Genomic DNA, 288,358 nt, shown 5'->3' with positions numbered 1-288,358 from the left:
ACTGAGAGCACCAGGAAGCCCCTTAGAAAACGGGGAGAAGGAGTGAAGGCCTCTCACAATTGCTAGAGAGGCCAGAATATCCAAAAGCGCCAAGGCTAACGCCCAGCATCCTTGGCTTGGTCGTGGTGTGGGGAGGCTGCTTACACCTGGCAGCAACCCAGTGTGGGCAGAATTCTTCTACACACACGGTGCTGTAGGAAGTGCATGGACACGGTACTGGAAGTCTGGCCAATGAGCTCTAGTCATGTTCCTGGTTCCGTGCAGCCCAGAGGTAGCTGACACCACGCCAACAGAAACAGAGGCAAGAAGAGGCCAGAGATCAGCAGAAGCTGAGGATTAGGATTAGAGGAGAGCACAGGGGATCCCACCCTCAAAGCAGCGGCAGTGGAAAACAGACTCCAGTGGTAGTGATTTTAGGTCTCCTTAAAGACTACAATGGCTCTTGCTATACCTTGGTGCTGGCCGGGTTACAGAGCAGTCTCAATCAGAAATTGCAGAGGTCAGCAAGGGGCCGGATGACTATCTTCCCCAGAGCTGACAGCATGTTTGCAGACCTTCCCTTCCCCATGTGCACAGGCAAAGGGGAGAAGTGCAAAGCTATTAAAAGTCGAAAATATACCTAGGGTGTCCAGGAATAGACCACAGATCAGACCATAGATCAGACTGGCATTATTGGCTTGTACAAAATATAGTGTACTTTCTCTGGCTACCTGGTGGGTTAGGCTTCCTGAGGACAAATAGTGAAGACACAGGCGATAATGACGGACATTTCCTGTAAACATTTTGGACTCACATAAAGGTTTTTGTGGACTGACTAGAAATAAATGCACAGCTCATAGGGGGCTGGTTAAACTGCAACCAAAATTAGAATACAAGTTTTCTTGAAGTTAGAACCATGAGAATATGAAGGTGGGGGGAAGAAGAAGTTGATAGTCTCATACAGAAATACAAAGAGTAATAGACTTACTTGAATATTTAACAAGATAGATTTGAAAGACATTTTTTGAAAAAGATTTATAGAATTAAACACTTATCTTTATCAAGTTCAGAGATGACCTTGGGGGTCAAGGGTGGAGAAAAGAAAAAAGATGAATAGAAGTCAAAAGGGTACTCTTTAATGTGAGGTATTTTGTGAATAGTAACAGAGAGAGGAAGAGAGGGAGTTAGAAATAAAGTAGGTGAGAGGCCAGAGACATACTGCTCTCCTCCAACACCAGGCTTTGAGCAGAGGTTGAGGCTGTATTCAGGAGGATCATGGGAGATTAAGAGCACTGGATCTATGTCATACATCCTTTGTACACAGGAGGACTGACAGCCTTTGAGAACAGCATGCCAGTTTATTTCCTCACCATGTATAGGGATGGCATGAGGATACTCACAGAAAGCGAGTGAATGGATGAATGTTCTCAGCTAGCTTATCTGGAAGAACATACTGGACAGAGTTTGATGAACAAGGTGTTTCAGGGATCAATGTCTTTGGGGAAAGGCTGAGGAAGCAGACCTAGTAGAGGAAGCAAGCAAACAACGGTATAATACCACAAGGCCTCAGCTAACTGCGGGGGCAGGGCTGGGAGAGAAGACTCCCATTAATGTTGTTGCGATCAGTTGAACTAAGAAGGCCCTCATGAGCCACCATACTCATGAGGAAGATAGCGCCGACTGGTCAGGTCTGTTTCTTTTGCCCTTAAATGATAACCATATGATTCTCCACTCCCAGAGACCGTCCTGGACAGGACCAAAATGAATGCTGGGTATTCAGCATTGTCTGAGGTAAGTAAGGAGACATAGTCACGTAAAGATATATATATTTTAAATTTTAAACCAGTTTAATTTTAATTTTAAGAGTCTACATAAGGTAGAGAATACAGGCCACATACTATAATTTTGTATACACAAAAGACACAATGATAGTAAAATGTTCCCTATTATAAAGGGTGAACCATTATGCAAACTTTAAAAGGGTGTTTAACGCCTCTGTGTTAATGATATAATCTGATGATTCTCTACCAGTTTAATTTATAACGTGTCTATGGCATTACAGTGAGACTCTACCAATCTCAAAAAAAAAAAAAAAAAAAAAATCCCAACAAGAAAAAGCGTCCGTGATGAAATTATCCATCGTCCTCACGTCCCCACAGGGGAAGTAGTAGGAGAGCATCTGTAGGAGGACAGCCTGTTGTCCGCTCCTCCCTCAGAAGTAGCCCCGGGTCTGTCCAGTCCACACTTAGGACTTTATCTTCATGAGCAGCCAAATCATAGAGAGGAGCCTTGCAACTTCTTGTGTCCCACAGCTTGACAATTTTATCTAAAGAGACTGAAATCAGCTGCTGTTCATGGGTAGGAGACCACCTCACTGATGTGACCCAACCTGCATGTGAGGTTATAGACAGTGACACCAAAGAACTATCTTTAGTTCGAGGGTCCCACAGTCTGATATGCCTATCTGCGCTTCCAGATGCCAGATGTTTACAAAGTGGAGAATAGGAAATACAATTAAGCACTTTGTTTCCTGACAAAGTTGACTTAAGACCACCAGACTCAACATCCCACACTCTAATTGTGTGGTCCCAAGATGCACTGCAGATTTCTTCAGCGTCTGACCACAGTACTGAGGAAATTGCTTCTGTGTGGCCAGAGAGGGTCACTATGGGAGTCCTTGTCAGCCCCAACTGCTCTGTTTTTTGTTTCTTTCTTGGATGATCTGTAGATTCCTCCATTTCATCTTCTTCATCTGTCGGGACTGTAGACCAGATCTTTAGCATCTTATCCCAGGAACCACTGCAAAATTTAGTCCCGGAGCTATCAACAGCTATGGAGTCCACACTGCCGGCATGACCCCTGAGGCAGTGCAGGGCTTTCACCTTGTTCCTGTCCACATTCCACTCCCACAGGATGATCGTCTGATCCATGGAGGCACTCAGGAGCCAGCAAGACAAACTATCTTTTTTTACCCAAGCCACATCTTTCACAACATCTGTATGTCCCACAATTGTCATTATTGATTTTCCTTCCAAGGACCAGATTTGAGAAGTCTTATCATAAGAACCAGTTAAGATCCATCCTCTGCCCCTTCAATTGAACTGATCCAGTCATCATGGAACGTGCACTGCTCTGGCTGGGGTGCAGTGTATTTCTCCACGTATTCTAACTCCACAACCTCTTCCCATGAGATGTACTCTAGTTCCATGTGCTTGACCAAGGGCATTCGCAGAAACTGGCCCTTGATAAGGAAATCAAACTCCACATGCTTGTGCAACTCATTTTTGGCCTGTAGTAGTTTATTAATGATGCTACTGAGGTCAGCAATTTCAGAGGTGGCAGGAATTGAGAAGGGAACATCATCGACTGTGTATTTCTTATTTTCAGTATAAAAGCATGCCTGGAGCTGAGCCATGGCGATCAGGACACACGAGATTTATCCGCAAAAATGCATGGGTTGGTAGCTCAAAAATTACACGGCAGCCGGGGGAGAGCAAGACCCGAGGACGATGCGTGCGGGCAGCTTTCTTCCTCACGTAAAGATAGTTTTAAATAATTGGATTATATAGGGTCCCATGCTTAGCTTTAAAATATTTTTTCCCCAAAAACTTTATGCATGAGGGTCTTGTATATATGTGTGTGCAGGTCCAGGTCTGTGTGCTTATGTGTGTGGAGACCAGAGGGTACCCTCAGATGTTTCATTTTGAAACAGGGTCTCACATTGGCCTAGAGCTCTCCAATTAGACTAGACCTGCTGACCAGTGAGCCCCAAGGATTCTCTGTCTCTGTCTTCCCCGCTCTTGGATGATAAGTGCACTCCACTTCAGCTGTAAAAAATGAAATCATAAAATTTACAAGAAAATGAATGGACCTGGAAAAGATTATACTAAGTGAGGTAGCCCAGGTTCAGAAAGTCAAACACCCCATGCTTTCCTCTCATGTGCATCCTATCTTCAAATGTTTAGGTTTGCATTTCAGTTGGAGTAAGATTCAGTAGTAGAGGCCTGGAAGCTAGAGAGGGGCCATGAGGGAGGTAGGAGAGAAGAGGGCTTAAGAAAAGGGGAGAGTACCCAGAGGGGAAGAATACTGGGGGTAGAATGTAGGGTGGTCTAAGTAGGGTCGGGGTGGTGGATGAAGGTGGAGGAGGTGGGAGGAAGTTTAATAAAACTAAAGAGGTTATAAATAACCCAAATGAAAACCTACTTCTTGGTTACCTTGTTTAAAAAAACATGTAAGTCCTTTAAAAGAGAGACAGTTTGGGCAGATGTTCACTGTGGGAGTGCAAATGCTACTCCCAGAACCATTGGCTGTCACAGAAAATCTTCAGTCAGGATTGAGATGCCTCCCAGTAGGGTATTGATCAGCAAAGCCCTTGAGATCCCCCAAACAATTCAGTCTATCACCAAGGTTCCTGGTTGCCCACCAGAACTAGATGGTAAGCCCCTATTACTAAAGACACCACATGCTTTGGTTATAGGACACTGAAAAAATCAAGCTAGAAGTGAGCCTGAGGCCTCCTCCCTGCTGACTGATGGTCACAGTGCTGGAAAGTGCTATGTAGCCTGTTGGGGTAGAAAAGTCATTTGTGGCCTTTACAAGTAGTGGACCCTGCTAGCTTCTAGCTGATCACCCAAGCAAGATGCACCACTAGTACCATAGTGGTGAATCTGTTAGAGGGTAGCCAACTACTCTCTAATTTGATTTGTAGCCTGCTCCATGGGAAGGAATTCCTACCTGATACTGAAAATTTAGTCAAGCTAATGCCTTGAAGGGTAATAAACACTAGGGAGTAAGTTAATCACCGTTGTTTGATTACATGGCTTTATTATGTCCACCAAAGTCATCTCTACATACTTACATATATGCACATATATTAGTGCTACTCATTTCCCACTACAGCTCAGAATCTATTGACAGAGCTTTCAAATGGGAGACTTTGCACCTCTCTGGCCTTGGAGAAGGAAGTGAAACACCAGAGTGAAAGAAGTCTCTCTTTTCAGATGGCAGTCACTGCTAGGGAGATGCAAAACTTGTCAAAGTGCTGAAAAGAAGTGACAGTTGAGTGTTTAGTACATAATGAGACATATCTTCATGCTTTTCATGGTTGCAGAACTACAGAAGTGGTGGAAAGAATGTAAGAGCCAGAAGGAAGGGGAGGAGTGCTTTGGAATGCTGTCTCCCAGACATCAAGTGGTCACGGTATTCATGACCTCACAGTGGCTGTCATTATCTGCACAAGACCTGCATGATATTGAGCCCACTAATAGGTTGTTTTGCATGATGGGGGATGGCAAAAGAGGAAAAATACATCAATATGGAAGAGTAGGAAAAAGGTGGGGGCTCAGTGGAAGGGAATTGGAGAGAAAGGGGACAAAAGAAGGTGGAGAGAGAAGATTATAAGCTTTTTAATAGAGTTTAAGATTTTATTTTTATTTATTTATTAGAGACAGGAGAGAGAGGGGGGAGGGAGAGAGAAAGAGTGAGAATGGGTGCGCCAGGGCCTCCAGCCACTGCAACCTAACTCCAGATGTGTGTGCCCCCTTGTGCATCTGGCTTATGTGGGACCTGGAGAATCGAACCTGGGTCCTTAGGCTTCACAGGCATGCGCCTAAACTGCTAAGTCAACTCTCCAGCCCTAGAGATTTTTTTTTTATTAAAAAAAAGTAAGTGTGCCCCACTATATCGGATTGAATTCAGGTCCTCATGCATCCGAGACAAGCACTTTTGTGTCTGAGCCATCTCCTCAGTCTCTAAAAGATGGCTGTAAATTTTTCATTATCTAGCAGGCTAAGGGATTTTCAGAGAGAGAACATCAGATAAGGCATATCAAAGATATAACATCTGCTTTTTGCAAAGCCTGCGTTCGTGTATTTTATGAGGCACATTTTGAGCTTGCTATTTTTCCAAGGAAAAATAAGCATCAAAAGTTCAGTTAATAACAAATTCCAGCTTTAGAGAACAAAGCCAGATTGGAGGAGTCAGGCTTATATTTTCTGACCACCCATTATGTAGTTAGTGGGTTTAGTTAGTAGACAATATGATTTTTCATTCAGGCTTACTTTCTATATGAAGTTCTGAGTATTAGAACCTTATTCTCACTGAACATAAAAGTTACATGTTAAACTAAAGACCAAGATTTAGTAACCTACAAATCATTCTACTCCTTGCTACTATGAAAAGCTATACTCAGACAAAAAGAAAAGAAAAAGGAAAATGGTTGCAGTTGATCTAGTTCCCTACAAATAAAAGAAATGGTTGACACCCAGAGTCAGAAGAAAAGTAAATCCTTATATAAATCTCTTCATAAATCAGTGAAAACCAAAGCAACATTGTTGAAATTCTGAGGTCAGAAGACAGTCCCAGCACAGTTCAGAATCTATCTTATTTTTTTTAATTATTTATTTATTTGAGAGCGACAGACACAGAAAGACAGATAGAGGAAGAGAGAGGGAATGGGCGTGCCAGAGCTTCCAGCCTCTGCAAACGAACTCCAGATGCGTGCACCCCCTTGTGCATCTGGCTAACGTGGGACCTGGGGAACCAAGCCTCCATCTGGGGTCCTTAGGCTTCACAGGCAAGCACTTAACCGCTAAGCCATCTCTCCAGCCCAGTTCAGAATCTATTGACAGAGCTTTCAAATGGGAGACTTTGGACCTCTCTGGCCTTGGAGAGGGAAGTGAAACACCAGAGTGAAAGCCTGCGGGTGTTGCTTACTCAATCTAAACTCAGTGAAATCCTTCTCTCTTCTCTCCATCAACAATGATTGTTTTTTACTATGGCCATGAATATCTACTGCTAGAAGAAGTTGCATCTCTACTTCTAAACCTAATTTTCTTTGGATGGTGCAAAGGAAACTAGAGGATTGATTATATAACATTATCATATGTGCATATAGATATGGTTACATGTCTTTCTAATCCCCTTAAAGTGTCTACAATTGATGGGAATGTAAATTGCCACATCCAGTACAGAAATCAGAAATCAGTATAGAGGTTTTTTTTGTTTTGTTTTGTTTTGTTTTTTTAAATAACCTAAAACTAGAACTACCATATGACCCAGCTATACCATTCACTCTTGGGTACCCAGTAGGCTCTGAGAAATACACCACTGAGGTACTTGCACATCTATGCTTATAGTTGCACTATTTGCAATACCCATGAAATGTAACCAGCCTAAATGCCCATCAACATATAAATAAATGCAACTGGAAACAAGTGAAGAGAAATAAGCCATACTCAGAAAGACATATACTGTGTTTTATATGCAGAACCTAGATTTAAAATTATATGTGTGTGGGGCTGGAGAGATGGCTTAGTGGTTAAGCACTTGCCTGTGAAGACTAAGGACCCTGGTTTGAGGCTCAATTCCTCAGAACCCCCGTTAGCCAGATGCACAAGGGGGCGCACACATCTGGAGTTCGTTTGCAGTGGCTGGAGGCCCTGGCATGCCCATTCTCTCTCTTTTCTCTCTTCTCTCTCTCTCTCTCTCTGCCTTTCTCTTTGTGTCTGTTGCTGTCAAATAAGTAAATAAATAAATGAACAATAAAATTACATGTGTGTATTTATGTGTGGGGGAGTCATGAGACTTCAAAGAGGATCATGAATGGGAAGGAAGAGATCTTAAAGGAAAGCATAAAGAAAGATGATGTAATACATGTGACAAGAGAGAAGAAGGGTAAGGGTCTTTCAGGGGAGGTCAGGGAACCAGTCAGAGGGGAACACAGGGCACAGGGGAGAGCAATGAGGAGAGGGAATGATTGAGAACCAAGTATAATAGCACATATGTATGGCAATGCCATAATAAAATGCATTACTGGGCTGGAGGGATGGCTTAGTGATTAAGGCATTTGCCTGCAAAGCCAAAGGACCCAGGTTCAATTCCCCAGGACCCACCTTAGCCAGATGTACAAGGGGTCCACATGTCTGGAGTTCATCTGCAGTGGCTGGAGGCCCTGGCATGCCCATTCTCTCTCTCCCTCCCTCTCCCTCTTTCTCTGTCAAATAAATAAAAATAAAATAATTTAAGAAGATCTTTAAAAAAATCATTACTTTGTAAACTAACAGAAAATTAAATTTGAAAAATAAAAATGTCTATAATGGTCCCTCCTTTTTTCACCTACAGAGTATCATCAGATTACAAATATTGTTGATTTTTATAACAATTAATATTTATTGAGTATCCACTCCATGCCAAGTACTGCACTGATTTACAGTCATTTTTTCCTTTCAAGTCCTCCAACTCTGCATAAAATAATCATCATTGATATATCATTTTGATTCTAGGCCACATTTCTCATCCTACTTCAACCTTTCAGGATAGCAGTAGGCCAACTCCACAGTAACACAGGACACCTGGGTTGTAGTCTTTGCTCCCATTTTAGCCAGCTGTGTAACTCTGGGATCATAATCTAATTATTTTGTGTTTGTTTTCCCAATGTTTAAAAATGTAAAACTTTGAAAAAGAAAGAAGAAAACATTAGACTTAGCACAAGGACAGCACGGATACTGTGCAAGATTTTTACTTTCAGTCTTTGCTGCCAAGCAGCAAGACAAGTGTGGGTGTCCTCACTGTTTGGATGAGGAACTGGGACAAAGGAAGTACATCCTTCCCAAAGTTAGAGTTAACAAGCTACTAGGCTAGCATGTAAACCAGTTGCAGCCATCTAATCTCAAAGTCTTTTGTTTCTTTTTCTTTTTGTTTGATTTTCAAGGTAGGGTGTCACTCTAGCCCAGGCTGACCTGGAATTCACTATGTAGTCTCAAGGTGGCCTTGAACTCACGGTGATCCTTCTATCTCTGCCTCCCGAGTGCTGGGATTAAAGGGATGCGCCACCACACCCGGCTTTTTGTTTCTTTTTTGAAAACTAATCTACTTATACAATTAGTATGAATAATAATTGTAAAATATTAAAATGCTTCTGTAAAAGCTAGTATCTCCTTAAAGTATAGCCTTCTGCTCCTGGAAAATTCAAAATAATAACCACTTTTTGCTTTGATGTTTGGCCTCCCAGAGTCTTTCTGTGTAGGTAATCATAGAAAGCATAAAAATACTTTGTAAATATCCTATATTTTTGACAAAGGATGATAGTGTCATTCTCAAAATATCTTTGCACAGTCTGCTTCTTGACTGGTTCTACAATCACCTAGGAGACAAATCTCTGGGCACATCTGGAAGGATTTCAAGATGAGGTAATTGGCGGTAGGAAGACCCAACCTAGCTGTTGAGAGGAGCCAAGCTGAGCCGAGGCATACATTGCTGCTTCCTGACCAGCGGCCTCAAGCTCTTGCCACCATACTTTCCCTCCCGTGAGGGCCTGTGCCAGGGAACTGTGAGTGGAAGTAAACTGTACTAGTCGCTTTACTCGTTGTTGTGACCACATACCTGCCAGGAAGCTTGTGGAAGGAAGGCTTTACTGTGACTTACAGCCCAGGGAGTACTGTCCATCGTGGAAGGGAAGGCAAGGTGGCAGGAACCTGAGACAGCTGGTCACACTGCATTCACGGTCAGGTAGGAGACGGCAAATAAGAGGCGGCGCTGTCCTATAAAACCTTAAGTCCCATCTCCAGTGACCCACATCTTCCAGCAAGGCTTTAACTTCCTAAAGGTTCCACAACCTTCCCAAACAACACCACCAGCTGGGGACCACGCGTTTTCACATGAGCCTGTGGGGGAAATTTCACCTTCAAACCACAACATAAATCTTTCCTTCCTTAAGTTGCTCTTGTCAGGTATTTCATCATAGCATGTGTGTAATCAGTAGGTCTTGGCCATCTATCCATATAAGTGATGTCATTCCCTGTAGCTATTATATAATAGTTTATGACATATACAAACCTGCTTATGAAACCATTCCTGTGCTGGTAGATATTTAATTTGTTTCTATTCCAATATTGTGCTCTGTTCTCAACTTCCCCAGGTGAGTTCTAATAGGCTACTCTAGCTCGTAAATTCTCTAGCAGGAAGAAAATGAAAGCACTGTGAATCTAAAGATATAAAATGTCACTCCAAACAATTCATTTATTAGGCAGTAACATAGCACCAACTTGTGAAATATGTATGTTATCATTAAAGGTGCCAAGCCAAAGAGTCCAAACTAAAAGGTGCAAACAGGCCAAGGTAGGATAAATGTCTCAGTGGTAACTAGAGGCAACCCAGATTCCTGTTTATGCTCACAGAGGTGTGTGACTCAAGGCTTCTTGTGGTTGCTCTTGATTATAGCAATTTATTCCATCATAGTTATTATGGCTAAACATGGCACCATGCAATGTGCTAGAGACTATGCATATCATATATTACTTAGTCCTAATGATAACCTTCTAGAACAGATATTATCTATTTCTTATTACAGAAGCAACTAAGGCTTGGTTAAATAATTTTGCTCAAGGTTACAAAACGGTGACATTACCAAGGTTCATATCCAAGTTGCCTGACTGCAAAAAGTCTGTCTTCTTTCCACTGTCTGTCATCAATTTCTTTTAACCCGAGTTAAATCAGACTGGTGGTAAAGAACAGATTCACAGCTGACATGAAAATTGTCAACACCTAGTCCCCTGATTACCTCTCCCAGTCTTCTCCCACTCTTCCTGTCACCACCTGGCCCTTGGTGACTTATGATTTCCTAGCAACACATTGTTACAAGCTCTTGCACATACAGCTCCTTTTTATGAAGCATTCTTCTGCTCTCTGTCTTTGCAACACCAGCCCTCATTTTTCAGTCCAAGTAGCACTTTTTCCTGGAAGCTTTTGCTGCACCATTACCACCATCATATCTGCCCACGGCTGGGTTTTGGGCCCTGCCATGTTTTCCCATAGTGCTTGGTGAAATAGACTCTAAATATCAGTGACCTGTCTATTTCCCTGTATCACACACTGAGCTCTTGGAGAATAGGAGCCACCACTTATAACCACGTCTCTGGGCCTAGAATAGCATCTGACACAATGTAGGCATTTGACAAATAATTGATATATCAATATATTTTAGTGTAGTACCCAGAGATAAGCCAAAATTGGACACTTCAGTTTCATATATGCTTATTGCTCCAAGACTTCTTAGTCACCCTATTCCGGTCTCCTAGCCTTCCTCACCTTGTACTTCCTGAACCTGCAGGTAGTCTTCTGCATAGTAACGTGAGGGAAAGATGACAGATGACTTTGGGAAAACTGATGTTACGAAAGCTTGAAAAGTCATTAATAATAAGGCAGCCCTTCTTTATGGGGAGTCCAGATTTATTTTATCTGTAAAAGATGAGGCATTGCTCTATTCATACAAGACAAAGAATAAAGTGATAAGTAAGAAAAGGAAACTATATTTCATTGAAAGGGGAAAAAGGCAAGTGGGTAGAAGAAAAAAAGTAATGAAACTGGGCTGGAGAGATGGCTTAGCGGTTAAGGTATTTGCCTGCAAAGCCAAAGGATCCTGGTTCGATTCTCCAGGTCCCACGTAAGACAGATGCACAATAAATAAATAAATAAATAAATAAATAAATAAATAAATAAATAAATAAATAAAAAGTAATGAAACTATCCTGATGAATGTCAGGGAAATGTGCCATTTTATAGTATTAAAGAACAAAAATCAAAAGATTCAAGCCAGAATGTTTGGAACAAGCAGGTTTTGCAGATGGCAAGCAGTTCCACTGTATACATCGTTCTCTTTTCAGTTAGGTTGTTTGGTGTAAGGAATCTGTGTGTTTCACATTTGCAAACATAATTCTTGTTTTGACAGTTCAAAGAATGAATCAGCTTTATCCCAATGGCCTCTAAAGCCTCAAGATGCAGAAAGCTGATTGTGTTGCCCAGTGTTTTAAAAGTGTTCGTGGAACAGGAGCATGCACTCTGACTACTAAACATGAGAAAGAAGAGAAAATGGCACTAGAAAGAAATGCACATGCATTCCAAAAAGAACTGCCATCTAGATAGATCTACCTGATTATCCAATTATTATTAAAGGTAATAGTAACAAGTATAGTTGCTCTTTATTGAGTAGTAGGCTGGTTGGCCAGTAGAAGGGACAGCTGGGAGATTGAGAAGCAGGCAAAAGGAGAACGCTGGAATAATCTTCCTCATTCTTTGCCTGACCTAGGAAAGCCTCCTCAGCAGTGATGACATCTTTGGCTTAGAGGTTTGTTCTGGGCCAAGGATAATAAGCTGAGGACACAGGCCTTATAGTTAAATAATACTGTATATATCACTGGGATGTGGTTGTGGTATAAAAAATTAATCTGACCGCCTCCTTCTAGAAGATCTTAGGCTTATAAGAAAAGAGAGGTTAACAAAGTGTACCTTCAACACATAAAAAATCCCTTTCCTCTATGTTCCCACTGAAAGAGTTAAATATTGTAACCCATGTCTACAGCAGCTTGCAAAAACTATCCAGGTTTGCTAAAGTTTAAACAGTGACTCATAATCACAAATCCACATAGAGGCAGCTGCCTAAAGGTTTTTTTTTTTTTGTTTTTTTTTTTTTTTTTTTTTTTCTTTTTTGGCTTCTGAATGGAAAATGATAGTGAGTGGAGAGGCCAAGTCCCAGGCACAGAAATGTTGGGCAAGACCTGTAGTGAGCTCATCATCTGTAGCTTATACATTCATAACTATAGATACCACTAATGGGCATTGCTTCAATTTTAGCCACTGTGTGTGACAATTTACACATGAATAACTTTTTGCAGTGGGTCAAAGTTACCTTTAGCAGTGTTAGTTTGTCTCAATTCTCTAGAAAAGAAACTGAGGGTGGGATATTATGAACTCTACTTATGAGTAAAGAGATGGTAATTAGTACAAATTCACATCTGTCTAACTTTAAAACACACAATCTTTAAAACACTATACAGTTGTTGTTGTTTGTCAGTTTTGTGATAGAAAGCATTGCAAAATCATATTTGAGTTGCATTCAGTAATTGGGCTAAGACTTCTAATATGTGGCTGGAGGTGATGAGGTATGAGCAAGAAGTCTATTAGATCCTCTTGTTCTTTTATTGAAGAAGTCAAATGATCTTCAATGAAAAGCTTACTGCTGTTGTGCTCTGTTTCTTGCGTGTGTTTATGTGGTATGGTATGTGAATATACACATGTGTGCACAGGCGATTTTGAGCAGATACTAGAGTGGACTGTACAAAGTCCTCTTCTTGTTTATCTGGAGACTTCCTGAGCCAGGCTCTTTCCCTCCACATGGAACTGCTGTCGGTCACTGAATCCCAGCAATTTCCCAGCCTCCACCCACCACAGATAGGTTATAGCTGTGGGTGGCCCTGCCCAGCTTTTCACATGGGTTCTGAAGAGCTGAACAGCTGACCCATCTCCCCAGCCTTGAAACTGTCTTTAAAAAATATTTTATATAGAACAGGTTATACTCTTTAGTCCCTTTGCCCCTGCTCCTGTTACCCTCAATGGAGTAATGGTATTCACTGTGGGGTCATGTAAACCTCAGTCTCCCTGTGGGGTAGCATGGGGTGGGGGAGGGCCATGCTTCAGGGTATTCCTACCCACTCTGTGGCTCTTACAATATTTCTGTCCCCTCTTCCACAGTGTTTCCTGAGCCATGGCAGGCCTGTTGGCAGTTAGATTTAGTGTTGACCTCTCTGTAGCCTCTGGCTTTTTGCTTTGATAGGTTTTGACTGATCACTGTTTCTGTCATCATCCTGGAACTGGTTGTCAGTCTAGCAGTGAGAGCAGTATTCATGTCACCACTTCCTCTGTAATTTTCCCTGGGCCATAGCAGATGTGGTAGGGGTGCTACATCTCACTGTGGGCATTCAGCTTTCTTCTTGTCTATAGATGGATCTCAATGCTCCTTCATTTTCTCTGCCATCTGTAAAATAAAACATATTCTCCAACCAGGAATGAGAGCAACTTGGGCTAAAGGGAGCAATGAAAAGTTATCTGGGAGACTTTTTGGTGTACAAGCCCACTTTTCCTCTTCAGAGAGCAATGGGGGCTTCTTTCTGAAGTCTGAGTTTCCTGACCATGGGATTCTGACTTGGTTTCCAGTACCAGACATGAATTCTCTCCCATGGAGCAGGCCTTATGCCCAGTCAGAGAACAGTTGGTTACCTGCAGAGTCTGCGTGCCACCATTGCACAAGTATGTACTTCATGTCTGACTGGTTGATTTTGTAGTCTGCAGGGTGCCCAGCTTATTCATACTGTTGGTGACCATTGTCCTCCAAAGGCTCCCTAGGGCTTTCTAGCAGTATGAGGGCTAGTAAGAGTGAGCTAGTTTCCTTTTCCATTCCAGCATGTTTTGCTGATGTCCTGTGTGACCTCAGCCTACGATGTCTTCAGCAATAGGGCCTTACCTTTTAGCTCTGACAAGTAAGGAAGTGTTTTGGCAATGACCTACATTGTTTTGGTGACTTCATGAGTCTCTGGCCAACAGTGTTTTGTGGCGGGGGGGTGGTGCAACCAAATTCTGGGCCTGGGATTTATAGGCCAGAGTCCATGGTTTTAAGATTAAGCTTTTTCCCCTTCTGTCTGGACTGTCCCCCTCCCCTTTAAAAAAATTATTTATTTATTTGAGAGCAATAGATAGATGCAGAGAGAGAGAGAGAGAGAGAGAGAGAGAGAGAGATAATGGCCACACCAGGGCCTCCAGCCACTGCAAACAAACTCCAGATGCATGTGCCACCTTGTGCATCTGGCTTACGTGGGTTCTGGGGAATTGAGCCTTCAGGGTCCTTAGGCTTCATAGGCAAGCGCTTTACCACTAAGCCATCTCTCCAGCCCTCCCTCTCCCCTTTTATTGGTGCTTGTATCTTGTAGAATGCTAGTCAGAATTAGGATTTTCATGGAACCGATTCATGTTGTCTTAACTTTTGCGTAACTTCCTCCCCACCCTTCCCACTCCTTACCCCACCGAGCCCCTTCCACCCAATATATTCTGTTCTTCCCCTAATCTCTAAAGTAACACCTCTTCTCCCCATTTCTTCTCTCTTCTGGTCTCATTCTACTTTTATGCCCATATTCCTCTCACTTCCTACCATTTGCATTCATCTCTAATTGATCCCAGTTGGGAACTGCAGCTGAGAGAGCACATACAGCATTTGTCTTTTTGTGCCTGCATGACCTCAGTTAGAATGAGTTTCTCCAACTCTACCCATACTCATTGGCTTTTAAATAAAGTTTTAGATGTATTGTGCTGGCCCCCCAGTCATTAGATGCCCAGGATCTACCCTCCTTGAGTTACATGATCAAGCATTCTGATCATGGTTGGGACATATGAAGTATTAAATGTTAATTCTAACTCTTGAATGTTGCACAAAAAAAACCAATAATCTTCTGAGTTTAATAAGCAGAAAAGAGTCCTTTGACATCTGCCATGACCCTGGGAGTATGAAGGATGCATGGGATGCTCTATGCTTGCCTTCCCTGCCTCAGCAACCCATAGCTGGTATTGCAAAATTCCTTAATACTGTGAATTTCCTTTTTTTACTGAACTTCCCAGGACCATTCCTCAAACCTTTACAAAACATGACACTATGCTACATACTGTGCTACATAATACTGGATGTATACTAAGAAAAGAATTTCTTCCCTTTCTCACCCTCTCCTTCCCCTCCCTCCCTCCCTCCCTCCCTCCCTTCTTTCCTTCCTTCCCTTCTCTATATATAAGCTAAGAAGGAGCGAAGAGGGCTGGAGAGATGGCTTAGTGGTTAAGTGCTTGCCTGTGAAGCCTAAGGACTCCGGTTTGAGGCTCAATTCCCCAGGACCCATGTAAGCCAGATGCACAAGGGGGCGCACACATCTGGAGTTCATCTTCAGTGGCTGGAGGCCCTGGCACGCCCATTCTCCCTCTCTCTCTATCTGCATCTTTCTCTCTCTGTCTGTCGCTCTCAAATAAATAAAATAAACAAAAAAATTTAAAAAAAAAAAAAGGAGAGAAGAGGGATGGATGACGCCTGCTGGTGGTCCGTACAGGATGAATAGTATGACGGCACACACAGTAGACCTGGGGGTGCACTTATTGGGAAAAGCTTCCTGAGGCAAGAAGAGGAGCATGTGTGCAGCTTCTTTTCCTGTTGCTCTCAGTGACAGTGTGGTGATCTCACAATCCAATTTTATGAGCTAATAAGCCTCATGCGTGAGAGGCATCAGTGTCCTCTCTGGTAGGATGAGAATCTCGACTATAAACCTTGTTGAACTTCCTCTCTTCTCCTAACTCTGCAATCACGCACAGAAGTGGTCCAGCTCCTCTCCATGGGAAACAGGAGCTGGAGCACAGGTTTTGAGCGTCCGTGTGTGTGATGTGTGGAACTCTGTCCTCTAGCCCTTTCTCCCACCTCTGTGTTCTCAGGATCTCTGTCAAATGGCCCCGCCCTTCAGAAAGCCTGTTCTCACCCTGGGAGGTCTGCCAGCTTTAGTCTCTATAAATTACCCTTTGCTTACAACAGCAATATAACCCGAAAACCTTTAAAGAACAGCTAGCGTTGAGGCTACCATATCAAAGTGTGTTAAGCGGGCCTTAACCAACTCAGCAGTTATGCTGGCCCCATGGTTTAAGCTGATGGTCAAGCAAAGGACTAAATCAAAGGCCTTCATTGCATAGCTCAGTCTTTCTCTCTAGCAATTTTTGGTAGTTTCCCTATATACAAATATGTTCCTCCTAAAGCCCTGATCTTTCAATTCTTGAGTTCCTTTTTTCCAATAATTTTGACCTCTACCTCAGCCACTCACTATGAAGACCTTATTATAGTCTTATTACTACCAATAATCCACTCCTTTATTACCTCAAAGAGATCTTCATGCACATGCCAGGGCTTTTTCTCTAGATAGGATTTCCAACTCTACGACATGCTGTCCTGCAAGTCTACCTCAATTTACCCAACTTCCAATGTGTAGCTTTCCAATGCAGTGAGGAGACGACACTCTGTTTGGAGACCATCCGTCCCCCCTTTACCACAGCCCAGCCAGGAGGCAGAGGAAGAAGCCAGCATCCTACTCACCTTGTTCGTTCTCTCAGGGACCCTGGCTCCAAGCTGCCTGATGGCCAATGTCTAAAGACCATTATTTTTAATTGAATTTCCCTCAAATTTTATATGTTTCTATGTATGTATTTAAGTCTTCACAACATGCATAGGCCATAATTTTGCATTTCTATCAAAAATCAACCTTTTTATTTTTATTTCTGTGTTATTAACCCCACAAAGGCAGTTTGTCTTTTAGGACACTATAGCCATAGTGTCCATAGACCTGATAAATGACACGCAATATAAACTTATCAGGTAAATTAACATCATGTGATGATTAAGAGTCTAGGTCTGAAGTCAGATTACCTGGGTTTGAATCATGGCTTTGCTACTTGTTAGATGTGTAGCAATATCTCTGAATTAAATTTCCTTAGCTTTACCGTTCTATTTCACTAACATGTTGAACATTTTCTTAAGTGTGTGTTTGTCATTTGTATTTCTTCCTCTGAGAACTCCCTGTTCAGTTCTCTGCCCCATTTTATGAGTGGGTTGTTTGATTTTTTATTGTTTACATTTTTGAGTTCTTTGTAGATTCTAGAAATTAGGCCTCTGTCATTTGTATAGCTGGGAAAAAATTTCTCCCATTCTGTGGGTAATCTATTGGTTCTGCTTGTCTGTGAAAAAACATTTCTATTGTATGCTTGTCTGTGAAAAAGCATTTCAGCTTCATAAGAGCCTAATGGTTGAGTGATTGTTTAATTTCCTGAATTACTGGGGTTTTGTTCAGGAAGTCTTTTCCCACTCCTATATCATGGAAAGTTCCTCCTATTTTTTCTTCCAGCAGTAGCAGAGTTTCTGGTTTTATATTGAGGTCTTTGATCTATTTCAACTTAATTTTTGTGCATGGTGAGATGTGTGGATCTAGTTTCCTTTTCCTGCATATGGTTATCCAATTTGCCCATCACTATTTGTTGAACACCCTGTCTTTTTCCCAGTCTACATTGTTAGGGCCTTTGTCAAATATCAAGTGGCTGTAGTTACTTGACCCAAAGTCCAGATCCTTCAATCTATTTCATTGGTCTGTAGTCCTGTTTTTATGCAAGTACCATGTTCTTTTTGTTACTATAGCTTTGTAAAATAGTTTTAGATCAGGTATGGCGATACCTCCAAAGATGTTTCTTTTGCTGAGGATGTGCTTTGATAGCCAAGACCTTCTGCCATTCCATATGAATTTTTAGATCATTTTTTTCATTTTCTGTGAAGAAAAAGTTGGTTTTTTTTTTTTTTGGTTTTTTTTTTTTTGGTAATTCATTGAATCTGTATATTGCTTTTGGTAAGATTGCCATTTTCACAATGTGAATTCTGCCTATCCAGGAGAGTGGGAGGTCTTTCATTTTCTCAAGTCCTCCTTAATTTCTTTCTTGAGTATTTTTATGTTTTCATTGTATAGGTCTTTCACATCCTTGGTTAATATTACTCCAAGGTATTTTATTTTTTTACTGCTATTGAAAATGGTACAATGTCACTAATTTCTTTCTCTGTATCTTTGTCTTTTGTATATAGAAAGGCTACTGATTTTTGTGTGTGTTGATTTTGTATCCTATTTTGCTGAAGGAATTAATCACCTTTCAGAGTTTTGAGATGGAGGTTCTCAGGTCACTTATATATAGAATTATGTCATCTGTGAATAGGACTAACTTAACTTCTTCCTTTCCAATTTGTATCCCTTTTATTTCTTTCTCCTATCTTATTGCTTGAGTTAGGACTTCTAGTACTATGTTGAATAGCAGAGGTGAGAGTGGACACCCCTGCCTTGTTGCTGATCTCAATGGGAATTCCTTCAGTCTCTCCCCATTAATTATTATTTGGGCTTTAGGTGCTTTATATATAGCCTTTATTATATTGCCCATTCTCTCCAATGTTTTGAACATGAAGTGATGTTGTATTTTGTCAAAGGCCTTTTCTGCATCTGTTGAAATGATCATATGACTTTTGTGTTTAAGCTTGTTTATGTATTGTATTACATTGACAGATTTCTGTTTGTCGAACCAACCCTGCATTCCTGGGATGAAGCCTACTTGATCAAGGTGAATAATACTTTTGATGTGTTGTTGAATTCGATTTGTGAGGATTTTGTTCATGATCTTTGCACCTAAGTTCATCAGGGAAATAGGCCTACAGTTTTCTTTTCTTGTGGCATCTCTGCCTGGTTTTGGTATTTGAGTGATACTAGCTTCATAGAAGGAGTTGGGGAGCTTTCCCTGTGGCACAGTTTGAGAAAAATTGGTTTTACTTATTCCATGAAGGTTTGATAGAATTCAGCTGAGAATCCATGTGGTCCAGGACTCTTCTTTTGGGGAAGATTTTTGATTACCTTTTCAATCTCAGTGGGTGTGATAAGTTTGTTTAGGAGATTAATCTGCTCTGAGTTTAGCTTTGGTAGGTGGTATGTGTCCAGGAATTCATCCATTTCCTGCATATTATTCAGTTTTGTGGAGTATAAATTTTTGAAATATGTCCTCATAATTTGGTATGAGTTGATTGTTCTCTATGTCGATCTCCTTCACCCTTGTGCTGGTACCTCATTCACCAAGAAAACAGCACCCTTGCTTGTTTCACCAATTCTTCTTAGTTTCAGCCAGGGCCCTTTTGAGGTATGATGGGGTGTCTCTCTCCTTAGGATCTACATCTATCTGAAAAAGAGAAGCAGATTCTCCAACAGAGAGTAAGTTAGCACCAGACAAATGAGATAACCCTTACTTATTTTTTGGAGAATTTAATAGGTGTAGGCCCTCTTGTAGCCCACGATTGGTGGTAGCTTGATAATGGAGAGTGGGCTTATGTTTGGATATGGTTCTGACTTGTTTCCCAGCTCCAGCTTTGGGTACCATACCACTGAGGGGTCAGTTAGTCGAATCAGGAGCAGATGGTTTCCTACCATGGCTGTGTGCCACTATTGCACTTGTGTGATCATCACTACAGGTTATTTGCTGCTAAGTAGGTTAGACCATGAGTTGCTTGGACAGATATTGGTCATTTTTCCCCAGTTGCCCATGTAGCACCTTCTGGCACTAGACATGCTGACTGTCTAGGGTCTGACTCTCTTCCAGCTTCCAGCCATGCCATTCCATTTTATGTGTTAACCACGTAAGGTGTCTTTAGCAGTAGGGTCTTACCACTAACCTTTGGTAGGTCATCAAGTACTCTGACATAAATCTATCTTTGTTTTAGGAAACCTTGTAGGTCTCTCTGATCAAAAGCTCATTGTGGATGATAGCCACATGCTGGTACTGGGAGTTACAGGTCAGTGCCCACTAAAAAAAAGGAAGAAAAAGATAACTAATATAAAAAAAAGTTACAGGGCTGGAGAGATGGCTTAGCGGTTAAGCACTTGCCTGTGAAGCCTAAGGACCCCGGTTCAAGGCTCGGTTCCCCAGGTCCCACGTTAGCCAGATGCACAAGGGGGCGCACATGTCTGGAGTTCATTTGCAGAGGCTGGAAGCCCTGGCGCGCCCATTCTCTCTCTCCTTCTATCTGTCTTTCTCTCTGTGTCTGTCGCTCTCAAATAAATAAATAAAAAATTTAAAAAAAAAGTTACAGAGAAGAGAGAGAGAGAGAGAGAAGCTGTAGAAGATTAAGGTCAGTCTTCATCGTACCCTCTCCAGTGTCTTGTGCCTCAGGTGTTCCTTCTAAGGGCTTGGATGCCATCTTGACTGGAAATCCTGAGGATTTTTTTTTTTTTTTAACCAGAACACCATGAAAGTTTATTTCAGATGTAAGAGCAATGTTAAAATTAACAAGTTTAGTTCTAAGTTTCACCAAGTAAATTTTATCACTTAAGTGGTCCTACAGAAACTAAAGGAGCCTTTCTTTTCTACCACCACAAAACACAGTTTCCCAACAGTTATCTTTTGGAAGACTTTAAACTGATGAGTAAATGTTTCAGAACTCTTTTCCCTGAGGGAAAGCTAATATTGTATTGTTTTTCTTTTCTTTCTTTTGATTTTTTGAGGTAAGGTATCTCACTGTAGCCCAGACTGACCTGGAGTTTACTATGTAGTTTCAGAGTGGCCTTGAACTCTCAGCAATCCTCCTACCTCTGTCTCCTGAGTGCTGGGATTAAAGGCATGAGCCGCCATGCCCAGTGAGGTAAAGCTAATCTGGATAAATTATATTCTGCAGGTTTCTCTAAAGATTCTTTTCTTTAGATGGTAAATGAAAACACTACACAGTAGGGTTTGAAACTGCTTGCCCACAATAAAAGCTGTACTGATAAACATGATGGATAGAGCCTATGATCGTCTACTTGATAGAACTTTTGTTCTACCTCGAAGATTATTTTAAACATTTATCAAAATAGCCACCTCAGCTGGGGCATGACATTAGTCTTTCCTGACTTGTGGACACATGGACTAGCAGTTAGCCTCTACCTCTTCCATGTCTCCCTCTTTTGTAAGTGAGTGGAATTATTTAATACATACTCAGAGTAGGACAATCGATCCATTGCACACTGAAAATGTAGGTTAAGGGCCGGACAGATGCCTCAGCAGTTAAGGCACTTGCCTACAAAGCCTAACAACTCAGGCTCCAGTCCTCAGAACTCATGTAAATTCAGATGCACAAAATGATTCATATATCCAGAGTTTATTTACAGTGGCTAAAGGCCCTGGTACTCCCATTCATTCTCTCTCTCTCTCTCTCCTTGTAAATAAATAATAATTGAATAAAAAATATTAAAATTAGTTTAAGTCATTGGGGTGTGAAAAAGAAACTATAATGATAGGGAATCTACACACTCAATTCAAACTTTAACATTTCTATATCTTTAAATAATGTGACTTAATTGGGACTATTTCAGGAAATTTCCAATTCTCTCCTTAACTTCCAAATGAGTTGTATTTTTCTGTTCTATCTTGTTATAAATTGGCATTTTATAATTTTTGACTACATTAAAACTGTCTATTCATGCTGCAAATAATGACATTTCCCAGTGTCCTTGGGCTGGTTGGATTTTGGGTTGCTTTTCTTTCTTTTTTTTATGATATGAATTGAACTTGGGGCCTTGTGTATTTTGTACAAGCACTCTACCACTGAACTGCACCCCCAGACTAAAATTTCAGTGGTCATTCTCCTCCCTTCATAGTTTCTTACTTATGAAGTTTTCCCATGGAGAGAGGCAGTCATTGTTTGATATATGTCTGTGTGTACTTTCCTCTTACTTAGTTTTAATCTTTATGTGTGTGCATGTGCAGGGTGTGTGCACACGTTCCTGTGTGGGGTGTGGGAATACAATGTGCCACTGTGCACAAGGGGGAGGGCAGAGGACAACCTCGGGCACTGGTCCTCTACTTTGACCTTGTTTGAAAGAGGATGTCTTTGTAAGTCTCCACTGTCTATGCAAGGCTAGCTGGCCCTGAACTTCTGGAGATTCTCTGGTCTCCAGCTCTCATCTTGCTATAGTAGTGTTGGGATTACAGGTGTGTGTGACTGCATCCAGCTTTTTTGTGGGTGCTAGGAAACTTATCTCTGATCGTCATACCTGTGTAGCCAGTGCTTTACCCAGTGAGCCATGTCCCCAGCACTTTTATTTTTTCTTTTAAATGTGGATTCCAGGATCCAGAGCTAGTCCTGTCCATATTGCTGAAACCATAGTTCAAATTTTTCCAGTGAGAGCTCTGAGGGCCAGTCCATTATTTCTCCAGAACTCCACATTGTCTTACAGTCAGGTCATTGCTGGGAGCTGGGAGTGTGTGTTCCTCACTGCTATCTCCAGCCAATCTAAAATCCACACCAGAAAGCAGCAATAAAAGCTGGGTGGTTTATTGGCTTGTGTATCTGTTTTGGAAGTATTCTCCAGAGATGTGAACCAGTTATTTCCAAACATTTATTTGTTAAAGCGCTTTAAGATTCTCTTCAAATATAATCTCACACAGTAGCTCAAAAAATGAGCTAGAGAAAAGGTCATTGCTCTGGTTAATGTGGGGACAGGTACTTGTGTCTTCCACTTGAGAGTCCTGTGTCCTTGGATGTCAGGCTGTACTCAGGCCTGCATACTCTAGCATGACTTTATTCAATCCAGGCTGTCCCAATGCATCCAGAGGTGCATGTTTCCAGTTTTGTTCTGTCCATGTACACAGGGGCTTGTCTCTGTGGAGAGGCCTGCCTTGTTCATCCTGCTTGTGGTTGTGTATGTACATTGCCTGTTTAAGGGAATTATGTCAAGAAGTTTGTTGTTACCACATACCCTGTGTTTTCAGTATCGGTTTAGTAACTAAAGTACTTAATATTTGATTACCATCTAACAGATATTATGTTTACCTCTTAAAAGCTCTGTAATCAGGAAATAAAAGTAAACATTATTATTTATCTAATACAAGCATATAAACGTCATGCATTTGTGTATGTGGGATGGATTTTTATTTACACAGTAGAGATGGAGAGATGGCTTAGTGTTTAAGGTGCTTACCTGCAAAGTCAAAGTAGTCAGGTTTGATTCCCCAGGACCCGCATAAGATGCATAAGGTGGCGCATGTGTCTGGAGTTCATTTGCAGTGGCTGGATTTCCTGGTTTGCCCATTCTCTCTATCTACCTCTCTCTCTGCTTCTTTATCTCTCTTTAAAATAAATAAAATTAAAATAATTATGGCTAGTTTAAGTAATTAAGAGCAGGTGTGTGTGTGTGTGTGTGTGTGTGTGTGTGTGTGTGTGTGTGTTGTGCATGTGTATGTGTGTGTGTGTGCCCATGGGCTCACCTGTGGTGACCAGAATGAAAAGTCAAGTCAAGTTTCCCACTCCATTGCTTGTCCACCTGTTCTTACTTGAGTCAGGGTCTCTTAGCGACCCCAGAGCTTGCTATTATTTCGCAAGCTCTGGCAATTCTCATGTCCATGCTTCTCTGTGGTTTGGGGTTACAGACACACATGACCAAGCTCAGCAGTTGACATGAGTCTCTCAGGCCTCCTCAGACCCTCATACTTACACAGAAAGTGCTCTTAACTACTAAGCCATCTCTCCAGCCCTCAACAACAATATTAATAGTGTTTAGCTTGGTGGGACTTTGAATGAAACCCACGACATTTGTGAAAGTACTATGCATTGTTCCCAGCAAGGACTGAGAGAGTACATTTCACATTAGCCAGCATGTTCCCTTGGCATTGCTGAGAGGAGGGTCTTGTCAAAGCTACAAGTGACCTGTTTCATTAATAACAAAGGCAACATCAGAAGAGGGTCTCACTGTGATGAATTGCCACTGGATTCAGTTTCATGAAGATATTTGCCTCATTGCACTGTGTAACAGTCACCTATTTCTAAAATAATGGCTGAGGCCCTGCTACTCACCCAAACAGGCCTGAGGTCTATTAGCCTTTGAAATTTTCATGCTTCTTAAAAGCGTCTGTGACCATTTTTGTCTTTTCAGTTTGACAGACTTTCTCCTATTAAAAAAAAAAAAGGGCTGGAGAGATGGCTTAGTGGTTAAGCGCTTGCCTGTGAAGCTTGAGGACCCCGGTTCGAGGCTCGATTCCCCAGGACCCACGTTAGCCAGATGCACAAGGGGACACACGTGTCTGGAGTTCATTTGCAGTGGCTGGAGGCCCTGGCACTCCCGTTCTCTCTGTCTCTATCTGGCCTCTTTATCTCTCTGTCACTTTCGAATAAATAAATAAAAATAAAAAAAAAAACATGGATAGTCCTAGACCAAATGATCATATACCAAATGATCATAAAATAAAAAAAAAAATTCTCATATCCAAAAAGTTCTTTACTCATCCATTTAATTTCCCTTTTTGTGTCAAGATTTTACCAGTTTGAATAATGGATAAATATCACCTCCACTGACCCCCTCAGCAGGATGATTACCTTAAGTATCTCCATTGCATAGCACATCAGCTAATGGTAAAGTTGTTTAACCAACCACCTAGCACAATTTAGAAAATCAAAAAAAAGTATGACATGTTATATTTGCCCATATTTTTATTCTTCACATTGTTGCCTTCTTATGCCTGATGTTCCAGTTTTCTTTCTTTTATTTCATCTAGGTCTGCAGAAATTTTAAGTTATATCTACTATACCAGAATCTCTGCGTTTTCCTTCATCTGGGGATATGTCTGCTTTCTTTTCATTTTCTGGAGGACATTTTCACTTGGCAGGGGAGTCACCATTGACATCTCTCTTTTTGTAGCCCTTGGGGAATATGTGTTGTTTCCCTCTGGCCTCTGGCTTCTTTCTCATCAGAAGCCTATTCTCACCTGAGCCATTATTTTCTACAATCCTCTTCCTACCTCTAGCTCTAGCTACTTTTTCTTTATCTTAAGTCTGACTGAAATGTGATTATGATATCTCTAGGTTCTCTAGGAATAAGTATTTGGATTTACCCTGTTCAAGGCCTACCGACTATATTAAATACATAATTTTGTATCTTTCAACTAACTTGGGAAGCTTTCAGTTATTATTTTTTGAATACCTTTCGCTTCTCCATCCTCCCTTCTCCCATGGAAATCTACACCATGCATGGAAATCTGTTATATTGTGCCCCAAACTCCTGCAACTTTATTTCTTGCCATTCGCCTATTACTTTGTAGTTCAGGTTAGCTCATTTCTATCTTTTTAGCCTCAAGTTCTTTGACTTACTCCTAGGCTTTACTCATTATGCTACTGATTGCATCCAGCAACACATAAAAAATTTTAGGTGTGATTTTATTTTAATTGGCACATAGTAATTGTATATCTCAATGGTTTACAGTGTGGCATTACAATACATACAAACATTATTTAATGATCAGGGCAATTAGCACCTCTATCATCTTAGATGTTGATTTTGGAGGTGTTGTGAATATTCATCTGCTAGAGTTATCCTACTGTGAAATTTCACTGCTATACCCAATTAGCCATCCTTCCTGTATACTTTCCAATCCACCCAACATTCCCAGGCTCTGGTAACCACTGTTCTAGCCTCTACTTCTTTGAGATCAACTTTCTTGCTCCCACGTTTAAATGAGAACATGTATATAATATCTGTCTTCCTGTGAATGACTTACTTCCCTTATCCTAATGTCCTTCAGTTCCATGTTGTTGGACTAGAGGAGTTTTATTCTTTTGATGGCTAAATAATATTTCATTGTGTATACAATATATTTTCTTCCCTCATTCATCTATTGAAGGACATTCAGACTGTATATCCTAAGTATTGTGAAGAAAACGTCTCTTTCATTGATATATTGATTTCAGTTCCTTTAGAGCTATACTGAAAAGTTGGACTCCTGGATAATATCCTGGTTCTTTTTCAATTTGTATGAGGATCCACCGTGCTGTTTTCAATAGTGGCTGCACTGATTCCATTCACAGTGTGTGAGGATCTTCCTTTCTCTACATCCTCACCAACACTTGTTATTTTCTTGTCCTTTTGGTGACAGCCATTCCAGTGAGGGTGATGTGACATCTCATTGAGATTTTTATTTGTGTTCCCTCATGATTACTAATTTTGGACATTTTTCACATATTTAGTGGCCATTTGTATTTCTTCTTTTGAAAATTGTCTATTCTGGTCATTTTCACATTTTTTTTAATTGGAGGTTTTTTATTTGTATTCTCAGTTCTAAAGTTTTCCCTTTTCTTATTAATAACTTTTACTTCTTTTTTCAAAACTCTGTATTCCTTACTTATTTCAAGTGAATTCATAACTGCATGCTAGAGTATTTTTTGATGGGGATTGTAAAATCATATCAGATAATTCCAACCTCTGTTTCATCTACTGTTGACATTTGTTAATTACCTTTTTAAATTCATGTCTAGATAGATTTATCTATTCTTTGTGTTAGGCAGAAGGTTAGCTCCATGAAAGACTGACAAGTGGAGACCCCAAAACATAACATAAGGAACATTAGTTCACCCCAGATGGACCAGGTCAAGATAGGATTTAGGATGGTGGGAGTCAATAGCAACTGGGAGTGGTGGCCTACTAGCTGGGTCATGTCAAAGCAACTCCAGGGACTTCCTCACCAGGGAAACGTGCCGAGTGCTGTTGCCCTGGTGAGCTTATCAACTTTGGGAGCACTTAAACCCCTAGACATATTCTTGCCTCTTACACATCTACTTAACACAGACTGAGTTGTGGGGAAATGGATTTCTGAGAAAAACATTCCTCCATACCTGAAAATGCTCACTCAGGGGGAGGCATGGATGAGATAACAGGGAGAAGAGGACTAGAAGACCCATGCCTGGCACGATCAGGGCCTGTGCCTCTCTCTGCTCGCTCCACTTTTTCTGCGAGTGTCTTCTTGCTTCTTTGTTTGTTCTGATTAAACTCACATGTGCTTGCTCTGCTTGGTGACCTGTCTGAACTCTTCTCTTTCAGGGGCACAAGAACTGAGAATGTTGGCTTGGAGGAGACCAGAGCAAACTGGAGAGCTCTCCAGCTGGCATCACGTGTGTATGGGGAGTGATTTCAATTGTCTGCTCACATGGTGGGTACAATGCTCAGAACTTGCTTCTTCTTTATCCAGTTTCCTTTTTGGTAGGGCCATCCTGCTTAAGTTTGTATTTGTTAGATTATTAATGTAGATATTACAGTAGACCACACTTGCTGAAATTCTATCTTGGCATTATTTCTCTTTGCTAGACAAAGATCCCCTGTGAGAAGTCCCACACAATTTAGCTAGCTTCATTGTTCACCTTCAAATTAGGAAAGCCAGAACTGCCAGTTGTTTCAAGAGCTATGAATATTTTATTACTTATATTCTCTCACTGATGGCTCTCCTGGGTCATTTTTAACCTGTTCCACTTAGTGCGCCTATATTCTCAGCAGCTAATTAGGCCTTCTGGAAACTGCTTCCACAAGATGTTCACCTCTTTGTGCGACATAAAGTCTTATAGGAGCCTGACCTGAGCACTCACTCCACAGACAGCCTGAGGTTACAGCTCCCTCTCTTGCTCACCCTTTTCATAATACTTCCTCTTCCCCCGATGGGCTCCTGAACTGTAGGCTGGGAGGGGTTGGCCATGCTTGGTTTATCAACAGCTGATATCCATCACTTTGTTCAGACTGTGCTTGGGAAGAGGGGTGTAATGACTTCTGTGTTGGACAGAACTGCTGCTGCTAAGTGTTGCGAAATGATACAACTGGTGAAACAGGCAGTAAAATCAAAGTTAGCTTTCCTACCTGGGCTGTGGGCTGTGGAGGAGGAGAGCCCTTGGGGATGTGGGGAAAAGGAGTGGGGCCTCCAAAACCCCGGAAAAGTTCTACACCCCAAAAAGATCTGAGAGAGTATTAAAACTCTACATGCTCCTGTGCTAGCTAATAAATGAGAACATTGCAGCTCAAGTTGGAAGTAAAAATGGCATGGGATACTGTAGGTGGGAAAAGAAATATAATGAAGTGGCTATGGTACTTAAAAGAAGACGTGTAAACATGTAGTTATAAGAATAGCAAATACACACAAATAACCAGTCCCTTTGCTTTCTTCATTTTGAAGTAGAAAGTGAAGTTAACCAAAGTACTTATGACCCTTGCCCTTTTTAGAGGTGCTGTTTGTATGAAAAACAAAAATGGACCAAAATAGAGCTGTTAAAGTATGACATATTTTAATAATTTTCATATCTTTAGAAGAGATAAGTAAGCATATTCTCAGCAAGGAATTTCTAGGTTTTCTTTAAAAAAAAAAAGGGGAGGGCTGGAGAGATGGCTTAGTGGTTAAGCACTTGCCTGTGAAGCTTAAGGACCCTGGTTTGAAGCTCGATTCCCCAGGACCCACGTTAGCCAGATGCACAAGGGAGCCCACACGTCTGGAGTTCCTTTGCAGTGGCTGGAGGCCCTGGCATGTCCATTCTCTCTCTCTAGCTGCCTCTTTCTCTCTCTCTCTGTGCCACTTTCAAATAAATAAATAAAAATAAACAAAAAAAATAAGGGACTGGAGAGATGGCTCAGCAGTTAAGGTGTTTGCCTGCAAAGCCTAAAAACCATAGTTCTAATCCCTAGGACCCACGTAAAACCAGATGGACAAGGTGGCACATGTATTTGGAGTTTGTGTGCAGTGGCTGGAGCCCCTGATGTGCCCATTCTCTCTCTTTCACTCTTTCAAATAAATAATAATAAATAAAATATTTTTTTAAATGAGACCCATGGTGTAGTTTTTTTTGCTTGTAGTGCATGTGCAATGAGCTTTCTTCTTTCAGCCCTGAACGTGTATCCCTGAGACCGAATGCAAGCCATTGACGTAGGAAGGAAGGCTTTTACTATGGGACGTGTGGGCCACAGAGGATCTCCTCCTGTCTAATTGGCCTGGAAGATACTGTGTTGAGCAAGGTGAGCCTGCTCTTCACTGTTACTCATGTGGGAACCTGTTCTCACCGTGCCTCCCTCCTCAGGCAGAACAGTTGCCTGCGGGTAGCCTGGTGCATGAGTAAATAAAACTGCTTCATGGAACCTGGCCCACCACCCCAAACCTGTTTTCAGGCTGGCTCTGTGACAGAAAATGGGAAGATAGTTGGAACAGGAGGAAAGGGGAAGCTTTTTCTGGAAGTGGAAAATGAAGGTTAGGTCCCCACCAAACTGAGGGAACAAGGCCTGTGATCTGCAGTGGAGGGCTAGGCTCTGCGCCTCAGAAACGGAGATGCAACTGTGTGCACACAGGCAGTCTGGCAGCTGTCTCTCTGTCCTAGATGCACCTCTGCTCCTTGCCGTGCCTTCTTCCACAGGTTATCTCAAAAGCTGGCCGCTCTGCCCAACCCAGGCCATCTTCCTGCCTGTTCCATCTTGTTACTGCTAGCAGGTTTGGTGATTTGATCAAGAAGCTCTGAGAAAAATCCATTTATTTATTTATTCATTGATCCCCAAATTTCCTCAGTGGTGCTGTCTTCTCCTCTGTGAGGGCCTCTTTAGACCATACCTCATCTGGCTTCTTCTTTTCAACCCCCTCTTGTAGAAGGTCTGATAAACCTGTTTGCCTTGAGGAGACACAGCTGCGCCTTCTCCTCCCAATGTTTGCCTCATAAAAAGCTTCAGTCAAGTCAATCCCTTCTTGTGCAATTTCCAGACATCCTTCAAGAAGCAAACCCTTAAGCCAAGCTTGGCAGTGCAGGCCTGTACTTGGGAGGTTAAGGCAGGAAGCAACCGTTTAAGGTCTGACTGGGCCTTAGCGATGCTCTGCCTCAGAAAGAAGAAAGAAAGAAAAAAAAGAAAGAAAGAAAGAAAGGAAGGAAGGAAGGAAGGAAGGAAGGAAGGAAACGATGTGGACATAGTTCAGTGGTAGAACACTTGCATAGCATATAGAGCACCAAACCCCCAGTACTGCAAAAATAAGATGTCAGAATTTGGATTTAATAACTAGGCTGTTTTCTGAATCTATAAAGTACAAATTACGATGATATCCCCCACCAAAGGATTTTCAAGTTTGAAGCAAGAAAGTGCATATAACCTAGCCCGGTGCTCCATAGGAAAGGAATGGGCGGGTAGCATCTAGGGCTGCTATGCTGTGAGGATTCGGCGTTTCTTCCAGTGGGAAGAACACCTGTGCAACAACAAAAGCGCCCCAGACCCGCAGTTCAGACTAAAGAAAACCTGTTTGCATTTGGACACCTTAGTGTACTTTCGCCTAAAATGATCTCTCATGTAGTAGCTTACTCAAATCTCTTGCCTACCCCTATCCTCTGAGCCTCTTCTCACATTGTCTTCATCTCTAAGCAGCTAGGAGAGTCCAAGTGCTTGCCAGAGATCCACACCCAGATTGGAACAGATTTTTAAAAAAAATTATGAGAGAGAGAGAATTGACTCACTAGGGCCTCCAGCTATTTCACATGGGCGTGCCACCCTGTTTGTACATGTGACCTTGTGCACTTGTACCACCTTGTGCATCTGGTTTACATGGGACCTGGAGAGCTAAACATGTGTCCTTAGGCTTTGCAAGCAAGTTCCTTAACCACTAAGCCATCTCTCCAGTCCAGAACAGATAGTTTCTAAGTGAATGTCACTCAAAGGTATGCAGAGTACAGCAAAGAAACCTTATAACAAATGATCTTCACATAATTACTGAACTTGTCTATAAGATTAATGACACCCAGAGAAAAGTTCTCAATTTCTTTACTCAATGCATGTATTTTTAGCTTGGGTTCAGAAACTATTATTATTGCCAAAACAATATGATAATATAAAGGCATAAAAGGCAAAAAGTGAAGTGGGGCATGGTGGCACATACCTTTAATCGCAGTACTTGGGAGGCAGTAGTAGGAGGAACTCCATGAGTTCTAAGCCACCCTGAGATTACAGGTCAGCCTGGGCTACAGCGAGATCCTACCTCAAACAAACAAATAAAAAAAGGAGCTTTATTCATATTGTTACATTGGAAGAGCCAAATGCCAGTAGTGTGTGTGTGCGTGTGTGTGTGTGTGTGTGTGTGTGTGTGTGCACATGCATGCAAATAGGGTAGAGTTTAGTAAAAGAATGCTGGCAATAGTAGTTAGACTATATTGTAGGATGTACACTATAAACCTAAACAATTAATTCAAGAGTACCCCTGTCATTTTAATTATGATTGTCAATTGTAATGTCTGTGAGGGGTGCTGAAAAGACCCTCATCCATCTCCCCAGCACAAGAATTGAGGGCATGCCCTGCTGTCCCTGACTCCACCTCTCTGACTCCAAGTGGGTCCCGGATATCAGAAGCCAGGATTCTATTTAAATCGGGTGGTTTTCTCTTACTTATTTCTCACTGCCCTTGGGTACGAGATCTACTTTTCTATTTAATGGCTAACCAGTTATAGTTAAGATATATACCACCAAATCTCCATAGCTCATTTTGCTAATTTAAGATTTGTTCTTTGCCCAAAGATCACCCCATTGCCTCATCCTCCTAAGAGTGGAAGAGTGACCACAAGAGTGATAATAAATGCGGACGAGCAAGTTGCTAGAGGGAAAAACGTTTCTGAGCAAGTGTGGGCAGAAGCTCTTCCTGCAGCTCAGCCGTGAGGGAGCTTGGGACGTCAGCTCCACCGGAACTGGCTGTGGCAGTGGGTCTTCACTGGATGCCCACAGAACCCAGCTCCATACCCTGTGCTTAGCACTGCTCCTGGCTACATGGCTTCAGGCTTGCCCTCCCACAAAATTCCATGCACTAGGTATTACCTCTAAAGATGTTCATTTCTTAAAAAACATAAATCAATTCCAGTCCTTTCCCTAGCCTGTATGTATTGCTAAATATCACTAAAAAGTAACTCAGTGGGATAAATGGTCTTACATGGAGTGACCAATAACATTATTAGGAGACAAAAGTGAAATATAGACTCACTAAGCAAAATAGTGTATTTCTTCACATATTTGTATATCTTTAAATGCATAAAAACACTTCAGAGAGAAAACAAACCGAACTCATAAAAGTGGCAACTTCTAGAGAGAAGGGAGTGGGGGCTGAATGATGACCTGTTCCTTTTGCCATAAGTATGTTTGCCTACATTTCTACAAGGAGGATGCTGTCTGGTGCTGCTTGTGCTTCATAGAGCAAAATAAAACATAAGACACAGAAAACGGACGAGAGTGTAAGAGATCAAGAGCAGCAGGCACCAGCCTATTATCGGCTTGGTTCTATTCCACCCATGTGATAGCACTACTTAAGTTCTCAGTACAGTGCAGATGAAATGAATGAGAGATAAAGATATACAAATATGTGAATGAGAGTGAGGTCTTCTCAGTGACCAAACCGATGAACAAACAGATGAGTGGCATATAGTTTTTGTAAGTAGAAAAATAGCAAAATACAGTTTTATATCAAACCCTTGAAGGGTTCTCCTAACCCACCCTGGGACACAATGGAGCTTTCGCTGGGGAAAGCTGATACTACCCCAAGTCTAGAAGAGTAAGGGAAGAAGAGTTCTGGGTGTGTGAGGCCCTCCATGAAGTGTGGGCAGCACGACCATTCCCTTCTAGCTCACCTTCACAAAGACAGCCTCTCCCAGACCATAGAAGAGGAAGCTGCGGGGGCACAATCAGAAAGGTTCATCTGAGTCTAGAAAGACTTGGGGAGGCAGAAGTAAGTCTTGATGCCAACTCCACAACTCTACAACTCACTGGGAGTCATGTAGAAATGGGGAGACTTCCTGGGGGTCTAATGTCGCTAGAACCACCCCTTTCCCAAGCACCATGTGGGCATTCACAAACAGCTAGCTGTGCTCTAAACTACTGAGATTGTCTAACCGGAATAACAACGCTGGGGGTCTCCAAAGAAACAAATGCACTCGGGCATAAACATGGGATTTTAATCTGGGATATTTGTCTACTGACAGAACGTAGGCATATCCAGAGAGATTGAGACAAGGAAAAACCGTTTTAAAGACAAAATGAGGAAGGTTACATAAGTTGTTTTGAACTAAGTATCCTTGGCTAGAAGGGTTATTAACAAGAGTGGCTTCAGTCCAAAGTTGAAAAGGCAGATGTCCTTGCAGGAGAATTCTTTGTGTACAGTTACAGTGGCCTTTGTGCAATTTGGTTTTCACAGATGCCTTGGAAGAGATTTAAATCATAGACATGTGTGAATCGGGGCCCTCTTTTGTGTTCCTCCTATTTCCTACAGTTTGGCATAAGTGACTCCATGTTCTAGTAGCTTTCACAAAGCTACAAGATCACCAGAAGGCTGTGACTGGCTGAGTGAATCTACCAGTGTGTGCATTTCTCACCCTGTGATCTAACCCTCCCCTGGTCCCACTTTCTTATTATTGTCTACTCTCCTCTCAGTTGATTCTAATGGATAGCTTCTGAATTGTGCTTCCAAATTGAACACCCATACTTTCCTCTTGTCCTAGAAGCCAAGTTCTGATACTTCCAGTGTGATTTTTCTCAGTTTAGCTATGCACTGGGGACAATCTGACAAATTTAACTGGCCAGTATGATGATGGAGGATGATACAGTATGACAACTTGATAGGTATGATAGTTAGTATTGTCAACTTGTGGGATCTAGACTCACATAGGAGACAACCCTCTGGGAATGCCTGTGAGAGTGTTTCTAGGCTAACTACTCCAAGTGGGAAAATTCACTCTAACTGTGGGTGACACCATCACTGTACTTCCTGACTTGACGTGATGTGACCGGCTGCCTCAGGTACATGTCACCCAGCCTTCCCTACCATGATGGGATATACCCTCAAACTGAGAGCCAAAATAAACCCTTCCACTATTAAATAGGGTCTTGTCAGGTATTTGGTCACATCAACAAAGAAAATTACTACTACAATGAGCTACTCTTTTTTTGAAAAAGATTTCTACTTCAGTCAAGTCTCCAGGGTAAGCAATCTTTTACCCCCAAGAGAATATCGACACATGGGAAATGTAATTAGAATATCCCTTCCCAATCACCTGGGCTGTACACCTGCCACCATAGCTTACTCTGTTGTCCAGTCTAGTTAGACAGTTGTTACAGTGTCCCCTTTGGTGTGTGAGCGCCGTACTTGGAAGGACACCTACAAGAGCTGAGCTCAAGGAAAGTCATTCATCCAACACACATTTTGTGAATTCCAACTGCAAGCAAGGCACTGCTCGTTCTGGAACACAAAGGTCACACTTAAGCCATCCCTCTTTTCAAAAAGCCAGTTCAGTGTGAGCCAACTGGTGTGGTTTCCAGTGGAAGAGACAAGATGGTTTAGGAATAAATAAACCCACTAGGAAGCCAGACACATAAACACCAGTGCTTGTCACACCACACTTGGTCTAATGCAGTACATGGATTGGCTCCAGACAACTATCTTGTGTTTCCATAAAAAGATTTTTTTTTGTTGTTTAGTATTGCCTCTTGTAATTTCCTATTTTATTCTGAAACATTTGAATAGCACAAATAATAAATTGCAAATATCCTTAATTCACACCACCTGATTCTTATGATTGTTAAACTTTTCAGCATATTTCTTCATTTCTGTTTTTAATAAGCAAATAAGACAGATGGAATAGTGCCTTGAAAACTCTCCCTCACTCTACTTCCCAGAGATCTTTTTTTCAGAGACCATGGTTTTTCTCAAGTTGCTTTGTCTCCTTCCCATTTGTATTTTTAGTTCTGCGGTTCCATTTATGTGCTCCAGCCAACATACGTGCAGGATTGATGGTATATGTCTAGAGCTTATAAGAATGCATTCATGATGTTGGAGGCTTTTCAAGTTGTTTTTCAGTCAACATTTAAGCTGCTTTATACTATTTGTTTAATATATGTCAACTTACTTCGAGATTAAGATATAAATAAAATCGTTTGAGTCTACCTGATGGACAAGTCTTCCTCAGTGTCCTACCCGGACACTCGGTGGTTCTATGTGCCCATTATTATTATTATTTTTTTTTTTTACAGTTTTCACATCTTGTCAAAGGCCTTGATGAGTATCTGATTGATTGTCAAAAACCCTCATTCTTTTTGTACTGTGTCTCAAAGATACTGGGATTTATCTCTGTTTGACCTCCAACATCTAGTCTAATGCCTAGTATATTAAGGGAGGTCCATAAATACAGAACACACTAACTTGAGTTCCTTACAAAAGGTTGGGGGCTGGGGAGCCAGCTCAGGTGGCAAAGTGCCTGCCTTTTGAGTGGAGCATGAGAAACTGGGTTGCAGCCTCAGAATCCATGTAAAACAAAGCTCAGTATGGTGCTGTGAGCTTAGCATCTCAGTGCAGGGGAGTCAGAGATGGAACTCTGAGGGTGGGTGGGCAGTTAATCCAGCCTTCCTGGCAATTTCCAGGCCAGTCAGAGACCTTGTGGCAATAAATAAAAGGGAGGGGGGAAGAGGGGGAGGGAGGGAGGAAAGATGTCCACATGCACGTTTACACGTATACACACACATATGCATGCATGCGTTGGTTTCTTTCTTTTTCTTTCCTTTTTGTACATGTCATCCCTGCCCAAAGTAATACACGGGTAACTGCAATATGTATTTTTATACATTATTGTTCTCACTAAAAAGGTCCTCGCTTTAAATTAAAGCAGATGAATTAGAGCATTTTGTGCCTCTTCCTTCCCAAAACGTCTCAAAAGGCGTGGGGAAATTGCTTTCACGGCTCTGGGCTGTTTGGTGAGACAGAAAACTCCTTCCCAGGCCGGAGACTGCCAGGCCAAGGCGCCCGCCCTCCCGCTCCGCAGCTCGCGCTGGGCCGTTTGCTGTCAGCCCGGTGGCCTGCCGGGCAGAGGCGGCTTGGAGGGCAGCTCCTCGGCCCTCTTCCGATCCTGTCTCCAGCCTGCCCGCCTCCTGGACTGTGGCAGTCAGGGTACAAGCAGCCTTTATGCATCTCCACATCGCAGGAAGCCAAGGCTGTGGCTGTTTGGGTAAGAGAAGCACCAGGGCAGCTCATCAAAGCTGCTCCGCAGACGGCTGGGCGGAGCCTTGGGCAGCCTTCCAGGCCCGGGCTGCCTCTCCCCGGTTCAGAAACAGCTGTCCGGGACACCCAGCTCCTAGCCCCTTTGGCCGGAGAACTCACCCCGGACATCCTGCCTCTGGCATCCTGGCTTCCATCTCTTCCAGGACCAGGCGCCCTGGCCACCCCCAGCCCAGCCTTCCCTGAGCTCTCAGAGCCACGCCAGGGAAAAGGCCCAGAGGATGAGCTCCCTGGCTTTGGTTGGCCTCACTAAAGAATTTAACCTCATCCTTCCCGGCAGGTCCACCTTGAGAGCCAGAGCTCCGGACTCGCAGTGGGCTGAGGAGCTCCTGGCTGTTGGCCTCCCTGAGAAAAGACTGTCAGTGGAGTTCACGAGGACAGAGAATAAGACAGCCTGATGTGTCCCCAAGCTAGATGCTTCCAAAGGTCCAAGAGGCTCTTTAGGATAAGGATACTACCATAGCCCGTTCACTAATTTCTCTGGATGTTTTTGAGAACTAACAATTGCATAACTAGATGCTAGCCGGGCGTGGTGGCGCACACCTTTAATCCCAGCACTCGGGAGGCAGAGGTAGGAGGATCACCGAGAGGTTGAGGCCACCCTAAGACTACATGGTGAATTCCAGGTCAGCCTGGACTAGATTGAAACCCTACCTCAAAAAAAAAAAAAAAAAAAAAGCAGCAAATAACTAGATACTTACATCATAAACTTGCTTATAAAGAGCTACTTAAAATAAATATTTTATTTATGTATTTATGATAGAGAGAAAGAGAAGGAGGGGGAGAGGGAAGGAGAGAATGGGCTCACCAGATCCTAGAGCCACTGCAAACAAACGCCAGACACATGCACCACCATGTGCATCTGGCTTATGTGAGTTCTGAGGAATCAAACTTGGGTCCTTAGACTTTGCAGCAAATGCCTTGACTACTAAGCCATCTCTCCAGCCCAAGAACTACTTTTAAACATAAACAGTTAAGGATATTTGAGCATACCACAACTCTCTCTATAGCTTTAGAAGCCTAGGGCATTCAATGTAATTTTGCATATTGTTTAGTCCAGTAACTAAAGATGCTCAGGGATTAGACTACAGGCTCATGCCTGTAATCCTAGCATTTAGGAGGTGGAAGCAGTGGCTCTACTACAAATCATGTTTGAGGCCAACCTGGGCTACATGAGACACTCTCCAAAAAACACAAACAAGAAACATGCACAAGTTTTATTTACATACTTATATAATTTTTATATTCTATATTTATATTATATTTTAGATTTATAAAAATCATCATTTATTTTTATTCATTTATTTTATTTTCTTGTTTTGGTTTTTTGAGGTAGGGTCTCACTCTGGCTCTGGCTGACCTAGAATTAACTATGCAGTTTCAGGGTGACCTTGAACTCATGGTGATCCTGAGTGCTGGGATTAAAGGCATGGCCACCACAAGGAGAGAGAATAGGTGCATCAGGACTTTTTGCTCCTGCAAATAAAGTCCAGATGCATGCACTGCTTTGTGCATCTGGGTACTGAGGAATTGAACCCAGGCCATCAGGCTTTCAAGCAAGCACTTTTCACCAGTGAACCATCTCTCCAACCCAACATTTTTTAATTAAAAAAAAATTGAGCCAGGTATGGTGGCTCACACTATAATCCCAGCACTTGGTAACTTGAGGCAAGAGGAGAATAACTGAGGGTTTGAAGCCAGCCAAGCTATGTAGTGAGTTCCAGACCAGCAGGGGCCACAATATGAGACTATCTCAGAAGGAAGAGGAGGATCCTTCAACATGCAAGTCAGCTGCTAGGTCAATATAATTCCAGTGTCCTGTCGATGGGTTACAGTGAAGGCCAATCCACAGGTCAGTACTGGGAATACTGGATTATTGTCATTGACCACTGGGAGTCATGTATCTATGTGACACCCAAGCTTACCTGAAAAAAAAAAAAAAAACAGTGAAGGAACACCAGGTTTGCTGTCTGATCTTCATGATGCTGAAGTTAACATTTCAGATAAATAGAAGAGAACAAGACTTCCCAAATCTCAACAATAAGAGACTTCTCTATGAAGGCAGTGACTCCCCTGAGAAAAGCATCAGCTTGAGAAGCTCAAAGACACTATCAGTAAGGAGGAGTGTGTGTGTGTGTGTGTGTATGTGTGTGTGTGGAGAGAGAGAGAGAGAGAGAGAGGTGCTAGGGAACTGAGTCAAGGCATCATACACACTAACAGGTCTACCAGTGAACTCAAGGAGTGCTTTGAGTGCGGCTCCAGGGTAAGTCTAAAGATAAAAGTGGTGGGTTGTCAGCGAATGTCAGTCATCACCTAGAGAATGCTAGATTGTGGCAGTGTGGAATGCAGTTGATGGATGAATGCCAAGGCGAGAGGCTGACACGAGTGTGATCTTGTAGGAGATCTTGGACCTGTTCAGTAGATTTTATTTTTATATTTTCTATTTCCTCAGCACATATGGGAGCAGCTCCATAGGAAGGAGCTTATAACTTCCCAAGGGTAGCAACATAATGTAGCACTGACGGAAACAGAATAAAGATGTTAGGCGTGAACTCATGTTTCCATGGTGTAATTTGTGTTATAAATAATAATGACTGGATATTCTTCTGCGTGTCTTTCTATGTTAACGAGACTATGGTATAATGCTAATATTACTGTCATTTTGCAGATGAGGGAAACCAAGGCACAGAGAGAATGAGCAACTTACCTGATAATACACTGCCAGGAAGTGGAAGACCTGGGCTGGAATGATGGCTCAGCAGTTAAGGGCACTTGCTTGCAAGGTCTGATGGCCTGGGTTCACATACAGTACTCACATAAAGCCAAATACATAGAGCGAAAGTGGAAGACCTGGTGTTTACATTTATGGTAATCTGGATCCCCAACCTTAACCAGGACATACACTGTTAGCTCTTTGAACAGAAGGGAATTTGCTGACCCTGAGTGGCAGGTTGGCAATTCTGTTTGTCAGGATGGTTACAGATGCTGTTTTCTCGAATTTCTTTCTCTAGACTCTCGGTGACTGATGCCTGTGGAGAAGGCACACAAGAAAATGAAGGACCAGTAAGCGGAGCCTACTGCTGAGTTAGAGTTTACTCTGAGCTGGAAGACAGAGAACAATGAACTGTTGCACTCATCCATTTAGAAGATTTGAAGAACAAATGTTGTGAAGCTTTTTATAGAAGGAAAGAGGGCTGGAGAGATGGCTTAGCAGTTAAGCGCTTGCCTGTGAAGCCTAAGGACCCCGGTTCGAGGCTCGGTTCCCCAGGTCCCACATTAGCCAGATGCACAAGGGGGTGCACGCGCCCTGGCGCACCCATTCTCTCTCTCCCTCTATCTGTCTTTCTCTCTGTGTCTGTTGCTCTCAAATAAATAAATAAAAATTTAAAAAAAAAAAAAAAGGAAAGAAAAAACAGAACTTAGATCTAGGTCTGCTTTTTGGCCAGTGGATGGGGGAGAAATATGATGATGTAAAAAAATATGATGATGCAAAATGAAGGTAACATGATTGAAGAAAAGGGTCAAGATACTTTATAAGTTGTGAATGTATCTGCAATAGCAAGGCAATGCAGGGCAGGCACTATGTGAAAATTAAAATACACAATGCAGATGAGACTCGCTGGCAAGAGAGAAACCGCACAGGGAGAGGGGACATCAGTTCCTGGAGGACACCACGCTGTCGGTTTGCTTGCAAGTATTTTGCATACAGTAAGTACATTACCTGGCACAGAGAAGGCACTGTTGACTGCATGAATGAAAAAGAGAAACAAACACACAAAGGGCCTCAGAGAGGACAACGGTCTGGGTGGTCACTATGTGCGTAGATGATAGGATCAGGAAAAACTGGGTTCAGATCTTGGTTTTGAACCTCCAGTCACGTGACCTCAGAGAAGAAACTCATAGCCTTTACTATTTTTGTATCTTGGTTTTCTCCATATGTAAAAATAAGGATGTGTTTAGACATTTTGCTATTTTTCCTCTCATCTTCCAGTCACCCCTTTATAGTCTCCAGGACACAGATGGCCTCACTGCTGCCCTTCAGAGTATGCTTCTCTTTTGCAAACTGGCTTCCTGGCCCTGCCCAGGGAGGGCTCTGGAGAAAGATGAAAAGACCAAGAAGGAACCAGGGACTTGCTCCACTTTACCACCCCAAGGTCCTCAGAGCATCATTTCTAAAACACTTCTGCCCTGGAGGAGCAGCAGCAGCGGAACTCAACTGGCAGCTCCTCCAGCACTGCAGAGCCAGCTCTCCTGCCCTGTGTCCTCTGCCTCCCCCAAGACCTGACCAGCAGAGGCCCAGGCTCGCCTTGGAGCTCTCTCCTCTGCATCCCTAAAGCTATTGTTTCCTCCTTGTCCTCTTTCTCTTCTCTTCTTCCTCCTCCCTCTCTATCCATCTTTCTCTTTTGCAAGGTGTCACTCTGTTGCCCCCACTGGTCTGGAGCTCACCATGTAGGAAAGCTAGCCTCAAATTCAAGGCACTCCTTCTGCCTTGGCCTACCAAGAACTGAGATGACAGGCATAAGCCATCTGACCAGCCATTTCTTAGTTCTAAGAGTTCCATCCTCTTTCTAGAGGTAGTAACTACTGTCTACATTTATCTCTCTGATACTTTGATTCTCTTTTATCCCTTTGGTTACCCAGTTATTAAGTTCATTTTTACTGTGTGCTTTCTAGTCAGTCTTCTGTTTAGATAATGTGTGTCATCTGCCTCCTGCTTGGACTCTGGCTAAAACAGGGTAATGCATTTCATAAGCTTGTGAAGACAGGCAAAGTGCTTAGAGCAATGTCTGCTGTATGTAGTAAGAACTCAACACATGTTAACTGTGTGACACAGAGAGACACAAAACATGTATGTTGTAATACCAGAGTTGATGCAGATGGACTTTCCTGGAGAAGTTGACCTTATGGCCTCCAGAGACTTCATATACTTGACTTTTCCATCTGCATGCACAGATCAAATATTCAAATGGGACAGCATGCCTAAGTCTAAGACATTGTTGATTGTCACAGGCACCATTAATTCTGCATATTACTAATGAAGTAAAAATCCCACTGCCAATTAACTCCTGGCATGTTATAGATTTTGAGACCCACTGATATTAGAGTTATTAAAACATGAAAATAATCAGACTAGGGAAATGGCTCAGTAGATCAAGCACTTGCCACGCAACCATGAGGAAGTGAGTTTGCATTCCTAGAAGCCACAGGGGGAAGCTGTGGAGGCTTCTACAATCCCAGCACACCTCTTGTGAGAGAGATGTGGGAGTTTGCTAGAAGCTTACAGACCAGCCAACCTGGCAAACAGAGTGGGAAACAAAAAGGCCCTGCCTCAAGTGAAGCTGAGAACCGACATCCAAAAGTTGCCCTGCGACCCCCACATGTGCACTGTGGCACACTCGCACCTGCACTCCCGCACGTACGCATGCCCACATGCACATCATACGTACATCCACACCTTAAAAATGTGCGAAAATATGTCAGAGTTAAAAAACATTGTGTTTACATTGAGCCCCAGTAACTGTAAGGTGACCCTTGACTCTGTACCCTTGCTAGACAGTGTCAGCACTAAAATGCACAAATGTGTGTGTGTGTACACATATGAGCAAAAGGAAAGAACGAATCCATTTTCTGGACCTGCCTGAGGTTTATTTAAGAGACACAATTGGAACTTGGTCTTTTACTTGGTTTAGACAGCCTGTTTTAGCAATGTGTTTACCCACCTCACTCAGAATAGCCTTCAGTTTTCTGAGCAGAATAACCAAGGCACACAAAGCACAGGGAAACCTGAAGTTTGCACTTTGCTCAGAATGGGAGCCAGAACCTATAGTGGAAACTTTCCTTGCTTGGTTAGTGTGACCAGTGGTTGGAACTGAATTTATATTATGCACAAAACAGTGTAGGTTTTTATGTGTCGTGCTGAAACTTCAATCCAAGAATGTTTCTGGAGTATAGTTACAATCAAAAAAAAACCAAAAAAACAGAGAATGTAAAAATAACACTTTATGAATCAATGTGCTATCTACCCAAAATAAGCTCTTACTATGTCTGGTCCTGCCCAGCACACATCACCTTGGGAGATCAGCCTAGAAAGGATGCCTCAGCATGCAGAATGGGCCATGCCTCACTTTGTACCAGGTTAGAGAGATGAGAGAGACAGAGAGAGAAAGGGAAAAAAAAGAAAGGAGGAAAAGAAGGAAGGAAGGAAGGAAGGAAGGAAGGAAGGAAGGAAGGAAGGAAGGAAGGAAGGAAGGAAGGAAGGAAAGGAAGAAGGAAAGATGAGAGGAGGAAGGAAGGGAGGGAGAAAGAAGCTGGTAACTTGGGGCAGAGACATGGGAGAAGGAGCAAGAAAGAAGCACAGGTATGAGCCTGAGTGCCAGTTGACCGAAGGGAAAAGAACACCAAATGTCAATTCTTCTGGAGGTTTCCAATGACCAGGGCTGATTTTCTTTGGGATTCACACACTGATCCTGACCAACCATGTGAAGTGCAGCCCGTCTCTGCACCTGGCACTGCCCTGCCCCATAGCCCCAAGCACTGCCAGCCTGATCTGAAGGAGGGATTGCAGAGGTTCCTTCTCCAAGCTCTGCGAACTTCACTGGCAACACCTGCTAACAACCCCCCTTGCTATGCTTCTGCCTTAACTTTCTAACCTTGCCCTGGGATGTGTGGAGAGTAAAAATCAGCTTGAACTTGGAAGGACTGAAGGGCAAGAAGGTGTGGGCTTTCATAACTGGGGAAAAGATGTGTGATTCAGGAAATACAATTCTAGCTCACAGTCCCTATGCTGGTGAAAAAAGAGAATGGAGGTGTGGTGAATTAGGCTAATGGAGTGTACTGCGCTGTGCGTCCAGCTTATCATGCATCCACTGTGTAACTAGCCTTGTGCTAAGCCTTGGAGCTAGAAAGATAAATCAAACAGTTCTAGCTTCTAGGAGCTCACAGTCTAATCACATCCCCAAAGTAAAACCAGAGTGGAAAGGCCAGGCCCTGCAGGAAGTACAGAGGAGGGAGGAAATTCAAAGGCAACCACTCCAGGACCTTCACACTTGCTATGCTCCTTGGTGAGCAGCTCTCCTGCGATGCCTTCAGGCCTCACTCCCTCAGCCATGAGCAGAAAAGAACTCACATCAGGGGTTAGGGGTGAAATGAATGTATAAATTTACAGGATCAGACATGTTTCCTGAGGGGCTCCATTCAAAACCACATGGCTGTTGGCCTGTAGGCTGCAGTTTCCTGCCCCCTTGAAGGACACTTTATGAACATTGTCAAAGACCCCTATGTGTCGATCATGACAACAACTCAATTTACGGAGTTTATCCAAGTGCTGTATGAGAGCTTTATATATGAACAAATGCTCATCTGATCTTTAAAGTGAGTACTAATGTTGAGGTTTATACAAGAGAAATAAAGGTTACTCAGAACACGGCAGAGCTGGCTGGGGTCTGGAAGGATTTTTACCTAATTTGGAAGTCAGTGTTCTTGGCCTGGATCTTGCTTGCAGGGAATAATCTTCAACATTTGCCACCAACCGATGAGGTCCTTCTGCAGTCATTGCTGGCAGCCGGCCCCATCCGCTACATTCTCCATGGGGTGCAGCAGTCACGCTCTTCCTGACTCTCAGGTCCCAGAACCATCTAGAAACCTGATTCCAAAGGAACAGTAAGATGAGCTAAGCCACGTTGATAAGCTTTATCTTGAAAAAACAGCTTCATAAAATACAAAAGTATGTTAAACAGCACTTGAAACCTCCCCACCCCCAAATCAGATTATAAAGAGGCAGCCTAGTCAAACAAGGACCAGGGCCTCTAGACTAAACTGTGCTTGACTGACAAAGGGCCGAGTTCAAGCTAATGAACTGGCAGGACAATGCTGGAAGCTCTGCTCCTCAACATTTTTTAAAGTAAAGGGTAGAGGAATAATTCCTGAAAAGATATATGATTAGCAACAGGAAAAAGTAGAATTTTATACATATGTTTTTATCAAAGTAATATCCAGAATGTTAAAAATGAAAACAACATAAATTTTAAGATTTAATTATTCCTATGAAATTAAGTATCATCACTTCTGCTTTTATCTTACAACAACTTTAGTAAAAAACAAACAAACAAACACACAAACAATTGATGGATCTGGAGAGATGGCTCAGAGCAGAAGAGCACTTGCTGAAGCATGGGGGACTTCAGATAGGGTCTGAGACTGCTGAGTTCCACTGTCTAGGATTTGCATGAACAACTGAGTGTGGCCAGGCACATCTATAACCCCAGTGTCTTGAGGAGCAGAGACCAGAGAATCAGAGAATCAGTGAGGCAATAGGAGGGAAAGCCCTCGTTGATCAGAGAGAGATACTCACTCTCAAGGAAAAATGTGGGTGAGCGCTGGAGAAGGACATCCAACACTCTCCTCTGGACTCCATGCACTTCTAGCATATCTGCCCACCCTTCTCTCTCTCTCTCTCTCTCTCTCTCTCTCTCTCTCTCTCTCCCTCTCTCTCTCTCTCTCATGCATACACACATATACACATTCACACACACACAGGCAAAATTAAAGACGAAGCAAATACAAAATATTAATATTGTTAAACATAAATCAGATGACTTATTGACAAAACTTTCAAATACCTAAGACAAATAGCATACTGAATAAGAGGATTTTAATAGCATAAATAAATTTGTTTAGCTGGATTCTAAGACAAATCAGAGGAATGGTGAACTGAATGGCACTGATGGATGGCCTGACAATAATTTTCCAGTTGAAGTTGGCCCTGACCACACACAGTCCTTCACTTGGCTATCAGTCAATCTCACTGAGCTTGGAAATAAGCTCAGTCTATCCTTGCCAGCCAGACTAGTGCTCCAGGCATACCTTGAAAGGAAAGCTTAGTTCAATCTTATAGACCAGCATAAACATTTGCTGGCTTACCGAGAAAGTTGTTATGTCACTGAAATGGGAAGCCAACCCTTTAACTAATAAAGTGTCTTGATTCTTCAGCCATGAGATTGACCAAGGATGGAACCCAGGCATCAAGGAAAGAGCTAAATGTCACACTGGGAATGATCAAGAAGCCTGATGCTACCCATGTAGGGTTTGAGGAAATCAAGTCTTCTGGTGAAAGTGGTAGATTGTAAAATCATGAAGACAAAGTTAGGCACCTTTTAAAAGTCTTTGTTAAGTCAAAGAAAGCCCCACCATTAGTATTCTACCTAAGTACATAATTGAATAAATATGCTAAAATCAATGAAAAAGAAACTAAACATTATGTAATTACAGCACTGGTAAATTTGAAATGACTTTAATAATTAGCAATATGTACTCAAATGAATAAGTAATTATAACATATCTACACAGTACAAACTGTTTAGCCAATAATTACGATGGAATGCATCTATATTTGTGTATATAAGAGAATAAATATTTATATCTTCTTAAATCCCGAGTCTCTAATTCTAGTTGTGGGGGGAAAGACGAGGAGCTTGTGTGTGTTTGTGTGTTTGTTACCACAGGCTGCTCAGAGGTTGAAATATTCAAACCAATTCTACTTTCCTGAGGCTTTAAAATACATACTTACATATACACACAGTTGGTTTACATTGATGGTCAGTGTGACAGGACCTGAGCTCACCTGTGAGGGACTATCTAGGTTTGTGTAAGTCAGGTGGAAAGAGCCACCTTAACTGTGGCAGCACCATTTTATAGGTTGGGGTTCCTGAACTGTATGAAAAGGAGAAAGCAAGCAACAGTCATCACTCTCTGCTTCCCCATCTTGATAGACTGTAACCTGGAACTGTAAGATCCTTTAACCTGGATCTCATCAGGTATTTGTCCCAACAAAAAGAAAGTAACTAACTAATTACACACACACACACACACACACACACACACACACACACACACACACACACCACTCTTGTCATTTTCCTCTAAATATGCATTTAGTGTGTGTGTGTGTGTGTGTGAATGCATATTTAGAGGAAAACCTACAAAAGAAGTTTATAAAATGTTGTAGTTATAATTGCCTACATCTAATAAATTAGTGTATATACCATCGACTCCTTACAACGTGCTCCTCCAGACACAAAATGGCCTGAATATCCATGACCTCACAGCGCCTGACACTACCTACATAAGACCATCATTAATAGAAGGAAAAGATCATGACATCAAAATAAAAGAGACTGATTGAGAGGTGGAGGGGATATGATGGAAATGGAGTTTCAAAGGGGCAAATAGGGGGAGGGAGGGAATTACCATGGGATATTGTTTACAATTATGGAAGTTGTCAATAAAGAATTTTAAAACCTTATCATTCTATACTACTAATAGACCTTTCATTGTCAGGTTACTACAGAGTACGATCCAAGAAAGAACCATAAGTCTAAAGTGATATGATAATTTTGTTTGTTTGTTTATTTTTTACTTTTGGATGAATGGGGCTTTTTAAAATTTTTTGTTATTTTTGGCAATTTCATGTGTTTATGTGTGTATGTTTTGACCATGTTATCCTCCATTACCCTTTTTAACCCCTTCCCACTTCCACTACACTCCTTTTTCTTCCCAACTAGTCCCCTTACTACTTTCATGTCTTTATTATGTGTGTGTGCATGCACATGCGTGTGTGTGCACATGTGTGTAAGTGTGTCCCATGACTTTAATTAGGCTTGCTTGCATGGGGAGTTATTTACCAGAGCATGGACTATCAGTTGGCTAAACCACTGAAGAACATGACTTTCCCTCCACTAATGACCACTGATTCCAATAGTTCTTCTGGAAGGGGTGGGGCCTTAGCTATCCCCTTCCCCATCCATAGTGGAGTGTTGCCGGCTCAATCTTGTGCAGGAAACCACAGCTGCTGTGTGTTCATGAGTGTAATGGTCATGTCTAGAAGTCACTGTTTCATAGCATTCCTCCCCAAACAACTCTAACTTTTTTTCTGCCTTTGCCCCCTCTTCTGCAATGTTTCCTGAGCCTTGGAGAGGTTGTTATGTCCCATTTAGGGCTGAGCACACAACAGTCACTTATTCTCAGCACTTTGGCTAGACATGCAACTCTTCATTAATCTTTGCCCACTGCAAAAAGAAACTTCTCTGATTGAGGCTGAGAGCTGCACAAATCTATTGGCATAACCATAAATATATAGAAGAGGGGGGCTGGAAAGATGGTTCACCGGTTAAGGTACATGCCTGTGAAGCCTAAGGACCCAGGTTCAATTCTCCAGGTCCCACATAAACCAGATGCACATGGTAGAACATGCATCTGGAGTTTGTTTACAGTGGCTAGAGGCTCTGATGTGCCCCCCTCTCAAATAAATAAATAAATAAATAAAAATAAAATCTTTTTAAAAAAAATTTAGAAGGCAGTTTGACTCTTGATTGCACAACAGGAGTAGTAGGTTCTTTCTTAAGATCTATGATCTCTCCAGCCATGGACTTTTGACTAAGTTTATAGCACAAATTGTGAATTCCTTCTTTTTTTTTTTTTTTTGGTTTTTGAGGTAGGGTCTCACTGTAGGTCAGGCTGACCTGGAACTTACTAGGTAGTCTCAGGTGGCCTCGAACTCACGGCAATCCTCCTACCTCTGCCTCACGAGTGCTGGGATTAAAGGCGTGCGCCACCACGTCCGGTGTGAATTCCTTCTTATGGAGCAGGTCTCAAATACAATCAGAAGACAGTTGGTTACCCTCATAAGACTCATTTTATGACAGCTATGGACACATTTCTCCTTGTTGATCAGTTGAGCAGTACAGGTTACAAAGGTAGGTAAAACCGTTGTTGAATTTTCTCTCAAAGCAGCCTCCATAACGTCTTCTGGCACTATGAAAGCTAGCTAGAAGGGAATAAGGATTGTTTTTTCTACCAACCCTACTATAATATTTCTGGGCCTGGATATATACTCCCTTGGTAATAACATCGGAAATAAAAAATATCAGAACTCAAAATTTATGGCTTTCTGGGAAGGCCTAACAAACGGTCTTCCTGACTCTTGTGACGGTTAATCTCTAATTGTCAATTTGACAGAATCTAGAATCACCATGGAACCAAACCTCTTGGCATGTCTGTCAGGGAATTTCAAGATTAGTTTAATGGAGATGGAAAGGCCCGCCTTCACTGTGTTTGGCACCGTCCCATGGGCTGGGGCTGGGGACCGCACAAACAGGAGAGAGCCAGCTGAGCACCAGCACCCACTGCTCTCTGCTTCCCGACTGTGGATGTAATGTGTCTGGCTGCTTCATGCTTCTTCCCTGCCATGATGGGCAGTGTCCCCTGGAACAGAAAGCTAAAATAAACCCTTCCTTCCTTTTCTGTCAACGCAACAAAAAGGTAACTAATTCAGAAAACGGATACAAAGTAGTGGGGTCATTGCTGGGACAAACATGACAATGTGGGCTAGAAACATGGAAACTGTTTTGTCAGAGGAATGGTGAGTTTAGAACTCTGGGTTAGAACAAGCCTTGGATATTTAAGCAGTGTTTATTTGACCATTCAAGTGGGAACTTATGAGGTTTCAGAAGGAAAAAAAGAGTTTATATAGAGGCAGTTCATGGTATATGCTATGAACTCTGCCCAGGGTCTGAGATCTTGAATGATACTAAATTCAAACATAATTATCTAATTTGTTTGGTGGAGGGAATCTTAATATAAAGGCTGATGCTGAGAAAGGAGTTGTAATTGTTAGAGATCAGCGTCATTGAAGAGAAACTGCACTGGGACAATAGGAAAGGTCCCCTGGGGGGAATACCCACTCATTGAAGGCTCTATCTCATAAAAATACAAAATCAATTGAAGGAAGAAACCTAAACTTAACTTGTTCCCTGCTAGAACACAATTGGCTAGGGAAATGTTCCACCAAGGTCAGCCTACACTGCATATAGGCACTGCTACAAAGTGGTCCAAGGGGCCAGGCTACATTCCAAGCTGGAAGTAGAAGTTCACAGCATCACCCATGCAGTGTTGGTTTTGGAGACAACAAAAAAGCAAGATTGTTGGAGGAGGGGCAGTATGCAGCTGTTATCCACAGTTCTAGAGATCCACTGAGGCCAGGCAACAAAGTCCTAAGAGGCCATTGCATGTAGCCATGAAGGTGAACTGTAAATTGCAGCAGAGATCCTATGATGTTGGAGATTCCAGAACCATGAGATGTCTACCAAGAAAAGCTTCAGGTTCAGAGTGGAGCCAGGCCCATAGAGAGGCTGTGAGTCCTACAGGGAACAGGGCTGCAGTGGCAGGCTACCTAAGTCCTTGGAAGCCCAGATGACGATGAGCCCAAGCTGCCCAACGTGGAGTTACAGGACTTGGAGATTTTGCCCTGTTGGATTTCTGTTTTTCTTTGGTCCAGTCTTTCTTTGCTATTTCCCCATTCTTCCTGTATGTGTTGATATATTGAGAATGTTTTCTCTATATTGTCCTATGTGGGAAGCATGTATTTTTTAAAAATGTTATAGGAGATCTCAGCTAAGATATTTCCTCAGTGCAAGAAGAAACTCTGTAATTACACTTTTGCACAGTGATGGGACTGTTAAAAATTATGGGGGCCTTCTTTGAACTTTGAGTGGATGCATTTTGCTTAATGAGATAGCCATGAGTGTATAGAGACCAGGGGTGGAAGGTTATGGCATCAAAGTGTTATGTTTGAGTATCAAGTTGACAAAGGGTAGATTTGTGATGGTTAATACCTGCTTGCCATCATGACAGGATTGAGAATCACCATGGAAACAAATCTATTGGCATGGCTGTTAGGGACTTTGGATTAGGTTAGTTGAAGTGGGAAGATCTCCCATAACTATGGACAGTGTCATTTCATGGGCTGGGCTGTGTACTTTCTAAAAAGGAGAAAAATAGCTGAACACCAACATTCATTGTTTTCTCCTTCCTGGCTGGATGCAATGTGACTAGCTGCTTCATGTTCCTGCCACCATGTGTCCCCACCATGATGGGCTGTATCCGCTGGAACTGTATGCCTAGATAAATCCCTCCACCCTTGTTGCTTTTGTTAGGCATCTGTTGTAGCAGTGAAAAAAGTAACTAATACACTTGTAATAGACTCAACCTCTGTCCCAAGTTGGAATAGATCAGAACATCCCATGCAGTCCCCACAGATGCCCTCATTCAGGCTTTCCCAGGCTCTGCTCTGGTTCTCAGGATGGGATGCACACTTCCCAAAATACATTCTGGATGCCTCTTGGGCCTTGGCAATCCAGTGGATTTACACTGGAGAGTCTAGCCTTTACTAACCTCTGCATTGGAAACATGAGTGTCTGCACTGCTTGCACAAATACCATACTAGGGTGGCAGGGCTACTCTGATGGCTTATTGCTCAGGGAGCCAAAGTTCTGGGAACAATAACTTGAGAGCTGGGTCACTGTTAGGGATAGACCAAGGAGCACGACATCTACAGAGATAGCCAAAATGTACAGCTCCCCAAACAGGAACGAGAAGCAGGGGTCATGTCCTCTTTTCTACATGACTGGCAGACCAGGGCCTGCCCCAGATGCCCCATTTGGATTACTGAACAGGTGGGACTTTTGCATTCAGGTTTTGCATTTGGTTTGGCAAACCGAAGACAGACCTTTCTGAGGGACTGATTCACAGGCTTCACAGAGCCAACTTCAGTGATGTCCCTTGTCTTGCCAAGCTCTGCTGTAAGGTGGGCAGGAGCAGACACTGGGCACTCAGTCTGTCAACAACTGCTGTAGGGAAAAGAGAAGAAAGGTGACCATTGTGGAAGAACAAAACAATTTTTGACATTTAAAAACACCCTCATATGCCATGTGACCTGTAAGTGGCATCAGAGCATGGGCACAACAACCAGCCAGGCCTGGAAGAGTGTCTCACAAAGCAGGCACATGCTCTGGACAATAGCGTTTTGTTTATTTGCTTTTGAACCTTGTGTTCAGTGACATCATTGGTCCATGAAAGGTCCTTCTCTTATTTTACACCTCAATTAAGTTATTGCATAAACTAATTGAATCTATTCCCACCACCTCTCCCATTCTCCCTTCATCATAGGTAAGCAATTTATTATGTTGAGTACAAATCTTCTTTTTGCATGTGTTTGGGCAAAACATGTAATGTATTGTGTGTCTGGAGTTTTAATTTACACAAATGGTCATGCTAAAATTTTTACTCTATTTTCGACTTCTTTCACTAAGCATCAGTGTAGCTACATGATGCTAGGTTCCATATTGCTGTATGTATTTCTAACCCATTATTCCTAACCATTGCCAAGCACTTGGTAGTATTTCCCACAATATTCTGCCCATTTGCTTTCCCAGTAAATGAAGACACCCACAAACACCATTGCAATTCACACCCACAAATAATTGTGCAATTAACTGCTGACTCCTGACCACTGCTATCAGGACCGGGCTCAAACCTGTGCGGGAGGGTCATGAACAGTAAGATGCCGTGCATAGTACTGCTACTATATAACAGAAGGCACTGTTACCATGCAAAAAAGAACAGTTTAAAAAATACTTGGGGGCTGGAGAGATGGCTTAGTGGTTAAGCACTTGCCTGTGAAGCCTAAGGACCCTGGTTTGAGGCTTGATTCCCCAGGACCCATGTTAGCCAGTTGCACAAGGGGGCACACGCATCTGGAGTTCGTTTGCAGTGGCTGGAGGTCTGGGCGTGCCCATTCTCCCTCTGTCCCTCTCTCTCTGCCTCTTTCTCCCTCTATCTGTTGCTCTCAAATAAATAAATAAATAAATAAATAAATAAATAAATAAATAAATAAATAAAACAAAATTAAAAAAAATACTTGGCAATATAGTGAACAGAGAACAAGTTTGGAATCACAAAGACCTGAATTTGAATCCTATTTCTCTGTCTCTTAAGAGCTAACCAAATATGTGCAAGTTAATTAGCATCCATTATCTTCTTTATAAATAAAAGAAAAAACAGGTAGGGCAACACCCACTTTAAGAGGTTGTGAGAAAACCTAGTAAGACATATTATAGGTAAGGTATATAATATAATGATAGCATATGACTATTCAGCAATAGCTAGCTATCCTTATCATTGTACTTGAATTTACTCTCTTATCCCTAATATCTACCTCTTAAAGTTAATGTGGGCACATAAACACGTAGAACTGTGCCTGGCACAGAAAATGTTAACTGCTGTCACATAAATAATGCCTATTTGCCAGGCATGGTGACACACACCTTTAATCCCATCACTTGGGAGACAGGTAGGTAGATTTTCATGAGTTTGAGGCCAGCCTGAAACTACAAAGTGAGCTCCAGGTCAGTCTGGGCTAGACTGAGACCCTACCTCAAAAAAATTTATATATATATATATAAATTATTATATATATATATATATATATATATATATATATATATATATAATCTCCCATTTTACAGATGTGAAAGGGGCTTGGAGAGGTTCAATAACATGTCCAAATTTTCACATTTGTTAAGTGACATCTCTCTGTTCTATGCCCAGAGCAGTTCCTGGCATGCAGTAGTCTCTCCTCATATCCACACCCCACATTCCACCCCCTGGCTGGAGGAGTGTTCACAATAAGAACACAATTGTCAGGGAACCAAGACATCAAAGGGTTCCTCTGTAGACACACACACACACACATCTAAACATTTCCGTCAGATGTGGAGGGTAGCCCATAATTATAATGGCTTGCCCAAACTGACAGAACAGCTCAGCTTACTGCTGAACATTCCAAACCTTTAAGACAAATACCAGTGGATTTCATGAGTCTTGCTTAAAACTGGAGGAATTTAAATAAAAATATCCTGAGTCACTTTCTCAGTTTTCCTTAAAGGAGCAGGAAAGTTCCATTGTGAAACCTGACAATTACTACCTATTGAATCCAAAACTGGGCAGAGTTTCTAGGTTACCAGACTATGGGTAGTCATGGGAATTTTATTTTAAACAAAATAAACCCAAGAGTGAAGAACTCAAGTGCTTGGGAGAAGAGGACAGATATATCATTGCATGACACATATGGAGGTGTTAAATGTTTTCTCCTTTCTGTATAGTTCATTTTCCAAGGATGATTGTAGAATTGAAGTAATCTGTTTCCTGGGAGTGCTGGAATTCTCCTGAAGTCTCTTAAGGATCTGGTTAGAGGTACAAAGATTAAGTGACAGCCAGACAAAGAAAAGCCAAAAGTATTCTAGCTACATTTCCCAGGCTCCCTCACTTTCTCTCTGCTCCCCAGGGCCTTTTCCCATTTTATCCTTGGGATCTTCCTACAGGGCCCTTACTGATGGAGGACAGGAAGATTTATTACATAAAACAGTTGAAATATCTTGGGCTTGCAGCCAGGTTCCAAAGACTTCTGAACGCTGTGGAAGCACTCAGACTCCGGGTGGACTGATGCCTGACCAGTCTGAGTGGAGACTTCACCCATCCTTTCAGAAGAGGGCTGTGGATTTAAAGATTTATTTTTATTTATTCATTTATTAGAGACAGATAGAGGGAGAGGAAGTGGGAATGGGTGGGTTAGGGCCTATAGCCATTGCAAGCGAACTCCAGATGCATGTGCCACCATGTGCATGTGGCTTACATGGGACCTGGAGAATTGAACCCGGGTCCTTGGACTTTACAGGCATGTGCCTTAAATGCTAAGCCATCTCTCCAGCCCAGGGCTATGGATTTAAACCTGTAGCACAGTCTGAGTGCTGAGGTCACACATGTACACATCCCACATGCACACATGCATATAAAATGGGAGAAAAAATGGAGGGCAAATGGAGAAGACTTAAATTGGATGCAGCCCATACTGATAAGAGGCAGGTCTGGAGGGAATTGTGTGATGAGTTACAGAAGTTGATCTAAAGTAAATAAATGAACAAAAAATGCATGAAAACTAATTTTAAAATCCTAAAATAAAACACAAAATCTGTTTTTCAGGATGGGTAGTAAAATTTTTGCTAGGGAGATTATAAATTTCCAGCTGAGGATGACTATTTAAAACAACTTAGAAAATGAATTCTTCTATTTCTGGTTTGGACATTTCTCATGAATTGGCACTACATGAACAGGGAAAGGTAAATGAGATAAAATAAGAGAGAGAGAGAGAGAGAGAGAGGAAGGAAGAAGAGGGAGAGAGAAATTATTGTTTAGGTAAATGGATACTATATGTCATGTCAATTTTCTGGTAACTCAACTCTAATTCTTGTCAATGCACTCTGGGAAATTCCTGATTCACGAATGCCCTTCTAGAAGGCCATGCTCAAGATGTGTAGAAATCCAACCATATTCAATGGATTCTATTCTCTATCAGGGAACAGCTTCTTCATTGCCTTTTATCTTTGTGCATTACATCCTTGAGCAAACACCTTTCATTACCTTGACATTTTTGTTATTTACCTAATCCTCAAAACACTTCAGTAGAAAGTAGGAAAAATGTCATCTTTATTAGTTTGTTATTTGAGAGAGAGAGGAAAAGAGGGAGAGACAGAAAGAGAGAGAATGTGTGTGCCAGGGTCTTCAGCCACTGCAAACAAACTCCAGATGTGTGCACCCCCTTGTGTGCATGCACGACATTGCATGTTTGCATCACTGTACATCTGGCTTACATGGGACCTGGAGATTTGAATATGAGTTCTTGGGCTTTGCAGGCAAGCACCTTAGCCACTAAGCCATCTCTCCAGTCTGTTCTATTCCTTTAAACTACAGTTTACCTGTACTGTAACACCAGTACTACCACTAAGAATCCTAACAGAAAACATGAATGTACCTGTGTCAGCTCTCTGTCTATGGACATGTGATATCTTGTCTGTTTTACAGATGAGGGAACAGTTTTACAGAGTGGGAACTGCCCACTGTCACAATGTTGCTAATGCAAGTAGAGCAGAGGCTAGAGCTCAAGTCTTTATGGTCAGTGCAAGGACTGTTAATCTTCCCTGAGACTAGGCTATTAAAATATTGGCCCTTCACATGCTTATCAACATCTCTTACTGGCTTTAGGGGGAGATAAACTCCACGAGAGAAGGACTAGCTCTGCTCCCCTCATGCCTGGGTCCTGATACTTACAGGGTAGGTTGTCAATGTTCCTTAATCAGGGATGGCTGGCGGGGGGGGGGGTAGCTGTGTAGGGGTACAGGTCATACTCAGAAGGCTAAACCTGCAGACTTGGAATTTTGTGGATGAAGAGTCTTAGAACAATAGCACGGAGGTGGCAGACTTGGAGCCTCTGCTCAGATGGAATCTTACCTCCATGGCCATTTCTGTGGCTCCTCCCCTCCCTGGGCTCTTGCCTGCTCACCTTCCACTGTGGTGACCTGGGAAGCCAGCATGTCACTGAGGAGGAGGTGGAAGTCTCTTCCCTGGACATAGGGATGGGAAGATTAGGTGCTTATGCCATAGCATCTCAACAAAGACATGACAGCAGCCAGGCCACCCTGGGCTGGCAGTCCTACCAGACCTTCATTGGGTGACTCATGAGGTGCCCATACCTGGTACCTACCAAGTATATGTTGTAGAGAGGTCACAGTGTCCCAGATTTTGCCCCCAGCCAAGACAAAAGACATCAGGCACTGTAGAAATTTCATACTTTAGCACCCAACCAGTATTTCTCTTTTTGTGGTTTGGAATGGAGTCAATACTAAATGACCTCACAATTCGTGTAGCTGTTCTGTTGGTAATTATACATTAACTTAATAAATTTGGACTCAGAGATCAAAATTTTCAGGTCTCAAAGCACAAGATCCAGAGGCAGTTGAATCTTGGACCAGAGAGACTGCCTTCAAATGATATCCAAAGGTGAAATGAATGAGAAAACATTATGCACCAAAGAACCTGACAATCAGCACCAGAACGGGCAACCTAGAGACAGGTGGATGAAACCTCCCACATGAGAACTGCTCTCTATTGGACCAAGTTGGCCTGCAGGCATTCACTGTAGCCAATGAAGTTTGGAAAGACCCAGCTGGATTTAGACAGGTTCAGTTTCACACTTGGGCCCACTTCCTACAAATGCCTAGCATTTCACACCGACTGCTTTTCACACTCATTCACACAGGTGTGAAGCCTGGTTCTTGGAACATTTGTGTATTTTGCTTCTGTTTGAAGCATCACAGAAGACTGGCCTGCTTCCTTTAGAGCTCTGACTCTGTGAAGATGGCACTGGAGAGCGCCTATGGGCACGATGTTTGCATGTTTTTCTTTTCTGCACTGGACTTTGGACTCCCCCCCAGCATAGGACACATAGATTAGTCATAGCAGTTTCATTGAGACTGTGGTTTTGCTCTGTTTTGGCACTCAGGGGTGCTAGCCAAGTGGGAGTTATTTAGGGGTGACTTACACGGTCATTTAGGGTTCCAGTCTCTTCAGTCCTGTTTCTCATTCCTGATGGGCTTGTAGTCTTCCACTAGCTCATGAGCATTAGGCTGGAGAGTGAAGAAAAGAGTCCTCGGATTATTGTGAGGAGTAGGAGGGTCAGAAATAGCACTAGAAGTGAAAAACTATCATTTTTCTACCATATACTCCTGTCAGAGATTCATTCAATCAATTACCCCACATCACCAGGAGAAGTGGCTTTAGCAATTTTACCTTCCAGTGAATCCTTTCTTTCTCTATTTTCTTCTTCTCCTCCTCCTCCTCCTTCTTTTTTTTTTTTTCTTTTTGTTTTTTCTAGTTGAGGTAGGGTCTCACTCTAGCCCAGGCAGACCTGGAATTTATTATGTAGTCTCAGGCTGGCCTCGAACTCATGGTAATTGTCCTACCTCTGCCTCCTGAGTGCTGGGATTAAAGGTGTGTGCCACCATGCCCGGCTCCAGTGAGTCCTTTCTGAAAATCAGGTGTGCATGGTACTTACACAGGAATGTCAAGTTATGGGCTATTGTGAGCTACTCTCTGCATTTGAACTTCACCCTACATTGGAACCCTATTCTACCCCAGTGTTAGCTGTGCAACCCTAGAGAACTTACTTATCCTTCCATCACTTTGTATCTAGCTCTGTGGCTAGAAGACGCAGGGACCGGAGTTTGAGGTTGCACCACAATCGTTGCTGTTGCATTAGAGATCACGTGTAGTGTCCTTAGTGCTTGTAATGGCTAGTACTTAGTATTCCATAAATATTTGTCACGTGGATTAAACAAATGTGGTAGATTAAAAATCACATGGGCTGGATTCCTCCAGCCAAAGGAAAGTTCTGGACTGTATAGATTTGAAATGAGAAATGGGGTGTTATTTAGAACAAATGAGAATTCAAGGAGCTGACTGCATCATGGACTGGTGAGCTTTGAAGTGACAACAATGTGGATACCATGCTGAGAATCCTTCTTCTCTTTCTGCTTGTGAATTGCTCTCCTCACTAGATCCTTTTCTGCTTCTCTTTGTCCACTCTTCAGAGATTGTGCCAGAATTTTCAAAATTCTGAACCTGCTTTTTTTTTGGGAGGGGCGTTCAAGGTAGGGTCTCGCTCTAGCTCAGGCTGAACTGGAATCCACCATGTAGTCTCACAGCAATCCTCCTATCTCTGACTCCCGAGTATTGGGATTGAAGGCGGTTGCCACCATGCCAGGCTAAACCGGTTTTATCTACACTGCCCTCAGTTGTCTTAAAAACATTTGTTTCCTGCAAGTCATTAGTGGGGTAGCAGGACATAATAAACTTCAGTTGGCTTCAGGACAAAGCAAATGTCACACAGACACACACTTCAGGGGCACTTCTCTCAAACAAGAAGCAGTCCTTTGAACAGAGAGAGCATAGAATGAGTCATCTCTATCCGCAAAAACAAGTGTGCTAGAATATTCCCTCTGCCTCTGTGGGTTTTTAAATTTTCTTTTCATTTCTTTTAGGCTCATTTCATTTTTGCTTCAAACTCCTCACCCTTGCTCCTGGCTGGTAGAAAGTCCTGAAGAAAATCTGATTCTGTTTCTGACATGAAGACCAGAATGAAGAATTCTTGGGCCCCACAGCCAGGAGAAGCCTCGACTTTCCAGTTTGCCCCAGTTCTTAGTTTTGTGCTGTCAAACTGAAGCCCATAGCATAATAGTTGAAGCATTCTCTTGCAAAGCCAAAGGACCCTGGCTCAACTCCCCAGGACCCACGTAAGCCAGATGCACAAGGGGCGCACGCATCTGGAGTTTGTTTGTGGCTAGAGGCCCTGGCGGGCCCATTCTCTCTCTCTCTTTCCTCCCCCCTTTTTCTCTGTCTCTCAAATAAATCAAAAATATATTTTAAAAATCCGAAGCCCAGAGGCTCTGGACCTCTGTGTGTATGCATGAGTGCGCCGGCGCGCATATGCACCATGGTTTTCTGCCTATGCTCACTACTGCGTGTCCCAACCTCCCAAAGACACAACGTGGCCGTTCCCTTGGCTGTCGTCCCTGCATGGAGGTGTTCGGAGCGCCGCGGTCGCGAGTCACGGTGTGCACGCACCCCTGGCTTCCAGTGAGGACTGCTGCCATTGTTCCGGTTCTTGCTAAGTCATCTCCTGGGTTTCATTCCAGCTTGCTCTGCATATGGGATCATATGCGGTTCCCTTTGCGCCTGTGATGGCTGGCACTTAGAAATAATCCAGTAAATATTTGCCAAATTGTTAAAATAAATGAGGTAGATTAAAATTTCACTAATGTCAACATAGTGACTAACCGCAGGCAGATCTCAGCCAAATTAATCTTATTAAGGAGACAAATTTGTTAGTTCGTAAGAATCTCAGTTCACTCTGTGGTAAGAAGTTTGAGCAAATGCTACACAATATTCATGCAGAGAAACTCAGTGCTGACTAGAGAGGAATGATGTCAAGCCTGGAGAAACTTAAAAAATAAACCCAACATTTATTTATTTATTCATTTAAGAGAGTGAAAGAGGCGGGTAGAGAGAGAGAATGGCCAGGTCCTCTAGCCACTGCAAACGCCAAATGCATGCGCCCCCTTGTACATCTGGCTTACATGGGTCCTGGAGAATCAAACTGGTATCCTTTGGCTTTGCAGGCAAACGCCTGCAAAGACGGCTAAGCCGTCTCTCTAGCCCAAGCCTAGAGAAACTTTAACCCCCTCCCCCCACCCCACAAGTCGGATTTCTCTTGGTCTACACTCCCACTTGCTTGGCTACTTGATTTTATGCTGTAATTCTGTCACAAGAATTATATTTATATAGTTGTATTACATTGTTGTCACCCAATTTAATAATAGTTATGAACTCTAAACATGAAAGTAGCAAGGGGAAAAAAAAAAACTTCAGAAATTTAGACCTTACTTTACCCACAAGATGAATGCAGCCAGTTCATAAGGAATTGTACTTGGGTTTCTCAGTGATTTTCTCTTCCAAATTCTACCAGGTATTGTGTAAAACTCCCACAAAGAAATCAGATTTTTCACCCTGGGTCACTTGCTAATAGCAGTGGTACCTTGTCCAGGTCACAAAGCAACTCTGTACCTACCAGACTGATCATCACAAGTCAGTTTATTGAGTCACTTATAAATCCTGTTTACAGAAGAGAACATTGAGAAATTATGTCATTTTCCAAAGGCCATATATTTATTAAGGGGAATAAATGGAGTCATAACCCAGGCCATTGTCTACAAGCCTTTAATCCTGTGTGTTCTCTGCTCATGCACATCTTGACTCTCTTCAATCATACTGTTTTATTTTCCCATTTGCTCAAGAACAACATCTTAGATGAACATCTGTACATAAAATAGCATTCTTTCATAGTCCATTCATTTGTCAACAGTTAACTCCTTAGATTGCCTCTCAGGGAAAAAAAAAAAAAATATATATATATATATATATATATGGGTTTAGGAAGGGACATTTTTAATAGCCAAAGAATAGGAGTTATTTTCTATCATTCCACAACATGATTATTTCCAGTCAAGATGAACTATTGGAGCAATATTATTATTCTTTAAATACTATTCCCATATTTTAGAAAAGTGTAGTTAGCTACTGAGGTATGTTTTTGTCATAACTGACTAGGTGTTAACAGATGGGGAAGATTAGATTGTGACAAATTTTCTTTTTTTTTCTTTTAATTATTTGAGAGAAAGAGGCAGAGAGAGAGAGAGAGAGAGTGGGTGTGCCAGTACCTCTAGCCACTGTAAATGAACTCCAGCTGCATGTGCCACATTGTGCAACTAGCTTACTTGGGTTCTGAGGATTCAAGCCTGTGTCCTATAGCTTTGCAGACAAGCTCCTAACCATTAAGCAATCTCTCCAGTCCACATATTTTCTTTTAAAATTTTTTTTATTTATTTGAGAGGCAGAAATGTGTGTGTGCACGTATGCACACGTGTGTGTGTATCTATAGAGGGAGAGTGAGTGGGCATGCCAGAGCCTCCTGCTACTGCAAATGAACTCCAAACATATGCACCACTTTGTGCATCTGGCTTTAGCTAGGTATTGGGATATTGAACATGGACCCTCAGGTTTTGCAAGCAAGCACCTTTAACCACTTATCCATCTCCCCAGTCCTCTCCAACATGCTTTTAAAGCCAGGGAAGAGCTAGGCACAAAAGGAGGGCAAGGGAATAGCAGTCCCCTGATGGGTATTATGGGCAGCCACAGGGCCATAATCACTGGTAGGTCTGTTCTTAGGGATGGAACAACTGGATACTGGGTGAGTAGTGCACACTGAAAATGGTTCAAACCAAGATCTTTGTCTTGAGCAGTTCATATGCCATTGGAGCCAATATAACACCATTGGTGGGTGTCACAGCCAGGGCGCTATCCCAGTCTTTTGGCTAAGTCCCCAGGCATTTAATGGTCAAAGGCATAATTGATAAGGATTGCATGTGAGGTGCCAATTAAATGCTTGGTGGGAAAGGACACAGTAATATACAGAGATCAAAATATGAATGACAGGAAAATGATCTGATGCAACCCTAATGCCCAAAATGGCTAAGACAAAATGAAAATTGACTCATATGTCTGGAAAACCTAGGAGTGGGCCAGTGTTTGAGGGCCGCCTTGCGAGGGCTCCTGAGCTGCCCCTTCAGGCCCTGCTTGCTGTCCACCAGCTTGGCTCTGCCTTTGGGCTGGTCCTCTCCTAGCAGTATGGTGGTTGTGGCTGTTCAGTAGTTGGACAGACATAGGATTCCATTGTTGTTTAAGTAGATTTTTTTATTTATATTTGAGAGAGAAAGAGGCAGAGTGAAAGAAAAAGAGGCAGAAATTGAGAGAGAGAGAGAATGGGTACACCAGGGCCTCTAGCCTCTGCAAACTAACTCCAGAAGCATGTGCCACCTTGTGCATCTGGCTTACTTGGGTCCTAGGGAATTGAAACTGGGTCCTTTAGCTTTGCAGGCTAGTGCCTTAATCGTTAAAGCATTCCTCTAGCCTGGATTTCATTCTTAACCACTGTATGGAAATTATAAAGCAAATTTTCTACTTTTGTTCCCCAGTGCTGAGAATTGAATCTGGGCCTTGCCCATGCCCTGCCACAGAGCTATATTCCAAATCTGCCTGCCTTCTTTTGCATCTCAGTACTAGAACATCTATACTCAGTAGTCTGAATTCACCTATATACTTGGCCCTGCCTCAAGCTACTCTGGCTTATGTGTGTGTCTATGAGTTGACATGGACTGAACATTTTTGACCAGGCATGAATCTATAAGTGGCTCCTTTTTAGGTTAGAATTGGTTACTTTCTCATTGCTGTGACAAACTACTTGAGAGAAACAATGCAAAGGAGGAAAGATTTATTTTGAATCATCGTTTCTGAAGGCTCAGTGCACTGTGGCAGTGCAAGCATGGTAGTGACTCAGTTCTCTTCATGGCAGGTCATGAAAAAGAGAGAGAGAGACCAGAGATCTGTGCCTTCAAGGACTCATTCCCAGTGACCTATTTCCTTACCTGTCAAAGTTTCTTTGATCCCCCAAAACAGTTGGGGACCAAGTATCTAAACATTAGCTTGTGCCGACATTTGAGATGAAAGCTATAACACTGTCTCTTTGAGATTTTATTTCATTTCTATGAGTCCCCCACCACAACGGCCCTTGTACATATGAAATAAATCTTTTTGTTTCACTCTCCTGTTAATTGATCTTTCATAGCACCCCAAGTATTAAACCTAAGGGTAAAAGAAACAGACCCTTCCCCCAGAAGTATTCATGTTTAAAAAGCTTTGTTTATATCCTTCCATAGTGTGTGCTCAATCAATGGTGACTTCTTCTTGCTCAAGAAATGTAAAGCTTTGGGTTGGGGATGTGGCTCAGTGAAAGTGCTTGTCTAGAATGCATGAAGATCTGTGCTCAGTCCTCAGCACTGCAAAATAGTGATAATAACAATAACAATAAGAAAAATATAAAATCTTAGAAGGTACAACATTGCTCTAGATTAGATTAACTTCTGGCTAACAGTACTCTTGTAAAGGTAATCTCTAAGTTATCTTCAGCAGCCTATGAGGCAAATTTTATGGTTAGTGTGGGTAGTTGGTTGCTTTTTTGTTTTGCTTTGTTTTTTGTACTGGATTAAACACAGGGCTGCATGCATGTACAGCAAGCACTTGAACACTGACCTACATACCCAGCCCTGATTTTCATAATATTACTCCTAGATAATATTTATTGGGTATGTAGCCACCAGTGTGATGTAAGTGCTGCTACTTACTTTGCAGATGAAAAAGTCAAGACTTAAGGAAGGGGTGGGAAGGTTGCTCAGTGGTTAAAGGCCTTTGCTTGTAAAACCTGTCACCCCAAATTCCATTTTCAGTATCCACATAAAGCCAGATTGTCAAAGTGGCTCACGTGTCTGGAGTTCATTTGCAGCAGGGAGGCAGCCCTGGCCACCTTACTCTAGAGCTTGCTCCCTCTCTCCCCCTGCACAAGTACATAAATATTCTTTTTCTAAAATATTTTATTTTTATTCATTTGACAGAGAAAGAGGGAGAGAGGGAGAGAGAGAGAGAGAGAATGGGTGTGCTGGGGCCTCCAGCCACTGTGCAGCTGGCTAATGTGGGTCCTGGGGAATCAAACCTGGGTCCTTTGGCTTTGCAGGCAAAGGCCTTAACTGCTAAGCCATCCCTTCAGCCCTAAATTTTTTTTTTAATTTTTATTTATTTATTTATTTGAGAGAGACAGACGCAGAGAGAAAGACAGATAGAGGGAGAGAGAGAGAATGGGCGCACCAGGGCTTCCAGCCTCTGCAAACGAACTCCAGACGCGTGTGCCCCCTTGTGCATCTGGCTAACGTGGGACCTGGGGAACCGAGCCTTGAACCGGGGTCCTTAGGCTTCACAGGCAAGCGCTTAACCACTAAGCCATCTCTCCAGCCCCTAAAATATTTTTAAAAAGAGATAAATCAAGATCTACAGATGTGAACTAACTTGCTGATATTTACATAGCCTATGTGGCTAACCATTAAGTCATACTACCTTCCTGGTGATGGAAGAGTTGAAGATGAGGTAAAGGAAAATAAAGAAAGGCAGCAATGGAAAACAGTCAACAAAAATGGTTCCTTGTTGAACAACGCCTTGCATTTAGCAGGCACTTAAATATTTGCTGAATGCAATGAATGACTGACAGGAGAAAACTGAATGAGCAGTCAAAGAAGTTAGACTTGCCCCTGGTAACGCCTTTTCAACATTTCAATAGTATTTAAAAGGGACCCACATTTTTGTCCCACCCGGAACTTTGTCAATATTGATTTCCCATCTGTGTAATTTTAATGCATCGTCTGTCAGAGGACCACATGAAATTGCTATGTCACGGCATGTTTTATGTTTTCCTCATCTTTGTCCTTGTCCCCCTGTATAACCCAGCTGGATGATAGACCAGCTGGTCAAGAAGATTAAACTCCTTCCTGGCCACAGTTAATGTAGCTCTGTGGCTTTGTTCTGTGAGCAAGGTTAGATGGAGCACTCGTGCAGTGAAATCTCTTGGAACAAAATGTGATCGCTTGTGCAACCACTCTGCCCCAAAGCACATTTATAAGAAAGTAGCTTCCACTTTGTTCCTTTCCAATTCTCATTCCCATCAGTCAAGCACAGAGCTCTGGAAGATTAAATTATTTTAAAGTATTTGAATGTCATTTGCTGACACTCTGTGCTACTTTTCCTGAGCCAAATGGTTGAGGTTCATTCAGATTCAGAACTTCCATTAGCAATTAAGTAAAGTATTTTGTGTCCTTGACCTCATAATTAAAACAAATGAGGCTGTGACCCTCAGCTGCAATGTAAGGAGCCTATATAAATGTTAATAGAGAGCCTCAGAGTTATTTCTAGTTCTCTGGAGGGCAGTTTTAAGCAAGATAACACTTTGCTTATAGTCCACAGGCTTGAGTCAAATCCTCACTAGACCACAATAGGGCAAAGTTAATTCTGTTAAAAACTATTAGTTTTGGAGAGCTGAGATGGAACAGTTATCTGAAGAGGCAATATGATGCTCTGGCATCTCCTTGGAGTGGGGAATAAACAATCAAGTGAGCAGTATTACTGTTTGGAGTAGGCAACTAGGTCTCTTGCCTGGGCCCCACTCTGGCTTTCATCCTGCCAAACCCCCTCTAAAGGGTGAGAAATTCACAAAGCCAAGAAGATGTTCCCATGCTGAGGTCGACCTCTCTCCTCAGACCATCACCAAATGGCCTGGAGCTAATGCCAAGTCTGACTTGATCCCCTTGGGTCTTTGCTACCAAATGAAGCCACTGACAAATGTTTATCCCAAGCCCTGAGAGGTGGCCACAGGACAGAGCTTGATGACTGGATAGATACCCTCATATACACTCACATGTTCCCTAATTCTCTGGTGAGAAGGAAAGAGGGTTAAGACACAGGCCAGAGGACTTCCATTTGTACCTTTGCCATGGGCTCTGGAAAATGGCAGGCGCAGGCTTGAGTGGAAAAATGGACGAAGTGATTTGGACTACCTCAAAGTTGTGATGGAATTAATTTTGTTAGTACCCCATAGTATGCTTACTGCCTGGTAGTCATACTCATGCAAACCCACTTCTCAAGTGAAGCACGAACTGAAGGCCAATTCATTTGCAACAGGAACCACAGCTGCCAGGCAGACTGGAATGCTCATGTCAGTTCAAATATTGGCTCTCTGCAGAAAACTCTATATGGAAAGCCAGAGTACAATCAAAAGGGCTTTGGGGAAATACAGATTTAGAGAATTAAGAGTGAGGTGCATGTATCAGGTTGATATACCAAGTTATCCAGCTCTACGTTTAGGGTTACAGCTGCTAGCCAGGTCCATCGCATTAGCTAGCATCCTCTCTGAGAAGCAATGCTGAACACTCACAGATGACGTTTTATCTTTACATCCTCTGCAGATCATTTCCATTTGGTTTATAGTCTAACTTCAAGTACCTTAATTACACCAATTAGCCAAATAGTTCTTTTCCTTTTAGATTAGATTTAAGGCCATTTCTAGGCTTTGTTTTTCCTTCTTGAAACTATGTCTCTTCAGGTAAAAAAGTTTTAGAAAGAAAATCCCAATTCACCGGTTAGACTAGATACTAGTCACAAACCTAGAAGAGAGTCAAGGACTCTGCCCAGGTCATGAGAAGGCAAAGGCTCACAGTTATGCACATCTTTTAAGAGTTATTTTTGTCTCTAGAAGGGACATAGTAAAGATGAAACAGAGTAACTTTTGGTTTTTATTAAAAGTACATACCAGCATTTTTCTATTTGTGTTCTTACTTTATGACCTGGAGTAACTTGCATCAGTTATAATTTTTTTTTTTAATTTTTTTTTTTTTTTTTTTTTTTTTTTTTTTTTTTTTTTTTTTAGGTAGGGTCTCACTCTAGCCCAGGCTGACCTGGGAATTCACTCAGTAGTCTCAGGGTGGCCTTGAACTCGCAATAATCCTCCTACCGCTGCCTCCCATGTGCTGGGATTAAAGGTGTGCACCACCACGCGCAGCTAATTTTTTTTTTCTATGTCCAGGATTTTAAAGCAGAAATGGTATAGAATAGAAGCAAGATAGCTTTTTATAATAGGTAGTCATCCAGGGATAGAGGCCCAAGGAGAACATGGATGACTCTTTGTCTGCCCTGGTGGGACTGGAACCTATGTCTAGGCCAGTCTCATCCAAGATGGCTACAAGCATCAGCTCCACTAAAAACTTCCTGCTTCTTCAAGTTTTCCGTGGTTTAGCATGCTGTGTGAGTCAACGTCCTCTAGAGGAACAGAACTCCTGGAATGAATTATTCTACAAGGGAATTTATTGGATTATGTTAGGGTAGTCCCATAGCAGTTGCAGGCCCGAGAATCAAGGAACCGGGTAGCTGCTCAGTCCACGAGGCCAGATGCCTCAGCAGTCCCAATCTGGCTGGTCTTCAATCCACACGGGTCTTCAGTTGAATGAAACTGGTCTTCAATCCACTCTGGAAGGCAGGAAACAGCTCTGGCAGCCAAATGGAAGGAAGGAAGGGGCTCTTTTCATCCAGAGCTTATATAAAGTTCCCCTCTGAGAGGGGCCGCCCACTCTGGGGAAAGGGCTGCCTCCTTCAGTTAATCCTTCCTGGAAGCAATCTCCGAGACCCACCCATCCAAAAGGGATTTCTGCGGATTACTTAACAGATCAAGTTGATACCACCTTAACCATCACACAAGCCTTTCAGCTGACTCTTCCTAAATCGGCCTTTTATACCTGCCAACCAATTAGGTATCTTCTTTACACACCTGAGTCTGGGGCTCATCCTGACTCAATGTTTGTCCATAAATGGGCCTGAAATATGTGAATAATGCTCCCTTGCATGTTGTTGTCTCCTGGACCTTTTGGCAAGCTCTTAAATGTTTCCCTATGTTAGGAAAGGTACTGTCGGCCTCCTTCCCTCCTTCTCAGCCAGACTGAGACAGCTTTTTGTCCTGGCCCTTTCCTGCCTTGTTTTTGGTGGTTTCCTGTTTTTCTCTCTCTCTCATACACACACACACACACACACACACACACACACACACACACACACACACACATACACACATTCCCTCTCTCTCTCTCTCTCTCTCTCTCTCTCCCCCCTTATACATATGACTAGACTTTTCCCTATGTGAGAGAGATTTTCTCCACCTTTTCTCCCTCTTCCCAGCCAGGCTGGGAAAGTGGAGAACTTCTTTTGTCTTAGTGTCCCCTGATAAGCTTCCCTCTGAAGCCTAACTCTCCATAAAATAAATCTCATAATTTATAATTTTACCATTCTCTGAGTGCATCTTTTCAATTCTTTGATAACTTAGACAAGGGCCCAAAGTTGGGGTCCATAGGCCTGGGGTCCTCTGAGTTTTTATGGAATCTAATCCCTCCTGAGACTTAAAAAGAAATCCTGCATCAGAAACACCCAGGGATCAAGCGTCCCATGGTCCTTTTCCTGCCATGGCTTCCATCCTGCGCTGCTGTCTTTACTGCTCGAGCCACAAAGAAACAGGGGTGTCATTCTGGAGCGGTGCTCACCTTCATAAAGGGAACTAAAACCAAAGCCTGGCAAATAACATTTATCAGGGGAGGCTTCTTCATATGTCCCTATCTCAATTTATTCAAGGTCCTAAAAGAACTGGGGAGGGATAAATAAAACTCTAGAGAAGAGCAATGGGTGTGTGTGCATCCATGCACATGCCTTGAGTCCCTTTGTGTTTCCTTCTTCCGCCCCCTTGTTGGGAAGAAGGGAGGGAGAAGAGGAGGGAGGGAGGAGAAAATGTGCTTTGATTGCCCCCTGCTTTCTTGGATCCGTGGGGCAGCTGGAGTGCCACTGCACAGTCCAGCAGCCAGCCTCTCTCAGCGAAAGGCAAAGAAGGAGATGAGCACAGTCAAAAGGAAAAGGATGGATGATTCCAAGATTTGTATGTTCCTGAGCAAAGTCAATTTTCAGGCTGCACAAACATGCATGGCTTATTTACAAAAAGAACAACAATTTTCAACTGTGATTCTAAAACTATTTTCTAACTTCTTATCCACATTGAAACTGCAGTAAGTGTACAGCATCTAAGATCTCACAAAAATCATTCTAGATAGTTCCATGCTCCAGCTTGCCTCTTACGATTATTTACGTGGCTTTCCCTTTTTTCTACTTCTGAGTCCTACCTATGTATCTGCACTGTGATGGGACCCCACATTTTGCAGCTCAGTGAGGGTGGGCAGGCACCAGATAGAACCAGCCTAGGGGAAGAGGCTGCCAGAAGAGGTGTGACGAGTGGAGGGAGCTAGCTGCCCACTGACTCCAGCACTGAGCCAATTCTGGTTCTCCAGCTAACAAGTGACCGATAAAAATGTCCCAACAGCTACAGTAAAACACAGAGCTACAGCAATAATAACAACAAATAGTTACAGAACATATAATCATACGAACGCCCCATCACGACTGACATTTGCAAAACACAACTGATACTGCTACAGAGCTTTGATATAAATATATTATAGACTATGGTGGGATACAAGGACACAAATATCCTCCTCTAAAATTAATAAACAAGAGAAAATATGTGCATGTTCTTAAGAAATATGGTTCTTAAAAAATATGCTACAAGAATAATTAGCTAAAACAGTAGTGAGGGTGGAAAGTTATGCATGAGAGAGCTGTAGCTTCTGCATGAGCTTACAAAGCCTGAAACTGTGTGTGTGCACTGCTCCAAGAAAGCAACATTGCTCTAAATTGAACTTGATCAAGTCTAAATGTATCTAACTCTGCACTGGAAAGTCAGTGCAACTTCACATTCCCTGTCTAAGGCAAATCATCACGGCATCTTCCACCTCACACATGCTACAGTTTGGAGCCCTTCATCTCCTGTAATCCAAAAACACTGTATCTAGGGCAGTGAATTCCCGTGGGCTAGAGGAACTATGAAGGTCTATTTTCAACATGCCTGGGCTTTCTACACACACGGACTTCATGCACAGGAGGTATCACTGATAATGTTGTTGAAAGGAGGAGCTTGCATAACACTGAACTAATTTGCAGCGAGAGATAAACCTTTTCAACAACAAGCTTTTTATCTGGAATCTACCCCAGCAGTTGCAACCAAGGACCCTAAACTTGTGTTCTCAATGAAGATGGAAATACAAAGCTGTGAAATGTTAAGGAATTCTTGCTGAAAAAGATGGGGCACTAGCCGCCTTTGGGAGTCACTGTTCTCACCTCTCTCAGATGCATTTGCACTGCTTTGCTGTTTATTTACACATACTTGGCTTTGTAAAAGTAATGAAAGATTTTCATTTCTCTCTGTGCTTATTCCTTAGTTACATACCAGCTGCCACACATGAAACTTGAAGAGAAGGGAGAGACTGCTCCAAACAAAAGCTCCGGATCTGAGAGCCAGAGAATTCTCTGAAGACAAAGGCTTTAAATCCAGTTGAAATAGAACCTGCCTAATGGGGCAGGAGGGTTAGCTGCTAACCACTGCCCCACCCCCAGCCAGAGTAACCAAACTCCTTGTCATCTCTAGGGACAGAAATACCAAGAGCACTAATTTCAGCCAGATGATTTATGCTCATTTGAAGAGCAGCATTCAGGGTAGAGAGATGGCTTAACTGTTAAGGCGCATGCCTGCTGAAGCCTAAGGTCCCAGGTTCAATTCTCCGGGTCCCATGTAAGCCAGATGCACATGGTGGTGCATGCATCTGGAGTTCGTTTGCAGTGGTTAAAGGCACTGGTATACCCATTATCTCTCTCCCTCTCTGTTTCTCAAATAAATAAATAAATAAATTTTTTTTTAAAAGAAAAAGAAAAGCGGCATTCTATGAATGGGTTTGGACGGTCATCTAGAAAGGGCAGAGCCAAGCGCTGGGGCTTGCTTCACAGGCCCCCTGACCACACACCACACACCGCTCCAGCCAGTTCTGCAGCACTGTGGCTCAGCTTAGGGCCCTATCACTTTCAGCCCACACTCCCAGGCTCCCCGAGGGACACGCAGGGAGGGAGGAGAGTCTAGTGGCCGCCGAGTGGGGGGAGTCAGTGTGGTTAGTCGTAGCTGCCCACAGAACTGAAGCTCTTTTGTCCAAGAAGTATGCAGTGACACATCCGTGGCACAGATCAGAGGGACTGTGTTCTCTATCCGCTCTTCTGCTTCTCAGCTTACAGAATGAGTCTCATCACCAATTAGCCAATGCCTGTCATGCTGGAGAACCTCCACAATTGTTTGTTAATGAATGTTGAAATCTCTTCAGCTTTTGGAGCCTCTGTGGCTCCTTATTAAAAAAGAGAAGATTAAACTGGATGAGAAAAACTGATGGCTAATTTTAAAAATATTTTTAATGCTGCCTTTTAATACTGTAATAAAACCATTTAATAAGGTATAAAATATGACCATAATGATCATTTGATGATAGCAAGTTGATATCCAGGGAACTTGCTAAATTTAATTATTAACTTTGGATCCTAAAGATTGCTAATTTTTAAAGCAGATAATAGGTATTGGGTCTGGTGAATTAATTAAATCTTTTAAGTGGTCACAAAAATCATATTATCTCCTTATATTAGAAAACCAAAACACACAGTAGTCACTGACCCACATTCATAAGTTTAGTAAGAGATTTAAAAAACAGGATTTAAAAGCCCCTTAGCCCACCATGCTTTGGTAAGCTTCTAGCTTATGCTGTTTGTTATTGTATGTAATGCTGGTATGACTTGGGTCTTATAAATTTGTGAATACTTAAGCCACCAAACCTCAATTAAAGTCATGTATGTTTAATTAAAATATGAGAGAGCACAGGCCTTATACCTACCTGTGGATGTGTAAAGTGGAGAGAACTAGCATTGTTAACGGGGGACCTGAAGCAGATGAACTATTAAGATAAAACAAGAACAGCACAAGGCACCGACGAGCATGCTTTCTGCAAATCAAAGCTCAGATGTGTTATCATCTCCTGAGACATGTCAGAGGCCAAGAATGGATGCTAATCCAAGCTAGGACATGGATTCAGACAGTTGAGTAGAAGTCTGGCCAGCTATGCAAACCTGGGCAAGCGGTTCACCTCACGGCACCTGTGTTTATTTCTGGAACCATGAATAGGCAGGTTCTTCATAGGCATGTTGTGAGGACAGAACGGGAAGACACAGCAAACACTGAAGTCTTCCATCCCGAAGTGGGTCTGCAGGCCAGCAGCAGCAACAGCATCCAGAAGACTGTGAGGAAGGCCAGTTCTCAGGCTCTACCTCAGAGAGGCTGAAAGTGTACCCTCCTTTCACCATCATCCCCAAATAAGCTGTAAGGAGGTTAAGCTTTGAAGAGCCGCACTCTATAGCACCAAGGTAATGTGGCCCATTATTATTTGGGGCTGTGGTTTTTGTGCCATAGACTGCCAAGGAAAAATAACATGGCTAAGTTTAAAAGACTGGGCCTGCTCAGAGATTTGCATGATACTCTTTCCTTGGGTCTTGAAGACCTAACCAGTTGTGGGGCCTCAGATGCCAATCATATGAGCTCATCATGTCTTAGAGTAGTTCCCTTTTCTTGGGAAAGGACCAGCTGAAGAAACCATTGCTTTATAAAATCCTTCCCCACTTGGATAGGAGAACCAATAAGATGCAAACCCACATGTATAAAACTGTCTCAAGCCTAGAAAACTTGAGACTGAGTGTGAATAGCAGCTACAGTGGACTAGAAGTGTTGTAAGGTTGAGAGCCTGGGCTTCAGATGGGATTAGAATTCCCAAGCCAGTGACTCTCAAGTCTCTACTCCTTGTCCACTATTAGCAAAGAATTGAAAGACACAGACATGAATAAGGATCAATTATGAAAGATTCATTTTTATTTATTTATTTGAGAGTGACAGACAGAAAGAAAGGGGCAGAAAGAGAAAGAGAGAATGGGTGCAAAAAACAACAAAAAAATTAAGTAATTTAAAAAATATATATTTGCAAGGAGGGGAGGAGAATGGGAAAGACAGGATCTCCAGCTGCTGCAAACGATCTCCAGATGCATGTGCCACCTTGTGCATCCAGCTTTCATGAGTCCTGGGGAATTGAGCCTCAAACTGGGGTCCTTAGGCTTCACAGGCAAGTGCCTAACCACTAAGCCATCTCTCCAGCCCCTGAAACATTTATTTTAAGAGAAAAGAAAGGCAGAAATGCTCCCCAGCTGAAGAGGGAACAAGGAAATCCAAGGTGGCAACCTGGATCAGGCCTTTTTATAAATTTTGCCAAAGTCAAATGTGTACAGAGGACCTTAACTGTTGGGTGGGTGCAGGAGAGAGCAAAGACTCAGAAAGGACCCGCCATGGAGACCCCCCTGGAGGAAGGAGGATGCATCAGGAATCTGCTCTTTATCACCCACTTTAATCAGAATGAATGATGCTTGAGTTCTGGTCTCACCAGGGAAGGCCAGCATCCATGTTCTTTGGGGCCTGTGTCCAGATCTGACCACCTGTAAAAGAAGGCTACCTCGCTTATAAAGCACATCAGAAGAGGAGCTTGATCTCTCCTGCTCAGAGAACACGAGACCACCCACGGAAGGAAGCAAGTCAGAATGGCAGGACTCCTTCCTATAAACCTGGCTTTCCTTAAGTAATGTTGTGGATAACTGGTACACAATAGTTGCTTCACAAATACCTATGAAGCCAAGCTGAACACTATTTCCAACATCTTACCAGCCATAGATCTTTAATATAATTATGGACTTGTTAAGATGTCAAGGATTATATACATAGAATGTAAGAACCTCTCAACTTTTGCTAACTTAACTTCATTTTCTAGGAATACACTCACACACATACACACATATTATTTTTCTTCCTATTCTTCAGCATGGTTTTTGTTGTTTCTATTTTCCATGCCCCATTTCAAAAAAATATCACTTGTAGAAGTGTCATAACAGAAATGGAATAATTACATTTATTAATCACTATTTACAAAAAATCCCTTATGTTTCAGAAGCAATTTAAATAGATGTTTGAAGTTTAGTTTATGAAACAAACTGTCCCAGAAGGTCTATGACTAAGACAGAATAGAAACTAGTAGGCATCAGTGGTGAATCAGTGCAGCAACTTAAGACATTGTGCATTGTTCTAAAGTTCCACAGGTCAGAAATCTGTGCTGGGTATAAGTAGGTCAAGGAAAAGAAAAGTCCTCCAGTCATAGAGTGTCTCAACGGAGATTGTTTCAACTGAGTCTGCGTGCTCCTCGGGAAGTGTGGGTTTATATTTGTTTTGTGGTTTAGGTTTTACATTTTGTTTGCACACAAAAGAAAGAAGAGTCTCGCAGGAGAGTCAGTTCTTTCCTTACACAGCTAGCTGGGGGCAAAGCCTAGACCTTTGGTCCCCAGGTACTTCCAAACTCAGAGAGAGTGGAGGCAGACCTGTGCAGGCCCTGGAACTGCTTGCATTTCCCTGAAGTCCCACAGGGTTTGCCTTTACTCTCCTTCAATGATGGGATTATGCAAAACACTATGACAGTGGAAAATCTGGCAGAAAGTACCCATCGTTTCACATTGCTGTATTTACATTCTATCCTAAAATCTCTATTCTGGTGTCCCTAGTGTCTTGACCAACTGGTGGGGCTTATCCTAGGAAAGCAAGGAAATTCCCATAGGTTTGGCTCTTGGACCAAAGGCAAAGGGGAGGTGGGCAAATGTAAGCTGCAGGTCATCCCCTGATCCAAGCATCCTGAATTTACTTGAGTCTGAATCGTGTGAAACGAAGCTGAGGCTCTAACAGCGTGCTGGTTAACAGCGTGGGAGGGTCAAACATAGTCAACAACTATCTGGCCCAGGCTCCTGAGGCCCAGATATTCATGGTCAGTAAGAACAGAACCGTGAACAATGTTCGTGGCATATTTGGTAGATGTCAGCAAATGAGCCATTAAGCATGGCAATTGTAGTGACCAAGAATAATTCTCTTCTTCTTTTTTTAATATTTTTGAATTTTTATTTACTTACTTGAGAAATAGAGGGAGAGAGAGAGAAAAAAAAAAGAGGCAGATATAGAGGGCAAGAGACTGGGCACGCCAGCATCTTCAGCCACTGCAAATGAACCCCAGATGCATGAACGCCCCCTTGTGCATCTGGCTTATGTGGGTCCTGGGGAATCGAACCTGTGTCCTTTGACTTTGCAGGTAAGCACCTTAACACTAAGCAATCTCTCCAGCCCCTAAGAACAATTCTCCATATATCCCTAGAAGTGAAAAAAAAAAAACAAACCCTCAACTCTTATAGCATAACTAAGGATGGACCGCTGTGCACCAATGGTAGATCCTCAGGAATTCTCAGAACTACTAGAGGTAGATCTGGGGGTGAGGAATGCATCCTAAACAGCAGGTCACATCTAAGACAAATTTTGCAAATTGTATGGATTATGATTATTAAAATCTTACGTTTTGTGATTGTACTAATGAACTTTTGCTTCTCTCACCCTAGTTCAATGGAATATGGGGAACAAAGGTAAAGCAGAACAGTCTAAATTGGTGGGAACACAAGCTGTAAGTCTGAGACTGAGTATCCCTACTGCAGAAGACCCAGAGACCACTCCCTGAAACGGGAGCCCATGCTCCACCGGCAGCACTTACTGTTGAGACCCAGAAATCAGGAATCAAATTGCCCACCACTACAGCCTAAAGAATACCACAAATCAGCCCCAAGCACACGTCTACCTTCCCCCAGCTGCATTTCTTTGGAACTTTTCTCACTTCCTTGCTGATGCCTAGATAGTAGTGCATTGCTCAAGATCCATAATTCAGATTTTTCTCAAGTCTTTTCTGATCATTGTCCATGTTTTCTTTAATGACTTAGTGCTATTAAACCCAATGGTTGCGAATCAACGCTAGTTACCATTGTTATGCTCAAGAAAGTGAGACCATATGATTCCACAGTAGAAATGATATTGCTGATGAAAGCATGTGAGATCTGAAATAAAGTCAAGAAGTTCAGATCCTAAACTGATGCTACCTACTTCTTTTGCAATCTCAGAAGACAGCCTAAGTCTTATGTGAAATGGAAATAATACTCATTTCTGTCTTTCAGAAATATGGAAATTGAACAAGATGGAGGCTGTACTGAAGAGGCTCTACAATTGCCTTCCCTCCTTGGGGTCAATCTACCACCACACCCCAGCTGCTAAGAGATGGCCCTTAGAACACAGGATCCTTTCACCTAATGACTAAACCACAGGCCAACAGCTGGGCCAGAGTACACCGGTCAGATTCTCATTCATGGAACTGGAACTTCCAGAGACATTTAACCTTGCAGGGCCAACCTGGAAGTAGAAGGAAATGTGGGGTCTAGGCTATATTGTAGGTTAGCCATGATGGAGGCAGGCAAATGAGTGAGCAGAGAACTTGGTCTGAACAAAGAATGACTCGGCCCTACTGAGAGAAGCAGGAAAGATGCCATGTGGCCCCCAAAGAGAAAGAGATGTGGGGTAAGCCAGCCATGGCTGTCTTGTTTCTGGGTAGAGAGAAGCAGGAAAAATGCCATGTGGCCCCAAACATGATAGGGCAGAAGGTGAGCCTCCAGTGGCTGTGTAGTTCCTGTGAAGCTACAGCTCCATGTCTATATTCACTGTATGATCCTCCTCCTGTAAAAGGGACAACATCATAGACACCCAAAATTAGTTTTGACTGATTTTCACTTAGGGGCTTATCAATGATTAGGAAAAGGAGGAATGAGTAAACAGCCTGACCTTCCAGGCAAGAACAACTCCAGGAGACACCTTCCAAATCTTGAGGAGTGACAGACACTCTCATAAATAACGTATCAGGACAGAATCAGCCATTGGGTATCCCGTGTGGAAAATGTTCAATCTTGATAAAGGCTGGTATCCAAATTCTTTTAGCTGTGCGCCAGAATTTAAATTCAATCTCACTAAGGAGCAAAATGGAAATAGCTTAGTCCATCTAACTGCTATGTCCATGGGGCATATCTGGCTTAGACATCTGTCTTTCTCTCACTGTCTTCCCTTTGCGTTGACTTCATTGTCTAGCAGGCAGTCTGCCGCGATGGTGAGGTGGTCTCCAGCAGCTCCACTTTCATAATTCCTACAGAGTCGCCTCTCTGTTTACATCCTCGGGATGGTTCTAATCAGCCTAACTTGGATTTTATGCATGCCCTTAAGCTAACCACTGTTGCTAAGGGAATGCAATCTTCTTGGGGTGTTCTCTGGAGTGAGCAGATGGTTTTGTCTTGAACAGTTCACAGACATGGAGAGCAGCGATAACTCAGAAGAAGGAAAACTGGAGTTTTGCTACCATAAGAAGGTAGCTGCCATGCTGAGAGGATTTTCAGGAGATTCTCTGAGCCCTTCCCACTATGAGCACTTAGGATTTAAGAATGAGAAGTACAGTTTATTTAGAAAGGTGGAGTGACCAAAAGACTCATGGTCTGTGCTCACTGCACACGTTTCATCACGCCTCTACCACAGACAGAGGCCAGGACCTGGTGATGAGTCAGCCACTGTCCCAGGCTCAGCTCCCCGCCCAGTGGTTCCTTGCCAATGCACTGAATCATCTCTCTTACTCCACCCAAAATCTTTTGCTTTTCCCAGGGTTTCCTGGGATCTCCTGGGATAAGTGGCTGGCTCTTATAGCTGAGGAAAGGAAATGGTGTCTTTGAGAAATGAGAGTCTCTCTCTTGCACGGAAGCTGTGGAAGAGTTGACAAAGGTGAGGGGGGCGGTTAGAATAACTTACTTTGCAGACCCAGATGTGCCTATTCTATTTTATTCATTCATTTGTCAAGTGGTCAAACTTGAATCTAGGGCTTCATACATGCTAGGAAAGGGTTCTACTGCTGAGCTGCACCCCCTGTCCTTAAAAGCAGGTTCATTATAAAAAGAAGATTCATATGCAACTTCTTTTCCTACTGCCCTGTTTAAAACAAGAGCCCAAGTCCTTGTTCTTTTATACCCAGGCAGCAGAGATGTTTCTTCCTGCTTGATGCCTCCCCTCTCCTGCCACCCATCTTTTGAGAGGCACCACTATCACCCCTTTCCTCTATTCTCATAGCCCAAGCCCAATGTCATAGTCACAGGGCTTTTCCTACTGTAAGTGCTGTCTGGTTATTCCACAATGTCTCAGAAAGGTCAATGAAGTCCCCAAGCTTCATTTGCTCCCTAGTACCTTCCAGAGCTGGGCACATAGAAACGTTGTCCACAAGTGTGTGTGGACTGAGTGAGCTCAGGAACTAATACATGAAGGAGAAGAATCATTTTTATCTACATGTAGTGGTTTTTTGTTGTTGTTGTTTGTTTTTTGCACTCATCACTAGGAAATACTGAGTCTTTTTTTTCTTTTCAGTCTTATGTACAGTAGCCTCTCTGCTGTAGATAACTCCACAAATGGTTCCTGAAACCAAGAATGTCATCACCCAACTGTTTCTCAGTAACTGTGTAGGACTGCAGGCCTGAGATCTTGTAGGTCATGTCAGTAGAAATACTTTAGCAGCTTAATTACTGACATAATGCATTCAATGTTTGGACACAATGGGAAACATTCATTAAATGCTTTGCCATCAATCTGCAGTTAATTTCAAAACTATGCAGTTGTGTTGTGCAGAATTAAATGCAGCAGTATAAATATAAATGATGAACAATAAGCTGTAGCTAATTACCAGTGTTCTGGAACCTGACAGACAATATGCCATTTGATTTTTGGTATTTTCCACTGGAATTCATTTAGTGTTTTTTTTTTTTTTTGAAGAAAAGAATAACAACCCCTTACTCCAAATAGTAATAATAATAATCTTTTCATCCCAAATAGTAGCAATATAACACTAATCATAGTTGGAAAGTGAAAGGAACTCCAATCTGTTTTAGAATGCCTTCTTGTTCCACTCCCTGTTTCTATTTATGTACTTTTCACTGAGGAAATGTTCATTGATCAGCTATTATGTGCAAGGCATCCTATCTACCAGTTGAAAAATGATAGCTGGACTTGTAAGTAACTTGTCTGAAGCACAGTGGACTGAAAATCATTAAAAGAAAGGAGAATTCCAAAGTCTTACTTATTCTCTTTTGTTTCTTTGTTTTTTTGAGGTAAAATCTCACTCTAGCTCAGGCTGAGCTAAAAAGCTGGAATTCATCTCAGGGAGGCCTCTAACTCATGGTGATCCTCCCACCTCTGCCTCCTGAGTGCTGGGATTAAAAGCATGCACTACCATATCCAGCTCTTACTTATTCTTTCAAAATAATATCTTCCAGGCTAGAGAGATGGCTTAATGGTTAAGATGCTTGCCTGTAAAGCCTAAGGCCCCAGGTTTTGATACTTCAGGTCCCACATAAGCCAGATGCACAAGGTGGCATATGCATCTGGAGTTTGTTAACATTGACTAGAGGCCCTAACATGCCCATTCTCTCTGCGTGTCTGTCTGTCTCTAATAAAAAAAAAAAAAATAGAAACTTTAAAAAAAATGTTTAAAAAATAGCATCTTCCCAGGGAGAAAACTTATTGATTACTGTAATTATAGAGTATCTCCCACTTAACAAAGAAGTTCTATGTAAGTGTCTCATTTTGTATTCACAGAAACCCTTGGTGACAGACGAGACTATTTTTCAATCCCATTTTGCAGTTGGAAAGTGTAACACAGAGCAATTAAGTGACTGTCCAAGATGGCACCAAGGAGAAGTTATTGATCCAGGACTTGCACCAAGGCTTCTCTGAGTTTAGTTCTCTTCTGAAAGGACCAAACTGACGCCATGACAGGCTTCATTAAGGTGCCACCCTAACTAAGCCTAAGTTCCAGTTTCCCAGAGAGGCAGGCAAGATTTCTAGGAAAAGGCTGGCTGTTAATCACCAGTGACCCTGACATGTGACCGGAGGAGATATCCGCCCAGGGGCTGAGTCAGTTCCTAGAGACATGTCCAAACATGCCCAGACATGTCCCCTTTGCGCCTTTTGCCCCAACCAATCAAAGATATACAAATGTAGTTGGTGCCTGCCTAGCCAATCATGATGAAGGGTTACCCAATCTGCCTGGAATTCCCCCAGACCTAGCCCGCCAAAACTTTAGGACCAATCAGAGAAGTGCAAGTACAGTTACTGTTCAAATTAGCCAATCATGTTAAAATAGATTAAGCCCACTAAAATTCCCCTAGCTGTGCTTAAAAGGAGCATGCCAGCTCCTCTCAGGGTTGCCATTTGTATGAATGGTTGACCCCTGCATGCTGGCTGATTTTGCAGAATAAACACTCTTTGCTTTTATGTACTATTTGATTCCAGGTCTTTTTTCAGCCATTCTCAGACTCTTACACTTCCCAGTCACTCTGCATTCACAGAAGGCCAGACTGGATAAAACCGGCTTGAGAAGTCAACTCTGGTGAAGGCATATTATCAAGAGTCTTGCTACAAGATGAGCTCATTTTATATTTATGTGGGACCATAAAGAACTTGAAGGATTGAAACTGTGATTGTTGGCAGCTACTCCTTCCTCCAGTTTCATGTCATAAGAACTGACAAAGATGTTTCCATTCATGGAATCCAGCCAAGAAAGGGTGGACTTGTATACACAATGCTGTTGGTAAAGGGAAAAGGCTCTGAAGCTGCCTTTCTACATGCTTTAAACAACCCCTCATCAAAAATGCACTACATCTTAAATCCTTGGATGTTTCTTAAGAGCTCAATTGGCTCTTTAGAAGCAGACACAAAAATCAATGACACATGCCCTTGAAGACATGAAAGCCAAACACTATTAGCTCTGCCAAGTGAAGATTTTACTGGAGTGTTCCTTAGAGTGGCTGATCCTCAACATTCTTAAGTGAGCTGTTAAGCTCCAGTGCAATATAAATAGATGTAACTTGGTGGCTGGTGACAGGAGATTCCACTCTTCTCTGTCCCTCACAGCCCCCTCTCCATTCTATGTTTTGACTAAGTGGCCTCTAATCACCTTACAAGCCCTGAAGAAATATCACTTAACAGAGCCATTAGTGTGCTAGCATCTTTTCAGGGAGTCAATATCTGAGTTGGTGGTCTCATAAACCCCAAAGACTTGTTAACAAAGAGAAAATTCTCCAGGGTAAGTGAAGTAGTCTAGTGAACAGGGATGAAATTGGGCACCAGGAAAGCTGGCTCACTTCTTGTGCTGGTTTAACCTCTTTGTGCTTCAGTTTCTCGGTGTAGATGATGAGAGACAGCGCTGATTCCCTTCGCTCTCCATCTCACACAGTCCTTGTTGACTCAAATGCTCTGAGGTCTTGAAAGTACTCTGTGACTGCCACCAGAATCACTTTTGGAGCAGAGGGCTTTTCCTTTTGATGCTCATTAATTTCACCACTCAATGTACCATTGATTGTCACTAAAAATGAGAGTCTAAAACTGTATGAGAATTAAGTGTACTTCTCCATGCCTGTAATCCCAGCAACTGGGACACTGAAGCAGGAGGATTTCTGCGAGTTTAAGATCAGTCTGGGTTACAGAGTGAGACCGAGTTTCAAAAAGCATCTCCACAAACAAAAAATTATATAGGTAAAATTAAAATAGAAATTTAAGAAGAGCTAAGTTCAGAGTGCTATAATTTTGGCTTATAAATGTTGGAGGGTTGACCACATACATCTCAATTGTCATAAGTGAATTTTTCTGGCTCACTGTTTAAAAAAATCAGTTAGAACTTTCAAAGTCCTGTTTGAGTACCTTTATTATAACTCATAAAACTGCTGGAATTCTATTTGTTTATGCTATATGGTTATGTTATAATACTCTACATTTGGGTTGAGTTGATATATATTGAATCTGACCTTAAATAATTGGTAAAGTAGAGAACTATGATACTTTAGCTTGAAGTTAAAAAATGATACCTATTTTTCATGACTAACTTTATGAGGAATCATCAGTGGTACCTGGTGGCAGCATGTAATATTTTAACTCAGCTCTTGTAGATATTTTTCTGAATGCTTTAAAATAAACATCTTATTTTAAAACAGTGTAAGACTTGCTAATTAATTAAAAAGGCAATATAGAGAATTCTTATAAATCCCATGCCTAATTTCTTTTATTACTACCACCTCATCAGAATTAAATATATAATAGTAACATTATTATTAGAGAAAGTTCAGAATTTCATGAACACTTTACTCAAATTTTCTTAGTTTGTACCTAAGATCCTTTTTTATTCTAGGCCCACACAGGGTACCACAATTCACTTGATTATCACTTAGAGCTCCTCTTGCTTATGATAGCTTCTCAGACTTTCCTTGTTTTTGATCACTTTGACAATTTAAAGAGATACTTTTCCAGCATTTTGTAGACTGTGTCTCAGGATGTGTCTGATGTTTTCTCATCATTAAACTGGGGTTATGAGTTTTGAGGAGGAAGGTTGCTAGAGGCATTTTAATCACTGGACTTTGAGGATATTCCAGAGGAAAGTAGGATAATTATCTGGCTCGAAGCAGCATGGTCCACAGGGGTCAATCTCACAGCTGGGAAAATGCTGTAAATACAAAGAGAATCTTCTAGCAATTTCTATTCTTCCAGTAAATTTAACTACTCCCAGTGTGCCGGAGGCTGCCACAGGTCTGCTCATGGTATTAAGTCCTTTTTTGCCTGAAGAGTTTCAACACAATCTCCTGAAGGTTTCATGTGGGAAAAATACTCCTCCCTTCAAATGGAATTGAATGGGGTAAAACTACTCATTTTCCAGAAATCCCCTTAGAGTCAATATTACTGTTGATATCAGAAATCCCATGTTGTCCTTAAAAAGTGTATGAATAGCACTAAATGAGACATCTGTACATCAGCCACTCCAAGGCTCAGGGAACATTGCAGAAGAGGGGATGGAAGAGACATGAGTCAGGAGATGGGGTGGAGTGCTTTGGAACTGTTGCATTCATGATTTCACAGAGGGCTGTCATGAGGTGCACAAGCCCTGCACAATGTTTGACTCTTCAACATTCTGCCATGTATGATGGAGAAGGACAAGAAAAACCCAACAAGATAGAAAAGAGGTTAGTTGGAAGGAACAAGGGATTCAGTGAAATGTGGAGGGTGGAGGGAGGACAAAAGAAGGTAATTTCATGGGGTTATGATCAAAATTAACTATGTACTTATAACAATATTGTCAACAAAGTTTTTTAAAAAATTGTATGAATAGCCAGGCACACCTTTAATCCCAGCACTTGGGAGGCAGACGTAGGAGGTTTTCCATGAGTTCAAGGCCACCCTGAGACTCCATAATGAATTCTAGGTCAGCTTGGGCTAGAGTGAGACCCTACCTCGAAAAACAAACAAACAAAAATTGTATGAATAAAGATGACGTGGGATTTATGCTGTGGCAAATATTCCTTTACTGGAAGAGTCTAATTAGTGACCACCTGAGATTCTATGAAGGCAGAGAGGGACTCTGTTACCTGGCCCCAGGTTGTTCGGGGACAGGCTGATGCCATATTTCAGGAGAAACAAGTTTTGATTTGACGCTAAGAAACTGAGTGGTGGAGGGGGTTCTGGAGTGCTCCTCCCAAGAATTACATACTGTATTCCATATTCTACAAAGGCCATGCTGTTAGTAAAGAAAAACTCATGTTCAAATTATAGAAAAAGCTGGGCGTGGTAGCCCACGCCTTTAACCCCAGCACTCAGGAGGCAGAGGTAGGAGGATCACCATGAGTTTGAGGCCACTCTGAGATTACATAGTGGATTAATTCCAGGTCAGCTTGAACTAGAGTGAAACCCTACCTCAAAAAACCAAATTTATATATATATGTATATGTATATGTATATGTATACATGTATATGTAGAGAGAGAGAGGGAGGGAGGGAAAGAGAGGGAGGGAGAGAAACAGAAGCGTGATGCAATGTGCATGCATATGTTCTGGTGCAGTTTGTTGTTTGATGAAGGTGACTTGAAGATACAAGTGTATTTAGTTATCTAATCCCTTCGTAATCCCCCTGCAATCTTCCCAGTGATTCTATTTTATACAAACATTACAGTAATAGTTCATATCTCTGTTGATCTCTCTGCTGTAAATGCTCACCGTCCTTGTATAAATGAGGAAACTGTGGCTTGGGAAAGTTAAATAACTTGCCTAAGGAATAATAGGTTCAGTCAAGAATTGAACTCATAGCTGAGGCTATCCAGCTTCAATGTCTCAACTCCTTGTCATGGAATTAAACCCCCTTTATGTTCAGAAGTTTATTCCAAAATGCCCCTGGGAGAGTAAGACCCAAATCTACTCATAAAAGTCAAGGTCCCACAGTTGATTTCCATCTACATGTCACATACTTAATACTGTCTGAAAGTGAGACAGAGGAGCAGGCAAGACTAGTGCTTGTTACCATGGTGACAGGAAAGGTACAAATACCCTCATCCTAACGGAAGTTAACTTACGGCAAGCCTGCCATTCAGCAGCCCTGCACTGGGCAACTACAGCAAATGTGACTTGTGAGCACGGCGTGGTGGCGCACACCTCTAATCCCAGTACTAGGAAGGCTGAGGTAGAGGACTACCATGAGTTCAAGGCCACCCTGAGACTACAGAGTGAATTCCAAGTCAGCCTGGACTAGAGGGAGACCCTAACTCAAAAAACCAAAACTAAAAACATAAATAAATTAAAAGTGGCTGGTATTGCAATCTTATTATAAAACTGAGGTACAATGCACCAACAAATAAGGAGGTGATTGCTGCCAAAAGACAGTCCTTGGTTTACCATTCCCAAGACAAGAAGGACTTCCGTGCTGTGGGAAGTCACACACAAGGGCACCATGGGGCCAGAGGGAGGCAGAGGCACAGCAGGCAAGAGCCTTGATGAGGTATGCCATGGAATGCAGAAGCAAGGCAGCACAAGACAGTATGGAACCCGCTGGGTTGGTCCATCTCAGTGGGCTCTGAATAGAAGGGACCCATCCTCACAAGGGAACACAGCGCACCCACATGGAAAGCTGAAAGCGCATCAAGCATAACAATTCCTTCTCTTAACCCATCTCATAGCAGACTAATGTGTACATATACAAAGTCACAATACCTACACAGGGAAACAATAGTTAACCTAAATTTTTTGTTTTGTTTTGTTTTTTTGTTTTTCAAGGTAGGGTCTCACTCTAACCCAGGCTGACCTGGAATTCTCTATGTAGTCTCAGGGTGGCCTCGAACTCATGGCAATCCTACTACCTCTGCCTCCGAGTGCTGGGATTAAAGGCATGCGCCACCACGCCCAGCAATTAACCTAAATGTGAGTTCACCATCAGACCTCACCCACGTCTCCCACAACCTCTCCCCTCCCCCACAATATATGCAAGAGTCTATATATAGTGGGCCCAAGTTGACATGGCTGTTTGGCATCTTTTCTCAAAAGCTTTGAAATATAGAAAGACAAAGTAATGCTAGACTTCGTCTTTTTTTGAGGTAGAGTCTCACCTGGCTCAGGCTGACCTAGAATCACTATGGAGTCTCAGGGTAGCCTCGAACTCATGGTGATCCTCCTACGCCTGCCTCCTGAGTGCTGAGATTAAAGGCATGCACCACCACGCCTGGCTAATGCTAAACTTATTTTCACCTCACAGCTTCCTTAATCTCTGAAGCAATAGTTTCAAAGCCAGCAGTACTTATTACTCCAGGAAATGTTTTCTTCAGTGTCATGACAAAATCAAACACTATATTCTGTCAAGTTCTAGAAAACACTTTATTCTCTTCACTAATGTCTCAACACTGTTGGAAACCAAACCTGAATAAGTCCTAGCATCTAGTTCAACAATAAATGCGTATGTTTTACAGAAATGGTAAAAGAAGTTGCAAGAGGAACTACCAGTTTCTTTGAACTGTACTTCTGAGTATTTTTCTTTACTACAGTCCTGGAATTAAATAAATTAGGTACAGCGCCGATAGAAATAAAAGAAGTAGTCTGTGAAGAAGATCCCAGCAAAAAATGGATCAGTTGAACAGTCAGCTAAATCCTGTGAAAATGGGAGAAAATGAGAGAAAGATTAATGTAAAAATAACTGTTGTGGAACTGAAAGTATTTTTGTTTATTGACTATTTAATTTCTGGCAATAAATGGCAAACTTACTGGTGCAGCCACACGGAAATGGTATGCACTATCAGAGAATGGGGCCACAGGAAGGTTCCAGATGTGCTGATATCCCTAAATAATGGGCAAGAGCACCATGTCATTAATTGCATTGTACACGCAGTGGGGAAGCTCACCAACACCAGTGGAGGAAGTGTTCCCTTGGCCTCCTTAAGAGATGCTTTAAGATAACAGCTTCTGGTATGTGTCTTTGGAATGTCTGCAGGACACAGGGAAGATGCCAGGCCAAGCCCTGAGGCCAGGGTCAGCCAGCAGGAAGCAGTGGCATTTGGGTCCAGGATCCCTCCTTCTGTGAGGAGCAGGTGACAGTTCTAAACACACTTCTACTGGAACAAGGACATCATGTGAAGGAGCCAGAGCATATTACCTGTGTCATCACCTGGGAGACTTCTCCGTGGCTTTGGGTCTCTTTGTTTCCCCTTTTACTGTGGAAGCATATATTGCCAAGGGTATACTCGCACTGAAACACTATCAATGGCTCTGTTGTGCTTCAAGAGACAAAAGGAGGAGGGACACATGGGAAAGCAGTTAGCAGCTCCTACTAGGCTCTGCCTTGGCCTGAAGAGAGACTGACAGGACTGTGGAAATCCCTGCAAAGCAGTCCTGTTTCTTACAGCTGTGCACTTACTTGATTTCCAGGGAGAATTTGACATTGGTAGGTGTGTTCTTATTAACAGGAATATTGTAATTATAATGTCCAGGTCTAAATTTAGAAGAAAATAAAATTAGAAACCAAAATATGCAGGAAAGGTTTCAAAGACATTTTCCCACTTACTACACACTATGCAACCTGTCAGATATTATATAATAAATTGAGAAGATCAAGTTTAATCTTGTATAGGATGATTGTTTTCGGAGACATACTTGTCCAATGTCAGAGAGATCTTGTTCAAGTCTTAGTATAAAATATATGACCAAGATCTAAAGGTGACGAAAATGAATCCCAGACCAAATACTCAAAATGAAATGCACAACAAATGCTTTTAGGCATGTTATAGATATTTTTCAGAAGAAAAATGCAGCAAAGGCCTCAAACTTATAATTCTCCTGAAAAGGAAGCATTAAATACACTAGTTTTTCTACCAGAACTCACTTTCTTTTAAACAATTTTAGCAGGAAATATGTACATTTAGAACCTGAAACTACTATAATTATTATGATCCTGATTATTATTTAGTATTGGGGAGTTCCATGGATTCCTGTTGTAATGAAAAACCTTAGCAAAATGATGTATTTCTGCCTAAATCAAATACTCTTTATGACTGGCTTACAGCCACTCAAGTAGAAAAAAAGAGCTAGTCATTTCAGATTCTGTTTATTAATTTAAGTCGTTAAAAATGTAAAAGCAAGGATTACAGCAGATTATTCAACACAAACTTTTAAAGCCAGAAGGGTTTGGAGTGATATATTCCAAGTTCTGAAACATAACAACTGTCAACCAAGGTTACTTTATCCTGCAAAGTTATCCATTCAAATAAACGGAGAAATAAGGACATTCCATGACAAAAGCAGATTAAAGGAGTATTTGAAGACAAAACCAGCTCTACAGAAAATACTTGATAGAATCCTCCATGCTGAAGAAAAGGAAAAGCATACATATAAGGAACCTAGAAAAAACAAGCAATACTCAAATACTAGTTAACTGAAGAGAGCACAGGTAGAACCAGAACCACAAAAAAAAAAAAAAAAAGGCAAACATAAATACACACCTTTCAATAATATCTCTTAATATCAACGACCTCAATGCCCCAACGAAAAGACATAGGTTTGTAGACTGGGTTAAAAAGCAGGATCCTACAATTTGTTGTCTCCAAGAAACTCACCTTTCTACAAAGGATAGACATTATCTTAGGGTGAAAGGTTGGAAGACAGGGTTTCAAGCAAATGGGCCTAGAAAACAAGCAGGGGTTGCTATCCTAATATCAGACAGGGTAGACTTTAGTCCAACGTTAGTCAAGAAAGATAAGGAAGGTCACTTTATATTGATTAAGGGCATACTCCAACAGGAGGACATTACAATCCTAAACATATATGCACCTAACATGGGGGCTCCTAAATTCGTCAAACAAACACTATTAGAATGAAGGTCACAGATAACACCAAACACAGTGGTGGTGGGTGACTTTAACACCCCACTCTCATCAATTGACAGGTCATCCCAGGAAAAAATAAACAGAGAAGCAACTGGAATAAATGAGGTCATAGAAGGAATGGACTTAACAGATGTATACAAGACATTTCATCCAAAGGCTGCAGAATATACATTCTTTTCAGCAGCACATGGAACATTCTCTAACATAGACCATATATTAGGACACAAAGCAAATCTTAACAAATTCAGGAAAACTGAAATAATTCCTTGCATTCTATCTGAACACAATGGAATTAAACTACAAATCAGTAGCGAGAAAGGCTATAGAGCATACACAAAATCATGGAAACTAAATAATACACTACTAAATGATGAATGGGTCAATGAAGAAATCAAGAAGGAAATCAAAAAATTAATAGAGTCAAATGATAATGAGAACACAACATACCAAAATCTCTGGGACACAATGAAGGCAGTTCTAAGAGGTAAATTTATAGCCTTAAGTGCCTATATTAAGAAATTAGAAAGGTTGCAAGTAAACGACCTAATGCTTTACCTTAAAGCCTTGGAAAAAGAAGAACAAGGCAAACCAAAAATCAGTAGACGGGAAGAAATAGTAAAGATTAGGGCAGAAATTAATGAAATAGAAACAAAAAGAACAATCCAAAGAATTAATGAAACAAAGAGTTGGTTCTTTGAAAGGATAAACAAGATTGATAAACCCTTAGCAAATCTGACCAAAAGAAAGAGAGAAGAGACACAAATTAATAAAATCAGAGACGAACAAGGTAACATCACAACAGATTCCAGAGAAATTCAAAAAATCATAGGGACATACTATAAAAGCATATACTCCACTAAGTACGAAAATCTGAAAGAAATGGATGACTTCCTTGATCTATATGACCTACCTAAATTAAATAAAAATGAGATTAATCACTTAAATAGACCTATAACAAGCATGGAGATCTGAACAGTTATCAATAATCTCCCAACTAGGGCTGGAGAGATGGCTTAGCGGTTAAGCGCTTGCCTGTGAAGCCTGGCATGGGGGTTCATGCCTTTAATGCCAGCACTCTCCGGCAGCAGAGGCAGAAGAATCACTGAGTTCAAGGCCAGCCTGGGACTACAGAGTGAGCTCCCAGGTCAGCTTGGGCTAGAATGAGACCCTATCTCAAAAAAAAAAAAAAAAAAAAAAAAAAAAAGCCAGATGTAGTCATGCATATCTGGAACTCCAGTCTTGATGCAAACAGAAACAGGAGAATTGCTGGGAATCTATGGTCTGAAACTCCAGGTTGAGTGAGAGACTGTCTCAAAAAGACAGGGCAGAAGAAAGATAAAGATACCCTGGGCTGGAGAGATGGTTTAGTGGTTAAGGCACTTGCCTGTGAAGCCTAAGGATCCAGGTTCAACTCCCCAGTACCCACTTAAAGCTCATGCACATGGTGGCACATGCATCTAGAGTTCATTTGCAGTGGCTAGAGGCCCTGGTGTGCCCACTCTCTCTCTCTCTCATAAATAATAAAAATAAAAAATATTTTAAAAAAAAAAGACACCAATGTTCCATTCTGGCCTCCACATATGTGCACACAAGGTGCATATACTATACATACACATGGCACATACTAAAAAAAGAAAAAAAATAAAGAATATGAAAGCAAAACTTTACATTGTATATTTTGAACATATACAATTTTGCTTGTCAGTTATACCTCAGAAAACTTAAGCAATGTATACTGAGAACCATACATACATACATACATAGTCTGTATTTGTTCTGGGAAAGTTTAGATATATGGACTTCATTGCCTATTATTATTATTTTTTAATTTTTTATTTATTTATTTGAGAGCGACAGACACAGAGAGAGAAAGACAGATAGAGGGAGAGAGAGAGAATGGGCTCGCCAGGGCTTCCAGCCTCTGCAAACGAACTCCAGACACGTGCGCCCCTTTGTGCATCTGGCTAACGTGGGACCTGGGGAACCGAGCCTCGAACCGGGGTCCTTAGGCTTCACAGGCAAGCGCTTAACCGCTAAGCCATCTCTCCAGCCCTTCATTGCCTATTATGTGTCTCTCAGCACGAGCGTGTTTCTCAGCAACCCAACTTAATTGATCATATTTCATCATATATATATTTTTACAAAGTTTGAGAAGTAAACATGTAAGGAGAAGAAACTATTCAAATTCTAGGATTTGAGCCTGAGTAGCCTGATTCTTCTTCATAATGTCATCCAACCAATGTGACTCTTTCTGGTTCATATTAGGTGAGTGATATGGGACAAACTTTTTCAAGCTCACAGAAAATGACCAACTTCCTAGGGCTTTGTGAGAAGTCACCACAGTGGTGCTGAATATAGGCATCACAAACAAATTAAAATCCAGGTTACAGGCTGGACATGAGGGCATGTGTCTTTGGAATGAACACTTGTGGACTTACACTCAAGACATTTATATGCTCACACGCATACAGGCTTGCACTCACATACTCTCACATTTGTACCCACACACACTTGTGCTGAGTCATATGAGCACACATTTGCACACTCATATACTTTTACACACCTACACAGTTATACATATACACACTTTCACAGTCACATGTACACACTCACATGATCATATAATCACACACCCAATCATTCACACATGTACACACTCACACCTTTAAATGCTTTTGCCCATTCTCACTCAATTAGCCACACTTACACATTGCAGATGGGCATACCTGCATGCTCACATATTTTGCACTTTCACACACATACACAATTGTATGTTTACAATTTCAAACACATGATCACACATCTGCATGCTTGCACACACACATTTACATACTTCTACACTCACTTGCACTCAGTCACATGATTACACACTTGTACTGTAGCACCTACATGATCACTAGTTTACACACTCATTTGAACCTGTTGTACTTGGTTTCACAGTGAGTTACACGATTGCATGTTTATAGTCTTACACACTCAGACACTTACATGCTTACAGTAACACTCTTGTACCCAACACTCTCACAAACACATTTATACATACACTTACTCTTGCACACAGTTTACATTTTTACATGAGCACACTTTTACACTCTTGCACCTTTACACACTTATGCACAACTGCACATTTGCAAGTTTGTTCATTCACATGTTTACACATCTATTCATTTTGTGTTTGCACATTCACATGCTCAAGTATTTACACACTCACAAACACCCTCATACTCATTCACTTCATCACATACCTGCACTTATATCTTCATGCACACGCTTGTTCTTGGTTGCACACTTACACACTTGGTTACATGATCACACACTTGCACTCTTGCACACAGTTACATGCTTATACACTTGCACTCACACACTCTGGTAAACACATTTATACTTACACTCTTGTGCACACACTTTACACACACACTGTGGTAGTTTGTATCCGATAGATACAGGAGTTTATTCAAGGTTTTGATTTAGATCTGTAGCCACCTGGCTGTAGCAGGCGTCACTGTGGATGGATTCTAGGGCCCTAGGGTAGATCTGAATTCCAAACTAAGATATGCCAAGTGTTTGAACTTTGCCTAGAGTTCCTAAGGTGTGCTTGCATGTACTGGTGTTGGTGGCTTTGGCTTTTGCTCTCAGTGTGGGCCTATGAAATTGAGCCAGCTTCTTCTGCCCTCATGGAACTTCTCCTCTATCTTTAGTAAACTTCCTTTCTCCATAACTGTGTCTGATCTGGAGGTTGATCCCAGCGAACTGAAGCTGTCTACTACACACAGGTTACACTATACACACTCACACATTTACATACTCACATATACACTTACACAACTCATACATACCTGCACACTCTTTTCATGGTTGCACACTCACACACACATACAATTATGCTTGCACACTCAGTCACATGATCACTGGGCTGTGGTTTACTAACACCATTTTATAATTCTCTTATCCCTCTGCACCCCATGTGTCTTCTCTTAAGGAACGATGTAAGTGCACATTGATTTCACCATGCAGTTGTTTTTCAGTGCCATTTCAAACTAGGGTGCTGAGTAATTCTGGACAGCCAATGTGGGGAGGCTCACCCACCCGCACTGGAGCATTCTGCTGCAGTAGCGACGATCTATGACTTGCTGGATTTCCATGATCTGAATAGAACTGATGGTTGTATCAATCCCTGGATTGAGAAGAAATATAGGAAAGAAAATAAACTTGTGTAGGGGGAGAGAGGTGCCTATATAAATGCAATCCCATGTATGTACTCAAAAGGGAAAAGGAGGAGAAGGTAGGAGTTGGGGCTTTTGTTTTGGTTGAGGTATGGTTATAGGAAATTTTAAGAAAAAAAATTAATAAAAATCTAGGCTCCAATATATGTATAACATCCAAAACAATTTCTGGACCTACTCAATTGAATTTTACTGGAGATGGAGGGTGCCACGCAAAATGCAGTCTGCTTCCAAAACTAGAAAATGAACTAAAACATAATTAGAACCAAAGAAGAAGACTTAAAAAAGTACAAAGAACTCAACCTCAACTTCTCTGGCAGTGAGTGGCCTCATTGGTCTCATTAGAGGTCAGGATGGCTGAATATGGAGAGTGGCCCCGTTGGTGTGTGTGGTGGTAGGATGTATGTGCTTCTTTTGTTCCTGTTTTCCACTCCAGTAATGCTTTTTTTTTTTTTTTTGCTTGTAATTCCACCTGACCCCCAAAGGCAATATGAGTGTCACTAAAATGTCAACTTACAGTCACTGCCCCAGTCAGGTCTAACGTGCACATCTCTGGCCAGAAGTGATTTGCTTTTGTCTTCTGAAGAGTAAAAACATCCATCAGTCATTAGGGCTTGTTCAGGATGAGAAAAAGGAAATACCCCGTGCACTGTGAACTGAATGAGTCCTTTCTTTCTTTCTTTCTCCCACCTTTCCACCTACCTGGTCCTATTCCATTCCTTACATATCTAGTTCACTCTCTCCTCCAGGAAGCTATGTAATATGGACTGAGTTGCCTAGCCCCCCAGTCATGTGTTGAAATCCTAACCTCTTCTTCCTCAGAATGTTATTTGGAGATAGGGCCTTTAAAGAGATAATTTATTTAAAAGGAGGCTACTAGGGTGGCCTTACCAGAGCAAATATAGGCAACAGGGAGATGTGGGGGTGCATATGCACGAAGGGAAGATTATGTGAGGGGGCAACAGGAGAGGGCAGACCAAGGAGAGGCAGCATAAGACAGCCCTGAGGGCCTCTGGATTTGGGGCTTCCAGCCTACAAACCTTGGAGAAAACAAATGTCTGCTCTTTTCGCCACCTGCTAGGAGTTCTCTGTTCTGGCAGCCTGAGCAGACTACACCACCATCTGAGGAGGCCCTGTAGCTCACAGCTCCCTCCTTTCCAGTGCTGAAGCATTTATTTTGGCACCATCATGTAGCCATCAATCAGTGACATATACCTGTCACTATGTGGAAAGCATACAATCTTAATCACTTAATGTGTTTTTCCCCTTTCATGACATTCCAGAATAAGGAACCCCTATTGAATTCCTTAAATCCTCTGTATCTGGTGGTATAGTCTTGCTTATACTATGGGAACCTTTTTTTCCCCCCTGATTCATGAGACCTAGTTGTAGTTTTATTTCTTATCTAGTTTCTGAATGAGTAATGTTGCTAATGCAGACCATTTTACTTAGATTACCTGAGGCCTTTTCTACTTACCTTGGCATAACTTATGATAACATAAAGATTGGAGAGAAATCATTAGAGGATCCCAGTGTGACTACCTCCAATAACAGGAGACTCACAGCTTCAGAGATAGCCCATTCCTCTGCTGGGCAGTCCAAGATGCCAGGGTTCCCTTTGTGTTCACCCCAGTTCTACCTGAGTGAGAACAGGTCCTAAAGGCAACAGCTCTGTCCACCCCAAGCCTGGTTCATAGGTGACTGCTGAACAGAGATCATCACAAAGGTAACGTTCAGAAAACAGGGAAGAGCGGGAAACCGCAGCAAGCATATTGCAATCTGATTTCTGAACTGCTCCGGGAGACCCAAAGGAAAGGAAACGTTTGATTGAATCCTCCCTTTAGACTTGAGACAGCTGCCACCAGAGCATGGAGTCAAGGGTGCATCTATCTGTCCCCATTGGTTTATCCAACCATATCTAATGTATGACCTCTCTGTTGCATAATAGGCCGTACTAAATTAGAGACTAGGTTTCAAGGGCAGTGGACAGAGTGAGTTACAAATGAAGAAAATAGGAACAAAACTGTTTCCATGGGAAAATGATGAAGTATTTACCATTATACAAGTAGTTTCTAAAGATAAGCAAAATTTATCAAATAAACTGGGTGCTCCTTCCTGGTGATTTAATAACTGGAATATGAAATATTAGGAAAAGTTATAGGGGACCATCTGTGTTTTGGCATTGGAGAATAATGATAGCTATACCAATGATCCACTATGCATTATTCTGAGTGTGTTACAATGGCCCAAGAGGATGGTTGCCCCACGGGCTCAGCTACCTTAGGTACAAGGGGTTCACTGTGTGTGAAAGGAGTAGAAAAAGGCTTCCAATCCAAACCAGCTTATTCCAAAACCACCATCTCGTCATCCTGAAAATGTCTGATTTGATCCACACAAGAAAAAAAATAAAGCGAGTTTAAAGTGTAAGGTAAGGATGGACTTGCAGCCAGTAGAAAAGAGGAGCCCATCACTGGTGTGGAGCCACAGCCCTGGCAGAGCTAAATAAGTAAATAAAGGCATTTTAAAAGCTATTTTTGGCCAGGTGTGGTGGTGCCTGCCTTTAATCCCAGCATTTGGGAGGCAGAGGTAAGAGGATTGCTGTGAGTTCAAGACCAGCCTGGGACTACAGAGTGAGTTCTAAATCAGCCGGGGCTAGAATGAGACTCTACCTCAAACAAACAAACAAAAGCTATTTTGAAAAGATAACTGCTCAGATATTCTTAAGACTAGAAAAAAATGCAGCTTTGGTGATGGAGAGATGGCTCAGTGGTTAAGGCACTTGCCTACAAAGCCTAATGACCTGAGTTCAATTCTCCAGGACCCACTTAAAGCCAGATGCACAAGGTGGGACATATGTCTGGAGTTCCTTTGCAGTGGCTAGAGACGCTGGTGCACCCATTCTCTTTCACACAGTCTCTCTTCCCCCTGCAGGAGCTAGGCGTGGTGGCGCATGCCTTTAATTCCAGCACTTGGGAGGCAGAGGTAGGAGGATCACTGTGAGTTCAAGGCCACCCTGAGATCACATAGTGAATTTCAGGTCAGCCTGAGCTAGTGCAAGACCCTACCTCCAAAAACTAACCCCCCACAAAATGTAGCTTTTTAAAGTAGATAAACAATCCCTTAGTGGTATGATGGTTAATCTTTTCATCAACTCTACTGGATCCTAGTCCACAGCATATTCAGGGTCACATAACCAAGTATGGTGGGGGGCGGGGGTCAAAATCTTAGCAACAGACAAATCCAAGGTTTCGGCGCTTGTTCATGTTAACTTGTGTGACTTTGCTGCAGCTTTGGTTCTGAACACACGCCATGTGCACTTTGCACCATGCACGCCGTCACACCACCCAGCAGCAACACGTGTTGCCTTAATCACCTCAGCTCAGATTTGAAACTATTGCCTGCTATAAATTGCCATGATTTTTTTAACTTTTTTATTTTATTTATTTATTTGAGAGAGAGAGAGAAGCAGAGAGAGAGAGAGAGAGAGAGAGCAAGCCAGGGCCTCCAACCACTGCATACGAACTCCAGATGCATGTGCCACCTTGTGCATCTGGCTTATGTGGGTTCTGGGGAATCAAACCTAGGTCCTTTGGCTTTGCAGGCAAGTGCCTTTACTACTAAGCCATCTCCTCAGCCAATTGCCATCTTTTTACTGTATATACAGTTTTCTGCTTTTGTCGAAACATAATGGATTAATTACAGAATTCAAAGACTTTTTTTTTTTTTTTTTTTTTTTTTTTTGGTTTTCCGAGGTAGGGTCTCACTGTAGCCCAGGCTGACCTGGAATTCACTATGGAGTCTCAGGGTGGCCTCGAACTCACAATCCTCCCACCTCTGCCTCCCGAGTGCTGGGATTAAAGGCGTGTGCCACCACGCCCGGCTCTAAAGACTTTTCATATTTGCCTACCATAAATCCTTAGTGTGTAAGTCTCCAATTAGTATATGTTCAGATTGGATGGTGTTAGGATGTTTGATTTTAAAATTATTGTTTGAGTTGTCAAGTTGAGTTTTGTTTTTTAAAAGTCATTAAATGAACTGTGGCTAGGGTTTAGAATAGAATTTCCAACAATTTATGAACTGTCCCTAAAAATACATCTACCATTTTGGACCATATATTTGAACAAAGCAGTGTTCTCAGCGTGGATTCTAAAATCGCATGTCAAGCCAGGGAGATAGCTCAGTCAACAAAGTGCCTTGCAAGCCTAAGGACCTAGTTCAATTCCAAGCACTGGATAAAAGGGGTCACAGGGGGAAAAAGTTTAAGAACTCACAGCCTAGGCAATTCACAAAGCATCCTCGGGTGTGTCAGCTAGGGCATTTCCAGAAATTTCCCAAAGCAGGGAAAGGTACACCCTGAATGCGAATGGCTTCATCCAATAAGGGGGTTGGGATGGAGCAAAAGCAGCAGGAGGAAGCCTGCTAGGCCAGGCTGGCTCTCTGTTTCCTGGCTGTCAAGAGGTAAGCAGCCTCATCCTCCACGTGCTCCCACCGCCCTGATGGTTTGTCTGTCCACTTCAGGCCCAAAGTAACCGAGCCAAATGACTGGCGCCTGTGAAACCACAAACCAAAATGTTTCACTTTCAAGTTGCTTTTCTCAGATATTTTGTCACAGTCTTAAAAAATAATAATAATAAAAACTTACAAAAATGCTAGACAAATCTAATGAGAGGATTTTGTAGTTTGGGCATTCTTTTTTTAAATTTGTAGATAGAGACCTATGTGAGTTTCTCTACCAAACTTCAGCATAGACAGCAGAAGCAACGGGGCGCAATGCTTGGGGACAATCTCTCCCAGGCATCTCTCATTCAACGGGAGGGTTTGCTTCCTGGCCTGCTCACCCGACTGAGAATTTGTTGAAGAAGGCCTTGGTCACAATCATGCTTCCCTAGGCAGCACCTGCCAGGCTCGCTGTGGCTACTCAACAAATATTTGAAGAAGGGTAGAAGGAAAAGATCCAGGGAAAGAAGACAGAAAAGAATAAGAAAGGTCAGCTGTCTAACTGCTATTTTCTCTTTTCTTTTAAACATGCAAAGAGAAAACTCCCAAATAGAGAGTTGAAGGCTGTTAAGACTAGATGTGGGAGGCTGGGAGGTAGAACAAGTTTCTGAGCACCCACCCGACAAGATGTTTTCCTTTAAAAAAGAAATGGATCTTGAGATATGAGAATTTTCTAGAAAACTGAATATTCATTTCCCTTTTACATATAAATCCGTATGCTTACCAAGAGTTCCCAATTGTCTTAGAGTCTAGCTCAGTAATAACTATCAGGCGCATGTCTTTCTTCTACTGTTAGTTTTCCTTAAGCTGCTTAGACAGAAGGCTGTAGGTCCTGAGGCAAATGAGGCTTAAAGAGAAGTGGAATCCAGAACTTCACCATCCTGTCTGCCCCCACCCCCATACCTTTTGTTCTACTTTCCTGCCGACTCTGCAGGAAAAGGTCATTATAAATTCCAGCCATACAGTACACATTTGCCTCTCTTCCACAAAACTGTGTTTCTACATTCTTGGAGAGCCCTATAAATAGGACTGAATATCTGGCGATAAAAAGTATTGCCATTTGTTTTGTTTTGTCTTGGTGTTTGGTGTTTTGAGATAGGGTTACACCATGTAAGGAGCTGGCCTGGAACTTCTAATCGTCCCAAGTATGGGGATTCCAGGCCTGGGCTTCTATACCCTGCTGAAGTGTTTTTTAGAACAATAATAAAAGGCAAGGTTGAGAAGTGATAATCTTGAAGATTGGAATTATGAAAATTATTTTTCAAAGGTAGAAAATACATTTTGGATCCCCTAAAAAACACTTTTAGTTTCTCACTTCTCTGAAGCAATCTTTTCAACTCTAAAACATTGGTTATTATAAAACCATAAACCCTCTTGTAGTAATACAAGAGTAACCTTCACTTTACATATGCCTCTCAGTTTCTTTTGGCCACAGGCTCTTTGCAGAGTTCCAATGTCTAAAATAAAATGAGCCTGAACTCCACATGCCTTTTTGCTTTGTGACTTTTCTTTATGACTATTTTTGAACTCACCAACTCTCTTATAATCTGCAGAATTCCATCAATGCAATGCCACCTAATATCTAACTCTACTGACTACCTCAATCTTTTGGGTTCCATGAATTAAAATCCACTCCATCATATTCAGTTGTTTCCTCAGAGCAGAAGTTCAATGTTCTGAAACACTTTTCGCTTCCTGATTGATCTTTCTTAAAATTTTTTTTTTTAGGGCTGGAGAGATGGCTTAGCGGTTAAGTGCTTGCCTATGAAGCCTAAGAACCCCAGTTCAAGGCTCAGTTCCCCAGGTCCCACGTTAGCCAGATGCACAAGGGGGCGCACGCGTCTGGAGTTCGTTTGCAGAGGCTGGAGGCCCTGGCGCGCCCATTCTCTCTCTTTCCCTCTATCTGTCTTTCTCTGTGTCTGTCGCTCTCAAATAAATAAATTAAAAAAAAATTTTTTTTTTAAGGGGGAAAGATGGGACAAAATGAATGAATAGAATAAGGTGTAGCTTTTCCCAGAGAGACTTTACAAACACACAATCCATGTAGACCCAAAAGAAAAACAATGACTTAAGCCCAGCATGTCATAAAATGCTGATTTTCTTTCATTTATTTTGTTGCTATCTGACTCCTCAGGGAGGAGGCTCATAAGTGCCTATTGGGGCCTGGTAAACTGTTAGATATTACTCTGCATCCCACTGAGAGATTCCCAAGTTTTTATTTTATTTCTTGAATTTCTTTTTCATTTTTATTCCTTCAGTTTTAATTGTCCTTGAATGCCTTAGAAACATCTGGTTGGAAATAACAGTCACCCTGCCTTCTCCCTTTTCATACTTAGGAGCCCCAAGGCTATCCTATACCCTGGATCACCAGCAGAGGACCAGGCCTTTCCCTGGACCCTCAAAAAGATCTTGCACTGGTGGCATCCCAATGGCTAATGGCAGACCTAGTGGGCAGAAGAGCATGGAAAAGGCTTTCTAGAGCCTTAGAGTGGTTGCTTTCTGCCCCTGTAGACCTGGATTCATGTATGTGTGTATCTCAAGTCCAAATAAACGAAGGCAGGATGGTGGACAGAGATGGGAGAAACAGTCAGGGAAAAAGGAATTCCAGATTCCAAGTCTAACTGTGATAGCAACTGTCCTGGAGAATCAGTTTTGTTTGCTTAATTTTGGTTGGGTTTATTTGTTTCTTTCAGTTTACCAATGACCAAATTTAATAGTATGAATGTAACATAAAGACAACTCAGTTACAAACAAGCCCTGTTACTCCTGAATTGAGTTCATTATAATCACCACATTTTTTATATTGAGAACTTTATTATATGAACATATTGCATATTGGTCATCTTCTCACCTGGTTATACTCTTATGCTCCCTCCCCCCACCCTGTTACACTGAGGACCCACTTCAGTGAGGTCACTCGTATCCACTGTGGGGGTTATGGATGTACCAGTCTGTGTGGGGGGAGCATGCTTTTCTCAATCCATTTATGGTGAAAGTGTGTTAATAATAGTGTCAGGATCAAAAGGGTAAGATGTCACTAGTGTGACATCCTATGACACAACCAAGCACTTGAGAGCAGATCATCTTTCTCCAAAGGCATAGAAATTCAAGATGAGCCTACCATTGTCACTAAAACAAGAAAAGCAAGCCTTTGTCTGGTGTGCTAAGGGATGTTCTCAATATTCTCTTCATATAAAGAGCTAGTTGTTACTATAGTAAATTCACTCAGAGGACCAAGAAACCATGAAAATGAAGAGTGGACCAGCCATGACCTTGGCCTATTTATAATCCATTGCTATTGGTACATCTTTCACAGGTGGGGTATTCACTTCTGGGTCCTGCTCTCACAGAAGTACATCATCTGTCCACAGTCAGGACACTCAAGGTAAAAAGAGAGGGGGAGGGAAAGCTGCCAACCATGTTTCCATGTGCTGCCATAAGAGGTGAGAGCTCTAGGGATATTGTTGAGAATGTGATGACTGAACATTTCTTTTTATTTTTATTTCAAAATGAAGCTTTATCTTCATTTTGTAGTTAGACATCTATTCCCAAGCTCAATTCAATACTGTTCTCATGAGGGAAAAATGTGTTATAAGGGAAAACTGTGTCTTACCTTTCTCACTAGAGAAAAGAAAAAAACAGGAATATTAAGGATCTATCAGGAAGACCTGTGAGGAGTAAATAGCTTATTCATGGAAGCTGCTATGACAGTGCCTTCCATTAAAATACTACTTTATCACCTCCAACACTGTGATATAAAATAATACCAAGCAAAAAGGAAAATACATTACTGACTCCAAACTGTCCACAGACTATATTCTGTGTAGCAGCCATCAGGACTGCTTACAAATATTGTTGTTCATTTTGTTCTTCTATGTTTCCTCTTTTTTTATGTGAGAGAGCAATAGAGAGAGAGAGATGGGGAGAGAGAGAGAGAGAGAGCTTTGGCACGCCAGGGCCCCTAGCCCCTGTAATGGAACTCCAGACACATGTGTCACTTTGGGCATATGTGCAGCCTTGCACACTTGTGCCACCTTGTGCATCTGGCTAACGTGGCACCTGGAGAGTTAAGCATGGGTTCTTGGGCTTCACAGGCAAGTGCCTTAACCACTAAGCCATCTCCCCAGCCCTTCCTCATTTTTTAACCAGACATGGGCAGTGTCCCTTGCCTTATCCAATAAAGTGTAAGTAGAAGTGGCACATATTATATTGAGGTACGTGTTTTAAGGGTTAGTATTGTGGGAATACGTACTGAAATGGAGTTGTCACCAGCTGGGTGTTGAAGGATATGGCTTTGATATGCATTTGTTATACAGAGTCAGAAATAAACCTTTGCCACTTGAAGTTCCTATAAATTATTTCAACAGCTTCCTGATAGATAAGCCATGCTAATCTGTTTCATTGCTATTGCCTTGATATTATTTTATATATTTGTGAAGTGTATATAGAAGATGGCTTAAAATAGAAATTAAGCCAGGCATGGTGGTGCACGCCTTTAATTCCAGCACTCAGGAAAGCAGAGGTAGGAGGATCGCCATGAGTTCAAAGCCACCCTGAGACTATGTAGTGAATTCAAGGTCAGTTTGGACCAGAGTGAGACTCTACCTCAAAAAACAAACAACAACAATAAAAATGAGTATACAGTGGGAAGAAATGTGCCTGATTTTGCAGAGATAATTACACTTGTAGCTCTTAACCAGGTTCTTAAATCTTTCAAGATCTTAAAGGAGCAAGAAAACTCTATCATTTCAAAACCAACTATGCATGTTGCACACGTATGCGCGTACACACATACACACACACACACACACACACACACACACACACACACACACACACGTAAAAGGAAAAGGATGTCTTCTGAAAGCAAATGTTAACCTGGTGTTTCTCAGTGAATTAGACTTTACCTTGAACTCTAAATTAGGGTTTCCAAAATCTCATATTTATTTTGGGAAGGAGCCCAGATACCACACTATTTAAGTGAAGGAGGAAGAGCAGGAGGAAGGAGATAGTAGGATGGAAAGAAATAAAGAAAGAAAAAAGAAAAGAAAGAAAGAGGAGAAAAAAAGAGAAAAATTCAGCCCATGTCCACATGATTATTTCACTTATGCTTCTATTTCTATCTTTGCTGCCAATAGACAAATGAGACCCTTTCACTTGGTAAAATTATAAGGAATCAACCAACATTTTATCCCTGGGCAGGAAACTCAATGTTTAGATGATTGCCAGTCCATGTGTTTGTGTCATTAAAAGACTTTCCCACACCAAAGAAGAAGTGGACCACTGTCCAGATCCATTAACAGACTAAGTAAATATTGACAAGAGAAAACCTCAAGTTCAAAGCCCTGCTTGTTTCTCTTTGAGCACATTACCTGCTCTTTGCCTCTGATAGATTTCCTCCTCTTTTTCAGGTCCTCTTTGCATGGAACTTGAAAAGATTCTTCTCATACCCAAAATGGGGCAGCAATAAGTCTCCTGACATGGCAAGATTTCACAGAAGGTAATTTCAGGTACTTGCAAGGAGGTCTGTGTGGTTGCCAGGGATGTGTGAGGTGCTGCAAGGCATTGGGCAGAGAAGAGGTTGGCAGCAAGGTTAACCAGCAAGGCTGGTTTCCTCTATTGATGTTCACAGGAGCAGGGCTGCGTCTGTGGTAAGGAACAGAAGGCCTTACCTGAAGGAAAGGCTGTGGGCAGCATAGTGGGCTCCTGGGGGCTTGTGATATTGCTGAAAGAGAGGGACATGGTTAATTAAAGGAGCTTTCAAGAACCTTTCCAGAGAAACACAAAATCTGAGCTCTTACCTTAGGGGGAGATTTGAGGCATGCTGGTCTTGATCCTTCAAACTTAGTATGTAAAGGGAGACTATGGTCAAGGCACTGTCAAGAGAAAATTTGTGAAAGAGGCCTTATGTGGCAGATTTGTTTGCAGATATATCTCACTCACACTTCCAGCTGACAAAAGATGTACCCTCACAGGCTGCACAGATGGGAAGACCAGGGACAGGGTGGCTGAAGCTTCCAGAAACACTACGGAAATGAGCATAGTGAGACTTCTCTGCCCTGGTGAGATGCCCTAGGCTTCCTGCAGCTCAGAGACTCCTGCAGTACTCCATTGCTGATGGAGTGTCACACAGAGCAGGCCCCCGGCCCTGGCAAGCTGTCACCAGTGGAAGATGACAAAAGGAAGTATGTCAACAGCTGAGGCAGCCCTCTGCTCCTTGCAAAAAAAAGTCAGGGAGAAGCTCACAGCCCGCTGGAGGGGCTCGTCATCCATTCCACCATGCGGAGAGATGAAAGCAGGAATAGGGTTAATCAGTTGTAGAAGCCAAGTTATTTGGTCACCTCTGATTGTCTTTGCAGGGCACAATGCATCAAATTAGACAGAGGAAGGAAACAAAATGGAATAAAGCATCCATTTGCAGACTACATGACTTCAAAATACTGGAGGTTTTCTTTAAAAGTACTGGGTTTTGGGACACATGAATCCCAACAAGGCTCATGAATCCAAACACTTCATGCCTTCATCTTTTGGAGCTATTTTTAGAACTCTTGCAAGAGCCACACAAAAGTGTCCTGTGACTTCACAGTCTCATGTGTGCTGGACTGGAAACAGTCACCTGACTTGATGTCCCATCAGCCTGACTTCATACCTTGTTCTCCAAATTCAGCTCCTCAGTATGCTATTCTCCATCGCGGTGGTGGGTGTACTATCATTGTGTATGCATAAGAAAATGTGCCACACATTTGAATTCCATGCACAAGGAACAGCTGGAGACAGCCCAGCAGGCTCAGTCCTGCCTGGGAAAAGTGGAACTGAGCCGCAGTGATGCATTAGACAGAATGTGTGGTGTCACCCTGGCAACTGTTTGCTGTGGTCCAGTCTCCCTCATTCTGTTCTCCTGTGTCTCCCACTTAAATCCTGTCCTGGTTTGTCTTTGGTATCAGCCTTGATGCACAGCCCAGAGATCTAGTATCGCAGGATGAAATGGATCTCTCTCTTCTTTAGGTGCAAATGCTGGTGCCGAGCTTTCTCAGGTACGTCAGAGGCCAGAAACAAGATAACAAGCCGAATACCTCGCAGTTATGGTATATATTCAGCTTCAGAAGATCTGATAAGCATGTTTACAAAGCAGTCTCTATTTTGAATTAGACCTGCTATCACCTCTCCATGGACTGGGAATCGATGTCTCTGGAGAATGTGATGCATCTGCTAAAGGTAAATGCGAACCCTCTCCTTAGCTGCGAAACTTAGAAGACAAGTGCTCAGCCAAGTGAGAAAATGCAGAGGCTCCACACAGAAGTTCTGTGTAGTGGCATCAAATACTCTTCACAATGGGCAGTAGGAGGTGAAACTGGGGATGTACTCACACTAGAGCATGCAAAGTTCAGGTTCAATTCTCAGCACCAACATCAATCAATGAAAAAATTAAATTAAGCTCCAGAAGTGGCAATGGTGAGGGGTGGAAGGCGGGCAGCTCTGCACTGAGTTCTGCAGCTAGGAAGCTACGTTAGGTGGAGGACCCTTGGCCCTTCACTTGTTGTGCCTGGGAACAATTGTTTTTCCAAAGACTAAGTCCAGACTTAAGTCCTTTTCTTCCCCCACACACCAAGCTTTTTTTTCCCCCTTTCACATGTTAAACTAACTATATGAAAGGACTATTCACAGGCCTAGAGAACACAGGCAAGATGACCAGGGCTCAGAGAGTGGGGGCCATCCCCCAGTTGCCACAGAAGCCTGGAGACAAGAAGCCAGAGCAAGCGCCTGTATTTTAACTGGCTCACTCCCACCTCTAGTTGGGGACAGTGGTCAAGAATCACTCCATTTGCTTAGCAACTACTGGCATCCTTACTGCATCTGCTGACTTAATTCCTTAGTAGTTCTGACTACAGTTTTTTTTCTATTGAATACATTTGCATGAACATTGGTGTCCTTTGGTATAAAGTCTGCACTGAAGAACAAAGGAGCATCTAGATCTGAATGACTAGAGGGAATACAGTCCCGTGTTTCTACTTACTCCTTTCTCCCAAGCAGACAGGAAAGAAGCAAAGAATTTGAGAAAGTAATTTGCAAAGCTATAAGAAATAGAAGCAACACACACAGACACACACACACACAAACACATACCAGTTTGCTGCTAAATCACAACAGTTGGTTGAAAAAAATAAAATCATCCTTCAACACACATCAAAGTATTGAAAACCTGTGCTTTTTTTTTTCAAAACAAGAGTCTCAAAGGGGCTCCCTCATCTGTAAACGATCAAAGGTCAGCACCTGCTTTAAAGCGCTTCTTGTCTTCAAAGTAAATGAGTGTCAGTCCCTAGTTCACATGTGAGAAAAAGACAAGAAGGGAAAAAGAGCTGACAGGTCAACATTGAAGTTTTTCTTACCAAAATGCCATCACAGCAATTAGAGTTATAACCAGTGTCTGGAAAACCCAGTTAGGACACGACTGTTTTTTTCCTGAAAAAGAAACCTACAGAAAGGTTCATTAATAAACAGGGATACATCAGCACAGTGACTATGACAAGGAAGCCTAAAGATGGCTCCATCAGGAATCTTTGCTATTTTCCTGGGGATAGTTCCTGGATTTGCCTCAGTTTACGTCTCCTCTCTCCTCTCTTTCTCTCTGAAAACAGCCTTCTTTCAAAGCCTGTCTTTCCCTAATATTCTAGGATACAGCAATCTCTCCTTTCCCAACAAGACAATCATCTGTACCATTCATTTGTCATTTGTTCTTGAAGTTTTGAAAGAGAAACACTAGGACAACTTTCTATAGGCAATCCACCAGGGTCAAAACCCTGGTGGGATTAGAAACTGCCTTCCAGTCTCATCCAAGATGGCTGCAAACAATTCCTCAGCAGCAATGTTTCCTACTTCTCCTTCAAGTTTTCCCAGACCTGGCACACCTGGGTGGGCTGTTCTTCCTGAGTCAGCCCCTTGAGTCCATGATGCATCAGGACTCTCTCTTACACACCTGAGTCTAATGGCAAGGCTCAAGCGCAGTGACTATCTGACCCATATAAATGGGCCTGGCACGTGTGTGTTTGGCTACTCATTCTCCTGACGCGTGATTCTCCCGAGCCCTGCTTTCGTGAGTTCTTGCCCCTTCCCAAACTGGCTGGGAAGCATGGGGCAGGAGGTGGGTATTTCTTATTTGTCTGGGCGTTTTCCTGATGGCTTCTCACATGTATTTTGTTGCTGGATGTTTACCTAGTTTACTAAGTGTAAAAGTCTATTTGCTTTGGCTTTGCTGACCCCTCCTGTGAAGATGAAGGGCTTATATTCTCATCATGCTCTGCTTTGTGTGTGCATATGTGTGTGTGTGTGTGTGTGTGTCCCCTCTCCAGAGACTTCTTCCCTGGAGGTTTCTCTGTGTGAAGGTGATTCTCTCTAATTCTCGCTGCTTCCTTTCCAGCCAGGCAAGGAGAATTCCACTCTGGTGTGAGTCTTTCAGCTAGACTTCCCCTGGATTCTAATTCTCCCTAAAATAAGCCTCATAATTCATAATTTGCCCTTCTCAGAGTCTGGTCTTTTTTCCCCACTTCTTTGCTAAATAGGATAAAGACCCAAAAGTTGGGGTTGAAAGGCCTGGGATATTCTGCATCTTTACAGAATTTAATTCTTCTCTGGACCCAACAAACCTGCATTAGTTTTATGAAAGAAGACAGCCTATGAGACAAGACCCTATCTGACCCAGACGTCCATCTCTTCATAGACTTTGGGGAATCAAAAGTTCTTCCAGATGTGAAGGACTACAACCCAATGGGAGAATTTTCTACATCATGGTGGACCATGAGAAAAATTCTTATAGAACAAAAATCCCACCTAGCACTCCTTAGAGTACAGAGGTATCCATCTCATTCTTCTATCCATTCCACACGTATTTATTAAGTACTACTACAGATAGTAGTATAAGGGGAGGCATAGAAATTAGCAAGTTACAGTCTCTTGGAAATGAAGGGGACAAGCGTTAGGACAGGTACATCATGGCACGAAAACCTGCGTATACACAAGCAACTGGGGAACTGGTGGGGAATCTAGCTGAAGGGGTCCTCTGCCTGCGGTAATAAAGCACTGCTTAAATGCCAATTTCCTAGTAATGCAGAAGGGAGTATTGCCCGCTTCCTTCTGGAAATACAAAGCCAAACTGATTTTAATTGAAAGGTATTAGAATGGTAGTAATTAAGAAATAACTTAAAATTGACAGTTATTTCTTGGGTTTGTTTCTGACTAAGGAAAATGTCCTTCAATACGAAAGGAAGGGTGCATTCCATCATTTCTTTTTTAACAAGTAAACAAGCCTGGGGCTACTGTAACTGAGTCATCCACGAGTGCCGCTGAAAGCTAGTCTGAATACCAAGAAGTCAACAGTTTGTGACCTTCCCACCTTGCACTGGAGTTGTTCTGACTGTGCAGTGCAGGAAAGGAGCTTTCAGCTTTGTCAAACTGAGTGGAATTAAATTATTATTCACAGAATAATTGTTTCCCCCTTGCACTTACCCTCCTCAGCTGCTGCTTTGTTTTAGATCTTCATGGTTTTGTTCAAAATTCTTTGACCAAGCATAAGGAAATGGCCTAAGACGGGGAATCAAATCCTGTGCAAATCATCTAAATGTCATTGATTCTCATTTTCCTTACCAATAAAGAAGGATTATAAAAAAATAATAGCTGCCTACTCTTCTGAGTTACTGGGAGAGTCTAATTCGCAGTATGATTCTCAAATTCATATGTGCATAAGGATGACTACAGAGCCTGTTAAAATCTAAGTGCCCTGAAAATTGTTTCAGTAGGGGCCGTGCTTATGCCATCCCTTCTCTTCCACTTACTTCCCCTGTGTTCTAACTTGAGCTTACTTCCTCACCCAGCACAGTAGGAGCAGGAATCACACAGCAGGAGAAAGAGAGGAAAGGAACAATAACATGGATTAGATGAAAACTCAATCATCAGATCTCTGTCTTCTTCCAGATGTGTCTTGGTCATGTCCAGAAAGTACTCACTAGCTCCTTACCACCTGGTAAGACCCATTCACTTCTCCCACACTGCAAGCTCATTAGCACTTCCCGCCCAGCCTAGCAGCACACCCCCACCCCCACACATTTGACCCAATGACCCCTTAAAGAGTCCTCCAGGCACCTAGGAAGTTGGTGGTGGTAGGCCAGAAACCCTAGCTAAGATGTCCTACAGAGAGATAATGTAGAAGAAACAAAACACTCCTGTTATCTACGCTTAATCAAGCTCCCTGAAGGATACCAGCCACACACCATAGCATGAGAACTGTGAAAAGTGTGCTTGAAAACATAGCTTATGCACAGCGGATGTGGACGCAGCACTTACTCTATTTTATGCATCTCTCTGAGTGCTTCACACACATGAATGTTTATAACCCTCACAGTTACCCTCAGCAGCCCTATGAGAAAGGTGCTTTGATCATCCTCATTTTGGAGACAAAAAGGAAGGCCCAAGAAGGCTAAGTTTGTCAATCAAGACATGTAGCTAATATGTTATAAGCCAGAATTTGAATTCAAAATTTGGTTCTGTAATAAACCTGAAATATAGAGGGTTGCCCCCTTTTATGACCAGAGGGGAAAAAAAGAGAAGAAAACATTATTTAACTTTTATATTATTCAAAAGACCATTATGGCGTTTTTACTGAACTCCTTAGTGGATAGCCTTGCCTGGGGCTTCAGCCTTACTTTCATCATCCTTTCTAACCAGATCCCACCGAACCCTTCAGTAAAGCCAGTCCCAAGTTCCAGAATCTTGCTGATACTATTCCACATGGACCTTCTCCTTCAGCCCCACTGAGTCCCACATACCCTGCCTTTATCTCCAGGATCCCAAATTTTTCCTGCAGCACTCTGAGCTTTCTTTCCATCTCCCTGATCCATCGTTGCTGCCCACCGGCTTCTTACAGAGCGTGCAACGGCTGAGAAGCCTATGTAAGTGGCAGATACTGTGTCCACACCCCAACTCTGACCCCATCCGCACATCTATGACAGCGAGCCACTTACTGTATCCAATTTAAACTGCGAGGTGTCAGGGACTCTCTCCAGACAGGGCTCTGCATTCATGTGTTTATCTGACAAATATTTCTTGAGTGCCAACCATGTGCTAGTCCCTGGGATCACAAGTATGGAAGGTGACCACAAGGCTGCCTAAATTACAGGTGACTGAATTGTGCCTATCACGACTGCCAGGGATGTAGATACCTTCCCCTCCATCCTGTTGCAACCTGATTAGATGCCTCAGGGTACAAAGGCTATCTCTGCTGTACCATGTTTTAGTGTTTTTTATTTACTGAGTGACGTGTGCTAGGCACTGTGCTAAGAGCTTTAGTATGTTTAATGCTACCAACAGTCCCTGTAGGGTAGAGACTGCAGTTGTCTCTCTTATGCAATGTATTACAGGATTTGTCAAAACTTGTACATGCAGATACACACACATATAAATATATGCAAGTGTATATAGGTATGTTTATGTTTACTGTTATACCAAAAAACTTATCAGCAGCATAATATTTTGCTAGTTTTAGAATTTTGACTTATCTCTGAATTAAAAAAAAAAGTTCAACATAATGCAGCATGAGAAGCGAAGACAGAGTCTCCAACACAAGGTCAGCCTTTAACAAGGTAGCAGTTAAAGTCGCACATATCTTCCCTTGGGAAAGGGCCCCTTTGGACCAGTGATGAGGTCAGAGGGGTAAGCTGAGTTCTAATCTGTCTGTGAACTGACCCTAGGAGGGGACCATATCTTCTTCCTCACTGACCCAACTCTGTGATGGAGAGTATGTACTTTAAGTTAATAAACAATTAACCTCTCCTTTTTACTGGAAGTATTGTTCCACTTGACATGTAATGTGCACCCACTAATGAAAGCACATTTTAACCTTTGCAAGCAAGTGAATATTTATCCTCCCATTTACATATTAATATTAAATATCAAAGAGAAAAGAGAAATTTGAGGATTAACTGAAGTCTCTGGGATCTTAGAAGTCAAAAATAAAGAAATAGGTAAGGTCAAGAATAGTGCAGTATGTGAAGGTTGTTGACTGTCATCTGATGGGGACAATATAAACAAAGTCTGGCAAGGTATTTCTGAAATGGACATGTTTTGGATTATTTTCTTTATACTTTTGTCATTTAAAAAAAGTTAATATTTGGTAGGGGCTGGAGAGATGGCCCAGCAGTTAAGGGGATTGCCTAAAAAGCCTAAGGACCCGGGTTTGATTATCCAGGACTCACGTAAAGCCAGATGCACAAAGTGGCACATGTGTCTGGAGTTCATTTGGAGTGGCAGGAAGCCCTGGCATGCCCATTCTCTCTCCCTCTCTCTCTCCCTTTCTGCTTGCAAATAAATTAATGAAAGTATTTTTAAAGTTAATATTAAAACCAGACATACAGAAGATGCAAACTAGAGAAATTCATCAACAAATAAACTGGGGAAGGGTGTTGATAAATTTCTCTAAAGACTCTGTGTGTGTATGTGTGCATGTGCGTGTATGTATGTGTGTGGGGATGTGTGTGCTCGTGCGTGTGTATGTGTGTGTGTGTATTTTACTGGACATCAAACCCAAGGCCTCTTGCACGCTAGACATATGCTCTACCACTGAGCTAAAACTCATTTTTTAAAAATGCTGTAAGACAGGATTTAAGTTACCAAGGCTGGCCATGAACTCACTTTATAGTCCAGGCAAGCCTTGAACTTTCCATTCTCCTACTTCAACCTTCCCAGGTAGCTGGGATTTCAGGCCTATACCACTAGGCTCAACTAAGACTTTTCATTTTGTATAGAAAATACGATCTTTGTGCATTTTAAATTTAAGTTGATTTACCTTGTTGGATTTTTTGGAAATGGCCTTTCTTGGAGAAGATGTACTAACAGCTCTGCTAAATTTGCTTTAAAAAAGAGAGAAAGAAAATTGATTACTATTCAGATGCCTCTCTAGGTGGTATATGACAAAGGCCCAAGCTATCACAAGCACGGCAGCATGACTTTCTTTTGTAATACACTGATAATTTGAAAAAAGAAAAGTCAAAGCAACTTGGAGTCCTTTTTGTGGGGGAAAAAATAACCTTCAGTAAGCCTAGATGAATGCATTAAACATTACATTTCTCTCTTTAGTTTTTTAGAACTATACCACAGGAAATGTGCATTTAGTTCTGTTCCGTAAGTAATAAAAACAAACAATAACAAGATTTTCTCCCTGAGGACCAAACATAGTTTTCTTTAAATTTAGAAATGAGTGCCTCTCCTCCTTAAAGGAAAAGCCATCTTTTTGCTAAAATTTAGCACTTCCTTCGTTGAGGCTGCTTAGCAGATGCCTCATCATTTTATTTTGTTGTTGAAGCAACACAAATAGTAACAGTATCATCCAAGACCATTGTGTTTGAAACCATTCTAAGAGAAGAGTGGGGACCAGTATATCAGAAAGTAGTGATTGGTGCCTGATCAGAAGACCAGCTAGACTGACCTAATTATGGGAGACGCCGACCCCTTTCCTTCCCCAACCTCAGCACAACACTGCGCGTACCTGGCAGAGCTTGCTTCACTGGCCGAGGACTTCCAGCTGCTGAGTCGCTTGAGCTTCGCCAGCCTTCGGTTCCATATCTCTAGCTCTTCTATTCTTTCCTCGAGGTTGTTGGTTAGTTTGCAGAGCTGCTTCACAGCCCCTACATTTTCCATGAAGATCTGGTCCTAGAAGGGAAAATAATGAAGGCTGCACGGATTTATGGTGTAAGGTCAGCTGGGCACTGTCCTTAGCCCGTTCAGAGACGGAACACAGCACTGAGAACAGTTATATGCCCACACCTCAAGCTCACTCAAGGTAAATCTGGAGTGGTTTGAAACATAAAGCAGTCTTGCCAGCATATGGTAAAACTGCTCTGTTCAAACTGCAATAAAATGGAAAAATGTCCTTGTAACTGAAGAGAAGGAAGGAGTGGAGCTGATGGACTTTGTCAAGTTTGGAGTCTAAAGATTTATTCTCAAAGGCCATTAATATACCTAAAACTCATACAAATAAAAAGGCACAATAGTCTTTAAGTGTTGATTTTTTGCCCACCACTAAGGCCCCTTAAGAAGTGACTCCAGTTCTCCTTGGCAAGTCATTCACCAAATGTTCATGTGAGGGAGGGAAGAAGACCCGAGGCTTAGCCACGTGTGGTGACGCAAGTCTGTAATTCCAGTACCCAGGGGGCTGAGCCACAAGGATCATGAGTTTGAGGCCAGCATAAAGTACACAGTGAGTTCCAGTCAGCCTCAGGTATACATAGAGATTCTGCCAAATATATATATAAAATATTTAAATTATATATAATATAATTTAGAAAGTTGCAAAGGGGAAAATAAAAAGAACAAAGACCCAGATTTTCACGTTTAAAAAAGTTGTTACTTTTATTTATTTGAGTGAGAGAGAAAGAAGGAGGCAGAGAGAGAGAATGGGCACACCAGGGCCTCCAGCCACTGCAAACAAACTCCAGATACATGTGCCACCTTGTGCATCTGTTTTACATGGGTTCTGGGAAATCAACCCTGAGACCCAGTTTTTTTGTACAAGTTCAGCCACCTGCCAGATGTGAAGCCCCAGGTAAAAATGTCCTATGATCTTTAATTGATACTTCTTCATTTATATATGAGATTATTCTTTAAACACTAATTTCTGCTTTACTATATCATGAGCTGTCATGCACAATTTAGATTTGAACCTAACTCTCAAACAAACATTTTAAAAAGAGACTTAAACCCTTTTATTCGAAGAAAGTCAGTGAAGCATCAGCAAGAGGAAGACAGGGGAACCACTAATGCCAGAAAGGCCAGGTCAGCCCTCCCCGACCCCAAACACTGCAGCCGTCCTGTGAACATGAGTATCCTTCTCAACCGTGATAAAGAGAGCTGGAAGACTTGTGTCAGCTCACACCATGACCCCATGACTTCTCCTGTTTTTCCTTTCTCTTCTTAAAAGTTCCAGGTCCCACAGCACTGCCTGGCCTCCACAGAGGACAGCCCACCAAGCCCACCACTATAAAGTGAAGAGCCTGACGCCAGTGACTCAAGGCTCTCTGTGGCTGGAGGTCAACGTTGGTGCTGGTATCTTTGAGATTCTCATGCAAACTGAAGCTTTCAAGGTTCCAAAGCCTGGAAAAACAGTATCTCCAAAAGAAAAAAATATATGGTATATTTGTGTATAAAAATGTCTTAATGAAACTCATTATTCTATATGATTAGTATCTGTTAATAAAGTGGGGGATAAAAGCTGACCATTGCAGATTTAAGGCTTACTTTGTACAATTTTAAAGACAGGTGTGGCTTGTGAAGCATTGGAGAGGGCTCTTTTAAATTCCCAGAGCAATCATGCAGTTCTAATGAAGCCTCCCGATCCCTCCTTCTGAAACAAATGCCTTTCTGCAAGGACAGCCAAATCCCATCTACCGGGACCCCTCTCTTCTGCAAGACTTTCAAAGCATGTTCAGATCTGTCACTTGATCGTTTGTCTGGCTTCAAGTGTTATGTGCCTACACAAACAGTGAGCTTGGGGAAGGCAGGCACTATGTTATCCTTTGTATCTCACCAGTGTTTAGCACACGCCTTTGCCCGTGGGAAATCGTAAAACACAGGCGAGCAAATGGGAAGGTGCTGAGTTAGCAGCCTGGAATGCTGAAAGCTTTGCTATGTGGGAAGTGAAAACACCAAGAGCTTCATCTCTGAAGCTGATGCTTGGAGAGAGAGGGAGAAAGACAGACAGAGAGAGAGAGAGGAGGGACGGAGGGAGGGAGGGAGGGAGGGAGGGAGGGAGAGATCTAGATTCTAAAGAGACCAGAAAACTATTTTTCTTAAAGTATGGTAATAAACTAGTACCTTGACACAGAGAAAACTTTACAACTTCAGAAAGGAAGGAAGAACATCTTTATATTCTGGTATGGAGCAAAATTTGTGATAGAAAATCAGAAGAAAGGCAGGGGAAGAAGAGTGTAGTATACATAGCCGGATAGTCACTTGTCTAAGAAAGGGAAGACTAGGGCTGGAGTGATGGCTTAGTGATTAAAGCACTTGCCTGCAAAGCCAAAGGACCCAGGTTCGATTCCCCAGGACCCACATAAGCCAGATGCATAGGGTGAAGCATGTGTCTAGAGTCCATTTACAATGGCTGAAGGCCCTAGTACACCCATTCTCTCTCTCTCTCCGTGTGTGTGTGTGTGTGTGTGTGTGTGTGTGTGTGTGTATCATCTATTTCTTTCTCTCTCTCTCTCTCAAATAAATAATTTTTTAAATTTTTTGTTTTATTTTTATTTATTTACTTGAGAGTGACAGAGAGAGAAAGAGGCAGAAAGAGAGAGAAAGAGAGAGCGGGGAGGGGGAAGAATGGGAGCACCAGGGCTTCCAGCTACTGCAAACGAACTCCAGACGTGTGCGCCCCCTTGTGCATCTGGCTAACGTGGGTCCTGGGGAAGTGAGCCTCAAACCGGGGTCCTTTGGCTTCACAGGCAAGCACTTAACTGCTAAGCCATCTCTCCAGCCCTCAAACAAATAATTTTTTTAAAAAAAGGGAAGGCTAGAAAAATATGCAGATTTTCTTATATTAAATAAGATCAAATACTAAACAAATTTAGTTTCTGTATGTCATGGCAGGGAAGAAAAAAAGTGCAGTAAAATGGATAAAACTAGGCTCTCTATATGTTGTTTTATAAACTTACCTTTAAAATAATGTTTTACATAATTATAAAACTTGGGCTAGAGAGATGGCTTAGCGGTTAAGCGCTTGCCTGTGAAGCCTAAGGACCCTGGGTTGGAGGCTCAATTCCCCGGGACCCTCTAGCCAGATGCACAAGGGGGCCCACACGTGGAGTTCGTTTGCAGTGGCTGGAAGCCCTGGCACACCCATTCTCTCTCTCTCTCTGTTGCTCTCAAATAAATAAAAATAAACAAACAAAAAAACTTAATTATACCAAAAAGCATCTTATTAACAAAAAGCAAAAGCAAATAAACTTGGCATTGAGTTTCTGATTTAACCTCACAGAAAGGTTTTTATTTAAATGTGTCTTCAAAGCACAGTAATTTGGCTGTCCCTTCTTAAGAAATATCATAAACACAAACAATTTTAATCCCAGCACTTGGGAGGCAGAGGTAGGAGGATCACCATGAGTTTGAGGCCACCCTGAGACTGTGTAGTGAATTCCAGGTCAGCTTGGGCTAGAGAAAGACCCTAGCTCAAAAAAAAAAAAAGTGAAAAGCAAAGATATCTTAAACTTTCAATAGCCTTACTGTTAGTGATAACAGATCAATTATATATTCCCATACTCATTTTAATTGGATCCAACAAATATATAATTAAGTTAATTGTATTGGGAACCTTGAATTTTTAGCATTTAAGAAAAGTATAAATACAAACTCAAAATATTAAGTGAAGCCCTAACAACTCTAAGTTGAAATTATAAGTGTTTCTATGGATTACTGATGTACTATATTTATATTTTTAAATATTTTCTTTCCTTCTTTATTTATTTGAGAGAGAGTGGGAAACAGAGAAAGATGGAGATATATATATATATATATATATATATATATATATATATATATAGAATGGATGCACCAGGGCCTCCAGCCACTGCAAATGAACTCCAGATGTATGTACCACCTTATGTATCTGGCTTTTTATTAGGAATTGAAACTGGATCTTTAGGCTTTGCGGGCAAGTGCCTTAACTGCTAAGCCATCTCTCTAGCCCATATTCTATTTCTTTAAAGGAAAAATATTCCCTAGCTACACCATATGAAAAAATGACTAGAAAATATATTTCTAATGTACTAACAATGAACATCTTCATTGTAAGCCCCGGATACCAGTTTCTTTGTAATGAAAAGAAAATCCTTTCTGATGGATAGAATTCCTTTCTGGTGAAAGACACCCTGAATTTCTCGAGTCACTCAAGATTTGGGATTGGTACTCTATAAAGTCAGAGCCTAGAGTGTTGTACAGCCTGAAAAAGCAGAGAACTGTGGGCATGTCACAATAATTTTGGAGCCAATGGAAGAAACTCTCACGGGGCAAAAACAGAACATCAAAGGATTGATTACTCTAATAGATCAAAGAGTGCAATGTGTTTTAAAAGCAACCAGAATCCTCTCCAATTTATAAGAATATTTTATTGGTTATGTTTGGAAGATATTGGAATTATTTTAACTCATTTTTCTAAAAAGTTTTAAGTAAGGAAGGAATGAAGCTTTGTGCTGCCTCTGCTGCATATCAGCAATTTATCTGAGAGGAGAAGTTCTTCATTTTAGAAGAGTTCCAGAGAACAAAGAAGGAACAACAGATTGTCACTATTCTCCAGGCCCTAATGAAGCAAAAGACCTAGGCAGTGATTCCCAGTGGCTGCCAAAACATGTGGATAGACTGTTTGTGTCATACATTCATACATAAAATTATTTATGAAATTTCAACACCCACCAGGTTGGATGATATGAAATTATGTATGATAATGATACAGTGGCTCAGTTTTGAAAAGACGGTCCCTCCCTTTGAGAAAAATGTAGAAGTATCTAGAAGACAATGACATGATGTTAGAGCTGGGATTATATAATCTGTAGAAGGTGGATCATGATAAATAAGAATGGATGAGAATTTGCAACATATACTGGAATTTGAGCATGGAATGTCTCCCATAGACTCCTGAATAGGAGCACTTGGTTCCCAAGCTGGTGGTGCTCTTTGGGAGGTTGTGGAATTTAGCTTTCAGAGGTCCCGCACTGGAGGTGGAGCGTCAAGGGTTATAGTCCCACCTTTCCTCCAGCCAGTGCTCCCAGCTTCCCAATTCACCACAACGCGAGAAGCTGCTGCTTCGTACGCCTGCTGTCATGAGCTGTACCGTCCTGGCCATGATGGATGGAAACTGTGAGTCCCAACAAATCCTTCCTCAACTTAAGGTGCTTCTGTCAGGTGTTTTGTTACAGTGAGGAGGAGAAGAACTGATACACTATGGAATCTGAATGAGATATATGGAGGATTGCATTACTACCTTCTAATTTTGAAATTTCTTTCCTTAACAATAAGTAAATTATGACAAAAAAAAACTGACAAAAGGCATTCTAACTTTTCTGATCCTGGTACAGTTTTCTCCTTTACTTCTAAATTTGTTTCAATGAAAATAAGGCAGAAGTAATGAAGATAATTCTCAATCATAATAACTGTCATATGTTTATTTACTATGTTTGTACTGTAACAAGCCTTAAACTATTATTACAGCTGTAATGGTCAATTCATGTCCACCTGACAGTACAAAGCAGATTCTCATCATCCTCTCTGGCCCTCTCCCTACACAGACGGCCACCACGTGGTACTATACGTCTCCCAGTCTGCCCTTTCTCTCCATCAATGCTGGCCCTGCTTATACTCTTTCTCTTCTTCTCAACTGCTTTCTTCCTTTTAAAAAATATTTTCTTAGTGCATTAATCTGTGACTTAGCCTAGACCAAAGCTGACCATGAAGAATGATAAACACTTCCTGCAATGTCTTCCCCAAGGGGACTTTTAACACTGCCTCTAGAGATATGAGCAATAACTGTAAATGTCCAGTTACTTGTCAATAATGATAAAAAGCCAGCTCTAATTTCTTCAACTCCAATTTTCCAGCACCATATGTCTTCCAGTAGGTCCAATAGGCAGAGAAATAATTCATGTGTTTTCCTATTGAAGAGGAAATAAAGATGAAGGGATTTACTACTACCTTCCTAACTGTAATTATGGCCTGCCTTGACTTTATGGATCCAATGGAAAATTACCAAAAAATAAATTTTCAGGACACATGAGAGCGATTGACTCTGGCTAAAAGACCCAGAGTTCTGATTTCTGCCCTCCAACATCACAGCATAAGGGCATTCAAAAATATAGTTTTCTAGCCAGGTGTGGTGGCTTACACCTTTAATTGCAGCACTCCAGAGGCAGAAGTAGGAGGATTGCCATGAGTTCAAGGCTACCTTGAGACTATAGAGTGACTTCCAGGTCAGCCTGAGCTAGAGTGAGACCCTACCTCAAAAAGCAAAAGAAAACTCTCTCTCTCTCTCTCCAGTTTTCTAAAAATGTCCTTTACACTGATGATGATGACGGGGGCCCTTCAGAGAGGATTTTGACCAGAAACATGCACACTAATGCCTGAGAATTGTGTCTTAACATACACACCCAGGCTGGTATGCACTCAGGCTCAGAGGAGTGCACAGTACTGGGGCACTTGGAAAGCTTTATCTAGTTGATACTCACCGCAAGGGTACTGTTTTCTTGGTGAACCAGGTACCAGCACAAGGGGGAAGGAGATCAACACAGAGAAAAATCAACTCCTACCAAATAAGAGAGCCAGAGACCCAGAGGTCCCCAACACCTCATCACTGAAGCAGACCAAAAATGAACCCAACATGGCTCGGGGAAATTTTGCGGAAGAGGGGACGGAAAGAATGTCAGAACCACATGTTGGATTATGATATGCAGAGACATTTATCCTACCCATAACTGTGGGTTAACTCCACAATGCACAACCCATATACCTCAACAAGGAGGGGCCAGGGGGAGGGGGTAGGACATGGATGAGCCTAACAATGGTACCAAATTGACTGTATTCACTGAGTACAAAACTAATTAATTAAAAAAGATAATAATAATTAGACCTAATTCAATTCCCATCTCTGTCCAGCTATTATATGAGTTCTACTATGTCAGCTGAAACACAGCTTTATAGTTGTGATGGAAAAAAAAATGATTAAACCAATTTTTTTCATTAAAAAACTACTGACTGCTTCAGGTGACACAGAATCTTTTACTCATTATTTGAAATGCTTGCTTGTTAAGTCAAGATATATATTGATAAAATGATCACATTTTCTAAATAACTGCTTGGGCAATTTGGCAAATATTGTGTGAACATGAAAATGACACAAGCATTATAAAATCAGACCTATTATCTGGTTTCCAGTAGCTCCTTTGCCTAAAATTGTTCTTTTACATGGCCCCATTATACTATATGATCTAATCGTACTGAATCATCTGAGACAGAATTTCACTAATAGCCCAGGTTGGACTGGAGCTCTGAATTCTCCTCTCAAGCACTGGAATTATAGGCATGTGATGTGACGCCTAACCAGGCAGTACTTAATAATGTTAAGGCTGTGTCTATCCTGTACCCTCTCCTGGCATATATCCCACATAGACTTCCATAGCTAACCTATTTCCTCCCGTTTCCTATGGATCTTTACCCACTTGCCATGTCTTCTTCTCAGCTACCACAGGTCCCCTCTTTGCCTACAGGCCTTTACTGAATCTGACTTCCAGCTGTGGCCTTTGGTCCTCTTTCTTCTCATTTCTGTATGAATTTGAGACTTTTTAGGAACAAGTAGGTAACCAGAAATAGTGAGATGAAGACACATAAAACCCTTACTTGGGGAGACGTACTCCATGTGATGGTTAATTTCAGTTGACAATTTGACAAGAATTAGCATCACCAGAGACACAAGTATCTAGGCTTGTCTGTGAGATATACTCTAGATTAGGTTAACTGAAGGGAGAGGACCCATCCTAAATACAGGCATCAGCTCTCCATAGGCTGGAGTGCCGGAATCCATAGAAAAGAGAAGGCTAGAAGAGCCCAAGTATTCATCACTCTCTGCTTGTGGACGTAGTGCAACCAACTTGGTTTCAAGCTCCTGATACCATGTCCTCCTTACCACGATGGACTGTCACCCCAAACTCTAAACTGAAATAAACTTTTCCTCCATTAAATTGCTTTTGGTCAGATATTTGGTCAAAGCAATGAGAAAGAAGTATATTTCAGGACAATGTCTTCACAGTCTCAGATATTTCATGGGAGACAAAAGTCTGAAATTCATGAAAGGATTCCCTGATTTTTAACTGTTGACCATAACTTTGTCAGAGGAAAGCCTCCATCTGCAGGCAGAACATGGCTGCAGGCTTTCCATCGGTGACCTCCATCTATAACCTTTCCTGTGAGAATGTCTTCTCTCACCGCCACAGCCTCCCCTGCTGCTAGCTGCTCTCGGGAGTGCCATGCTTCCTGTAATCTTCTGGACATTTTCACCTGACTATTCAGTTGACATCTCAAAGCCCAAACTAAACTCATCTTTCCTCAGAGTTACTTTTCCTTCAAATATTCTTATGTTAATAAATCACTTGTCTTCTCTTCACTGAGATCCAGGGACTCAGATGCTAACATAAACAAATGCTTTCAAGAATATCTACAATATGGGCTGGAGAGATGACTTAGCAGTTAAGGCACTTGCCAGCAAAGCCAAAGGACCCAGGTTCCCTTCCTCAGCACCCATATAAAGCCAGATGCATAAGGTAGCACATGTATCTCGAGTTCATTTGCAGTGGCTAGATGCCCTGGTGCACCCATTCTCTCCCTATCTACCCTCCTCTCAAATAAATAAATAAATAAATAAATAAATAGAATATATTTTCAGCAATATTCATGACACAACAGATACTGCACTAGCCAACACAGGCTTGAGGAAGAATATTCTCTGACCTCTGGGGTCTCACAGTGTAGAAGAGATGAAGGTAGAAAGAGGATGACAGCACTCTGTGATAAATTCTCTAGATGTGTCTCCAGAGACCCACAGTAATGCAGAGAGAGGATCAACCCACAGTAATACAAAGACAGGATCAACCCAGGCAACACAGAACTCATTAATTCATTCTACTAATATTTGTTGAATTCCTACAGTTTGCTAAGCCCTGAAGTAAAAGCCACACTAAAGTACTGGAGAAATAATTTTGATAAATATAGAAGAGTTAGGTTCTCACACAACTATTTAGGGAGATTGGCAAAGCACAAATAGGCAAACAAACCAGATAATTTCAGCCAGATACAAACACTCCCAGGCCACTATGAACAAAAGTGTACTCTATTCACAGAGGAGAGGCCACCTGGAGAGGCTAGGCGGGGTCTGTGCAAAGTTACGGCACACCCTGGTATAACCCTGAGCCTCACAAACAAAATGAACTTGACAGAGATTCAGGGAAGGCCTGAACACTGAGGTCCTAATGATGACACAGTCTGCAAGAGAGTCACGAGGGAGCATAAGGGGAAGGTTTGAGAAAGAGAGAAGCCTGGCAAGGGAGAGACTGACAAACAGAACTGCCCATATGTCTCAATAAGGGAGACAAGAGATGGCCTTGAGGAATGAGAAGCCACCAGAAACATCTGCTTCTTAAGTGTGTGATGTGCATGTATGCAAGCATGCTTCTGTGTGTGGACACATGTGGAGGCCAGAGGACAACCTCAGGTGTCATCCTCAGAAATGTTATCCCTTTGAGATAAAGTCTCTTTTTAAAACAATGTTTTTCAGGGGCTGAAGAGATGGCTTAGTGGTTTAAGGCACTTGCTTGCAAAGCCTAAGCGCCCAGGTTTGATTGCCCATTACCCACAGAAGCCAGATGCCCAGGGGTGGGGTGGGGGCACAAGAGCCTGGAGTTCATTTGCAGTGGCTGAAGGCCCTTGTGTGCTAATTCTCTCTCCCAAATAAATACTTTTTTTAGAAAAAGAAAGAAATTTGTTCCACACTCTACAGGGCAATATTCTGTATCTAACTGTGGTAGTTTCAGGTGTCCCCAACATACTTAGATTTCTGAATGCAAGGTCCCCAGTTGATGGCAATTTGGGAATTAAAGCCTCCTGGAGGCAGTGTGTTGTTGGAGGCAGGCTTATGGGTGTTACAGCCAGCTTCCTCTTCAGCGTTTGGCACACTCTCCTGTTCCTGTTTTCTACCTGATGTTAGCCAGGAAGTGATGTCCAACCTCTGCTCATGTTTTCAACTGCCATCATGGAGCTTCCCCTCAAGTCTGTAAGCCAAAATAAACCTTTTTTCCCCCCACAAGCTGCTCTTGGTTGAGTGTGTTCCGCCAGCAATGTGAACCTGACTACAACAGTAAAGTTGGTACGGAGAGTGGGGTCATTGCTGCTAGAAAACTGACTGTGTTTGGCTTTTTGGAACTGCTTTGCAGGAGAAATGTGGATGAATTTGAAATCTTGGCTTAAGAAATGCCTTGTAGTGCTACAAGTACAGTTTGATGGACTATTGTGGTGAGAGTTGAAACACCTGAATGCAATAAGAACTAAGGACTGTGAGGTTTGGCTGATGAGAATGGTAAAGAGCTTCCTGGACTGCGCTAGAAGTAGTTTGTGTGAGGAGCTTGCTGTTATACCCATGTCCTGAGAATTTGTGCAGGGTTGCATTGGACAGAAATGAACTGGTGTGAGCAGAAGTATAAGGCACAGAAAAAGAAACAAAGAAAGAAAGAAAAAGAAATCTCTCTGCCAAAACTGCTTCCTGTTCAGCTGCAATTGTATGAGAGATCACAACCATTGAGATTAGGCCAGCTGACCTGCAATGGGAAAACAGGAAGACTGCAGTCTTTTGAAAGCGCTTGAATGCTGAAGGAGTGACCTGTTCTTCAAACTCTGCTTTACTCCCTCCTGGATTAACAAATTGGCACCCTACCTGGTATTATGGAGTATAAGAAATGCAGGAAAGGGAGGGTCATTGAATTTGCAATATGGTCTTGTGTGTTGGAAATGGCCATGGGCAATGTGAAGTAGGATTGCCTGCATGGAGACCCAATGGAGCCATGAGGATGGACTGTGGGTTGCAGTGGAGATGCTGGGACCACGAGATGGCTACTAAGGAAAACTGCTGAATCCAGATGCTGTTTCCCAGGACTATGAGTAGCCTAGCTGGAGGGGTGGAATTGGAACTCCAGAGACTTGTTGCTGGTTAGAATTATCAGACTTGGAGATTTGCAACTGTCCAGAGCTGTTGGACTTGGAGCTATGGAGTTTGATGTCTACCCTATTTAAATCTTGTATTGGTTGAATATTTATTTGCTATGCCCAATGCCATCTTTTGCAGTATGAGTGTTTCTTCTGTGCCATTATGGGTTTTAGGGAGTTTTGTGGGGGGAGGTATTATGGCTTAGTTAAAAGATCTTGGATTATGGGGATGTTTGAAAATCATTAGGATTGATAATGGGGGACCCAGTGGTGGAATGTGGTGGTTTGATTCAGGTTTCCCCATAAACTTAGGTGTTCTAAATGCTAGGTCCCCAGATGATGGCAATTTGGAAATTAAAGCTTCTTAGAGGCAGTGTATTGTTGGGGTGGACTTATGGGTATTATAGCCAGTTTCCCCTTGCCAATATTTGGCACATTCTCCTGTTGCTGTTTTCCAACTGATGTTGGCCAGAAGGTGATGTCCACCCTCTGCTCATGCCATTGTTTTCCCCTGCCATCATGGAGCTTCCCCTTGAGTCTGTAAGCCAAAATAAACCTTTTTTTCCCCACAAGCTGTTCTTGGTTGGGTGTTTTCTGCTAGCAATACAAACCTGTCTGCAACACTAATAAAGAGCCAAAAATGGGGAAAGGAGATTATGTAATCAGAGATTGATTTGTTTTGTTTGGTTTAAGAGGCCATTATGGTATTTTCTGAAAGTAAATAAATAAAAATTAAAAAGAGGGAGAGAGCTGGAGAGATGGCTTAGTGGTTAAGCGCTTGCTTGTGAAGCCTAAGGCCCCTGGTTCGAGGCTCGGTTCCCCAGGTCCCACGTAAGCCAGATGCACAAGGGGGTGCACACATCTGGAGTTCGTTTGCAGAGGCTGGAAACCCTGGCGTGCCAATTCTCTCTCTCTCCCTCTATCTGTCTTTCTCCCTGTGTCTGTCACTCTCAAATAAATAAATAAATAAAAATGAACAAAAAATATTTAAAAAAAAATAAAAAGAGGGAGAGCTAGAGAGATGGCTCAGGTTAAAGGCACTTGCTTGCAAAGCCTACCAACCTAGATTCAATTCCCTAATAACTACATAAAGCCAGATGGTCTGGAGTTTGCAGTGGCAAGAGGCCCTGGTGTGCAATGCCAATTCTCTCTCTCTCTCCTTGCAAATAAACAAAAATACCTTTTTTTTAAAAAAAAAAAAAGGAAAGTAATCCAAGTATGGTGTGCACGCCTTTAATTCCAGCACTCGGAAGGCAGATGTAGGAGGATCGCCATGGGTTCAAGGCCACCCTGAGACTACATAGGGAATTCCAGGTCAGCCTGGGCTAGAGTGAGACCCTACCTCAAAAAACCAAAATAAATAAATAAATAATGATAAAGGAAAGTATAAAAAGAATAAGGAAGGGTGGGGAGATGACTCACTGTGTAAAGGCACTCACTTGTAAAGCCTGTTGGCCTGGGTTTAACTTCCCAGCTACCATGGAAAGTTGGATGGGTATTCATTTGCAGCAGCTAGAGACTCTGGCCATTCTCTACATGCGTGCATGTGCACATGGGCAAGCATGCATGTGCATGCACACACACACAAATAAATGTTAAAAAAATATTTAAAGAGAATAAAGAATGAATCTGAGCTACAAAATATTGTGCCCAGAGAAGACAATTGGGTCTTGGTATCTATTGGTCTTGTGAGTGAAAAAAAATGCAGGGCCTAGAGACCACCTGCTCTTCCGTGAACACATATTTAGTGCCCAAGGCCCAGCAGTGTCTTTCATTACTTGTCTTGGTCTCCCTGTTCCTTCCTATTCACGAACCTCTGTCTTGTCCAGATGAACTCTTCTTTTGAGCTAGGGGAGTGCTTTCTGAGGCATCCCACAGCACTCACATTGAGACTGGGCTTTTTGAACTTGTGTACATGTCTTATCATGCCCTCTTATACTACATCCTACCTAAAAATAGGATCTGAGTATGTGTGATTTAAATAGATAATTTTCTGGCACATGTGATTAAAGAAAAAAAAAGGAATCAATGAAGAAAATGCAGCTCTATACTAAGTTATATAGTAGGAGGACTTACAACATGCAATCTTAAAAACAAAATAACATGGATTTTCCAAGGACTAATTATTGGCAAGATACACCTCATTTTAATATAGGGTGAGCTGTGAATTTCTTTAATCAATTTTATGTGTATAGGCTATGATATTTTTATATAAGGAATACCTCATAATATTGTCAGGAACTGAAACTACCTGCTCCCAAATAATCACAGAAACTAATAAAGTGTCCAAGAGACAGATGAACAAGTGAAAGGCAAAGCTCCCTGTCTCTGCCTTCTAGATCTTCTTGCTCTCAGTAGGAGCCCTGAGCCATCTCCCTCCACTTCCATTCGCTAAGCCTTGATTGGGACATAAAGGAACCAAAAAAAGTTTTTTCTGGAGACAAACCCAACAGTCTGGCCTCTTTTTGTATGAGAGAGAGAGAGAAAGAGAAAGAAAATTGGCACGCTAGGGCCTCCAGCCACTATAATGGAACTCCAGGTGTGTGTGCCACTCTGTGTGCATGTGTGACCTTGAATGCTTGTGTCACCTTGTGCGTCTGGCTTATGTGGGAACCTGGAGAGTCAAACATGGGTCCTTAGGCTTCACAGGCAAGCACCATAACCACTAAGCCATCTCTCCAGCCCCATAACATTTTTTTGTTTTGTTTTTTGAGGTAGGGTTTTACTCTATCCCAGGCTGACTTGGAATTCACTATGTAGTCTCAGGGTGACCTTGAACCCACAGCAATCTTCAACCTCTGCGTCCCAAGTGCTGGGATCAAAGGCATGCACCACCACACTCAGCTCCGTAACATTTTTATAATAAAAACAAATTATCCCAACAGAGAAGTTTATCTTCCAAGTTCATACTTCCTACTAAAGAGAGAGAGAGACAGAAAGAAAGAGAGAGAGGCCTGTACTTATTTTGACAAATGTTACAAAACTCCTGCCTTGATTGGTTGCATACACAGCAAGATCAAGCCATTCTTTTTCCTATTTTTGCCATAAAGTGGTGAAGTGAATATAAAAACAATACAGCAACCCTGGAGAGCAACATTTGGCATTTTTCATGAGCATTTTAGCTTCAGTACATACAATTTGTTTGTTTTCACACCAAGGGATCAGCTGGTGGAAGAGAAGTGAAGAATGCAGAGACCATACCTTAGCCTCGTGACAAAGAAAGCTAGTTCCTTGCCCTTATGAACGAGGAGGGCCAGGAAAGCAAGAGGCTCTCCTATGTTTTGTTCAGTTTGCATTTGGCAAAGAACAGGGGACAACAGCAACCATATCCTCTGTGTTTTTCTTTTTTGTTGTTATTTGCTTTGTTTTGTTTTGATTTTCGAGGCAGGGTCTCACTCTAGCCCAAGCTGACATGGAATTCACTGTGTAGTCTCAGGCTGGCCTCAAACTCATGGCAATCCTCCAACCTCTGCCTCCCAAGTGCTGGGATTAAAGGTGTGCGCCATGCCTGGCTTCCTCTGTGTTTCTAATGAGGGACAGGTGAAGGAAATGCTTTGTAAAGCTTTACAGTATAGTGGAGGGAAGCCCTACAGAGCTGATGCTAATAAGCTAGTGAAGCCTCTCTTCACAAGAGAGCCAAAAAAAACTATGCCACCTTCTCACAGCAAAGAGAGGGTCGCCTGTTTTGGTGGCATGGATTCTGTAAATGAGTGTGGCCTGAGTGACAACTCCATGGCTTGTATTAGTGAAGGGTCCTGTTAGGAAGAAAACAGCAACTTTTCCATTCTGAGTTCCTGCCAATTTATAAACTGACTTTATCCTGGCTGGCTTTCCTCCTCAAGGAAAACATGAATCTGGCTGTGTGGAATAGGAATGTCATCACTTTCCTAGGGTCTGGGTTCACCTTCCTAGGAATGGACTAGAGTGTACCCACCTATGGATGCATGGATGAGCAAAATGTGATTTATAAACACAATGGGACATTGTTCAGCTTTAAAAGGAAGGAAATCACATGTACTGTCTGTGGATAAGCCTTAAGAACACTATGTTAAGTGAAATAAGCCACATACACACACACACACACACACACACACACACACACACACACACACACACACAAAATAATAACTGCATGACTCCACTTATCTGAGGTACCTAGAGCCATCAATGCCATAGAAAGTAAAATGCTGGGTGCCACCCACTAGGGGAAGGAAGAAATAGGAGCTGTTGGCTAATGGGCACAGAATTTCAGTTTTATGAAATGAAAAGTTCTGAGGATGGATGGTGGCTCAACATCATTATGACTCTGTTTAATTGCAATGAACTGTATGCACACTTAAAAGTGGTCTAGGCAAATTTCATGTTGTGTGCATTTTACTACACAAAAACATCGGGAAATAAGCTCATAAATTTCTCGTGTTGTGCTTCACAAGTGCACTGACGGCTCATGTCTGGCAAGAGCACTAAAATATCGCTCCTAAACAAGATGCGTTCCCAGGAAGCAGAGGCAATAAGTCAGTTTCTGCCACATGGCCCTTGCAGGGCTCTGAGAGGCTGTTTCCTAAATATTTGCTGTACAAGGGTTACAGGTGGTCGATGGAGACGGGGTGGGGTAGGAGTCTTAGCACGGACAACACAGTTTGCCTTGCTACGCCAAGTGAGACTTGTGAAGAAACAGGCTAGAGTGGCACCTGGAGACTGTTTAGTCCTGCAGCATCGCCAGCCTCATTCACTTCAGTCTGCTATGTCAGAATCTGCATGTTAATAAGATCCCCAGTGATGTGTGTGCACTTTGAAGTTTGAGAAGCACTACCTCCATGAACTGACAAATTAGAAGTTAGTCTCCCCTCACACATCAATCCCCACTACTACGAAATCCCTACAGCAATCACTCTTTCCTCTCCGTGTTAAGTGCAATAATGCTATGCAAAGCAAAGCCAACAGCAGAGTGAATTTGTGCCTCACAGAAGATGCAGGATATCTCAAGGTTCATGGACATGGTATCAGGAAACTTCTCAAATCACATGTGCTGCGTTGGCTGGAGAAGAACCCGCAAACTTAGACCCATTACCCAGGGAAGGGGACTGATCTGTGGACATGAGGGCATTCCTTCAAAAGAGAGTCATTTCAATATCAAAGAATTAAGACAAGCCCTTGGGGAAAAAATAGATGAGGTTCATGAATATCTTTGTAAACATGACCCAATTAGGATTGTACTGTGCAAGTTAAACATAATTTCACAAAAAAAAAAAAAAAAACACTATACAAAGGCTGGAGAGATTGCTTAGTGGTTAAGGCATTTGCCTGCAAAGCCAAAGGACCCAGGTTTGATTCTGCAGTTCCCACGTAAGCCAGATGCATAAGGTGGTATGTGTGTCTGGCATTTGTTTGCAGTGGCTAAAGACCCTGGTATGCCTATTCTTTCTTCTCTCTCTCTCTGCCTTTTTCTCAAATAAATAAAATATATTTTAAAAAACTATGCAAAAAATTAGTGCAACAGTGGGGGACAGCAATGGTTGCAGATATCTGGATATGCAGTGATTGATTACCTTATCCACCATGAGGAAGTTCTCCAGCTTCTCCCCATTTTCACAGGTGACATCGCCAACCTCTTTCACAGCTCTCGGCAGAATCTCCTGCACCTCCTGGGCAATCATCCCTATATACAAAATACTCCAACTGGTTTAATCAGTGAAAGATCTTCCAAGAGAAGATTCTCAGAAGCTCTTCTACATTGAACAACAGAGCAGTGAGAGCCACAGGACATCTTTGGAAATAGAGGTTACCTAAGCTTTTACTTTGATGCACAGTTGAACCAAGAACTCTCCCTCTCTCTCTCTTTCCCTCTCTCTCTCTCTCTCTTTCTATCATCTTTTTTGAGACTCTTCCAAATGTTGGGAAAGACAAATAGATAACTTAAAATCTTCATACAAAGAAGGAAAGAAGGGGGCTGGAGAGATGGCTTAGTGGTTAAGCGCTTGCCTGTGAAGCCTAAGAATCCTGGTTCGAGGCTTCATTCCCCAGGACCCATGTTAGCCAGATGCACAAGGGGCGCACACATCTGGAGTTCGTTTGCAGTAGCTAAAGGCCCTGGCACACCCATTCTCTCTCTGTATCTGTCTTTCTCTCCGTGTCTGTCGCTCTCAAATTAACAAATAAATAATGGAAAAAAAGAAGGAAGGATGGGAGAGAGGGAGGAAGGAAGGATGCATCATTAGTTTAATTTTCTTCTGTCCCTATTCTTTCCCTAAAGGAGGTCTTGGCCACTGGATATTCCTGGTTGCAAAATGAGTACCACTTTGCTCAGTTTCACTTATCTAGATTCCCCTTCCCTTCCATCTTCACTCTACAACTGAAGTGGTTTGGTTGTAAATGTCCCCCACAGCCTTGGGTATTTTTGATTAAGATAAAGCCTCCTACTTAAGTTTCCAGCAGGTGGAGTCCTGATGGAGGAGGTGTGCCTCTGGGGGCAGATCTTGATTACAGCCCTTAGATGTGTACAGAGCCAGCTTGAGCTCTGGTTGTTCATTCTGTCTCTCTGCTATCAATGTATGATGAAGTGAGCCAGCTTCTTCCGCCATGGTGAAACTTTCCCTGGAATATGTAAGCCTGAAATAACCCCTTTCCTCCCATAAGCTGCTTATGGTTAGATGTTTGTCCCAGCAACAAGAAGGTAACTGCATCAACAACCTGAGACTGCCCAGGGTGGCCCAAAGCTGTTATCTGTCCTTGGACCCTGTGGTGATTTGAATGGATTGTCCCAAAGAGAGTCATCTGTTTGGATACTTAATTGCCAGTTGATGCTGCTGTTTGGGAAGGTTATGGGACTATTCAGACCCTTGATGGAGAAAGTGTGTCACTGAGAGAGGGTCTTAACATTGTCACTTGGACCTACCTGCTGCTCTTTTTCTCCTACTTCCTCCTTGGAGATCTGACAGTGTGACACCAGCTTCCTGCCCCTGTTATGCTTTCTTCAGTATTGTGGATTCTACCCTCTGGAACTGTAAGTCAGATTAAACCCTTTTCTTTTTATTTTTTAATTTTTAAAATATCATTTATTTAGACAGAGAGAAAGAGAGAGAGAATGAATGAATGAATATAGGCCTCCAGCCACTGCAATTGAACTCCAGATGAATCTGGCTTACATAGGTACTAGGGAATCAAACCTGGGTCCTTAAGCTTTTCATGCAAGCACCTTAATCACTAAGCCATCTCTCCAGCACCCCCTCCTTTTGCTTTTATAAGTTGCTTCCGGTTGGATATTTTGTTTGAGCAAAGAGAAAGTAACTGATATAAACCCTTATCTCATGAGCAAGCAGACTCAAAGAAAATGAAATAATATATTTAAGTAATATATTTAAAATACTCCACAAGGATCTGGGGTATAGGAATGAGGGTGTTGAGAAAATATAACACACAAATTCTTTAATCTTCCATGTTCTCACAAGTGTGGGCTTCACAAAGGATGAGTTACATCAATAGGGATATTATCAAATGCCAAAGAACACAACTTCAAGAATTAAAATTTTAATAACTGACTATAGAAAATTAAAGAGGGAATTTGTATGCATACCTGTTTGATGGGCAGTGTTTATTCCCATCACAGATGCAAATTCTGGCTTGTAGTCATACTCAACAATCCTCATCTGGGCTATTCTTCTCAGCTGTTCATTTGTGTCAACCTGAGTTAATTACAGAAGGGCAGATTTCACCTGTTTAGATATTTGCTATTCAGAACCACGCCCTCAGTTCCCCAGATAGATTAGGACTACTGACAGTGAGGCTGTTCTTTTCTTTTGACCTGTCATTTTAAGAGAAAATGCTGTTTTTTTCCTCAGGAAACTAAAGTCTTAAGGTTCTCTTTGGTAGCTTCCATCCACTAATAAAATGATCCAAAGTTGGTTGTTTGGACAGTTTTTTATTTGTTTGTTTTGGTCTGGGGCTTTTGGTGTTTTTGTTTTCTTTAACCTTTCTACTTTGAAAAGTGCATCCTCTTATCTGAGAAAAACAATAGCTATTTGGGATCACAAGTTATCATTTCAAATGAACCTATAGGTTCACAGCAGAGCTTATATTTACAACCTGAAAATTCAATATCAATGCAAGGACAGCCCTTAGATAGAGGGATCATATATTTTTGAATTGCTTTTGGATATTTTACTGGAGGAAATGTATGTGAGTGGATTTCAAGGACTCAGAGCATTTTTTTTTAAATTTTTTATTTATTTATTTGAGAGCGACAGACACAGAGAGAAAGACAGGTAGAGGGGGAGAGAGAGAATGGGCGCGCCAGGGCTTCCAGCCTCTGCAAACGAACTCCAGACGCGTGCGCCCCCTTGTGCATCTGGCTAACGTGGGACCTGGGGAACCGAGCCTCGAACCGGGGTCCTTAGGCTTCACAGGCAAGCACTTAACCGCTAAGCCATCTCTCCAGCCCAAAGCATTTTTTTTTATTAGAAAATCACCCCACCCCCACCCCGCCCAGGTTTCTCTTGTCAGCAAAAGCATCTATGTCTGAGAACCCTGTTCTTGTGTCTAAAGGTGTTCTCGATAGTCACTGGGAAGTACACAAAAAATGAAAGCAAAAAAACAAGACTAAAAACAGGACAACCAAGTACAATTTTCCTAAGTTTAAATGTGTTTGATCTAAAGGATTTGCCTTCAATTTGGAGAATTGTTTTTATGAATAAAATGAATAACAGGACCCATTTTGAGGTGTGGTTGAGGCCATTTTTAATGACTTTATTTGATAAATAAAAATTCAATAGGTCTTTGTATGTTGCAAAATTTTTCCTTTAAAATATTATCAGATTATGAAATCAGTGGTATCTTGACAATTAGGAATATATTACCTAGGCATCTGTCTGTAAGTTAGAGGAATCAAACATGTTCTTATTTTTGCTGTTGTTGTTTTAAGCATACTCCTTTCAGAGTTAAAGAGATTGTTCAATGTGAGAACTGAGAAAGCTTGAGAGCCCCTGAGTTCTATTTCCCAGCACCTATATACATAGCTGAACATGGTCATGCATGCCTGTAACCCCAGTCCTGCAGGGAGCAGAGACCAAAGAATATCAAGGAAACATATAATAAGCAATGGGTGAGGGACACCTGATACTCTTCTCTGGCCTCCATGCACACACACACATGTGCATACACCGCACATACACTCCACGCATACACATACAAAAAATAAACCCACCCTTATCATAACTGTCTACTCCTTAAAACTTTTAAAAAATATTTTATTTACTTATTTATTTGAGAGAGATAGAACCAGTTCACCAGGGTCTCTAGCCACTGCAAATGAACTGCAGATGCCTGTGCCGTCTTGCACAACTGGCTTTATGTGGGTACTGGGGAATCAAACCTGGGTCCTTTGGCTTTGCTGGCAAATGCTTTAACCAGTAAGCAATCTCTCCAGCCCCTACTCCTCCTTTGACCCACTTTATTCACTGGCTTTCTCTGAATCTATTGCAATCAAGTGCTGTTTTCTTTTATTCTGTTTATGGGGTATATTACATTTATTGATTTGCATATATTGAATCATTCTTGCTTCCCTGGAATGAAACCAACTTGATCAGGGTTTATGTTGTTTGTTTATTGTATTTGGTTTGTAAATATTTTATAGGGAACTTTTGTATTTATGTTCATCAGGGAAATGGGTCTATAGTTTTGTTGATTTTGTGTCCTCATCAAGTTTTGGTATCAGAGTAATATTGGCTTTGTAGAATGAGTTTGGTAGGGTTCTTTCCTTTCCTAGTTTATGGATTAATTTGAGAAGCATTGATGTTTCTTCTTTAAACGTTTGATAGGGGCTGGAGAGGTGGCTTAGTGGTTAAGCGCTTGCCTGTGAAGCCTAAGGACCCCGGTTTGAGGCTCTATTCCCCAGGACCCACGTTAGCCAGATGCACAAGGGGGCGCACGCGTCTGGAGTTCGTTTGCAGTGGCTGGAAGCCCTGGCGCACCCATTCTCTCTCTTTCTCTCTATCTGCCTCTTTGTTTCTCTGTCACTTTCAAATAAATGAAAATAAACAAAAAAAAATTTAAAAAAAAAACAAAAACGTTTGATAGAACTCAGAACTGAATCCATCTGATCCTGGACTTTTCCTTAAGAGATTATTTATTACTACTTCAATTTTATTCCTCATTATTGACATATTTAAGTTATCCTCTTGGTATTAATTTTGATAAGATATAATGTATGAGTCTAAAAACTTACTCATTTCTTCTAGACCTGCCAATTTATTAGAATATAAATTTTCCATATATTCCCTAATTATTCTCTGAATTTCACTGGTATGTTATAATGTCTCCCTTTTCATCTCTGGTTTTGTTTTTGTTTTTTTTTTTTTTTTAAATTTGGGTCTTCTATCCATTTGTTTTGGTTAGTTCAGTTTAAGGGTTACTCATTTTCTTTATTGTTTCAAAGAGTCATTTGTCTCATTGATTTTTTTGTATTGTTTTTTATTTCCATTTTACTTTATTTCTTCCTTGTTCTTTATTTCTTTCTATCTACCAGTTTTATGTTGATCTTTTCCTTGGTTTTACAAAGCTTTGCATTTCATTAAGTTACTTGAAATATGATTTTTTTTTAATGTAGGCTATCATAGTTATGAACTTCCCTTGTTAGAACTCTGTTATATCTTGAATGTTCTGGTAAGCTGTATTTTCATCTTCATTTGATTTCTAGTAATTTTTTAATTTCCCCTTGATTTCTTCTATGATCCCACCAAATATTCAAGAGTGTATTTATTAATCAATTTCCATGTATTTGTACAATTTGTGTAATTTCTTTTGCTATTGATTTCTAGTTTTATCCCTCTATGAGTTGATAAGGTACAAGAAATCATTGTTCTGTTTTATGCTCTAACATGCGATCTATTTTGGAGAATAATGTGTATTTTACAGGTGTGGGATAGAAGATCTGGAAACGTCCGTTAGGTCTATTTGCTCTCTGATACAGTTTAAAGTATCTTTGTTTGTTGACTGTTTAATGTGTATGAGTTAATTTATTGATGACAGAAGAGTATTGAAGTTATCCATCATTATTGTATTTGGCCCTATCTATGCAGTAGTCTTTATTGGATGTACCAACGTTCAGTGCATATATTTGCAATTGTTACCTAGTCTTGAAATCTTGTTGCTCTTTGTAATGAGTGGTGACCTTCATCTCATGTGACTAATTTCTGCTGGCAGTCTATTTGGTCTCATACGAGGATGCTGCTGCTTGCTTTTTGCTTCCACCCACTTTAGTGTGATTTCAGTGTCTTGTTTCTGCCTTTGCTTAAGAGCTCATGGATGGGTCACATCACTTTTCTTTTTACTTTTTCATGTGTTTCTATGTTGTGACTTGCATATCTGTTGGAATGATGCCCTTTTTTGACTTCTTATGCTTTTCTTTACTCTATATTTTATGAGAATCTTCTTGGGCTGTGGGCTCATTCCACATAGAAGGAAGAAAACAAACTGTAATAACAAAAATATAACTTCACAACAAATCAGGTATTAAAATGTAGTTCAAGCAATAGTGCACATCAGCTACCCTAATAAGGTTTTTTAAAAAGGAAATAGGTGCTAATTAGATAGACTAGAGTTTAAAAGTTATTAAAATTAAGATACTGTTAATTAACAAGTGAATAAAAGAGGGAGCATAGAAAGGAAAAAGATAGAGGAGGCAAGGTGGAAATGAGAGGAAAAGTATACAAGACAAATTTTTGAGCAATAACAGAAGACAGGAAGCATTAAAACAAATATAAACACAAAATTATCATGAAACCAAACCAAATAAACCCAAAATAATTTTTTAAATGATCAATTAAAATTTAAAAAAATAACCACCAGCCTATACTTCTTCCTTGTTAATCTTTGCAGCTTTAGGGATATCATGGGTCCCTCTTATCTCTTATCTCTCTGGGGTCCAAACAGATGAGATGAGACTGGACTGTTGTAGGCTGGGCTGTTTCTCTTCCCTCCTAGGTTGAACTGTTCTGCGAGAGTTGCTCTCCCACTGCTCCCTGCAGTTGAGCTGGACTATCTCAAGCCCCTTGCACTTGGGTTCTGCTGGCCTCTTGCTCCTCCTTGGTCTCCACGTCCTCCGGCTTCTCTCTTCCCTTCTGCTGACTATCACTGTTCATCTAAGGATGATGTCCGCAAATCTTAGGCACATGCTCTGGTAGACTTTCGCCCCTTACCAGAATTTGGGGTTCTCTACTGAAGAACCACTAGGCTTTCCTCTGCTGTAAGATCCACACTCTGCTAAAGTATATCTGTGTTTATGAATCTGAGTCCATGTCACCACCCCAACTCCTAGGTTCACCCTGGTTCTCACTTAGGGGACAGAACTTTGAGGTTCGTCTATACTCAGGGTTTGTGCTGTCCCCAGTCAGGAAGTTGATTGCAAAGCCTCTCTTAGAAGGCCCTCCCTCCATCAAAGCAGCTAGCAAGGTAGGGACCTGCAGTAAGTCCCTTCTCCATGGCAGCTTGCTGGGAAGTACACAACATAGGTCTCTGTGTAAAACTTTAGTTTTGTCAAATGTCAACAAGTGTACTTTCCCTTCCTTCCTTCCTTCCTTCCTTCCTTCCTTCCTTCCTTCCTTCCTTCCTTCCTTCCTTCCTTCCTTCCTTCCTTTCTTTCTTTCTTTCTTTTTGCTTAGTGGATCCATCACCAAAGGAGTGATTTTTCTCACCAGAGTGTGTGGGGAACTCTCCCTCTTCCTTATTGCTTTGCTTAGCATTCTATGAAAGGGTCTGCTCTTTCCTTTACAAGCCAAAAAGTTCAGTGTTTCTGGATTCCCCTGCCCTCTGTCTTCTGTTTACAGTTAGCACCGTGTGTCTTCTCGTGCAGCTGACCTCTTCATGTGGGCACACCTCTGATTATTTCAGGCTATGAAGACCCAGGAAAGCCTGGGGTGTCTCTGATCTACCATCTCCCTACTTCATCTATGAGCATGTTGAATAGAATCCTGCATCAAACATACCATGCACCTCCAGGTCAGAGCTCTGTCCTTTAGGACCAAAGAAGATGAGGTAAACTTGGAGACCTAACAACATAGTTAAAGACGTTTCCCAAAGACAATGCTCTTCTGATATTCAATGCCAGCTTACAGACTTCCCAAGACAAAAAAAAAAAAAAAAAAAAAAAATAGAAACAGCTTGTCTCGCATGTTCCCTACGTACACAGTTGGCGCGGGGGAAATCCCAGAGCAAGGGCAGTGGCTTCCTGGAAGCCTCCCCAGCAGTCCCCGGAGGCCAGCATGGTGCAGCTGTGTTGAATGCAATGCTAGAGCCTGCGGCTGAGCGGCTGCTTGATCTCGTTCACAGCAGTTTCGGGAAGTCTTGACTGTGAACAACCAGCCACCATCATCACACTCTCACGCTCAACATTTCTATGCCCTTAATTTAGGCTGCACCACAAGGGACACCTTTCAGTTCATGGGATGCCAGGCTGTCATCTGGTTCTGCTCGGCAGTGCAGCCTTAGCCTAACATTAGAGGCATCCTGTGGAATGCCAGCTCCCTCCAAGCTGAGGAATTTCCACATGTTGCCCAGGGCCCTGAAGAACGCTTAGCTTGTTTCACTTCTAGAACTTGTTTTTTGTTTTTATTTTGTGTGCACTAATTGTGTGTGAGAGCACAGGTGCCACAGTGTGGCACGTGGAGGTGTGAGGACAACGCAGGGTGGGTGATAATCCTCTCCTTTATCATTGTTTGAGGCAAGGCCTCCCCCGCCCCCTCTTTCTTATGCTTCCAGCGAGCTTCTGGGCTTTCCTGACACTGCCTCTCAGCGGAATCATAGACGCATGCGCCGCTTTTATTTATTTATTTTTTTAGGCTTCATGTGGGTACAGTCTATCAAGCTTGCAAGCAAGTACCATTAACCACTGCACCATATCTCCTCAGCCCCAAACTTCTTAGAGTTTTCACATGTTCACTTTTTCTTTTTGGGGGGTGTTGGTTTTTTAAGGTAGGGTCTCACTCTAGCTCAGGCTGACCTGGAATTCACTATGTAGTCTCAGGGTGGCCTTGAACTCATGGCAATCCTCGTACCTCTGCCTCTTGAGTGCTGGGATTGAAGACATGTGCCACCATGCCCGGCTCACATAGGCACCTTTTCTTTTTTTCAACACACACACACACACACACACACACACACACACACACACACACACACACAGTTGGAATACAGAGATTTTAAGTATCATTATTCATTCTGTCATTTTCAAGTATGCTTTATTTAATTCCCATCATCTCTCCTGTTCCCCCTCTTTCTTTCCTCCAATTCCCTCCTCCCCTGTATCACATGTCATTTTGCTCTTCTCTACCCCCTCTTCTAGCTTGTCTCTTTATATTTACTTTTGGTTATGGTCTATCTTCATAGGATTAATTCATATTTGCCTTCCTATATATATATGACTTGTGAATATTACACAACATTACTCTAGGACTCATGTATCAGAAAGAACATGTAATTTTGGCCTTTCTGAGTTTGAATCATTTAGTTGAATATTACTCTTTCCAAATCCATCCGTTTTCCTGAAATTTTCATTTTTCCATATTGCTGATAGAATTCCATTGTGTACATGTACCACATTTTCATTATCCAATCATATGTTAATGGACATTTTAGCTGCTTCAAATTATTAGCTATTTATAAGTACAGCAGCAATAAACATGGATATACAGGTATCTCTGTAGTAGAGTACAGCGTTTTTAAGATATGTTCTCAGGAGTGACATAGCTGGATCATACAGGAGATCTATCTCTAACTTTCTGAGATACCTCCACTAACTTCCATAAAGGCTGGACCAGTTTGTGCTCCCCTAGCAGTGGGTGAGGGGTCCTCTTTGTCTGCATTCTTGCCAGCATGTAGCCTCTGTTTTCTTAATGATGACCCTGCTGGTTGGAGTAAGATAGTATCTCAAAGTCATTTTGCTTTGCATTTCCTTGATGGCTAGGGATGTTGAAGATTTTTTAAAGTGCTCATGGGCCATTTGGGTTTGCTCTTTTGTGAGCTCTCTGTTCATTTCATTCACCCATTTGGTGATTGGTATATATGTATTTTTTTTTTTTTTGATGTTTAGCTTTTTGCAGTTCTTTTTTGTTTTGTTTTGTTTTTGTTTTTGCAAGATAGGGTCTCACTCTAGCCCAGGTTGACCTGGAGTTCACTATGGAGTAGGTGGCCTAGAACTCACAGCAATCCTCCTACCTCTGCCTCCCAAGTGCTGGGAGTAAAGGCATGTGCCACCACGCCCTGCGTTTTTGCAGTTCTTTGTAAACTCTCACATATTCACTTTTGTCTCCAATGAATACACTGCCCAGAATGGTTAAGAGAAACAAAGCAGGGCTGGAGAGATGGCTTAGCGGTTAAGCGCTTGCCTGTGAAGCCTAAGGACCCTGGTTCGAGGCTCGGTTCCCCAGGTCCCACGTTAGCCAGATGCACAAGGGGGCGCACGCGTCTGGAGTTCGTTTGCAGAGGCTGGAAGCCCTGGCGTGCCCATTCTCTCTCTCTCCCTCCATCTGTCTTTCTCTCTGTGTCTGTCGCTCTCAAATAAATGAAAAAAAAAATTGTTTAAAAAAAAAAAAGAGAAACAAAGCAAACTTTGAGCCTGTCATCTTATTGGACTTTTTTCCCCCAGATTTTACTTTTAAATGTTTTGCTATCTTTGTTTCTTTCTTTCTTTCTTTTTTTTTTTTTTTTTTCAGATTTCACTAAAGAATTTGACTGCTACATTCAATTCTCCGCACACTCATGGGTTTCTTTTTGCGCGTTGGCATCACTTTTCTTCAGTCTCTTGTGTTTCCCCATGTCCTTTCCCTTGCTGCTCAGTGCCCACTGTCTGAGCTGCATTTCCTCCTCCAGTCTGCAGTCTCATCAGTGGACACAGCGCCACTGTTGGGGCACATAAAGCTGCTTCTCGCTGTGGCCCATCCCGTGTCCCCAGAGCTTCTGCTGCACGTGTGCTTGCGTCACCTTCTCTGAATCTTGGCTATATGCTGGGTAAAGATTGCCTGTCTCCTTCAGGACTCTGTGCAGACACTTGTGTGCTTACTCTCCACCAACTACTACTTGGTGGCCTTACGTGAGATGGCACACAGTCACGAAGAGCAGCAACCACTGTTCATTTTCCCAGTCTCAGTACTGAGCATCATGATTGGCCGCTACATTTTGCAGTAATGCATGCAGAAGCCACAAGTTCTGGCTGGTATTGAATCTTTAAATAATAAAATGTTGTCCCCAGTCCTATACACATAGTCAAATTAACCAAGGGTCACTGCTTGAATGATGTCTTGCATTTTCCTCTCCAAATTCATATTGAAACTTAATCCCCCTGGTGGTGGTTAGTAAACTGTTTGGCGAAGTGATTGTCTCTGCCCTTGTGAATGGATTAAGTTATAAAAGAGCTGTAAGGAATCATCTTAACCCTTTTGTGCCCTTGTAACCCTGTGACTATGTGAAGGCAGTGTTCAAAACACCTTTGCAATAGAACCCAAGGCTTTCAATGGATAGTGAACCTGTCAGTGCCTTAAAAATTTTGGATTTTCTAGCCTACAGAATTATAAGAAATAACTTTTCATTGCATGTAAATGATCCAACCTATGATATTTTGTTATAAGTACACAAATGATCTAAAATTTATCCTTCTAGAAAATCTGGAAAAATGGCTCTTTTATAATAAGCTGGAAAAGCTGAGTCAGAGAGAGGCTAGGAAGAAGTTCACCCATCCATTAGCACTGTAGTGACGTACGTTACCACCATCTTGCTCATCCCTGCAATAAAGATGAACGGGACAGAAAAAACTTTCTAGGAGGATACATTTCATAAATATGGACAGAACAAGCATACTAATATGAAATGTACATTAATAAATTAGTCACATATAATAAACATTTTGTGCAATTAAAAAATAACTTCTATCTGATTAGCATTGTACAGATCACAAAACATTCGACACATATTATTTTTTAAAAAAAAATCCCTTGACCTGGGTAAAATGTATGAACATTACTGATGGACAAACTACAACATTTCTAGGCTAAAGCCCTAGGCTGGTGGAGTCAAGATGAATCTCCAGCTTTTAACCATAGACCACAATTTTCTTTAATCCATCAGGCTGCTTTGAGCAGGAAATATAAAGAGGAATTTCACATGCAGAGTCTGGGTTAGGATGATATTTTATGTATATGTAGATGGCTTCCTAAGAGAGAATTTGGAGGTTATGGGCTAGTTTGTTATTTTAAGACAATATAGTTTCTTCAAACCAAGAAATGAAATTTGAAGATTTGGGGTAAATGAAGTTCTGTGTAAGCTTGTTGGTAGCAAGCAGGGCTGTGCAGGGCACTCTTCAATGGTTGCATTCCCCTGAGGCTTCCAGTTGAGACTGGGTAAGGCATTGTGTGTAAACAAGGATATATTTGAGCTAGTATGATCTGAACTGCAGACTATGAGCGTCTCTCTAAGACTCAAACGTTCACTATCTAGGACTAATATTTGGCAATGTACATGAGAGCTTTCTAGTCTTGACTTCCATCTGAATGGGTAGTCACGGCAACTTTGGCATGAGTGGCAGCTTGGTAAGCACTGTGAGAGCATTCTTTGGAATCCTATCTGCAGAGAAGGACATTCCTTGGCTGGTTTAGAAAACCCAGTGCAGAGTTCTGTGCTGGGAAAGGAATGCAGTCTGGAGGAAGGGCCAATGATTAACAGATTGGGTCTCCTGTTTGCTAAAAATAGAACAAGGAAAAGAGGGAAAAGAAAGTTTAAGACATAATTCTGTCACAGTCTCAAAAATGCTTTCAATGGAGGAAGGACTCCTTGGAAAGAGAAGGGCTCTCAGTGGAATGGGGGTAGGGGAGGGGGAACAAAAGAGGGTAGTGAGAAAGGAATACAATAAAATACAGTGCGTTCATGTATTAAAGTTTGCAACAAATATGTTTTTTAAAAGGCTTTCAGGGGAAGTAGGATGAGTGAGAAAGTGGGGAAGTGGCAGAAGCAGGGAGTGGAAACTAAGACTGAATGGTGGAGGAGAAGGGACCAGGAGCAAGCTGGCTTGGAGTTAGAATCTCCAGCCGATCAGCCTGCCCCACAGAGCCACTGAAACCTTCCAAGCTTCTTCTGTACTCTTATCTCCATTGGTTAAAAAGTAATAATGACTCTGGGGGCTGGTGGTCAGGCAGTCCATTTCCACGTTATAGATGAAGACTCTTGAGTTCAGACAGGTGAAATATTCTACGCAGGGCCGGAGTGGAGGAGTGGTGTCCTGGTGTTTAGGCCTCACTGTGGTTTGTACTAGGAGACTGCCTCTCCATAGAGGGGCTGGGCCTTCACCTGAACCTCCTGACCCAGGTAGACTGACTCAGTAAGGGCCATGATTGGAGAGACCTCTCAACTGTTTTTCAAAGGCAATGCACAGGAAAGGTAATGGCCAGCAGGGCGGGGCCAGTGCCCACCAGGGACCCTAAGAAGAAGAGGCTGCAGAGGTCCACGAGAAATGTGACAAGCAACTCGCTGGAAGGGTTGCTGGTAAGCAAGGAAGAAGAGAGGAAAAGAAAAGCTCGGGCAGTTGCTAAGCACAGAAGGAAGGCAAGGGCCTGTGGAAAACAGCTCTGAGATGTGCTATGTGTGACCCCAATGTTACGTGGCCACTACCCACTGATCGTATCAAATAATCCCGACCTCAGGGGATTCATAATTTCATAATTTCAGTAAAATGCCCAGTGGCTCCAGCCGTCATCATTTATGAACAACATAAATATGTCCCAGCCAGGTGCGTCAGACCAGGAGCACCCAGACACCCGACTGCACGGTGGCCAGCCCTGAGCTCACCTCCTGGATACGCTGCTTCACCCGCCTGTCAGAGGGATGCATGATGGTCCCCATTACTTTCATGTTGCCACAGACAACCAGGGCTTCGTCGGGTGCATCTGTGTTGATTCCTACTCGACCATGACAGACGACAGATTCTGGAACTTGTCCTCGCTGCCACAATGCATCACTGTCATTTTCAAACTGCCCAGGGTTGGAGGCCTAGAGAAACACAATGCATTATGATTAAAGTTACAGTAGCAAGAAGAAGCGATCATGAGTTCTCAAAGCAAAAGCAAGCAGAATGTTATCTGAGTCTTCCCCATGGGATCCCTACAGTGGGTAGAACTGTCTGATATATGTAAATAACTCTGGGGCCCAGGAGGCCAGGGAGGCCCCCAACAGTGGGAGCTTTGTATGCCATGGTGGAGAATATTCTATCTCTGTTGCAATTCTGTGGGATTGAAAATGTGTTCTGTTATCTCAGGTGGATGGTGTTTTTTTAAAAGTGGAAAACAAAACTTAAAATGACTGTTTTCAGAGATAATGATTATAATAATTTAAAATCAAAACATTATATCAGAAAAACATACAAGTTTTTAAAGCTCAGATAAATAAAAATACCTGGCATTTAAGTAGCCCTTTATAAGGATTTGTACTTATGATTTCACAAGCAATTGACAAGCAAATAGTAATAGAAATATATTTAATATACCTTAACTACTCCCTAAACGCAATACTGAAGGAAGAATAATAACAGCTACACTTTTGAGTGCTAATCCGCACTGCAATTCTATGATATAGGCACAATTACCTCCTCTTACTGATAGCAACACTCTGAAAGCATAAATTGCCTAAGAATGTAGCTCATCAGCCCTAAAACTGGAACTGTGTCTCCTCTGATTGTTAAGTAATGATGCTAACTTTACTATTTAGTATTATTGTCTAGAAGCAACCTTGAAGGCCTTAAAGCATCCCAAATGAAACGACTGGGCTCATCAAAGGTATAGACCTTTTACTCAGAGTCCTTTGCCAAAGAATTTTCCATTGTTCTCTGTCTTCGCTGTTTCCTTGTAGCTGCTGAATGTATGTCCAAAAGCAAATCTCTCAAAGTTCTCATAGAACAATGAATTTGCTTTATAAAATGATGATATATTCTCATAAGTGTGATGTGTATGTGTGTAGCAGGTTGTCACAAATCCAGACAGTTGGGATCCTGACCATCTCAACAGGCAGCACCATACTACAGTGATGTCACTGTTTGCCTTCCTGTGGTCCACGGGATGTGCAAGCTCAGCATGTGAACATGCAAGGTTACCTCTGGAGTCATCACAATGGTTTGCTCAAGGACAGAGGCTAGGAACCTAGAAAGAGGTGTGGGAAGATGGGGTGCTAGAAGCTTTCTTAGTATTTAATGTCATGTCATGTGCACATGTTACACACTTTTAAATGACTACAACAGTCAAGTTTTGCTCTTGGTTTGGTTTCAGTTGAAGAATGTTCAGGAATCTTCAACTTCCTATCCCATTATCTCCTGCCTGAAGCCTCGGCTGCATGGAAGACAAATCCACTGACACTTCACAGAGGAAGAATATATGGTCCCAGCCCTGAGCATTGTTCAGTGTAAATTCACTTGAACACGAGGTTTCTTCAAGATCCCTGAAACCCTCTTGTGTGTGAATGGTAAAATGGCTGTGAGTCAAGTTCCTTTATGGTGAGCAATGAGCCAAGTCCAAAGGTATGGCATAGAAATGTGGATGCATTGAGTTCTCTGCTGAGCATAGTGGTGAGCCTCTTCAAAGAAACAAAATAGAACAGTGCTGGACTTTTTTGTTGTTGTTAATGAGACTTAGGATAATCACTATCATGATGGTAGTGATAGCGAAACAGTAGATGCAAGTCGATTTGATTTTTTTGGAACAACTGCACATTTTCACTTGGCTTTCATGAGGAAAAAGCTCTACTTCCTAAAATACATTCCAATCATTTTGAAAAGGGACACTGATCTACAAGGGACCCTGAGGAAAGGCCCTCATCCTAAAAGGGAAATATGACTACAAGATCTATGAACTTGCTTCCCTTCTCTGGACTCTATAATCTTCACGTGCCAAAGCAAACTGTCGTGTACCAACTCTCTCCAGAATTATAAGTTTGTATTCACATGAGGTTCAGTAGTGGTTGATCGATATCAAACACCAAAATGAACTCATTAAAATTTATAAAATGCCATCTCACAGTCTTATATGTTTAGAATAAGCCTGAATATTATAGTCCAGTTAATGATATCAACTGGTTATATGACCTTTCATCCACCATGAATCTTTCTATCCAACCATCCATCCTCCTGTGAGAAATAAGGACAAACATGCCATCGTTACCATCTCACAGGGGCAGCGAGGGGTTAAGTGAAATCATGTGTGCGTGAACCATAAGCAGAATTGAGAATAGTCACAAATTCATCCTCAGCATGTGCTATTGGACACAGCAATCAGTGCTTAACCTATGGTCACTTACTCCCATTAGCAACACCCCTGCAGAGTTACACAATTCTTGGGGATGCCATTCAGGAAGAATGCAATGTAAAGGGCGCCCCCTGCAGGTGTCTGGGGTAGAAAACAGCATCTGAAGTAAATTGAGACCTACTCAAGCCTGGAATGAAAAAAAAAAACAAAAAACCCAGAATTTATTTGTTTTGTCATTGCTTGTGAGTCTAAAACACAGCCAAAGAACTATTAACATAAGAGGTTGACCTGAGGAAGGGCACACTTAGGAAATCAATTTTTATACCTTCTGAGAGAGTCATAAAATAGGCCTAGAGATGCTCTCTACCCATGTTATGAAGTGGGCTTGGCAAGCCAGGTGTGGTGCCACATATCTTTAATCCCAGCACTAGAGAGGCAGAGGTAGGAGGATTGCTGTGAGTTTGAGGCCAGCCTGAGACCACATAGTGAATTTCAGGTCAGCCTGTGCTAGAGTAAGACCCTACCTCGAAAATAAAAGCAAAGAAAAAAAGAAGTGTAGTTTGCAAATAAGTGCCTCAGTGGTGGACAGGAGCTTCTTAGAAATGCATATTCTCTGGCATCCTTGACCTATTCCATGAGAACTCTAGGGATGGACTCAGGTGTCTATGTTTGCAGGTCCTGTTACAGGCCTTGAACTTGAGATCCTTCTGCCTCAGATTCCTAAGTGCTAAGATTTCAAGTATGGGTCACCACACCAGTCCGGAGAAATATATATATACATATATATATATTTTTTGAGGTAGGGTCTCACTCTCTCCCAGGCTGACGTGATATTCACTAGGTCATCTCAGGTTAGCCTCGAAATCACAATGATCCTCCTACCTCTGCCTCCTGAGTGCTAGGATCAAAGGCATGTGCCACCATGCCCGGCTAGGAGAAAAGCTGTTTTATTTTGTTGTTGTTGTTGTTGTTGTTGTTTTAAGGCAAGCCCAACAGACTGGCCCTTTTTTAGAGAATTGGCATGCCAGGCCCTCTAGCCACTATAATCAAATACCAGACGTGTGCACCACCTAGTGTGCTTGTGCAACCTTGCACACTTGCCTCACCTTGTGCGTCTGGCTTATGTGAGACTTGGAGAGTCACACATGAGTCCTTAGGCTTGGCAGGAAAGTGCCTTAACCACTAAGCCATCTCTCCAGCCCAAGAAATACTCTTTTTTGCATGTGTGTAGTAGTAGTGTGTGTGGTGTGTATGCACATGTGTGTACAGATGCTGGTGAAGGCCAGAGGAGAGTCTCCACCTTCGCCATTCATCTTCATGGATCCTTGAAACCAAATTTCTCACTGATTCCAGAACCTGCCCTTTCACAAGCTCCAGTGATTCCCCCATATCTGCTCCAAACAGGACTGCATTTACAGACTCACATGGCCACTCTCAGCTGTTTATATGGGTGGCGTGAATCAACTCAGGCAGTCTTGGGGCCCCCAAGGCCCCTTAGGCCCTAATCCTTGCACAGGAAATGCTGTTTCCCACTGAGCCATCTTTCCAGCCTGGAGAAGTATGTTTTTAGTCCACATTCTCCTTGCCACGAGTCAACCCTTTTCTAGCTCTGTTGCATCTGTACACTAAGATAGACATCATTCCACAGTGACTTTTGTAGGTAGACAAAGGGTGTGTTTGTGTGTGTGTGTGTGTGTGTGCGTGCGTGCGTGCATGCACATGCACATGCACATGTGTGTTGGGAGAGGGAAAGGAGGTTTGTGTCTGGAAATAGGCAGGAGCCCATGAAAATAAACTGGTACTTACTACTGCTTATCCTTATCCTCTGCTATCCTTACAAATGCCATTGCCTTCTCTACCCCTAATGTTGGCTTCCTACCTCAGCGTGGTTTGCAGAGAAGGAACAGAGAACTTTTTGGAAATGTGGACATTTCTTATCTCCTGGGAAAGAAATTTAAATAATTTACTTATGTTCGAAGGAAGGAAATACTGGAGTGTCTGGGAAAGGCCGACAAAAATAATTGTCCCTCCTGCTTCAACACAGCACTCTACACCAAGTCTAACAAAGTGTTTCATAAGGAAAGCAGAGCTGAAGGATAGTCTAGTCACTAACAGCCTGAATGAGCTCTGCTGGAGAAGGCTCCCAAGCTCAGCCACTGGAGAAGCAAATCTGTTCTTTGCACTAAACCTTCATTTCCATTAAATTGGTCCATTTACACCACAGGAATATAATATATTTCTAAAGCTGTAATGACTGACAAACACAGATGGACAATTACTGCTTCTGCACACCATTCCCTCTCCAAGGAGGATCCTGACAATCTTGGTATCCTGGACAACTCCTTGGGGCCAGAATCTCATCAAAGCACAGCCCTCATATGACCACTTGTGCCAGAGAGTAAACTGTTCATCTCTACCATTAGACTAAGTGCTTCACAACCGCAAGATGAATCCAGACCAGGTAGCTTCCAGCTCTTCACTTAATGTGATCAAGCTTTGTAATTTACTGAATTTTCCTTCCTGATCGTTGTTCTGCCACTCCAACTAGCAGAACCAAGCAATGGCCTTAGCTTCAGTTGGCTCTTGGGTAGAATGTAAGCTTACTGGCCCTCTTCTCAATCCACATGGATACACCACATACCTGGATGGTCCATTCTAGAGTGTCAGGGCCAGGAAGCATACTACAAACATTTCTAAAATGTCATTTTAATATGTCCAGTATTTTTTCCTCTGGTTGGAAAAATTTAACCATTTAAATAAACCAGGAAGTTTGCATTTATTTTCACTTCTCTGGTTTGGAGGACTAGGACAAAAAAGTATAATTGGGTGTATGAAGATTGTTGTTAGTATTATCATTATCCTTCTCATTCTTTTCGAGTAAGCTTTGTGGTGCCCAGTACACTTCTCCTGCAGGATATGCTCAAAAATAACAGCCAAGGGCTGGAAAGATGGCTTAGTGGTTAAGGCACTTGCCTGCAAAGCCAAAGGACCCAGGTTCAATTCCCAGGACCCATGTAAGCCAGAGGCACAAGGGGTGCATGCATCTGGAGTTTGTCTGCAGTGGCCAGAGGACCTCATGTGCCCATTCTCACTCTCTCTCCTTCTCTCTCTCCCTATTTATCTCTCTCAAATAAATAAATAAAAATAAAATATAAAAATAGCTAAGATAAAGCTACCAACTCTGAGATATAATTGTATCTTTAAAATAAAAATTGAGTAAACAATGTGACTCCCAATCTCTGCTAAGTACAATTTAATATGTTCCATATTTAGACTAACTGTGAATTACAGAAACTTTAGGTTGCCTCAAGTCATCATATAATCTAATGATCTTTGTGCTTTGGATATTGGGAGGTTCCAGTTAACAGAATTTTCACTTAACAAAATGCTAGTGAGCCGAGCTCCTTCCTGTCCACGCTGCTGTGTGGACATGCACAGCGCTACAGACACTGCCCACAACTAACGGAGAAACCTGCTCCAGGAGGCACATTATTCAAAGTATGCAGGTGACTAGCAGACTGCCTCATTCACGAAGGAGTCACACAGCCCTGAGCAGCCCTGTCCTGAGCATTAGGCTATATGCTGACTTGCAAAAGAGTGACACTGTCTATCTCCATTCCTTCTAAAGAGAAACCAGAAACAATGACCAAACCCAGGTTTCCAGACTTCAGATTGGATTGGTCAGCACAGCAAAGCAATCCCCGAACACACCAAGTGGCAAGTCCAGGATGGCCCTGACCTGTGACAGAGACGTAGCCAATAATAGCCCTGCCTGTCTTTGCCTCGGGTTATGTTCACAGCCTGTGGCTGCACGGTGAATGGTGGTCCTTTTCCAGGAAGAAGTGAGTATGCAAGTATTTTACATCATTACTTCACCTCCAATAAAGCCTTAGACATTTGGAGGGGATAGCTTTTGGAGAAGTAACTGAAGGACTTCCACTCTTAGGCGGCGTGTTATTCTTAATTGACTGAGACAATTAGGGAAGGTCCTTTGTTGCAGAGCTGCTCCAGGCAGGCAAGGAGAGACACCATTTCCTCCAGTGGGCAGATGTGTCCCCAGGGCTTCAGCGTGGCAGCTGTGAACATGGCCCGCGGTGAACGGTTTTACCAGTGGAGTCTGTCCAACCCCCTGTGTCACTTTCAAAGACCTGTGACAAGGCAGGCGTCCCAGGGCTGCTGGGCCTGTGGTTACCTGTGACCTCACACCTGTGGCATTCGCAGCAGCAGCCAGCCTGGACCCACACAGCTGCGGCCGCCCACAGTTTTATGTCCTCCTGGCTGCCAAGATGCTTGTCCACAGCTGTGACCCTCCAGCAAATGTGCTAAGCCTAGTTGAGGCTGTAGCCCAGATGCCCTGGGGCTACCGCGTACTTCCGGGCATGGAAAACCTTCCTGGCATTTTCCCCACTGCAGGCTCAGGGTCAGAGAGAGCCAGGTTGTAACTCCATTATTTTCAAGCTGTGTGACTATGGATAAATTAGCTTCCTGAGCCTTGGTTCTGCTGCATGAGAACATAATGAAAATGCACAGCAGTGTAAAATGGTGTCATGTACCCATGTCTAGCTCAGTGCTTCGAACCCAGAGGAGGAGGAGTCAGGAGTTCTCAACCTCGGTGCCTTGGACATTAGGGAGGAAGAACTCTGAGGGGAAGGAGGTTCCTGTGCATCGAGAGGTACTGAGATCTGGCCCTGCTCCCTACACAGGACTAGGGTTCCAGTTGTGACAACCAAAAATGTTTCCACATATTGCCAAATGATCCCTTATGGACAAAACTGCATTGGGCTGGGCATGGTGGCACACGCCTTTAATCCCAGCACTCGGGAGGCAGAGGTAGGAGGATTGCCGTGAGTTCGAGGCCACCCTGAGACTCCATAGTGAATTCCAGGTCAACCTGGGCTAGAGCAAGACCCCACCTCGAAAAACAAAAACAAAAAAACAAAAATTGCCTTGATTGATTGAGAACCACTGTGTAAAACCAAAAATGATCATTCCTGCTGTTTCATTATTACCATCATCATCAGTGAAGAAATATCAAGTATGTCACTGAAAATTCAAAGCCTTTCAACAGGAAAGAGAAGCATGTAGAATAAAAAAAAAAACAAAAAACTGAGCTTACCCTTACAATGATCCTTTCAGAGATGTGGGCAGCCAACAGATAGAACTGGTCTTGGTTAGCAGCATACAGTCCAACCACCAACATGAAGTATCTAATTCAGAAACAGCAGACGGATGCCAGCACATCAGGGGACAGAGAAGCCACTTGTGCACAAATACCGGCTGACAGGTCATAGGTCGTCATCTCCCCTAGATGAGTTTGCTCACTTGAGGACTGCCCTTGCCCTCCTACTTTCCCTGGCACCCCAGTGAAATGGGAGAGCAGTCGGCTGGCTTGCTCTTGTCCCAGGTGGGTCTTCTTCCTGGTTCAGGATATGTCTAGAAGCTGTTTTTGCAGGCCAAAGGAAAGCATAAGCTTGAGGACCTAAAATCAGATTCCCCAGACTTCAAATTAAAACCAGAGGTTATGATGGGCTTTTGTAATTGCAGAACACCTAAAGCAAAATGGGGGAAGGAAAACAGAGAATTTCTTGAAGCTTATGGAATAGCTGGCCTGCTGGACACAGCAGCAAACAATTAGAGACACTCCCTCAAAAGAAGTTGAAGGGGGCCAGGCATGGTGGCACACACCTTTAATGCCAGCACTCAGGAGGCAGAGGTAGGTGGATTGCCCTGAGTTTGAGGCCACACTGAGACTACATAGTGATTTCCCAGTCAGCCTGTACTAGAGCAAGACCCTACCTCAATCAATCAATCAATCAATAAATGAATAAATAAAAAGATAGAAGATGAGGACCAATGCACAAAAGTTGTCCTCTGATCTCCACACATGTGTTGTGATGTGTGCCCACACTCACATACATGAACATAAACACACATACACCAAACAATAAAATAAATAGCTAGCAGTTCGCAAATTTCAGTGTGCATGAAAATCACCTGGAGAGTTTGTTAAAATACAATTGCTAAGCTCAACTTGGCAAAGTTTTGATCCAAGCAGTCTTTGGTGAGTCTTGAGAACTTTTATTTCTGAAAGGGCTCAGGTATTGCTGTCTCTGCTAGTCCTGGGACCACACTTTGGGATTCACAGATCTAAATTATGGTACCAAATTTCTTTCCTTTGTCTTTCTTCCTTTTTTGTTTTTGTTTTGTGTTTGACAGAGTCTCAGTATGTAGTCCAGGCTGTCCTCGGACTCAAGATCCTTTTGCCTCTATCTCCCAAGTGTTGGAATTACAGGTATGTGCCACCATTCCTAGTTTTTCTTTTTCTTTTTTAATTAAAAAGGTTATGGCAGTTTCTGGACCAGCACACAGTTTTGAGAAGTACAGTTGGTACTCAAGCAAAGATGGTAATGAGGCACAAACAGCTACACTGAAAATCAGGAAGCAACCAGGCAGAGCAAGAAGATGGGCATTACTGAGAGTAAGAATGGGGAAAGAAAGGTGTGTGTGTGTGTGTGTGTGTGTGTACATTAAAACACTGAGTCCGAGTAAGGAGAAAATCTGATTAAGGAAGACCATTTTGATGGCTGGTTAGGCCAAGAGGAGCAGAGGGGCTTGGAGGCCACTTCTTGGTCAGGTAATGTGCCTGGCCACCCTGTGTTCACAGTGACACCAGTACCTCTGGTCAGGATTGGGCTTCCCCTTTTTTCTCATATTGTTTGCTGTGGTTTCGCTGAAGTGTAATCTTCCCAGCGTTACCCTGGTAACCTGGTCAGCCAGAAGGTCAATTCTAAAAAGAAAAGAAAAGAAAAAAAAAAAAACAGCAGAAATATCAACAGGCTGGAAGTAAACAGAGTCTCTGATGATCATGTTAATCCATTCTTAGACTCTCAAGTATGTCTGGTCCTTCATTCTCACCACACTGGTTATCAGTCAACAATCCACATCCCTGCAGGCAGGAGTAGTCACTAGGGCAGGGCACAGAATGGCCCTTTGTTAGCAAAAGCTCCACCCTGAGCTTCTGACTCATAGAGGGCCTCCACAGGTGGTCTGTCTCCACAGTGGGGCTAAAAGATGGCTTTCACCTGTGCCCCACTGTTGGTCTCGTCCCCCCTCCTCACAGGCACCGCCTCTAGGTCCTTCATAAATGCCTTGGCTTCTCTTTCATGCATATGATCAAAGGAAAATGAAGGACAAGGCAGGTACACCAGGCAGGTCAAGTGCTGGGTTTGCTCTAGTGCCTGGTCTGCATGGCAGGTTATATGAGCTGCTCAAAGTGGAGGGCCATGTTGCCAGCCCAAACGGGATGACTGTGGGCCAGCCCGAGCTGTCTCACGTCCATCTCCCAGGAACAGACCTTACCCCAGGCCATTCTAGAGGGAGGGCTCTAACTTTGAAATTCAATCGTGCTTTGGTACTACCACAGTTACAAGCTTTCTCTTGGGACCCATTCTGTCATCTGTCAATGTAGCCTTAAAAATAAGAAAAAGATGAATTGTATGCATAGCATGCATTTGAAACTTTGAAGTTAATTCAGTCAGCACTATACTAACCTAATTGAAAAAGCAACAGACCTAGCTATAGTCTGTCTGAAAGTACCAACTTGTTAGCATAATTGTTAGTAATAAAAAATTATACAATTGGGCTGGAGAGATGGCTTAGCGGTTAAGCGCTTGCCTGTGAAGCCTAAGGACCCCTGTTCGAGGCTCGGTTCCCCAGGTCCCACGTCAGCCAGATGCACAACGGGGCGCACGCATCTGGAGTTTGTTTGCAGAGGCTGGAAGCCCTGGCGCGCCCATTCTCTCTCCCTCTACCTGTCTTTCTGTCTGTGTCTGTCGCTCTCAAATAAATAAATAAATAAATTTTTTAAAAAATTATACAATTATTTTTAAATGGACATTTTCATAAGGAATTTTTGCAACGACTTCAATGCATTTTTACAATTTTATTATCATTATTATTTGGTTTTTCAAGGCAGGGTCTCACTGTAGCCTAGGCTCACCTGGAATTCACTATGTAGTTTCAGGGTTGCCTCGAACTCACGGTGATCCTGTCTGCCTCCTGAGCTCTGGGATTAAATGTGTGCGCCACCACGGCCAGCCACAACTTTATTTGCATTCATAATATTAATATCCTATTATCAGTTTAAACTCTACAGTGTGTTCACTTTATATTTTTTATTTGAGATAGAGGTAGTATGGGCACACCAGGGCCTCTTGCCCCTATTAATGAACTCCAGACACTTGCACCGATTTTTGTGTCTGTTTTACATGTGTGCTGGGGAATTGAACCCCAGGCCAGCAGACTTTGCAAATGAACAGCTTTACTGCTGAACCATCTCTCCAGCTCAGGTTTTACTCTAAATAAACAAAATTAATTAGATGATAGACCTTCTTCCCAAAATATTCACCATAATATGCAGAAAAAAAAATCTTACTTAACAGGATTAAAAAATTTTTTGCTTCTGTCTGCTTGGGACTGTTCAATAGCAATTATTTGATTGGTGGCTTCTACCTGCATAGAACAACAAAAGTAAATTTGTTACTTAATAAGTTAGTTAATTTATTAATAATAATATTCATTAGTAGAGAATGTTCAAGTACTTAAAAGTATTTCCAAGGCACCATGCTAAGACTGTGAGTGGGAAGTATGAATTCCTGAAAAGTCATACAAGACAATGGACTCTGACCACAAGCAGATAAGAAATGAGAGCGATGCCTGTAGAATTAAGCAATGAAAACACAAGACAACAGAGTTATTCAAGTAAACAACGAGTACAGAATATGCTACATGATGAGAACACCAGCAGCAAAAACCATGAACAGGCAACTCAAAGGATGTGTATATTCATTCATTCTATCAGCACTTAGCGCTTACTATGCTCCGGGCAGTACTGTAAGGATTACAGGAAAGAAATAATCAAAATTGTGGGTGGACACGAGCAATGCATTATGTATGAAAGTATTAGCACAGTGAATTCCACCACATATAAAATTAATACTTGGGGCTGGAGAGATGGCTTAGCGGTTAAACGCTTGCCTGTGAAGCCTAAGGACCCCGGTTCGAGGCTCCATTCCCCAGGACCCACGTTGGCCAGATGCACAAGGGGACGCACACGTCTAGAGTTCGTTTGCAGCGGCTGGAGGCCCTGGCGTGCCCATCCTCCCTCCCTCCCTCTCTGTCTCTGTCTCTCTCTCTCTCTGCCTTTCTCTCTCCATCTGTCACTCTCAAATAAAATAAATAAACAAAAATTTAAAAAAAAAAAAAAAAAAGAAAAAAAAAATAAAATTAATACTTGTTAATGTAGTTATAAACATGTATACAATATAAATATATATTTATGTATACATATATATTTGTATATAATACAAATATAAATGTACATGTAATAATTGTTCATGTATAATATTGTTATAATTTTAAAAAGTGAATAAAATTAACAAGTCACTGGGCTTGGGAGCATAGGAGGATCACAAGTTCACAGCCTGCTTGGGCTACAAAGGGAGTACAAGGACAACAGGAGCAACTAACTGAGGCCCTACATCAAAACGAAGACAAAAGACTGGGATGTAGCTCAGCTGTACAGTGCTTGTTCCCTCTCTCTCTTAGCAAAATCCTGGCTATGGTGCTTATACTGAAGAAACAAGCAAATAAGTAAACCGTAGGAACTGATGTTTATCCTGCTTGTGCTACATACATCTGCTAGTCCACGAGTAATGGCCGAGGCTTGTGAGACCCACCTGCGATACGCAGCACGTGGGGACTCACGGTGGAACAATCTTTCTGGAAAGCAAATGAGCAGCCAACATCAAATTCTCCTTTTGGCATTTGTCCTCATGCATACATGGATATACACAGACGTTCACTAGTCTAACGACTGTAAAAACTAGAGATGGGGCTGCCCAGCTAGCTTAGTCAGTAGAGCATGAGACTAAAAAGATTAGAAATGGAATTTCCCATGATACAGTAATGCACATGTATCCATACAATGGAAAACTATATCTTTGTAAAAAATATTTTATGGGATACTTAATAATTTCACCTGTTTTCATAATCTAATATTAGCAATATAAAATAAATCTTAACAATAGTAAAATTAGTTTAACAAATGGTAGATCCCAACTAGAAATGAATTTTAATCAGTTTCTTTAAATTTTTCACATTGAAATCACATTACTTCCATCGTCAGAAAAATGTATCTTCTCGCTGTTCTTTGATTACTTCTTATTTGTATTTATTTATTTTTTGTTGTGCTTTACTTTGTTTTGTTTTAAGAGCTAAATTGGGAGCAAATGCAGTTGATGTGGCAAGAAACTCATTTTAGAAAACTCCACATCTAAGCTGACGTTAGCCAGTTGAATGAAATATGAATATAATGAACACTCCTTTCCAGAGGAGCTATATATAAGATGATAATTTAATAAATATTTTTTATTACATCTTGAAAATAGCCTGCTCAACGGTGACTGGCATGTGAGTAATGCATCTTGGAAGTGGCCTGCTGAGCTCTTCCAGTTGATGTCTGAAGGGAAGACATGGGTTGTCATAACAAAGCCTGGCCAACCTGCAGATTTGCTGCCCAGATACATAACTGCTTTATCTTCATGTCATGCAAGCTTGAGATTGGGATCATGCAGCAATGGACACTTGAAACCCTTGATAAATGTTGGTTGAATTAAATTAAACTAAATAAGGCATTTACCTTAATTCCAAAAGCCTTCAAGTAAAACGTTTCTATTGGCTTTAGACCCATTTGGGTTTTAACAAATTTTGGACTTCCCCAAACTTGGATGTGGATGGTTATCTGAAAATGGTTCTTCTTTTGGCAGACAAAAGCTTCATCTACTGGTGAGAAATTAAATCCTTTGTCTGTGACAACTCGATAGCCCACATCAGGTCTATAAAAAGAGGAATCAACAAACCAATTTCACAACACTTTTGTACATATTTATTGATAATATCAATCATATGAACATTTAAAGAAAGGTATCATGGAAAGTGCCTTTTACTATAATTAATCAACTGATTTCCTGAGTTTCCACTGAAAAAAATAAAAATTCTATTTGAAAGCATAGCTGACCTTTTATCTTCCTACAAAGGACAGTTCTGCCCAGTGCAAGCCCAGCTTCCTTGCACTGCCTTTCTGCTTTGTGCTTTCTGAATTCTTAACTTGACTCCACGATACAATGGAAAGACATAAGCTAGAAATTGAGAAGTCAGCACTTTGCTCAAAGTAAGGATGGACTTTTTCTTCCTTTAAAAGAACCCTCTAAATTTCATCAACAGCACCTTAGTTGAGGCCACTTAGATGAACAAATCTTCAGTTTATTGGCTGTTCTATGACATAGCAGACTGTCCAGAACTTCCAGTAACAATTTTAAACCAAACCACCCAGAGCCAGATACGGCATCACCTGGCTGCAAACCCCGCTTCCCTAGAGGACAGTCTTTTGATCTTTCCTATCTAGTAGCGACACTGGAAATCTACCTTGGAAACTTCTTCTGCAGGAAGGAATTGGTGGCAGTGGGTTACTAATCAGACATGCTTTACTTAGTATTTCTAATAGCCATGCTTTGTGTACAATCTGTTTAAGAGAAAAACTTTTAAAATGTCAATAAATGAGACACATTAGATGCGTAAAATGTAAAAGTTGGGAAATTCTTCAGTGAGATTTTCTTGTACATATTGTAGATGGAGAGCATGATTTTTAACTTATCAAGAGTCCCAAGAAGGGTTTTTGTTGTTCTGTTCAGGAGCGAAGCCCTCCGCAGAAGGCTGAGCAGAGGGGCAGTACGCACTGCTTTGCCATGACCTTTCTGCCTCCTGAGAGCCTGAGCGTGAGCAGAGACAGTACAGAGCTTGAAATTTTACTCTCATTCCAGAAACAAAGAAAGACTAGGGGATCTCTTGGAAAGCGAATGTTTTTTGCAAGTTAAGCCCCTCCCCAGTGGATCATTGATTATCTTCAAGGAACTGATCAGTCAAAGGCTTGGCAATCACAGTGCCCACCAGCAGCAATAGGAAAATCCATTGAATGAAGAATTTTATAAAGACTACATATCTTATGTTCTCTGGGAACTTTATATTAACTTGGGTTTCCACGATTTACCTTTTAGTGCTCATCTAAAGCACAGCTTCTCAAACTATAAGTCATATTCCCATACCCACACAGACCACATGTGGGGTTACAAAAAACAGGAATAGTAAAAAGTGTAGGGACCAAACAATGACCAAAAATCAATTTAAAATAAAGCATGTATGAATCTCAGGTGTTTCTGGCTACTCTCTCCTGTACACTGCAGCCTTGGTTCTTTGCTTTATGGTTTACTTTTGTTTTATATTTCTAGATAGGGTCTCACTCTAGCCCAGGCTGACCTGCAGCTTACTCTATAGTCCTAGGCTGGTCTCAAACTCACAGTATCCTCCTACCTCTGCTTCCTGGAGTGCTGGGAGTAAAGGTATGTGCCACCACGCCCTGCTCAGCCTTGGTTTTGAACATTCAATGTGTCCACTTTTCAATGTGTAAGCCATCCCACCATGCATGGCCAATGAAAGCTACCTGAAACACTTCAGCTCACAAATAAGACTACTGCATGTTATGAATTGTGGTGCCTTTATTGTACAAAGCTTCTGCTCTTATAGGAAAACAGGAAATAAAGACTTTCAATATTTCTCTACCATCGCCAGGATGCGTCAAATTACTATATATTTGGATTGTATTGTATTAGAAAGTTTGAGGGTTTTTTTTAAATTATTTATTTATTTATTTATTTATTTGAGAGCGACAGACACAGAGAGAAAGACAGATAGAGGGAGAGAGAGAGAATGGGCGTGCCAGGGCCTCCAGCCTCTGCAAACGAACTCCAGACGCGTGCGCCCCCTTGTGCATCTGGCTAACGTGGGACCTGGGGAACCGAGCCTCGAACCGGGGTCCTAAGGCTTCACAGGCAAGCGCTTAACCGCTAAGCCATCTCTAGAAAGTTTGAGTTTTAAAAATACTATTTAACTTGCCAACTTAACTTTCATTAAAAAATAGTTAAATGAATTTACTTGGGATTAAGGAAGAATGTCCAACCATTTCTGACATGACTCTACATATACTTCTGCCATTTTATACTACCTATTTATGCAAAGTTCTGTTCTCAACATTGACAATTATAAAATCAAAATATCATTCAACTCTGAAAAGCATTGCAAATGCATTGTGTCTCACAGTATCAAATATTCAGCTGAAATTTGATTCTGTATATTAAAATTAGCAAGCATATCCATCTTGTTAGCTCACAATTTTTCTTCCATCTTCAAAAATTATACAATTATATGAATACCAAAATTTGTTGTGTTTTTTTTTTGTTGTTGTTGTTGTTTTGTTTTTTTGAGGTATGATCTCACTCTGGCACAACCTGACCTGGAATTCACTATGTAGTCTCAGGGTGGTCTTGAATTCATGATGATCCTCCTACCTCTGCCTCCCGAGTGCTGGGATTAAAAGCATGCACCAGTTTGTATGACCCAAAAATTGTTTTAAAACAAACCCTTCATGATTTGTTCTCAGTAAACATTTGGTTTGTGTTCCCATTTTATATACCGATATACCTGTGAAAAGGGGTCACAAGTAGAAAAAGTTTAAGAAACTCTGGACAAAAGGCTGATGGATGGAATTATATCTACTTTACTATAAGAGGTAATAAGAACTTTCTTGGCTGAGGATATAAAAGGAATATTTTTGTCATGTTTCATACTTCACTGTCAAAACTCCTGAAAGAAGAAGGTGAGTTTACAGCTCAGATGTCAGTATTAACCTGAATTTAAGAACAGCTATAAGCAGAAACTATATCAACCAATAGTAATTATATTGAAGATTATCCTGAATGTTGAATGCTAATCTCTGGCCAGAAATCTATCCCTTCACCTAAGAAAGACAGCTGTGCTTTTGGCATCAGAAATTGAGCAAGTCAACAAAACTGGCTTTAAGGAGTTCTTTTATAAGATAGGTTTGAAACATCACTCAGAAAAAAAGGTTTAATAAAATTTGTATCCCTTAGTCTCATTGCTTTTAGGTAATCTAATGAAACAACATTTTGTGACAAATTAAACATAATTATCTATAAACAAACAAGTGATTTTTTATCTCAATGAGAGTAGTGAAATCAGGAGAGCTTCACTTATCTAATTTCAGGACTTTTATCTTCCCTTTTTATTTAGGGAAAGTGAATTACTGCTAAGTATTCAAAATAAATCTACCTAGATACCTTCGAGTCTATGTCATCTGTGTTCTCCTTTATTTCCAGGTCAGCTGGACAGTGGCAGCCTGCCGAAATGAGTTTTTCTTTTAAGTCTCTTCAGGTAAGCAGAGAAATAATGCCTACCTTTAAAAAGTTCATCAACTCAGATGCATAGACAGAAATGCATTCAACATTTTTACTAAAACACACACCTATGTGTGGAACCTGTGCTTCAAGCACATGGATTGCTACCCAGAAGATAATAACGGGAGGACTCGGACTCAAAACCAAGATTTAGAACCCCCCTTCTTTTTTTGGTTTTGCGAGGTAGGGTCTCACTCTAGCCCAGGCTGACCTGGAATTCACTATGGAGTCTTAGGGTGGCCTCGAATTTTTGGCGATGCTGCCTCCTAAGTGCTGGGATTAAAGGCGTGTGCCACCATGCCTGGCAGAAACCTTTATTTTTTGATTACACACTGCAGCAAAGACACAGTTGTGGCATTTCAGGGATACGGTGAGGACTTACCTTCCTTTCATTGCCTGTTAAACCCAACTCCCCAAATCTGTTTTAACTCCCTGCAATTGGTTTGAAGGAAAATATTTCTTTAAAGTTTTTTAAAATACATTTTTATTTATTTATTTGAGAGTGACAGAGAGAGAGAGAGAATGGGCGCACCAGGGCCTCCAGCCACTGCAAACAAACTCCGGATGCGTGCGCCCCCTTGTGCATCTGGCTAACATGGGTCCTGGGGAACTGAGCCTCAAACCAGGGTCCTTAGGCTTCACAGGCAAGTGTTTAACCACCAAGCCATCTCTCCAGCCCAGAAAATATTTCTTCTTTCTAGTCCATCCAACATAAAGGTCCTAGTTAAGCTTTGCTAAACCTGAATTTGGAGAATTTCAAGAAGGTCCTCTAGAGTATTGTGTAATGCTTCTCATTTCATGTTGTATTTATCACTTAAAAATTCTACTCTAACTATTAACATTTTTAGTGTTTTAAGGAGACACTTTATAGTCAAGGAAAATTGTTGACTACTTAGATAAATTATACCCTAAGAAGTAACAAGAAGGCTTAGAGACTATTTAAGGTAAATAATTGTTTAAACTATATTTTAAAGTACAATGTTCTAAAATAAGGTGACATTTTTAAAGTCTTAGGAATATTTGTATGATTCTACTTTAATCTCTTAATATAAGGAAACCACTGACAGTAGTTTCAGGCTAAACATGCAGATTGACAATACTGCTTTGCAGATCACATGTTAGGGGAAGTCACTGGCAACCAACCTAATGTACCCCCACCCCTCCACAGAGGTCCTCTGTGGTACTATAAATTAACTGCAGGATTCCTTGGTATGTGCCTGGAGAAAGCACCATATTCTAGGTTGTTGTTTTCTTTGTTTGTTTGTTTGTTTTTTACTAGGTATGTTATCCTAGAAAGATTTCCTCTCCCCTCCAGCTCTTAGTCAGTGGGTAAGTTATGATGAGTTAGAATTATGAGTCTGGGTTCTTACAGACCAGAAGCCTAACTGGTCATTAGTCCAGAAGCAAAACATAAGGTATAGGGTAGACACTTTCTCAGTGCCCTACCCCCTTTTCCCTTTTTGCCCAAGGATATCCAAGCCCAAGTATTTGGATTCAGTCTCGAGATTTAGCCCTGCCTCCCTGATCCCCAGGCTCCAGAATACACAAAGGCCACTTACAGTTTTTCATAATGACTGTTTAATAAGCTATGCCAAGGGACACTTTGGTATGGCTGCCACTTTAGAACAGGAGAGCACTGGTCCACAGGCATTCCATTAGACCCCTCGTCCTCTTGGTCCTGCACTTCACTGTAATGATTCCTACTCGTCACTGCAAAGAAATAAGTAGGTGGGTTAAGTGTCTTCCTACCACACTATTCCTCCCAGACTCACAAAGAGCTGCATGGAAGTCAAGTGCAGGTCACATGTGCGGCAGAGTGACTGTGGGAGCTGCTGGTTAGCAGAAGGCAGCTCCTGGTCCCAGTGCACACTTGTCAGCGATCTCCAAGGGGAAGTCATGTACTCAGCTGGGAAATTTCATCCTCAATGTCTGCGCTGCTTTCTGCTTAGCTTCTCCTCACTTCCTGTCTGTGTGGTTTCACTGAAGTGCATGCCCAGCCACAAGAGGGTAGATGACTCAGGATCAGTCAATGTACAATACCCAGTACTTGCATCAGGGTGGCTGCATGGCCTAATCCAAGCACAGGGAATGTGTGTACCAAGATGCTCCCTCTTTCCCATGAAGTTTGAAGTGAGATCTATTCCCAAGAGCTGTTGGAACCATTTGGGGACATGAAGGAAAAGCCCATCTGGGAATGAAGCCAGTGGAAGGCAGAGGTGACAATGGTAGCACCTGACCCTGTTTTGATCTTGGTTCTGGGACTAACCCTAAACTCCTGGGTCATAGGAACCAGTAGATCCCTTGGGCTATTTGGGTGGGGGTCATATATTTTCTTTTACCATTTGGTTACTTTTTTATGTTTGCCCATTGCAGCAAATATATCCTAATTTGTTATATGTCTTTGTGGCTCCGGCCAGCTTTTTGAACTTACAGGAATTATTCATGCACTTAGTCTTACTTCCCTCAGATGAAAATAGAAACTGAAAACATGTTTACTGCCCCACCTTGCAACATGACACCACAGAGAGAATAAAGTGAAAGCGCTTCCAGAAGTTCAAGCTAAGACAGAGCAGCAAGAGAGGCCCCTGTGAAACGGACACCGCTGCGTGTAGGCAGCGGCCAAGTCAGAGCAGCTTAACAGCAGCAACCACTATTTCTGCATAACTTTCGCAGGGTATCCCTCTTTGATTTAGCATGCCTCCCAAACCAGGTAATTCAGCCTCGGATCATTGTTATGTAAAATTCTATTGTTGCTGTGGCAGTTTGAATTTATGTCTCCCAACAGACAGTGTTATTAAAAGTGGGTGGTGCACGCCTTTAATCCCAGCACTCGGGTGGCAGAGGTGGGAGGATTGCCGTGAGTTCGAGGCCACCCTGAAACTACATAGTGAATTCCAGGTCAGCCTGAGCTAGACCTACTTCAAAAAACAAAAACAAAACAAAACAACAACAACAACAACAACAAAAACCTGGGCTTACAGCTTCTGCCGCTGTCAGGCAGACTCCTGCTCAGGGAAGGGGATTGTCGCTGGGGCAGATCTAAATTCTAGCCTGCCTGAGATGTGTAGAGGGAGCTCGGCCCGGGGTTTGCAGAGTGCGCTTGCGTTGGGTGGTGCTGGCGGTGGTTTTTCTCTCTGCATGGACCTGTGAAAGGGGCTTAGCTCCTTCCACTCTTATGGAGCTTCCTCTGGATCAGTAAGCCTGAAGTAAATCCCCATTCCTCCCATAAACTGTGTCTGGTTTGAAGGTTCATCCCAGCAATGTGGAGCTGACTACACCAGTTGTTACAGTGGTGGTTTCCTCTCTTTAATACCCCATCATCGCTCATACCCAACACCAGGTGCATGCTGTCAGCAGAGATGCAGAAATAGGACCTGAGAAGTGCTTAGCCCAGTGTCTGCCACCAGCAAGTGCTTATATAGTATATTGCCTTTAGTGCTACAGATGATACTGTCATTATTGCCTCTATGGGTTGTAGCAAGGTAGCACAATTATTCCTAAAAAGCCTTGGTGCTTCTGATCTTGGCCTCATATAACCATCTGTTGTGAAGGAACTGCCTGGTGCGCCTGACTAAAGACCAGATAATGCAGCTTCTTTCCTACCCACCTGTGGCAGCAAAGGCAATGTGTCTGCTGCACAGCCGAAGGCCAGCTCTGTTCCTTTTGACACAGATAGGGAGGGTGCTAAAAGGGAGGCCAACGACATTGCTAATGTCCTCAAAGATGAAGGCATTTCCTGTCCTTTCCCATCATAGTAGTAAAGGTGTCAGAGTAGCCTCTCCAACAGGAGTATCCATAGCCCTGGCACCCCCAGGAGCTGCCAAGAAGCTGGTCAGGCCTTAGAGACCAAGGCCCAATGGTGGGCTCATTCTTATTACTGCTAATAATGACATCTAGTTTCTGAGTGCATTCTGCACACCAGGCAGTTCTAAGTACCTCATCTCTTATCTCGTCCACAAGGTGAGAAGCTTTATAGAGAGACTTGCCTTATTGAAGTTTACTTGTCATGAAGGAAAGTATCAGTCCCCGAACAGACAATGCTATACTTTCTTCTAAGATGAATCTGACTGTATAACTATCATCAGATCAAGCAACAGGATACTTTCAGCCCTCTCAGAGACACACACATGCTCCCTTCCAATAATTACCTTCTCCTACCTAAAGCTGACCACTATCATGCAATATGACAGTACAGAGAAGTTTAAAGAAATGAGATGATACATCTGGGGATGTAGCCCAGTAATAGAGAATTTGTTTAATGTGAGCAAGGTGCTAGCTCCTATCCCTAGCACCACAAAGAGAAGAAAGATAGAAAGAAAGAAAGAGATGGAAGATGGAGGAAGGAAGGAAGAAGAAAAGGATAATGAAAGAAAGAATAATATAAGATGAACTTTTACATGTTGGTGTCTTGTGCCCAACATTATGATCATGAAATTTGTATATTATTGTTGCAAATGGTAGTTATTTGTTCCTATTCATTACTGTATTATACTCCACTATATGACCTGTGACTAACAATCATTTGACACTTAGTTTAAAGGAATTATGAGCAACTCGGTGAAGGAAATTCCCGAGTGTGTCTCTGGTGAGTGTGTACACACATTGCACTTAGGTCTATCCCTAGGTGTGGTAGCACTGGCTGTGGGGTATGCTCCAAGGACATGCCCCCAAACATTTCTGACATGGTTGTGGGGCAAAGATTGATCTCATTAGCAAGAGTGGACACTGAGGTTCAAGACCTGACATAACTTGCCCAGGGTTGCAGCTGTAAAGCAGAAGATTCGGGGTTCAAACTGCTCTCTCTCCTTCATGCAGTCTGAGGATCTCTGGAGGAAAATCTAACACAGACAGAAGTAGAAGTAGGAGGGTGGTAAAGTGCCCAAGTACCAACCCCCAGAGACAGCTGATGGCTGGAATGCCTTCCAACTATCCTGTATGCTTTGCTTTAAAAGAATCTCAAGGATTAGTGAAGTGAAAATTATGGTTCTTATTTAAATAATCAAGAAAGGTCATGCTTTAAAGGTCCCAAGCTGCTGGAAAGATGAGATGGGCATCTGTCCAACTCTCACGGCACGTTTAGCAGTGTACCTCTCACTGTGGCCCAAAGGTTGTGCCTTTCATATTTAAGGTTCAAAATAGATGAGAGTTGGAGCTTCCCAGGGAAGCCATGAGTCTTCATTTATTTCAGATGGGGCCAGGAGCAAAGGAACAGAAGTATTCTGCTAGTGGCCCACTCTCTCTCTCTCTCTCCCTCTCCCTCTCTCTCTCTCTCTCTGCAATGTTCTACACATGCTTACACCAGCCCAGCAAGTCAAGTCTGCACTTCAACCTTTATAAGTGGGGTCTTGGAACACTTGCTCAATGTGCTTAGCAAAAGATCACCTGCTTTGATGCTTAATTTTATTTTCAATTTGATGGGATTTAGGATTACCATGGAAACATACCTATGGATGTGCCTATCATTTCCAAGCAGATCTAATTGATCAGAAGATACGCACCCTAAATATGGATGGCATCATCCCATGGGCCAGGGTCCCAAGCTGAATACAAAGGAGAAAGTAAGCTGAGCCCCAGCACTCATTGCTTTCTGCTCCTGACTAAGGATATAATATGCCCAACTGCCTCGTGCTCCTGCTGCCATGACTACCCCACCATGGTGGACTGCACACCAAAACCGTGAGCCAAAATAAACCTTTCCACTCTTAAGTTGCTTTGTCAGGGTTTTTTATCACAGCAACAAGAAAAGAACTTATATACCAATAAAGCCTTATTGGTTGGTTTAAACTATCTTCTCCTACTTAAAAAGAATGGTACTCCTATTCCTGGCTCTACAATGAGTGCAAGCTCTTCCTTTCCTTATCAAAGTATTTTTCCCTGGGAGCTCCTAAAGGCACATGGTCTCTGCCACACCAAATTAAATAGCAAATACAGAAAATGTGTGTCAAAATCATAATGAAAACATGGCATCTAGGTAAAATGAATCCTTGCTTTGCTCTTCTTATATTTTATTTTGTCCGGGGAACTTGCTCATTTCTCATCCTTGAATAGTTGTCTGAAACCAATTATCCTTAGTCAGATTTTTAGTGGCTTTTAAAAATGACTTAAGGGATCCAGGGGTTCGTATCTGTCTGGAAAGTTCAGTTGCTCTCTCAGAGTTTTCTTTGAAGATGGTGAAAAGCCAATGCCCTGTCTAGGACAGCAGTGGAAATCCATCATAGGATGGTGCCTAACTTAACAATGGCCAGGACAAATTGAGCAACACCAGCCTGGCCCCTTGAGGGAAGTCTTGAAAAGTCTGATGCCCCAGGCGGGCAGCTGAGACATTCTCACTAGAGTGGACAGACTGTCCCCTTGTCTAGCAAGAAATTTGTTCAGTGTTTATGCTTCACCTGCAAGCTACATGCAGAGACCCCCAAACTACAGTAACCTGTCACAGGGAGGTACACAGAGACCTAAAAGGGGGGATTGAATCAGCATTCTCTTTTTCTAGGGTGGAGGAGAAATAGTTGACTGCTGGTCATAGTGGATCCATGTGCAAAGAAAAGAGAGAATGAAAGGTTCACATTATACAAGGGTTGGATACCTAGTACAGTTCTAACACATCACTCCCAGGGAAGATAGCATGGTTCCCTGAAGCCAGAGCTGAAACCATGCATCCCTGAAAGGGTTAACTCCAACTGTAGGGTATGTCAGAGGTAAAGGCAGCAACCCCATCTAGTGAGAAGCCACAGGCATCTCTTTTGAGAGCAGGGGATCCGTCTTCAGTGTGGGGACAAAAATAGGAGGGGGAGCCTCCAGAGGGGATCCTGGGCTTCTTGCCAAGCTGACTCATGGGGACAGAACAAATAGTTTCTGGTACCCTGAATTTGGGGCGCTGTTCACACTGCATACATTGCTTACAGTACCTAGTAGAACTGGCCTGGCAAATTCTCCTTCCCCCTAGTAAATGCCATGGCATGTGGGCTGCAGAAAATGCTGGAGGTTCATGTCTACAGATTCCAAAAGACCGAGATGTTCCCTGCTTGATCAGGTCTTACAGTTCAGAGCATGATTTATCACATGTTACATAAGACAAATAGCTATGTAGGCTGACCATGTAGGCATCAGATGATTTAGATGAAGGATTTATAGAATGATTTACAAATGTTCTGAAGTCTGCCTGGAAATGGGCCACTCTGGAGAAATGCTCCACTTTCACCTTCTTTCCCCAGAGAAACCTCTGAGGTCTTGTTCTTGGAGACGCCACCCCCTCACTCCGCGTGACCCAGTAGCACTGCTCTCACCTGGAAGCTTGTTGGAAATGTGGGGCTCAGACCCCAGCTCAGATTCCTCGTCAGAATCTGCATGTTACCAAGATCCTCGTGTTAGCCTGCGCACCGCACAGCTGTGGAGCCTGTGGGCAGCAGAGGACGTGCACCTACGCAGGCTCTGGAAGGTGCTGTCCCACTCCCCCAGGCTTGGAACCTGTGTCCTCGAAACACATTGCTCCTGACACTGAAAGACTGGCACTTCACCTGCACCAGAGAGGCAGAAGAGCACCTCTTTCTGGAAGCACCCGTGTGACTGAAAGACCTGTCAAGGGGGAAGAATAAACTCCCAGAACCTAGTGTTGCTCTTCTGTGAAAGAGAACATCGTTTGGCAGAGCTGCAGAGAGGCTGCTCAAAAGCCTTGATCCGGCAGCCAAGGCTCTCATGGCCTGGACTTGGGCATTGCCCCCATTTGCTCACTTGGTCTGGAGTGGAGAGCCCACCCTCGGCCGTCCTCGGAGTCCTCCAACATCTGCATGTGCTTTCTCTTCTTGGTGGGGGGCAACAAGGTTCTAAAACCAAGAAACCAGAAAGGTAAGTTCTGTTAAGTTTAACCCAACCTCTCAGATCTCTGCTGTCTGCTTCTCTGCCTCACTCCCACTTCATTGAGATTTCCTGGGTCCTACTAGTCTGAAACTTTAGTCTTCACGTGTCTGAAAGATAAACTGACAACATTTTCAAACTGAGAGAAGACACAGATTGTAAATGCAGTGTACATTTTAACCTGGAACTATTCCTCTGGTGGTGAAATTTAATGATTTTTGATGACCTTTGCCTTCTAGATAAAAGAAGGAATTTGAAAAACAAAAGGAGGAATAAAAGAGAGAAAAAGAGGACAGAAGGAAAGGATGTAAGTTGACAGTTCTCAGAGAAACTGGTAGGCAGACTCCCTAAGCAGTCTGGCCGAGGTTGCATGGGAAAACACTACTCCCTTCCACCACCGCAAGTGGATCTATAAAAACGGTGGGTTTGGTGAGTTTTTAATTAAGATTGCCTGAGCCCTGGAACACTGGGGCCTCGCTGTGTCCTGCGTCTCAACACTGCCATCTCCTGGACAGGCTGCCGCTGTCCCTTCTCCCCGCACCCGTGCTGGGGGTCCTGGGGCTTTCTGGGAGAGTCTTTCGGAACCACGGATCTTGCCCTTTACCCAGGAGCGTGGCACAAAGGCTGCTGACGGTAAGAGCAACTCATTCCCGGACAGGAGGGCTCGGTTTGGCTCAGCGGGGTGGAGGGATGGCCGATGTGGGGGTGACCGTTCTGAAAGCTGCGGTGGGTTTGGCCTGAGTGGCTCACTGCAGACAGAGGTGGCTGCGCAGGCAGCATCGTCGGGGTAGGGCCAGGGCCAGGGGCAGAGTGGAGAAACGTAGCGGGGACCCTTCCTGCCATAGGCCTCAGGGTCCCGCAGCATGCACCTGGAGAAAGACACAAGTGACAAGTGTCTCGTTGTCACCACCCAGAGTCCACAAAGAGTAACCGAGCAAGGTGTGCTGAAGGTGGGTGGCGCTCACTCACCTTTGACCTGTGGAGGAGAGCATGGGTCTGATGCAGAATAGGGTGGGGTGTCTGGGAGCTGCCGTGGCCTGAGGATTAGAAACATGGTTGCTTTTTGTTTCACTCAATTACATTTTATTTTTGTCAACAACAGCAGGCAGCCCTCCGTTACAACACCACGGTGATGGCTCCTGGCACTGAAGATGGGGAGCCATGCTCCTCTGACCACTCCCAATGTCATGTCCTGACCGAGTGGACCTGAGTCTCAGCTCTCTCAAGCCCACGTTTCCCCACTACACCCACTTCACAGTATGGTGAGAGTTGAGAGGTCCCAAACTAGTGTTCAAAAAGTTTAATTAACCTTTTAATTGTTCTTAACATATTTTTTTCCACCAACAAGATTGCTGGGCATATTGTTTGTCTGTCTTTTTGTCTGAAAATAATGGTTGGGGTGGGGTTTTTTTTTTTTGTTTTGATTTGGTTTTTTTTTTTTTTTTTTGTCTATTTCGTTTTGTCTTTTCAAGCCGGATCTCACTCACATTGTCTTGGAACTCACTCTGTAGCCCAGGCTGGCTTCAGACTGACGGAGATCTTCCCTCCTCAGCCTTTTGAAGCTGGGACTGTAGGCATGACTCACCACACCCAGCACGAATAATGTGCTGTTGGAAGAAGGTCTTGAAAAATGTTACCACTAAAGCAATGTTTTTCAATCTGTCAGTGCTTTTGAGGAATCCCAAAGCTTTTGGCAGATGATCAGGGATTTTACAAAAAGACTTTCTTGTTTTTGGAGGGGGGGCTTTCAAGGTAGGGTCTCACTTTAACCCAGGCTGATCTGGAATTCACTATATAGTTTCAGGGTGGCCTTGAACTTACAGCAATCCTCCTACCTCTGCCTCCCCAGTGCTGGGATCAAAAGGGGTGTGCCACTATACCCAGCTCAAAAAGACCCTTTTAAAAACCATATACAGTGATTTATTTAGGCAAGATGTCATAAAATGTATTTTATAAGATCCATTAAAAATTTGAATGAGTAAGAAATAATTACAGTTGGGAGTGGTGGCATACGCCTTTAATTAAATACACCTTTAAGGAATGATGTGAGTTTTAGGCCACCTTGAGACTACATAGTAAATTCCATGTCAGCCTGGGCTAGAGTGAGACTCTACCTTAAAAAACCAAAACAAAAACAAAAAGAAGAAATAATTGCAGGTGATAGAATTTAGTGTAAATGAAATCATCAATAACTAACAATTCAGCAAGGAAAACCAAAGTGTATATAGGAGCTGAGAGCATGCTTTATATTTTAAAATGAAAAAGGTACTAGGCTTCTAAAAAGTAACACATGGCTTACTCTGTTTTTTAATAATTTCAGAATAAATTTCTAAACACTGTCATACATGGATGCGAAAGAATGAAAAACAAAACCAAAGACGAGAACTTAACGCAAGCAAGGTATTAGTCTCTAACAGATCAGTAAAAATTCGCTTTTTTATTTAACTGTTCTTCAATTTACATGCGTTCTTACGATAGGAAAATAAATTAATATGCTAATGTTTCATATAAGCTATGAAAGGACCTTTTTGAATGCTTGGAAGAAGGGTATCTCATAACTCTTTTATTGGTACATATTAAGGTGCAACTAAAACTTTACTTTGAGCAATGAGAACACTAAAAGATGCAGAAATCTGAGATCCACAAGACCTAGGAGCATAGCCAGCAGCTCTGACTACATTGCACAGACGCACCCTCACCCTCGCTGCTTCCCTGGCTTAAAGAGTAAGCTGTCTTATTTATCTCAGTGTATTAAGAGCCCAATATCACACAAAGATGAGAAGAGATTGATTTTATCATTTACTATTTGGGGGACTGTTTAGGGGACAGAAGAGAACTAGCCAGAGGGAGACAAGAGACATGTAAGAAGGAAGTGGAGGGAGAACATAAACCAAAATACTTACTCATATGTAGTGAAGATGTTATCATGAAACCCATTTCTTTGGGTGCTAACTTAAATTTTTAAATGAGAAACTAAAAACAGAAAAGTTATAATTCCTTCTCATATTGGCTCCTTAAAATTTATTCCCTATTAATAAGGGAAGGGAGAATATATATTTCCCTTTATCTAAAACCCCATTCAAATCAATGTAAAGGAATATAGAGGCATAAACACAAAAGCACACAAGTGAAGACCACATCAAACTCCATTTCAGTAACACAATGGCAGACAGAATTAGATGGCTAGGACTGAACTAACAGATTGGAAAAGGTAGCCAGACTGCCTGGGTATGGTGGAGGGGGCATGAGGAGTCAACAATAGGGAATCCCATCAGTGGTGCCCCAAAGCCAAGTCAACTGAAGCTTCAAATTCAGAAGTAAGATGAGGCTAGAAAAGAAGGACTGGTTGAAAGTATAATTAAGAAACAACTGGATTCTTAGATCAGCTTCCTCACCTATCATGCCAACAAAAGTTGGAAAGGTCTTAATCTCTAGGAAAGTGGGACTAGGGAGACAAGGGTGCAGGGTGCCCTGGCAGTTAAGGCTGATGGGTTCGACAGGAAAGGATGGACTAAAAATCTAAATGCCAAAGCTGGGGATATACCTCAGTGATAGAGCTTGCTTAGCTTGGGTGAGGCCCTAGTTTCAAATCCCAGCACCAGTAAATAAATCAATCTAAATGCTGAGCCGTGAGAACCTTTGTCAACTCTGCCTTGCATGCATCCAAGATTTACCATGAGTAAAAGACTGGAATATTGTTCCTTAAAAATTTTAATGTATTCAGGGGGAAGGGAGACACAATATTTTAACGTTATCGAAAACATAGCCAAAAATCAATTTATTTATTTGAGAAAGAGAGAGGGGGGCAGATAGAGAGTGAGCTTGGGCACCCCAAGGCCTCTTGTCACTGTAAATAAACTCCAGACACATGTGCCATCTTGTGCATCTGGCTTTACATGAGTACTGGGAAATTGAACCCAGGCCATCAGCCTTTCAGGCTTTTACAAGCAAGCACCTCCAACCTCTGAGCCATCTCTCCAGCCTCACACAGGACTTCTTAAACAGGAAAATAAAATCCAACCATTTCCAGAAAACCTTTAACATTAAAGGTAGAGAATAAATAATCAAATAAGAAATGCAAAAGAACCACCAACAGCTTTTCTGGTGATGTTGTGTTTTGGTATACCAGTTAAGCTCCTACCAGCCCTGATCTAAAAGCCTGAAGTTTCAGGGGAGGGAATACCAAAAGGCACTGGAGAGTGCAGAAGAGCACCAAGATCGGGGAGGGGCATGGGCGCTTGGAGGAAGGTAATGGCAGAGGCTGGCATGAGTCCACAGCTCAGAGCCTGAGGCTGATCAAAGACCGAGCAGCTTAACACTCCCATACAAACCCAGTCTTTCTGGCCTGAAGAATCAGAAAATGGAGTTTGAAACAAACAAGGATTTAGAAATATGAAAATATAATGTTGGAAAGAAGGAAGGGGACCCCAGATTCTGTATTTGCCCAAACCTTGCTGATCTCCAAGCCGTCAATGTGTGTGGCAGACAATGAAATATGAGTCAGTTCTCAAGAGACTGATTGCAGCGTGTGCCTGAGCAGAGTAATTGCCTGCTAAGACAAAAGTGTAGTCACTCTTTGGAAAAATATGAAAGAATTCCCGTTTTGGTTATTTAAAAATATTTTTAAACTTTACACATCATCCTTTCAGTGTACTCCCCTTTCCAAAATTCAGAACAGCTACTCCTTTATTTCACTGTATATTATAACCTCCCGAGCTCAGAGCATTTCAACATATTTAGAGAAAGTTTATGGTTCTTTTCAGAGCACTTAAAGGAGGAATTCATAAAAGCCACCTTTAAATCTAGGCAAACTGGAAGCTGGGAAGATGGCTCAGTGGATAAGTGCTTGCTGCACAAGAGTGAGGACCTGAGCTTTGGATCTCCAAAACTCACATACAACGCTGGGTGTGGTGCAGTGAACCTCTAATCCCAGTGCTGGGGAGGCAGACGCGGACTTCCTGGCTGGCTGGTCTAGCTAATCATGAGCTCTGGATTTTAATGTCTCAAAAAATAGGGTGGAAAGTGACTAAGGAAGAGCCCTACACACATGCATATATAATCATACACATACATGTAATACACACAGAAACTCTGGGCAAATTGTTAAAAACAAAGATACTGTTGCTTAGCATTGATTGGCACCCTAAGCTCTTTCTGCCCATAATCTCCATGTCAAGAATGCCAACAGCATCAGACTGTTTGGCTTCTGGGCACTGATGCCAAAGGGATTTCCATAAAGCAAGCAGACACCAGAGTGACCAGTCACCATGAGGCACTCCATGAGCAGCCAACATGGTCTCTAGCTTCTATAAAGAGATGGTTATAACAATTAAAAGATACTTAACAGTTGACTCTACATATAAAGTCTTTCCTTTTGGTCATGCAATCTTGATGATTTCTTTTAAATTTTTTATTTATTTATTTGAGAGCAACAGACACAGAGAGAAAGACAGAGAGAGGGAGAGAGAGAGAATGGGCGCGCCAGGGCTTCCAGCCTCTGCAAACGAACTCCAGACGCGTGCGCCCCCTCGTGCATCTGGCTAACGTGGGACCTGGGGAATCGAGCCTCGAACCGGGGTCCTTAGGCTTCACAGGCAAGCACTTAACCGCTAAGCCATCTCTCCAGCCCAATCTTGATGATTTTTGTTGATGAATGGAGAGACAATCTTCTGAGGGTTGAGACCTATGCAAAACAGAATAGGAGAGATACAAAAGACCAGCTCCAGTGACAGGTACATCCATGCTGCTCATGTGGTGCCACCAAAGAAGCCAGTACTGATGTCACATGGCAACTTTGATCATGTCCTAGACAGACTGCCTGCCATGCTCATGACTCTGGGAGGCCCCTCCCCCGCAGCAGTGAAGTGCGGTCCTCATGGTCTGTCCCCGTGGGACTGTTCCCAGCTCAGCAGTGCAACCCCCAGTTTTCTCCAGTGACTTCCCTAGTGCCTTTCCACACACCAACTGAGCCTTCTCTGAAGTTCCATTGCACCCCACAGTGAACTTAGCTCAGCACAGTGCCCACTTCAGAGCTGGTGGAATCTCCCTAGCCTCCAATTTACTTCATTTTATATGAAGCTTACATAAATTCTTCCTTTACATTCTCTGAAAATTAACCATACATATATCAGACTTATTTCTTTAGAGAGAGTGAGACAGAGAGAATTGGCATGCCAGGGCCTCAACCACTGCAATTGAACTCCAGATGCTTTCGCCACCTAGTGGGCATGTGTGACTATGCGTTTGTCTCACCTTTGTACATCTGGCTTATGCAGGAGCTGGAGAGTCGAACATGAGTCTAAGCTTCGCAAGCAAGCATCTTAACGGCTAATCCATCTCTTCAGCCCTATCAGACTTTTAAGAACTACACATGGCAATGAACATGTGTGTATAAATCCTTATGTCAATGGGGTTCTCCTGAGCACCCAATGTGAAATGGTCACCTTCCCCTGCACCTCACTTCGACCTCCTTGCTTTCCTCTGCTTTGTCATGTTTCATAGAATGGCGTCACACCATCTGCCATTGTCTTTTTCTTTCTGCTGAAGAGGCATGTAGCGTGCAGGGCCAAGGGTGAGGGAAAGAAAGACCCACCCCTGGAGCCAGTGACAAGGAAATGCATTGTCTGCAGAGAATTTCAAATCAATACTGAAGCCTATGAGGAGTCAGTCTGCTTTTGATTACCACTGTACATCACCAATTCTGGAAAAACGCCTGCCCTGCCAGGACAGATTGATCCCAACACACGGTTCTTGGTAAACTACTGCTGAGGAATCCATCCACTGTTCACAGTCGTGCCTCATGGTCCAGCTACAAAGATAGAGGTTACAAAACAGGTTTTCTCTAATTTTTCAAACGTGTTATTTATCTCCCTCAATGGACTTTCATGTAAAGAAATATCTTAATAGTGTGAGTGCATATGCATGCTCCATAGACTCCCATAGGTGAAAGTGTGATAGGTACTCAGTAAATACTTAAGCTTGGTTATAGTTTGTGTCCATTATCCTGAAATTGGGATGAAAAAGCACCCTGGAAGACATGTCTTTGGCTAATGTAGTCCAAGAAAACCATCTCATGATAGGGCAGTAAGAAGCATGACAAGGGAGTCTGGGAAGATGGTTCAGTGGTTAAAGGCTTGCAAAATTGGCCTGCTGAGGTTCAATTCCCAGGCCACCCACATAAGCCAGATGCAAAAAGAGGTACAAGCTAGTGGTGGTCATTTACAGCAGCAAGAGGCCCTGGTGTGCTTCCTCTCACCTTCCCTCTCCCCACATGTACAAATAAATAAATGAAAAAATTTTTAAAATAACACAATGGGGATGATGCTGAGACTCTCCTCAGCCCATTTTCCAACTGTTGGGGTCTGACTCTCTTACTCCCCTTCCCCACTGCTTTAGATCCAGAGAACCTCCTCTTGGTCAGGCACCATCCATGATAACCTTGCATATCTCATCTCATTTAATGTCTACAGTCCCATATGAAAAGGTGCTAGGCATATCCTTGCTCCAGAGACAATGAAAGCAAGGTTGGTAACATTAAACAATTTACTCAAGATTATTCATTTGGCAAGCAGGCGCTCTCCCACCAGAGATTACCTTCCTCAAGCAGGATGTTTTAAATATAGGCCATCCCCATCCCATTAGGTTATATAGGTTATTTCATGTTGCACAAATATCCTTGGGGTGGGGAGAGAACAGAGTCATGGAATCCCAGTCTTTTTCTCTAGGCTTTCACTCTGCATATTAGACTCAAACCAATCAAGGCATTCAAACAGGTGCTAATAAGCTCTTCCTACAGAACCATGCACACTCCTCGTACAACTTCATAGTACAGGGCTTATGAGCCCTACTCTACTGCCAGAACAGTAAGATGCCTAAGTCCTTGTTCATCCAGGCCCTGAAAGCCAAGTTCTAACTAAGATCCAGACTATTAGCTGATTTAACGTACCCATTAGAATGAAATAAAATGAAAACAAGACTCCTTTATGACTTAATATTCCACTCCATTAAACACTTCCTCCTGTGAAGTCACCTATTTAAACAGCCTCACAGGCCACTTCAGTATACTTAGCCTACTCCCTCTTACCTCATGCAGAACCTCCAGGCCAACCTAAAGCTCATTATGATACCCAGCCCCACCACATATCCCACTCAACCAAAACTACTTTAGTTACACATGTGTCATAAAATAGCATTCCAGTCTATCATTGATGTGATCCCACAGGACTCTATCACCTAGTGATGTCATAGGCTTCTATGGTGCCCTCATTTTTCACATTTGACTTGCATAAGTACATTCCATCATGTTGGCAAAATGAAGACATCACCCAGCAATGCAGTTCTTAGACCACATCCCCATCATTAAAAGATGCATTATGGGGCTGGAGAGATTGCTTAGTGGTTAAGTGCTTGCCTGTGAAGCCTAAAGACCCTGGTTCAAGGCTCGATTCCCCAGGACCCATGTTAGCCAGATGCACAAGGGTGCACACATATCTGGAGTTCGTTTGCAGTGGCTGGAGGGCCTGGCGTGCCCATTCTCTCTCTCTTTCTCTCTCTCTCTCTCTCTCTCTCCCTTTTCTCGCTTTGCCACTTTCAAATAAATAAATAAATAAATAAGGAACAAAAAATTTTTAAAAGAATGCATTAAATATTGAATTGGGACCTGAGAGGTGGTTCTACTTTTTGATATACTTAAGAGCTGAAAATCTTCCTAAAAGATTCAAACTGACTCACAGAAAATTCTCAGCCTAGGTTTTCTTAGATCATTTAGGAGGTAGCAATAACATTTTTGTGGCAAACACAGATCTGAATCTCAACTCTGTTTCTCCAAGCCGGGGGGGCGGGGAGGAAGCTTACATCCTGGGACTATTGAACAAAATGTAACTGGCCTGCATAAAATTCCTGGTACCTAGAAATATTCAAAACTTGAAGTATTGGTACAGGATTACCAAAGAAATGGTCATTGAACTGCCCAATGTCCTTGCGGTCATGGACTGTTTCTGCTTGACCCTGCTCAGAATTTTATTGCAGCCATATTTAACTGCTGCGCATGAGCATTTGTTATCAATTAACAACAAGTTATCTGATCATAGGACACTTCTTGAGTGATCATGAACTTTGGCAATCTTTATGAAACATAGCTCCCTTCTATTCTGAGTCACACCTTTCCACAGAACTTTTTAGACATGTTTAGAACATTTCCTGAGGTTTAGATTAGTCTAAAAGATTCCCTGAAATGTCAGTCTAAACACCACATGTAAAAGAATGGGCATGTGTTCTAGAGCCAGGCATATTTTAATTTCAGCTTTACTACTTACAGACACACGGGGCATTCCTTAACCTCTCTGAACCTCTGCCTCCTCTATATCTACAATATAGGTAATATTGTACCCATTTGGCACAGTGAAAAGAAGGAAATATGTGATATCATCTATGTGATTAAGTCAGCAAACATCTACAGTGTAAGCAGTAATACCCAGTGCTTTGCAAATGCTCAACAATGCAACTTCCTTGCCTGCCTCACAATCAGCCTCGGCCACTTCTAAGATACAGAGTGAATTCTGTGGACCAAACGGGGCCTGAGCCTAAAAAGAAATGGGTAAGCCCTGTGCAAGTATCTGTGATCCTGCAGGAAGGACCATTATAATCATTGACCTAAGGACCCTAGGACAGATTTTAGATTGCCCAGATAAGATGATGGTCCTTTCAAAAGGGCTTTTGTTTACTTCCTCCACCTCAAACAGCTAGTTACAAAGTGGATCAGATGGTTAAACAGAACTCCAATACATCTTAAAAAACATAGTTGGGGGAGAGAATCAATAGCCTCTCAAACATGGTTTTTAAATAATGCATCTATTGGGCTGGAGAGATGGTTTAGTGGTTAAGCACTTGCCTGTGAAGCCTAAGGACCCCGGTTTGAGGCTCAATTCCCCAGGACCCACGTTAGCCAGATGCAGAAGGGGGCGCATGCATCTGGAGTTCATTTGCAGTGGCTGGAGACCCTGGCATGCCCATTCTCTCTCTCTCTCTGCCTGTCGCTCTCAAATAAATAAATAAAATAAACAAAAAATAGTTAAAAAATAAAATAAAGGCATCTATTACTCACCTGAATTTATGCCAACAGGTTAGTTTGAGCAAGGAATTTGAGGGTAGACACAGGGGCAATTAGTTATATAGTTATATGGATATAAATTAGGTAGATAATAGATAGGTAGGTAGGTAGGTAGATAGATGGAGTTCTGAGCTTAGCCCACACAATGCCTGGAGTAGAACATGTTTAAGGCAGCACTACTCACAACACCAAGATAGAGTCAACCTAGGAATCCATCATAGATAAATTAATGAATACACTGATATTCCATAGATGAGTGAATATGTATAATATATACCATATCACATTTTCTTTATACATGAATATATTTTAATAGGTATGTATAGGAATGCATGAAACCAATGAAATTCTGTCATTGGCACAATTTGGTTCTCTTCTTGTATTGGTTTTTATGGTGTTAGGAATGAGAATTCAGGACCTTGCACATGCTCAGAAAGTGCTTGACCACTGAGCTGTACCTCAGACCTTGGTGTTTTGAGACAATGTCTCACTATGTAGCCCAGGCTGACCTTGAGCTCATGATACTCCTGCCTCGACCTCCCAAGTGCTAGGATAGCAGGCATGTGCCACTATGTCCTGCTCATTGATGACAATTTTACTGGTGGAACTAGAAGATGATGTTAATTGACAGCAATCAAGCACAGTAGAACAGATACTGGATGTGCCTACTTAGAATCACAAGCTAAAATTTTCTCTCAGAAGTAGAAAGTGATGTAGTGGTTGGTAGAACCCAAGAAAGTGTTAGGGAGTAAAGATGGGATTGCTAATGAGCTCAGCAGTGCAGATGAATAAGGAAAATAACCTCTAGTATTTTACAGCACAGTGGAATAACTATGGTTGACAAGAAATAATTTTATATTTCAAAATTGTAAAAAAGATTTTGGTTGTTCCCACCACCAAGAACTGGTAAACATTTGAGGTAATAGATATACTAATTACTCTGATAATACTTTTATTATAATGTGACACAATTCCTATCCATGTACATAATGATGTGTCTATTAAAATACTTTTAAATGTCTAACCAGACTAATTAAGAAAAATAAAAAAATAAGTCATTAATAGAAAAACAAAAGAGAAGATATCAGTTTGGACTTTTCAGATATTAAAGAGATAAGAATAAGTAACCTCAATGGCTGTGTGACCCTAATATGACAATTTAGATGAAATGGATCAGTTCCTTGAAAGACATAGTGAAATGAACAACCAAAAGCCACATACACAGAGCTGGAGAGGTTGCTCAGCAGTTAAGGCACTACAAACCTGCAAAACCTAATGACCATGGTTTGATTCCCCAGGACCCACATAAAACCAGGATGTATAAAGTGGCACATAGATCTGGAGTTGGTTTGTAGCTGCTGGAGGCTCTGGCGTGCCCAAACTCTATCTGTTTCTCTTTTCTCTATATATCTCTCCTTGTAAATAATTTAAAAAAAAAATCACATATGCAGAAAGAGATAATGAGTTCTTGCTGTTCTTTTGTTGTTGATATTTTTTCATTGTTATGTTGTGTGAGACTGATACCTTGTAAAAGGCTTAAACAGATACTTCACCAAAGAAAATTTATGACTGACAAATACACATATGAAATGATGCTTACCATCATTAATCATTAGGAAAATGCAAATAAAACACAAGCTACCACCACAAATCTGTTAGGATGGCTACATTATTTTTTAATATATTTCACTTATTTATTTGCAAGGACAGAGGAAGAGAGAATGGGCACACCAGGGCCTCCAGCCACTGCAAACGAACTCCAGATGTCTGCGCCCCCTTGTGCATCTGGCTTACATGGGTACTAAGGAATTGAACCCAAGTCATTAGGCTTTGCATGCAATCACCTTAACCTCTGAGCCATCTCTCCAGCTCCAGCTACTTGAATTTTAATTGATAAGGCTGACAATAAAGAGAAGCAACTATATAACTCAAGTATGACTAGTGGTAATACACCACATTATGGGTACACTACAAAATTTGACATTTTTTTTAACAGTCAGTCTTGGATTTACAATGTGGCAAAGTGGTCCTTATCCTAAGTAGTTACTCTAGAGAAATTTAAACTCTTGGCCTCACAAAAATCTGTACCTGAATAATTTTTGAAACTATTATTCAAAATTGCCCTAAAGTAGAAGCAATCCAGTCTTTGAATGGATGAATGGATAAACAATGTTATAGCCATCTGAAAGAGTCTCAGAAATAGAGGAATGAGCTACTGATCACAGGCATGCTAAGTGGATGACAGTAAACTTAGAAAGCTATATGCCATATGGACTCATGTATGTGATATTCTGGGAAAAGCAGAATTATAGACACAGAGGAGAAGTCAGTGGTTACCTGTGGTTAGAGGTTTGTAAAGTTCTGAAGGCAAAAGGGACCATCATAAATGAAAAAAGTTTCAGTGAGGGAACTGTTCTATCTTCTGACTAGAATTATAGTTATGCTAGTCTATTATCTTGTCAAAACTCACAGAACTAAATATAAAAGTTATCGTGTTTTCTTTATGAAAGTTAAAAATAGAAAAGAAACCTAGAATAAATATATTGGTGTCTAGACAAGGCCTGGCGTGGTGGCGCATGCCTTTAATCCCTCAAAAGGCAGAGATAGGAGGATTGCCATGAGTTCAAGGCCACCCTGAGACAACATAGTGAATTCCAGGTCAGCCTGAGCTAGAATGAGACCCTACCTTGAAAAATCGAAAGAAAGAAAGAAAGAGAGAGAGAGAGATTGAGCGAGAGAGGAAGGAAGGAAGGAAGGAAGGAAGGAAGGAAGGAAGGAAGGAAGGAAGGAAGGAAGGAAGGAAGGAAGGGAGAAAAAAGCCAGGTGTGGTGGCGCACACCTTTTATCCCAGCACTGGGGAGGCAGAGGTATGAGGATTGCCATTAGATTGAGGCCACCTGAGACCACATAGTGAATTCCAAGCCAGCCTGGGCTAAAGTGAAATCCTACCTTGGAAAAAAAAAAAAAAAAACCAGCAGAAACCAATGAAATATAAAACATAAGAAGAACAGAAGGGAAACAAATTTAATTTGATTATTTTAAAAAGTTAACAAGATTTATAACAACAGGGCTAGGGAGATTGCTCAGTGGTTAAAGGCACTTGCTTACAAGCCTGCTGACCTGAGTTTGATTCCCCAGCACCCAGTAAAGTTTGATTCAAAGTGACACCAAGCACTGTGGTCACAATATGCTTATGGCAATGGGGAGCAGAGTCAGGAGAGAATCGGGAAACTTGTAGGTCAGCTAGGCTGCCTCACACATAATGGGGGGGGGGAGAGGAGACCCTTTCTCAAAAAGAAGGTAGGGGATGTCCTCTTGAAGTTCACATACATGGTGTGAGCACCCATACACATATGCACAAATAATAATTTTTCAACTTAAAAACTGATAAGCATCCTGCCAAGTTAAGCAAGAAAAAAAAAGCCATCATTGATAGCAAGAACAATAAGAAGATGAACACTACAGATCCCACAGCATGAAAATGTAATAAGGCAATGTAAAGAGCTTTATGCCAGTGAATTTGACAACCTACATAAAATAGACAAATTCATTAAAAGACACAACTACATAAGTTGATATCTATCAGTACATAACCTGAAAACCTCCATATCTGTTAGAAATATTAAACTTGTTGCAAAGTTAGGAGTTTGGAAGAACAGGAAAAATTTCCCAAGAAGAAAACACAAGTCCTAGATGGCTTCCCTGGTGAAATCTCCCAGAAACTATAAAAGAAAGCATACCAAATTCTATCCAAGCTATCTGGGAAAACAGAAGGGAATGCTCTTCAGATCACTGAATTACATCAGAATGTTTAAAACATCAAAAAGACAGCTGGGCCACCATTACTTACAAGGATCCCAAATCAAAGTCATTGCCCAAGAACTCTTCCAGCAGATTTGTGTCCAGGGCTGGGTTTTCCAGTGTGCCATTGGCTCCCTGAGCTGCAAAGGCAAATCAGAAATCTTGAGAACCATGACAATGTCAGATTGGCTGCTAAAAACTCTGACAAGATTATAGCCCAGAATTTCAAGGCAACTGAATAATACAATGCGTTTATTGAGAATGTGGTCTTTCTTCCATTAAATACTTTCCTTATAAATCTCTTTAAATGTCACCTGCCTCCCATAAGCTTTCCTACCTGTCTATAACTGGTCTAGTACCTCTCCTTTTATAATGTGTGTATGTGCATCTTCGTGTGCATATGTGTGGACAGGTCTCTGTGCACATGTGTTGTGCCAGAGGATAACCTGGTTGTCATCCTGAGGAATGCATCCACCTCCTTGAGACATGGTCTCTCACTGGAACTCACCAATTAGGTGAGACTGACTACCCAGCAAGCCCCAGAGATCTGCCTGTCTCTGCCTCACCAGCTCTAGGGTTAAAGTGTGCACCCCACCTGGCATTTATATATGGGTTCTGGGGATCCAACCCAGGTTCTCATACTTGCAAGGTAAGTACTTTACCACTATGCCATCTCACCAACACCCCCCATACACCTTTTTATGTATTTCCATAGTGGTAAATGATTTACTTTGTATACTATTGAAATTCTCTCTCTCTCTCTCTCTCTCTCTCTCTCTCTCACTCTCTCTCTCTCTCTCTCTCTCTCACTCTCTCTCTCTCTCTCCCTACCTCCCTCCCTTTCTCCCTCTCTCCCTTTTAGGAAAGTGACTGTGTCTTTCTTATTTTCCCACATGGACCCATGGCTTAAAAGAGGCAACCATCTATCATCTATTGGTAGATGGGTGGATAGAGAGGTAAGTGGATATCTGGCTGGTTTGTTGATTGCTTGCTCAACAAAACGTTCAATATGTCCTTTATATTTTTGTTTAACTTGTGAAAATAAAATATAATTCTGTGCTTTTTTTCTTGACTTACAAAATGAAAATGAATTTGTTAGTTTATTACTAATCATAATAACTATTATTAGTATTTTTAAAAATATGAAATATGAAATACAGGGTTGGAGGAATGGCTTAGAGGTTAAGGCATTTGCCTGCAAAGGCTAGAGACACAGGATTGACTCCCCAGTACCTACATAAAGCCATATGTACAAAGTGGCACATGCATCTGGAGTCTGTTTGCAGTGGCTGGAGGCCCTGGTGCACCCATTCTCTCTATCTGCCTTTCTCACAAATAAATAAATAAAATATTTAAAAAGAAAAATATATAAAGTACAGTGTAAATCCATACAGTATAAGAAAGACAAAACATTTTTTCTGGCAATTACAATGACTTTTTATCTAGCAAACACAAGAAAAACAACTGACAATTACAAGTTATCAGAAAATGAGGTAAGTTGATTAAAATTTAATTGCTAATAATCAATAATAAACCAGTCAACATTCAGGTGAAAATAATGGGGGGATTCCATTCCAAATGACAAAAGACATAACAAATAAGCATATATTTTTAAAATATTTTTAAATTTTTAAAAATATATTTGCAAGCAGAGAAAGATAGAAGAGAGACAGACAGAAAGAATGGGTGCACCAGGGCCTCCAGCCACTGCAAACAGACTCCAGATGCATGTGCCACTTTGTACATATGGCTTTACATGGGTACTGGGTAATCAATCTTGGGTTGTTAGGCTCTGCAGAAAAGTGCCTTAACCACTGAGCAATCTCTTCATCCCTAAAATTATATTTTATTATAAGTACAATACAATGAGTTTTATTGAAATATTTTCCTACATATATATAAATACATACATACATATATATATATATATATATATATATATATATATATATATGGTGCTAAGATAAATTTTGTAACTAAAATACTCTGTGCAAGGCCTTAAGATGTGATTTCTTTGGCTTAAAAACTCAGTATTACAAAAATTCTTATGAGACATTATTTAGAATGTCTACCAAACCTGCCTATTCATTTTCTAAGAACTCTTCCCCTACAAAGATCCTCTCAGGCAGTGTATTGTTAAGACATAACCTCCATAGGCACTTAAACTTAGGCAAAACCAATCAGTTGGCCATTGATCAACTCAGTTGAAATATAGTATCTGAGATTAAATTATACAATATCTAAAATGGGATCTAAATACATCTGGGCTATTTAATCAGATCTTGCTTTTTTTTGGCTGACTGAAGCTTAGTTATTCCACTTTAATTCTGATTACATGTTGTATTTACCAAATGAATACTTTTGAATTGGTGTGTATATTACCTAAATCAAATGACCTCTGCATGAAAATGTTTTTGAATTAATTCTTTGAAATACTTATTCTTTGGAAGAATATAGAAAAGGATGAGGAATAAATAAGTCCTGAGAGATTCATGAGTGGGTACATGGAAGGAAGACATACAGACTTGGGATAGATAAGAAATATTCTGAGTGTATTCTATGTGGAATTTTAGCACAGGATAAACATAAACTTTAATGCCAGTGATATGATACTGGTTATTGAGTTGAGTTGGCTAGACAGGTCAGAGGAAACCACCTGTGTCATTTTCTAGCTTCAACAATGAAATTTGGATTAGTCAAAGACTGTTGTAAAAGTGAATCATAGAAAGAAAACATAAGTGAATGCTCTTATGGTCTTGAAAAAAGGCTTCACACTGTGACATGCAAACCAGAAATGGCAAAAAAAAAAAAAATCAATAAATTTCAATTTGCAAATGACATAATGAACCCCATCTTTTTTTCAGAATGAACCTGTGCAGATGAAGCAAGATCACTTTGTATGTTTTTGAAGATGAAATAATCTGTAAAATTTTATTTATTTATTTTTATTTTTTTTTTAAAATTTTTTATTTATTTATTTGAGAGCGACAGACACAGAGAGAAAGACAGATAGAGGGAGAGAAAGAGAATGGGCGCGCCAGGGCCTCCAGCCTCTGCAAACGAACTCCAGACGCATGCGCCCCCTTGTGCATCTGGCTAAAGTGGGACCTGGGGAACCGAGCCTCGAACCGGGGTCCTTAGGCTTCACAGGCAAGCGCTTAACCACTACGCCATCTCTCCAGCCCTTTATTTTTAAATAATCTAAACTCTAAAGAGAAACTGTAAGAAAATAACCAATATATTGACTTTACCTGGCTCCCCAGTATTACCATCACCTCACTTTCCCCCATAACACAAACACAAAAATATTACACACGCACATACACCCCTTCCTCTACACATACCTGCGCAACGACGAGCTCACACACTCACATATGTGCACCCAGCTTGTTTTTTGAAAAAATAAACAAGATTGATAAACACCTGACCAATTTGATCAAACAAAAAAGAGTGAAAGAAGTCTCAAATTAACAAAATTAGAAATGAAAAGGGAGAGGTCAAAATAGACATCATCAAAATTAGAAGAATCATCAGGACATATTTCCAAAACCTCTACTTCACAGAGTTGGACAACCTGGAGAAAACGGATGAATACCTCGACACATACCACTTTCCAAAACTAAATCCAGAGCAGAAAATTCTCCTAAACAAACCTATTACATCCACTGAGATTGAAAATGTAATCAAAAACTTCCCCAAAAGGGAAAGTGCAGAACTTGATGTGTTCTCAGCAGAATTCTACCAAACATTCATTGAAGAACTGAAACCCGTTTTTCTCAAGCTTTTTCACATAATCAGAGAACAGAGAATGCTCCACACCTCCTTCTAATGACCCTAATACCAAACCAGACAGAAATGCAACAAGAAAACTATAGACCTATATTCCTGATGAATTTAGATGCAAAATTCCTCAGCTAAATCCTCACAAGCTAAATTCAATAACCCTTCAAAAGCATTATCCATACATTTGGGTGTAGTGGCACATGGCTTTAATCCAAGCACTTGGGAGGCAGAGGTAGGAGGCTCGCTGTGAGTTTGAGGCCACCCTGAGACTACATAGTAAATTCCAGGTCAACCTAGGCTAGAGTGAAGCCCTACCTTGAAAAACAAAATAATAAAAATAATAAAATAAAAAGCATTATTCACCTCCATCAAGCAAGCTTCATCCCAGGGATGGTTTAACATATGGAAACTGATTAAAGTTAAATACACCACATAAATAAACTTAAATGCAAGAACCACATTATCATTTCAATAGATGCTCCTTAAAATCAATATACCAGCACCTTTGATAGAAAAACATTAAAAAATGTTAAAAGACAGTTTAGAAAATAAGGAATGTTAATATTTACTAAGAAACAGAATTTAAAAGAACAGAAAAAGTTGCCAGCCAAACTGGCAATTATTAAATTATCAAAAAACTGATAAAGCACTATAATAACAACAATAAATTATAAATATACCATATACCATATATATTAATATTATATAGTAAACTGTACTATAATAATAAAAATCACTGATGATAATAATGTAAATAAGAGGCACCTCTTATGTACTGATGTTAGTATAAATGAATAACCTCTCTGAAAGGAGCTTAGTATATATCTAAACATCTTCATGTGCCATATGTACTTTGACTTGGAGTTATTCTGAGAAATTACTTTAAAAGAATAATGTAGACTTAAAAATATATGTGCAAGAATACTCTATAATAACAGATTATTAGAAACCAATGACTATAAAAATAGAATTGGCATCCATTTAATGAAAGACAAAGCTATCATTTAATAAGTGCTACAGTGTTAAGAGAAAGAAGCAAGTCATAAGCAAGTTAAGAGAAAGAAGCAAGAGTAAATACAAATTTATTCTCAAAGATAAAAGCAACAGATATATATTTTCAAAATAAAAATATTCAGGATAAAAAATGTCTATGAGCCTGTCTTGATAATAACTTCTTGGTGATGAAATTTAGCCAATCCAGGATGGTTCCCAAGAAGGAACTTGGGACTATAGACCCTGGAGCCAGTGCAAAACAGTTAATCCATATAAATTAGGAAGTCTGAATATTCTAAATATTGGAGGGAATTGTGGCTATAGATTTTTAATATATAAAACTAATAAACTCTGAGACATGAAAAATAATATAAACAATAAAAATTGGAAGGTAGTGAGTTAGATTTCTTTTTTTCTTTTCTTTTTCTTTTTTTTTTGGTTTTCAAATGTAGGGTCTTACTCTAGCCCAGGCTGAATTGGAATGCACTCTGCAGTGCCAAGCTGGCCTCAAATTCACAGCAATCCTCATACTTCAGCCTCCCAAGTGCTAGGATTAAAGGCATGTGCTACCGCAGCCAGCTGGAAGGTTGTGAGTTGGGAAGGCACATACATACTCTAGCCACCTCATCCTTCATATCTCAGGCCATCTTCACTATCTTTATTAGTCAGCCTTTTGTTACTATAATTAACTACCTGAGGCAGGCTAACTTCATACTTCATAAAGAAAATGGTTTATTTAGTTCACAGTTTGGGATGTTCCAGGGCATGGCATAAGCATCAGCTGACTTCTGGTGAGGGCTTACTTGCTGTCAAAGTCCCAAGGCAGTACTCTGTATCAGATGGCAAGAGAGATTGGGAATACGCTTGTGTATGTGTCTGGCTTCTACCCCTTTTCTTTTGAAGCCATTAGGATTCAGTTATAGGGGTTCTACCCCAATCTTTTCTAAACACCAAACTGGGCTAAGTTTCCAACCATGTAATATTATTAGCACATGAAATATGCAATGCAGGGCTGGAGAGATGGTTTAGCAGTTAAGCGCTTGCCTGTGAAGCCTAAAGACCCTGGTTCGAGGCTCAATTCCCCAGGACCCAAGTTAGCCAGATGTACACAGGGGCTCATGCGTCTGGAGTTCGTTTGCAGTGGCTGGAGGCCCTGCTGGGCCCATTCTCTCTCTCTCTCTCTCTCTCTCTCTCTCTCTCTCTCTCTCTCTCTCTCCCCCTCTCCCTCTCTCCCTCTCTCCCTCTCTCCCTCTTTCTTCTCTCTCTGTCTGTCACTCTCAAATAAATAAATAAAACAAAAAAATATTTAAAAAAAGAAATATGCATTTATGTGGGCAAAGCAACCATATTCAACCCATAACTCTACTTAAATCTGAGCTGTTCAGTTAAAAATAAATTACAGAGCTGGGAATATGGTTCAGTGGTTAAAGGTGCTTGCCAGCCCCAGTTTAGCTGAGTTCAATTTCCCAACACCCACGTAAAAGCCTGACATAAAGTGACAACAGCATCTGTGATCTCAAAGCACTTGGAACAATGGGTGGCAGAGCCAGAAGAACACAGATGGCAGGCCAGCTAGCCAGGAGCTCACAAAAAGAAGCAGGCCAGCCAGCCTGGTGCACATGGACCCAAGCAGCAAAACCCAAACAACAAGGAGGACCCTATCTCAAGAGGGTGAACAGAGAGGAAAATACCCTTAGTGATCTTAGACTTCCAGACCTGCACTGTGGCACATGCACACACACACATCCTATACATCCACACATTCATAAAGATACACACACTAATAATAGCATAGTGAACAAAAACTATGTCAACATTTTGTATTTTAAATATTGACTCTTGACCTTGGAAAATTTTTTTAAACTGGTATCTCCAATAGCAAAGAAATGATTATTTTAAATGCTGTATTTCCTTCTGCTCCCTTCAAGTTCTTTTTATTCTGTTAAAGTAAAATAAAACTAATGTAGTGTACACAAGTTAAGATCTGTTTCCCAGTCACATGTAGTGTTGTAAAACTATAATCCCAGCACTTAGGAGGCAGAGGTAGGAAGGAGGTTCATGTGTTTGAACCCATCAGGGCTACACAGTGAGACTTGAAGAAAAATTTTTAAAAATACTATTTCTACCCACCCATTCATCCTTCTTCATAGATATATATTCAGAAAGATAACACTATTATGCCACTATTATCACTGGTTTAATTGTATGATCTTAAAGTTAGTTGTCATTATTTTAAAATAATTATATTAGATTCAGGGGCCTTCCTGGTAGGGAAATGCAAGATGGCAGAGATCTATAAGACAAGAAAATAGCTAACTGCCCACCATGAGATGTGCCACCTCTACAACATCTGCCATGACCCAGGAGAAATAGCAGAGGAAGTGGCAACCTTAATATTGCTCCTACTACTATCCTGACAACCAGTTCCAGGGCAATAGTGACAGACACAATGAAAACTCAAAGCCTACCAAAGGTCTTTTTCCTCTTTGTGGAGCTCCCTCTGGATTCCTTCTCATCTCTGCTTGGATTCACATGAGTGTGGCTTCTCCCTCACCCAGCTTGGCTGGTGGTGGGAGGAGGGCAAAACACTTTCTTGGTCTGGGGGAGCTTTGCCGCTTGTCTCTGCTTTATAGTTTCGGGTAAGTTCTCATTTTGATTGCACGCTTGATTCTCTCTGGTCTCGGAATCTACCATGTGTGTATTTGCCTTACACACCAGATCTACTATGTGGGCGCTTTCACTAACTCCAGGCTTGCTATCTGTGTAATTTCGTTAAAGTTAGGGCAATCATGAGTGTGACTCTCTTCATTACTCATTTCTCCTCGGAATTTCCTGGTCTCTACTTTGATATTTTATTTCGGCTATTCTATCTAAAGTCACCACCATTTATTCTTTTAACTTTCTTCCATGGGGAAAGCACACGGCAGATGCCATTGGTGTTCCTTCTAAATCTCCCTACTCAAGCTCCTAAATTCTATCCTCCACATGTTTGTGGCTCTACTTCAGTCTTTCTTCGAAAGCCTCAATTTCTCTTAACTGAACCTTCTGAACAATACAATGTTTTCCACCTAACTGTGTGTTTCCTACTTCCAATGTGTTTATGACTCTGCTCCAGCCTTCCTTCCTAGATCCCAATCTCCCTTAAAGTAAATGCCACAATTTGTAATTTCTCTCTAAATAAATTTAATATATTATGTAATATATTTGTATATGTTATATTTAATATAATTTATATTTAATATAATTTATATTTAAAAACTATCAAAGCAAAAATCCAAAGGCGACAAAGAACTCAACACTAAATCAGACTGCCAAAAGGCCTTCCATGGCTCAAGGAACATTGTGGAAGAGGGATCAGAAAGACTGTAAGAGCCACAAAGAATGTAGGAACATCCTGAGGCATGATCTCCCCCACCCAACCCCACTACTCCACAGGGACTGACTGAGGCCTTCATGATTCCACAGTGAATACCATAAGCCTACTGAGCAGGGCCCCAGGGTAAGAGGTAAGGGGATAAAAGAGTATGACCTGTGGAAAAATATATATATATATATATGCATATATATACATGATAAAAAATTCAAAAAATATTTTAAACTTTAAAAAATATTTTATGCAACTCTGGGTAAAATGATATTTTAAGACAATTCTAAAATAAAGTTGCGAAGATTCACTCATAACTAAAAAGTCTAAAATGACCAGCAGTTCTGGAATAAATTGATATTTTTATCCATGGCCATCATCATACTCTGTACAAAATGGTATCATGGGTCATGCATTTGGAATATCAAGATGATAATTCCTCCATCAATTTCATGATTCTGAAACATGAAGAAAGAATGAAAGCTTCTAATTTTTATGAAGCCAGCATAAGCCTGTGGTGATATGAATGTAATGTTCTCATCACCTCAAGTATTTGTGATTATGTTTCCTATTTAGCCCCCACCTAGTAGATTCCTTAGGAGGTGAAGACCTGCTGGAGTAAGTATGGCACTGGGGGTGGATCTGGAGTCTAGCCCTAAAGTGTGTTCAGAGCCAGCTTGAGCTATTCATTTTCTCCCTTTCTCCTGCCCCTCCCTCCCTCCTCTGTGGATGTGTGATAAAGTAAGCCAGCTTCCTACACTTGATAAAGTTTCTCCTGGAGATTATAAGCCTGAACTAAGCCCATTCCTCCCATATGCTGCTTCTGGTTGGGTATTTGTCTTGGCAATGAGAAGGTAACATAAACAAAAATTTATGCCAAGCATTGACAGAAATGAAACATTAAAAAAACTAAAGACTAGGGCTGGAGAGATGGCTTAGTGGTTAAGCGCTTGCCTGTGAAGCCTAAGGACCCCGGTTCGAGGCTCAGTTTCCCAGGTCCCACGTTAGCCAGATGCACAAGGGAGCGCACGCGTCTGGAGTTCGTTTACAGAGGCTGGAAGCCCTAGCGCGCCCCTTCTCTCTCTCCCTCTATCTGTCTTTCTCTCTGTGTCTGTCGCTCTCAAATAAATAAATAAAAAATAAATAAATTAAAATAAATAAATTTAAAAAAAAAACTAAAGACTAATGTCATTTGTAAATATTACACCCAAGTTCCAAATAAAATACTATCAAGTAGAATTTAACATTAAGAGTGTTTATCATCAAGGTACACAAAGATGATTAATACTAGAATTTATTTATCAAAAGTAAAAATGAGCCAGGTGTGGTGGTGCATGCCTTTAATCCCAGCACTCAGGAGGCAGAGGTAGGAGGATCATCATGAATTTGAGACCGCCATGACACTATACAATGAACTCCAGGTAGCCTGGGCTAGAGCAAGACCCTACCTCTAAAAATGCAAAAAAAAAAAAAAAAAAAAAAAAAAGAAGAAGAAGAAAATAAAAATATATTTGACATTCTTGGTCAGTGTCAAAGGCAACATTGAACATTCAATGTCAATTCTAATGTTCCAGTGTATACATCCTTAAGATTGTACATATTCATATGCATATTTATATGCATTACATGCTTTCATATACATGTGTGATAGAAAATCCACATCAAATAATACCCAGTGACACATTTAAATGACTGAAAAAACATGAGAGCTATTTCCATTAGTGTTATGAATAAAATCAGCATTTCTGTTACTATGGTATGTAATCTGTTTATAAAAGCACTACCATCCCATTTAATCAGGGGACCAAAGTGAGAGACATGGGCATGAGAAAGGTAGAAACAACTTGCTTAGGACATTGACTTTTTCTTTTTTAGTTTTTGGTTTTTTGAGGTAGGGTCTCATTCTAGCCCAGGCTGACCTGGAGTTCACTGTGTAGTCTCAGGGTGGCCTTGAACTCACTACGATCCTCCTATCTCTGCCTCCTGAGTTCTGGGATTAAAGGCACGCGCCACCACACTTGGCTTAGGACATTGACTTTAAACTTACCAAAAAAATACCAACTGAAACTTATCATAAATAATAACTTCAATGAGTAAGCCATCACAAGTTATTGCATTAAAATCTCAATAGATTACTAAATTCAGACAACAGCTGATTGGAAATTTTAATGCAGAAAGATCATGTTTATAATAGGAATATCATTTTTTTTTGATGTAGGATCTCGCTCCTCTAACCCATGTTGACCTGCAATTCACCATGTAGTCTCAGGCTGGCCTTGAAGTCACAGTGATCCTCCTACCTCTGCCTCCCAAGTGCTGGCATTGAAGATATGTGCCATCATGCCTGGCAAAAATACCATTCTTAATTATTGGCCTGATAAAATCAAAAGAAAAATACCTGAAATTCTGACATAAGTAAAGGAACAATGAGCATCTTTTGTCTTCTCATACAGAAGCAACAAGTGTAAAGAGCTCAACATCCCTAAACTAGTTTATGCACTGAATACATTCGCAACTTAAGATAAGAAAATGATTATGAATTTATTTAAGAGTGTCAATGTGAAAATGTCCAGGAGAATAAGGAAGAGGTAAACAAGTCAGGAATATTAATGAAGAGTAAGTGAGTAAATCAGGAAAGTTTACTAACAAGAGGCACACTAGCTATACCTACTTCACAGGGCAGCCAGAAGAAGACCTTTTAAACAGAAGTCTTTTAAACAGAAATTAACCCAAATACAATTATGGGAATTTAGGCTAATGATAAATGCATCATCATGATAATAAAAAATGATAGGCTACAGAAAGGAATCTCACTTCTACATCCAGATTCCAGGTCTATAGAAGACTGATAAGACATAAAATAGGGGTAATATGCCTGTATAATTTGAAAGGACAAAGGGCTGTAAAACGCAACGGCACCATTTCACCACATATAATTGAGCTTTCAGACTACAGCAAAAGCAATGTAGAAAGCAAATGATAGCACTAAAGTCTTAGACAGATAATTTTAAAATCCTGACCTTTTAGTGATTGCCTGTATCTTGCCTGCTCAGTAGGAGAGGGTTGTGAGTGCAAACTCATAGTTTTCTTATACATCACTCCAAATCCATCACCTGGCCCCGCTCCTTGCTCGCAGTTGGCAGTCAAACTGCATTTGTTGAATGCATGCATGCATGAATGAATGAATGAGTGTTTTCACTTGAAAGAACTGCACTAATGACCCTTAAATAGATGAAATAAGCGGGGCATATCCTCCCTGTTCTGTATGCCCTCCTTTACCCCATTCCCTTTGCCATTCCTAGGTGGGAAAAACATTAGCACCCCACCTCCAAAGGAGCTCTAGCTCTGAGTTTCCTTCAGTCCCCTGACTAAGCTTTGTCTTCCCCCAGCAGGTTGAGTGGCATGAGAACCTCCATGTAGCCATGCAGTTCTATTCTAGCAGCTGTCTGGGAGCCTTTGCACTGCAGCTCCACTGTAGCTCCCCAACAGAAGCAGTCCGAGTCTAGCAGCTGACATCCAGGGGTTAAGCTTAGCTGCAGTCCACTGCTCTCTAGCTGCCACGATAAATAAATGTACTCAACCCTCGCATTTGGATGGATGTCGGGACACTACAGGGTGGAGGTATTGTCTTTGGCAATCTCCATTCTGTTTGATACACTTTGTTGTGTAGAATACTTTGCTGTTCTAGAGAAAAAAAAATTATCACTATAGAATCTGAAATAACTGATTTCCTGATGGCTATTGCCAAAAGTAAGAAGCCAAAAGGTTTTCTTGAAGATGACAGACAATGTGATAAGGTCTTAATAAACCTTATGGGTTCATTTGCCAGATATGATCTAAATATCTAATACTTAGTCCTCCATCTCTTTATCTGTATCTATTATGGTTGATGCTGGTTTTATACCTTTCTTCTTTCTCTGCTTCCTAGAGTTGTAGGTAGAGTGGAGAAGAGACAACAGCCTTATTTAGCTATGTGTGGCAAGAGGGAAATGGGTAAAATGTATCCAGATATTTCCTGTATTCATTGGAGAAAAGCAGAGGCAGTCAGAAATAACCTCATAGTATTGTTTAATCTTGAGCCTGACTCTGAAGGATAGGATGGAGATAGCAGGACAAACCGCATTTTTCTTCCGTGGATTTAGTCAGAGTTCATTGGGTACCTGCCATAAACCTAGCACTGTGCTGAAGACGCAGTATCAAAAAGAAAGGTGAGAGCAGTCTAGGGATCTTGCCTTCTAAGCAAGACTAAGGTATGCTATCTACAACATATGAGGAACAGTGAATAACCAGGATGCAGCCAGATGGTGATGGAAATACAACAGGACAGTATGACAGCCTGGGGCAGGAGCCGCCTTCTGATCTGGAGGCCTCTCTGAGGCAGGAGCCAGCCATGAAGACATCAAGAAAAACAGAACATTCCAGGCAGAGGGCATGGCAAGGCACAAGCAGGGGCTGGACTGTGCTAAACATGAAGAAGAAGCGAATCCTTCCAGGGACCGGGCACAGGAGCGTGAGCAGGACGAGAGGTCAGAACAAGAGCAAGCTTTTGGAAAGAGACGGGATGCGCTTTACACGGCATTTCAAATGGTCTTTTTGGTTGCTTTATGGGAAAGGATTATAAGGGACTAAAGAGAAGGAAACAAACTGGAACATTAACTATAGTTGTCCAACGACACTCAGAGTTTAAGTTCTTACTCTGGGCCTCGCAAAAGGGTGGGCATTTCACGCACTTCAGGTTACTGCGTACTTGAAGCAGCGCTAGAGAGTGGCTGTCAGCGCAAGTCGCAGTTACAGGGAGGCCCAGTGCCTATGCAGGACAGGTAGCTTGCCCAGAGTTTGAAGTTTGTAAGCGACATTGAGAAGCCATCCAGGCCCCTGCCTCACCTTGATTTTTCATTTTTATTTTTTATTAGTTTTCAAGGTAGGGTCTCACTCTAGCCCAGGCTGACCTGGAATTCACTATATAGTTTCAGGGTGGCCTTGAACTCACGGTGATCCTCCCGAGTGCTGGGATTAAAGGCGTGCGCCACCACACCCGGCTTTCTTTTTTCTTCTTTGATACAGGATACAGTGTGTAGCTGAGGAAGTCCTCAAATTCCCTTTTCATCTTTTAAGGCAGGGATTACAGGTGTGCACCACCCTGCCTTCCTTAGGTGGTGCTGGGACAGGTCACACCCAAGCTGTCGTGCATGCCATTTCATGCATGCCAGACAAGTGCTCTACCAACTGAGCTGCATTCCCAGTGCCCTGCCTTGGCTCTTAAGCATGCTCTCACCACCATCCTCCTCATTGCCCATCTGATAGCCCAAGCTCTTCGCCTCCCCCAGCAATGCCAGCCAACTGCAGAGAACTGACTTGCTCCTACTGCTTCACTGGGCTTTGGACAAACCAATTGCTGAGAAAAACAGATGGAAGAAAGAATCTGCTTAGTTTCCCATAGAGGCCCCTGCTGGTGTCCCATCTGCTTCACACAGCATCTCTCCCATCACCCCCCCCCCCACATACACACACTTCTCAAGGTAGAAATAAGTAGCTTATAGAGTCACAGACGGACCAATGCCTCACTTAGTCTTTTATTACCCCACCTCTTCCCCAGTTGGAAACAGGAGCTGGGCCCCAGCTTCCAGGAGCTGCCAGTCATGGCTTGTCCTAACACCTTAACGAACACGGAGATGATCTCTGCAGAAGCCAGCTTGCTCCAGGACTCCAAAATCACATCTGTGCTTTCCAGACCCAGGGGGAACAACGAGATAAATCCATAGTGACAGATAAAACTGTTTCAGGAGGTTTTCCACACAGAGAGAAACTCTCAAGTGGCTCTTAAAATAAATCTTATGCTTTTAAAAATAATCACTCTGCTCTAAATGTTTTAAATACTTGCAAAGAGTGCAACCCTCCTCCCACCAAGGAGGCTCAGTTTCATACCTGGATTCTACCTGCATGTATGTTTTGTGGCCAGGAAGGGCAGCCACCATCATGCCCTGAAGGCCCTTGGAAATGTCAAGGAAGCTATTTCTTGATGGCTTTAAGAAAGTAAGCCTCTTCCTCATTCTAGCTCCCCACCACGCCAGGGACAGGGACCGCTGCCTTAAGCAGGTAAGGCAAATGGTTGGGAGATTGCTAAGAAAAACAGTATGTCAGGAAGCAAACAGACAAATCCAGTTGCATTTGCAGGACCTACTAATAAGCATACACATTTCAGATCTCCCAAGGTGTGAGTGGATTGACCACAGCAAAGGCCTTCTTTCATTGTCCTCTGCCTCCTCCACCCACTCCCAACCAATGCTTTGTGAAAACCCTCCTTTGTTATTGCCACTGTTTGGCTCCCTTCCCATGTCACCTTCCATAACCCTGATGCCCTCCTGTTCCATCCACTCTTTGTGCCACACAATAATGCCAAAAGATTCAGAGGGCAGGTAAGATGAACAAATGGGGTTATAACAACAATTGTAGTAATTTAAGAATTCTAGCTGGGTGTCGTAGCTCACATCTTTAATCCCAGCACTTGGGAGGCTGAGGTAGGAAGATCATAGTGAGTTTGAGGCCAGCCTGGTCTACAGAGTCAGTTCCAGGTAAGCCTGAACTATAGTGAGACTCTGTCTCACTCCCAACCGCCCAGAACAAAACAGTGATCAGCTCCCAAATGGTGACCCTTTAGTGTTAAACATAGCTTCCTTCAGATACAGCAGTGTTCAAGAACAAAATGGCAAAAATGGTAACAGGCAAGGAGGAAGGGAAACAAAATATTCCTACTGTCATTGATAAGGAGATCTGTTGAAAATACAATTTGGGGATGGAGAGATGACTCAGTGGTTAAAAGTGCTTGCTTGGAAAACCTGGTAGCTTGGGTTCAAGTCCCCAGTGGCCACTTAGAGCCAGATACACAAAGTGGTGCATGCATCTGGAGTCCACTTGCAGTGGCAAGAAGGCCCTGGCATGTCCATACTCATTGTCTTTCAATCTGCCTCTTTCTCTCTGTATTTCTCTCAATTATATAATTTAAAATGTGTGCTTTTAATATTGTATTTTTATTTATTTGAGAGAAGGAAAATGGGAGAGAGAGAGAGAATGGGCGCACCAGGGCTTCCAGCCACTCCAGACGCATGTGCCACCTGTGCATCTGGCTTACATGGGTCCTGGGGAATCTAACCAGTCCTTTGGCTTTTCAGGCAAGCACCTTAACCACTAAGCCATCTCTCCAGATCTAAAAATATTTTTTAATAAGAAGTAGAGGCTGGCCGGGCATGGTGGCACACGCCTTTAATCCCAGCACTTGGGAGGCAGAGGTGAGAGGATCATTGAGAGTTCAAGGCCACCCTGAGATTACATAGTTAATTCCAGGTCAGCCTGGACCAGAGTGAGACCCTACCTCGAAAAACCAGAAAACAAAAGCAAACAAACAAAAAAAAAAGTAGAGGCTGGGCATGGTGGCACACACCTTTAATCCCAGTACATGGGGAGGAGGGGTAGGAGGATTGCTTCAGTTTGAGAACCGCTTGAGACTACATAGTGAATTCCAGGTCAGCTTGGACTAGAGTGAGACCCTACCTCAAAAAACAAAAATAAGGGCTAGAGAGATGGCTTAGTGGTTAAGCGCTTGCCTGTGAAGCCTAAGGACCCCGGTTTGAGGCTCGATTCCCCAGGGCCCACTTTAGCCAGATGCACAAGGGGGCACACACATCTGGAGTTTGTTAGCAGTGGCTGGAAGCCCTGGCGCGCCCATTCTCTCTCTCCCCCCCCCCTCTGTGTGTGTGTGTGTGTGTGTGTGTGTGTGTCTTTCCCTCTCTGTCACACTCAAATAAATAAAAATGAATAAAATTTTTTAAAAAATGAGGTGTATCTACAATAGGCTTACAGGGATGAGCCAAGCACTTCCTGTAGGTAACATGCGAGAGGACTTTCTAAGCTGGCTAAGAAGAGACGATAAACATTCCAGATAAAGAAAAGGGAGTGTGCACGCGAATTCAAACTGTCAGAGCCAGGTGATGAACACAGCAGAGGTTGAACGTAATGCCCTTCATGGACCGCACCACCAGCTGTGCCTACTTTTATTTCAACCATGTGGCAATATATGTTGTGTGTCTGCTCACTCTGCTCAACTCTAAGCCCCTCTAGAGCATAAACTGTCTTCTACTATACAGATCCTACAAATCTAGAACATGGGAGTTATTCAATAAATGCTAAAAGTTTTTGCACAAGTACATGAAGATCTGAATGAATAAATACAGTTATTGTTATAGTTTGAATGTAAAATGTCCCTCATGGGCTTCCTGGTTGGCATCCACAATGGTGACTAAGCCACCTCATGTTTCTGCCACTATGGGCACGAGCTGTTCCAACTGCCATGTCTTCCCCACCCATGATGGACGATGTCCCCTGAACCACGAGCCAGAACAAATTTCTCCCCCCTCAAGTTGTTTCTGTCAGGTATTTGGTCACAGCAATGTAAAAGAAATGAATATAATTTTAAATGGTAATGTATATATAAAGAGGCTTAATATAAGAAGGTCATTCAGCCTACAGTTAGGAGAGTTGACTGTCTGAGTTTCCTTGCAGATAACATGACAGTAACAGCTCTGCTTGGTACAGTTGTGGGAATTAAATGAAATAATGCATGCAGTGTGCCTAGCATAGACTCCAGCTCAACACATGCTGCCTGTGTCATTATCATCAGTTACTCTGTTCAAGAAGATCATAGACTGATCAGGCATACCATAGCAACATGATGTAACAGTGGGTGTGTGTATGTATATATATATATATACATACACACACACACACACACATGACATTATGGGATACCTCAATGACTCATTAAGAGCAAAAGGCTGCCAGAAAAAGCTCCTGGCAACAGGGGTCAATGAAGCTAGAATTGTCATCAGGAGCATATCCTGGGGCATTGAGTGCTATGGGACTTTGACCTGGTTTAGAGGTGGCAGGTCAGGAAAGTAGTATATGCACCCGTATGCTGGATCTGACTAGCAGAAACTTGCTTCTCACCCCAAGATCACATGTAGTGACATCATGTTAGTAGCTTAAAATTAGCATTAATGGATGGAAGTGTTTATATGATGGAAATTGCCCCGTGCTACAAATCAGAGCTGACTCCTCTCCAGCAGGGGGAAATATTTAAGTTATTGAATGAATATGTATCATCACATCATCATATGTAAGTACTTAGAAGGATAAGCTACTGGATTTTGTGACTTGGAAAAAAATATCTAGGTGTTTCCCTACTCCTTGTCTTGATGGTCACATGGGTGCCCTAGAATGGAAGTGGTGTCTGGACGAGCAGCCTGGGAAGGGGCATGTTCATGGCTCAAGACCATGTCCTGCTGGCCCTTTCTAGTTCACTACTGGAGACTACATATGAGTTGAGTGTGAAATACCCTCCACAGGCTCGTGTGTTGGGACACTTGGTCCCAAGCTGGTGGTACTGTCTGGGGATGTCGTGGAACTCTTGGGATATAGGTCTAGCTCAGATGGGCTTTAAGGGTTCCAGACCAGCCTACTTCAGTCCCATCTCTAATTCCTGGTCAGCCATAAGATGAGCAAGCCCCAAGTTCCCACTGCCACAGATCAAGCCACAATGCTATGTTATCCCTACCATGCAGAGTTGTATTCCTTGAAGCTGAGATCAAAATAAATCTTTCCTCCATTAATTTGCTTCCACCAGGTACACTCTTACAGCAACAAGAAAAGCAATACAGAAATGAGTAAGCATCAGGGCAATGCCCCTCAAGAAAAACTCTTTTGTGTCTTGGAATCCTGAGAATTTACCAGTCTCCTTAGATAAGTATCTTATACTTATCTCAACAGAAGCTAATCAGCTATTCCCAGCATCAATAATAGAACCCGCTATTAAAAGTGGAGACCAAACTCCCTCTGGACTTTAACATGATATGAATCACCTGAAACTTATAAGGTTGATAATTGAGGGATAAAATGAAAATTAACCTTTATTCAACTTCAGTAAATAAAGAGTTCAAGAACATTGTGTAATAGGATGGCAATCTCTAGATGGGTTTTCTATAACTCATAGATGCAAAGTTCTAGGGAAGACTTTTTTTATAAACTTAGCTTCTGTGTTCTGAGAACAGTAAATTTCAAGGAGCTTCATATGCACACTGAGAACAAGCCATGCTGTCTTTTCCTGTATGCCTGAACCTGCTGACAGATTAGGAAGACTAGACGTATGTACAAACACACATCTTGACTAGATGTTTTAACAATGTTGCTCAGTCATCCATTCATTCAACATTCAGTGAATATTGGATGAGGTGCTGAGGGCCAGACATTGGAGACAACCATGAGAACAGTGAGCAAAGCTCTACCACCTTTGCATGAGGAGATAGCAGCGTTAAGTAAGAAAAATAGGCTACAACAACAGCATGACAAGTCACACCCAAGGAGGTATTTAGAAGAGGCTTTTAATCCAGTGGCATGATGGTAGATTGGTCAAAGGTAAATGGCTATAGTTGTAGATAAGATGAAAACAAACATGGTCCCCAGAACGCTAACCTAGAGAAAATCTTCAAGTTTAGTATTATTGGACTTTTATCTTTCTTGGTAATGTCATTTTTAATTTGGATAAATATAGAGTACACAGACAGCCTAAAGGAGGTGAGCGCACAATGAAGCATGAGCTATCAGAATCCGACTGACTGATGACTTCTCTGACAAGCTGAAATTCAGAAAGCTAAGCATACAGCTTTGCTTTGACTTTTCCTATTATGTAAACATAATGTACATAGACTTGGCTAATGAATGAATAAATGGTTGAGAAGATGGCTTAGCAGTGAAAGCTATTTGCTTGCAAAATCTATTGGCCTATGTTCAACTCCTAAGCCACCCATTGTAAGCCAGATATGAAAGTGCCACCACAGCTGGTGTCAAGGGGACCTGACGCATGTGCAGGCATGCATGAAAGCATAAATAAGTAAATAATAATTTTTTAAAAGATAAAGCTATATTTATGTCTCCATGAGGGCTATAATCATAAAATTACCGAATACAGAGATGGGATATTGAGGTCCCTATTCCTCTATGTACAGGTCATGTGCTGATGATGTGAGACGCATACCCTTAAGGAGAAAGATGTCAAACAGTAGAGTACCCAGAGCAGTGAAGAGCTACAGCAGCTGGATTATGGAGACAAGAGGAGAAGAAGGATGGAACTGAAGTTCTAAGAATGGGTTCATGTCAGTTGCAATACATATACTAGACCTGGGTCAGAGACACCCTTCCTGGATTCAAGGACTCTCTGCTAACTGGACAGATTAGGCTTCTGTGAGCAGGAAAGAAGGTGGTCATGGTACTGATGGTGTCTACTCTAGATTACTCTAAAATGTGCAGGTCTAAAATTCCATAGCATCAAGGGTATGAGAATTATATATGGCTTTTATTGCCTTTCCACAAACCAAGAAATCGCTCATAGTTAACAATAGGTGACTGACAGTTGACTCAATGTCTTTGGAGCTGCCCTGGTGTTATTTGCACAGCTTCTTAGAAAATAATCTGAATGTTCACATGGGATTCGAAGAAAGAAGGGAAATGATCTGACTATTGCATCATGCAAACTCTATTTGGAGGAAAATATTTCAGTGTCTTTATCTATAGACTACCAACTTCACGCTTGTTTTAAACTAATGATTTGAAATATAAATTAAGCAAGTTCCATCATCAGTCTGTCCAGGATTCTGGGGATCCATCCATTCATCCATCCGGCTGGGATCCTTATAGCTAAAGCATCCTTTCAGCTTTATGACATGAGGATTAAACTCTCACACTTTGTGCATTTGCTCTTCAATGACAACATTAATATTTTTATCATGTTGAATTTATTTATTTGAGAGAGATAGAAAGAGGTAGATAGAGAGAATGGGCACACCAGGGTCTCTAGCCACTGCAAACAAACTCTAGATGCATCCACCACCTTGTGCACCTGGCTTACACAGGTACTGGGGAATCAAACCTGAGTCCTAAGCCATAGCAGGCAAGTGCTTTAACTGCTAAGACATCTGTACAGTCCAAAAAACATCAATATTAATATGCATGGAATATATAAAACACCAGAAGAGAAATAAAATTCAGTGACAGCACGTTAATCAATATAAGTTTTAACTAAAAAGGATAGCTGTGGGAAACATAAGCTAACAAATTTAAGTGACACAGAAACACATCTCTGGTTTTATAAGGCAAAATTTTGAAAAAAAATATTATTTTGATTTAGTCTATTATAAAGTCTAATGTGGGGCTGGATAGATAGCCCAGTGGATAAAACACTTGCTGGTCAAACATAAGTGCCCAAGTTTGGACTGCCAGACCCCACATAAAAGCTAGAAGCAGCCGGGCATGATGGCGCACACCTTTAATCCTAGCACTTGGGAGGCAGAGGTAGAAAGATTGCCATGAGATCGAGGCTACCCTGAGGCTACATAGGGAATTCCAGGCCAGCCTGGGATTATAATGAGGCCCTACCTCAAAAACAAACAAACAAATAAAAAAGCTAGAAGCTATAGCAGGCTTCTGTAATCCCAGCCTATTGACAATGGGATGGGAGACAAAGATAGGAGACTTTTCAGGAAGTTTGTGGACCAGCCAGCTTGGCAAATGCAGCAATGAGAATGAGAGACACTGCTCGAATGAGTTGAAAGATGAGGACCAAGATCCAAAAGTTGTCCTCTGACTTCCACACCTATACTGTAGCACATGTGCGTTTGCAGGCACACATATTAACATATACTCACACACACATGCATGCATATATCATATACATACCCACCCATACACATTAACATGTACGCACACATGCACATATCATATACACACCCACACAAACACATTTACATGTACACACACCCACACAAACACATTTACATGTACATATATATACACATATCATAAACATACCCACCCCAAAAAATTTTAAAGAAAATAAGGTCTAGGACTGGAGAGATGGTTCAGCAGTTAAGGGGACTTGTTTGAAAAGCCTAATGGCTTGAGTTCAATTCCCCAGTATCCATGTAAAACCAGATGCACAAAGAGGCCCATGTATCTGGAGTTCCTTTACAGCAGCATGAGGCCCTAACATGCCCATTCTATCTTTCTCTCTCTCTCTCACTTCTCTCTCGCTCAAATAAATATGTAAGTGAATAAATAAATATTTTTTAAAATAATAAGGTTTAACTTTGCCAAAGGATGAAATGAATAAGAAGGAAGTAAGAGAAGAAAGGAGTAGGAAGAAGGCAAAAATCTTCCCAAAGGAAGGACAGCTAAAGAGGTGACAGTCACAGATTGACTTGGAATATTCAAGAAAATGTGACAAGGAAGCTGACCGCCTGTGTTTTTTAAAAAATATTTTATTTTTATTTATTTATTTGAGAAAGGGAAAGAGGCAGAGTGAGAGTGAGAGAGAAAATGGGTACACTGGAGCTTCCAGCCACTGCAAATGAACTCCAGATGCAAGCACCACCTTGTGCATCTGTCTTACCTGGGTACTGGGGAATCCAGCCGAGGTCCTTTGGCTTTGCAGGCAAGTGCCTTAACTGCTAAGCCATCTCTCCAGCCTCCACCCTCCTGTGGTTTTCAGGGATACCTCAGTAAAGCTTTTCTGGGCTACCTCCACAGGCAGAGGGGGAGGGACAGTTCAACAGAGCATTGCCTGTAGATACCGGGAAGATGGGATCCTGAGAAGGATCTAGGCATGAGGTTTTGGTTAATTGACAGCACAAATATGTTTGAGTGGCTGCTATGTGCCAGTCTGAAGACTCTTAAACTGCATGGATAAATGAGATGTAGCTAGTTCCTTCCTTCAGGCAAGAGACATAGTAAAAGGTAGTTAAATACTTTGGAGGTGAAGTACAAAGTACTGTGGACATACACAGGAAGTTCCTGTGAGACTTGGAGAGAATAGCAATGAACCAAGGGAAGAATGTTCTAGAAGGCAGGCGACCCAGGTGACAAGAACATGAGATTTAAGGAGCTGCAAGTTAGGCAGATCTAGGTTAAATTCCAGTTCTACTGAATTCTTCAGGTCTATGGAAAAAGGAAACCAATGTAACTAACTTAAAGAGTCATTTGCAGACTAAACACAATTCCTCACTACAGGTACTTGGTATATACTAAATGTACATCGCTTTCTTAGTCCTCTGTTCCCCACCTCCACCCGTGGTCCCAGTAAGATAGGGCTCAGAACAGTGAGCCAGTTGTTGAACTCAGGGTAAATCAGAAATGTCCTGTCTTTATTGGATGCAAGAGTAGGTGGCATAGCCAGTTTGTGAGGGATTCTGAGGTAGCTAGAGGTAGTGAGGGAGGTAGGATATAAACTCTTCTTGTTGAGAGACTTACCATGGTTACTTAAGTGCTTTCTGACAGCTGGCCTTAGAGTATAAAAGCTCATGAGTCAATGTGTTTTCCTTTTGCTTCATTTGGGCTGGCAGGGTGGGCTCTATGGAAATAGTACTTGATTTGGAATGAGAAGTTATGTTTTCTACCTACCCTGGAACTTAACATGGTTTTAGAAGCATCTGCTAACTTTTTGAGGTCAATTTTTTTTAATACAAAGTCTTATTCTGAGGCCCAGGCTGGCTTAGAACTCACTATATAGCCCAGGCTCATTCAAAAAATATGGCTGGAGAGATAGCTTAGCAGTTAAGCACTTGCCTGTGAAGCCTAAGGACCCCAGTTCTAGACTTGATTCCCCAGTACCCACATAAACCAGATGCAGAAGGTGGCACATGCATCTGGAGTTTGTTTGCTGTAGCTGGAGGCCTGGTGTGCCCATTCTCTCAGTCTCAATCTTGCCCTCTCTCTCTCTCTCTCTGTCTGTCTGCCTCCTTTTCTTTCTGTCTCTTTCTCAAATAAATAAATAAAAATTAAAAATCTATGCTGTTCTTTATAAATAGGTGTTCTTAAATAAAATGTTCAACTGTAGACTGGAGAGATGGCTCAGCTATTAAGGTGCTTGCCTGCAAAGCCAAATGACCTGGGTTCTATTCTCTAGTACCCATGTAAAGCCAGATGCACAAAGTGGCACATGCTCCTGGAGTTTGTTTGCAGTGGCTAGAGGCCTGATGTGCTCATTCTCTCTGTCTCTCTTCTATCTCTCTCTCTCTCTGCCTGCAAATAAATAAATAAAACTATTTTTAAATGTTAATTTGTAATATTTTTTGGATTTCCAACCCTTTACCTATTGGTCACCTTGAACTACATATGTAATGTAAAAGTTTGATCCCACTTAAAGAAGGCATGATCTTAATTTAATATGACTCTTTTTAAAAATATTTTATTTTTATTCATTTATTTGACAGAGAAAGAAAGAGAGGGGGAGAGAGAGAGAGAGGGAGAATGGGTGCTACAGATGTGTGCGACCCTTGTGCATCTGGCTAACGTGGGTCCTGGGGAATAGAACCTGGGTCCAGGCTTTGTAGGCAAATGCCTTAGCCACTAAGTCATCCCTCTAGCCCCTTTATATGATTCTTAAAAGCCAACTTCCAGGCTGGAGAGATGGCTTAGTGGTTAAACGCTTGCCTGAGAAGCCTAAGGACCCTGGTTCAAGGCTCAATTCCCCAGGACCCATGTTAGCCAGAGGCACAAGGGGCCACACGCATCTGGAGTACATTTGCAGTGGCTGGAGGCCCTGGCGCGCCCATTCTCTGGCTCTCTCTATCTGCCTCTTTCTCTCTCTGTCTGTCACTCTCAAATAAATAAATAAAAATATTTTTTAGAAAGCCAACTTCCCTCAACCCTGTCCATGCATGGTTGAATGACCTGAAGAGGTGACCAAGGTCCACAGGTAACATTTCTTCCTTTGGGTTTAACCACACCTCAGTCTTTTCTTAAGACGATTGACAAATAACAGAACTGGTTCTTTGACAATGAGAACATCTCAAAGTATAAGTAACATGAAAAATGTTCTCTTCTAAAATGAACTTGCAATCTCTCAACTTCAAACTCCTAGGTTGACTATGTGATATGCATTATATATTGCAGAATATGCATTAGACTATCTAAGAACAGAACAATAATAGCAATGTGTTTCAGCTTTAACTAAACCTATCCCCACACAAGGAATGTCAGCAAAGCCTTAGAAATAAGTTCTTGTCTCACTGCTCTTTCTTTTCTAAAAAAGTGTTGATTTCAAGATCATTATGGAAAAGTGGAACCTTTTGCAATAAAAGGAAATGCTCAGTACTTTGTCCTTTGTTGCTTGGCAACTAAGGGCTATAAATGGTTTTTATGATGATAAAGGCTTTAGAATTAATGTGAACATGTAAAAGTTATAATAACTCCTAGGAGACAGGAGTGTTTCCTTGAAAAATAAATATATATATCCCACATATATATATATATATATATGGTTAGATTCATTCTTATTTCAAAATAAATAAAATAATCAATTTGTTTTTTCATAAAAATACCATAATATAATCAATAATTACCACTTATTTCAACAACATTATTTTGTCCTTAATCCTCACAACCCTGAGAAGTAAGTGCTATTATCTCCATTGTACAGAGGGGGAAAAAAACAACTGAAATTGAAAGGCTAATTAAGTAATCCAAGGCCACACAGTGAGAAGCAGAGAACCCAAAGTCAAGCCAGGTCTACACAAATGAAAATGTATACCATTAACCAGCCCACCATGAAGAGCCTGGTACAGCATACTTCTCAGAGGCAATACCTCACTTCCCAGCAATCCCCAGTTGCCTAAATTCCCCTGAAGGATTTTGTTACACAGTAAGGAATGCTATACATCAATGTTGGTGTTCTTTTTTATATTTTATTTATTTATGAGAGAGAAAGCACATGGGCATGCCAGGGCTTCTTGCTACTACAAATGAACTCCAGATGCATGTGCCCAATACTTTGTGCCATCTGGCTTTACATGTGTATGGGGAATTGAACCTGAGCCAGCAGGCTTCACAAGTGAGTTCTTTTAGCCACTGATCCATTTCCTCAGTCCAATGCTGGTGTTCTTATACCTTTGTGTTTTTATTAGTGACTTTATCTTTTGATGTCTGTAGCTGCTTGTTCTGTAAATATAAACATTACTTTTTAAATTGCTAATACCTTATTTGATAGTGCTAGAGCTGGTCTTTGCCCCCTCCCCGCCAAAAAATGCCAGATGGCAGTAAAGAACTAACTGCTTACAGCCCAGAATAATTTTACATTCAAGTTGTCAAAATTAAAAAAAAAGGACCTGGCTATTTTAACAGTAGCTATGAGTTCTACAACTACATATATATATATATATATTCTCAGTTAGCCTTCAGAGTCAGACAGTCTTATGTGAAAACCTAAGCTCTTATACATAACATTGTGCTACCATGAGAAAGGGCAGAACTTCTCTGAAAGTGTTTCCTAATTGTGGAATGACAGGTGATGATATTACCTGTTCAATATCTTGTTTATTGTAAGAATTAACACAGGACTGTGGGTATAGATTGGTGTTAGAGTGTTTGCCTAGCATGTGTGAGGCCCTAGGTTTGATTCACAACATGGTGAAAAAATTAAGTGGGTGGTATTAATATAGGTAAAGTCCTGTATTAATGTCTAACATTAATAACATCTAACATGTCTAACATAAAGTCAAGCATTCTCTAAATAATAGCAATTTTCTTATTGAGCACAGCCTGTCTTGGGGAACTGTTTTATAAGAATAAACATCTTTATAATTAATAATAATTCTGCACTGGGTAATTACTATATATCAAGCATGATGCAAAGGACTTTACAAACTTTATCTTACTTCATTCTCACTCCTCTCCTACAAAGTATACCCCCACTTCCAGTTATAGAGGAGGAAATTGAGACAGGCCCCATCATTTATCAGTGGCATTTAAGTATACCACCCAAACAGGACATAAATGCAAAACAATCTAGGTAGAAGTCTGTGCTCTGGCTGCTCATTCACCATCACATATGCAAATTGGAGTCAGGAGCTCAAGGTTAATTGCGTAGAGATGGATCAATATGTTCAATTTTTCAGAGCCGATGAAAATGGCCTGCTCAATGGAGCTTCAGATGGAAAAAATGCCATAATTATGCAGTCTCCAAGATCCTTACCCCAACCCCAGGCCCACTGCCTTAACAGTATTTCCTAGTGCTGGCCCTGTATTTTCCCTCAAGGCTATAGCATACACTCCTCTTTTTGCAGACTAAGGTCAAGTATTAATCCCTATTTTTAGCCCAGCTTGTAACCTGAAGGACCCAGAAACTGAATAATCCCATGACAGGCTGCAGTAGAATGCTGCCCTGGTTAGGCCTAAGTTTCAAGTTTCAGCTTAAACAAAGGAACAAAGGGGCAGCTGCCCCGCCCCCTGCCCAGGACACCTGAGACTTGCCAAAGACTTGCCCCTCCTACCTCCCTGCCCTGGCCACTTGAGAGATTTGGCCCTCCTACCTCCCTATCACGGACAATTGAAATACATACAAATGTTCTTGCTGCTTGTTTAGCCAATCGCAACAGAGGTTGCTTAGTTACCTAGCTCCCGCCTGCCAACCTTGCCACTAATGTCCTAAGAAATCAACCAATCATGTACCCATTCCCTACTTCTGTTAAAATCCCTATAAAAAACCTTCCCCCCTGCTGCTCCAGGCTCTTGTATGGATCCCCTGCATTGGTGAAGTCAAGAGACCGAGCTTGAGCCCAAAATAAAGCTCCTTGCCCTTGCATATGTGTATGGTTCACCTTAGTGGTCACTGAGGGGGGTGCCGAGAACTGGGCAGGATATTTGGGGGCTCGTCCGGGATCTGCCTCCCCCCAGACCCTGAGGACCCCCAACACGTGGAGCTCAGGTCACCAGCTGGTAAGTGTGTCTTTGTGTTTTGTCTTCTCTGGATGTCTGTTCTCTGTCTTTCTGTTCATCAGAAAAATTGTGGTTGGGCAGACGTGACCCTGGAGGCCACTTCATTTGAATGGCAAGTCCTGGGTGCCCCAGGCTTGCCAGAAGGGGATTTTGCATGGCGAGTCCTGGGTGCCCCAGGCCCACCAGAAGGGGATTCCATCCCTTTGGTAGATTTGAAGAGGCAACGTGGATCGCTACCACGGAATGGCAAGAACCCATTGTCTCAATTTTGGCTTTGTAGTTGCTGGCCAGCTGAACTCTTTTGCTGTCTCTTTGTTCTGTTCTTTGTTGGAATTACTGTTTGTGTGATTGGACTGATGGGACAGACACAGACTACCCCACTTTCTTCACTGATGGACCATTTTCAGGATATTAAAGTTAGAGCTCATAACCTTAATGTAGAGATTAAAAAAAAATAAACTCATCGTTCTCTGCAGGAACAAATGGCCCACCTTTAACATGGGTTGGCCACTAGAGGGCACTTTCCACCTACCGATCATACAGCAAGTCCAAGAAACATCTTCCAAGAACCTCATAGCCATCCAGGCCAGATCCCTTATATCCTGCTTGGGCAGGATCTGGTGGTAGACCCCCCCCCCTCTCTTGGGTTAAACATTTTCTTCCCCCTCCACAGGAGACCACTACTGTTCTGACAGTGAAGAAGAAAAATAATAAATGACTCCCCTTCTTCTCCTCTCTCTGCTTCCTTATATTCCATGCTTCCAAATTCCCAGGAAAAAGAATTAAGCTTTCCTTCTCCTTACCCTCCTCCATCTATAAACTTGCCTCTTCCTACAGAACCACAATCTCAAGACCCACCACCAATATACTAACCCCCACCTGTACTTAGTCCTCCCCACACCCATAGTAGGGCCTCCCAGGGTCTACCCCCAGACCCAGAGACCACAATGCTTTCCCTTCAGGTTATGGGACCCCCCCCCAGACCAAGATGGTAACCAGTCACATCACTACTGGCCATTTGCCACTAGTGAGCTATATAATTGGAAAATGCAGACTCCTAAATTCTCTGAGAAACCACAGGGGCTTATTGATCTTCTGGATTCTATTATTTTTACCCACCTACAAACATGGGATGACTGTCAACAATTGTTGCAGATTCTCTTTACCACAGAGAAGAGAATCCAGACTGAAGCCCAGAAATTGGTTCTAGGTACAGATGGGAATCCCAATAGTTGAGCTATCATTGACACCTTCTTTCCCTTGACTAGACCAGACTGAGATTTCAACACTGTGGCAGGTAAAGCAAGACTCCAGGTGTACCACTGGACTCTAATTGGGGGTCTCAGGGCTGCAGCTAGGTGTCCCACTAATTTGGCTAAGGTGAGTAATGTGCATCAAGGTAAAGATGAGACTCCTGCCACTTTTCTGGAAAGACTCATGGAGGCATATTGTATATACACTCCTATGGACCCAGAGCTTCCAGAAAATAAAACGGCAGTTATTCTCAGTTTTGTTAACTAGGCAGTCCCAGACATAAGAAGGAAGATTCAAAAACTGGACAGGCTAGCAGATAAGAGTTTGCGGGAGCTGGTGGCGCTGGCCAAATGACATGTATAATAACAGAGAGAGTCCCAAGGAACGTCAAGCCCGAGCTATTGCCTCAGCAAATGAAACAAGTACCTGCAATTTGGCTAAGATTCTCCTGGCAGCCACTGCAGAGTCCCCTGACACCCAACAAGAAACTTGCAGGAGAGCAAGGTAAGAAGGGACCTTCACAAGAAAGGCCCAAACTCCTTCATAACCAATGTGCTTACTGTAAAGAGATGGGGAACTGGGTAAAATAATGTCCTAAGGACCCTCCTCAGAAAATCAGCTGCACGGAGCAAGTGCATGTCCTGGAATTAGAAGGGCTTAATGACTGAGGGAGACAGGGTTCAGACGCCCTCCCCAAACCTAGGGTAACCTTAATAGTGGAGGGGACACCTATCACTTTTCTAGTGGATACTGGGCACAGCATTTGGTGCTAACAAAACCCAAAGGGAAACTGTCAGATAAAAAGTCTTGGGTGCAAGGGGCCACTGGTATGAACCAGTATTCATGGACTACCTGAAGAACAGTGGACCTTGGCACAGGCTGGGTATCCCACTTTTTCATGGTCACACCTGAATGCTCCTACCCCTTACTAGGAAGAGACTTACTAACCAAAATAGGAGCTCAAATTGCTTTTGACCTGGATGAGCCTCATCTTACCAATAGAAATGGGCACCCAGTACAAATACTGACCATGCAATTGGAAGATGAATATAGACTCCACCAACAACCAAGTCCCATGATGGACATTGCTGAGTGGTTGCAAAAGTTCCCTAAGGCCTGGACAGAAACAGGAGGGATGGGACTGGCCTCCCATTGACCACCCATTTGGGTGGAATTAAAGCCTGGAGCAACTCCCATCAGAGTGAGGCAATACCCCACATAGAAAGAAGCCTGTATGGGAATCACCCCCCATATTAGGCAATTCCAAGACCTTGGGGTGCTTGTCCCCTGCCACTCTGCATGGAATACTTCACTCCTACTGGTAAAGAAGCCACATACCAGGGATTATAGGCCAGTCCAGGACCTAAGAGAAGTTAATAAATGGGTGATGGATATCCACCCAACAGTGCCAAACCCCTATACTCTCTTAAGCTCCTTGCCTCCCTCCAGAATGTGGTATACTGTTTTGGACTTAAAAAATGCCTTCTTTAGTCTACCGCTGGCAGCACAAAGCCAGCCACTATTTGCCCTTGAATGGCATGACCCAGAACAAGGGTTTAATGGACAATTGGCCTGGACACAGCTACCCCAAGGATCCAAAAACTCACCCACCCTGTTTGATGAAGCTTTGCATGAGGATCTGGGTGAGTACTGGCAACTGCACCCACATTTGACTTTACTGCAATATGTTGATGACATTCTGATAGCCGCAGACACAGCTCAGGCTTGCCAAGCAGGCACAGAAGATTTACTAACAACTTTAGGAGACTTGGGGTATCATGCTTCTGCTGAAAAGGCCCAAATTTGTTTAAGAGAAGTAACATATCTGGGATACATTCTTAAAGACGGACAGAGATGGCTATCCCAGGCCAGAAAAGAGACTGTGTTAAGTATACCAACTCCCACCACCCACAGAGTGGTGTGTGAGTTCCTGGGATCCGCTGGGTTTTGCCATTTATGGGTTCCTGGGTTTGCTGAGAAAGCCAGGCCCTTATATGAATTGACCAAAGAAGGGAGTCCCTTCCAGTGGACTTCAGCCCAGGATCAGGCATTTAATGGAATAAAACATATCCTGCTGACTGCACCTGCACTAGTGTTGCCTGACATTAACAAGGCCTTCCGCCTCCATGTAGATGAAAAAAATGGAATAGCTAAAGAAATGTTAACTCAGACATTGGGACCTTGGAATCGACCAGTTGCTTACTTGTCAAAGAAACTGGATCCTGTAGCGGCAGGATGGTCACCATGCTTATGAATAATAGCAGCTACAGCCCTTCTGGTAAAAGATGCCAACAAATTAACATTAGGGCAGGAACTGCAGGTGGTCACTCCCCATGCCACAGAGGGAGTTCTTAAACAACCTCCTGACTGATGGGTGAGTAATGCTCACATAACCCATTATCAAAGCCTACTTTTGAACCTGCCACAGATACAATTCTTTCCCAGCACAACCTTAAACCCTGCCACCCTGCTGCCAGACCCGGACCTGGAGGGACCTCTCCATGATTGCACAGAGATCCTGAGCTGGGTTTACAGCATCAGAGAAGACTTGACTGACCAGCCCCTGCCAGCTGCTGAAGTTACTTGGTATACTGATGGCAGCAGCTTCATAAAAAATGGACAAAGGTATGTGGGGGCTGCTGTGGTAAGTGAGACAGAGACTATCTGGGTGGCATTACCTAGAGGGACTTCTGCATAGAGGGCAGAACTTATTGCTCTGACAAAGGCTTTGCAACTAGGCAAAGGCAAGAAGCTGAATGTATATACAGCCAACAGATATGCCTTTGCAACTGCCCATGTACATGGGGCTATCTATCAGGAGAGAGGCCCCCTCACAGCAGAAGGAAATACAATCAAAAACAAAGAGCAAATTTTGAACTTATTGGCTACCTTATGGTTGCCCACTAAACTGACCACTATGCATTGCCCTGGCCACCAAAGAAATGATACTCTGGTGGCCAGGGGAAATATGAGGGCAGATGAAGCTGCTAAGAGGGCTGCCCTGGATACTGAACTGGTGTTGACTCTACTCCCAGACCCAGGACCTCCATCCTTACCTCACACTCCAGGGTATTCAAACAGATTAGCAAGTTGACTTTAACACAAGAGGGCTCTGGAGGTTGGATCAAAAGTGGGGATGATAAATTGATCTTTCCCACATGCCTGGCTCAGCAGCTTCTCCAACATTTGCACCAGTCTACACATTTGGGCACAAAGCAGACTGAAGAACTGATAAGGCACAGTCACCTCAAAATACTCAATTTAAGATCTCACATTGACGAAATTGCTAACAAATGCCTAAGTTGTCAGATGACTAATGCAGACAATCATCCTAAAGAAAATGGGACACGCCAGCGAGGCTCCAAGCTCGGAGCACACTGGGAATTGGATTTTACTGAGGTAAACCTGGTAAATATGGTTACAGATATCTTTTAGTTTTTGTAGATACTTTTTCAGGATGGACCGAGGCTTTCCCCACCAAGCACGAAACAGCCCAAGTGGTAACTAATAAAATCCTAGAGGACATCATTCCCAGGTATGGAATGCCTGCTCTTTTGAGCTCAGACAATGGACCAGCCTTTATCTCTCAGGTAACACAGGAAGTTGTTAAGATTTTAGGGGCGAATTGGAAATTACATTGTGCTTATAGACCCCAAAGCTCAGGACAAGTAGAGAGAATAAATAGGACCCTAAAGGAGACACTTACTATATTAACCATAGAGACTGGCGGGGACTGGGTATCTCTCCTTCCCTTTGCCGTCTACAGCGTGCAAAATAACCCTACATGATAGGCTTAACACCCTATGAAATAATGTTTGGGAGACCACCCCCAATTCTGTCTGATTTAAAGGTGGAGTTAATTGCTGAATTTGATAATCAACAATTGCATGAATCTCTTCAATCTCTTGCTAGAACTCATAAAGAGGTATGGCCAAGGTTGAAGGCCATATATGAGACTGGGCCTCCCCCACCAACTTATGGTTATAATCCAGGAGACTGGGTGTTTATTTGCTGCCATCGCCATGAAACATTGGAGCCCCACTGGAAGGGGACCTACGTCATCATTCTGACCATACCTACTGCTGTGAAGGTGGACAGAATTGCCACTTGGATTCATCACACCCTTGTCCAACTGGCAGATCCAGCAGCTAAACCTGAGGACTACCAACCACAATGGAAAGTCAAGCGGGATAAAAAAATCCCCTCTCAAACTCAAGCTTATACTCTCTTAATGCTTGTACTATTCACCACTTGTGCCTACTGTAGCCTCCTTTCTTCCCTTAATCCCCATCAGCCAGTCAACTTGACTTGGGAAATCTATAACCTAGCTACTCAGGAGGTTCTAAACTCTACCACTGGTTTCCACTCCGTTTGGACCTGGTTTCCAGATCTATATTTTGATCTAGCCACTTTTGAGCTTCCATGGTCTGACTCAGTAATTCAAAAGCTTCATTTCTATGCTTTGCCCTGGTTATATTGGGGGAAAGACACATCATCAGCAGTGTGGAGGGGCAGATGAATACTATTGTGGTGCTTGGGACTGTGTGTCTACAGGACATATCTGGTAGGCAGCCCCAAAGAAAAATGACCTGTTGTCTATAACCAGGGGCACCACCCCCAAGTGTAAGCAGGAACTTGGTAGGAAGTCAGTCATTGTCTCCTTAAGTGGAGCACAATATGGTCCATGGACTCAGACTAAGTGACACTGTAACCCAATCAAGCTATCATTTACTGAAGGGGGTAAACAAGATCAGAGGTGGCTACAGGGACTAATTTGGGGAATAAGAATCTGTGACCAGAACTGCCTGACCCCCCTCCCATGACCAGGTGGGTTATTAAGTATTTGGCTGCAGGTATTGCATCCTAAAACGTTGCCCATAGGCCCAAACAAAATCCTAGTGCCACCACCACAACCAGAACGAGCCCTTGCCTCTGACCCCACTCTGACACCAGGAAACATCCTTAGTTCTAGTTCTCAACCCAGCATCCCTCCACAAATACCTAAACTAAGTAATCCCCTTCTCACCCTCCTTAATCACTCCTTTGTGGTCCTGAATGCCACCAGACCAGACCTTACTATGGTCTGCTGGTTCTGCTATAGCACTGCCCCCTTTCTATGAAGGAATAGCAGTCTCTGATTCATATTGTGTGTCACCAGATGTAAATAAATGTAGATGGCAACCATCAGGGACTATAAGACTCACCCTCCAACAGTTATCAGGACGAGGACTATGCATTAGTGGTGCCAGTCCCAATTCAATTTCTCCCCCCCTTGTGTAACCAAGCCATCTTTATCAACACATCCCCCTCTTATCTTATTCCCTCTGAAAACTCCTGGTGGGCTTGCAGCACAGGACTTACCCCCTGTATTAGTGCATCTGTGTTGGCTAACGCTAAAGATTCCTGTGTACAGGTACAGCTAGTCCCCAGAATAACCTATCACTCAATTGAAGAAATAGACCAACAACTAAGTGCAGATCCAGTTAGGATAAAGAGAGAACCTATTACTGTTCTAAGTGTTAGCTTACTGATAGGTTTGGGACTTGCCAGAGCAGGAACAGGAATAACCTCCTTAGTAACCCAGAAGCAACTGTATGCTGACCTTAGAGCAGATATAGATTTGGACATTCAGGAATTAGAAAAATCGATTTCCCACCTGCAGGAGTCACTTACGACTCTAGTGGAGGTAGTCCTGCAAAACAGAAGAGGTTTAAATCTACTCTTTCTCCAACAAGGAGGACTATGTGCAGCCCTGGGAGAAGAATGTTGCTTTTATTTATTTATTTATTTGACTTAAGTGGTTGGTTTTTTTTTAATTGAAACCTAACAAATTGTCTAGTTACATTTCCCCACAAAACCACAGACTGGGTAATAACTAAATCCCTAAGCAACATATTCAAAGCTGTGATTAAAAATTTTTTAAAAATCCCCCCCAAAAAAAATAATAAGAAAAGAAAATCCAAAACCCCAGTCCTCAGGTTCAATGTCGAGAACCCAGCTACACATGAGCTAATCGAGAGCAGTGCTCTGCTTGGCTCAGGAGGCTGGAGGCATCCTAACAACCCCAGTCAGAGCATTAACTTCAAGTTGCCTGCTTCCAGTTTCCAAGTCTTGAATAACGATCCTACTTTTTCTATTACAAAACCCCTCTCATAAGTTGTTTTATTTACAATGGCAACTCTGAAAAGTTCACTGAAGTTAACTGGACAATAAACCAGGCAGAAATCACTTTACAGAAGACAGAAAAAGCCCAAGATGCCACTCTCTCCAGAGAACCCATAACTCAGTTGTATTGAGAGTAAAGAAAGACAACTTCCGCTCACACGTGAAGGAACTCCGCCTTTAACGTGGAATCTGTACTCAGACTACACGTGCAAGGAGGACACTATTATGCTAGTAAAATTGATTTGCTGCTGCATTTCCCTACTGTTTGTCTAATATTAACATTATAAACAGAGCAGTGCAACTAGTATTGGGAACAATCCTTATAGTGTTACAGTGTCAGGCACAACCTTTTATTTCTCTTCACACCACTGGTTCTCTTTGCGCAGCTGGGCCTCTTCCTCTTCGGTAAAGTCATTTTTGATATTGAAGGTTTTGCGGATCTCCTCAGGAGTCTTCCCCTTAATCATGTTGGCAACAGTCTTGCATGTAACGTCCAGCAAACCCTTGATGTCGGCCTCCGGCCTGCAGTGCTGACCCCCAACACCATGCCTTCAATTAAGTTGCAAAGTTCTGATGGAGAGATATTTGAAGTTGATGTAGAAATTGCCAAATAGTCTGTGACCACCAAAACCATGTTGGAAGATTTGGGAATGGATGATGAAGGAGATGATGACCCACGCGCACGGGAGAAAAAGACAGATGACAAGGCCCAGAATGTTACTTTTATGCTTATCACTCCAGAGTTGTTAAAAAGTCACTAGCCAGAATTCGTGAGGGATTATTAAAACTGAAAAAAGAATGAGAAGGATCTCAAGAAGGGTTTGAGTCATGGTTCAGCCATTTGCCTTGGTTGACCAGCCTGTTGTCTGCTTTAGTGGGGCCATTACTTATATTTTTGTTGCTAATTACAATAGGACCTTACATTGTTAATAGAATAATTACCTTTGTTAGAGAACGAATTAATGCAGTGCAACTCATGGTGCTAAGAACTCAGTACCATCCTCTACAGCCTCTTCCCCAATAAAGACCCAAGGATAGGTCTCCTGAAGTTATAAGTAGAGGGGGGAATGAAGGACCCAGAAACTGAAGGACGCCATGACAGGCTGCAGTAGAATGCTGCCCTGGTTAGGCCTAAATTGCAAGTTTCAGCTTAAACAAAGGAACAAAGGGGCAGCTTCCCCACCCCCTGCCCAGGACACCTGAGACTTACCAAAGATTTGTCCCTTCTACCTCCCTGCCCCGGCCAATTGAGAGACTTGGCCTTCCTACCTCCCTGTCCCAGCCAATTGAAATACATACAAATGTTAATGCTGCTTGTTTAGCCAATCGCAAAAGAGGTTGCTTAGTTACCTAGCTCCCGCCTGCCAACCTTACCGCCAATGTCCTAAGAAATCAATCAATCATGTACCCATCCCCTACTTCTTTGTTCAAATCCCTATAAAAAACCTGCCCCCCCTGCTGTTGGGGGCTCTTGTATGGACCCACTGCAGTGGTGAAGTTAAGACACTTAAGGAGCTTAAGCCCAAAATAAAGCTCCTTGCCCTTGCATACTGTATGGTTCTCCTGGGTGGTCACTAAGGGGGTGCCGAGAACTGGGCAGAACAAACCCAGTTTAGGTTTCAGCCTTGACTTCTTGCCTGTGAATTTTATTTTCCAACTCTCTCCATCCCAAATGGCATTTCTGCCATGTTATTTTTAAATATTTTATTTATTTATTTAATCTAAGAGAGAAAGAGGCAGAGAGAGAGAGAGAGAGAGAGAGAGAGAGGGCACACCAGGGCATCTAGCCACTATAAGTGAACAACAGACGCATGCGCCACCTTGTGCATCTGGCGTACATGTGTCCTGGGAAACCTGCATCTTTGGGCTTTACAGGCAAGCACCTTAACCACTAAGCCATCTCTCTAACCCTCTGCCATGTTTTCTGCTGAGCACCACAACAGCTCCATTACCTACCTACCCACCAATAAGGAACTCATGTAATAAAAGCCTTGGCTTTCCCACAAGAAGTATTGGTCAAGAGTCTAATTTTTTTTAACACCTTTAGCAATCATTTTTGAGTGACTGCTACTCACAAAGGCTGCAGATATGAGCAATACAAAATCAAATCCTTGGCTACAAGTACCATCTTCTGGGAAGACAGACTTACAACTCCTGAAATAATAGCTTGCAATGACCAATGTGAAGGTCACTCATCCACAGGCAGACCAGCTTGGTCTTGTCGTACAAGGAAGGGCATGCAGAAGAACCTGAAGCTCGGTGTGAGGGGAGCGTAGGTATATATACACAAAATGCCAAGGAAGCAGGGGGAACTTGGCTTCTGATTTTGCCCAAGGAAGTTTGCTAAGTGAAGAAGTAGAAAAGAGCAATCTGGGCAAGAGCCATGGTCAGAGAGCTGGTGTTAAGAAAATGTGGAGTGTGCTGAGGAAATCAGGAAAAGCTCAGTTGTGCCTCGTGCAAAGATACCAATAATAACAATGTCTCTAACAATGATGAGAACCTGTAGTAATACAAATATGGTCTTGAGCCACAGACATGACACGTCATTTAACCTTCACAACAACCCTAGTTTTGTTTTTTGGGGTTTTTTTTTTTTTAATTTTATTTATTTATTTATTTGAGAGCAACAGACACAGGGAGAAAGACAGATAGAGGGAGAGAGATAGAATGGGCGTGCCAGGGCTTCCAGCCACTGCAAACAAACTCCAGACGCGTGCGCCCCCTTGTGCATCTGGCTAACGTGGGACCTGGGGAACCGAGCCTCGAACCGGGGTCCTTAGGCTTCATAGGCAAGCGCTTAACCGCTAAGCCACCTCTCCAGCCCTTGTTTTGTTTTTTAAGGTAGAGTCTCACTCTTGCTCAGGCTGACCTGGAATTCACTCTGTATTCTCAGGGTGGCCTCGAACTCATGGAGATCCTCCTACCTCTGCCTCCCAAATGCTGGGATTAAAGCGTGTGCTACCACACCCGGCTTCAACCCTAGTTTTATAGAGATACAGACCCAAAACATGAAGAGATTAAATAGCTCTCCTAAAATCACACAGCTAGCAAGGGATGTGTCAGCATTATAACACTAGCCCTAGGACATACTTTTCTATACGATAGTAAAATGCCTCTTATAGAAGTGAACGTAAGGGACTCTTCAGGGATAAGGATACTTGGAATGTGACATGGGGACCATTATCCCACACTCAGGAAATAAAACATCAACACAAATGTTTACCCAAAAGCATTTGTATGAGCCAATAGCAATGTAGAAGGTGGTCAGCTCATAGAGAAGTTAAGAAGCTCTTGCAAAAATGAAACTTCTTCCCTCCAGACATAAAATGGCCTGGATATCCATGACCTCACAGTGCCTGACACTACCTACACAAGACCATCATAAGAGGAGGAAAAGATCATGACATCAAAATAAAAGAGAGACTGAGATGGGGAGGCGGGTATGATGGAGAAGAGAATTTCAAAGGGGAAAGTGGGGGGAGGGAGGGTATTGCCATGAGATATTTTTTATATCATGGAAGATGTCAATAAAAATTGAGAAAAAAAAATAAAACTTCTTCACGGGTATGGTAGCACGCTCCTGTGATCCTTGTTTTTGGGAGGCAGAGGCAGAAGAAGCTCAAGTTTGGAGCCAGTCTGAAAGCCTGAAATACACAGTGAGGAAGGAGGGTAGGAGAGTTGGAAGAAAGAAGAAAGGGAGGGAGGAAGGCAAAGAGGGAGGCAGCCAAACAAAGGTAAAGTTTAGTTGCAACTGAAAGGTATTTCTGGGCATCAAGCAGCACAGCTTAGTCAGCAATGAACTGTGGGATGTGGCGGAGGCAAGGGTTATACTCCTGTTTCCAGTTTGAGAGTTGCTATTATTTGAGTGTGTGGCCTGCAACATTCAAGTGCTACCGTGCGATACCATTACGACGTGGGGCCTTTACCGGGTGAGCAGGCCATGAGAACTGCATCCACTTGAATAGGATTACGATTTTCTTCTGCAATGTCAGAAAAGCTTCCTGCAGCAATTGGCCAGCTTACTCTCTTGCCCTTCTGCGGTCCGCAATGTGGGACAAAACAGGAAGGCCCTCTGGACAAGAGATGCCAAGGCCTTGCTCTTGGACTCCCCATTCTCTATAATTTTCAGAAACAAATGTATGTTCTTTATCCATGACCCAGTTTCTACCACGCTCTCACAGCCCCACAGGCAGACCAGCTTGGGCTTGTTGTACAAGGAAGGGCATGCAGAAGAACCTGAAGCTCGGCGTGAGGGGAGCGTAGGGTAATGAGCTCCCAGGCTCCGAGGGAACCCGCAGCAGCTGCACTCCTAGGTCTCTAGCCCTTGGCAACATTGATCCATGGGAATCTGTGGAGTGGTCTGTGGTGCTCATATAGGTTTTCTTCTGTCAGACTGTGCACCAGCTCACCACCCAGAAGCCTCTCTTCAAGTGCCTCTGGCACAGGGTTTTCAGGCCCTGAAGATAGGAGGAAGCCCAGTTCAAAGGCACCATTCCCCTCTTCTGGTCAGATCACTTTCTCAATGATACGTTATCTCTTTTGCTATTCTAGCCAGTAAAACTGAGAGCACACTTCCAAGAAACCATTTCCTTTTTTTATTATAATATCATTTTGGTGTGTTTTCTGATATGTTAACACCTCAAAATATAAAGGGAAATCACCATTTCTATTCCTTAACAAAATTTTTCAGTAGAACCTGTAAGTTTATAAACTGATTGTAGAAGTGTCCCCCATGCAGAACCATCTCGTGTGTCCAAACACACCTCCCCATCCTGAGCTGCTCCAGGAACTGGTTCTTCCAAGAAGATGAGGGGAGAGAAACAGCTAATGTCCTGGGACAACTGCACTGATGCCTGACCTCTTCCAGATCATGGGTCTCAGCAGCCAATGAAAGCAATGGAGAACTTCTCATAAGTATTACCAAACCTTGGTATATATTTCCAGCTAATTTCACAGGATTCAACACCCCTCCTCATATACACATGGGATTTTATTCCAGGCAAAGGACTGTGAATATAGAGCAATTTTTTTCTTTTAAAAATTTTTTTTTATTTATTTGATCAACAGAGGGGTGCAGAGAGAGAGAGGACCTCTAGCCACTGCAAACTCCAGACACATGTGCCACCTTGTGCCTTACATGGGTCCTGGGGAATTGAACCTGGGTCCTTATATGAATTGACCAAAGAAGGAAGTCCCTTCCAGTGGACTTCAGCCCAGGATCAGGCATTTAATGAAATAAAACAGGCCCTGCTGACTGCACCTGCACTAGCGTTGCCTGACATTAACAAGGCCTTCCGCCTCCATGTAGATGAAAAAAATGGAATAGCTAAAGGAATGTTAACTCAGACATTGGGACCTTGGAATCGACCAGTTGCTTACTTGTCAAAGAAACTGGATCCTTAGGCTTCACAGGCAGGTGCCTTACCCACTAAGCCATTTCTCCAGCCCTTTTGGGGTTTTGAGGTAGGGTCTCTCTCTAGCCTAAGCTGACCTGGAATTTACTATGTAGTCTCAGGGTGGCCTCAAACTCATAGCAATCCTCCTACCTCGAACTCACAGTGATTCTCCTACCTCTACCTCCTGAGTGCTGGGATTGAAGTCGTGTGCCACCACACCTGGCTTAAAGTTTTCTAAGTCAAAGAAATACAATGGTGAACATCAGCAGATTGATTTGAAAGGCAAAACAAAACAAAATACTCAAAGCTTCCCAGCAGGTAATTTGACAATACTAACAAAATACCTAATTTTTTTGAAATATGAATGTGAGAGTATTTGTGATGGATGTGGTATGTCTGCATATGCAGCACCCTGTGGCCACACAGAGGCCAGAGGAGAATGTTGGGTGTCCTCCTTCATCACTTCTCTGCATGCTTCCTTAAGATGGAGCCTCTTACTGAGTATGAAACTTGCCATTTTAGTGAGCCCCAGCAATGCTTCCATCTCTGCTCTCCATAGGTAGGACTTGGGTTAAGACATGCATCACCACATCTAGTTGTTTACCGAGGTGCTGGGGAATCAAACTCAGACAGTCATGGGCCTTCATGCTTGTGAGGGATATACTCTTAGTCACTGAGCCATCTCTCTAGTCCCAAGGCTTAACTTCTTAAAAACACAATGGTAAAACTTCTATTTTAGGGAGATGCTGCCAAAGTAAATGACCAAGGATTTTGGAACACTTGTCATCACATTTTTATAATAGGTAAAATCTGGAACTAGCCCCAGCATACCCTAAGAAGCTAAATTATGGAGCTGGGTGTGGTGGCACATGCCTTTAATCTCAGTACTCAGGAAGCAGAGGTAGGAGAATCACTGTGAGTTCAAGGCCACCCTGAGTCTACATAGTGAATTCCAGGTCAGCCTGGGCTAGAGCAAGACCCTACCTCAAGAAACAATAAACAAAACAACAACAAAAGAAAAGAAAGAAAGTTAAATCATAGATCATCCTGAATAAAGGCAGTTCTCACTCACATGTCCCTGGGACCTGATGTGGAAGATTTTTCCAGGATACCTCTCCTCAAATGCCAAATAAGGAGACCAGCTCCTGGAAGTGTAATCTACCAGGTTTGGGGTCACTATCCCTTTTCCTTAGATAATTGTTCTTCTGTTCTCTTCTTAAATCCAGTGCCACTCTTGTCATCGCTGCTGATGACTTCAAGACCCACCCAGTAATACCCCAACACCGAGGGACTTACAAGTCCTCACTTCTGACTGACTTTTCTCTAACTCACTGAGCCACCATTTCATATAACTGTCTAGTACCTTTGTGTCACCAATAACTGCAACATCCTTTGACATCTTGGTTTCAAGCACTATATCCTCAGACCATCTTCTCTCTACTTTTTTTGCTTCTTATCCTGCTTGTCTATCAGGGCCCACCATTCCAATCACTCCCACGCAGAGACCTGTAACCTCATGAGCTCCTCCCATGCCATGACGGAATGTTGGTAGGCCCAATCTGTGTGGGTAATCTCCACTGCTGTGAGCTCAAAGGGGGAATAGCCATGCCATTCCTGAAAGTCAGTGCTTCACACCACACCTTACCTTCAGCTCTTACATTCTTGCTACCCCTTCTTCTATGATGCTCCTGGAGTCGTTGGGGAGAGGGGAGTGATAAAGATGTCCCATTTATGGATGAGCATTCAATTGCCATGTTCTCATCACTGCAACCAATTATGAACATCTGCAGTTACCACTGACCACTCCAAAAAGAAGCTTCTGGAAGCAAAGTTGATGGCAGTAATAATCTATGGGTATATTCCTCTCTACCACCATGCTTTCATCACCTGTTCCCTCGTAGGATAGCTCACATTTCATGGGTAACATGCAAAAAAACCTATCTCAGGTCCCCACCCTGACATTTATAAAACCACCCATATCTTTTCCAGATATCCCACTCCTCCCTCTCAGTATAGGAGTCAGTTCCTGTTCTCAATGTCAATGCTTACCCACTTGGTCAAGGTTCCCCTCCCACAGGTGCCCTCCTCCCCTTTTCTACATCTTGTATTCATTCCTCTACACTGTATCATTTCTATTAGCAAACCATGTTTTATCATCTCCCATCTTAAACCCCAAGCCAGAACAATGATTAAATAAAATTTCCCTTGCCTCTGTACCTCTCCAGCTTGCTGAAGCATTACCAATTGTAGCTTTTCATCTTCCACATTCTTCAACACCAATGACTGGCTGTCCTCACTGCATGGAAGCTACTTGTGAAGGTCACATACAGTCTCTCTTATCTACATTCTGGTATTTCAGAAACATTTAAAACATTTGATCTTCTCTTTGAAGCTTGTTTTCCTTACCTTAACACCATACTCTTCTGTTTTTTCTCCCATCTCACAACTTCCTTTCATGATTTGTTCTCACTTAAATGCCTAAATATTATCATTCCTTTCTTCTGTCTTATCTTACTTTACAGTGACCTAATACAGCCTCAGAACCTTTAGACGCCATTTCTAAGCCCATGACTCTTAAACTGACATAAACAGCCCAACCCCTTCCTTGGGTTTTAGATTCATTTATCCATCTGCCTCCTCCTCATATCTGCTTGGTCATCTAAAAGATATCTGAAATATAAAATGTCCCAAGTGAATTACTTTTATTTATTATTTTTATTTTATTTTTGAGAGAGAGAGAAAGAGAATGGGCCTGTGCCAGGGCCTTTCAGCCACTGTGAAAGAACTCCAGACACATGTGCCCCCTTGTGTGCATGTGTGACATTGCATGCTTATGTCACTTGTGCATGGGGCTAGGTGGGATCTGGAGATTTGAACATGTTCTTAGGCTTCACAGGCAAGTGCCTTAACCACTAAGCCATCTCTCCAGCACCCCAAGTGAATTTTTGATTACACATATACATATCTGAACTTCCTTTCATTTTAACATCCAAACACATCATGCCACCATTGACTCCAACAGTTAACATATTCCTTTCCCGACCTCCCCACTTTTACATCCAATCTATCTACAAGTCCTGCTTGTTCTCCTGTTAATGGACTACAACCAATTCCACCTCATTGTTCTGCTCCCACACCTTCCAAACCATCCTAAGCGCATTGACTTTGCACTAGGGTTCCCTTTGCCTGGAATGTTCTCCTCCCAAACCAGTGCACAACTTACTCCTGGTCATTGTTCAGGTCACAGATCCTCAGCTGTCACCCCTCCAGAGCTTTTGCTGATTGCTATAGCTCAAATAACCCATTCTCCTTCCCCCCAGTGGTCTCCATCATCATCTGTTTTCTTCTTTAACTCAGGCATCATATTTGTCTCCTCACTGTCTTCTTCTTCCAGTTAGAAAAGGCAGGCCTTTAGGTATTCCCTCTGCTCTGTCCAGTAGGAGCATATGAGGCTCCTAAGAAACACTCAGATACTTCTTGATTGGGTAATTGAGTAAACAAAGGAAGGAATCACTGATGACCAGTCATTTATGACCTGATGGTCATAATAATAATAATCAAGCTACTTAACTTTGACCAAGCCCAGTTTCACAAAAGAGAATTGAACCTGGCTAAGAACTTTTTTGATGCAAGTAGAGAAAATGAAAATTAATGCTAAGAACAGTCATAGCTAACAACCATTAGGCATATATTGCCCACAATTTAAGGTAATATAATTATCCCTACCTTACAGTTAAGGAAACTTAAGGCTTGAAGAAATTTACTGATCCCTAGTCCCAGAGGTAGTAAATCATGGAGCCAGGTTTCATAACCAGAATGACTGAATCAGAATCCATGATCTTAATAAGAGTCCATACCCAGCACATAAATGCTGAATAAATGACAGCTAGTATTGATTAGGTTACAGGCCAAGACTTGGCAAACATTTGCTGTAAAGAGCCAGATAGTAAATATTTTAGGTTTTGCAGTCCATATGGTCTCTGTTGAAAGCACTAGACTCTGCCACCACAGCATCTAAACAGCTGAAGACAGTATGTACATGACTGTGTGCGTTCTGATAAACTTTATGACACACACAGGCCGCTGGCCAGATTTGGTCTGTGGGTCATAACTTGTAGACCTTGTTGCAGATCAGCAGGAATTACTAAGAGATGCTCACTCTGTGCACCATGCTAAGTTCAGCACTGAAAAGTGAAATTACTTCATCTCATTTTGGCTTTTAAAAGCCCACAAGTAGTTGGGTAAGGTGGTGCACATCTGAAACCCCAGCACTCAGGAAGCTGAGGTACAAGGTTCTTGAGTTGGAGGCTTAACCTGAGCAATCTGACAAAACAATATCGTGAAAAAATCAAAAGCAAAGCAAAACAAAAACATGCAGGAACAGCAGCAAAGTGAACATTAGTGAGCTCTGACTGGCGAGACTCTAGTCATGTATCTTCTTTTGGGTTATCTTTAGTTTTGCGCCCATGTATTGAGTGTTTGTTAAGCTTCCAAGAAAGACACTGTAGAACCTGCCAAAAAACTCAGTCTTAACTCTAGAGTTGGAAAAATGACAGTATCAATAACACCAGAGAAAGTGGTGAGAACCTCCTCTCAGGAGGGTTTATCTGGGTGAAGACGTGATAAGCCCAGCTGGTTTCAAATTCAGTGCGTGTGGCTGAATGACCAAGGTCACCCCAATCTCATCATGGTGCATTGTAAATTCTAACTAAATAGGCTTCACTTTGGGGATCCCGGCACCAAAGAATGAAGGAGATTTGTTCTGGATACTTCATGCCAAGGCAACATGGTTTCTAACCATCTGCCCATACCAGATAGACATGCTCAGATAATCCTAATTTGCTTGCATGAATTGGCTGGTTCTTTTTCTCTTGGCTTGTTCTGTTCCATAAAAGTAGAAGCTGCTTTGCAGATAAACATGCCCTTGACAGTGTTGGATAACTTCAGATATACAGGAGGCAGCATGGTATCTAAAAATCCAGCTCAGAGATTAACTAAACCTACACTTGGAAAAGGTAACCTTTCTGAGTCATTTGATCAGAACAGCTTAAATGTTCTCTGAAAGTACTTTGAACTCAAGGTGGGAGGTAGTGTTAGATCATTTGCTCCTTCTGACCAAGTACAGGTTCTATTGAGACAGAAGGCACAGGGCAGATGACTCCTTGTTACTTGAGAGAGGGAGAAAACAGTGAGCCCAAAGTGAAAGAAAGGAAGAGAACTGAGGGACTGGCCAGATGGCAGACATACTCTTTCTCTGTCCGCAGGGCAGTTTTGTCCAGGGCCAGCCGCAGCAGGAGGCAGCTTCTGCCTGCACACTGCATTTGTCTGTTCAGTGATTCCAATTCTTCTCTTGGCAATTTAGAAATATTAACCAGGCAGAGTGGGTTTCTCAGCTTGGAGAAAGGAACCATTTAAAGCAATCATCATATCTGATAATAACAAGACAAGACTTTCCACCAAATAGTAAACTTTTGGCTGAATTTCCTTTACTTTATTGGGCCGTTCTGCTCCTGGGCAAGTTTTCCTCTGCCCTGCATTTGAATTTGCTAGGTTCCCCCAAACCTATTTAGAATTCAACAAATTAGAATTTGGTTGAAAGGCCTGGTCCACCCTACAGAACCCTTGATGCTTCCCCTTCTCCTCCCTCCTGGGAGTAACCCTGAAATATGTAAAAACTCAGCCATGTTTCCCTCGATGGAAGTCTGAGCATAGCTGACAGAAGAAGCCCTGAAGCCTCCTGACAGAAAATCCCTTCAGCGTGTAACTGTGATGGGGTAACTGCTGCGTGATGATTCCACACAAGCACTGTTCAGACTCCGTCTCCGCCTTCCCCACAGTTCTGCCGCGGTGCCCTGGTGCCTGGCTACACTGATCTCCAGCAAGGCGCTTATTTCAGTTGCCGGCTTTCTGCTCATGACCTTCTGCATCCCCTCATCTTCCCGAACACAAGGCACTGCCGGGGGTCCTCACATGGCTTGTGGATAGCAGACATGTTTGCCTTCCCCACCCTCTCTCGATAGTCTACTGAAGGAATTTAAGTCTTGAGCAGAGAAACAAGGAGAGAAAATGTTTAAAGCTCCAGTGACAGCTGCTTCCTGGAGCAGCTGTTCTTCCTCACAGCTCTCCTGAGTTTCCTGCTTGCTCCTGTGCTTTACCCAGCTTGGGGGAGCTCTAACAGTCACCCCCAGATCCCACAATGGCAGATGCCAATGTAAAACAAAAACTAACGTCAGCCTAAGTTCTAAAAGGCAAAACCATTTAATTCAAGATGATATTGTTGAACCAGATATTCTCTCATACAAAAGTCCTTATAAGGGAAAATGTATTATTTAGGACTTAGTTTCTTAAAACAAAGTCCAAGAAAATGTATAATAATAGCTTTCAGGTATGTAGTAATTTCTCCAAAGTTTTCTTGGCTTTTCAGACCTTGAATATTTTTTACAAAATATTTTATTTTTTTATTTATTCTAATCAGTGACATATCAACAAGAGTATGACATGCAACAGTAGGACCTCCTCATTACATCATCATATCTAACTTTGCTATTCTGTTCTATTTTCTTAAAGGTTCAGGGAAAACAAATCATTAAAATCTATAGTAGAGTTCCAGTCATGGTGGTGCACACCTTCAATGCCAGCACTCTGGAGGCAGAGGTAGGAGGATCACTGTGAGTTTGAGGCCACCCTGAGACTACACAGTGAATTCCAGGTCAGCGTGGGCTAGAGTGAGATCCTACCTCGAAAAACTAAAATAATAATAATAATGATGATGATTTTAAAAGCCAAAATCACTTCCTGAATGTGCTGCCTGACTGCCCTTGAGCATGTCCACCCTACAGAACCCTTGATGCTTCCCCTTCTCCTCCCTCCTGGGAGTAACCCTGAAATATGTAAAAACTCGGCCATGTTTCCCTCGATGGAAGTCTGAGCATAGCTGACAGAAGAAGCCCTGAAGCCTCCTGACAGAAAATCTCCAGTGACATATGAACAACTGTATTGCTACATAACATTTTGAAAAAGAAGACAACCTGTATAACAATGCCCATGTTGTTCCTCTCTCTCTCTCAGGGAGGAAGGATTCTCAACCTCAAAAATAAATTATTATGCAGTTAATTTTTTTAAAGTGTTATAAAAAGAACAGAAAGATAAGAATAGGAAAATAGGTACCCCTGTGCTGTTTCGGGCTGGTTTGTATTTAATTATACTAAGTAAAATGTTCAAGCTAAAATCTTACATTTTGCTATGCTATATTTAATAATTTTACACACAAGACAAATCTATCTTTAAGACATACAGGATTAGAAGGAATGAAAGCTATTATAGGACGTAGATGAGTGATAACAAATACTGATTCCAATTCTTTTGATAATCCAACTATAAGATGGAAATGCTATATTTTAAAAATCACCACGTGTATCACTGACTTCTGTTACCAATGGCACAAGTAAGCCTCCACTTCCAATTTCAGGAGTTATCTGATAGCATTTCTTTCTAAACGAAGGTCAAGTGACTAGCAAGAAGCTGAGGCAATGGCAGTGAAAGGAAACATTTCTCACAAGCTAAAACCAGTGGCAGCTGGGCTCTTACCTTCAAAGAACTGCTGCAGGGCTTCATTTTCCCCCACCACATCCATGGTGCCGTGGCCCTAGTAATATTTCCTCTCCAAACAAGGGTTATTAGACCTCGGGAAGTCAGTGCTGGCCTCTGGACTCAAAGCCTATGAATACTCTTGAAAAATCTTCATATTCCTTTTATTGGGGTGAGGCATATCTTCAGCCATCAACTTGAGCACTGACCCATGGCTAATTCGCAGAGATGATTATAAAACCAAAAGGACATCCCACAGTATAGGAGAAAAAAAATTCATGAAGAGGGAAGTGGCAACAAATCCATCTATCTTAATGCAGGGAACTGCTTCTACTTTGCCTTTTGTCTTTGTTTTAAGGACCTTTGTCCTTAACGACACATGTAATTACATAAAGGGGCAATAAATGCATAGTCTTATCTCTTACTTGTCCTTTATACCAATACATTTATATCTCCACCTTCATCAAGCAGATCCATTAGCCACCACCAAGAAAAGATACGGTTATTTTCTTTAACCTAGAAAGGACAGATAATTCAATCTAATCACTCTCATAGATCACCCAAAGAGAAAATTATTTAAAAGCCTATAAGAATAAAAAGTTAGTTGTTCAATATTCCAAACTTAAGGTGAAAAATTACATTCTTCAGCTGGGCGTGGTGGTGCATGCCTTTAATCCCAGCACTCAGAAGGCAGATGTAGGAAGATCACTGTGAGTTCAAGGCCACCCTGAGACTACAGAGTGAATTCCAGGTCAGCCTGGACTAGAGTGAGACCCTACCTTGAAAAACAAAAAACAAATACAAATATAAACAAAAAATGTACATTCTTTAGTACACATCTAGTGTAACTCCTCTAGAGTTTATATGAAAATTCTTTCTTCAAGCAACAATGATTGCAGTCTCTTTAATACTTTTAAAACTATGCATATAGTTCACTATTTTCAGTCCAAAATATAAAACTAGATCCAAATAAATGTTTGTTTTCACTGCTTAGCTATAATTAATTTAATAGAAGTCTAAAAAGAATACAATTAGAAAATTAAACCATACTTATAGCTCTTTATCTCCTTTTTCTCAACTTTTTGTTTCAAAAGAAAAATTATGAACCAACAAGGAATTGGAATAGTACCATGAAATATTCATATACTTTTCATCTAGGTTTACTGATTGTTGTTAACACTCATGAGTTTTCTTAATATATTTTTCTTCTATGTCTGAGACACAAGATGTTAATATCTTTTTTTTTTTCTTTGTTTTTCAAGGTAGGGTCTCACTCTAGCTCAGGCTGACCTGGAATTCACCAATGTAGCCTCAGGGTGGCCTCAAACTCATGGTGATCTTCCTACCTCTGCCTGTCTAGTGCTGGGATTAAAGGCGTGTGCCACCACGCCCAGCAAGATGTTAATATCTTGATATGTCATAGTTAAGTAATTCAATTTATTCTTCTATCCTATAAGTAAGGCTATTCTCCATCATCATAAAATCATTATTGTACTAAAGAATGCAATATTAATTCAGTAGTACTATCTCACAAATAATTTCTCCCAAAATGTCTCTCATGACATTTTTGATCAAGGATTCAATAAATATTTATAAACTTCTTTTGGCTATAACTTTTAAAATATAGAACAGGAATTGGGTATGTAGCTCAATTGGTAGAGTGCTTGCCTAGCACGTACAAGACCCTAGGTTCAATCCCCAATACTGCAAAAACAATAATAGTAGATAGAAAAATAGGTAGCTAGGTAGATGATAAACAGTTCTCTTGTCACTTTATTTGCTTGATTCCTTGTGATTTTGACTCTTTTTTTAATAGTTCAACCCATTGTCTTATAGAATATCTTTCTGAAGTTGCCTGTTACTTCATTATTAAGATTAGTAGATGATACAGGCTACTTGTAAACATGTATTTTAAAACACACACATACACACATTGTTCTTTGAAAATGGGCAAACATACAAAATAAAGGAGGTTTAAGAGTTCATTTCAAAGATCACAGTGATGCTCAGGCCTGAAAGGACATGTCATCACATTTCTACTAAAAAAAAAAAAAAAGTCCTGTATTTCAAGTGGACTTGTGTGCAGTGGTCCCTGGCTATAGGAAATAAAAGACAAGTAAATAATGCCCTCCATGATCTCAAATCTAAGGCATGAGAAAAACACAAGTAAGTATAACTCAAGGCAAACTGATAAGATTGTGGAAAAATGTCCCAAGAGAACACAGAAAGGAATGATTAATTCTCTGGAAGGAGCTGGCAAGGTGCCACACAAAGCTGAGGTCTGATGAATCCTCAACAACACGCATGTCCTTAAAATCATGAGCCTCAGAATGGAGAGAGGAGCACAGGCGGCAGTGTGCTTGCTCCAGTGAGTCTGAAGAAACAGTGGAAGGAGGCTGGTTGGTTATGAATGCAATTTGATTCCATGCATATTATTTGAGGGGTATTGATTGATGATTTGGCTAGATGTAGGGAATTACATCCAACTTGGAGAGACAGTGTAGTTATTTTTAAAAATATTTTATTTATTTATTTATGACAGAGAAAGAGACAGATAGAGAAGAAGAGAAAATGAGCATGCCAGGGCCTCTAGCCACTGCATACGAACTCCAGACACATGCGCCCCCTTGTGCATCTGGCTTATGTGTATCCTGGGGAATCAAACCTGGGTCCTTAGGCTTCACAGGCAAATGCCATAACTGCTAAGCCATTTCCCCAGCCCCCATTTTTAAAATACTTTTATTTGTTTATTTGAGAGAGAAAGGGGGAGAGAGACAGTGAGAGAGAAAGTGGTCATGCCAAGGCATCCAGCCACTGCAAACGAACTCCAGACACATAAGCCAAGTTGTGTATTTGGCTTATAAGGGTCCTGGAGAATTAAACCTGGGTCCTCTAGCTTTCTTGCAAGTGCCTTATTAACCACTAAGCAATATTTCCAGCCCAAGAGACAGTGTTTTCTTTCAGAACATGTTGGCTGATGAAAATTAATACAGTTAAGAAACAAGAATCCAGATAGCAGTGATAAAACCTAAAATGACGCAATGTATAACCAAAAACTAGCTACTAACTATGATCTATACAGTGTAAGAACAAAGTCAACATGAATTTTTGGATGATTTCTGCCTTTAGGTAATATAGGAAAACATGCCTTAAACAGTAGCTTCTGGTGAGATCCAGTCACCAAGAGAAGCTCCCAACCAAGCTTTCTGGAGGCATTGGAAGTCACCGTACTACTCCACTGCTAAATGATAACTCTGGCTCCTGTCCCACAGTCCACAGAGACACTTCAGGCTCTCGGAAGCACAGTGGTGAATGACAGGGAATAGTAATTCAATTCCATTTAATGAACCAAGAAGGCAACGCTAGAAATTCAGTCATAGTTCATATGCTTTTGAGACCAAGCATATAAATGGGTAAACTGGGTCTGAATAAGCTAAAGGCTAAACCAGGACACATGTGAATAACTGACCCGTGACCCCTAGGCTTGGTGTCAGGGAGACTAGCAGCGATGGTGGGGCACAGCAGCACAGGACGAGGCAGAAGAGTGAATCCTGCTGGTGGGTGTAGCCACCCAATGGGTGGTGTCACGCAACTTCATCCAATTGCTGTCACTCAAGAATCTGGCTCAGCATTGTGCAAATAAGAGAAGCTTGAAATAAAGGTATTTTAATTGTCAATCTCTTTATTTATAAGAGTTGACACGACTGAATTGTTCTAAAGCAAAATGAATCTACACAGAAGTAAAAACAAATAGCACAGGTATATAAATATGGCTGAGCCTACACTCAGGCCTTTGAAATGCCACCTCATGAATGGAAGCTAAGGTACAAGTAGCAGTGGGTGGGAAAGTCAGGCAGGTCTGAGGAAAGTGAGAATTTAGAAGGAAGTTGTCGAAAGGACTGGAAAATGCATGTGTGTTATTGAGCACTCAAAAGCTGCCAGCTGAGGGCACCCTCTATCTGGTCACCAATGGGACTTAAGTGGAAATTTCTCTGTCGGAATTACAAATGCTACCTACCTTTCCTTGATCACTACATTGCTAACAATGTCATAGTCTGTTGGCATTTTGCACTGATTTGGTGAGATTTATTCCCTTCAGTAGAAATCATATTGAGCTGTGGTTTGATCTGTTATTGGCAGGTCCAACAAATTCCAATACATGATTAATAACTGTTGCCTTACCTAAATCTGCAGATATGGTTAATGGTGAGGTTGTGGTGATGGGAGCCCAGACGCCCCACTCAAGTGTAAAGTTCCAGAATCCAGTGTTTGAAAGCACAGGCCTCCTTGAAGTAGACCACGTATGAACCTGTGCACAGAAGTGGTTAATGCTGAGGTTGTGGTGATGGCAGCCCTGTCTCCCTTCCAAAATATACAGTTCCAGAGCCCAGTGCTCTTAAGCACAGACCTCCCTCTTGAAGTAGACCACGAGTAAACTTGTACTTCATTGAGAGACTGCCTGTAGGAGGGTTTCTAGTATTCTCTAAGTTTTGGCAAGTTTGTTCTGTTTTTGTTAATGTTCATAGAATACTTTTTCAATTTTTTTTTTTTGTTTATTTGAGAAAGAGAAAAGAGGCAGAGGAAGAGAGAGAGAGAATGGGCATGTCAAGGCCTCCAGCCACTGAAAACAAACTCCAGATGCATGCAGCACCTTGTGCATCTGGCTTACATGGGTTGGAATCAAACCTGGGTCCTTTGGCTTTGCAGGCAAGTGCCTTAACTGCTAAGCCATCTTGCAAGCCCATGAATAACTTTCAAAGCTTATTTTTATTATTTCTCTAGAGTTGCCATTGAGCCAGGTGTTTTGGTGCACACCTATAATCTAGCACTCTGGGAGCTGAGGCAGGAGGGTTGCCATGAGTTTGAGACCAAACTGGGTAACACAGAAAGACACCAACTCAATAAAAGCAACAAATAAGGCTGGAGAGATGGCTTAGTGATTAAGACATTTGCCTGAGAAGCCTAAGGAACCATGTTCAATTCTCCAGTACCCACATAAACCAGATGCCCAAGGTGGGGCATGGATCTGGGCATCTGGAGTTTATTTGCATGGCTGGAGGCCCTGGCATGCCCACTCTTACTCTTTCTTTCTCTCTTGCTCTTTCTCTGTCTCTCTCCCCACTCTTTCTCTCCCTCATATAAATAAATAAAATATTTTAAAAATAATACATATTGTGAAAACTTAGGATTTTCTGTTGAGCTCGTATTTCATTTCTAACTGCAACAGGAAGTCACTAGAGTGTTTTAGGCAGGTATGTGACATCTGGTTTGTGCCGGAACACCCACTTGGGCCACTGTGTCAGTGGCAGTGTAGGAAGGCAGCAGTGGGTGTGAGGACACGGAGCAGAAGCTGCTGCAGATGAGCAGCTGTCACGACTGGGCTGTACGTCAGCAGTGCACTTGGAGTGAAGCAAAGGCGTTGAGAGGTGATGGAATTCGCTAGTGGACAGGATTTGGGGTAATGAAGACAGATGTGTAGGAAGCAAGACCACCTTAGAATTTTGCTTGTGCAACAGGATGGGAGACCAGCCAGCCCTGTCAGGTTGTGATGCATTTTAGAAATATCCAAGTAGAGAGGATGGGCACATAGATACAAAATTCTGAAGGTATATAAGAGATGATGTCAGTGTTGGAGGTACCAAATGAAGAACAAGTGCTACATAGTTTTCAAAGCCATGGACCTAGATGGCATGCTTTTAAGAATATTTAGATCCGGGGGAAACTCAGGAGACTCCAATATTTGAAGTCTGAGCTAAGAAAGAGTCTGCAAAGGACAGTGCAGCCTCGTGACTAGCGCTACGTCAGGACACTCCAGAGTCCTGACCATGACTTAGAAAGAGTGTCTGTGCCTGCCGCCTCGCCAACATTCTCTGACTGCTTTTCCTACTGCCAAGTGCACAGTAGGGCTTCTTGTCAATTTGTAAATATTCCAAGTCTGTTCCTTCATGGGAACTTCACATTAGCTTCAAAATATGCTTCTTGCTCACTCTCTTCACGAGACTGAGCCTTATCAGAGCCCAATTTAAAATGCCACCTTTTTTAGTTTTTTTTTTTAATATTTTTATTTATTTATTTATTTGAGAGCGACAGACACAGAGAGAAAGACAGGTAGAGGGGGAGAGAGAGAATGGGCGCGCCAGGGCTTCCAGCCTCTGCAAACGAACTCCAGATGCGTGCGTCCCCTTGTGCATCTGGCTAACGTGGGACCTGGGGAACCGAGCCTCGAACTGGGGTCCTTAGGCTTCACAGGCAAGTGTTTAACCGCTAAGCCATCTCTCCAGCCCTAAAATACCACCTTTTAAAATCTCACTGTTCTCAGTCAGCCATTTGGAAGTGTCTTTCATTTCCTCTTTCTCATTGTCCCACTTTAATTATCTGGAGCACCCTTATTCCATCTTTCTTTTTTTTTCAAGGTGTGGTTTCACTCTAACTCAGGCTGACCTGGAATTCACTGTGTAGTCTCAGGGTGGCCTTGAACTCATGGTGATCCTCCTACCTCTGCCTCCCAAGTGCTGGGATTAAAGGTGTGCACCACCATGCCCAGCTATCCTTTTTTTTTTTTTTTTTTTAATCTGTTTCTCACTAGGCATAGCTCCATGAGTCTTGAGACTTACAGTGCTGGCTGCCCACTTGGAATAGCACTGGGTACTTCCAAGATTCTCTGTATGAGTGAATGTAGGTAGTGACTACGGATTTCCTTGCTGGAAGTCTACGCAAAAATTCAAAGGCAAAAATGGGTCCAAGCCAGGCATGGTGGCACACGCCTTTAATCCCAGCACTTGGGAGGCAGAGGTAGAAGGATCGCTGTGAGTTCTAGGCCACCCTGAGACTACATAGTGAATTCCAGGTCAGCCTGAGCTAGAGTGAGACCCTACCTCAAAAAAAACAAGGAGGGGGGTGAGCTGGAGGGATGGCTTAGCAGTTAAGGCATTTGCCTGCAAAGCCAAAGGATCCAGGTTCAATTCCCCAGGACCCACGTTAGCCAGATGCACAAGGGGGCACACACGTCTGGAGTTTGTTTGCAGTGAGTGGCTGGAGGCCCTGGTGCACCCATTCTCTCTCTTTCCCTCTTTCTCTGTCAAATAAATAATTTTTTAAAAAGTGGGTCCACATAACAAAGATAAGAAATGTAGATGTCTGTTGACAGTCATTGTACTGCAACCTAAGGAGAAAATTAAAAAGTATTTCCTACCACAAATACACTCAGGATTCTCTGGTCATTTTTTTAATACTCTGTTTTATAAGAAAAAAAAGTCTGCCTCTCCACCTGTAAACCTAACTACAAAAATTCATAAAGGGGAGGGAGAGATGGCTTAGTGGTTAAGGTATTTGCCTGCTGAGCCTATGGACCCAAGTTCAATTCCCTAGTGCCCACATAAGCCAGATGCACATGGTGGTGGAATATGTCTGGAGTTCATTTGCAGTGGCTACAGTCCCTGGTGTGCTTATTCTCTCTCTCTCTAGTAAATAAATAAAAATTTAAAAACAAAAAAAAAGCTCATGCAAAAGTCTTCCTTCTCAGAGAGTAGTGATTGCCAGAGCCTTGGAAGGGTATGAGGGAGGAAATAATAAGTAAGAGGATGGTTAACAGACCAGGAGTACAGTGAAATAGAAAAAAGTTCTAATATTCTATAGCAAGTAGGGTAACTATGATTGATGACAATCAATTGAATATTTCAAAATAGCTAGTAGGATTTTGAACATTCACAATAAAAAGGCATGATAAATGTCTGAGGTGATACATTAATTACCCTGATCTGGTCTTTACACATTGTATACAAGTATTGAAATGTGACATTGTACCCCATACATATGTTCAATTACCATGTGTCAATCAAAATAAAACCACAGGGGGTGGAGAAATGGCTTAATTGTTAAGGAATTTGCCTGCAAAGCCAAAGGATACTGGTTCAACTCTCCAGGACCCACATAAGCCAGATGCACAAGGGGGTACATGCATCTGGAGTTCGTTTGCAATGGCTGGAGGCCCTGGCATGCCCATTCTCTCTCTCTCTCAATCCGCTTCTTTCTCTCTCTCAAATAAGTAAGTAAAACATATTTTAAAAAATAAAAAGAAATAAAACCAAAGAAACCTGTGAAGCCCAAGGACCCAGGTTCAATTCTGCAGTACCCATGTAACCCAGATGCACAAGGTAGCACATACATCTGGAGCTCGTTTGCAGTGGCCAGAGGCCCTGGCATGCCCATTTTATTCTCTTCCCCAACCACCAATCCCCTCTCTCTGCCTCTGCCTCACTCTCAAATAAATAAAATATTTAAAAATGAATAAATAAAACTACATATTTTTAAGGTCTTCCTCATATTTAGAATTGGTAACTTTGTGATTAAATTCTGTCTAGAAATTCCATCCAGAGCACAAATGAACACATTGATTTCCCTTGTCTTTTGCTGTGCCTAACAGCTCATTCTTCATCTTTGTGGGATGTTTTTCACTATCATGGAAACCTGGTGTTCAGTGCCAAATTTCCGTCTCTGAAGTGTCCCTAAAGCAACTTCTAGTCCTTGGTATACAACTATTTCCAATTTTATCTCCTGGCCTGACATTATCATCAAACTTTGACTCATCTCTCCAATGCCTACTAACCATCTCAAGACACTCTGATGTTTCATGAGCATGTCACACTCGAGTCAGACTGAACTCTTTTATGATTCACACATCCAATTTACCTGTACCATACACTTCCCCCTCCCAGTAAATTATAACAATTGTTCAAGCCAAAGACTTGCATCCAGATGTGACTTCTTTGATATCCAATTCATCAACAGTCTGCCATCTTTTTGTTTTGTTAATGTAGATGCACATAAGTAGCTGAATCACACTTTTGTTGGTAACAGTGCCAACAGCCCATGCTTGATTTTATTTTTCATTCATGCACAGTTTTTACTTTCAATGACAGATGAACATCTATAACCTTAACTCCCAATGTAGAGACTAGAATATTGACAATGGCTTGTTCAGGTATTTGCTCCTCCCACAACTCTCCCACACCCACAGGTAACCACTGTCCTGAATTTTATTAGTACCCTGTGGTATAAACAGTTACATATACATGTATACACATGCCTAAATAGCTCTGAGATAGTTTTGGAACTTTATGAGGATGGAATCATGCTCTATGTAGTTTTCTCAGGATTGTTTTTCTCACTCCATCTGTTATTTACTGTGCTGTAAATAGCTGCCTATTCATTTTGCTGCCATGCAACAGCTCCATTACATCTTCCTATAGACATCTGGATTCTTTCCAGAACATCTTCTATATGTATTCAGGGATAGTTTGTACAAGTATTTCTCGAGTAAATCCCTAAAAGTGGCATTGCTGCCAGGAATGGTGGCACATACGTATAAAAATCTCAGCAGCTCAGGAGGCAGAAGAAGGAGACTTTCCATGAGTCCAAGGCTAGCTTGAGCTACACAGAATGTTCCAGGATAGCCTGGACTACATAGTAAGGTCCTGACTCATAAGAGAAAAAAGAGAAAATGCTGGTTCACAAACACGTTTGACTTTCCATGTGTGATTTTTCAGTGGTTATCTTAATTGATGTCAGCAATACATGAGTGATCAATGATTACACCTTCAAAACCCTAATATTGTTGGATTTCTTTTTTAATTTTTGCCAATTGAATAAATTTAAACATCTCATTGTGGTCTTGATTTATGTTTCCCCAATTAAGGACAAAATTTTCATGTTTGGGGCCTGGGGAAATGGCTTAGCAGTCACAGCATTTGCCTGCAAAGCCAAAGGATCCAGATTCAATTCCCCAGGACCCACATAAGCCAGATGCACAAAGGGGCACATGTATCTGGAATTTGTATGCAGTGGCTGGAGGCCCTGGCATGACCATTCTCTTTCTCTGTCTCTTTATCTCTCATAAATAAATAATCTTTTTAAGTTTTTAATGTTTGTTAACCCTTAGTGACCCCCCCTTTGCTCATGTTAGGCAATTGTTCTATCACTGAACTACACCAGCAGCTGCTTTTTACTCCTTGAGACCAGGTCTAATTAAGTTGTGTAGGCTGGCCTTAAACTGTATAGCTCAGACATGCCTTTGACTTGCACTCCTACATCCATGCCCTGAGTATGTCAGGTCTGTCTCAGCTTTCTTGGTATTGCTGATATTAATCTGCGATTGCATGTGTTGTGAATATCTTTTAATAGTCTGTACTTTGGCCTTAATATGCATTTTGATGGGCAGAGGTTCTAAGTTAAGAATTCATGAGACTAAGAAGATGGTTCAGCAGTTAAAGGCACTTGCGACCCAGCTGTAGTTTAGTTCCCAAGCCGCCCATGTAAGCCAGATACTAGAAAGTGGCACAAGCACCTTTCTTTCATTTGATGCAGCAGAAGGTTCTGGCATGCCATCTTCACACACACGTGCAAACAAATTTTTTAAATATTAAGAATTTATAAAATAGTTTGTGTTCTAAATTTTCAAAGCAGGATAAGGACATAAGGAAGATGATCATTTACATTTTCTAAACATACTTTACCTATATTTTCTACATCAAAAGTTCTAAAGTTTAGGGTATTTAAAAGGTCTTCTGTATGATGAAGTTTCAAGCTCATATTTTCTCTGTCAGCCCCACATCATGAATAGTTCTTACCATTAAAAAATGTCATCCCTCCTGTGTCATTGTCAAATTTACACATGCGGGTCTGCCTGGGAGCCTTATACTTTGGTTATTTTGTCTGTTTCTACACTAAAACATTAATAGTTCAGTCTCATAAAAAGTCCTTCTAGTAGAATAAATTCCCTTTTCTCTTTTTGTCCTTTAGTGCATTGATTGACCATTTCCTGTGCTATAAACCCTTAAGTTCAAGTGGTCCTATTTGTCAATCTTGTTTTCTGAGCAAATGGAGTCCTATTCAGAAAATCCTTACCTGGGCCTATATCTTGTAGTGAACTCCTTACTTTTTCCTCCAGCAGATTCATAGCTTCAGGTCTTACATTGAAATTGACTTTTGTGCAGGGTGAGAGATCCGGCTCTAGCTTCATTCTTCTACATGTAGATACCAGTTTCTCCAATCTGTATTTTTGGCAACCTTGTCAGAAATCAAGGGGCTGTGATTGCACAGCTTTATATCTGAGTCCTCTGTGCTATTCTACTGACCCATGTGTCTATTTTTGTGCCAGTACCAGCTTGTTTTTGTTATTATGGCTCTAAAGTAGAACTTGAAATCAGGTAATGTGATATCTCTAGCAATATCCTTTTTTTTTTTTGAGGTAGGGTCTCACTTTAGCTCAGGCTGACCTGGAATTCACTATGTAATCTCTGGGTGGCCTCAAACTCATGGCGATCCTCCTACCTCTGCCTCCCTAGTGCTGGGATTAAAGGCGTGCGCCACCACGCCCGGCTGCAATATCCTTTTTGCTCAGCATTGTTTTGGCAATCTGGGGCTTCTGTTCTTCCACATGAAATTTAATATTTTTTTTCTATTTCTGTAGAAATGTGGAGAATGGTGCTGGAATCTTTATTGGGGTTATATTGAATTTGAATATTGCTTTTTGAAGGATGGCCATTTTCACAGTATTAATTCTGATCCATAAGCATGGAAGGACTTCCTAGAACCTTCCTAGTTACTTTTTTTAGAGTTTGAAAGTTAATTGCAAAGGCCTTTCGCTTCCTTGGTTAGAATTATTCCAAGGTATTTTCACTGATTTCTTTCTCTGTACATTTTTCATTGGTATACAAGAAAGCTACTGCTTTTTGTAACTTAATTTTGTATCCTTCCACTTGCCTAAAAGTGATTGTCAACACTAGTTTTCTCGTGGAAGTTTTAGGGGCCCCATATGTATAGAATCATAAAATGGTACTTTAATTGTAACCTTTCCTATTTGTACTCCTTTTATTTCCTTCTCTTGTCTTACTGCTCTAGCTATAACTTCAAGCACTATGTTGTACAGGAGTGTGGACAGCCTTGACTTGTTCCTGATCTTAGTGGGAATTTTTTTTTTTTTTTTGAGTTTTCCTCCATTTAGCCTGATGTTGGCTATAGGTTTGTCATATAGGGCTGAGATATGTTCCTTGTCCTCTCCAGTACTTTTATTATGAAGGGGTGCTGAACTTTGTCCAAGACCTTTTCTACAGCAATTGAGATGACCATGTGATTTCTGCTGAGTCTATTTAAATCATGTATTACAATTACTGATTTATGTACGTTGAACTATCCCAGCATTTATGTAATGAAGCCACTTGATTATGGTGTATGATCTTTTTTCTTGATGTGTTCTTGAATTTGATTTTTAAGTTATCTTATTGATAATTTTTGCATCTGTGTTCATCAGGGAGCTTGGTCTGAAATTTTCTTTTTTGTTCTATATTTGGTTTAGGTATCAGAGTAATACTGGCTTCAATGAAGGGATGTAGATTTATTCCTATTTTATGGAATAACTGAAAAAAATCTAGATTTCAATTCTCCTTAAAGCTCTGGTAGAATTCTACAATGAATCCACCTGAACCAGGGCTTTTTTTGTTGTTGATTTTTTTTTAATTATTGCCTGAACCTCACTGCTTGTTACAAATGTGTTTAAATTACTGACCTCATCTTGGAATTTTGATAGGTCATGCACATCCAGAAATTCATCCATTTCTTTTAGATTATCCAATTTGGTGGAATATATACTTTTAAAGTATGTTCTTATGATTTTCTAAAGTTTGTTAGTATCTCTTATTAAATCTTTTTCATTTCTAATTTTATTAATGTGGATGTATACTCTTTTGGTTAAATTCACTAAGAATCTGTCAATTCTGCTTATTTTTCTAAGAAACTTGTTTCACTTTTTGTTTTCACTTCATTTATTCCTTTGGAACAAGTCACTTCATACAGCATTCAGATATTTAAAATCACATATCTCATAAATAAAATCAATGCATAACAATGGCAAAACTGATGAATTGTACTAAATGAAACCAGACATCTTCCAAGTAGCAGTACATCAATTTTGAAAAATTAATGGCAAATAGACAAAGACTGTTTTGAAAAATAACTGCCCATCTTCAGAAATTAAAAAATACTTTCTTTTTTTTTAAATATTTTTTGTTCATTTTTTATTTAGTTATTTGAGAGCGACAGACATAGAGAGAAAGACAGAGGGAGAGAGAGAGAGAATGGGCGCGCCAGGGCTTCCAGCCACTGCAAACGAACTCCAGACGCATGCACCCCCTTGTGCATCTGGCTAACGTGGGACCTGGGGAACCGAGCCTTGAACCAGGGCCCTTAGGTTTCATAGGCAAGTGCTTAACTGCTAAGCCATCTCTCCAGCCCAAAAAATACTTTCTTATGCCAAGAAGACAACTTTGCTCTGTTACGCTCTTTCCTGCTGCCTTTCGAGTCCTGTTCTGAGTGCTGCCTCAGGCTCTACCAGGTCTCCTTCTTGCTCGGGAACCTCTGCTTCCCCTGCGTTAAAGCAGCAACTATCGGACTACTTTTTCTTCATATTATTTTTCTCATTTCCATTAATTTCTTCTCTGATCTTGATTACTTTTCCAATCTACTTGGGGGTTTGGTTTGTTCTTGGTTTTCCAAGTCCTTAAGGTGTTATCAATCAGTAAGATAGTTGAGATCTTTCTGAATTTTTTTTTTTAATGTAGGTAGGTACTTAAGAGCTAATGTCTTAGGACTGCCTTCATTGTATCCCAAAAGTTTGGTTATTATTTTCTCATTTTCATTCAATTCTGCAATTTTTACATTTGAACCTTGATTTCTTCAATGACCCATTCATCATTCAAAAGTGTATTTATTTAGTCTCCATGAACTTATGTGTTTTCTATAATTACTCTTGCTGTTGGTTTTTAGCTATATATATTCCATGGGCTCAAATAGAATACAAGAAGTTATTTCAAATTTCTCATGTGTTGAGACTTGCTTTGTGCCCTAATATATAATCTGGTTTAGAGAAAGTTCCATGAGCAGCTGAGAAGAATGTATATTTTACAGTGTTTGGGTAGAATTTCTATAAATGTCTGTTGGATCTATTTGATTTAATCCATATGATGTCATTTAACTTTGATGTTGACGTTTATTTTAAGATAATCTATTGGTGAAAATGGAGTACTGAAGTGGCCCATTATTATGGTGTTGGGGTTAATCTATGACTTTTCATCTAGTACTGTTTGTTTCACAAATTTAGGTGCACTTGCATTTGATGCACATATGCTTAGAACTATGTCCTCTTCATGTATTTTTTTCCTCAGTAGGAAGTGGCCTTTATCTCTTCTGATTGTCAGGTATTAGAATAGCAATGCTGACTTCTTTCTGGTCCTATTTGCTTGGAGTATCTCTTTCCATGCTTTCACCCAAAGATAGTTGTCTTTTGTGGTGAGATGGGTAATATTTTCTAATTCAATCTGCTAGTCTGTGTCTTTTGATTAGGGAATTGAGACCATTAATGTTCAGGGCTATTAATATCTGTCTGTTGATTCCTGTCATATTGTAGTGTTTGGTATTTTCTCTCTTCCGTTGTTTAACACCTTTCCTAGCATCATTTATATTCCTCCAATAGCTCCTTAGATGTATTTATCCTTCTTTTCCAGCTCAAGTATTCTTTCCAATATCTTTTATAGGGATGATGTGATTATAACTTCCTTTAGTCTACTTTTATCATGGGAAGTTTTTCTTTCTCCTTCAAATATGACTGATAGAATCACAGGGTATAGTAGTGTGGGCTGGCAATTGTGGTCTTTTGGGACTTGAAATTCAGCATATTTTAAAATTTATTTTTATTAGTTATGGACATACTTAGACATGTTAGTACCCTCCTCCCTCCCCTTTTTCCAAATTTGCCCTCCTTGTTGGGGATGCAGGTCATCCTCATCCATGCAGGGGATTGTGAGTCGTGCATTATGGGGGTAGCCATCAGTTATGGAGGAAATATCTCTACACATAATGTCCCAATTTGTGGCTCTAAAAATCCACCCCCCTCTTCCACAAAATTCCAAGCCATGTTGTGTGCGTTTTAAGTCTACTTCAATGATGGGCTCTTAGGAGCCTCTGGATCTCTGATTTGGTAGGTGTTGAGAACAAGTGTGAAGCAAATTCAGTATTTTAAGCCCTTATGGCTTTTTAGAAAAGCCAGTTATTCTGATGGGCTTATCTTTTGAAGTGACCTGGATTCTCTCTTAAGGCTCTCAATAATTTTTTTGTTCTGCACATTTTGTTTTCACTATGATGTGACTCCCCCATCCCCCAATACATCTTTCTCCCTATATTTGGGGAATTTTCTGCTGTGATTGTATTCCTCTGGCAAGGCATTCTCCTATGCCCATGACTCATAGATTGTCTTTTTTACTGTGCCCTAATGATCTTGCCTGCTTTATCCATGTACTTTTTAAAGGATATACATTCTCTCTCAATTATGCATTTTATTTTTTAATATTTATCTGAGAGAGAAAAGCAGGTATACACAGAGAATGGGCATGCCAGGGACTCTAGCCACTGCAAACTAAGTCCAGTTGTATGTGTCACCTTGTGCATCTGACTCACATGGAGATTGGGGAATTGAACATGGATCCTTAGGCTTCACAGGCAAGCTCCTTAACCATGAAGCCATCTCTCCAGCCCTGATGTGTTTCTTTGACTAAACACATTAATCCCTGTATCTTGTCTTAAAGCCCTGATATTCTGTTGTCCCCACAATCCATTTTATTGAAGTTTTTGACTGTGCTTACTGTACTTTTCATTTCCAGCATCATTTGTTTGTTCTGCAATATTTTTATTTCTCTATTGAATTCCATTTAACTTCTCCCATTGATTTAATTCATTTAGCTGATGGTGTTCTCCTAGACTTCGTTCATTTCTTTGAACTTCTTTTTTTTGGGGGGGGGGTCTGGAATTTCATCTACATCTGTCATTAGGGGTTATCAGTCTGAGATTAGCAGGTTTTTAGAGACACACTATCATGACTTTAATTTTTCTGTGCTGGAACTTTCACATCAGAGGTTAGACCACTGGTTGAATTTTATTTTAAAATTTAAGTCACCTTCCTTCTTTCAGTGGAGGTGTTGGCAATATTTAAGAGATACTGGCTTGTTATAGGATTAAGATCTCTTCATCTGTCAAACTGTTGGAAGGACACCAGGCTCTCTCCCTAGTCCTCCTTCCCAAGTAGAGTTCTGCTTGTACCAACAGGCATCATTTTGGGATAGACATCTTTATTTGCCTCTGGTCTGGACTTCCTCAGCTCCTGGAATGATAAACTCCTCCGAGAATTCTCTTGCCTGGGGCAGGCAGCTGTGTTCACTCAGTCTTAGTTTTGAGGTCAGGCCACTGGGTGCAGATATATCTGTGGTGTTGTACATTGCCAATGTGATGCTATGGATATTATTAAGATCTCCAAAAACCTGTTTCTTCAAGCCTTCCAAGCCTCAAGTACCAAGGTGTGTCCTGGCAGCCTATGTACCCTATACCACAGTACCTAAGCGGAACGTGGCTACTGCTTCCACAAGCCCTGGAAAGCTTAGCCTGTTGCTTACCAGTGACTAGGCTTGGCTCTGAAAGATTGACTTTCTAACATAACACCTTTACATTCTAGTTATACATGCTAATTGGTCACTATCAGTTAGTTCCCCTTGCTGGGTTGATTTTTTGGCAATACATATATACAGCAAGGAAACTTCCAGCTGCAGGGATGGCTGCTAGGCCTGTGAGAAGTCAATGCCTCACCCCTTATCCAGAACTCACAGGCACCTGGCAAGCGTGACAGTAGCTCTGCAAACCCTACAGAATGTGTCATCATTGAAATCCACGTCTATTTTGGAAGAATGATTTTTAGGGTTGGATCAGTGTGTATCCAAAATCAACTAATAACTTTCTCAAGGCTCGCTCTACTCATCCCTTCCACATCCTCACAGCACACTTGCGTGGCTGGTGAGAGACTGGAGAGGCAGCCGAGATATCTTCCTATGAAGTCAGGTTGGACTCCAGTGCCCCTAGTTCATTGTTATGCGATCTGTAATCTGTCACTTTGGCCCTGCCTGCTGCCCATCTATCACTCCCACCCAAGCAGTGTGGTACAGTGGACACCATGACAGTAGTGGGCAACTGTAGAGCCCAGGTGGACAAAATTAGTGCTAATAATACAACCACACTGGTTTTCTTCTTCTGGTATCTCGTCACCTTCCTTTAATTCAGGTTTCAGCCTTCCCATATCCTATGCCTTATGAATAAATAGCACACATTTTAACCCAACCTGACTATCTTTTTACAAGACAAACTGCTATTTATCATCTTAAACCATCTTACTTTATTTCCATATCACACTGTTTTTGTTTTACTTAGTCATTTGTTTGGACTTACTTTTGTTATCTCCATCTTCCCTCTAGCAAGATAAGAAGTATATAAAATCCACATTCTCTACTTTGTTCACATTGCCATTGTGATGATGTAATTTTAGTTCTGGATGATTATAAATACACCTTGATTTATTTTCCTGTAGTATTAGTTTTTACTTATTCTCTTTATCAACTAACATTCTCTAAGTATCTGATCATTTCTATTTGGGTTTGTTGGGTGGTGCTGAGGTCTGAACACCAAGAGAGTGTTATGCCAGCATTCTACTAGTGAGCTACACATCCAGCTTCACTCTTCCTTTCTAATCTTTCTAATCATCTACTGAATTTCTCTTTTTACTTGTACTTTTCCTCAAAAGCATTTTTATGACTTTTCATGAAAAAATTTTCTGAAGCCTTAATGAGAATGTTCAATTCCATATTCTTGAGCTCCACGTGATAGTTGCTATCCCACTGTGGTGGTTTCAATGTAAAATGTTTCCCATAGCCTGAAGTGTTTGTAAGTCTCTTATTTTGTCCCTTTCTGGTGGAGTCTTTGGGATGTGGAACTTTGCTGGAGAAGGTCTATCAATGGGGGCAAGCCCTGAGGTTTTTTCAGTGCAGCCCACTGAGCATTCAGAGCTCACTCTTCTTCTGTGACAAGATGAGATGCCAACTACCTGCTCTGCCATGCTTTCCCTGCCTAGGAAGCTTCCCCTCAAAACTATTAGCTACAATAAATCTTTTCCTCCCATTAGTTGCTTCTGGTCAAATGTTCTGTCCAGCAACATGAAAGTAACAGCTAAGCCTACTGTCTTCAAATGCCCTTTGGAGTGTGGGCTCCTATCCAGTACTGTGACTGAGTCTTCTACAATTAAGGTTGAGCAAACCTAAAAAGGCCTGGAAAACAAAGCAGTATCTTCAGAAAATCAGTTCTCTCATATATTGCTGCTGTGGATATAAACTGGTTCAAAGTTCTAGAGGACAATGTATCCATATATATTAAACATTTTAAAATATATGTATACCTGAGCCCCATAATTTTCTTCTTAGGCATGCACATGACAGAAAAGCCCAATGTTCAGAGACATACATGTAAGGAATCATATCCCAATAATGTGATAGGAAAAAACCTGAAAACCCAACTTCCAAAAACAATTAGTTACATTATGTTTAATTATCTCATCAATCTACAATGATTGAGATCTACAGATCTACTGACAGGGGAAAATATTTTTTAAAAAAGCAAAGCAGTCTACTTGTAATTTCAGAAGTGTATATATAAGTATAAAACAGATGAAAGCTGGAAGGCTATTCTTCAAAAATAATTCCAGTAGCTTTCTCTAGATGGAAATAATAATTGCTCATTTTTTCTTTTTGCTCTTCTACTTACTACATCACTATCATGAACCTCTTTACCTTTATAAATAATTTTAATAGTTTCTTCACATGTATCAGTTATATAGTATAGACTTACAGATCAAATGCCTATCTAATCACAGCAGGGTTGGCATGTACCATTCTTTCAGCCCATGACCTTCAAGCCTCCTTGAGGGCACAAGCTTGCATCTTCAGTGTCATGATAATGCTCAACAAGTGTAAAAAAAAAATACACACATATATCTGAATATCAAAGACTTCGTCCCTTAGATAATGATGTCCCTCAACCTAACGTATTCAATAACTCACTACAATAAAAGCTACCATGAGCAGAACAGAAATGATAACCTTCAAACTTTAAAATCTTTCGTCAAATAAAAGCTTGTTTTTTTAATTAAACAGACAAAACTAGAGCCCTATCCACGTAAATCCTTCTTCCTTGCTTCTCATAGGTGTTCAACATGAAAAACACCATTTAATACCTTCTGTTGACTGACTGCTAGTTGGAGCTAGAAAAGAAACACACATCCAGCTAGCAGTTACTTATTTAATGAGTTTTTGTTTCACAGCTATAAATTACAATCACTAGTACATCTATAATTGTTTATAGTGTGTTCAACTAAAGAATAAGCAAATACAGCTAAGTTAATTTAAAAGAAATCACAGTACTTCGTAGTGTAATTTGCAAAAGAGGGAAAGTCTTGGGCCCAGTCCTTGGAAATAAATATTGAGTAACCATAAAAATATTCAGCCATTTTTCAGTTATTCATGAAGTCATTTTGTGCATGGTCCCACGCAGAGAATCAGAGTTCCTCTTTGAAATATCCCAACTTTGCCAATGACATCTCTTTTCTCAACTGCATAACTTCCCAAAACATCTGATCAACTATACAAACAGAAAAAAAGAGTAAGTAAATGATAACATGATATCTTAATTAGTTTTAATGCTTCACTAAAAATGTAAGATTAGTGCAATGCTAAACTGGGCATTTCCTAATGACGCACCTAATGCCTAGACACTCTCAATATCTCACAAAGCTTTTCCATGTCTTTGTAGCCACCCAAGTTTATTAAGAAATAAGAGATAGTTACTAGTTTTGTTGTGACAATTTGTGAAAGACAGGCATTTCAATGTGTCAATTCTGTTCCTTCGTGGAGTACTAATACCAATGTTCACTCAGTCAAAAAGTTATGATCCAACTTGTAAGTCTTCTTTCTCATGTATGCACTAAGTTGGCCATTCTGCTTTGCATTAGCACTAGCAGACAAGGGACCAGAAAAAAAAGAAAACAAGAGAATACAGAAAACTAAGTAATGTTCTTTGTAATAAAGAAACATTTTGTGTATGACTTAAGTTAGAAATGAAGATGTGGGCTGCAGAGATGGCTCAGAGGTTAAGGGTCTTACCTGCAAAGCCTAACGACCCAGTTTTGATTCCCCAACACCCATGACATAAAGCCAGATGCACAAAGTGGCACAGGCATCTGGGGTTCGTTTGCAGCAGCTAGAGGCCCTGGCATGCCCATATATATTCATCAACCCACCCACCCACCCATCCATCCATCCATCCTCTCTGCTTGAAAATAAATAAAAGAAAGATGTGAGATCATCTTTCAATTTCAACTGTCTATACTTTAAGTTCCCAGTATAAGTGATGAAATGCTTTTTCGTATTTCAGACACTAAAAGGTCTATATGAGTACACATTGCTTTATCATCAGGGAATTTCTGCCCCCACCCCCACATACCAGGCTCTATTTGGCAACATCTGGATACATTTTTCACTGTCACATCTGGGGGTTGCTACTGTCATCTAATGGGTAAAGACCAGAGATGCTGTAAAGTATGCTACAATGCACAAGACAGCTTTCTCACAACAAAAAAAATTACCCAAGAGCCAGGCGTGGTGGCGCACGCCTTTAATCCCAGCACTCGGGAGGCAGAGGTAGGAGGTTCTCCGAGAGTTCGAGGCCACTCTGAGACTACATAGTGAATTCCAGGTCAGCCTGAGTCAGAGTGAGACCCTACCTCAAAAAACAAAAACAACAACAACAACAACAAAAAATTACCCAAGCTCAAAACAAAATGCCAATACAAGCTGAGTATCTTATATCTGAAATGTGTGGACCAGAAGTGGTTCAGATTTCAGATTTATTTTGAATATTTGCATATAATGATGGAATGGCCTGGGGAAAGAACCCAACTCTAAACACAAGTCATACAAAACTCGTATGTACCTGCACTCTGCCTGGGACTCATCACATGAAGCCAGATGTGGCACTGTCCACCCATGGTACCGTAAGAGTGCTAAAATGGCTTCATGGCTTGAAGTATCTAGGGGATTGTTAATTAAATGTTCAAGCTGCGAGCCAGGCATGGTGGAACACACCTTTAATCCCAGCACTTGGGGGGCAGAGGTAGGAGGATAACCATGAATTCAAGGGCATCCTGAGACTACAGAGTGAGTTCCAGGTCAGCCTGAGCTAGAGTGAGACCCTAACTTGGAAAAAAAAAAAAAAACTGCTCAAGCTGTACTATAAAGGTTGAGAAATCCTGCCTTGGATGTAGTGGTCCTTTAATACTTTTTGATGCATAGCACATAGAAGGACAGGTTTTAAAATTAAAAATATTTAATTATAATGGGCTCATACATATTGATGTATACCTGCTATGTAAAATACAAAGGTGGCAAAGATAAGAGGAGATACCACTTCATCACCATCATTAATGATACTTTTGTTGGTTTTTGTTTTTTGGGGTTTTTTGTTTGTTTTGTTTTTTAAAGGTAGGGTTTCACTCTAACCCAGGCTGACCTGAAATTCACTTTGTAAGTCCCAAATTGGCCTCAAACTCACAGTAATTCTATCTTTGCCTCCCAAGTGCTGGGATTAAAGGCGTGCATCACCACACCTGGTTTCATGATCCTCCCCTTCCCACATTTATAATTTGATTTATCATATATCCTTTATAAGTTAAAACTGTGTTTGTCCAAAATTCAAAAGGAAAATGAGGGAAATAAAAGGATTAAATCTATTATGTTTGGAAGTGATACTTGTCTCAAATTATCTACACATTTTATTAGAGCTGTAAGAGGATTTGGCATAAACGTAGAAAAGGGTTATGTTAACATTACTGGTCCTGTGCTTGGCTAAGCTTTCCCGTAAACAGTAACCATGAATTAAGAACACTCACCATCCTGCTGTTTCACAAGCCCCTGCTGAATGTATCGAATGTATGTAAAAAAGTTACATACTGAAGTGATCTAGGCCAAGAGGGGGGAAAAAGTCATGACTAAAGTTTTATATTAAAGCAAAGTTTATTTAAATATATGCTTATGTTACTTACCCTATATCTGCAAAAAGGAGAAATATAATAATAGTTGCTTGAGTCCCCTAGTTTAATTCTGTGTTTACAGGACTTACTCTGGCCAGTAAGAGCACATTTTCTGTAAAATAAATTTTTTAGTTAAAAGTATTTTCTGGGCTGGTGATATAGCTTAGTGGTTAAGGGTGCTGCTTGCAAAGCCTGTGTGCCAGGGTTCAATTCCCTAGTACCCTTGTAAAGCCAGATGCACAATGTGGTGCATTCATCTGGAGTTCATTTGTGGTAGCAGGAAGCCTTAGCATACCCATTCTCTCTTTCTCTCTCTTTATCTCTCGTCCTCTCCTTGCAAATAAATAAAAATTGTTTTAAAAAATATTTTCTCTTACCTTTTTTACAAGTTATTAAGACAAAACAGTATCTGAGAACCTACCATCTATGAGGTGCTGTTCTAAATACTGAGCTGCAGTGATGAAAATGACAAACTCTGCCCCATGGGACTTCAGATACTACTATGAGCTTTGCATCCCACCACTAACCACAGTTCTCCGTATGTACCATACACGAGTAGCCAGCTACAGAACAGCACTGTCTTTCCAGCAGCATGTCTGCTTCCCAGCTGCAAAGAGCCTAATCATGATTATTCAAAAGTCTTAAAACCTGTTGCTAATAGCTTGTAGGGCAACAGCTTCCAAATGGCATACTTTATTTGCTTATTCGATTAATTGGTTTACAGGCATATAGTGTGAGCCTTAGCAAGAAGTACACAGAAAAAAAAAAAAAAGCCACTTTTTAAATGCTAAGTCTTAACACCTGTATGATGAGAATACCGTATTTCATACCACCCTTTCTACTTGTATAGCACAATACCTAAAATCTAGTCTAAGGGCATGGGTTAGGATTAAGTGATAAACCTCTCTAATACCCAGATTTCAAATGCTTGCTTGCCACTTTCATTTTCAGGTGGAGATGTCAACGTGTCTGAATGCAGGCCCATAGCTTCTTCCACAAATAGGAGCCTTTTCTACTCTTTCCAGAATTACTTCAAAGCATTTTTCCGTCAGTTCTTTTTTTTTATTTCTTAAGATTTGTCACACCTCTCCTGCTCCATATACCCACTATCCTCTGAGCACACTTTGTTCCCTTGCTTTTAATTCTTCAGTCACGTCAAATGTACTTTATCTAAATCCCACCCATGCTCCAAAAGAAAAATCATTCAAATCTCTCCATCCAGGTATAGTCCCTAATCACAACTGGTGTGACCTTGTCTTTTTCAAAATTTCTATAGTGTGCCATTCAATTAATCACTGTCTTCACAACCTAGTCCACAACAATCTTCTTCATTAAACAAAAATTAAAAAAAAAAAAAGACACTAGCCGGGCATGGTGGCACACGCCTTTCATCCCAGCACTAGGGAGACAGGCAGAGATAGGAGGATCAACGTGAGTTCGAGGCCACCTTGAGACCACATAGTGAATTCCAGGCCAGCCTGAGCTAGAGTGAAAGCCTACCTCAGAAAACAAACAAACAAAAAAAGACATTTAGGTGGCTCACCAGTTAAAGATACTTGGTTACAAACCTGTCAGCCTGTGTTCAATCCCCAAGCACCCATGTAAAGCCAGATGCAAAGTGGTACATGCATCTGTGATCCCAACAGGGCCTGTGACAATGGGAGGTGGAGGCAGAAGAATCAAAAGCTCATGGTCAGCTAGTCCGATGTTCCTGTGTAGTCTAGAAGTTTGTTTGCAGCAGCAAAGACTTTGTTTCAAAGAAGGTGGAGAACAGATACCTCAAAGTTATCCTCTGACCTCCACACACATGCCTTGTACCTATATACATCCCACCACCTCCACACACAGACAAATGAAAACAAGCAAAAAGATACTTCAAAAGAAAAATTCTTGGATATGGGAGATGGCTCAGCAGTTAAATGCTTGCTTGCACAGCCTGCTGACGGAGGTCTAATTCCTCAATACCTATATAAAACTAGGCACACAAAGTGGCACATGCATCTGTAGTTTATTTGAGCAGCAAAATGCCCTGGCACACCCATGTTTTCTGTCTCCTTCTCTTTAATAAATAAAAAAAAATTTGTTTAAGAAAAAAAATTCTTCCTTCAGTTTTCCATATAATATACATCACAAACACCTTACTTTCTGACCTCACACTCACAAGCATAATATCTTTAAATGAGGTGAATTATTCTCAAAATCTAACCTATAGGAAGAATTCTTCTTTTCAACACAGTAAGTCCACTTTCACTTACATCTCCATTTGTCATCACTGACATTTGCACATATATATAATGTGTGACATATAAGGCAAGCATAAAAGTTAAATTCTATAATAAAAATTGCTGTGTACTATATTTAAAGTAAGGTATGGCACAGACCTTCAAAATCTAGAAACAGCTATGATAACATTTAATTCTCCATGGGGGGGGGGGGAGTTGAGTTTGAAGGGCCAAGATAAAAATATCTGGGTACAATGTATAGAAATTTAACCTTCCCTAAAATTCAGAAGCCACTGTGCTATAGGCATGTCACAGGGTGAGAGTAACACAACACACAAGTCTGGGAGGATGTGTGGGTCACAAAGAAAACATGTGACTAGTTATACTCCAAAAGCATTCACACAAAGACCAACACTGTAATGTAGGTGCATCAAGAGAAAGAAGAGCTTTACAACATCCCCAACAGGCTTGTTAGTTGCTGGTCTTTTCTTCATCAGCATCACTGTAACCCAGATGCTGATGGGAGTCAACAACTGCTTTCTTTTGTATTTACTTATTGACTTATAAGACAGAGAGAGAGAGAGAGAGAGAGAGACTGGGGGGGGGGGGAGAGAAGGAAAGAGGCAGACAAGGAAAAAGCATGGGTGTGCCAGGGTCTCCTGTTGCTGCAAATGAACTCCAGATGCATGTGACACATTGTGCATCTGGCTTTACATGGTTACTGGGGAATCAAGCCCAGGCCTTTGGGCTTTGAAAGCAAGTGCCTTTAACCACTGAGCTATCTCCCCAGCCTTCAATGACTGCTTTTTGTAAGCTTTTGTGCATTCTAGTCTTCCATGTTGATCTGTTCCTCAGCCACTAATTAAGCAGCTTCCTTAAAGGCTTTATAAATTATTTCTTGAACAGAACTCACAGCATTTTTATTTTAAATTTTGGGCAAACCCTGATTTTAAGCTTTCCTCTTCATAGAACTGGATAGAAAAAAACATTCGCTATATGAAATAAAGTAGCCCTCCCTCTGAGGATTTGCAATGTTCAGATACTTTTCACATATGAAAGACAGAACTATTTACCAAAGTCAGAACCTTATATAGTAACGATATGAAAGGTGACGACAAATAAATTCCTTTCTGGCCCTCTGTCTTCACACTTGATAAGACCTGGTCTAAGTCAGTATTTCCCAAACTATTGTTGACAGTAGCCCCCAGAAAGAAGTATTGTACACAGATACTCAGTGCATACAGGCCTTTCACTCACTCACTCTCTCTCTACACACACACACACACACACAAATTCTGCCTACAACCCACTAAACTGATTTCATAATCCACTAATGGGTCAAAACATGAGATTCAGAAAATCAAAATATTTCTCATCCTCAGTGAACCTGGCCTTGTATCCTTTGTAATTAAGGGATGGCAGCTCCGACGTTCTGCCTTGAGTGACACTAATGTCCTTTGCTTGGGTGTCCTCTCTCAACACCCACACTTAAATATAAGCATGCAGCATCGTTCCCATAACAAGGCTACATCTTTTTTTACTTAATAAACCCCAGCTTGGTGGGGGGGGGACTGTCCTTCAGTGCTAAATTTGAAATGCTATAACCACACATCATCTCAGGATTTGTCTTTGGCCTATAAAGACTCTAAGTAGAAACCTCAGGAGAAACTTAACCACACTTAAAACAAAAAATAAGTAAAAAGTGCATAAAAAATTAAAACTCTATCTCCCACAAGGAATGGATGTGAAAACCTACTTTGGTCCTCCACATTCGACTGCTGAAGCTTTCACAAATCGAATAGGTTGTAATCCCACTGGTTCAATGCTTAGGGTATTGTTTTCCACAGCCTCCAGAACAGCTGAAGCCAACTTTAAAAAAAATAAAAGAATTAAATGCTCTACTGGCAGAAAAAATATCAATGTTGTATCCTACAGTAAACTAACTTCATAAATTCTTCTACCTTCAATTTCACTAACTTTGATTTAGCCAAGGCAAAGAAAGGGAGGGAATCACATAATTTTTATTTAATTTCTTTTATGATTCAAAGTCAATATAGTTATACTGAAATAACTTTTCTCTTTACCTGGAAGAGAATTAAAAATATTAATTCCAGTCTCTGTCTATTGCCTATCCTCAATTAAACATCCATTGTAAAGGCCATTTGAAAATGAATATTCAAATGTTTTGTTATGCTAAATTCATGCAATAACTATTGGTCATTTTAGTAGCAATACACACTATAAATAGCTATATATTTTCTCAGCTATGTTTAGATGCATGAGAATCTATAAAAATTATCTTAACTTGTTTTAAATCAAGTATCAATCTCCATTTATACTTCATTCAAATGTGTAAATGGTCACAAGGGATAAACCATTGATAACAAAACCATGCTTCCTTATCTGGCAAGACTACTACTGTATGACCTACTGAAACCACAGCCCAATACATAGCCAGCCCATGGTCAGTCAGTGTTATACTGAAAAAGGCAAGTTTTAACTAAATCCTCTCAAGACTTACATCAGATTCTTGGGATTCAATTTCCTAAACATTAGGTGACAGGAAATTTGGAGACAAACATTTCACATGGAAGAACAAACTGAAATTATGACATTACATTTGTATATGACAATATAGTGCCTAAATACTTTAAGAGTTTTGTATCTACTTTCCTACATTTTCCCTTTTAACAACCCTGTGACACAGACCAAGGTATTAATTTTCTGGCTTTAGTTAACAAATTAAAAGTCTTTTTATTTTGTCTTTTGTCTTTTTTTTTTAATTTTTTTATTTTTTTGGTTTTTTGAGGTAGGGTCTCACTCTGGCTCAGGCTGACCTGGAATTCACTATGTAGTCCCAGGGTGGCCTTGAACTCTCGGCGATCCTTCTACCTCTGCCTCCTGAGTGCTGGGATTAAAGGCGTGCGCCACCACGCCCGGCTCTTGTCTTTTTTTTTTTTAATAATTTTTTTTTAATTTTTTATTTATTTATTTGAGAGCGACAGACACAGAAAGAAAGACAGATAGAGGAAGAGAGAGAGAATGGCCACGCCAGGGCCTCCAGCCTCTGCAAACGAACTCCAGACGCGTGCGCCCCCTTGTGCATCTGGCTAACGTGGGACCTGGGGAACCGAGCCTTGAACCAGGGTCCTTAGGCTTCACAGGCAAGCGCTTAACCGCTAAGCCATCTCTCCAGCCCTATTTTGTCTTTTTTATTCTGCAGTACTGGGGATAAATTCAAGGACTCACACATGCTAGCCCACTCTACCACTGAGCTACATGCTCAGGCCCCAAACACTTTATTTTCCTATCACACAGAGATGAATCCAATAAACACCTTTAATAGAATATACAGAGAACTTGCCTTCAATGGAACCCAGGACTAATGAGTCAAGCAAGCTTTTGTCCACACACATCTCTAACTTCACTACAATGCAATACACATGTCGATGTTTGTGTCTAGTTAGGAAAAGATGCTCAGTAACTGAATGGTAACAATTATAATCCCAACACGGAAAGAAGAAAAAAGCACAACATGACTGTAATGACTCCGAAGTGCAAGATTTAAAATATAGCATGGAAGCCAGGCGTGGTGGCACATGCCTTTAATCCCAGCACTTGGGAGGCAGAGGGAAGAGTTTTGCTGTGAGTTCAAGGCCAGCCTGGGACTACAGAGTGAACCCCAGGTCGGCCTGGGCTAGAGCAAGACCCTACTTCGAATAAACAAAACAAAACAAAAAAGCTAGGCATGGTGGTGCACGCCTTTAATCCCAGAACTTGGGAGGCAGAGGTAGGAGAATCATCATGAGTTTGAGGCCAGTCTGAGAATATACAGCAAATTCTAGGTCAGCCTGAGCTACAGCTACTATGAATAAAACAACAGAAAAAATAAATCAATAAAACAAAGTAGCATGACTCAGCAAGTACAGAGAACATCCTATTGCATTCCTATTAGTGAAAAAAATTACCTCACTTTTTGAGAATGTTAAGCATGGAAAGATATCTTCCTGATAGATTTTGTCTAAGAAAGGGCATGTTCTATCCATTGTGGGCTCATCCTTCCAAGATCTGAACTCATTATACAGAGATAAATCAGCCTACAAACAAAAAGGAAACACAAAGCAATGTTTAAATTGAACAAATATAAAACCATGTGATAAAACCAAGCTTTAAACATTACTATAAAGAAATGTTCATTTAAAATAATGAATTAAATTATTCCATAATATATGATAGCAATTTTTTCTATTTAAAAAATGAGGCTGGGTGTGGTGGTACACACCTTTAATCCCAGCACTTGGGAGGCAGAGGTAGGAGGATCACCATGAGTTCGAGGCCACCCTGAGACTACATAGTGAATCCAGGTTAGCCTGGGCTACAGTGAGACCCTACCTTGAAAAACAAAAACAAACAAACAAACAAAAAGGACTAAATGACCCTTTTCAACCTATTCCTTGGTTCAGAGATGATGAACTAGCATTGTGTTCACCTTGAGACCCAACAAATTCTGGAATAACTCCTTTCTGTCTCTTTCTTTTTCCCTCTTCCCCCCTCTTCATTTTGAAGCAGGCAAGGGATAGGGATATTTAGCTGACCTGGAAATGGCTATGCAGCCCAGGCTGGCCATGAACTTGCAGATCCTCCTGCCTCCACTTTCTGACAGTTGGCATCACAGGCATGTGCCATGATACCCAGCAATATTGGAGCTACTCTTTAAAACACAGGTGCACATTATTCCTAAATAGCAAAACCAATGGTGACAAGTCCTTTATAAAAATAATCAGTCTGGAGCCAAGTTACTTGGTAAAGTAAGTAAACTGAGATTAAATTGTGAAATCTGGTTTAGGGTCAAAACTAATCATGACTGTTTCTGCAGTTACCTAAAACATTCCTACAAGAATTGTCAAAATAAATGGGCTGAGCCTGTAGATTAGTTGGTAGAGTGCTGAACTAGTATCATGAAACTCTGGGTTGATCCCCAGCACTAATTAAACTGAGCATGGTGACACACATTCCAGCATCAGGAGGTGGAAGGAGGAAGATCAGAAATCCAGGGTCATGTGCAATTACATACCAAGTTTGAGGACAGCCTGGGATATAGGAGACTGTGTCACACACACACAAAATTAAAAATTGACAAAATGTTTACTGTGTACAAAAGGAGTACCCACACAGCTTGCTACACTAAATACCATAAAATGCGCACTTAGCTATTTTCAATAATTACTATCTAAATTACCAGTAAAAAATGCACCAAAGGGGGCTGGAGAGGTGGCTTAGCGGTTATGTGCTTGCCTGTGAAGCCTAAGAACCCTGGTTTGAGGTTCGATTCCCCAGGACCCACGTTAGCCAGATGCACAAGGGGGTGCACATGTCTGGAGTTCCTCTGCAGTGGCTGGAGGCCCTGGCATGTCCATTCTCATTCTCTCTCTCTCTCTCTCTCTCTCTCTCTCTCTCTCTCTCTCTCTCTTTCTGTCCCTCTCAAATAAACAAGTAAAAATAAACAAAAGAAAAAATTTTTTTTAAATGCACTAAAGGCACTCACCTTTCTAAGCATGCCTGCATTGTTCTTTCTCTTTCCCTCTCTCTGTAATGAATGTCCCCCAGAGCTCAAAGTTATCTGCTGAAACACAAAGCAGTATCTACACCAGCCCCTAGACACAGAGCTGTCTGCCTGGTCCTCATAGAGCTCTAAACAGCCTTGCCCTGGTGCACTGATGGGGCTGTGGCTGGCCTCCAGGACAAAGTCTTGTACAGAAATGCAAGTAGTTTACGTCAAAGACACAAAAGGCTAAATGCACTCATGCTCTCCCACAGACTTCCCCTTAAGTGTGCAATGACAATCTCAAATGTAATATTTTTCTCTCATCCCAACTCCTATGCTCCTGGAACCAAGAATAAGTTATATTAACAGAAAAATAATATTTAACATCTTCAAAGTCATTTTCTTTATAAAGTTTATTGCTAAAATGAAAATAAGCCCAATGCAAGTAAATGCATAACATTCTAAGGAAAAACTCTAGTTTAAAGGTAGTAGTTTAAACTATTTCCTAAAAGCTGACACTTGCAAGAACTATGGGAAACAATTCTTAGACAATTAATACTTTGAGCTGCACAAAGACAGATATGGTGGTCTTCATCTCAGAGATAAAGAAACTAGGACTTAGATAAAGTAACTTGCCCCAAATTACACAGCACAAAAGCATGAAGTCCAAATTCAAATCTAAGTGGCTTCATCCTAAAGCCCTGTACTGCATACTTGTCTGCATGCACACACAAGCTTCAAATGCTGGCAGAAGAATAAAATATTTTCTACACAAATATTTTCATTTTATTTCAGAGTATTATAAACTTCCCTAAAACTTACATAGGTCAAGCTTTGATTTCTTTGTCTACTTGAACTTTTTGACTTTTTTTTCACAAAAATTCAGAATATAAGACAACAAGAAAGCAAAAAGGTTTAGGCTACCTGTTCATATTTTTAGACATGGTAAAAATGGAGTTTTTAAAATGTTCTGTGTGAATAACAGGGAAAGGATACAATAATTACTCATACTGAATTAGAAACTAACAAAACTAAAAGTCAAACAAGCAATTACATATTTTAAATTCAAAGAAATCAGAATATTAATTCTATAACTAAAATGTTTCTTATTTATTGGACAAAAATCAGGATAAAATTTAAATTTTGTAAAGCTGGGCATGGTCACACAGGCCTTTAATCCCAGCATTCAGAAGGCAGAGGTAGAAGGATCACCATGAGTTCGAGGCCACCCCTGAGATTATGTAGTGAATTTTGGCTCAGCCTGAGCACAGCAAGACCCTTCCTTGGAAAACCAAAAAAAGAAAAAACAATTAGATTTTGTTATGTTCATATTTGGCTAAGGATTGAACTTTTCAAATTAGCAAATCATTACTAGCCAAATGAAATGCCATTTAATTAAAATTTAATTAACAACTGTGGCTATTTAATTTAATAAATTTTTGGCTTCCACACAAAAACTTAAGTGATTAATATAAAATGTAGCTTTTAAGAGAAAACAGGAGGGACATCCCATGGCTTAGTAACAATCCCCTTGAGAAGGCTTCATATCATAAATGATAAAGTTAGAAATGCTTTACTATTATACAATTTTATTAAGCACTCAAAATATGTACATGTTATCCTATTATCATTACAACATGTCTTTTAAAATACAAAGCTACCATTTTAAAAAATATTTTATTTATAAGCGGAAAAAGACAGAGACATAGAGAGTAAGAGAGTATGAATGAACACACTAGGGCCTCTAGCCACTGCCAACAAACTCCAGATGCATGAACCACTCTCTGTGCATCTGGCTTTACATGGGTACTGAGGAATCAAACCCAGGTCATTAGGCTTTACAGGCAAGCAGCTTAACAACTAAGTCATCTCTGCAGCCTCATTATTTGTTTTGTTTTTCCTTGCTTAATTTTCTGAATTAACTCTATGATTTCCTTACTGATATAAAAATCAGCTTCTCTCAGAATTCAAACAAAAGTAACACACTAAAAAAAAGACCTTATTTTCTGATTCTTATAATTACTATTTTATTACTTTACTGTAGCAATATATTCTGACTGCTCAGGACATTAAGGCCATCCCCGTTCCTTTATACAAACATGACAGTTCCTTCTCTGGGTGAAAAAACCTTACCAAGCTTCCAGCAGGTACTCCAGTGTCAGCCAATAGAGAATGGAAAAAAAATCCTATCTGACACCTCAGTGATTAAAATTTAACAAGTATCAACAGAGTCAGAGGGGACAGTCCCTGGTGAGTTACCTCTTTGCAGTCTTTTACAATGGGCTGTATTACACTGAGGTCCTGATGACTTCCAGTCATAGCACTGCTAGTACTTTTATTTCGTGTATGCCCCCTTTTAAAAGGTGTCTTTCCACCTGGCAGAGGTTCTTGTGTAGGTGATGTTGGAGAACTGGACAATACAAGTGTCTTCAATGCAGCTACTTCAGCTTGAAGTACGTCAATCTTGAAAAGAACACAGTTATGTAGACAAAATATGGTTTATAACAGATGCAGCTAAATGCTGGCAATTTGGTCAAAACACTTTCTTCAAAGATGGAAAAATAGGTTTAGTTTGCATCTCCTGAAGAATACTAAAAGGAAAGTAATCCAAGCTTTTATGTTTCCATATGATTTGGATTTGGCTACCAGTATTGTCAAATGAAAACAATTTTTTTTTTTTTCTGGTTTTTCAAGGTAGGGTCTTGCTCTAGCCTAGGCTGACTTGGAGTTCACTCTGTAGTTCTAGGCTGGCCTTGGACTCACTGCAATCCTCCTACTTCTGCCTCCTGAGTGCTGGGATTAAAGGTGTGTGCCACCACATGTGACTCAAAAGAAAACTTTTTAAGCTGTTGAAATTAGTGGGCTGGAGAGATGGCTTACTGGTTAAGGTACTTGTTTGCAAAGTCTGACAACCTAGGTTCAGCTCCCCAGTACCCATATGAATCCAGATGCACTAAGTGATGCAAACATTTGGGGCTCATCTGCAGTGGCAAAAGGCCCTGGCACAACCATTCATCCTTTCATTTATATTCTCTTTCCTTGCTTGCAAATAAAAATTATTTTTTTATCTAACATTATACGAGTTTTCAAAATCATCAAAATAGAATGGTATATGATTATAGTCCACTCCTAAAGTAGTCAGATCTAACCTTAGGTGTATCTTTTTTTCAGTGCATTATGAAAATAATTTTTAACTTCAACATGTGATTAAATCTTTTTGATATGATTTACAAGGTTTCTAATCATTTAATCCTAACACAAATATATACTAATATTTAATATTAATAATAATATAATATTATCTATAAGCTATTTTCTTCACTTTTCAGTAGCTTCTGAATCTAAAATAAATAATATTTTTACAATAAGAACAAAATCCAGTAGCTTTCAAGGTTCTTTCAAACAATATTTGCCAATTGTCTGCCTAGTTCACATGAAAGCAGCAAGAACTTACTTTCCCCTGTGCTTCTCTTAGTTGTTTCTCTGCTGTTGCCTGCTTCACATTGGCTTCTCTCACCATCTTATGAGCCTCCTGAAAAAGTTAATATCCCAAATTTTAGAAACCAAGGACTCAGCATTTATTTTTATTAAGTTTTCAGTGTTTACTTTGGCAGCACATATACTAAAAATTTTTCACCAAGTATCTATGATTAAAGCAAACATTTACTGCCAAAAATTACCATGAAACTAAGAATTCAATGTCAACTACGGATAGCAGCTGACCTACGATAGGTCAAGATGTCAGGAATTGGGACTGGGCAGTGCTCATTTGTAATTTGACCATGATACATATACAGATAATTAGTCACAGGAAAAATACAAAGAAGGAACAAGTAAAAACTGCTACCACTTCAGCAGCATAGTTTACAGGAATGACAACTAAAAAGCCTCAATTTGCAAAACTCTCAGATAATGACACAGGTGCAAATTTTGTAATGACCAACCTAAAAAGGAAAGTAAGAGTTTGCTCTTTATTTATTTTTATTTATTTATTTGAGAGAGAGTGAGCGAGTGAGAGCGAGACACAGAAATAGGTAGGCAGACAGAGAGAGAGAATGGGCATGCCAGTGCCTCCAGCCACTGCAAATGAACTCCAGATGTGTGCAACCCCTTGTGTGTCTGCCTTACGTGGATCCTAGGGAGTCAAACCTAGGTCCTTTGGCTTTGCAGACAAGTACTTTAACCACTAAGCCATCTCCTAGCCCAAGTTTACTCTTTAATAAGGTCTTAACTTGTTAATGCCCAAGATAGGAAACTTCAGGTGTTTAATTCCCTTTTATTTGTGTACTATTAATCCTTATTTATTTTTTACATGTCTTTGTAAAATATTGTTCTAGGTGCTGATAACACACTAGGAAGAAAGACAAGGTCCCCTCTCTAAAGGAGTTTATATTCTAAGTGAACTACAATAACACCAAAATCAAGAATTCTAGAGTTTATTCTAAATGAAACAATGGATTTGTTTTTAAAGGAAGAGAATGACATTATCTCATACTTTAAAGATTATGCTCTTGTTCAGGATAACCTGTATAACATATTAAGACTGGATTAGAATATTATGGGATGATAACATTCCCTGGGATATAAAGGTTTATACGTTAGAACTCCAATTTATAGAAGGAAGGTAGGAGGACTGCCATGAGTTTGAGGCCACCCTGAGACTCCATAGTGAATTCCAGGTCAGCCTAGGCTAGAGTGAGACCCTACCTCAAAAAATAAATAAATAAATAAATAAATAAAAATCTATGGCAGAAGAAGCTGGCTCCCATTCATAAAGCCAAGCACAGAGACAGAAACCAGCAGCAGCCAGCAAATACCAAAAGCAACAAGCACAAACGGGCAGCACACAGCAGGGATCCCACCAGAGCTCACATCTCTCTGCATACCATTGGGAAGGAATTGAGATCCACCCTGTTACATCTTCTCCAGCCAGGCAGATAGTAACAGAACACCTGGGTCTATGGGGGACATACCTGCAAAACTACCACACTGGGGTGGTGGTAACATTTAAGACCTAACCTTTATAGCAAATTTAAAACATGCAATACAATCACTGTACATTCTATCTCTATAGTATATACAATTTTTATATGGGACCATTCAACCAACATCTCCATACCTTAAATTACCCTGGCAATCTCCACTCTACTCTGTTCTCCTGTGGACTTCATTACTTTAGAATCCACACGTAAGTGAGACCATGTAGCATTCTTCTTTTGTGTCTGGCTTCTTTTTTCTTCTTTTCATTTTAGTATAACCTTCCATGTCTCAAATGGTAAAATTTCCTTTTGTTAAAAAGGTCTGATAATATTCAGCTTTATTTTTCACTGATTAACATGTTTCCACCTTGGCCACTGATAATATTGCTGCAATTAACGTGGAAGCACAGATACCAAGATCTTCAGTACACTTGCTTTGGATGTATACCTGCAAGTAGGACTGCTGCTCTATTTGTACTTTTTAAGTGAAAAACCTTCATACTAATGCCCATAATGGCCATACGAAAATGCAAAAGGGTTTTTTTTTTTTTTTTTTTTTTTTTTTTGCGCCACATCCTTGCCAACACTTGTTGTCTTTATGCTCATAGACATATGAGGTCATTTCTCATTGGGGTTTTGATTTGCATTTCCTTGGTTAGTGATTTTGAGCATGTTTTGACAAGGTGTGTGTGTGTATGTATATATGTATATATGTCTTCTTAGGAGAAAAATCTAGTCAGTTCCTTTGCCTGCTTTTTTTTTAAAACAATCACATTTGGATATTTTTAAAATTTTTTTGTTTATTTTCATTTATTTATTTGACAGCGACAGACAGAGAGAGGAAGAGGCAGATAGAGAGAGAGAGAATGGGCATGCCAGGGCATCCAGCCTCTGCAAACGAACCCCAGATGCATATGCCCCCTTGTGTATCTGGCTAACACGGATCCTGGGGACTTGAGCCTTGAACCAGGGTCCTTAGGCTTCACAGGCCAGAGTGTAACCGTTAAGTCATCTCTCCAGCCCTTTGCCTGCTTTTTAATTGTATCACTGGTTTCACTATTGAGCTCCTCATTTATTTTGCTGTTAACCCTTTATTAGATATACACTTTGTAAATATCTTCCTCCATTCTGCCCAGTTTTTTTTTTTTCATTTTGACTGTTGTGTAGCGGTTTCTTAATTTGATGCAATTCTGCTTCTCTAGTTTTTATATTGATTGTCTGTACTTCAGGTATTATATAAAAAAAAAACAATTCTCAGACCAATGTCTAAAGCTTTCTCCCTGTTTCTAGTTGTAGTCTCACAATTTCAAGCCATACATTTGAGACTTTAATTTGTGTTCTTTTTTGTTTATTTGTTTATGGTGCAAGAAAGGGTAAAATTTAACTCATCTACATGTGGACATGACATTGTTTTCCCATAATCACTGTCATTTATTGAAGGGACTATCTTTTTCCCCAGCAGGTGACAATGGCCTTGTAAAATAGTTTAGACATATGTTTACTTCTATTTCTTCATAAATGCATAGACCTATTTCTGGGCTTTCTATTCTGTCCCTTTGCTGTTTATATGTCTTCTCAGGGGCACAGAATTTTGATTACTGTGGCTTTGTCATATATTTTGAATCAGGGAATGTGCTATATCCAGCTTCATTGTTCTTGCTAGAGTGTTTGGAAATTTAGTTCTTTTGAAGACTCATGAATTTTATGATTTATCAGTGGACTGACTAGACAGTCAATGTATAGATCATTTTGGATTATGTAAAAATTTTATCTCCTCCAGTCTATGAATATGGAATGATTATTTGAGTATCTGTGTCTTAAATGCCTTCATATCAACATTTCATACTCTTCAACACAGAAGACTGTATTGTTTCTTTTGGGTGCCTTTGTACATGGAATGGCTTTCTTAATTTTCTTTTCAGATAGTTTACCATGTGTAGAAGCACTGATAATTTTTATATCCTGAAACTACTAAATTCATTTATCAGTTCTATTTTTTGTTGTTGAAGATAATTGTCTATATCATTATCATCTACAAACATGTAATTTTCTTTTCCTTTTTAAAAAAATTTGTGTATGTAGTGTATATACAGTGTGCGCACACACGTGCAGGTATGTGCACCCTTGTACACACACATGTGGAAGTCAAAAGAGAATGTCAAGTGTCCACTATCAGTCTTCCATGTTGTTTCTGAGTCTGAAACTTTTAGGTTAGTCTGCCTGATCTGTGAACCACCAGAAATCTCCTGGCTTGGTTTCCTTCAGGACTCAGTTTACAGGCAGGTGTGGCCATGACTAAGCTTTTTACAAAGGTGCTGGGGATCAAGCTCAGGTCCTCATGCTTGTGTGACAAATATTCCTACCCCCTGAGCCATCTTTCCAGCCCCATTTCTGCCTTTTTCTCATCTAATTGCTCTGGCTAGGGCTAGAACTTTCAGTACTGTTAAAAAGATGTGAAGGGTAAACACAACAGTGACTTGTACCAGATCTTAGAGGAAAAGCTCTCAGTTTTTCCCCACTGGTTATGATGTTAGCTATGGGTTTTTCATATATGGCCTTTACTGTATGGCTCCTTTAATATATATTTTGTTGAAGATTTTATTATTAATGGATGATTTTGTAAAATGCATTTTTCTGCATATATTGAGATGATGTGTTTTTATATTCTATTAATGTAGTGCATCATACCAATTTTATTTGTCTGTGCTGAACCATCCCTGCAGTCCAGAAATAAATTTTATTTGGCCAAGGTATATGATCTTCATTACATGCTATTGAATTCAGTTGACTGGTATTTTATTGAAGATTTTTGTTCATCAGGCATACTGACCTGTAGATTATTCCTCATATCCATGTTAATTTTGATACTAAAGTGATAATGGCCTTGTAAATGGTTTATGAGTGTATTCTCTTCTATTTAAGTGATTGAGATAAACTGGTATTTTATTTGCATATTTGGTAGAATTCATCTATAAAGCCATCTGGTCCTGGATTTTTCTTTACTGGCAAGCTTTTGATTACTGACTCAAATTATTTGTCATTGCCTATTCAAGCTTTCCACGCCTTTATTTCTTGTCCTTACCCAATTTTGATAAGATTGTATATTTCCAGTAATTTATGTTTCTTACACAGCATCCAGCTTATTGGCATACAATGGTTCATAAAAGTCCCTAATAATCTTTTTTTAAATTTCTAAGGCAAGTATTTCAATTATCTCATTTTTTTTTTCTTGTGTGTGTACATGTATATGTGTAATACGGTGTGTGTAGTGTGTTTGGTAGTTGTGATATACATACATACCTACGTGGCATCCATGTACTCAAACTGTAATGGGGTGTACTCGCCTGGGGTGGCCAGAGTAGAACTTCAGATGCCCTGCTCCATCACCCTTCCACCAGTTATTTGAGCCAGAGCCTCTTCCTAATCCTGCAGCTTGCTGGGTTTTTTTCCCCACAACCCTCAGGTCTCTGTTCCCATACACGAATGGGTAACGGATGGGCATGACCAAGGCCATCTGTTCATAGGGTCTTGGAGATATTATCTAAGAAATCTCGTATGCTGCCTCAGGCCCCCATGCTTCAATAGGAAGTGTTCCTAAGTGCCAAGCCATCTCTCCTGCCACCAATGTCTCCTCTTTAATTTCTTCTGTTTGTGAAAATTCTTTTTTTTTTTTAAGAATTTTACTTTCATCTATTTATTTGAGAGAGAGAAAGAAGCAGAGGGAGGTAGAGAGAAGGTAAAGAAAAAGAGAATGGGCGCACCATTGCAAATAAACTCCAGATGTATGTGCTATCATGTACATCCAGCTTACGTGGGTTCTGGGAGTTGAATCTGGGTCCTTAGGCTTCACAGGCAAGCGTCTTAACTGTTAAGCCATCTCTCTAGCCCAAATCCTTTTTTCCTCTCTATCAGTCTAGCTAAAAGTTCGTTGATTTAGGTTAAAAAAAAAAAAAAAACCTTTTAGTTTTATTGGTATTTTCCTCATCTCTACTTCTACTCTATTTGTCTTCCGACTTTGGGCTCAGTTTGTTCTTCTTAAATTTATCTATATTTGTCTATCTGCAAGCACAGAGAGAAAGAGAAAGAACAGGACACCAGGGTCTCTTGCCACTGCAAATTAATTCATGCATGTACCACTTTGTGCAACTGGTTTTATGTGGGTAATGAGGAACTGAACCCAGGCAAGTAAGTGACGACTGAACCATCTCTCCAAACCTCTGTTTGTTCTTTTCCTAATATTATATATTTTTTCTAGTCTAATATAGACATTTATTACTATATAATTCTTTCTTATTTTATTTTGCTTTCAAAAGAGAGAGAATTTACATGCCAGGGCCTCAACCACTGAAGTTGAACTCCAGAAGCTTGCACCACCTAGTGGGCATGTGCAACCTTGCGCCTGCCTCACCTTTGTGTGTCAGGCTTATGTGGGATCTGGAAAATCAAACATGGGTCCTTAGGCTTCACAGGCAAGTGCCTTAGCCACTAAGCAATCCTTCCAGTCCCTGTAATTCTTTTGTACTGTTTTTGTTGCATCTCACAAGTTTTGCTATATTGTGTTCTCATTTCTGTTTGTCTCAATAGATAATTTTTAAATGCATTTTTTTTACCTTTTAACTCCACAGTTGTACAAACTGTTTTAGTTTCCATATATTTGTGAATGTTACCATTTTCTTACTATTAATGATCTCTTATTTGATTTCACTGTAGATGGAAACAATTCCTACAATGATTTTTGTCTTTTTAAACTTACAGTATATTTTTTGTGACCCAACATGAAATATCCTAAATGTTTCAGGTACACATGAGAACAGTGTATTCTTTTGTTTTATAGAAAGTTCTATACATTTCTGCTAGATCCATCTGGTCCAGTGTTGATCACTCCTGCTATTTGTTGATTTTCTATCTGAATAATGTACCCATTATATAGAATGGAGCAGAGAACTCCTCTAGGATAATTGTGCTGCTTTTCTCCATTTAGATCTGTCAATGCTTGCTTTGATGATATTAATGGGTACATATATAATTTATATACAATTTACCCTTTTGTCATCATAAAATAGCTTTGTCTCTTATGACAGTTTTGACTCAAGTCTATTTTGTCCACTTCCAATACAGCCACTCTTATTCTCTTTTGGTTACCAGTTGCATTGGAGTACTTCTGAACCTCTTCAGTTTCACCTTCATGTATCCTTCCATGCAGCCACCACAGGTTTTTGATTGGGAACTTTAGTTCATCTACATTACATTTAAAGTAACTATGGGAAAGTAAGGACTTAACTCTTCTCATTTGAATTTGTTCTCTGGTCTATAGTTTTCTTCTCTTTCATTATGGTTTAATATTGTCTTAATTTTTGGTGATTGCATACTTTGATTTTTTTCTGTCCTTTATGCATATGTTGTTGTTAGTTGTCACAGGGTTCAAAATGAACATTTTCTAGTTATTGCACTGTTTTCAGATGAAAGCAACTTTCAATCACATGCATATACTAAAAAGTGTGCTCCCTCCACATACAGTTTATGTAACTGATGTTAGATTTTACTTCCAGTATTGTGTTTCCCATAACAAGTTTTTGTGGCTACAGCTATACTTAATATTTGATTTCTAATTTACACATTAGTGTTAACACTTTCATATGATTTTTATGTGTCACAAAATTAGGGACAGAAAATGTAATTTGAAGAAGCATAAGATATATTGGGATTACAACTATGAAAGAAATTATGTATAACTAAAGTGAAAATAAGTGTCACACAAATAAAAATTACAAAAGCTGCTAGAATTTTTTCCCTAATTTTTTTAATATAGTAAAAGCCTTAAGAACAATCCAGAGGGATGAGAGATGACTCGGCAGTTAAGGCACTTGCCTACAAAGCATAATGACCTGGATTCCATTCCCCAGTACCCATGTGAAGCCACATGCACAAAGTGGTGCATACATCTGGAGTTCATTTGCAGTGATGCCCTGATGTGCCCATTCTCTCCCCAACCATACAAATAAATAAATAAATATTTTAAAAAAAAAAAAAAAACCTGAGCTGGGCTGGGCATGGTATTTCATTCCTTTAATCTCAGCACTCAGGAGATTGAGGTAGGAGGATCACCATAAGTTCAAGACCAGCCTGGGACTACAAAGTTAGTTCCAGGTCAGCCTGGGCTACAGTGAGGCTCTGCCTAGAAAAGGTGAGAGGGGTTAGAAGGAAAGAAGGAGAAAAAGAAAGGGAGGAAAAGAGGAAAGAAAAAACCTTTCAGGGTAAATAAAAATACTGCTCAGTGAAAATGGAACTAGTTTCAGTTATACATCAATATTTTTAATAAGTAATGTTTAAAGACTCAAGGTCTTAATCCAAACGAGACACTTGATGACAACAGTTCTTTGCCAAGGAAGTACTGTCTTACCTCACCCTCTATGAATACTGTGAACTATCAAAATGATCAAGAGGTATTGCTCTCATTTTGAGGGCAAAGACAATTTAATGGTTAATTTTGTCAATTTGATTAGATCACAGGGTGCCCAAATCAAACCAATATCAAATGTTTGGTAAAAAACATTATTCTGGATATTTCTGGGGTGGTGTCCCTTTTTTTAATGAGACAGTAAGTGAGAGAATTTGTCCACTAGGGCCTTCAGCCACTGCAGGCGCATGCGCCAACTTGTGTGCATGTGCAAATTTGCATGCTTGTGTCACCTTGTGCATGGGACCTAAAGAACCAAACATGGTTCCTTGGGCTTCACAGGCAAGCACATTAACTGCAAAGCCATCTCTCTAGCCCTGTGATGGTGCCTGGGATGAAACTAACAATTAAACTGGCATACTTCATAGGGTGAGCTGCCACTTACAAGTGGGCCTCATCCAACTAGACGAAGATCTATATAGAACAGGAAAGCTAATCTTGCCCTGACTGAAACAATTTTGCCTTCAGACTGTTAGTGAATCATGTCTCTTCCTGGTTCCTGGGACTTCAAACTCAGACTGGAACACCACCACTGGTTCTCTTGGGTCTCTAGCTTACCAACTCACCTTGAAGCCTCTGGGACATGACATCCTCCAGGATTACATGAGCCAATTCTTTATAACAACCGGTGCAGTGAATGCATTGATAGCTGAATGATTGAAGATACCTGGTTTGCAAAGCTGATGGCCCATATTTGATTCACTGGTACCCACATAAAGCCAGATGTATGAAGTGGCACATTCATCTGGTATTCATTTGTAGTGGCAAGAGGCCCAGATGCACACATTCCCTCCACCTTTCTCTCCTTGCAAACAGAAAGTACATCTGTCTGTCTTTGTTTATGTCTCTCTCAGTCTTACAATACTGTTCTATCCATTTGTCTGTGCCAACCACACTATTATTAAAAATCAATGCTTAACATGGTAGAAATTTTGGTCCTGATGGCAGACAAGTTGAACAGATATGCCTTTCAATATTTCTCAAATCAACCCATTGCAATGACTACCCTACAGGCTTGTCAGTTTGTTATGCAATCATAAAAAATTAAAGAAGTACTCAGGGGTGGAGAGATGGCTTAGCAATTAAGCTCTTGCCTGTGAAGCCTAAGAACCCCAGTTCAAGGCTCGATTCTCCAGGACCCACATTAGCCAGATGCACAAGGGGACACATGCATCTGGAGTTCGTTTTCAGTGGCTGGAGGCCCTGTTGTGCCCATTCTCTTTCTCTATCTGCCTCTTTCTTTCTCTGTCTGTCACTCTCAAATAAATAAATAAATAAAAAGAACTAGCTCTTTAAAAAAATAATAAAGAAGTACCTAAAGAATTGGTAAAATAAAAATCAAAACTAAAGTTACTGCCTCTCATTCCATACATACATTTTAAACTACTTAATATTGATAACCTATAGTGTTTCCCCCTCTCATTACCTCATTTTAAATTACAGACTACATTTCTTAAAGATTTGTTTTATTTTATGCTGAGAGGACTTATGAACATACATGAAGCCAACAACATCCTTTTCACAATTTCTTCAAAAAACAATTCTATCAGGCTGGAGAGATGATTTAGTGGTTAAGCACTTGCCTGTGAAGCCTAAGGGCCCTGGTTCAAAGTTCAATTCCCCAGGACCCACATAAACCAGATGTACAAGGTGACGCGTGTATCTGGTGTTCGTTTGCAGTGGCTGGAGGCCCTGGTGTGCCCATTCTCCCTTTCTCTGCTTTTTTCTCTATCTGTCGCTCTCAAAGAAATAAGTTAAATTAAATATTCTTTCTTTAAAAAAATTCTATCAATACACAAAAATCAAGATGTTACTTTTGGCCAAGATGTAAATAGACCAACCTCAAATAGACTAGCCGTGAGTTCTTCCAATTCCTGTCCAAGTTGATCACGCACTTTTGAAAGTCTCTCACATTCTTCATCTTTTAACTTCAGTTCCTATGAGAAATTGGTAATTCTAATTTAGATCTTCGTAGTCTGAAGTTAGATTGTATAAACTAAATAATATTTACTAATAAAATTAAAAAATATTAACACCATCTTCTTCATGTTCATATAGAAAATGTCTGGTGCTTGCTAAGTGGAAGGTAATTCAATTATTATTAAGCAAGTAATTCAATTATTCTTACTAATACCAGTTTTAAAAAAAATCAGGGCTAGAGAGATGGCTTTGTGGTTAAGGTATTGGTCTGCAAAGCCTAGGGAACCAAGTTCAACTCCCCAGTATTCTCATAAGCCAGGTGCCACAAGGTGGCACATGCTTCTGGAATTCATTTGCAGGGGCTAGAAGTCCTGGTATGCCCATTCTCTCTCTCCTTTTTCTCTCAAATAAACAAACATTTTTTAAAAAAATCAATCAATATTGATAATCAAATTATGAACAATCATTTAAAACTTTTCCTGTTTTCTGGGCTGGAGAGATGGCTCTGCAGTTAAGGTGCTTGCCTGCAAAGCCTAACGACCCAGGTTTAATTCCCCAGTACCACATAAAGCCACATGTACAAGGTGGCACATGCGTCTGCAGTAACTAGAGGCCCTAGTGCACCCATTCTCTCCCTCTCCCTCTCCCTCCCCCTCTCTCTCTCTCTCTCTCTCTCTCTCTCTGTGTGTGTTTGCCTCTGCTTACAATAGAAGTTTAAAAAAAAAGTTTCTTGTTTTCTATTGCTATACATTTCCCTCAGAAATTTAATGTTTTCTGATAAAAATAGTAAGACATGACCACAAATAAATAGAATAAATAGAAATTCTAAAGAAAGAAAATGGGAAACAATGATTTACTAAGAAAAGAAAATTCTCTAGGGCAAAACTATAGAAAACAGTCACACGCAGCAGAAGAAAAAAGCTGGTGTTATAAAACAATTCCTCAAACTATAACAAATTAGACTGAATGACTTCAAGTTCACGACTACAAAGTCAACCACACAGAGATTCTGCATGCAAAATATGCCCCATGAAACTTGTATTACAGATAAAGCAAGACAGTCAGCAGTCAATACAGGGGGGAGAAAAGAGTTTCATAATCTTTTCCCAGATATTTTCTTATACAGAGCTTACATATTACTCAACCAATGTCACAGATTCATAAGTGTTTCCCAGCAGGAGCTAAAGCTGAACATATGTAAAGAATAAGTGTAGTGCTATAATGATATTAGTTATGCATCGTCCTACCCCATGGGGTATTTTTAAATTTTTTATTGGTAATTTTCATACATGAACATAATGTATATAATCATAATCATCCCTTCCCATTGACTTTTTTCTTCCTCCCCATCCCCTTTTCACTATCCCCATTCTTCTTTCCAACTGATCCCTCTTTTATTTTCATGTTTGGGGTTTCTGTTTTGTTTTGTTTTGCCCTCCTCCATCATATGTGAATGTGAATGGGCCTAATTTTGTGCAGGTCTTGTGCAAGGAACAACAGATGCTATGAGATCATGAGTGCAACAGCCTGAAAAGTAGTCATTTCAAATACAGTATGTGAAAGAATAAAACTTTTTCTTGGGGCTGGAGAGATGGCTTAGTGGTTAAGCACATGCCTGTGACCCCGGTTCAGGGCTCGATTCCCCAGGACCCACATTAGCCAGATGCACAAGGGGGCGCATGCGTCTGGAGTTCGTTTGTAGTGGCTGGAGGCTCTGGCACACCCATTCTCTCTATATCTGCCTCTTACTCTCCCTGTCTCTCTCAAATAAATAAATGAAAATAAACACAAAATTAAAACTTTTTCTTACCCTCTGAGCTTTTGCAAGTTCTTCTTTTAATCTTTCGTAGCCCTTTTCTCTAACTTCCAGAACAGATGGACTTCGTAAACGGGACAGACTATCTGTACTCAATCCAAAAATATCATCACTGCCAGCACAAGCCTCTGGGACAGTGGCACCCTGCAAAAATTCCCTCTCAGCATTACAGTTGTCCTTCCTTGTAGTTGCTTTTGTTAGCCCAGTTGCAGCTCCAGAGGTAACACAAGATGCTGAGTCTGTAACATGAATGCTACAAAGGAGAGGAACTGTCAGAATACATCAGCATAAGCTCAGAAGAAATGACATAATCACAGACCACCACAATATCCAATTTACCAGCCTTTATATTTCATTAACAGCAAGTGCTCAGCCATACCAGCTATGTCTGCAGTGCTTGACTTACATGACTAATGGTTGTCCTTCATATTATACACTAGAATCATAGCACACACAACATCTTTTGCCATTACAGAAGTTTTTTTCATTATTATTATTATTATTATTATTATTTGAGATTAGGCCTCATTCTAGCCCAGGCTGACATGGAATTCCCTCTGTAGTCTCAGGGTGGCCTTGAACTCATGGCAATCCTCCCAAGTGCTAGGATTAAAGGTGTGTACCACCACACCTGGCTCCATCACAGAAGTCGTTCACTGGATAGTACACCTCAACTACAGGAGTCACAAACCATAGCCTACAGGCCACATCAAGCCTGCCCCTGTTTTCATAAGGCCCACAAGCCAAGAATGGCGAAAAGACATAAAAATAATATTTTGTGGCATGTAAAAACTGCAGGAAATTCAAAATTATTTGTCTGCCTGAAGTTTTACTGGAGCACTGCCATGCTCCTTCATTCATTTACACACTGTCTATGGCTGTTTCCACACTCTAAAGGCAGAACTGAATATTTAGGACCAAAACTGGCTATAAAAGCCTAAAATATTTACTATCTGGTCCTTTATATTAATTTACTAATCCCTGGACTAGAGAATAACATGTATCATTCTATGTGGGGATATTTATTTAAAATTTCTAAGACAGTAAGACTTAAGGCAACCAAACAAATGATTTTTTAGACAATAATCTAAAACATGTATACTGAAGACATCCTACCTGATACTAGATATTTCTGTACAGTTCAAATGTCTAGGGGATGAATACACGGGTTGTGTAGGAAGATCAGAAACATCTAACGCATTAGCTTGAATAGGAGCAGAGCACAAAGATGAAGGATGTGGCCGGTAGATGACGCTTGGTGAGGTAGTCTGCTCTTGGGATCCTGAGTCACAGACACCAAGAAGGTCTGGAGAAGTAGGCGAAGCAAGGTTTACTTCATGGAAGCCTTCCAAGGGCTCATTAGCCATAGCAACGGCTTCATCATAAGATAGCCTGAGCTAAAACCAAAAACAGACTCAATGAATCTTAGATACTTACATTCAATTAATCTCAGATGCTTAATTCTAAACTAAAATGCATGAAATCTAAAATGTGTTTGATATTTTACACAATAAAATATAAGGTTCCAATAAAAGATAGTGTTGTAGTCAGGTTCACATTGCTGATAGAAATCACCTGACCAAAAGCACAGCTTGTGGGAAAAAGAGGTTTATTTTGGCTTACAGGCTCAAGCTCCATGACGGCAGGGAAAATGACAACATGAGCAGAGGGTGGACATCAGCCCATGACCAATACAAGGTGGACCATAGCAACAGGAGAGTGTGCCAAACACTGGCATGGGGAAACTGGCTATAACACCCATAAGCCCGCCCCCAACAATACACTGCCTCCTGGAGGAGTTAATTCCCAAATCTCCATCAGCTGGGGATCTAGCCTTCAGAACACCTAAGTTTATGGGAGACACCCGCATCAAACCACCACATTCTGCCCCTGGCCCCCATAAACTTATTAAAACCCCATACACGCCTTAATCATTTTCTAAAAATATTTATTTATTTATTTACTGGACACACACACACACACACAGAGGAGAGGAGATGTATTGGGCATGCCAGAGCCTCTAGCCACTGCAAATGAACTCCAGATGCTTGTGCCACCTTTGTGCATTTGGCTTTATGTGAGTGCTGGGGAATCAAACCTGGGTCTTTTGGCTTTGCTAGAAAATGCTTTAGCTGCTAAGCCATCTCTAGCCCCTTGATCAATTTTTTTCTTATGACTGGCAATCAGTTTTAGTAGTTGGAGGTGAGTAATGAGGCCAGCTAAGTTGTGTTGGTGATTTCCCTGCAAATTCAATATACTTATCTTTGTGGTTCTTGACTAGTTTAGTTTATGATTTGAGATACTCTTCAGTTGAAACAAGTTAGTTCTGTTGGAGTCACTCGTTATTGCAGAGTACAGCTGTGTAAAAATAGTAGCATGTTTTACTCATGCAGCCACTATCAGTATGACTACATTTTAACACATTCTTATGTTTTAAAGAGAAAGAACTCACTATACAGCTAAGGACAACCATGAACTTGTGATCCTTCCACCTCCACTCCTAGAGTCCTGGGATTACAGATGTGTACCACCATACCTGGTTTATGCGGTGCTGAGGTCAAACATGCTTCAGGCATGCTAGGCTGCCCAGCTCTCTACTCACTGAGTGAGCCACATCACCAGAGCCTGGATTTTTAAAAATACTTTCGATTGGTGCTATGAGAGAATTAAAGTTTCTAGTTAAACAGGGAATATGCATTTCTGCATTTTATGGAAGAAATTATATACCCTACTAGTGCTTGTGTTTTGGAACTTGAAAGATCTGGGAAGGCTCATTCATGGTTGTTAAAAGTGCTGTTGTAGGAGGACAGAATTGGAAGATGGGGGGATTCTAATAGCTTTTCAAGCTAATTAAATGATCTGCTTGTATGTATAGTGGGAACTAAATAAGAGGTTTGTAAGATTCTCAAGTGAACAAGTTAAGCAGTGTCTTGGTTCTCATGTGAACTTTGTAAAGTAATGGAGTACTTATATAAGCATTTTTTTGTTAGTGGAGAAACTGAAGCTTGCTTGTTATTAATGATGGTTTTATTGAGATCATACAATGTGGCAAGAACACTGTTCTGTGCTAGTAGTGCCTTAAGAGATTGTCTTCTTGTATCTTCACGGTGTCTAGAACATAGGAGGGGATAGTGTTCCCCATTCTCATTCTGTTAGAAAAGCCTAAGGACCCAACTGTAAAGGAGTTTTGGAACACTTGGTTAATTTTGAATGGAACCTGCCCATTAGATGTTAATTTAATCACATGGTTAGTTTATGATTAGATGGGAGAATAGCCTTGTACTTAGGGTATAGAGTGAATATATGTGAGTATATGTATATGTTAATGGCTAGTGAGCATCATGTCTAATACATTCACAAATGCCTCAAAAATGTTCATGTTGGCTGAAAGATAGATAAAAGCTCTGCAATTCACATGTAAATCTAAAAAGGTTCAAAACAAACCAAAAAAAAAAAATGACCTATCTAGAGGCCCACAGCCAGTATTAAGCAGAACAGAACAGTCAGATGAACTGGTCTGTCTTGTTCTTAATGAGCTTTCATGTATCCACTTATCTTTACTGTCTTTTCTACTTTTTTTTAAAACCAAGGTTGTAGCTGATGGCAAATGAACTCTTTCTGCATTTTCTATAACTTTTTATTGATTTATATATCATGTATTTAATTTTTATATTATACATAATATATTCTGATCATACCCCTTCCCATCACTGTTTTACTAGTACTCACTGTCACAACTTTCACTGCCGTTTTCAAGTTTTTCTCAAGGGAGTTTGTCTTTTATATAGTACTTTTAATAAGATCACTTAATAAGTGTCATTTTTTTCTTTGCTGTCTTTTAAGTAGGTTTTTTTCTTGGCTATCGGTGGTGCTTTGATTCAGGTGTCCCCCATAAACTTAGGTGTTCTGATGCTAGATCCCCAGCTGATGGAGATTTGGGAATTAACTCCTCCAGGAGGCAGTGTATTGTTGGGGGCGGGCTTATGGGTGTTATAGCCAGTTTCCCCATGCCAGTGTTTGGCACACTCTCCTGTTGCTATGGTCCACCTTGTATTGGTCATGGGCTGATGTCCACCCTCTGCTCATGTTGTCATTTTCCCTGCCGTCATGGAGCTTGAACCTGTAAGCCAAAATAAACCTCTTTTTCCCACAAGCTGCGCTCTTGGTCAGGTGATTTCTATTAGCAATGAGAAGCTGACTGTAACAGGCGTGTTTCTGACTTGTACTTCATGTTCTTCCCCTAACCCCCGAGGTCATCATATCTCACAGCAGAAGCAATATCCAATCTTTACCGTTAACTGTGTTGTACAGCGGTACTAAATTTGTATGCACCAGCTGATTAAATGGTGTCAACTAAAATGACTTCTTTCTAAGATGCATTTTTGAACTGAAAAATGTTCAGGTAATTAGGATGCATTTTTGGTAAGATATTTTCCATTAAGCATTGAGAAGCAGAGTGTGGATACACACCTATAATCCCAGCCCTCAGAGGCTAGAGGATCTCCAAACTGAGGCCAACTCAACTTATATGGGGGACTTTTCTCAAAAGAAGACCAGGAGGGAAGGAGTGGGAAACTCTAATGAGAGGAAAGTTGTCTTGCTATCTGCAGCAGCTGTTGCAGAGCCGGAATTACTCAACTGTATGAGTTCAAGCCCAGTCCCTTACAGATGCTGCACCCAGGTGTACTGGCTTCTTCCGGATTCAAAATAAAATGCCTGGCTACTCGCAAGGTTTTTGGTGGGCTTTTTCCTCTCCTCCTGCTCCTGGGCCATTCATCCCTCAGCATCTGAGGTTTTTGCCACAAGTAAGGTTTTGGCCTTTGCACCCTGGCAGCTTGGCTGCCACCAGGGTGAGAAAGGACGCACACGGACTCTTGGAGCGCGTGTGTATCCACTCCTCACCCTTTGGTTCTTAGGTTAACCTCCCTTGCCATTCCCCCTTCTCAGGTCCACAGACTCTCCCTCACCCCTCTTGACTTCAGAATAAATTTGACAATTCACAAAAATAGTCCTTCTCAGTCTTGCTTTCTTTCAATTCTTTAAGCAAAGCAAACAGGAACTCAGGTATGGAGTTTGCGTTTGAACCCCCAGAGTAAGTCGTATTTTACCAAGATCATGAAGAAAACACACATACACAATTTAAATAAAGTCTAGGCACCTGACTTACATCAATAATCCAAGTGAACAAATAAAATGTATTTCCCAGGCTGGAGAGATGGCTTAGTGACTAAGGCATTTGCCTGCAAATCCAAAGAATCCAGATTCAGTTCTCTAGGACCCATGTAAGCCAGATGCATAAGGTGATATAAGCATCTAGAGTTCATTTGCAGTGGATGATGACCCTGGTGTGCCCATTCTCATTCTCTCTCTCTCTCTGCCTTCTCTCAAATAAAATATTATATTCATAAGTAAAATAAAAATATTAAAAACACATTTCCTTATTCAGAATATGTATTAGGGTTTTCTAGAGAAACAGAACTGATAAGAATGAATTGTATGAAAAACAGAATTGGGGCTGGAGAAATGGCTTAATGGCTAAGGTGCTTGCCTGCAAGCCCAAAGGACCCAGGTTTGATTCCCCAGGACCCTCATAAGCCAAACGCACAAAGGGGCATATGTGTCTGAAGTTCGTGTGCAGTGGCTGGGGACCCGGGTGCACCCATTCTGTCTTTCACTCTGTCAAATAAACAAAGAAAAATTTAAAAAAATTTTAAGGCAATTTACTGGATTAGCTTAGGGCAGTCCGACAATAGCAGTCTGCAGGTTTGAGTCAAGGAATCTGGTAGCTACTTAGTCTATGTGGCTGAATGCCTCAGCAGTCCCTATCCAGCACTGAAGGCTTCTTGGAGAGCCACAGGTCTTCAGTCCATGATGGAAAGTTGAGGAAACTTGGTTCCAATACTGAGGAAGGATAGCCAAACAGGATACATGCATGTGCAAGTGAGGCACTCACCAACAAGCAGCACAGGCAGCCAGGTGGGAGGAAGAGGGCTTTTTCCTCTCAGAGCTGCCCTAGATAAAGCCCACCACCAGAAGGGCTGCCTACTGTGGGTGAAGAGCTTGCTGTGAAGGAAGGACTTCCTCCTTCAGTCAATCAATCCTTCCTGGAAGCAACCTCAGTGAGCCACCCAACTGGAATGTCTGTGGAATCCTAATCAGATCAAGTTGACAATAGAACTTAGCTATCACAGAGCATGTATCTTCTTACTTGACCTTGACAAGTGAGAAAAACTTTCACACTGTGGTTTGTATCTTTCTCCCAATCAACTTGAAGTATGTAAATATTAAATAATTTAATTCCGTATTTACTAAAACTGCTCAAAGCACTACACTTTAGAAATAAATCCTTTTCAACCTAATAGGTTACATGATATCAGAGAAGAGTAGAAACACCAATGTCTGAACAAGAAAACTCAGGTTCTCACTTTCACCACTCTACCATATCCCTATGAACTTGGCCAAGTCACTTAGCTCTGAGCCCAAGCCCCTTCACCTATTTGTACTGAATTGGAACCTAATAGCCCAGATGGATAAAGTGTTAAGTGTGGCCATCTGCTAGAAGGTAGGCCAGAATTTGACTCTCTGTAGCAGTTATTTTATCATTGTTAAGACAAAACACCTGCAAAAGCAGCTTAACAAAGGAAAGGGTTTCCAGTTTCCAGGGGAAGTTTTATCATGGCAGAAAGCATGGCAAGAACAGACATCACATCTCCACATCAGCAGGAATGAAGTAGAGAGTAAGCTCAGTGTGGCAAGCAAGGCTGAACTAATACAACACTCCAAGGCCCGCCCCCAGCAACACAAATCCTCCAGCAAAGCTCCACCAGCAAGGGATTAAGTATGAGGTTTAACCACAAACACAGAAGGCTACAGGGAGCATCCATCACACATTCAAACTACTACACTTCCCAATGGGGAAGACAAGCAGTATTGTATTCCTCACCATAAAGCCTGTACTCTCAAAGGCGGCTGGCTTCATAGCTTAATTCATTACTAATGTGACCCACGTCTCAATTTTTCACCTGAAAAACGGAAACAATAAACTTCTATCTCATCAGCTGGCCATGACAATTAAGTTAGATAACACACATAAAAGTTTTCAGGAGCTTATCTGGTCCCTGTATCTGTTGATTAAAATTGATTATTATAATTAAAACTAGTTATTAAAATGATCTCTAAGGCATTTTCTGACAGATGGTGCACAAATATTACAATAAGGAGAACAAAGAGCAATGGTTTGGCTTAAATGCAGTATTGAAAATAAAATGCATATTGTTCGGTGTTAGATTTGGGGTTTGGGACTGGGACAGAGGCACCTAGACAAATGTTAGATTAACATTTTATTGCAAAAGGAGAGAGAAAAGAGGAAGAGAGATCAGAAAAGGAGAAAGACAAGAAGGGAGATAAAAGAAGAGGGGAGAGAGAAAGGGTGAGAGAGAAAAGACAGAGAAGGTAGAAAACAGAGAAGCCATGAGAGGGGGAGCAAAAGAACCACCTTGATGATATGGTGAGCAGGGGCTGGAGAGATGTGGCATTCCCTCTTCTCTGCCCACAATTTATTTATTTACAGACAGTTGAAAAATAAGGCAGGGCTGGGAGGAAGGTCCAGATGCTTGTTTGCTTGCTGACATATTTATTTTTCCCAGCTAGGGTCTCACTGTAGCCCAGCTAACCTGGACTCACTCTGTAGTCCCAGGCTGTGCAACCACCACACCCAGTTTCAGATGCCTTTTTTTTGGTGGGGGGGGGGGGTGTCTCAAGATAGGGTCTCAAAGTATTGAAAATTAGCACAGGCTGACCTATAATTCACTATGTACTCTCAGGCTGGCCTCAAACTCCTGACAATCCTCCTTCCTCTGTCTCCCAAGTGCTGTGACTAAAGGCATGCGCCACCAAGCCCGGTCCAGTCGTCTTTTTAAATTCCCAAATGGCTTTCTAATTCTTCATGAATTATCTAAGAAACAGCTCTTGACTTCAATCGGACTGCTATAGCACTAGTGTATAATAAAATGTTAGAAATTCCATTAATTAGTTCACCTTAAACACCTTCACCACCAGGTGTGGTGGCAAACACCTTTAATCCCAGCACTTGGGAGGCTGAGGTAGAGAGGTACGAGAATCACTGAGTTCTCCCTGAGATGACATAACGAATTCCAGGTCAGCCTGAGCTAGAGTGAAACCCTACTTCAAAAAAAAAACAAAACAAAACTTCGCCAACACTTATGGTGTACACTAAATATGTTAATTTTAAACATATATGTGCTAAGTTGTTTTCATTTATTCTTGCTAAAATAGAAGGATGATTGCCAGCTTCCACTCCTCAGAGCACAACTCAGCACTAAGTACTAGGAACACAGGTATGAACAGACTAAAGCAATTGTACATAGCCTATTAGAGCCACTATTACCCTGTGGGCCCACGGGGATGAAGGAAGGAAATGGATGTTTTAAGAAGCAAAATATAAATTTGATTTTAAATGCTAAGTAGGAGTCCAATAGATTGACAAGACAGGGAAGCAAGATAGGACACTTGGGGAATAAGGTTTGGCACTGAGGAAACTAACAAGGAAAGAGTGACAGAAAATCAAGCTGCAGAGGACAGATCATTAAAAGCTTCATTTAACAAGAAAACAGTGCTTAGTGGTTATCCTGAAAAATTGTCAGACCTTCATGTTAGAAAGTGTAGGTGTAATATAATGCAATCATTAATAAAAAGGACTCCCAAGACAATAAGTCTTTACTAGACAGAGGAAACTAGAGGCAATTGGTTATGTGGTTACCTCAACTGGCTGCACAAGGAGAAATTATGAAGGTCTGATCAATCCAAGGTCATGCACCCAGGTCGTTCATTTACCATCTATGCATGTACACATACAATTTGATCCAGCCAATCCTCACAGCAGCCCCTGGAAATGGTTCTAAGCCCTATTTTACAGACATGGAAACTGAGATTCAGAGAGATTGGCCAAGGTCAAACAGGCAAAGAAGATTCAAGCCCTGGTGTGTCTGATTCCAACACCTGACCTGCTATATTTAAGATATAGTTACAAGGTAAATTGATTGGGGACAGGGCAGCAGATAAAGGTTACATTAAGACACAGGATTGCCAAGGCCAGTTTCACTCAAACCAACCACAAGAAGTTAACAATCCACACAGAAAAAATACTTTTAAGTCTCTAAAACCTTATTATTTCCAGAAAAAAAACCTGAAATTTCCTAATGTGCTGCTACTGAAATGAACATCTGCCATATTCTATGTCCTTTCTCTTCTTCTATTCATTTTGCTATTATCATTTCCTTCTCTATTTTACGACTTTGCTGAATTTTTGAAAAACCATTGAATTCTTTACAGGACTTTGAAAAACACAATACATAAATCAAAATAAACAGAAGCTTGCTTTTACTTTTTCCTGTGTTGTTCAGCCACAATACAGAATGAAATACTATCATTTGTGGTAATATGGATGACCTGGAGGGCCTGAAGCCAGGCACAGAAAGACAGATTGCCATGATCACACTTACCAAGTGAGGGCTTAAAACACTAGCAGAGTAGTGATTACCAGAGGCTGGGAGGGTGAGGGTGGGCATGGAAAAGGAGAGAGAAAATGGTTAACGTGCAGAGATGCAGCTGGATGGAAGAGTAACTTCTCACGTACATACACAGTAAGGTAACCATGGCTGACAATAGACTATTTATAAATAGTTAGTAATCCCTGAATGCCCCCATCACAAAGAAATGATGGATGTTTGAGGAGATGGATATGCCATCACCCTACTAATTACACATGTATTCAACTATCACAATATGTCCCATAAATATCTAACATTGTGTGTCAATGTTATTTAGAAAGTTTTGTTTTCATTTAGAAAGCTTTCTAAATGAAAAAGCCATGGATATTTGATACTAAGACATCCGTTGGTTTTGTTTGCTTGTATTGCACTTATCTTTAGAATAACAATCTGAATTAGCTACTATTCCTGCGGCTATGACAAAATCCTGGCAAAAGCAACTAAGGAAGGCCAGATTTATTTTGGCTCACAAAGAGGGAATGCAGCCCATCATGGCACGAAGATGTGGCAATGGGAGTGTGAGGTGGATGGTCACACTGCAAACACAGCTGTGGAGCAGAGAGAGATGAACACTAGTGCTCAGCAAGCTCTCCTTTCCCCTTGTCATTCATTCCCAGCCCCCAGGTTAGTGTCGCTCCTCCTCAGGGCTGGTCTACACTCCTCAGTTAAATGTCCTTTACAGACACACTCAAAGGTGTGCCTCCTAAGTAATTCTAACTCCAATCAAGCTGACAATCAGAATTAACAATCACGCATATTGAAATATTTGAAGATAAAATTGTACCATGTCTGAAATTTCATTCAAAATAACATAGGAAGCAGAGAAGTAGATAGGTTCATTGTTAAATGGTCACTGGGCTATGCCACAGGAACTCAAAGGTTCATTATACTACTGTGCCTGCTTATATTATTTGGAATGCTCTCAAAAAAGTTTGAGATTTGAAATTTATTTAATTACTATAGAAATAAATGAGAAAGTGTGTATACAAAATCATTTTTAACTCCCAGTATCATTTTAAAGCTGGCTTTCCAAGCTAACATTTTAGTTTGATTTTGTTCTAAGTCACACTTATGGGGGCTGGTTCAATTGGTATAGCACTTGCTGCACAATAACAAGAACCCAAGTCTGAATGCACAGAACCCATACAAAAGGCAAGTGCTACACTGTACACCTGTAACCCCAGCACTAGGGAGGCAGATATCCTGAGGATATCTTGATGGCTAGACAGAGCAACCTAATCAGGGAGCTCTAGGTTTAGTGAGAATAAGGTGGAGCCAGGCATGATGGCATATACCTTTAATCCCAGCACCGGAGAAGGCGAGGCAAGAGGATCGCTGAGTTTGAGGACAGCCTAAGACTACACAGTGAATTCCAGGTCAGCCTGGGCTACAGTGAGACCCCACCTCAAAACACACACAAAGTAATAATAATAAGGTGGAGAGAGACTGAAGAAGACACCTGATATTGGTCTCTGTCCTCCACTCACACACATCTGTACTTGTACACATACCATGGTGGTTTGATTCAGGTGTCCCCCATAAACTTAGGTGTTGTGAATGGTAGATTCCCAGCTGATGGAGATTTGGAAATTAACACCTCCAAGAGGCAGTGCATTGTTGGGGGTGGGCTTATGGGTGTTATAGCCAGTTTGCTCTTGCCAGTGTTTGGTACACTCTCCTGTTGCTATGGTCCACATTATGTTGGCCAGGGGGTGATGTCCACCCTCTGCTTATGCCATTGTTTTCCCCTGCCATCATGGAGCTTCCCCTCGAGCCTATAAACCAAAATAAACCTCTTTTTCCCAGAAGCTGCTCTTGATTGGATGATTTCTACCAGCAATGTGAACTTGACTGCAACACACAGAAATAAGCATACACACATACATGAACATCACACATGTACACACCAAAAAAAGGCACACACATTTTAAGGATTCTATAATTTCAAGTGTGAGTTTAGTTAACACAAGAGGAAATCTTGGTCAAATGGTCAAACAATGTAATCTTTCCACCTTTATTAAAATAGTCCACAGATCAATTTCGATTTATTAACTCTAAAGTATTTAATAGCGTACACAGCTTTTATGCACCCCGTATGTTCAGAGATGGTTGTTAAGTTTTTATGTTCAGGATCTTCAGAAAATGTTCTGAACTTACTGGGTTACTAAACTATATTTGACTACAAATCTTTATAACAGGAATAAAAATGGTTTTCCAAACATGTTTTCTTAATAGAGGGTGCTTTATTTTGAAAGTATGTCAACTACACCCTGAACAGGCACTGAAACAGGCACCAGCTGTAAAACAGTAACAGGTTCAAATGAGAAAGAACAGCAAAGCACAGGGGGTTAGTTAAGCTACCTTTGTTGAGAAAGGCAGAGGGAACAGTCAGTACCTTGAGAGAAACCAAAACTGAAGAAAGCGCATTGTTAACATTTGAAAAAACCTGAGCCTGTATTAGACTAGCTCCAGAAACCCTTCCCTTTAATCTAGATTCTATCACTAACTAGCTGGATGAACTTGGGCAAGTCACTTCATCCTTTGGCCCTCAGCTGTGGCATCTGTAAGCGTGGTGATAGTCTTTCTCCTGCTTACACCTGAGAAAGTCAAACTGCTTGATTATCAAAGTAAAAAAAAAAAAAATGTGTAGACTGTAAATGAACAATAGTTATGAAAATGTAAGAAAGAATAAGTGATGGGGAAATAGCAGCAGTATCCTGAGAGTTCTCTTACAAATCAGAAGGAGTCTTTATTGTAGAAGATAAAAGATAAGGTAAAAACTAGTCTTTCTGAGGCATACAGTTAAGATAATGATTTTCCTACCAACAAGGAAAATGCATTAACTTGCTGTTTTCATTCTGATTGTTTTTCACTTTGTCACCATCTGTCAAACAGGCATCCTCAAACAAATACTCAGAGCTACTAGTCTTACCTGGGCACATTAGGTAACAATTCATTTACTTAACTGGCTCCAAGCTATCACCCATATGCTCTTTTATGCTTCTAGGGTACTCTGACATTCTTGAACTGAACATTTTACTACACGGTCAATTCATACACTGATCATGTATACATACATACATACATACATACATACATACATACATCCACATGCACAAGAGGGATTTCATCAATTTCCATTCTGCGTATATTTACAATCCTGCAGTAATGAAAAGAAGTAAATTTCTCAAACTTGAACTATTCTAATAATGTCCTTTTTCTCTAAGTAATCTTGGCTATGGCTTTAGTTATTTCACTTTGTGTTGCCAATATTCTAACACAATGTTACTTTTTCTACATTTTCTAATACTACATATAAGCTAAGGTTATACAACTATCCCATTTAGTTCTACATTGAAAGAGAAAGCAGAAGGGAAAAACAGAGAGAGCAAGGTAATGCTACCTGTTGCTGAGTACCCCTTTCTTCATTCCTCAGTCCCCTTAATCCTCATCTGAGCACCCTTTCAATGTCTACAGCTAGCTCAGTTTCAAAGGCTCATCCATCAACAGCAGCACAGTTCTTGCTGGACATCAAGCCCAATGCTAAAGCTGTAGAAGGAGGTCCAGCACTCTAAGCACTCACAGACCAGAAGACAGACCCTAGAAACAGTTACAAATGCAGTGCAAAAACCAACACAATATCAACATAAAAGCCTAAAACAAGCATGAATCCAATATTACAGAACCATAAAGAGGGTACAGAACAGGAGAAACGAGCTAGAAAAGAATTTTCAAAACCCTCAGATATTTTATTTTTAGGATACTGCATGCATAGTAACAATCACATTGTCTTTTGTTGACCTGCACTTTAACTAGATTTACAATGGATAGAAGTTTAGTTTGAAAAATCATGCTGTCTCAGAATGCCCTTGTATCATTCCCTCATTACTGCAAAACAGAGCTATATCTACTACTTATACTTGCTTCTACCCTTGTACTCAACAATTCTACCTTTTGTCTTACTAGCTGTTTGGTAAAGTCTACATACATATTTTCATATACCTCTACTAGAGGTTGGGGGGATTGTGGTACTGAACCCAGGACTTTACACCTGCTCTTGCACTGACTACATCCCCAGCCCTTCTACGTTTTGTGGAACATATGTAAGATATGTAAGAGTGAGCATATATTCCTGCTCTCCACACTCTTTATAATTTCTTTCAACTCATGATGACTTGTATAGTAGATACTCAATGAATTAAAAGATTTTTTTAAAAAAAACCCTCCGGTGACATAAGAATTACATATTAAACTCATCTTAAGCATCTCATGAAAACTAAATTAAAAACAATTTTTCAGCATTACATCCTACACAAGAAGTGGTAGTGTAGTGATTAAGAACAAGCAATCCTTCAATATTACAACCTACACAGGAACTGGTGGCATGCAGTGATTAAGAGCAAACAATTCTTCAGCGTTACAACCTCTACAGGAAGAAATGATGGGGCTTAGTAATGGTTCAGAGCCCCAGGGCTGAAGACAAGCTCCTGACTTCTAATCTAAACTTGTCATGTGGCCCCGAGCAAGCTCTCAGTGTCTCAATTTTCTCAACTATAAAATGAGGAAGGTAAATGACCTGTCTCCGGGTTTGTGAGAGAGAATGAGTTGGAGCAGTGCTGAGATGAGGATGTGGCACAAGAACAGCATAAATTCAGCAACAGTAGGAGTGGTGGGGGTATCACCATAATCACAAACCTTGGGTACTTTTGAAGCAAAAGTACAAATAACACCATCTTTCATCTTTGTGCTTCCTTGTAAGTAATACGCTGTTTGTTTGTTTTCCAGAAGATATAAACCACAACACAAAGAACAGTAATTTTAAAAGTTCCATTTGGGGCAGTCACATGGTTTTAAATCTTGGTTTGGCTATTACCCAGCTATGAATGACAACTAAGCAACTATAGAAAAGTTATTTTGCCTCTGTGTACTTCAGACTTCAGATTTCTAAAATCCGATAAACCACCTATAGTCCAGCCATAGTGCCTGGCATACTGTCAAACTAATGTTTATTCCTCCTTCCTTCCCCCATCTCTCACCCAGACTATCTAAAGTCCTCATCACACCATTATGCAGTTCAGATTGGGTTGAAACATGAAAAAATGGCAAGGTACTGGCCTTTTAATATGTTCCTACCTACTACATTCTCAATCAATTATTAACCCAAGGTCATCTGCTTGGTTAAGTGAGGACAGTGAAAGCCAAATAATTTTTCATTACATCAACTCATATATCTGTTCAGTGAGAACTCTTTAGGAGAAAAAATATATACTAAATACTGTAATATATGTAAAACTAATGTGACCTACAAGCTTTTGTTCTGAAAATGTAAAAATGAGGAGTGAGCTATTTCTAGGAACTTTTCAATTTAACAATTCTTTGCAGAGTATCTATGTATGTGCTCGGGGTGAGAAAGAGGTTAAAGGTTTAGAAAAAATCTGAGGTAAAGGATATTAAGGGAAGTATAGGGTTAAATTATACAGTTTTAGAAAATGTGGAAAAAGCAATTTTGACTTATTTTAGAATATTGGCAACACAAAACTGAATAACTAAAGCCATAGCCAAGGTTACTTAGAAAAAAAACCATAAATTGTTAGAATAGTTCAAGTTTGAGAAATTTGTTTCTTTTCATTAAGGCGGGATTGTAAATATACACAGAGTGGAAGTTGATGAAATTCTGCTGGTACATGTGGATGTAAACACTGTAATTATCCATTAATTCATAATATTATTGTATTGGAAGTGAAAAAAAGGACATTTCTTCTAACAAAAAGAAATGTGTTATGGTAGTAAACTTGTCTAACTGTTAGGTAAGTTACTTCCGTAAGGTCCATGAAGGCTTTTAGAATTAGGTTATACAAACCAGATTCAAGATACAACGGCTATGCAAACATGAAAAGTCCTATCAAAATGCGCAGTCCTAGTAAATAAATAACAACGTCAACAGAGCAAGGCCCCATAAAATAGTGAAATATTTAACAGTATCAAACATTTACAATGATGGTCAACATACCTATTCTGCCTCTTTTCTCCTTGATTTGTCATTCACCATTTAAGGAAAAAAAAAAGTGAAGAACAAAATAAGGGTAATGAGCAGAAACTGGGTCTTTCAATGTATTTACAATAGCACAGTTTGTTTTAATCCTCTTACGGGGCCTCTTCCCCCAATCGTGCAATCATCCCACAGCCAAGAGAGTGAGTGGAGGGCTCTTTGCAGACCCGGAAAGGAAGGAACCCGGGAGAGAGAGAAACAGGGGTGGGTAACAGGTAGCCTGAGAACTGGCAACATTTCCTTGAAACTAAATTGCCGGGGGAGTGGGGGGGGGGGCATCGGTCTGCGCGGCGGGCTCCCTCCCGCGTTCGCACACCCGGCGCTCCAGGTACCGCCCACAGGCGGACCCTCGCGCGCGGGGAGTCCCCGCAGCACCCAGCACCCGCTCCGGCCACGACCGGGGCTCGAGCGCGCGCCGGCGCGGGACGCCCTGTCCACCTGGCCGCGGCCCGCGTCCTCTCGCCTAAGTCCCCCCAACAGCGCCCGGCCAGGAGGAAGTGAGTCCCGGCAGGTTTCACCCAACCCTCCCGAGCGAGGGCTACCCGCGCGGCTCGGCCGCCCCCGTCCCCGGCGCCCCGGGTCAGCCGACACGCTCCGACGGGCGGCGGCGGGCAGCGAGCCGGGGCGGCAGAGTTGGGGAGTGCCGCGCGGGCAGCGGGGACGGAGCTCTCCGGGCCCGGCCGGAGCAGCAGGCCGGGACCCCGCGCCCGCCCGCACCTGCACCTGCCGCGCCCGCCGTCCCCGCGCCGCGCCGACAGGGCGGTGCTCCGCGCCCGGGCCTCCCGCCGCACTCACCTGACCAAGCCCCACCGCGGCCGCTGCCGGCGCTCAGGGGCGCCCGCCGAGCCGCCGGGAGCGGGTCCGAGACCCGGACGAGGGCAGCGGGCCGACGCCGCTCCACTCCGCCGCGGCGGGCGCAGTGCGCTGGGAGCCGCCGAGGTGGAGGGGGGAGAGGGAGCGGACTGCGCCTGCGCCGCGAGCGCGGCCCGGAGCCGGGAGTCCCCGGGGAGGGAAGGTGGGGCTGGGGGCGGGGCCGGCGAGGGGCCGACGGGGCCCGTGCGCTGCGGCGCCCCCTGGCGCCAGGCGGGGCGCGGCGCAGGTTGCCTGGGTACCTACCTCCGCGTGCCGTTTCCCTGGAAACCACCGCGGGCTGCCTCAGCCTCGGGCTAACTTTTGAGCGTGTGGAGCTCCTGGATGGGAAGAGGCACCTCTGTGTGAGTAGAGGAGACGTCAAAAGTACGGGCCCAAGGGACCGACAGACCCCAGATCCCATCATTCCAGCAGCTAGCAGCCAGGGCGTTTAAGAACATCGTTTCTGTGCCTGTCTTCTGTCATCCTTTATGTGAACTGTCTTAACAAACTTCCACCCCACGTTTGTTTTCCAAGTGGGAAAAGTCAAAGGCCAGACGGAGCCAATCTCTGAAGATCTGAACAAAGAAACGCACTCACCATTTGTATGCCTATGTTGAGAAGAAACACGTACAACTTTTGTGATGCAC

The 288,358-nt window shown here is 41.5% G+C and overlaps 2 protein-coding genes and 1 pseudogene across 4 annotated transcripts; all 3 read right to left on the bottom strand.

Moving 5' to 3' along the window:
* Nucleotides 1-2,124: 2,124 nt before the first annotated feature.
* Nucleotides 2,125-3,423, bottom strand: LOC101595683 (annotated as a pseudogene).
* Nucleotides 3,424-84,559: 81,136 nt separating this feature from the next.
* On the bottom strand, nucleotides 84,560-193,062 carry Myrfl (myelin regulatory factor like). The gene is made up of 26 exons (XM_045152239.1): nucleotides 193,013-193,062; nucleotides 192,668-192,861; nucleotides 178,997-179,087; nucleotides 166,008-166,075; nucleotides 165,643-165,907; nucleotides 164,916-165,007; nucleotides 158,747-158,897; nucleotides 153,521-153,716; nucleotides 151,256-151,332; nucleotides 149,498-149,608; nucleotides 147,938-148,028; nucleotides 140,381-140,581; nucleotides 129,132-129,240; nucleotides 127,108-127,217; nucleotides 110,322-110,485; nucleotides 109,623-109,686; nucleotides 104,179-104,264; nucleotides 101,593-101,667; nucleotides 101,464-101,516; nucleotides 101,164-101,346; nucleotides 91,812-91,874; nucleotides 91,158-91,245; nucleotides 85,607-85,681; nucleotides 85,346-85,466; nucleotides 84,958-85,032; nucleotides 84,560-84,844 (listed from the first exon to the last, which is right to left on the bottom strand). The coding sequence occupies exons 1-26, from the start codon at nucleotides 193,060-193,062 to the stop codon at nucleotides 84,758-84,760; spliced, it is 2,940 nt and encodes a 979-aa protein (XP_045008174.1). The 3' UTR covers nucleotides 84,560-84,757.
* Nucleotides 193,063-245,340: 52,278 nt separating this feature from the next.
* LOC101608161 (RAB3A interacting protein) lies at nucleotides 245,341-287,733 on the bottom strand. Of its 3 annotated transcripts, none has more exons than XM_045153038.1 (11): nucleotides 287,655-287,733; nucleotides 272,358-272,638; nucleotides 271,236-271,494; nucleotides 269,347-269,442; nucleotides 259,524-259,601; nucleotides 258,329-258,532; nucleotides 254,493-254,621; nucleotides 252,281-252,393; nucleotides 248,315-248,414; nucleotides 248,162-248,231; nucleotides 245,341-245,856 (listed from the first exon to the last, which is right to left on the bottom strand). In XM_045153038.1, the coding sequence occupies exons 2-11, from the start codon at nucleotides 272,606-272,608 to the stop codon at nucleotides 245,774-245,776; spliced, it is 1,383 nt and encodes a 460-aa protein (XP_045008973.1). In that variant the 5' UTR covers nucleotides 272,609-272,638; nucleotides 287,655-287,733; the 3' UTR covers nucleotides 245,341-245,773. The 3 variants fall into 3 exon arrangements, with proteins under 3 accessions (XP_045008973.1, XP_045008972.1, XP_045008974.1); XM_045153037.1 differs by lacking the exon at nucleotides 287,655-287,733 and adding an exon at nucleotides 286,821-286,839; XM_045153039.1 differs by lacking the exons at nucleotides 248,315-248,414; nucleotides 287,655-287,733 and adding an exon at nucleotides 286,821-286,839.
* Nucleotides 287,734-288,358: the final 625 nt, after the last annotated feature.

The sequence above is a fragment of the Jaculus jaculus genome, chromosome 6, assembly GCF_020740685.1.
Source record: "Jaculus jaculus isolate mJacJac1 chromosome 6, mJacJac1.mat.Y.cur, whole genome shotgun sequence".
In the NCBI taxonomy this organism is placed as follows: Eukaryota; Metazoa; Chordata; class Mammalia; order Rodentia; family Dipodidae; genus Jaculus; species Jaculus jaculus.
Note: the sequence above shows the minus strand (reverse complement) of the source record. Positions and strands in the feature narration are given on the sequence as shown.

Bases quoted from the DNA above. Each gene is read 5' to 3' on its own strand.
- LOC101608161 (XM_045153038.1), bottom strand. From the start codon at position 272,608: ATGGCTAATGAGCCCTTGGAAGGCTTCCATGAAGTAAACCTTGCTTCG. The intron at 252,394-254,492 runs GTAATTTTTTTC...TTTTTTTTAAAG, and splicing joins TAACATTCTCAAAAAGTGAG to TTGGCTTCAGCTGTTCTGGA. The intron at 248,415-252,280 runs GTAGGTTTTCAC...TTTATTTTACAG, and splicing joins GTCGAATGTGGAGGACCAAA to AAAATGTGCTCTTACTGGCC.
- Myrfl (XM_045152239.1), bottom strand. From the start codon at position 193,062: ATGGTGGCTGCCCTTCCTGGCCACAAAACATACATGCAGGTAGAATCC. The intron at 151,333-153,520 runs GTAAATGCCTTA...TGTTCTATGCAG, and splicing joins TGAAGGCTTTTGGAATTAAG to GTAGAAGCCACCAATCAAAT. The intron at 101,668-104,178 runs GTAAGAAAAACT...TTCTCTTGACAG, and splicing joins ATTGCTGTGATGGCATTTTG to TGCCTTGACCATAGTCTCCC.